Source organism: Ischnura elegans, chromosome 1, assembly GCF_921293095.1.
Source record: "Ischnura elegans chromosome 1, ioIscEleg1.1, whole genome shotgun sequence".
Classification (NCBI taxonomy): domain Eukaryota; kingdom Metazoa; phylum Arthropoda; class Insecta; order Odonata; family Coenagrionidae; genus Ischnura; species Ischnura elegans.
Window position 1 is genome coordinate 38,965,333 of NC_060246.1, and position 227,438 is coordinate 39,192,770.

General features: G+C 38.0%; 6 protein-coding genes across 12 annotated transcripts; 1 reads left to right on the forward strand and 5 right to left on the reverse strand.

Moving 5' to 3' along the window:
• Positions 1-257: 257 nt before the first annotated feature.
• LOC124159042 (transcription initiation factor TFIID subunit 7) lies at positions 258-11,672 on the forward strand. 3 transcript variants are annotated; one of them, XM_046534541.1, is made up of 10 exons: positions 5,005-5,081; positions 5,181-5,387; positions 5,462-5,593; positions 5,676-5,756; positions 5,838-6,038; positions 7,260-7,689; positions 7,936-8,165; positions 9,955-10,186; positions 11,222-11,394; positions 11,503-11,672. In XM_046534541.1, exons 2-10 carry the CDS (start codon positions 5,307-5,309, stop codon positions 11,542-11,544), a joined length of 1,602 nt encoding a protein of 533 aa, XP_046390497.1. In that variant the 5' UTR covers positions 5,005-5,081; positions 5,181-5,306; the 3' UTR covers positions 11,545-11,672. The 3 variants fall into 3 exon arrangements, 2 of the variants coding, with proteins under 2 accessions (XP_046390497.1, XP_046390506.1); XM_046534550.1 differs by lacking the exon at positions 5,005-5,081 and having other exon boundaries at positions 5,093-5,387; XR_006864898.1 differs by lacking the exons at positions 5,462-5,593; positions 5,676-5,756; positions 5,838-6,038; ... (3 more) ...; positions 11,222-11,394; positions 11,503-11,672 and having other exon boundaries at positions 258-5,081; positions 5,181-5,308.
• A 6,024-nt stretch (positions 11,673-17,696) lies between these two features.
• LOC124159055 (adenylate cyclase type 2-like) lies at positions 17,697-124,821 on the reverse strand. 4 transcript variants are annotated; one of them, XM_046534573.1, is made up of 23 exons: positions 124,679-124,821; positions 111,170-111,363; positions 53,376-53,516; positions 41,899-42,247; positions 38,568-38,767; positions 35,591-35,740; positions 34,576-34,697; positions 34,166-34,310; positions 33,335-33,477; positions 32,903-33,052; positions 31,991-32,126; positions 29,555-29,656; positions 28,138-28,298; positions 27,713-27,880; positions 27,030-27,300; positions 25,799-25,888; positions 24,955-25,098; positions 24,607-24,702; positions 24,383-24,506; positions 24,075-24,304; positions 23,160-23,430; positions 22,845-22,969; positions 17,697-18,872 (listed from the first exon to the last, which is right to left on the reverse strand). In XM_046534573.1, the coding sequence occupies exons 1-23, from the start codon at positions 124,683-124,685 to the stop codon at positions 18,474-18,476; spliced, it is 3,918 nt and encodes a 1,305-aa protein (XP_046390529.1). In that variant the 5' UTR covers positions 124,686-124,821; the 3' UTR covers positions 17,697-18,473. The 4 variants fall into 4 exon arrangements, with proteins under 4 accessions (XP_046390529.1, XP_046390536.1, XP_046390519.1 ...); XM_046534580.1 differs by having other exon boundaries at positions 24,955-25,044; positions 111,170-111,366; XM_046534563.1 differs by having other exon boundaries at positions 111,170-111,366.
• Positions 124,822-129,565: 4,744 nt separating this feature from the next.
• On the reverse strand, positions 129,566-170,243 carry LOC124159077 (importin-4-like). The gene is made up of 18 exons (XM_046534602.1): positions 170,123-170,243; positions 169,681-169,853; positions 169,423-169,597; positions 169,165-169,350; positions 168,821-169,078; positions 166,680-166,874; positions 153,521-153,739; positions 153,177-153,438; positions 149,424-149,809; positions 142,749-142,875; positions 140,066-140,144; positions 139,829-139,980; positions 138,155-138,348; positions 137,127-137,303; positions 136,789-136,997; positions 134,737-134,869; positions 134,013-134,187; positions 129,566-130,129 (listed from the first exon to the last, which is right to left on the reverse strand). The coding sequence occupies exons 1-18, from the start codon at positions 170,183-170,185 to the stop codon at positions 130,005-130,007; spliced, it is 3,288 nt and encodes a 1,095-aa protein (XP_046390558.1). The 5' UTR covers positions 170,186-170,243; the 3' UTR covers positions 129,566-130,004.
• A 3,185-nt stretch (positions 170,244-173,428) lies between these two features.
• On the reverse strand, positions 173,429-185,797 carry LOC124159081 (cytosolic non-specific dipeptidase). Of its 2 annotated transcripts, XM_046534624.1 has the most exons (10): positions 185,692-185,797; positions 185,482-185,581; positions 185,068-185,242; positions 184,867-184,989; positions 181,760-181,915; positions 181,444-181,673; positions 181,150-181,348; positions 175,429-175,650; positions 174,138-174,392; positions 173,429-173,982 (listed from the first exon to the last, which is right to left on the reverse strand). In XM_046534624.1, exons 2-10 carry the CDS (start codon positions 185,514-185,516, stop codon positions 173,938-173,940), a joined length of 1,440 nt encoding a protein of 479 aa, XP_046390580.1. In that variant the 5' UTR covers positions 185,517-185,581; positions 185,692-185,797; the 3' UTR covers positions 173,429-173,937. The 2 variants fall into 2 exon arrangements, with proteins under 2 accessions (XP_046390580.1, XP_046390572.1); XM_046534616.1 differs by having other exon boundaries at positions 185,482-185,775.
• Positions 185,798-189,147: 3,350 nt separating this feature from the next.
• LOC124159092 (X-box-binding protein 1) lies at positions 189,148-191,131 on the reverse strand. The gene is made up of 4 exons (XM_046534637.1): positions 190,707-191,131; positions 190,521-190,617; positions 190,151-190,437; positions 189,148-189,663 (listed from the first exon to the last, which is right to left on the reverse strand). Exons 1-4 carry the CDS (start codon positions 190,958-190,960, stop codon positions 189,591-189,593), a joined length of 711 nt encoding a protein of 236 aa, XP_046390593.1. The 5' UTR covers positions 190,961-191,131; the 3' UTR covers positions 189,148-189,590.
• A 12,600-nt stretch (positions 191,132-203,731) lies between these two features.
• LOC124159100 (putative ammonium transporter 1) lies at positions 203,732-226,107 on the reverse strand. The gene is made up of 10 exons (XM_046534650.1): positions 225,986-226,107; positions 221,596-221,700; positions 221,258-221,347; positions 218,224-218,451; positions 212,225-212,481; positions 211,491-211,745; positions 210,343-210,454; positions 208,225-208,346; positions 205,604-205,730; positions 203,732-205,515 (listed from the first exon to the last, which is right to left on the reverse strand). The coding sequence occupies exons 2-10, from the start codon at positions 221,696-221,698 to the stop codon at positions 205,418-205,420; spliced, it is 1,392 nt and encodes a 463-aa protein (XP_046390606.1). The 5' UTR covers positions 221,699-221,700; positions 225,986-226,107; the 3' UTR covers positions 203,732-205,417.
• Positions 226,108-227,438: the final 1,331 nt, after the last annotated feature.

Below are 227,438 nucleotides of genomic sequence, written 5' to 3' on the forward strand. Positions count from 1 at the left end.
AAGGCTCATCAGAGTTTTGCTGTTCATGCATATATGTGCATTGGTCCTGCTTCCATGGCTCAACAGGTGGTAAAAATGCCTCACTAGTCGGGTGTTTACAATAATTTCCGCTTTTGTAATTAATATGATTTTTTTGTATGACGTCGCATTATCCACCAGAATTTAAGCGGATGATCCATTTGTGATAGTTTTCAATGCTACTGTGATGGGCATTTTCTATTCCCATACATAAAAAATAATGAAGATATTAATAACAATGTGCATATTATTGTGTTGCATTATTTTTAACTGTTCTTCACAATATAAAATGATCTCAGGATTCCGTGTAAAGTCCTGCTTTTTCCATATTTCCTGCTTGTTTCCTTCAATTGACAATTTTGATCGGACGCGAACATTTTCTTTGGATCTGCATTTTATTTTATTATATGGCAACATTTCAACCGTAGGAAACGGCTTTCAAAACACAGTACGTATCCCAAATTTGATATGTAAGGAGATTGAAGGCCTAAAGTAGTTACGAACGGCTCACCGCACGCGGTGAGACTCCGCCTGCGGTGTCGTACCGTCCGGAAGTGCGTTCACCGTCCCCGAGCGATTACGAGTGGCCACCGGTTGGAGTCACATCGGCTAGGGGGTCGGTGTAATACCACGGCCAGCCTTGCTTGCCTTTGTGATACCGACCCTTAATGGCGGACGTTTTTTTATCTCACGAATATCACAATGGATTAGATGGCGTCCGAAAGTTCGACAGTAAATGTAAACGACATCATAAAGTCCAAAAGTAGTAGTTTAAAGTGTCCTATCTGCGTAAAAAAAAGTGGTGAAAGGTATCAGTTGTCACGCTTGCTCAATTTTATTTCATAAAAGCTGCGCCAAGTATTTTTTGAAGGCCTCAAATGACGTAAAAACCTGGCTGTGCCCGGCGTGCAAGGTGTGCTCCGTACAACTAAAAAGCTCGGAACTACAACGTGATCTAGCCTCTAAAGAAAAGATAATTTCGCAGTTAATGATTGATCTGAGTTTGTTACGCGAAAAAAACAGAAACCTGGAACTGCAATTGCAGTTAGCGGAAAAGTCCAAGGATAAAGCAGTTAAACAGTTGACGAAGGATTCCAATGTGTTGCGTGATGTGATCAGTGATTCTGGCCCACAGAAGTTGTTAACGAATAATTTACCCAACGCTTGTCGTTCCTGTTCGGCTGGTGTTTCTGTTTCAACCTCTAACAACGCGTGGTCACAAATAGGTACCATACGAGGAAGCAGAACTGGAACAAGGTCCCCTCGCCGCCCTCACTGCCCTTGAAAAACAGATACGAATTGCTCAGTGATTATTCTGAAGACTCGCTGTCTCTCCATCCTGCCACTCAACGGCTCGAGAATCCAGTGATAATCCCGCAACATCACAAATGGCATCAACGCAAGTCGAAAAGAATCTTATTGTACAGTGACAGCCACGGCCGTGGCTTATCGGCGAAATTAAGCGAGAGAGTCGCCGGTAACGAGCACGAAATCGTGGGCGATGTGAAACCAAACGCCGGCATTAACGATGGTGACAAAATGTTGCGAGGTGAGCTCAAAATCCTTAACTAGAAGTGACAATGTTATCATCATGGCCGGGACAAATGATATCTATCTCAACAAAAGTAAACAAGTAATGGATAGAATAAATGCTTTGGTGAAAAAACTGTCTAACACAAACGTGGTAATTGTAAACATCCCCCATCGTCACGATATTCCCAGTGACTCGTGTGTCAACATAGAGACCAAGAGGGTAAATTTGGAACTACAACTATTGAGTGAAAGCCTTGAAAATGTTACAGTTGTAGATGTAAATGGTTTTGACCGTGTTTTCTACACTAAACATGGCCTGCATCTTAATGGTAAGGGCAAAAATCATTTGTGCGCTTTAATTGTCGACTGTATTGGATTGAAACCATGTCAGGTTAGTAATGTAAATGCCGACAGCTTGGTCACCTTACATGCACCAGTAAATAAGGCTACTCCTTCGCTATGACTAAGAGACAACATCAGTGATCCGTCTCCCAAAGTAACTGCCAAATCCCCTTCCCTTCTTTGTGCAAACGTTCAGTGTCTTAGGAACAAACATTTTATGGTGGAAGCAACTGCTAATGAGAACAACTACGATATATTATGCCTCACAGAGCATTGGTTATGTAGTGAAGAAATTGCTCTGTTCAACATTGAAAACTACACTATAGCATCATCATATTCTAGATCTGCTGCAAAAAATGGTGGGACTATCATTTATGTGAAGAAAAACTTACTGTTTAAGAAACTAGATGTTAATCAGTTCTCCATTGAAATCCATAGTGAAATGTGTGCTGTGACCATAAAAGAGTTAAATGTAATTGTTCTATGTGTGTACCGATCTCCATCAGGCGACTTTAATATATTCTGCAATCAACTGGAGCAGAGTCTCACCTGGTTGTCTAAGCTTGGTCTAGAAATTGTTTTATGTGGTGACTTTAATGTGGACATACGCCGTTCTTCTAGTACTTCTGCTGCGTTCACTTCTTTAATAGGGTCTTTTAATTTACATTGTGCAAATACTGAACCAACCAGACTTAACTCCTGTCTGGACAACATCATTACTGGCCTCAATACAGATCAGTACTCTGTCCTAGTAACTGACCTGGGTTTATCTGATCATCTATCACTAAAATTTCAATTTTCAATCAAAAAGTGCAAACATAGTACTACTGGTAGAATTACCCATACCTTCAGCCGTCCAATTACCCCTGAAGGGATTTGTGAATTAATTTCACTCCTTGCAAATGTTTCTTGGCATTCACTGCTCACCTTTGCCAACGGTAACGATAACTTTGCCTGCTTCTTTGAAACTTTTTTGCTATTTTTCCAACAGTGCTTCCCCAAGAAACTCGTGAAAAAAACTAATAATTCCAAGAGATCCTTAAACTGGTTTACTCCTGAGCTCTCAGAAATAAGGTCGCAAGTAATTCAGCTGCGTCAAAAGTATATTCGTACAGGCAATGTTGAAGATAGAACTGTATGGCGACAGCATAAATTGTTTTACAATAACCAAATACTTCAGTCAAAACGTAGTTTTAACTCTGACCTTATAAGTAATGCATCCAACCGTAATAAGGCAGCCTGGCAGGTCATAAACAAGGAAATTGGTCATTCAGGAGGGTCCTCTGACTTACCTTTTACATCTGATGATATGAATAACTATTACATCAACTCAATAGCCGACCTCGTGTCAAATCTTCATCTGGGTCCAAACCTGGCCTTGCCTCTTCTCCATAATTCTCAAACAATCACATCCCCCTTCAAATGGAAGTGGGTTACAGAATATGAGATTCGTCAAATCATCAAAAATTTAAAATGTTCTAAGTGCACGGATGTTTATGGAATATCAGTAAATTTAATCAAACATCTGGCAAATACTATTGATGAACCGCTGGCTTTAATCCTGAACTCATGTTTTCAATCAGGCATATTTCCTAATGCTTTGAAAATTTCTAAAACAATACCTATTTATAAAAAAGGTGATAAAACCTTACCTTCTAACTATAGGCCAATCTCTATAATACCAGTTTTTGGAAAAATTTTCGAAAAGGCCATTAAGATTCGGGTATACGAACACTTTGAAGTTAACAACTTATTTTCTCCATCGCAATTTGGATTTCGCAAAGGGTTTTCCACCACCTCAGCTGTTAAGTCCGCCATTGATGAAATTCTAAATGCTTTTTCAAGTAAATCCTCCATTTCTCTAACTGCCTGCGACCTATCTAAAGCATTTGACTGCGTTTCTCATCTGATTCTTCTTCAAAAACTTCATTATTATGGTTTCAATAATCTTGAACTACAACTCTTTGAATCCTATCTCACCAATCGATCCCAGTGTGTTTTCATCAATAATAACCTTTCTTCACCCCAGAATTTAAATTATGGAGTTCCTCAAGGCTCAGTCCTTGGGCCTCTTCTATTCCTTATTATAATCAATGACTTACCCCGTAACGTCTCATGCAAGTCCATACTCTATGCAGACGACACTACTTTTATTCACAAGTCTAATCATCTGACTAATACAAGCACTACGACTAACTTGTTTTTTACTGAAGCCTCAAACTGGTTTTCTGCGAACGGTCTGGTTCTGAACAATGATAAAACCCAGTCACTCGTCTTCTCTTTGAGCACTTCTGATAATCCCCAGACCACCATTAAATTATTAGGATTTGAACTCTACCAAAAACTGACTTGGGAGCCACATACGGTAGGCACTCTTAGTAAATTGTCCAAGGCAGTTTATATGCTACGTAAACTTGTATACTTGATACCTAAAGAGTACCTTACAAATATATACTTTGCTTTGTTTCATTGCCATATTAATTATGGTATTGAACTTTGGGGCCATTCACCATCTGCCAATAATTTATTTAAAATGCAAAAGAAGGCAGTAAGGATAATATCCTTTTCTCAACCAAGGGATCACTGCAAGCCTATCTTCTCCAAGCTTGGGATTATGACTCTGTACGGCTTGTATATATATAAATCCCTGTGCAATGTCAAAGATAATCTGGGCTCTTTGGAAAAAAGGTCTAATTTCCACAATCATTATACAAGGAATAGCGACACCCTAGATGTTCCCTATTGTAGGTTAAACAAAAACAGCAATTCATTTGATGTACTAAAAATTCGTTTTTTTAACAGATTGCCCCCAGAAGCTAAAGTTGTAAGTGTGACAAAGTTCAAAAAAGTTATTCATGACTGGCTATTGAAAAAAGCCTTTTACTCCATTAATGAATTTTTCGAAAGTGAAATTGTAATGTCCTTTCTTGATGCATAATCCAATCGATTTTGCCATATGTATTTTGTGTATTGATATTTCCTATGTGTATGACGAAGACTATTGCAAATTCTAATTTGTTTAATGTCCAATAAAACTATTATTATTAAGGAGTCCCCTTGTGCTACCTTTAAAAATTACCGCTGGTGAAGCGTACTTGTGCTACGTACCGCTTTGTGGCGTTGCAATCGCGGATTCGCATATGTTCGAGAATGGGGGAGTGAAGTCTGTGAATATTTTGATTTCTAAGGTTAGCTTTGCTCTAATCAGCTCTTATACTCGAGGGTGAAGTGATTAGTATTAAGATGAAATTTTCAATTTGTAATATTGTGTTTTGTTGTTTTTCAAGTATGGGTATTCTGTGAGTTGAGCGTATATGACTGAAGCAGTTACAGTGACAGTTACATGGCTGGAGGTGATAAAATTAATGTGAAATAGGTTATTCATTGTCGAACTTGAACAGTTTAGATTTAAAATGAATAGAAATCCTGAGCCTAAACGAGAAATTGAGCCACCGGCCGAGCTTGAGAGTCAGTTTATTTTGAGAATGCCGCCTGTAAGTTGTATACCTCTTTGTTATGAAGCCTAAGATGGAAATCGTTTCTTGCTTTAATATTTATTTTACTTCAGGAACCATCTAAGGTACTTCGTGAAGTGATACGTAGTGGTTCAATGGGCTTAAAAGAGCGCTTTAGTATAAAACTGGATAACGACATGAGATATGGAGAAGTGAGACTAGATCATTGGCTTATGAGTGCGAAAGTGAGTATGATAATTTCAATTCCGTGGTCTATTATGGTAGCTTGCATTGTATTTATGTTTCTACTCTCCTACGGTGGCCTAGGTTATGGACTTCCCCTCTGTACTCGAATCTTTGAAAACGATTGATGGAAAAAGTTTTTACAAAACGGCAGATGTGTGTCAGGTAGGTGGCAATTCGCCAGTAAATGCTTCAATGTGTGCATCGCTTTTCTTGATTTTAAACCTTAGTCCTTTGAATCCGCAGCTTTTGATCTGTAAAGAGGAAGATGACGAAGACAAAGGTAAAGACGGCCCAGATGGTGATGGGGCTGGAGAGGCCGCTTCATCGAAAGGGAAGAAAAAGGATCCAAACAAAGTTGACCGAAAATTTCTGTGGCCTCATGGTTTGGCTCCTCCTCTAAAAAATGTCAGGAAGAGAAGATTTAGGAAGACCTTAAAAAAGAAGGTTAGAAGTAGTCTTAGCTGAGGAAAGATAATCTGTTGTGTAATGGCTATGCTTGTATCCGAATGGCATCTTTCAGCGTCAAAATAACAGTTGGGGATATTCTTATCCTCACTTCTGAGTTTTTAAGATTCATGGTTGTGCCTATACTTATCATCTGCAGTCTTCTAACAGAGGAGGTTATTAAATTTTGCTGAAAACTATATCATGGAGCCTTGTGGCAATCCTGTTCTTCTTTTTTGATGAGAAACTATCACAAGTATTTAAAATAATTTTGCTTTTTCTTCATTTAGGTTATCATAAATAGCCATAGTTTTGCCACGGGGTAAAAATTCAATGTGAACTTTGTTTATAATTGTTTCACCTCATAGTCATTGTGCGGTCAATTGTGGTTATAAAACCATGCATAAATACATGCATAGAGGCATGGTTATATGTCACATTAACATATAACCATGCCTTGTACAAGTTATGTCTTATTGCATGAATACAAGAATGAATGCAATGTGTAACCACTCAAATTGTGCAAATGCATGTACAGAAAATGGATCCTGTTCAGTAAAAGTTCATGATTTCATGTATAATACGTTCTGATCCACCAAAATCGTTGATGCATTTAGACATTAGCTGGTTCCAGTTAATGTGTTATGTAAACAGGCCTAGAGTAGCAAATATGAAATAATTTTGAACACACCTTCAATGAAGAACTTTTGTGAAGCCTCGCCCGCTACAATTTCTTATGCTAGATTGTAGGTCATGTACCCGTAGACATTTTTCTATTGGAATCCTAAGAAATAAAAGTAATAGCACATATACCCTATTCTAACTCTAACCTATCAATCCTACTTTAGTTACTCTTTGGGCTAGGATAAATTACTAGCACAGCCACCAGCTGTTATCTGTAAGCAGTTGCTAACTATGAAATTGCTTAAATGCTTGTTATGGTGAGTATGAAACCAGCTCTATTACTGATACAACCTCTATTAAGTAATTAGTTTCCATAGAATTGGGCAGACAAAAAAGGACCTCTTGGCAAGAGTGATCAATATCCTTACAATATCAAAACCATTAATTTTGAGATTGAACATACAACTTGAAAAATATTCATTTATGTCACAGTATTATTTATTTCTTATTGAAAGAGTAACGTTTGCCTCAGTTTAAAGTTGCTTTTTCCTTTGTTGAGAGAGTTTTATTGAATTTGGTCTTGTGCTTTTTTTCTAGTATGTTGAAGCTCCAGAGATAGAGAAGGAGGTAAAGCGGCTTCTTCGTGTAGATAATGATGCTGTTAGTGTGAAGTGGGAAATCATAGCAAATGAGGATGAAGTTGACAGTGGTGTGGGGGGTGGAAATTCTGAGGCCAACGGTGCATCTTCCATGGCTAATGATGTTCCTCCCTCAGCTGGAGACAAAGACGATGGCGAGGAGAATGAGGGCAGGGAGGGAATTCTGAAAGGCTCTACTCAGAATGATGGTATGAATGGTCGAGGGAGAAGTGGAAGTGCATCTAGGTTCAGAAGTGGTCTTTCTGGAGTCTCTGGTGCAGTGGAAAAGATGGAGTCTGAAGATGGTCCAAGCATGGAAGAAGGTGAAGGTAGAAGGAAAGATATTGACACATCATTGGAGACAAGTAATCAGCATAGTATGGATGTTGGTGAGTTTAATTTTTAGGCTTGGTCTTATGTGCTTTCGTATGTTTTCATTGATTGCCCTAGCCTATGGCTAGTTTTGTGGCTTGAACAAAATCAGAGCAAGTTCAATTTTATGACAATACATTCACATTTTTCATATGCATAAGTTCCTTGATGAGCCTTCTTGGATATTAAGCACTTAGCCAGCAAAAGAGAGCAATTAGTTAATGGTTTCATTGAATTGAATGCATTATTCCATTCTCTTTCAGCGGAGGATGATATCTTCGGAGGGGCTGTCAGTGATTCTGAGGAAGAAGGTATGGAAGAAGAGAAAGGAGGTATGGAGAGGAGGAGTCATCTGGAGATGGATGATGATGAGGATGATGATGAAGATGATGACGAAGAAGGTGGAAATACACTCCTGGATGATATAGAAGAGGAAGGAACTAGTCGTATTTCTGCTGTCGATAGCCGAAACTCAGATTCTACTTTTGGCACCGTAAGTTGCAATCGATTGTGTTAATGTGGTTTGGAGCCCACAATATGTACCTTGTTGCTCACTTGGGTAAAATTCTCATATATTGCCACAAGGAAGATACTGCATTAGGGATCAAATGACTCAGGACTCTTTAAGTTTGTATGGGAATTTCAAGGTTATTTATGGTGCTGTAGTCTACTTCAAGCAATCTGGATGCTGGAAAAATTAAGACAGCTGGGAGGAGGAGCAGGGACCCAAGTAACCAATTAGTGTATATGGGAAAATTCCTTCTTGTGGCCACGTAGACTTGCTATGGTAAAAATCATCTCTCTCCTTTCTACATTTCTTCGCCTGTTCTTTAATACCTTTAGTTAAAAAAATTCCAACTCATGCTCTGTAGATACGAGGTGGTATTGAAAAGTAAGGTCTCCTATTTTTTTTAATGGAAAATAAATTTATTCCCAACTTTGTGTATATCGTTAGAAAGGCTGGGCATTTAGCTATTTTTCTACATAGTTGCCTTGATGATAAATTACTTTTTGCATCCTTGTTAGCAGCGTTTTAATAATGACGTCGTACCACTCTCCGGCCCCATTGCGAAGCCAACTTTCAACTGGGTCTTTCATTTCCTGTCTGACTTGAATCTCTGTCCCCCAAGGAGTATTTTGAAAGCGGGAAAAAAGGTAGTAGTCCCTTAGGGCAACTTTTGGGCTGCAAGGAGTGTTGTCCGAGATATCCCAGCCGAATTCATTGATTAAGGCGATCGTTTGACGTGACACATGTGGACGCGCTTTTTTGTGCCCATCAGTGAGCTGCTTAGGGACCCACCTGGCAGACAGATCATAACCAAGGACTTCTGACACAATATTCTGCACAGAGAAGTTACCACACCCTTCACGAAGACCTTCCTTTATCTCATGAAGGGTTATTCTCTGGATGTTATGCACCATCTCGTCGATTCAAGCCGCCATTGATTCTGGCAAACTCTGGCCTCTCCGTCCTTAAAGTCAAATTTTGCGTAGCGACTCGCATTCGGAAATAGCATCGTTGGAGATCTTACTTTTCAATACACCCTTGTATAGTGCAGTGCTATTTTGATGTTTGTTTGTTCCTTCCCTAATAAGCATTCAGCCTCCTTTACCGCGCCCATTCCACAAATTTCTCCTCATTCATGAGAGTAGTCAAGAAGCTACCTGGTCCACTAAATTCTCTGCTGCCTGACCATTTGAATTAGATTATAATTATAGCATTTTTATTGTTGAAATTGTCACTAATATCATCCTCTGTTCATGTGGCAGTTTTGAAATCGTAAGTGATTAAGATTAAGTCTCAAAAAGCCTTTAACCCTTTTGCTGCTGTGAAGGTAGCAGCTATGTTCATCTTGTCAACTGCTGTGAAAGTAGCTCCCGAATGTTGACGTGGGTGACCATTCACTTTTTTGCCATGCAGGACGTGGAAAGTCTCTGCAGTTTGACCGCAGCATATGGTTTAAATACCTAGAGTGCCAGCACAGGCCCTTGAGATAGCTCCACTTGGTGCCTGGCATTCCTGTGTGGGCACGCAAATACTATACAGCTGCAATTAAATCTGGTAGTGAAGTGCGACCCCTGGGAATTTAAATCCTGCAGCTCGAGGTTAACATTTGTAGTGGTCTAGGAAAATGGTGTGGAATTAATTAGTGGTATATTGGATGAACAATCCCTCGAAAGATTACCTTCAGATTGTATGGGGATATTGCATCTTTATTCATCATAATATGTTGTTAAAAAATTCACACAATGGTACTTAAATCTAGCAATTTTATTCATAGGATTCCATGCAACAAAATATGAGGGATTCACCAGTGCCTTTAGTAACTCAGTTTACAAAAGAAATGTTCAGTCCTACCAAAGGAAGTAGGGATGAGTTCTTTGAGAAGGCTACTGCTGGTGTTGGTGCAAGCTCAGAATCTCTAAGAAGAGACTTGTTATCTAGTCCAAAGTCCAAAAACAAAGACTCAAAGAGTCCCTCGGCAAGTTCTCCTTCCAAAAGTATATCAAAAGGTATGTATGATTATGGCCTTTTCTCAGGGTTTTGTGTTCACTTTGTGTATCAGTCTTTGGAATATTGGAAGTTCACTAATGTGGTGCTCTATTATATATTGACTCCACAATAATGTATATGAGTTGATTTGATTGTAAGGTCAACTTAAGATCTGGAGCTACTAAGGTACTAGTACTCTGATGAGCTTGATGAAAGTTGATTCACCAAGAATGTTCAGTTCTGTCCCAAGTTCTGTTGTTTATCTATCTTAGCATCAAGGAGAAAATATATTTAACTCTGATGAAACGTTTTGTGTTGTTTCATCATTATCTACTCAATCTACATACATATTTGAATAATATTTGTTAGCTTATCTATCGTAACAGTAAAGCACAAGGAAGCTTTGAAGCTACGTTATATTAATATTCTCAATATTAATAGATGCAGAATTCTTTGAGTGATATTTTTAAGACCATACTAGAATTGAGTGTCTTATTTTAGAAAAGTACAAACCTTACAAAGATATGTACCGAGGAGGCTAGTATGGAAACATGAGCAGGGGGTCTCGCCAGGCAGAGATTCCATTCTGCCAATGGTGTCATATTTCTATTATGACTTGGCGGATTGGACGTGTGTTGCTGGGTGGTGAAGAGGTCATTAGGTGCAATGTGGCAGAAGTGAGAATTGTATGAAAATTTTTGCAGCCATAATCACCAAAATACCTTTAGCCAAAGATTTGTGCACATATCTTTATGTGGTCCTACTCATGGATGCAAAGATATGGGTCTACACCAAAGAAAATATTGGAAGATTCAGATTCAAATCTTGTTTAAGTCAAGTGATTTTTTGCAGGAAATTTCTTTCTTTTTTGTATTATCAGAAGATTAATATGTAGATAATCATGAAATATCAAAAAAGAGTTTCAAGGGTGGTGTTATAATACCCAAAATGGTGTGGAAGAAAATGAATCTGTTGACACAAATGTAAAGAGTGCATCATATTTTCCTGAGCATTTAGTCCATAATTACTGGGTTTTTTAAAATGGTATCTTCCAGCTTCACTTGCCCTTCGTTTGTCATCTCTTGGTCGAGAGTTGGATGAGCTTAGCAAGCAGTTACAAGCTGCACAAGATGCTGAATCATCAGCACCTGAAAATCAAGCCCTTAGGCAGAGATTTGCTCGCATAACTGACTCACTTTTGGAGCAGCAGGCTGCTAAAAAGCAAGAGGTATTGTCTTTTTTCAGTCTTTTTTCATTGTATAAATATTTATGTTGTGAATGGAAGTGTGAGATGAAAGTTATGGTACCATTTGATTATCCTAATCTCTATTTTCAGTATGAAGAAATACAGCTCCTACTCCAAGCACATGATCGGTAGTACAAGGTTATTTCTCTCTTGGTTTTTGCTGTTGCCTCATAAATACTTTGTTATGCTGTCCTGTAATTGTCATGTTAATTCTCATGCTGTCGGAAAGACGTGTAAGTATTAATAAATGTACAAGCATAGATTTGTGTTAAATGATTTTTTTTTCTTTAGTACTCAATCCTTTAAGTCAAGGTTCTACACTTTGTGATGAATTTCCCTATGGTACCATTTCAGAAACCATTCAATATTGGTATTCTGAATGGCCAAATTAGGGAAATAATCAAATCATTGCACTAACGAAAGCTTTAAAAATATGCCATTTTTGTAAGAAAAAAATATTTTTATTAATAATTACACAAAATAAAATTCAGTAACATGTGGTGAAATTTGGGAAATTTTTTTAAGTAAAGTCTTAATCAAAGAACCTGTGTAAGTAATCTTCTCACTTTCATTTTCTAGTAATAATTTAGTGGGTGTGGAATATGGGATTTCCCAAAAGGTGATGTTTTCAGTGCTCAATTTCCGCTGAAGACGCATCATATGGAGTAAAATATTGTTAATTTGAACCATCATGATTTGAAATATCTAATGATTCAAAGTTATGAATAATCCCCAGCAAACGGTGTGTAAAATTCTGTGTTACATGGTAGATGTGGATAATTCGAAATACTGCTGAAAATATAATTCTAACAAGGAGACTTTGCATAAGTGATGTCAAGAAAGAAGATGAAACCTTTTTTATTTGAAATTAGACACTTAGGTAGGAATACTGTTGAAGGATTTTGTCCATGGTGGTGCTGTCATCGAAGTGAAGGGAACTCATTTCTAAAGCAAAAGATTTTAAACATGCTGACTTCGAAGAGTTTCCCAGGATCCTTTTGTGAGTAGATTTTTACCAGTCTACCTGCATGATCAATTTTGAGTATTCCAAGTGCTAAATGTCGCTATTGCTCTTCATACATTTGTTGCTGTCTAGTAGTCTATTTTTTAACTTGGCAATTGTCAGGAAATGCCCTTTTATCGTAATTTATGCTGCTTAATAACTTTTGCCACATTTATTTTGTTTCCAAGAACCTATTCAAGGGAATTCGATATAGCGGAGATATTGAGTTCGAAGTTAAAAGGCTAAACTTTTGTGTGTAATAGGATTTTGGAAAGGAAGAAAGACATTTTGTCCTTAACACTTGAATAGTTGAACTATTGTTCTTTCGTCCGAACACTATATTAGTAAATTACAACCCATAGACCAGTGAATTATTTCTTAGGTCAAAAGGCATTAACGAAAATAGCTAGTGATTTATTTATAGTGAAAATGGCATTAAAAAGTGCTCGTGGAATTAAAAACATTATTTCGAAAGAGTTTGAAAAAAATTTTAAGCAAACCCATTAACTAATTTATTTTCTAAAAAGGCCTCTAGGACAATTTACTTTTACCTTTGTGTAACCATTAAATTGTAAATATATGTTCACTTGTGCATACCTATATATTTAAATATATTAATATAATGGCTTAAAAGACAGTAGCACCTTTCATTTCCCAAGGATATGAAAAAATGGTGCCTACCACTAAAACCTCTCTATAGTGAACCTCCATACATCAAATTGCCCAAATTTTGGTCCCCTCCATTACGATGTAAAGAGGTTTTACTGTAATTAACTAATCATACAATTGTCAATATTCATTTTATTTTAACATTAAACATTTTCTTCAAATTATAAAAATTAACTCATATTACCAAAAATTTGTCAAATAATATAATAAAATGGTGAAACCACATATAATGAAGATTTCCTAAAGCTTTTGAACATATACCTTTATTTGTTTTTGAGACCTAATTTTTTTCCCTAACGTACTGCAAAATTAGCGAAAATGCCTCAGCACTTTTGGCATAGTACCTAGAAAATCGGTTGGCACTGAAAGGGTTAATATCCAATCCTTTACTCCAGTGCTAGGCATTTTTCCCAAGTTTGCAAAATTTTTAGTAATTTTACTACAGTACATAGAAAGATGAAATAAAAACTGCCATATCTAAGACTGTATCATGTGGTGTAATTTTAATAGACTAAATCAATTAATAGACGATCAATATGAGAATTAATCAAACTAATAAACGATCAAATTCAAACAGACATGCATAATATGTATTACATTGCCCGCAGTTCTACGAAGTTTTGTGAGAATGTAATACTATGTCATTAGCACTCAAAGTATTAAAGCAAAAACTGAAATTGCAAATCAGTATGGTATAATCCCACTCTAAATTGTATTGAAAATTGCAATGCCTTTGTATCATAAGTAGTGAGTGGAGGAGATGACTGCTGGAAGAAAAGAAATTGAGGAGCCAAGCATTAAAAGGTATAGTGAGAGCTTTTGGATTGGTTCTTCAATTGCCAGGCGAATAACATACTCGTATGTGGCCCTTCAGTGGAAGAGAAAGCCAAAATGATTGCTTTTAACCCGTTATAACCCAATGTCACTACTAAGTAACATTAAAAATTTATACATTTTCAGCTCTATACATGAAAGATTTAAACTATATGATCTTCTGAGCTGTAAAGTTTAATGGTGAAATGCGTAGATGCCACAATAATTATGATTGAGTAAAAAATGTTCACTTCTTTAAAATGAGAAGTCATAAAATTTAATTTATTCCAGAAGCAGCTCTGAGTTAGAAAGGGTTAAATTAGGCATAGCTGTCAAACTGGCCAATGGGTGGCTGCAGATATCCCAGAAGAAAAACAAAATTTGCCCAAATGTCTTTATACTTGACCAGAGAAGGAACGTCAGTGATCATAGGGGCTGCTGAAAGATGGCGAGAAAATGTAAACTTCTAGACCATGCAACCAGAGATAATTTTAACAGGGATGAAAGTGGAATATTCTTTAACTTATTTCGTGAAGCTGTGGTTTACTACACATTGCTATTTCCATTCAAGGTGTTCATATCTTATAAGTACGTGTAAGAGATGCACCTTTTTTCTCAGAAATTGCATCCGAAAATGGGGGTGCGTCTCTTACATAAACTTCTTATCTTTCCCCCTCCCCTCCCCTTCCCTGGTCAAAACTCCAAGGGGAACTGAGTGGCCTTGGTTTTCAGCGTGAGTCAGTCATCTAAAAACCAAGGTCAAAAACAAGTGGGAGGCAGGGGAGTTTCTTCCTTAGTGACATATTTTTCTTTTTTGCGTTTTCTTCTCTTGTTTGCATTTCTTACTCTTAAGCATAGCGCCGTTAGGTCAGTACCTCAGAGGTAAAGATCGCATGGGGTTTTTCACTCCGGGGGGCTTGCTAAATTTACTTCTACAAGAGGGCATCATACAGCATTTATACTGCAAATAGTAATCGCTTATCAAACTTAGAGAAACACGTAGTTTTGCAGGACAATACCTGGTTTATAGTCAACATCTGTCTTGCTGAGTAATTTACATAACGCGAAGGGACTGATTTTTCAAAAATCATCTTTCTACACTATTAAGAGAATTATTGCAATTGGTGTCAATACTTACGGTTTTAAAAATTCAAACGAGTGTGTACATTGTAGGACTAAATGGCGGATAGAAGAAATCGGAAATGCTTATAAGTGAAGAGCGCTGAAGGAGAGGTGGAGGGGAAGAATCGCACTCCCTTCGTCGTTCAAGCGAAGAAGCATGGGAAAAACACTTGCATGTGATGTAGTAGCCTTCAAAGCAAAGGCGCACCAATGTTATAAACGCAGTTTGCGTTGGCTGTAATTTCCAGTCCATCTTGTCTTGTTTGAATATGCTCATGCTGTGCTTGTTTCTTCCGAAATCGTGCTGTTTAGACTATGTTGAATATTAGTTGCCTTGTTGTAACTATAAATCTTTGTGTCAATCAATTGGAGCTTAAAAAACTTGAGTGCTGTCAGATATCCATCGTGTTAGGTCTCATTCTTTTTTTAACCTCATGTGTGTCATACAATTGCTGAAGGATATCGAGGTACCTTCAGGTTCAGTAGGTGACTCACCTAGCATTTGGCCCCCAGAAACTGGGAGAATTGAAGCTGGTAGATCGAAAAAGGCCAGTTGGTGAGATGGAGTATGGATGAAACACGTTTCCATTGTTCCCATGTAACTTGATATTTTCATTTGAAGCAAGTGATTTATGGTCTGTGGGGTCTCAGAAAGGAAAAAACCTCATAGGCATAGGCTGATAGAGGTCCGGGGGTGGTTTTGTGAAATCTACGACATGGTTACTTTTGACATGGTTATTATCCAACAGCACTGAGATTCCCCCGATTGTTGTCCAATCTCTTGGGAAGATTCATGCTCTGTGCCAGTCATGTTTTGCCTTAAAATTTTTCGCTGCTGAAATTCTATTGCAATACTCTTATGATGTTCCATCCACAAAAGCATTGATTTAAAATTCCGGATTCAGATTCAACTTCTTCGATGAATTAGGATCCAAAGTATTGGGTGAAGGGTATTTTCCATGGATATTTGGATCCAAGGTATCCGATCTGACCTTCCCTAGTAAGCATCATAAGGTTAAGACTACAAGTAAATACCTACTTATCTCTGAGTGGATTGGGTACCAACATATCGTGTATATTTTGCTGAAAAATGCCGCGTAAATTTTTAGCATTGAAAGTAGAAATTTTGATGACTGTCGAAAGTCCAGGCATACGTCTGCAACACCGCACGATAGAATTACAAAAAAAAGCCGTACATTTTTTTAAGCTCCGATGCTCAAAATACTGGTGTGTCTCTTACACGTGCTTATATGGTATGTATATTACATTGCTGTCAGCCCTCTTTAGCGGTACTGTGAGTGCTCACGCCTCCTGAGTGAGCCTATTGATGATCCATATGGATTGCAACATTATACTCGGTTCTTATTTTAATGATCCCTTGACACAAGTTGTACTGTAACTAATATGATTCCTTCTCCCTCTATTGTTTCTCTCATAACTTGGCATAAAATGTGCAATACTCTGATATGGACATAGGTTTACAAATTAAATCTCTGTATGTACAGGCTCATTGACATCTTTTTTGTGCATATTTCTTATCTATATGAGCTTTTGAGCAATAATATATTGCAGTAGTGAAAGCTTCATCATCATCATTAGTCAACAATCCTGAGATTGGTTTGACACAGCTCTCCATTCCTCACTCCTATCCGCTAACATTTTCATAGCAACATATTTCACCTCTTTTACATCCTTTATAACCTGTTCTATGTAACTTATTGAGGGTTATCTCTTGCCTTTCTTCCCTTCCACAATTGTTTTCAGCAGGCCATCATGTCTTTTTATCGGGTCAATTAAGTTGTCCCATCTTCTCCTTGAGGTTTTTAGAAAAGTTCTCTCTTCTCCCACTTGTCTTAGCACTTCCTCATTACAATTTGGTCGATCCATCTTATCTTTGTCATTCTTCGGTTGCACCACATTTAGAATGCTTCCAATCTTGACTTCTATGCTGCTGTCAATGCCCAAGCCTCACTTCCTTTGAGAAACATGCTCCATACATCAGAAGCAGAAAATCAAGGAAAAATTCCCTGAGGAAGGCCAAGAGGTAGATATGGGGAGACAAGGATACGGAGAAAGAGAACCACAGGAAAGTTAGGAATTTTAGTGAGATGTGGAGGAATTGAAGGCTATTTAAAACCAAATTAGGATTGTAACGTTAAAATAAATCAGACAACATAATACGTTGTTCAACGGCTTGATAGTTTCATCCTAAGAGCACATACCACCCACATTGCGTACGAGAGATGATGGTTGCATATACAACGGGATGCTTGGCTACCACACTATTACTATTCCCAGACAAAAAAATTTACAATTTTTTAATTCAGACATGACCTTGTATTGCCCATGCCACGCCTATGCACCCAAGAATACCAAAAATAGGATTTGGTAGGGCTGCTGGTCTTTTATCTGTGATGATTGTAAAGTAGAGGGTTTTATACTACATAATTGTAACACTTTTCTTAATCGAAACATACTTCATTTGTCAAAGAAATATTTTGTAAATGCATGATTTTTCAATATTTTGTTTTCTTTAATCGAGGAAAGAAATTGCATTTTTATATTTCAGGGGGGGGGTCCAGACCTGCATCACCCCATTCGCTACGCCACTGTCCAGAAAACCTGGAAAACAATATATGTATATGTAAACAATATGGTTACAAATAAGAGTGGCCTCTAAAAAATAAATACATATTTTATTTCCTGTTAATAAATTTGAAGTGGCATTTTCACGCGATTCCTTCAAGATTCAGATGAAATTAACTAAGTCTTACTTTAAAAGTTATCAATTTATGTCCATATACTCCAGCATGTACCAGTTTCAGCACAACTCTTCACATTATCCACCTTAAATAAATATGCTTTAATGGAGAATGGAGTAACTTCATCTGACCTTTCCCAATGTGCTGGAGATGTTGGTAATCTCACTTTCTTATTTCTTCGCACCTTGTAGCTTGAGTTCACTTTCTCTTTGGCTGCCTCCCAGCGTACCTCTTCCCTAAAAAAATCCTAATCAGTGGTAATCTCAATTATGTTCAAGTTTGGAAACTTTTCATCTCACAGAAAGCCTTTTCACATCACCATCGCCAACAATAGATTGTAGCAAACCGATTCCTTGTTTGCTAGCTCATAAATGAAATCATGATCAAAATTTGTACCTATTGATGCTTAAAACCTGCATGAGGCTGGAAATACACCATCACCTTATGCTTGGAATAATAAGAACCAATAAATGTTTTGCATTGTTGATTCTGTGTTCCAGTCTGAATAAAAATAAATAAGTTCACTTCCCCTTTAATGGATAGACATCTTCATAGCAATCTGCATTTAAGTAGTTGCTGGATTCTATAAAAATGTCTATTAGGAAATCTTCAGTCTAGGTCACTTTGGTACTTTAAAATCACTGGTGGGATTTGTAAATGAGATTTTTCACATGTTATTTTTCACTTTAACATCAAAGTTTTGTGAAAACAGAACTATTTTTGTCACCAAGTTCGTGGCATTCACCACTATTTTCACTCGCTTCTTCAACTTGTTCATAATCAGCAAAACCTGAATCTCCTCTGGGAGGACCACAAGGTACTTCCTCTACACATACACTTCCACTAGTTGTTTCTTGCAGTTGCTCCATTGTTTGGTCTGGCTGATGTATCACTATTTGAGGGATTAAGTTAATGTGATGATTCTTTGGGTGGTCAGTAGTCTCCTTTTCTTGGTCTATTATCAGACCAAAATTATCATCTAAAGTGATGAAATAAGTAGGAAACCATCCTTTCCCTTTCAAATACGTAGGTCCTCTTTTTTCACACTTAACTCCATGCTTCATAAGTATCATGGCTGTCTCTTCTGTTACCTGAAAAGTAATGAGGATATTATTTTTCAGTTGTTTGCCAAAAAAAACACATAAAAATTTACAAACTTACTTTAGGCTACTTGTACTATAATATAATAATAATAATATATAATATGTTTTATTTGCCCAAAAGACCAAGGTACATTTGCACAGGTATAAGGCATGTCCATCAAAAACATAAGTTACTTCACAAGCATAAAATCAGTGTACATATATATCACATATAATAATCACTCATAACAAAGAAAGGAAAATAAAAAATCACATATAACATTCCATCAAGCCCTTAACTCATGTAATATTCCTCCAAAGAGTAATATGAACCTGAAAGAAGGAACCTTTTTAATTGTATTTTGAAAGCATTATATTTTTTAATATTTTTTACATCAGCAGGGAGTTTATTATAAAGTCGTACCCCCGTTTCCCTCGGGCCCAGTTTGTTTAAGTTTGTCCTTGTAGTAGTGTAATGTACGTCATGCTTGCATCTTGTGTGATGGGAGTGATGGTCACTATTAACACATTCAATGCGGGCCCGATTTTCATGAAAGTCGTCAGAATCTGCCGATGAAATAAGAAAGAAAAAGGGAGAGAGGTTTTCGCGCCATAACTTCTGTTCAAATACTGCTATTTACAAACGCTGCACACGAGTTGAAAGAGGGAAGCTTGCTGAAGACCATGCACACAATCGGAAGACTCGGAAGTAGATATTAGTCACGTACGGAGGTGGAGAAAGGGCTCCCGGTCTGACCGGCAGAGCACGTCAATTGACGTGCTCCGTATCTCGGCTTGGACGGAACCACGTCAATTGACGTACTCCGCGCTGAATGTGTTAAGGGGAAAGCTTATGATATTAGATTTGATGTACAGCACAGTAATCATAATATAAATGCAAGGCAGTGGCAGAAGGCCTAGCTCCTTGAATAAGGGTCTGCATGAGTATCTGGATGGTTTCTGGGCTATTATTCTAACAGCCTTTTTCTGAAGTCTGAAAATGCGTAATGAGTTGATATGAGAGGAGCCCCAAAAAATTATACTGTGTAAGATATGGGAATAAAACTCCCCATAGTACAGAGTAAGGAGTGTATCCCTTCCTACTGAACTACTGATCATCTCCTCCTCTTCACGTAGCTACCTAATTGATAAAGCTAGGCAAGTTACAGAAATACTTGGTAAGTGGGCCAATGAAAACCATTTAATTGTAAACGCTGAAAAAAGCAAATTGATTCATTTCTCCACAACGAAAAATCTCTCATCAAGCCTACTGATGAAATTCTCTAACTGTTACTCAAGTGATGAATTTACAGATTATGGGAAAGATCAAGAGTTAAGCATTCTACAAAAAGATAGATACGTACATCTACAAATTAAATACAAAATATGAATATTAGGAGAGACTGTTACACACACATACTGTGAGAACCTGTCTACAATCCAAAGAGTGTTTTGATGCAGCTGTTAACTCAATTCTTCTATCAGCCAATATTTTAACACTTAAGTAGTTCTCTTCATTGGTAACTTGCTTTATTAGAGAATCGGATACTGATGATATTTTCATGTGCCATAAAAATCATTTTAGTTGCCAAAATTAATCCTGTTTATACCAGCAGATAAGGTTTTAATGACAAAGTTCCCTATAAGTAAAGTATCATTGTCCATATGTTCCATGTCAACCTCTGGGCAGTGGTGCATACATATGGGGGGCAAAAGGGAACTCGTTTCTCCACCCCTTGCACCTGCATTGCCAAGCGTTGCAGAACCACAATTGTAATTTTTTTATACGTACAAGACAATGCCATCTTATGATACATGTGTATAATCACTTTCATTAAAAATTTCTTAAACTTTGCCTGCGACTACATTACATATTTTTTATTACGATAAAAGTAAAGGTAACTCAAGATATCTTTTGTGCCCCCCTTGAGTTTTTTCTGTATCCGCTACTACTCTGTGAAAGAGAAGTTGTCAAAGCCTAAAGATTCTTGGGCAGGAAAAAAATCTCTTTCAAATTTCAACTTCAAACTTCAAAGAATATTAAGCGACTTTTTCTTTCTGGCTTAGTACTCCTTTACACCTCACAATAAGGCAGATAGTTTCCTGAAACTTCCTCTTCAATTTTAAGCTATGTTCTATGAATGGATCATTCTCTCACTATCAACAGCATAAAAACTATTCAGAGAGATATTATGGTTATTTCAGAGCACTGGCTTCATTGGCAAAACATCTGGTCATCTCTGGATTCATTGATTACTGAATCAAAATGAAAAATAATGAGAAGACTTTACTCTTGGAGTACGCATTTCAGATTTTTAAATGACGATATCTATTTTTCGCGATTAATTGAAAAGTGAAAATTTTCAAGCGGGCGAAAACGTGATGGCTAAGTATGAATGCTGGGAAAAACACGTGTGACATCATTCTGGATCCCGCTTTTGCTGTGTGAGGTGACCTTGGGGGAGGATATTGTGCGCTGCTGCAATGCTGGCTGCTAGCAGGTAGCAGAGTACCCTACTAGCTAGCTTGGCTTAAATAAGGATTATTAATACCTTATCAAACAAAGGAAACTTTCCGACCATAGCCAGTTTTAATAGGTGATTATTAAGACATGTTTCCCTGAAGTCTGTGCCTTATGCATGCATTGGTAATCTCAGACGATGTAAAACTCCTATCTACTCGTATAGAAATTAGGTCCCTGTGACGTCACGTGGAGTGGCATCGCATGGGCGCCAATCTGGCCTGTTTCAAATGCAGTTAAATTGACCATTGCCATTCGTCTAAACTGAGAATTTGAAAACCAAATAATTTGTATATTATAAATACACTAATGGTGGGTTACAAATCGCAATCAATGCCTTTCATTTTCTTTGATGATGGAAACTACCCTATTTCACCGTATTGAATTTTTTCCTTAAGCAACCCTTCTAAGCAGCAATTCTATGGGATCCTTGTATATCAGCACTTCTGGTTAGGATTCTCTTAACTTCTCAAATTTTTTCTTCCAGTGGCACAGCGAGGTGGGCGTTTTGAGGGATAAAACCTCCCAAGAACTCAGAGAAATTTTAAAATTTAATCCATTTTACATAATTGGATAAAATTTACCTATAGAATAGTGTAAGGATTAATAAAATATCCCTCAGAAAGCTGCAAAACTCACCATTTTGAACCATTTATCTTAAAAAATTTCTGGGGGAGGGCACCCACACCACCTGTATTCCATCTCCCTATTATCAGTCGCTCCTAAGCCCCCCCTAGCCTTAATTCGAAGCTGCATGCCTGCTTTCTTTGTCTGTCATCAAATTCTTCTCTCACAATAGCTTACGTCATGTTTAAGTTTAACAGTGGAACATAGTGGCCTAAATTTGTTCCCATAGTGATGTTTAAATCTTACCTAAATCTATCATGCTTTGAGTAATTGGCTAAAAAACTGTGACTACACCTCAATGAAATCAACTCATGTGAGATTGCACGTTCTGTGTCACATAGGTGAATGCATGAAAAGTATTCAGCACTTTTTTTTATAGAGGAATTAATTTGTCAAGAATTGTATGAAAATAAATTGTCAAGGATGCTGCATCTCATTGTGAAACTTGCAATTGGGAAAAGAAGAATGCCTCACCATTTTGTTAGCAATTATGTATATGTAAAATTGAATTCAATGTCATAAAATATCTAACAATATAAAACATATTAATCATGTCAACATATCTCATTGCTCTTACAATCATACTTTTCATGTTAGAGTAATTGTAAAAACTGGTTAAATAATTTCTAAATGCAAATAAAATAGTCATGTAGACATTAAAAATGTTATCAATGAAGAACTTGAGCAGCGATGGCATGAGTACTATGCAGCCATCCTCGTAGCAAGATGTTCCATTCCCTTTTGTTCTCTGGACTGCTCCAAGGTAAAAAATGATTTTTGTAAATTACAGTTACAATATGAAATAAATTAAATTTCTAGGATATGGCACACACCTGAATTTTTCCTGCTTCCCCACTTGAGTCGAGCCTTGCAGCTACATTAACAGTGTCTCCCCAAATGTCATACAGTGGCTTGTGAGCTCCAACTACACCAGCCATCACAGGACCATGCTGAATGCCTTTATGCAAAAGTTTGGAGGAAAACAGTTAGAGCAAAGTCACGCTAAACCCATTAATCATTATTTACGCTATTAATACCCTCTCAATCACGACAGATGTCATATTTAAATTTTGTAGCAGCTATCAACTAATTGTTGACTATTTATTCAGTGATGACACGAAATCTATGGAAAAAACCTTGATTCTCACCTACACGCAACTTGAAATTCAAAAATCCATCCTTATTAATTCCTTCAAGGACATTCATCATATTTGCTGCAAAACGCACCAAAACAATAATATTATCAGCAGTCATGCGGCTAGCAATCTCATCCCCCAAGCTGATGTCATCAGATCTAGAATTTGATCGTCCTGAGTTATTTGAATCTCTTCTTCCAGGCTGCAATCCACAAGCAGCTAAATAGGTCCAACCAGCAACTTTAATTTTTTCCACTCGCATGAATGATGGCTCCAGCAGAAGCTGTTGATGGAGAATTGTGTTAGATATGATCTTTGAAACCTAATATGTAATCTAGATGGGATAATAAAACTTGTTTCAGTCTTTCTCTACAGACTGATAATAAGAAATGCATAAAGCCTTCTTTAAGACAGTTATTGTCAGTCAGTTTTAATCCTTTTCATGAGATTTTAATGCTGACCCACAGCTCATTACATTTAATTTGCTTCTGAAACTGTGAGGATAAATCTTCAAAAAAAAAATCACTTGGACGATTACTGTTCTCTAAAATTATGTGGATGAGAACTTAATCATGGACCAAATATTTCACTCTTAATGAAGTTAACTAATATAACAAACATATATGTAGTATGGTTAATGAAAAAGATGATTCAAATCAAAAATTTAATTCAGCAGTTACCAAGGCCATAGCCAGTAGGGGTTCAAACTTTTTGGAGATACAGTTTTAAGATTATCCCATGTGAATGAACCCTTGCCAAGCCTCCAAAATGGTCAACCTCAATCAAAACAGGTTACAGCCATAGTGCATCATGCTGCAAGCCATAATTGCTTCCACATATGTATATGTATGTGGTTTAAAAATTTATCATTGAGGGAATGTTAATATTATATGTAAATGATTGGCAGAGGAAGGAAAAGGCTTAAACCTTATCAAATCCACAAATGAATTCATTTAGAAGCCTCAAACTCCCATAGCCATCATCTTTGAGTTGCTCTCCCAATGACTGTGATGAGTATTCCTCTGATAAGTTAGGTTTAGAAACTTCTTCCTCATCATCCTCATTAACTGGTACAATTGATGCAAACATCACAGAAATGGAGTCGTACTTCTCATAGTACAATTCTGTGGCTCGATTTGTGTTTAGATATAGTTCAGCTGAAAATAAAAATGACAATCATATTACAAGAAAAGAATGAGTAATACTGAACTGCATAAGTTTGAATTATTACTTACCCACATGAATGGGTAGAATGTTTTGAAGAAGCATCTTGTTTACCATCCTCGTTGTTGAAGCTTCATCCTGTTCTTTAATTAGTTTTCTTTTCCATTTGTAATCAAGCCTATTCATATATTCCATCTAAAAAAATATCAATTTTATTTTATTTTGAATTAACAGCTACCCTTAATAGTGTAACTTATCACATGTCCATAGCTTTATTTATTTGAAAGTTTCTCACCTGACGATCCATAACATGCATGCTCAAGCTAAAAAATACAATATACATTGTGTGAGATATTCTGGGATCCAGTGTTGGGTTCGAAGTCTCTCCACTCTACAAAAAAAATATGAAAATTAATATTCATCAATCGATTTGGAGAGAAACGCATAATTTAGCCTAATAAAGTAGTAATTTTTTTAAAGATTTAAATGTCTTGATTGAAATTTTTTCAGTTCCTCATTCTTCATTTTAAGTTACTGGCTGATGTTTGAAGAAATGATCTATGTACTCTTGATGATAATATCATAATGAAAGCCTCATCATTTATAGATTATACTCGTGAAGTTCAATAAACATTTAACCTACCTGAAAAAACTCTGGCTTATGACTCCATATAATCCATGAATAAATACCAGTAACAATGCAGCTAACAGAAAGCTTCAGTCCAAAGTGGATCTTCAGAAAGAGAAAGTTCATCATCACAACCAATGCCACACTCTCAGTGAAATGCTGTGGAGAAATGACAAATGTTTCATGTTATGCATTGGAAGAATTGAGTCTTTAGGTCAAGTGCTGAAAACTGTGGCATATTAGTTAACTGTACATATTATAATCCATCATCAAATGGATAAATAGTTGTTATAAGCTTAGGCTTCATAATCACAGAGCAAGAATTAACTCATAAGACTTACAAAGGATCTGGTTAAGGGTTAAATCATTTTTGACTCCATATCACTTCTAATTTTTAAGTGAGGTTTTATGGAAATTACTATTTTCCCTTGAGATAAGTGCAGTAAGGAGGAGCTTTAATTTTTCAGATATTTTTCACGAGCATAAAACACAAAAAAGAGCATAAATTACATGAATCTCAACTGTGAGGTGGTCACTATGACTCATGATAAAAATTATATATGCAACCAGTTCCTTGCAATCACATTTTTAACCTTTAATCACCGGATTTAAATTCATTCCTTTAATGTGGCATACCTGTATGGGCATACCAGGTACCACTTGCAGCTTCTTTCCCATGCCCATACAGGCATGCTAGAGGTTTAAAAGTTAAAGCTTCCTCGTTCCTATAAGAAAGCATTTGTAATTTTTGCCATACTGCAATCATTCATGTTTTTGAATCTGTCACAGAAATCCCTTGAAATAAGATTTCAGGATAGAAAGGGATAAAATTGAAGCCTAATATAGCTTGAGTACTTACCCATGGTGGACTGCAATTTCCATACTCGACAGGCTCCTTGTGTTTCCCATCAAATGAAATGCCCTTCACCGGTTCCTCTTGGCATTCTACCTGCCAAGCATAATTTACTAATGCTTTAAATACCATCAAAATAAATAGATAAAAGGATAAAATTTGTAAAATGTAAAAAAACATCTAACATAATTGAATAAAAATCTACATCAACTTAATCTTGAAGTGTATTTGGTTGATTAATTTGCCTCGGTGAAAATCCCCAGGGTTGTTTTCAATTGATGGGAAGGTAATCAAAGAAAGGGATTGCAAAGGTTGGTATTAAAATTATACTTCTTTTAACGATATTGGCACTGATTTCATCTGATAGGCAAGTGTGTTACATTTATGAGGCTGGTACTCTGCAATTATCAGCCTAAGGGTTGTTTAGATTCCAGGGTAATTTATTTTTCGATGCATGTATTCAAATGATGGCTCTTATTGGTAATATCCAAGCTATCACAACATGGCGAATTCAGTGATTTCATTACCTTTACAACAAAAGATTTAGCTTTTTATTTACAGTGAGGTTATTGGAAAAGATGAAGTGATGAGTTTGATTGTAAGTTTTAATTCATGTAAAATAATTTAAGAATACCGGGACTGGCCACGGTGATATCTTTACGGAGTCATCCACAATGCACAAATTGTGCAAAAAATCCACAGAGAAAAAATCATTTGCCTTGACCAGGATTCGAACCTTGATCCCCCGATTTCCGGTCGAGTGCTTTAGCCAGTTAAGCTACCGAGGCACAATTTGTGCATTGCAGGTGACTCCGTAAAGATGTCACCATGGCTAGTTCCGGTATTCTTAAATCAGTCGAGTGCCACTGCCTCTATGTGGTCAAAGTTAGGGATTTGCTCTCCGGCTGTGGTGATATGTGCATGATTTGGACTGCTTGTGGCATCATATGCTAAGCAGTCCATACACCTTGTCAGGTATAGTCCTCAAATATCCACAGGGAAGAATGGCACCTTGGTAGCTCAACTGACTACAGCACTCAAAATCGGGGGATCCGGGTTCGAATCCTGGTCAAGGTGAATGATATTTTCTCGGTGGATTTTTCTTACAAAATACTTTTTGAAGTGAGGAACATTGTGAATCATTCAAACGTTGTCATTAATAACCTCACATCATTGTACATTTGTTATCAATATAATGAAATGAATAAATAGATATAAGTAATCACTTGCTACTCACAAGGAGAGAAAAGGCATTACAGATGAGGCAGAACATGATGAACAAATATGCAGCAATCCTAGCTCCTGTGCTCCTAACCAAGAATGAGGCAGCATTATAACACGAGGACAGAAAATGTTGAGTTGGTGGTGGCACTGGTTCCTCTAATTCACCTCTTGGGTCTTGCCAGGTGGACCAAATGACTTGAGCCCAAAACAGTGGCAACAGCACAAACAACAGCACTACAAATGAAGTTATGCCAAAGCAAATCCAAAAGACACCATTGGGCCACCTTAAATGAAGAATTTGATAAAAAATTAATTTATTAGTTTACCAATCAGAACATTATTCAAAGCACAGCCCAACAAAATAATGGCTTTTTTTATTTTTTATGTGTATATTATTATATTTCTCGCCTAGATAATAGCAAGCGAGAGGTCAAGGGGTTCAAATCCCCACCCTAATATGTTTGAAGGATACAATCTTAGGTGTAACCACTCAAATGAACCCACATCAAAATTTAGGTATTCCTCCACAAAAACCCTTTCCTGAAAAATTTTTCTGGCTACAGCATCGTTTCTCACATTTTATGTAATATGATGAATTTATGTCGACTCATGTCTCTATATAACTTTGATATTAAACTGAGAGGCTGAGAAAAAAATGATTTATGCAATAGAAATTAAGCTAACATTTGAACTGACCTTGGTAGAGCAATCCCTTGAACTAGAAGCATTCCAACGATGAGAGGGGTGGCACAAGCTGCATAAAACTTAAACAATGGATCAGGTTGCTGGATAAATGGAATTTCCCATCTTGAATTCTCAAAAGTGAGAAACAGCGGATGTATCTCCTCACCTTGAAACCACTGGCTAGCAACAAAATTCACATTGGATTAGTTAGTTGAAAGTAATAAAAGAAATCAGCTACTTTTTGAAATTCAAAAATCTAAGATACATTGCCATTTATCTGTTTCCTCATGATTAGCCTCTGCTTATGGTGTTAATTACATTATTAAATTAATAACTAATCACATGACATTAACCTTACATTATTTGTATTAATTGTTTTTAAAGTGGCATGGATGAATGTGCCATTTAAATGACTACTTCATCGAAGGAATACTCACTCATACTTTCCCAATGGCATTTTATCAATTGCTTCAGCCATATAGTTATTGGCTCGCCTTTGCATTTCCCGGTAGAGTAGGACATTGTCATCCATAAACACCATTCGTCTGCGTGTAGGGTTCATCCCCTCTCCTAGTCCGATGCTAAGCCCTCTTTTTGCCTGAAGTAATGAAACCAATCATTGGGAGTGAACTATTATCATTAAGTGGTGAATTAGAATGAATTCTTCCCTCCATCACAAAAATGCCATTTATTCTGCCATTAAGGCTTTGTCATTCATGACTCTCTAGCAGTGATAATTTTTCAGAAAAGATACTTTTTTAGAGATTTATCTTCATGTCAAATTTTGAATCATGGGCAAACCCAAGAATTACAGATTAAAGGCATTCAGGTGACGAAATACGTCAGGACATGTCCAGGCATATTTCGCCGCTGCATTCACTTGTAATCATCATCTGGCCCAATTTGGCAGGAATGAGATACAACAAAAGACATTTTTGTAGGCCCTGTTTCATTATGCCCACCATTAAAATTTTATTTTGAGCAATAAAATTAACTTATGCATTGGAATTGAACAAACAAATATTTTGCTATTAGATATGTAATGAAGGTAAAATATATGTTATCTCTCATAAAAAGCTCTTTCCCTGCTCATCACTATAAGCTATAGCTGTCATTACTAGGAATTTCCTGTTTCACATTCATTTCCGTATAACATATATTTAAGGATGTCATAGCAGCAAGATGTGACATGATTGCCACTTTTTAATTTTCATTTCATTTTCAGGGTGCCAAGTGCATTTTTTATGATATTTTTATGCATTTAACAAAAATGATAATGGAAATATGAATATACCATATAATATTTCCTGGAGTATGAATACATATTTCTTTCAGAAAAATGTTCACATTTCCATGACTTTAGATAAAAGTTGATTATAAGGATATTTTTTCTATGAATATGGAAAATAAATATCCAATTGATTCATTCACTTTAAAGCAGCCTGAAAAATTTCACATTAAAGAGCATTTGATTATTTCGTAACATTCCATCAAGAAGCTCATGGAAAATTGTGGATTCATGAGAAAAAACATCAACATATATTTCTGTAAGTCGAATTGAATAATTAAATTCTAACATATAAATAAATTATTTTCAATAAAAAAACACTCATTTCTCAAACATATTGAAGGTGCATCAAAACATTGAAATATTACATTTTTATTCATTAACATTTTTAGTAAATAAAATACTTTGATACATTTATAGAATTTTTAAAGTTATTTTTTCATCAGTGGAAAAATTCATTCAAAAAACCTATTTGAATCAAAGCAATATTTTTAAAAAATCCTAAGTTTACTCATCACTAGAATAAATTCCAATAGTTTGTATTAAAAATAGAGAAAAGGATGTACCTTATAGTAATCATATGTTTTGTTGCTCAATTTAGCTAGACCTTGGCTTTGTCTTCGATTTGGAAGGGTTTTAGAATATGCCCTGCGACGTACCTCTTCTTGCTGTAAAAAAACATCAAAAATTAAGTTAAATTGCGTTCATATTACATCAAGTCCGTCATAAGAACAAGCATATCACAGATCAAGCAGGTTTACAGAAACTACCTTAAAATATACTCAGCCAATGATTGCAGTTTTTTCCCCATCATGTACTTACAAAGAAAAATTTAGAATTTTTCTGCCAACAAGCAGGACAACAACTGCTTCTCAACTAAAACTCTGCCTCAAAAAAATTAAGATTGAGCTACCTGGTCATAAAAGTTGTCATTAAAGTCATAAACTCATACATTGCTTACTCCAAAGAATTGAAGAGATGTAGAGTTTTGACAGTCAAATAATTACCAAAAGTTTGTAGCAGAGTGAGAGAGGATTTTGAGTAAATAAATATTTGCAAAGATTATGGGTGCATTAGGTGTCCGAGTTTAAAAAAAACAGATAGTCTGGGTTTTAAAATAAGATATAATAAGTAGGCCAATTTTTTTCTTTGAAACGGGGAAACAGCCAATGATATAGCTCATCTTCATGATGGAAGTGCTAAAACCCTTGTGAGCAAATCCCAGGATTATAGGTTAATTACCACTGTAGGCTTTCTCAGCTAGGGTACTGCTGTTTTAGCCTGGCGGTTTCAGCCCCTGAGACACTGGCACATAAACCATTAATGGCTTTTATGGATCCTGGCAATACATGGACTGCCAGGATTGTATAGAAACCATAATATGTATGTGCTTCTCCTAACCTAGGGGTCTGGACACGATAGGTTATGAATGCAGTGGAAGTGGAAGGTATCTTTTCTGAAGGACAGGTATAATACAGGAATATTACACAGGAATTAGAAGTAGGTATATATTTCACACAGTTAGTGCTGAAGTTATTTTAGATTTGGGAAAGAAAATGTCAATGTAAGGCACTGCATTTAAATACTACCTCTGTATAGTCACACTTCATTACATTATAACTGTGCATCAGACCACTGTTCGAGGAATGCAGATAAAAACAAGAGAGTGACAAAACACACACACCAAAGACACCTGTGGCATTAAAACTCTACAAAAACATGTAAACAACCAAACAAATGCTGCAGAACAATTAACATTACAGTTGTCAGTTGAACACCAACCAAGTCCTCCAGTCCTGATAACTGAAGATGTTTCCTCAATACAAAATAAGGTACTTTAAAATGAATAATCACCATAAGTCCTAACTATGTTATATATTATCTTTATCTTTATCTTTATTCATCCACGGCGAGGATTGGCCCTCGCGGATGCTGTATACAACACATTTATGAAAACATTCGATACAACGAAACATACAAAACATGTACATTGGATTAAAACATTAGAAACACATACATTACAAAGATTACATTTAAAATAAAAGAGAAGAAAAGTCCAGCTCAAAATACTCATGAATTGAGTACAGTGGATAATTGCACAGCCACTTTTCCAGCACATTTTTCAGTCTAGTGATGCTCACTGATCTGGCTTTGCTGGGTAATTTATTAAATAATTTTACTCCCAAATTGTCAGACTGGTTGTTGGTCTTAAACAGCCTACAGTAATTAGTATTTAGGCTATTTTTAGCCCTAGTGTCATGAGAGTGGATGGTGGATCGAATGGGGTAGGTATCTAAGTTATCTTTAATGTGCATAATGCTGCGAAACACAAAGAGGCTGTAGATGGTGAGGATATGAAAGTTTTTAAAAATTGGCCTGCAGTGGTCACGGGGCCCAGCACCACTCAGAATCCTCACTGCTTTTTTTTGCAGTTTTAGAATTTCTTTGGTTTCATTTGCATGTCCCCAGAGTCGAACACCATAGGCAAGAATACTATGAAAAAAAGCAAAATAGGCTAATCTCATGTACTTTTCATTGATACAGGTTTTAAGTTTCCTCAATAAGTACAAAACCCTAGAGAGTTTTTTGCTGACTAGGAAAACATGTGAATTCCATGTCAATTTAGCATCAATATTGAAGCCTAGAAGCCTGACAGGATCATTGTTTAGCTCAGTACTTTTAAGACAGCATGTAAGATGTTGTGTCTTACCATTGTTCAGAAAGAGATTATTGGCTGTAAACCAGAGTTGAGATTCTTCTATTGCCTTTTTTGTAAGAAGTCTGACTTGGCTAGGAGTATTGCATTTCTGCACCAGAGTGGTGTCATCTGCATATATCATGCAGTCCATAGAAAGATTGTAAGGTAGGTCATTGATTAGAATAAGGAACAAGAGAGGACCAAGGACGGACCCCTGAGGAACTCCATGTAATGTTGTGACATTTTGCTAGGGATACTTTTTATCAGATCAAAAATCAGTTCTAACTACCAAAACTAAACTTACTTTGTCCTTAGGAGAAATGAGGTATGTTTCAATTTTATGCTTTGCTAGGAATGGATCATTATCTGCTCCTCCTCCACTTTCATACTGGTAAGCATTTTCCAGCCTCAAAAGAGTCTGCTTCGAAACATGCACCTTTCTTGTGAATGAGAAAAATCATGATAACATTAGATCATCAAAAAATAAACAATATGGATAGTCTACTGTGGATTGTCTTCGTATATCTAATTCAAAATTTTTAGTATCTTCAATGACTTTGGAAGACACACAAGATATATGGTACGGTATGGTATTTGGAGGAGGCGATCGACATCTAAGGTCATTCGCACCATGAGGGAAGGGTACAAGATTTACTCTGCCATGAAGGATTTTCTGAAAAATGACTGCTGCACATTACAGCATATAATACTACTGGGTATAAAAGACGACTGCCAATTTTTTCAGTTAAAATGAAGATTTTTGGGCTATGCTCGCCATACTACTTTTAAATTATTATTACTTGAACAGCTCTCCCCTTGCTGCTTTCAAATGGTCATGTGGGAGATTGAGGTGTGGTAGTTTTTGAGCTCCCTCACCATATGTGGTGACCATAGATAATATAGTCCAACAAGAATGTTTGAAAACCGGCACTAGAGACTAGACCTGGTGTTTAAACCTCCCTCAACTTTTGAGAAGATTTTCCTGAGGTAAAAAGTCGTCTTAAGCACCAAATATACAGTACATATTTTCTGCCTGTTTGATTTTACAGAAAGTAAAAAGTGAGCAGCTTTTTATATTTTAAACTTCAATCTTTTAAGCAAATATCTTTGAGTCTCTTATTATCACTCACTCCTTAAAATTCCTCCAAGTCTTATCAGTGCTTATCCAAAATCTAACTATAGGTTAAAATTAACTTGGATAGTAACTTGACCTTACCCTGGTTTGCCAGCCATCTCCATGTGGTTTGCAATTTCCACATCCAAAGACCATATGTCGTACTGCCACTTGCACAAACCTAGCAGACCACTCAGTATGCGGCCAGTATGAACACCTATCCTCATATCCACATTAACACCTCTTTCCTCCCTGAAGATATAGAGAAAAATTGGAATCAAGAGACTGCATGGGCATAAAAAAAATTGACAAAGCATGGGGAATGGAAAGACTTCATAATTACTATCCTTGACCACAAGCTGAAGAGGTCTATTACTTACTTCAATTTGCAATCGTATTGTGATATACCCAATTCAATCCTATAATATTATCAAAAACCTTTAAAATTTAAATATAGGAACAGGAGATTATACTTAGCAGAAGTATGTGAAATTAATAAAAATACAAATCCAAGAAAATGTGGGCCTCACCTACCTAACATCCTTGATGATGGCAATCATATCAAGCCCCAATTCCACACAACTTTTGGCATGATCAGGATTAGGTTTCGGTTGAGGTATGCCTGCAACACAGTAGTAACAATCACCCAGGAACTTAATACGCAGCACATTTCTGTCCTAAGGTCAATGAAACAAATGAAATAAAATACCATTGTCAAGGATTATTCAGCGAAATGCATGCCCTAAAACATTTTTTTGTAATTATAATTTACAACAGCAAATGAGATTTTTCTTGTTGGTTATTGCAATTTCATTGTCCATACATTAATTCAAATAAAAATTCAAATAATTATCATGAAATTTTGACTTTTGTTGAACAACAACAAAAAATTAGCTAAGAACTAAGTTATTGGGCTCAAGCACGATGAAGTGAATTTCAAAAAGTCATTCATTTTTAGCCTTCTGAAGGAAATGTCAACATCACTATCTAAATTATAATGAAAGAAATATGAAGGCAAGTAAAAGCATTAGTGAAGGCAAACAACATAAATATGAGTCAGAATTTGTTCAAAGCAGAGGTATCTTTTTGATATTTAAGAAATCTTAGAGTTTTGCACCTAGTTTAGCTACAAACCATTATTAATGTCCAAATCAAACCTTAAAGATATTGATTGACCTCTTCATTACTCCTCAAAGTACAAATGTATGTATGTAATGTAAGTAATGTCCAAATCATGCTTTATTCAAAGAAGGAATTCAGTGGAGCGGGTCAAATGAACTAATTCTAAAGAGAGGCACAAAACTATATTATTAGTTTTAGAGGGGTTAAAGAGGTGTTTCTGTTTTATTGGTGAACAACACTTACCCGGGATGCTTCATCAAAACTGCCAAACAGCTCATTGAGAGTTTCCACAAGCTCCTTAACACTGAGAGACAAAGTCAACTGAGTGAAGTTCACGACATCTGCATAGAGAATGCTGACATTTTCATGCCGTTCGACATACAACTCGCTGAAAATCATTTAAAAAATTTATAGGATCTGCTAAATGAAAAAGTAATGGTCACACTTTTTATCCAATGCATATATGGAATTCTACAAAGTGAAGGCCTCAACAATTGAATTCAATATTTTATGCTTTAATTAGCCACACACTAATGCAAAACATTTATGTATACTCACTCTTGGACCATAAAATTAGTCCTTACAGTTCACTCATTTAGGCAAGATAAAAATTATCCTAAATCAGAAATAAAGTGAACTATTTATTTAATTACCTGAATGGCTTTTTCCGAATGGGAGTGGTGTGATGTTCTTTAATATGCTGAAATATTTTCCTAATATCTTCTTTCACTTGAGATGCGATGTGTGATGGTAAGATACTGAGCATTAGTTGCTCCTGAAAAAAATAAAGAAAAATTTAATCTCGCAACAGAAGTCATGACATGTAAAAGTAAATAGGAAATAAGATATTCGGTCCGAGTAAAAGTTAGCTGATTGGACACAGTGAAAATCTAGACTTCTTCAGATTAGTTTTCTGGAAGGGCTGCTAACTCTGCACCTAGTTACACCTCAGTGCTTAGTACTCAGTGCACACCATGGACTCTTTCTGAGAAAATGAAGGGAATGATAAGGAATAAGTGCTAGGTTAAAATTTGTATATGTTTGCCATTCTTCCATATTTTATCTTATATGCCATTCTTCAAGTTTAGCACAAGAATTTAACATGGTGCTCCAAATACTAAATTTTTTGCAAAAAATATTCACACATCTTAGTAGACACTTTTAATCTGGGTCGCAAAAATATTCATGCATTACAACTGTTGTATTTTCAATCTATATTTACAATTTTTTTTTTTCAATATTAGCAGCATATTGTACTGTGTAAGGGTCATACTCATTGGTAGCTCTCATGAATGGAAGAAATATTTAAAAAAAACTGATAGGTATGAAAAAGTTCTGGTCATCTCAGACAGTCTCATATTGGGCATTATCTTGTTTTGTTCAGGACTCTCATTGAATTGAAGCTTTAAAATTTCTCCAGGCTATTACTGAATTAACCTTAGGCTTAGCTTAAAGGTATCACAACAGAGTTTGTATTGTAATCCAAGCCATAACATAATAGTAACTGTATAACTCTTATTAGAGGCCGGTGAAAGTACAGCTGCTTGCATTTTAATTGGCTAGTCAGTATTGAGTCATTAGCTATACTTTATTTTTCCACGTTGGGTTAACTAATCATACCAAAGTTAAGGATTTGTATTATTAATTAGGTGTCAATTTTGATCTTACCTCTTGGTCTTTTTCATATTTCAACATGTTTGTACACTTAATACAGGCTCTCCTGTCAAGGAAGGTACGCCTTATCATTACTTCATCAACAAAGCGGAGGTACAACCCCAATATGTTTACACACGCAAGGTAAATCATATCAGCAATTACCTGAAAAATAATTTGAAAATAAATTAATAACATTCTTAAGGATGTAGTAGCCATCAATGAGTATACGCTGATTAGTACACGGATCCATTTTGCGATCATTTGGTTATTTCCCCCTATTAACCTCAGACAGTGCCAAATGTAGCACGGAACCAGGGCTTGATGTGATAGCCACCATCAATGATTGCAGAATAATGGGATACTGTCACATAAAGGGTGGTGAAAATCAAACTAACTGGAATGTGATAAAGAAGTCCCCTGAACCGGGAATCAAACCACGGACCTTCTGAAAAGCCTTAGGTCCACAACTATATTCCTAGTCCAAGGAAATTTTTTCCCTTGCCAATTAATGTAAATTATCAGTATGGGAAGATATATTTGATGTTTGAATATTTTATTTAATTGTTTCATGTACTTTTGATAACTACTATTAGCTGTTAAATAAAATAAATCTCAAAGGAAGTTTTATATGATTAACCAGTGTGGGATATTGTGCTATGGATGTACATATTCACAACTCATTTTTCCACATGTGGATATGGTTTGAACTGTGTAAATTTGAAGCAGAGATGGTGTTAAATTAATGAAGGAAGTACATAAAACTGGGACAACACTTTTGCAAAACAACATGTAACAAGGCTGCTCTATTATTTAGTATGTCACATATGTATGTACATATGTATTTCCTAAGCTCCTTGGGATATGTATGCAACCAGATACACACACACGAATTGTGATTAGCATGTCGTTCAGGATAACAAATAAACGAAGTCTCCCATATACTGGATTAATAGTAACCAACCTTAATTGCATACCAAGCATAAGAATGGCTAATTACACCACCCCTACTAAAAGGGAAATGTATTGACGATTTATTGATACATATTGAAAATAGATATTTTTGAAAGTGATCTTTGGGAGGTTTCATCAATCCAGAGTTTATGAAGAATGTCACATCATTCAAAGCATGGTAACACCACAGTAAATAGCACAAAATAAGAAAATCTAATACACGCTGCCAATTATATGACAGAGATAAATTCAAGATGGCTATTCCCATCATCATATGGCCAGTAGAGGCCTGCAAGCAAACCCAAAACTTGATCTCTACCCATTGAGGCCCCTTGGCCATCTGAGTTCCTATTTGGAGGCAACCGGATTAAACAGGTAGCCTACTGTGACTGCTCCCCCCACATTTGTATTTCTAGGCGACTTTCAACTCTATGCCTGAAGAGCTTCAAACAACCCCTTTGCAAATAAGCATGGGGGCAGCAGAGGGTATAAATGGCCTGCCAAAGTGTTTTCCTCCTAGTGAGTGCTATTCTGCCTAATGGACTGCTCAGCAGTCACAGTAATCACACGACTGGCTGCCTCCGTGAGCAGGTATTTAGTCTCCGAGGCTGCCAAAGACCTTTGTAAATACTTGTGGATTACAGTAAGGAACTCTCCATATATATTCTCTCTGTATCTCTTGCACACTCTCACAGAGGCGGCAACAGAGAGTTTATTTTCATGGCCAATTGCAGCCCTCTAATAGCCAGGCCATACCCAAAAATTGACGATACCTACGGCCTTTAGGAAAATAGTAGAATACTTGATACGACTAGGGCAATACATCAGGAGGTACAGATCCAAAGATCGTAATATTATGACCTATAACAAGGCAGTAAGTACGAGAAAACTTGCCCACCTTAGGACTTTAACCATTTCACTGCTGTGAACGTACTTTTTCTTCCTCCCTCCCTGCCATGCAGTCAGCACTTTTGCCAAAGCACTTCGAAGGGCCCCTAATCGAGGACCCTTTCCTCGACGAGCTCACCCTAGCTAGCCCGAGCGGGGGGGTCTCCCTCCCAAAACATGACCGCTCTGACTATATATTGAAAATCTATCAATCAATTCGATCATCAAAAAATGATTGTTTTCACCGCACTCCTGCCAATCAGGCTATCAAGTACATCTTTGAATCGTGTTTCTGCGATGAGAAATAACGATTTTGTTAGCTTTGCTAAAATGGCCATTTTCCTGTGGTCCGCGGCCACGTTTTTAGTAAAGTTAATAAAATCGTTATTTTTCATCGCAAAACACGGTTCAAAGACATACTTGATTGGCAGGAGTACGATGCAAAGAATTATTTTTTGATGATCGGATTGATTGGTTGATTTTCAAATTACAGTCAGAGCTGTCACTTTTTGGGAGAGAGACCCCACGCTCGGAGGGTCCAAGATGAGGGCCAGCGAGGGTGAGCTCGTCAAGGATTAGCGACCTTATAGAGGGTGTACCACGCCCATCCTGGAAGTACCTTCTTCATGGCCCAACGAAAGGCAATTTAACATTTTCGCCGCTTGTGAGGAGAAGGTTTTCGGATATTGAACAGCAGTGAAAGGGTTAAGTTACTTATGCACATCAAGTTTTGAGTTAGAATCATCAATATGAGCTGATAAAAATATGATCTGACAGCTTTGGAAGATTTTGAAGATTTGGAAGAAAAAAGTTTTTTAAAATAAGAAATAGCTTTCTAAGAGATTCTCTCTCAAGATTCTGTAAAGAGTTGGAAAAGAAATCATTCATTCCACCACATAAAAAAAGCAAACAGTATTCATTCACATACTTTACACATATTCACATTTTTAAAGAGGGATTCATGGTGAAAGGGCATGATTCTTCCTAAAAAGCCTTCCTCAGGGATTGAGTTAAGTGCTCTAAAAACTTAGTGCTTGTATCAGTAACCAACTTAGCATATTCACTCTTTAATGTGACAGAAATAATTTTTACTGCCACTCAAAAATGTAAAAAGTTCAAGTTTTTTTATATATTGGAAAAATTTACTCACCCTCGGCACCTGATCTGCATAGTCTTGATAAGAGAAAATCCCGTAAGATATTAAATGAATGACAGTCACAAAGAGACCCATGATAAATGCTTGTCTGTTGTCAGGCAATGGTAGAAATACATAACAAGCCAGTAAAGTGTATCCTGCATAAACTGGCCGAACCACAAGAAAATCTGGAACAGAACTATTTTCAAGGTACGCTAAAAGGTAAAGGAAAATAATATTAGAAACGATAATTGACAGATCAAAATAATTTATGAAGTTTTTAAAAAAAAAGTACATTTTGATTAGTAAAATTTTCACACCTTTATATTTTTTAATGCAACCTCAATTAGAGATTGACATTTCATTATCAATGGCTTGTCCCATGAGGAACTCAGGCATTCTCTAAGATTCAGTAATGCCACCGTATATTGCAAATTATATATAATTGATAATTATCAATACAGAAGCTCAATTTATCATTAGAAAAGTCAGAAAATCTAAAGAAAATCATTTTCCCAGGGTGAAGAAATTTGTTTCAGTGGCTCTTTTTTATCCACATTTTTGCAACCATTATATTGAAGTAATAATTATTTAAATACAATCCGGTACAGTCTAGCTAAAAAATGAACCACGTTTGTGTATCAAAAGATGGAACTTCTCCAGAAAAGCACGTCTGATGGGAGGTGACAACTTTGGGTCCTCTCCACTTAAAACTTATTGAATTCCACCAGGGCAATAAACAACCTTTTACAGGATAATGACAGGCTGAGAAGTAACTTGCTCCAAGAATGATAAAAATATAATTGTCTCCGTTCCATGTTTCCACTGCTGTGGTTTAGTATTGATTGTAGAATGTGAAAATTAGAGACAAAAAAAAATCCTTCCATCATGGTGGACTCCTATTTTGGATTTTATTTTATTTATGATTCATTTGCCCCAAAACAGCACAAGTGTGGCCTTTTACAATAAATAATATTCAACAATTATGAATGCACAATCAAAAACATTCAATTCTGCCATTAGCTTCATATCATATGAATAATGGTTAGAACTTTTGAGAGAAATCGTCACAAGAAAAAAACTAGACTTTATTTTTCAAATTCTATTCTTTCACTCAGAGACATTGACCTAGTTCATAGTTTCCCGCTGTTTTGCAGTTTGTACAAAAAGCTAGTGCTTCGTAAGCACATTACAAGATACTTATACAGCAAATTAGTCAATTATGGTAATATTTCTTTCAAAAACTCATAAATATTCCCATAAAACCAAATTTATTTTTGCTGGTGCATAACTACTAAAACTACCAAGGGTTGTGCAGGGTAGAGAAATTCTCTTGCATTACACATCTGTACAGTTAATTTAATATCTAAATTTGAAAATAATTCACAATGCAATTAAAAATATTGCAGGGTAGGTACATTATCCAATCACAAGCCCATCCATGGTTTTTGTAATCAATTATTCATCAGCCTAGGTCCACATATCTGTCATCATAAGGAACATTCAAAATAAATGTTGTTTACTATGTTGACATTTTAGGGAAGAAAACAGAATAAACTTGCAGACAACTGATGAATGGTAAGTATTAATCATAGAACCTCAATCAAAATTCCACAGTACCTACTAATATTAATGTAATGAGCGTAATGATGAAAGTAATGCTTACTCTTATGTATTCTAGAAAGTAGAAATTACAGTGGAACTGGTCAGATCTCTAAGGTTCCACCTCTACTTTGGAGCCTATTGCCATGCATAAGCATTACTAGTAAAGTATAGGATTATAAGGGTCAGGTGGCAACCGGTTGACCACAGGAAGGCCCCTCCATAACCATCACCAACCATGAATTATACAAGCATTACTAGTAACTGCCCTAATTGAAAAGTTCTTCTAAGTTGATCCTGCAGTAAGTACCTTGTGAAATGATCACTTAAAGTATTAGTCTGATTAATTTTTGCTCAGCTTTTGCCATAAAATCCCATAAAAGAGACAGCTTGATCTTTCCTATTTGATCCTTCGACCTTGCGTTAAGATTGCTGCGTATCTAATTTATTATTTATCAATCAATCACAGTCCTGAGTACCACATTTGAATAAATACTATTCAATTTTCTCTACTGGACAAAAACTTTTTTAGCCCTTAGGTTCTTGCATGAGGTCTTTAAAGACCCTAAGGGCAGTGCTTAATTTTGGCTGAAATGGTGTTTTGGCACCTCTCACGGAAAATAGGGTTGAGTCAAATTATTTCATTGTTTTTCTATATTAGGTAATACATGATTGATTACTGTAACTTTAATTACAAGCAGTGTCGGATACAGATGGGGGGCGCGCGCCCCCCCACTTGCGGGTCCGCTTGTATTGCCTAACATTGCAAAACCACAATTGTAACTTTTTTATATCATAAGATGGCATTGCCTTTTACATGTTTATAATAACTTTAAATAAAATTTTCATATACTTTGCCTGTGACTTGATCATCTTTCATTACGATAAAAGTGAAGACAACTCCAGATATGTTGCCCCCCCCCCCCCCTTGAGTTTTTTCTGTATCCGCCACTGATAACAAGATAAAAAATTGGAACTTTTAAGAGGAGGCTTATACATGCATGAAAATTGAGTGGATTAAATGTATTAGTGTAAGTTCCAATACCTAAAATTTTAGAAACTAAGCACTGCCCAAGTTTTTTTCAAAATCAATATTTTATGCAAAAAAGTATACCAGGCTAATTTTTATTATCTCTATTGAACACATATGAGCAGCTGATAAGATGCAACCAATATATTGTGATGGTTTAATTTCATGCATTTGATTTTCTACCTGTGGGGTCAAAAAAGAACCCACTCCTCACTTATGCTGCAAACTGAATGCAGCAGGAACCTTAGTTATCCGTGATTGTTCTCTGCTCTATGTAAAGCAAATTTTCAAATCTCATTATTGCTTGCAGTTTTTGATTTTGGTAGTAGGGTCCAAATATCATCCAAAATGGTGGAAAAATCATTAATAATGGCACAATACTAAAAGAATTGTGATAAAAATGCAAGAAATATGAAGCCATGGACATTTTTATTCCTGACAATCCAGTAGCCCGATTATGACAGTTTGCTGGAGGAAAAGAAAATATTTTCTTTTGCTTCCTGTTATCGGGTATAGCAATGAAAATTTGGGTTGAGGTTGATCTTCACAACAATGCAAACATCAAGGATAGAATGAAAATTATGGAGAGGAGGTGGCAGGAGCCATAACTCTGAATTTTATTCGAAGTTTTGGGTAAAAATTCAGCGACACCATTGAAATCCTGGCAGGAATTTAATTCCTCAGTTGTTTTCATTTGGAGAAAAGGACACTTACCATGTGAGTTGTTTGTGAGATCAGGCATTGATAAGGGCATGGACTCAAGTTCTGCTAAGTGTGGTTTTTCCGCTTCAAACTCAAAAGCAGATTCCAAACCAATTGTTGTCCAAGGTCCTCTATCACTTGAGTTAGAAGGTATTAAACCTTCATCAGATTCATTGAGTGTGTGATAGAGAGGGAGGCCAATGTCCACTGCTAGGAGTGCAAAGATGACGACAAAAGACAACACTAGTTGCATCCAGGGCACACTTTTTAAAATCTTTTCACTGTAAGTTGTAATTAACATTGGAACACATATCACAGATAGACATCCATAGACCAACATGTCTGGCCATGTTGAATTTACCTGGAAGAGAAGCACACCATGAATTAATATAGGGGTCATTGCAGGGCCAAAACTAGGAGTTTTTTCAGGGGGCAAAGATCAGTTTGCCGTCCCCCGTACCCTGATCCTCCACCCCTCTCTCCCACCACTAAAATATAATACATACGTAAGCTATTTTTTTGTGATGAGGAAGTTGAAATTACACACCATATGTTTGTTATTAACAAGTTTTATAAATATTATTTTTTAATAATTAATTAATTAATTATAATGCCTAAATTATTTAATTAGAAAAATTAAATAACCATTTCTAATCATCTATTCTAATTTTGCTGCCCCATGAAATGTGCCGCCTGTGGCACGTGTTCCCTGTGCCCTGCCCAAGTTCTGGGCCTGGGCCATTGTAACAAATGAAGGAGTGTATTAGCCTAGATGGTAGAGTAATTGACTACTGATCAAGGGGTCCCAGTTTCAAATCTCAGGATTCAAGCCTTCGAACATCCCCCAAACAAAAGTCCTCAAAGTGCGAGGAGGGCCAGGGAAAGGAACTGGTCCCCCACCCTGAACGTGTACACACATCTGCGGCTTACATTGAAGTGAGCTCTACCCTCCAGTACCTACGAATTAAGAGGTGAATATTAATAAATATTAAAATATCTTCAATGCTGTTTCAGTTTCTTGGTTATATAGTGAACTTGAAAAATGTTTCATTTCCTGTTTGTATCATTTGATAAGTTGTAGCATTAAAAAAGAAATGCCCATTCAGAGGGTAGCATCCTCATTTTTCTCAGAAATTTGATGGATCATTCTCGGATCAAAGTAAGAAACAGAAGAAAGACGAAGTGAGCAGCTGCTGCCAAAGATTTAGTGATGCTGGGGATGCAGGCACTGAAGAAAGAATCCACAGATTATGGTCACTTGCCCAATGCTACCTGATGACGTGAGCTTAACTCTCACCGACTTCATCATCTATCACCCCAGCTTTCTCCATCCATCACTTGAGTCACAACACCGATCCCACCAATTCACATTATTAACCACTATATTCATTGCCTCAAGCACGATAAATTAGCCGCTGTCGGATATCATTTATAATTTATTATTGTTATGCCATCTCATTGACGGTGTAAATCAGTTTGCGAGTGGCACCCTAAATAATTTTTTCCAACCTGCTCGACCATAATATCAAAATTAACACCCCCACCATTTCAAGCAGTAAAATAATTAACACGATATGACATTGCAAGCTGCACGAAATAGTTTTTGTTGTTTCATATAGATCAGGGTATAAAAGATTTCAACCTCTTTCACATTAATGACAGTAATTAATTGATATTATAAAGTCTACTGAATATTAAGTTTGACCCATAGATTGCCAAAACCAAACATTAAGTAATAGGATAGCAAAATCGACATTAAATTATTTTCCGTAAAATGTATTTCTTTTATGATAACTTTCAGCTTTCATTATTCATGTCATCTATTTTTTAAGTCAATTTTATGTCCTACTTCGCTCAATTTCATTAACGATCCACAATTATAAGTAACTCCCTCTAATGAATTTGTAACGACTGGGGTTACCGAGAAGAGTGAGACCAAAATTGGCTACCGAAAAACATTAGGAATGTACATTATATTATTCGATTAGTTCAAAAGATCTATGAAAATCTAAATGAAGCGTAGATGCAATAAGTTTTCCTGCCTTTCAACCTTCATTATCAGGGATGCTCCCCCATGTCCTGGCTCTACAGCCTCAATAGCTCTACCCCGCGGCTACACCAGATGACTCCCCCAAAAACAAATGAATGACCTCTTCGTCCAGAAACTTTTTAAGTTCATTTCTGTGGGATACAAACAATTCATTGTGGGTGCCACTCATCCTCCATTTTTACTGATATATCAGAAATTTATTATGGTGACTTTTTTTTTAACTACCCGAATACAGTTTCAAAAGACAGACTACTCCAAACATTTCAATGGCGCACTGCGCGAAATCAACCTGCCCCATCCTGTTAGGGCAGTCCTGAACATAAAATCCTGTATGAAGGAAAAATATCAAACAGCTCGAAGTGAAAAAGAGCGCACAAGATACCGAGGGCTCCAGGTATGGGCAGAGGGAAGGAGGCACCCGAGACGCTGTCTGACGCGGCCATGGCACGTTCGACCTTTGGCACAGCGGCGCGTGCATTACTCACACGATAGGGAACAATGCTAAGCGCCCGACAATCGCTAGGTACCGGAAGGACGACCCCGGAAAAACTCTGCCATCTGCAGATGGGCGACTCATCCCCTCCTCATTTCGTAATTCTTCATGTCTTCCTTTATGAATGAAACGATCATTATCGTATTCTCATCGGAGGCCAAGATGACACTTACTCAGAGCATGTTAATAATGACGCGTCGAATCGCGAGATCCCTCCCATGCGAAAGTTCTTACTTTTAGAAGGGACAAACTTACTAAAAGGCCCTATCATTAATAAAATGGATTAAAGCTAAGGGAATGTAAAATAATGATACTTCACACAACTACAGATATGAAGTAATTCACCGGTTTGTGAAGGGAAATGTTCCAGGGTAGCGCTGTATATCGCTCAGTTTTGTAATGACTCATAATTACGCATCTCGAGCTCAAAGCGTCATGCACATGTTTCATCCAGTTCGAGGATAAAGCTGCCAGGTTAAGATCTGAATACAGAATTGCCTGATTTTTTCAACGATTATAAGAGAAGCTACGAAAATGTTCAAACAAAAGATTCAATAAAACTACTCGCGTTGTTTTCCTAGTTACATAAGGTGGCTTATCGGTGAGTCGAGGGTGTACCCAGGATCAAACTTGAGGGGGGCAAGCCGCGGTCGTTAAAATTGCACACAGAAAAGGTTAACAAAACCAAAACATCAAGAAAATTACAACAGCGCTTTATTAGCTTTTAAAATTATTTGCTCGAAAAAATATCTTTATTTTAATAAAATGTTTTAAACTAATATTACTTTTCTTGAATTTAATAAAAATTTGTTCAAAACTTAAATTTTGAATTAAATTTACTCGTGCTTCTAGGGGGGGGGGGCAGCTGCACCATTCTGCCCCCTGCTGCGTACGCCCATGTGGTGAGCCACGAGCAACACTACAGTCCAGCCGACGAGAGTTATCCGATGACAGTTAGTAGGGGTTGGGGGCAAGGTTGGAAGGTAAGAAAAGGAAACGCCCACGTCGCATGTAAACAAAAGGGTTCCGTGGGTTCCGTGAAGAAAGCAGCCGGAAGGGACGACGCACAGTGGTCCCAAATCGAAAAAAGCTGGCCAAAATTAATAACGTCGTAATTTTACCTAAAATAGCAACAGAAGTAGATGTCCTTGACTGATTTTGATCGTCTAAATCTGATTTTGGCATTATTTTTACGATATCTCTTCATTTTTAGCATTTTTTGAGCTGTTATTATTTAAACAATTTTTAGAAAATCTCGATATAGATGTCATTGCGATTGGCGATAACTTGGTGTTGATGGAGAGCTTAAAATAGTATAATTTTAAGGCAAAAGATGTACAAATTGTTGTTAAAACCCATTATAGAATTTACGACATAAAATTGGTGAGATTCGAACCCGCGACCATCAGCATAGTCGGTGAGATAACAAAATCGGAAAAAATACTCACACTCACTCATTTTTGGCCTCCATATATTTGATAAGTCACATTAGATGAAATAAAATGACTGATATTAAGAAAATTGAGGAAAATAATGTTCTAATTGCAATAAAATCGCTTTCATGTATCACAAAAAACGAATTATAAAAGAATAGTCGTCCGATGCCACCCCATCGGACTCATTGTCGCTTTGCATATCACTTAAAATTAGCCAATTTTCACCTCACCTGATAGGCTGACTTCGTTTTTTGTAACTCCTGATGTAATTAAAATGTATAATTCATTTATTTAAAGAACCCTTCGAAATATATCTTCATAATTTTACATTATTGAGGATATTCTTGTACGTTGAACTCGGAATTTCCTCATGTCTATGTTCCGGGCCTCCAATGCTTTCTCAGTTAAAAATTCAATTGTAGGATAGGATTCTTTGGAAATTGCTGTTCCATGTATCAGCACTTTATGTACCATGAGCAGCATATAAAACCAACCATAATCGATGTACAGCTCAGCTATTTCAATGCAATACTGGCTGAAGGCTTCATTATTTATCTCATAGCAGCAGGATAGAGATTTTAATATCACTGTAAGTCTATGGACAAGTCTTTTATAGATACCTGTCGTGAAAATTGCAAATCACATTAATAATTACATTTCATGCACATAAAGCATTTGTTCGTAGATTTTTCAAAATTATGGAAACGGGTCCAATATTTCTTACTTATTGATTATAATTTTATATTTACACGTAATTTCATCTTGTCTGAAATGAAATCCTGAATTAAAACTCCACTTTTAAAAATATGATGATTGAGATTAATGAGTGATTATTTTTATACACTGCATATATTCGCCGACTGTGCATACACGGTAATCATTTGCACTCACTAGATGCGAGAGGGAGATTGATATACTTCTGGAGGGAATTTCATTTCCTTCTGCAACCAGCTTTTGAACGTCTCTTCGAATTGCTCATCTGTCCTCGACCTTTGATTCCACTTTCTTAGGTATTTCGAGAAAACATTCTTCGCGCAAAACGAGTCAGAATATTTTTTGCATGCTTGATTTCATTCAGTCGAAATCTTGTTTTCAAATATTCCACGACATATTCCTTCTTCGTCGCTTATGAATATTCTTTTCTCTCTGTATTTTTATTGTACACCGCAAGGTACGAATAAATTTGCGGCACCCATAGTTCAAATTTAACAGGTGTATTTACGGCTGAAACGATGAATGTGATTTCTAAAAGTTGTCTATTTTTAACCAATAATAAACCGGAAATTATGATTTGGAATTGAATAAAAGATATAAAGCTTATATAGACTTGCCTCTGAGTTTCCGGCGTATCCTGAAATTTGAATGCCAAATATTGGCAAACCAAGTGCTTTAATTATCTGGACAGGAGAAGTTTCTCGAGTTAGCCGTGTTAACACAGTTCGGAGCACAGCACTTGTTCACATAGAAAATCATTAAGTAAAACTGAGTGGGAAATGTTCACCACATCCATGCATTGGCTATGGCGAGGGAGGCCGTCATCCTCATTCCATTATTATTAAAAAATGCACGAGCAAGATTCACGCTCCATTGGTGGGTTTAGACGAATTTTTCCGTCCGAATTCAATCCTATCTACGTCTATGGGCTGTTGAAACGATTCTGTGAATAATTCTTGGCATAAGGGAGCATTTATTTCTCTTAGCGCCAATACCTTATTTCGGAATAACGTGCTGACAACGCTGTACAGCATGCAAGGGATCTCTTCTCTATAAAAATATGAGGAAAGTTTTGCAGAGAAAAGCATCTTGTGGTTACTGTAAGATTCTCGCATGAGGACTTGAGTAGTCACTTTTGATCACTCATAATGTTTCTCATTAAGAGCATGAAAACCGGCCCTCATTGGTTTCATGAATATTTGAAGGTGAGTGCACAAACAAGAAGTGTGCATACAATAGGCGTGAAGCACTTGATGTATGTAATCGTACAGGATGTAGAATTATGCTATGTATACACCATGCAAGTTTGACCACCGATACAGGAGTATTTGAGCGATAATGCCACTGTCTCCCGCCGGCCGCCGGCCAGCCGCCCTCAGCGGAGCGGTGCACCGCTTAACTTAAAACCCTCTAGATGTCGGATAGGCAAGTTTAGGCAAGATTTTTTTTCTCCGTCTTGTTGTATATACTCTTCCTAAGGATTCAGCATAGGAATCTTCGAGGGGCACGGAGGGGCACAAAACTATATCGACACATTTGACTAAAAATAGGCTCAAAAATAGCTAACATTATAAATAATTAAATATTGTTATAATAAATTCTAAAACGAAAAAAAAATACTATAATATTGTAAAAAAATATGCAAACTTACCGTATTAAAATTGAAAAATGAATCCCTTGAAATTAAAATAGTCATTTATTAAGTTGAATTACCCTTAAATCGACTATTTCTACGCCTCGGGCGTTTTAGGCTGAACATGCCCATGTTTGACGGGTTACACAGGTCAACATAATAATCACACAGACCTATCAGGTACGAAATATTATAGGCCATACCCTGTAGAATCCGAATACATAATTCAAAACTTCCTCGTAAAAAGTCGAAAAAATGACTTTTGGCCAGCTTTTTTCCATTTGGGACCACTGTGCGACGCGAGTGAAGGACCCAAATGAAGAATCCCTTGTTTTGTGATTCGAAGAAAGGGCTTGTTTTGGTGGTTCACGCTTTTTTCGGTGCTTCATGGACATGTAACAACGTTGTATGACTAGGCGAGGGTGTGATGTGCGTTTTGGGGACAGCGACTGGCTGCAAACCGAGCTGACATAGGGGTTTTCACCCCTCCTTTTCAGCTGTCATCGGACAACTCTCGCCGGCCGGACTGTGAAGGGGTTCAGCTAGGAATTAAGGTTGGGCGGTTTAGGTGCAACTAATACCGGTGTGTGTGGGGTTATGGAATGCCCACCAGGATAAGCGGTAGGTGCGAGATTAATAAATTGCGGAATTTGAAGATAAATGGTTCAAAATGGTGAGTTTTACGGTTTCCTGAGGGATGTTTTATTAATCTTTACACTATTCTATTAGTAATATCAATCCAATTAAGTTAAATCGATTAAACCTAAAAATTTCTCTGAGCTCTGGGGGGGGGGGGGGGGGTTATCCCCCAAAACCCCCACCCCCCTCGCTGCGCCACTGGGACTGTAGACCAATAAACTACCACAATTCCAGAGAATTTGCGAGGAAATCATGGCCATATGTTGGCATCTCATTTACCTTTTCATTAAAAGCAAGAGCAAGACCTCTATAATGGCGGAAATATTATCATGCTTGCGTCCACGAATACCTACTTATATTCTTATGATTCACACAAGACGTAGCGGTGACACACTTCACTCCTACACTACACTCAAGCTGGTGATGCTCTGAAATCCACTGCTGTGAAACTTTCGCTATCATTCACTGTAATAGCGATGGGGAGATTTTTCCTTTGACCTAGAATGGACCCTGGAAAAATTGACGTGGATAACTTAATCGTCTGGACAGTGGCTCGAAGAGCCAAACTTCTCTTTTCAATTCGACGACCAGAAGGAATTTTCCCCGATGAATTTTATGAATTTCATCGCCGTTCTTGTAGCAGGATGGATATGAACCACTTATATATCAAAATGAAATTTGAAGCGCTTCTAGAGGTCACCATTGTCAAAGTTAGCCTTTGCCTTAAATTTGACCTCAGTATGCCAAAGAAAATATATTTTCTTTGAGGTTAACTTGTGTAGTTGAGATACAGGTAAATGCTGACAAAGTTCTGTCACACATGCCCGAGACTTTGGAGGTTATATTGCAATTTTTAACCGGGTTATACGTCATGAAGATAGACAAAATAATACCGGTCCATCGGGAGCGATACATCTCTTTGAGTAACAACCATCAGTGCGCATAGCAGGCAGGGTATACGTTGCTATCTCAAGGAAAGCGAAGAAATATAAGGTCTAGCGACTCTTTTGCGCTTCGTCTTCTTCACTGTACCGACCGTACAATGTACCGAGCTAAGGCCAATAAATACGTTATAGAAATTCTTGGAGAGCTAGAAATAAAAACTAAATCCCAAACAATCCGACTGCAGCAACTAAGCAATATCTAAGTTCTACAATGAAAAAATTCAATTCAATCCTATCAAAAACTCGTGACTTGCATTATAATCATGTTTCAGCAACAAGTCGGCGAAAATTTTTCTATTTTAAAATAAAATTTATCTTTTAAATAAAATCAAACTTCACACAATCGTCTCTTGTTTCACGAGTAATAACCATTCCTCGAGGATTAGGCTAAAATTAGATTTGAAATACATTAATTATTGTTAATGGGTAAACGGAAGTTTGAATTCACACATATACTATTGGTAATTAAAAATCAATATCATACGACCTATTTTTCATGATTATATTTTTCGAGTCACAGACGGTAGTGTGAATAGATATTCGGCCATCATACTTCGACTGCGAAAAAAAGGAGAGGTCTTCATTTTATAAAATAAATACCACCATCCGCACCTAATCGTACGCCAGAAGTGCTGGACCGTTGGCAATCGTTCATTTCTTTTGTAACCCCTCTCGCTTCCACACAATAGGAATCCATAAGTTACCTGAGTTGCCGCGTCTAAAGAAATTTGGCCACATTGATTTTACGTTTCGCTACGCTAACCCGTTACATTTACCTACGTTGCGCCTTCTGGACTTAATCGGAATTCTCCAGACATCGTCAAAAATATGCACAAGAATGATTTCCAAAGTTTGAAAAATAAGCTATTAAGGCATGTATTGACTTTGGGACCAAATTATTTACATAATTATCTTTTAGATATAAAAAAATAAAATGGGTTATAAAATCAATAAAAATATGTTCTTTGGAGATTTCGATCGTTGGTTCTTTAAATGCGAAAATAGCATTACACGATGAAAAACGATGATTTAATACGAATAGCACGCATAATAGAGCTGTCTAAAATTAAGTAGATAGTGGTAGCAAATAAAATTATAAATGATTGAATAAAAATTACGATTCTAATATTGACCATTTGCGACTCGGCTTAATAATGCATCGATTTTGGCCATTAATAGAGGCAAATTACGCCAAAGCAGGAAAATGTCAATCACCCAATTGTGAGTAATATATATGACATTTTTTCATTCTCTAATTGCCGATAAAAACTGTTTTTAATGGTCATTGCGGATAAGATTTTCTTAGAAGCTCATAGATGCGACACAAACAAAGGGATGTTTTATCTGTCGGATATTATATCACGACAGTCGCGTTTGACACTTGAGTTGCTTAGTAGGTGACTGTGTTCCACGAAATAATGACGGCAAGAAAACAAGATTAAATTAAGCGATAATTTTTTCCAAAGATAACAAACACAGATCAAACTCATATCGGGCCCTTCAAAGGGGTTGTCGTTTCGGACGCAAAGATATGAGGATATAAACTGGATCACAACAACTTAAATAGGCCTGAAATTAATCGCTTGCGAAATGAGATCCAAGATATGTTTCGGAAATTCGCAACCAAAATCAGCCGAGTTTCATATTTTACACAAATATGATCATTTTCATGCTGAAATTTTGTACTTTTTCATAAATATTAAGCTTGTGGAAAATATTACCATGAATATTAGGTCCTTCCACGAATATATGGTTAATATTTTTTCAAGGAAATATGACAACGACGATGATGATGATGATAATAATAATAATAAATTATGTGAAAATACATTTTTAAATTGAAAATAATCATATTGATACGACTAATGAACTAATAGGGTCTGTAATTTTAAGTATATTTGCCCCTTTCAATTAATATCATACTCATCATCCTAAGTCATCAATTCGTACATTGTCATGCCGCAGATCTCCATTCAACTTTCCTATCAGCTAACCTTTTCAAATTTAGGGATATCTTCTCTTCTTACACCCTTAATAATCTGTCAACTCATTTGGGGCCATCCCTTGCTCCATCATCGGCCACATCATGCCCCATAACGAGGCCGATTAAGCTGTCCCGTCTCCTTTTAAGGATTTTTAGAAGGAGTCTTTTCTTCAAGCACTTCCTCATTACCAATTAGGTCGATCCATGCAATCCAGTCGATTAATTTAATTTTATAATTCTTCGGAAGCACCACATTTCCACCCTTGACTTGTCCTTTATAGGGATAAAATATTATGAAACCTATTATTTTTGTTTGAGCCCTTCCCAACTAACGCCAAGATATTTATAACTAGGTTAAATAAAATTGAAATCTGAGGTCTTTTCCAAACTTTTATTTTTTGAATTTGGTGTTTCATGTTTTTTGCTTTGGTCTTCATATATAATTGTGTAAAAATGGATTTTGAGGGCCATATACACGTAGGCATGTATTGTTTTTTTTTAGCTGATTTGGTGCTACTTACATGGGGAAATGTATCGTGTGAAAATGTTTTTTGAGGGCTTTTTCAAAATTTTTCTGTACTAAGTATTTTATTTTTTGTATTTTGGTTTTTGTACATTTTTGTATACGATGAAACCTATCAACCTAGCTGGTACTTCGTATTTAATATTTTTGCTTTTATATACTTTCTGATTTTATGTTACCACCCGACTTTATGGTCGACTTGTAACAATTTTAGCTATAATAATAACAATTAATTAGCCTTCAAAATCTGGATAAGTATACTTAACAACTCAGGGGAATACTATAAGTGACGCATAAAAAAAATAAAAGATAACATAGAAAATACACCAAGTTCCTTCAAGCGCCGCAAAAAAAGACGAATCGACTTCGCAAACTCAATCGGTAGGACCCATTCATAAAAGCAGCTAGTCTCTTTCAAGTCAACACCACGAACAAAATCATCCCGCGACGCGACGTGATTCCAAAAGTGGGAGAGAGTGTTTCCCCAAAATAAAAACCACAAAGACAACCGAGAGCAGGAAGGATACTGCGGTAAAAAAGTCTCGAAGATCACAACACCAAAGCCTTAGATTTCTCCATACTATTTACTTATGAGAAACTATCTTAGATTAATATCCATAAATAGTACCTTCACTCCCTAAGTGATTCATCCTGAAGGTTGATAACAGTGTAAATTATCGATATATTCCAGGAAACATCAACTATCAGTGGCGTAACTATGGAGTAACGCTACCACTCTAATGATGATGGAATTTATCCCCCCCAGAAACCTCACAGAAATAAAAAAAAATCTTTTCTGAAATCAATATATATATTCTGCATCTGCTTAAAGCCAAATTTTAAGTGCCAAGATGATGTAAAATGCATTTCCAGGTATGTTATTTTTCAAAATGTTTCCTAAACTCCCCGTTTTCTGTGGGGGAGGGTTAGTCGCCCCCCCCTCAAACCCCTCCTCCCAAAGCCCACTTACTCCCCCCAAAGCATATTCCTAGTTACGACACTGCTTTAAATCATGCGTAGAAATGCACCCATAAATTCTTGCTCCGAGGATATAAGTGAGATTGAATACTTACATCAGACGCAAAGTACAGGATGAGCAAGTGCGTTAATCCAATAACCAGCTGCAACATCAGAAAAATTGAGAAATACGCATGCTGTAGTCGCCTCTGGTACCGCAGATACAATCCCTCCAGGTCTTTGATGCGGAATTGTTCCTGTAATGAAGGAAATACGTCGTTTATTATTTTTCTATGATTTCATAGGATACCAAAAAATAACCAATAGCGTAAAAGCGACCACGATTAAATGAGTAGAAGAAGTTATCTATCAACATTCGGGCGTTGTTTCACATGAGTCATGGCATTAAATTTCTTTCCAGGCCGTGGATTTTGAAGACGTGACGAAATCAAATATACGGTGAATGCTTTAGCATTAGAAAGCAATAGGTAAGCAATATGTTTACTTGCGGTTAAATCAGATGTCACTCATATATCGGAAAAGATAACACCACTCTAAGGAAACCTCCACCGCATCTGAAGTCGCAAAAATTGGGCCTTCTGCGTAAAATTTGGCTCCATATAACTATAATCACGCTATTCTCAATATTCCATTATTGTAATCGACACTTTGATAAATGAGTGGCAATTTTTGTGCACTCCGCAGCCATCATTTACTTCAAGCTAAAGTTTGAATATCTACCGCAGCCCACGAATGCCAAGCACATCACTTTTAGTGACACACGAGGTGGGAGCATTGGCGCCGACTCCATGGGCCCTGAGGGGGCCCGAGCCCCCTCAAAAATTCGTTATGGGTGTGAGGAAAAAATGTGTCAGGCTTGTCGATTTTCCCCGGAGTGTCCAGATATCGAGATTCGAGTTATCAAGGTTCTAATGTTGATCATATGACTCTTCTAAAATGCTTTAAAAAACTTAAAACTCACTACTTATAAAATTTCCTGGGGCAAGATCCCTAGTTTGGGCCCTCCCAATATTTTTTGTAAGTCGGCATCCCTGGGTGGGAGAATAAAATGACAAAGAAGTTTTCTTTCCACCAGGGAAAAACATCATCTGGTCAATTACTTAATTGAGGACCCATAAGCAACTCAAATTGATAATCTGTGTGCGAATTCTCCAAATGATTAGTAAATTCTACAAATGATTTTCTCTTTCATGATCTGATCGGAGTTGATGGTATTTCAAGCGTTGAAGAAGAAATTCAATTCGTACTTGAACATGAAAATACAGAAATTACAGAGGAAATGCTTTTTTTATTAAACCAAACCAGTAAAAAAATTAGGCAGTACGTAACTGTTGGCAAAATTTCATTTAATCATTCTACGGGCTGTATCGACATCGAGATATCGAAATCTGATTTCAATATTCTGCTACGGCTTTAACTAGTTATGGCGGTTTGCTGGGATCTATCTAATCTGTGCCAAAAGAAAGGTCTCAGTAGACCATCGAAATAATTTATTTCATCAAATAACTTTGAAATCATTTATCCTACTATTTGTATTTGCTCATTGAAACCAAATTTGCTACGCCTGAACATCATCAACAAATTTTTGTTGCGACTGCATATACTGACAGTGAAAATTTCCAAACAGTATTAAATTTAAATTTTCTTTTAAATTTAAATTTAAATTTTAAAAATTCACTAGCAAGCTCAAGAGAAACTGAAAAAGCGGAAACCTTGAGCGAAGTCTTGTCGTCAGTCCACGCGAATTTCAACGGATATCTGAACGCTGATGAAGTTACCTTTCTTATTTTCCAAGTGAAGGAAAGAACAACCAGTTGTCACAATAAGAAGTTCCTCACTATCACGAGAAGTAAACGCATGTCCGTGGAATACTTGAGCACTAGACGAACGACGGAGTTCCGGAAGAAGGAGAGAGAATATGTTCTGTTGAAGAGAGTGGAATGGAATTGCTTGAAATAAAGGCCTTACGGAGAGATTATTTGTTTAAACTCCACTTGGGTGTTTCCTACTCATTTGACCTTCGCACGCCGGCTAAGTCAATTATAACAACGTTTCTCAAAAATTAAACTAAAGAACGACCATCCAGTCATGCAAGTCTAGGCGATGCGATGCGTGAAACCTTTCCTTATCAAGCGGCGGGCGCTAAGTGATTTTTAATTTTCCATTTTCGTTCCGCTTCGACAGGCGAATCAGCCGATATAGCCTCGGGAACATTCGTGTGAAGAACTGACTCAGGTGGATTACCTGTACGTAAAATACCCTCTTCAAAAGCTATTATAGATTTTACTGGGTGCCATTTTACTGCACGAAGGAGGACCATCGCCACCAGCAAAGGAAATACATATGAATCCCCCCACAACAGACGATTAAATTGTTGCCTTACGCATGTCAACCATATCGTTCAACTTTCCGAACACAGACCTACGTGTAAGCCCTGTAAAATTGTAGCAATGGATAATTGACACATTATTCATGAGTGGAACTTTACGTTCCACTCATGAAGGAGAAAAGAAGACAATGCCATCTGTCCAGTGGCGCCGACTCCATCGGGCCCGAGGGGGCCCGAGCCCCCTTAAAAATTCGTTATGGGTGTGAGGAAAAAATGTGTCAGGCTTGTCGATTTTCCCCGGAGTGTCCAGATATCGAGATTCGAGTTATCAGGGTTCTAATGTTGATCATATGACTCTTCTAAAATGCTTAAAAATCTTAAAACTCACTACTTATAAAATTTCCTGGGGCAAGATCCCCGGTTTGGACCCCCCAATATTTTTTGTAAGTCGGCATCCCTGTATCTGTCGTAAGTTTAAGGATATTCTAGAATGTTTCAATAATCACATTTGAATATCCGCGAAGAGGGGGCAAAGAGTATTATCTAATTTTTTTCCAGTGAAAAGCATGTTAACGTATTTCCATACGTGCAAATGCTTTCCAGTCGAAAAATTAAGATATTTACTCTCAATAATCATTTTTAACTCGCATGTATTGATACATTTCTATACATACGAATTTTCAAAGATGTGGTGTCGATTAGATCGCCCAGTATTATTGGTCTCACGTTATTACAATTGGCTTTTGGAGGATACATGCATTTGAAGCTGGAGGCTGCACTGGAGACTAGTGCATCGGTTTACGAGAAGGGGGAGAATACGGATGGAGCGAAAATATGGCGTCGAAATTAGATTGCTCTCAGAAGATGTTGGAGAAGAGTTATAGGTTGCAATCGGAGGATGACGTACCGGAATGAACTGAGCGTAAAAGAGAACTCAAGAAGCGGTCGGTACCCGTGCGAAAAATAACTTCCACATTTCAAATAATAAAAGGATATGAATATTGAAAACTGGAAGTTTTTAAATGAATTTTGCCGACGATATGCGATGATAGGTACCCTTTGTTCGGCAATATTTGCACGATCCTAACAGTATTTAAATGGCGATTAATATTTATGAAGATATCGGAGTCAGGCCCAATATCCAGGATTTCTATAAAAATACAATACTACTTCCGACAGCATTGTAATATTCAAATGACAAAGATAAAAAAATAAGGATAAAAATATAAGTGAAAATGTTTAGTTTAATTGATCGTTAAGTGGAATGCTTTTCCCCTTCTCCACATTTCTCATGGCCAAACTTTCAAGCTCTGAATATACTCAAAAGCCACCTTGCTCTCCAAATTATTATGACGCAAATTAAGAGCAGCTGTAGTTAGCATGTACTACAGAAGTTATACCTAATAGGTAACCCGAGTGAAAATTACGCACTTTCACGCTATCAGGGAATAAGTATGTTGAGGAAACGGTGTAATTTGGTTTTAAATGGAGAATACGATGCACCACGAAATAATTTCTTTATAGGCATTTGTTTTTTGGCAAAAATATACAACATATATGAATACAATACAGGGAAGAGAGTTTGATACCAGTCGGGAAATTCATGACGTCTGTCACTGAATAATGGCGCGCAATTTACAAAACTTCTTTAAAGATAATATTAGAAGTAACAATGTTGTCGTCTGTAACTATTCGGGTATGAGTTTCAGTAGCACAAACAAAAATATCACGGAAAGTGTGAACTGTAGAAAATGCAGCGAAAAAACAGGTTCTCGCAAGTACGATCCGGCTTTCTGAAGAGTCTGACCCTGTGATTTACTAGCTGTCATTTCAAAGGCCACTTTGATTAGGATTTGTTTTCTTGTCATTCGGAAAGACATAGTCGGTTTTTTTTTAAGTTTAGAATTTCAAAAATGTGTGGAGTTGAGTCGATACCTCGAGTAATCGAAATGGAAAAATCAAAACTTTAAAATCATATTAATGAGTAAAAGTGAAATTTGAGATTGTGATAGTATTTTTCGTAAGGATCCGGTGATACAACGTTTACAATGATACCTCATTTATCACTGTAGGTGCAGTACTGTCGTAGAATACACGGGATGAAAGCAAAAGACGTTTCTGTAATTGTATATGTGATGATACATGAGATGGCAAGGAAAAATCACCATCAAACTATTGCGGCAAAGACGTAGTCCTTTTTTATTTTTTTATTAATTAATTTTTTCCTGAATTCCCCGATTTTCCATTTTTTCCTGTGTAGTGGCCACCCTTGGCTATGATCCACAGCGTCAGCATAATTGACCTAAGGAGCCGCACTCCATTTAACGATCGCATCAACAAAAGACTAGATCCGTTTCCAGTTAACCTCCATGAGGGAGGAGAGGCTTCGGCAAGGCCTCCGTGACAGGCGGAATGCATGGTGGGCACATAAAACGCCGGTGCTTAATGGGGGAAGAGGCGGGAAACGTGCGTCGCACGTGTGGTCCTATTCGCACCGCGCCGCGTCCATCCCACGCTTTTATGGGCGAATACGCCCGAAACCCTCGATTCGGACTCTACGATAAACAAACAAGAAGGACCCAGTTCCACATTCAATCCGATAAACCATCCAAAATTAACTCCCACAGCAGTGAATGTGTATTCTTCAATTTTATGAGGCGAGAACGAGACCACGGATTAACCTTGACTCGTAACCCCAACTTCGCCTCCCAACACAGTGAGCTCCTTCGAGACGCAACGCTCAAAACACGACTGAGTTGGAGAATAGGGTGGTTTCCTATTATTTTTTTATTGCCTTAATCGAAAGATTATTACTCCTGGAGTACGTATTTCGCGCTTTTAGATTTTTAAATGACAACATCTATTTTTCGCGATTAAATGAAAAGTGAAAATTTTCAAGCGCGCGAAAACGAGACGCTTAAGTATGAATGTCGGGAAATATCTCCGTACGTCGTATTTCTGGTTCCCCCTCCCGCCCGGTGAGGTGACCTTGAGGCGAGGCTTAGCTCTGATACGTCGCAGGATGCTAGCGGATAGCTGAGTACCTTCCTGAACGGTAGCGCTTGGCTTAAAAAAGGTTTATTAATACCTTATCAAACGAAGAAAACTTTCCGACATTAGCCAGTTTTAATAGGTGATTATTAAGACATGTTTCCCTGAGCTCTGTGCCTCATGCTTGCATTGGTAACCTCAGACGATGCATAACTCCTATCCTCTCGTGTAGAAACTAGGTCCCTGTGACGTCATGCGGAGTGGAATCGCATGGGCGCCAATCTGGCCTTTTTCAAATGAGGATAAAATTTGACCCTTGCCATTCGTCTAAACCGGTATTTCAAAAACCAAATAATTAGTGTATTATGAATACACTAATGGTGGGTAACGAATCGCAATCAATGCCTTTCGTTTTCTTTGATGAAGGAAACTACCCTATTGATGACAATAGACTCAACGCTCCTGATTACAATAGAAATAATGAGTAAGATAGTTTAAAAACTAAGAAAAAACTAAACAAATTCACGACATAAATGTCACGGAATGAAATACACTCTTTTTGAACGCAGATAACAGAAGAATTGACAATGATATTTAGACTGAAGTTTCCTTTTTTCTGAATCCAAATAGACCTCATGAAATAATGCCACACAAAAACAAACCTGTTCAAATACATTCCAACCGGAACGTTGTTTTCAGATTTTAATCATTGGTACGAACAACTAAAGAATATCAGTCTTTCACGAAAATACGAAATGACAACAGCTCACTGAAATTTCTTAAGGAACTTCGAAAGAGGAAACAAGACAAGGAATACTTAATACTCCCTGATTTTTATCTTAAAAATTCCTGGCTTGAGAATATTTCTACCTCCACCTCGTAAGCCACTACCTAAATAAACACTTTATTACCCCACCACTTCTTCTCACCCCCCATTTGGCAATTATGGAAAGCCAGTAAAAATTAATCACTGTATGCGTAATGGAGACCGGGAAGTTACCAACTAGTTTATGGAAAGATTCTCAAAGATACACTCGCATTCTCGCAAAATACCACGCTTAATGCAATAATGGATGGGGAAACCTTGACCTGCTGCAACCTTAGGGGATAACAATGAGTATGAGGTGGGAAAGAGAGAGAATATACATAGGGAGAACGCAAACCCATGCCACAATCGGCTTAGTCAAAGCTGAAGTAATGAAATAGGCAAATCGATTCTCCTCACATAACAGGACAATACAGTAAAGAAAGAAAAACTTCTGGTCGTAATAATAAAACAGAAGATAGCGATAAAAGAAGAGTAATAATAGTAGTAGGAATGATAATGAGAATAAGAATACGAGCGAGATAAGGAATAGTAGTAGTAAGTTAAGGAATAGAATGGGATGACCAAGACAGGGGCGCAGCTAGGAATTAAGGCTGGGGGGTTTAGGTGCAACTAGTACCGGGGTATGAGGGGGTATGGAATACTCACCAGCTGTAGGTGCAAGATTAATAAATTGCAGAATTTTGAGATAAACGGTTCAAAATGGTGATTTTTATAGCTTTCGGAGGGATATTTTATTAATACTTACACTATTCTATTAGTAATATCAATCCAATTAAGTAAAGTGGGTTAAACTTAAAAATTTCTCTGAGCTCTGGGAGGGGGGTTTAACCCCCAAACCCCCCCCCCTCGCTATGCCACTGGACCAAGATGCAAATGACATGAGGAAATATGGTGCGGCTGGCTTATGAGGCCAGAAATCTGCTAGGATTTGAGTGACCACAGGAGTGAGTGAGTGTGATTAATTCAGGGAGTGCAGGCCTGACGAAGAAAAAATAATTGTTAAGATACGACTTTTCGGAATTACAGTTATACTTATTCGCAGCGTTAGATAAATTGATAAATGATATCTATTTGATTTCTGAGTGATTTTCGGTCACTTTTTTCTGGTTAACCATTGAACCTGGATTATATTATGAAAACCCCTGAGAGAGAAACCTGAGATTATAAAACGTCGGCCAACTACCAACTGTTTTCATTATCAGTCCTGACTCCATGTCAAAATTACATACTTTAAAAAATAGGGGCCAACAAGGCTTTTCCTTAAAAAAGAATGGATCACCGCCGCAGCCGAAACCGAGGCGAGATGAGAACAAACAGCCATCATCTCCAAGAGCATCGATTTACAACGGCTTCCTGAGCTCCCTTCGAACTCTCCAGCCCATGTATCAGCGGAGTCAAAACAAGAAGGGGATTGCGGCGCTCTCCTGGACTGCTCCCGCAAATTCTATCTAACCGCGGAGCTTAAAACACTCTATTCTCGGTTTGAAGAGGGTGGAGGTTAAAAATAAAGTCACTTCTTTCCCGGTCGCTCAGGAGGAGTTCGAAACCTTTCTTTCGAGTACCTTAATAAATGCCTAAATGCATTAGATCAAAGTATGGAGTCTTTCGTCTGCGAATGTGTAATAACGACGGGTTGAAACTTGAAACCTCAATTTTTATTGTACCTCTCAAAAGCCTCTTACGATTAAGCACATCCATCCCAATATATGCCCGTAAAGAAGGTTGTTGTCAAATAAATTTTAGTATTCATAAAGCATTAACATGGAGATTAATCACGGCGCCACTTAAGGAAAATATTTTAGATTATAAATATGGAGAAAACAATAATCAGACTACTTTCCTATAGGATTTCGCCAATGTATGTTCGAGAGAGCAACAGCAACGTCTTTTCTAGCTAATATGGTACAGACTGAGAAATTTTAAAAGCTATGTATAAGTTTAAAAAGATCATTAAATTACAATAAAGCAAGAATTGAACTTGCATTTCCCTCAATTAAATGATAATCCGAGGTTTGTCTTTTACTTTAATACCTTCGGATTTGCTTGGACGATGCCAAGAAAATTAATACCATGGGATTTCATTTCAATACCATTCATTCAATCAAAAGCCTGTATTTCGTCTTATTTTCAAGGAAAACCTAATTTAATTTTCTTCAAATATGTGTTCGGTGGCATCAATAGAATATAAATGTATCTTTATTGATCAAACAATACCAGCTGTCCCCTAATTTTTCAAAAAAAATATGGAGGAAACCACGCAGCCACTCAACCTTGAAACTTGGCAACAGTATGTAAATAATGACCCATTCCTATCGGTGAAGTTGGGGATCAAAAACTGCTACTGGCTGCTTAGAAGTATGTGAAACTATTTTTATTATATTATCGGTACAGTATCGCTAACATCCCACCGTTTGATGCTACTAATTACGATACATGCAGACAAGATCGCTCAGTTTTCAACAGAGCGCCTAGGAAAATAGTAAAATTTTGAGATAGCGCTGAGAAGATTAAATGTAACTAACCGTAAGATTGAAAAATTAAAAATTCCAATATTGGGTGCTCAGAAACTGTATTGCAGCAACAGCATCTGTTTAAGAGTATTTGGCGGCGAAAAGTAGCTTTGAGATTTATGGGGAGACACTAAAATAAATATCCTGTCTTTATGAGCTGTCTACGGCATCATTAATGGAAAATATTCATAAGAGTCAACTTTCAAACCTCGCCCAAATATGATTCGCTGGTTTAGGGAACATTTTAACACACGAAAGTTATCCAATCATTGATAAAAATTCTCCAAGGAAAAGCTTAATATCACGTATTCTTTATTGCCGCTAGCCCTGATCTTGGCCTTGACCTTTGAGGGTGATAAGGAGACCTATAAACACCAACAGTGTACACAACATAAAAGCGTAAATCAGCCTCAATAACAAATGAGGCAATTATAGATGTGGAAACCATAATTCTTAATTAATACACTAATGAATAGCGAGAAATGATATTAGAAACCTCATTGGCAATTACGGCTCACTAATTTTACTCGAGGTCAGAAGAACTTATTTCCATGCCATTTCGAAGCTCTCTTTAGCGTTCACTAACAACCGAATTGTCTCCGATCGCATGCAACCGCTGAAACGATCGATTATGTCTTTGCTATAGCATTTTCTACAAAAATTCAGCACAACTACTAGGACGGACGTGAATGAATCAAAAACCAATATATTATGCGCTAGTAATTATCATTTTAACATGAGAGAGGTCAGTGAACTTTAATGCCAATTAAGACTCCTCAAATTCTAAAGAGCATGTGTAAATAACCTAATCTCTCGAAGCGTATTTCATTTTTAAAGTGGCTTGGTCTATGTATTATTTTAATTTCACTCCCAATAAATAACAAGAAAGAAAAATAAGAATGCTTAATAAAAACGAGTCATAAACGATCAAATCGGTGATTATGTAATCAAGAATGCGACCATACGATGAGTTAGAAAGAAATGGTTTATGCCATAGCAGGTGCATTGATTAGGAAAATTATCCTCCTATTATATGGACGAGCAATTTAATTCCCATTCGATACTATAATAAATAATTTATTCTATTAAAAATTACGCCGAGCATCTAAATGAAAGATCAACAATAGAGAAACAGAGCTCGTAAAGTATAGGTACTACATGTATGAAAAGTATATGCGATTATAATGGAATGGCAATGGCATGGAATAGCAATTTTTCAAGTATTTTTTACTTTTAGTAGAACGGAAACTTCAAGTGCAGGCTGACAGGACATATTTATCGGGAATAAAAATAGAATATAATCCGTTACTGCACTAAATATGTACCCATGGGGTAATACCAGTTCCACGGAAAGCAAGAGCAAAGGTATTTCATTCGGGTCCTGTCTCTGTGGTAACGAAACGTCCTCTCAAAGCTCGTCATCGAACGACGAGGGGTAATCGATGATGGGCACACTGTGGCTTCCATGCAATCTTTCACTTCTAGAATCCTTGGATAGGCCGGCGATATCATTATATTTACAGGAATCCTTCGGCCGTTCCGTGACCTCTTCCACCGATAATCGGGCTTGCAGTATGTCATGAGGAATCCCATATTAACATCAACAGAATATTTTAAAACGGAAGATGAAACCATAAATTATTCTCCAGCATATCGTGCCATGGCGACCTAATCTTGAAGAGTGACCCCAAGCGACAGACCTCGAAAGCCGAGGGCAAGATGGGTGTCCGCCGGCCTTCAGGCGAGTCACCCATAGACGCTGCCAATATCAATTTTTTCACACCATCGGCAGTTGAATATCTTCGGTTGGCTTGCATCGCGACGAGCATCAAACTTGCTGCAGCGAATCACATGCGAAACTATCCACCTGGAGCCGACACTACTAAATCAACGTGTTTCAGTCCCTACCGATTGAGACAATAACTGTAACGATGGATTCAGAGCGGCTTGGTCTTTCAATCAGATTTCCACAAAAATAAGATAGCATGAATGCCCGCAGTATTCAAAATATAGGAAAATTTAACGCTAATTTTTATCTACGAGAACACATTAATTGTGGAGCACGCTAGAGTTGCGATATGTAACACTTCGAGCTAACTATATAACTTTCTTCGAGCTTAATCCCATTGTATCCACACCAGTTTCACTTCCATTTTCAAAAACTCTTCACTTATTTTACAGTGCTTGCGAGATGTTATATTTTTCATCAGTAAAATGAAACGATTTTCTTTAGAAGATAATGCAGTTTCACAAAAATCTAGTGACATTTTTTCCCTTAATTCCACAATTGTACTGTTAGCGACACACAATTTAGCAAACGATATAACTTATCAAAGAAGAAACAGTAGTCATTAACTCAATTTATATATAAGCCGCCTCAGTAGGCGTGTGGCGGGGGCTGTCAGGACACCCAACTGGATATGTATCAAATGAAAATAAACTGGTGGAATCACGGAAGTGGTCACGTTGGATATCTCCCATATTATTATATTACTCTGTTATACTATAATATAACATATATACTATATATAACAGGTTATATATTAATGTGGAAGTGCTTCTGGAAGAAATTCTCCATAACGTAGCTTTAATCATCCAAATTTCTAACATCCAACTCAAGTATCAACTAGGGAATTGTTAATACGTAGTACAAGGCATCTTCAGAACGTCAAATCATTATTGCTCATTAAAATAAACTTAAAAGTCTCCTGTGAGCCACTATTGAGCAGTGGGGAAAACACAGGTAGATACATGCCTCGATGATCAGGTCGAAAAACCAAAACTATTTATTTAAAAAAAACTAAGCTATTTCTATCGACAAATGAGCAGAATTTATGACGGCAGAGGTGTCGGAATTTGAATTTAAGACGTATCTTGATTTTTGTTGTCTGACAGCGGTCCATAGCGACTGCCACCCCTCATTCAGCGGGGCTTTCATCGCTGCTTGAGGAAACGTTTGGTATTCTGGCAAACTTCCATTTGCATTTTCGAAAGACATCCACTTTCCAAGGCATCCTCTTACGCTCTTGAGTGCCCATAACTTCTGTTTCTTCACGTCTACCGGTTGCTCTGGCGCCCAATATTACAAAACGAGGAAAGAGAAGCCGAAATCACAATTCTACGCGATACGTTTGTGAATAACTTGGCACCATTGATCGTGAATCCGTACAAAGTTACTTTTTGCATATAAAAATATCTTAATATTGCCACTGAACAGTCCAAGGTCATTCTGTCACTTTTTATCCATTATGAACAATATCTTACTGATTTTTACGGAACATATATCTATAGTTATATGACTAAGTCATCAAATATAAAGATAAAATACCCGACGTTTCACACAAAACTATCTCCACTCCTCAATCATGGATTACGAAGAGAACGTTAATTTCATGGCCAATAATTTCTTTCACTCATTAGACTGCTTAATTGCTATAACTGCTATTCAAGGCTCATGACGACCAGTAATTACTAGAGCTCTCAAAGTGCGTACCGAGTATCAAAACTAGGAGCAGTCATTGTCGTTAAAGTTGTGACATTTTAGCCTAGAAAAGGCGAATAAAATCAACATAAAAGAAAATTATATCAGCGATTTATTAGTTTTTAAAAAATTATGTGCTTGAAGAAAAATATTTTAGTTACATGTCTCATCCTCATATTTCGTGAGTTTAAAGAAAATTTGTTGAAAACTCTCGTTTCAATCCAGACCTGATTATCCTCACAGACTTTTGCGATTTTTTGGTTTTGCTCTTCGGTAAGGCGGGCGGCCCCGTCAGACCGGGGGGGGGGGGGCGGGGGGGGGGGGGGGAAGAGTTGCAGGCCCCCAGCGCCCACATCTGTATTCACCGCTGACGATCCTACGCTAGGCAATCTTTGTAGGTAATTCCTTGCACCCATTTGAACTTCATCATTTTTCCATAAATCCATATTTCCATGAGCACGTGTGTGAATGGCAATCATTTATTTGGCAACGAACGCCCACATTGGGATGACAGGTTATGAAATCGGTTCGGCTGTTAATAAGGAAGGGGAGTGGCTTGCTGTCGGAAATCTTCTATCCTTAGCTAAATACGACAGTGAGACCACGGCCCATTAGAAGGGGAAGACAGCAGTTATTCCATGTAAGTATGGATCAAACTACCACATGAAAACTTCCTCAAACGCCGTTTGAAATTGAGCTCACCGCCACGAAAGTCAACAGTCAAGCTACCCCAAAAATCCAACCCCCTTCTCTCCTTCCCAGCTACGTAGAAAAATTATCATTCCACTTGATAAAAAAGTAACCTTACAACTATTGAGATTTCTTCATCCAGAATTTAACAAAAATGCCAATATTTCGTCTTCTTCATAGTCATCTACCTAATTAGGAGGGAAAAGTTTAGGGAACCTTGATGGTAGCGGTTTGGGCCACTCATAAAAAAATATTTTCAAGTCAAAATGATGTCACTTACTTCGTCCAATTACAACATCGTCAATTTTTATAGGAGTGTGGCATTTTTTAGTGTCCCCCCCCCCCCAAAATTTTCTGGTACCCCCCCCCCCAGAAATTCCTCGAACTTCCTCGAACTTCCTCCGAACTTATCCGCAGAACTTCTCCCGCCAAGAACTTTTCGCGCTAAGGTTTTTTCGCGCAAAGGATTTTTTGCGCAAAGGGTCCCTGTAGCAAAGTGCCCTGTCTCGCAAAATCCTGTCTCTGGAAAATCCTGTCTCTGGAAACAGTCTCTGAAACAGCCTCCGAAGCAGCCTCCGAACCAGCCTCCGAACCAGCCTACCTGCAATGCAAGACTTATATAGGACTACTGCGGAGAAATACTTCTCCTTGGCAAGCAAGGGGAAATCGGTGCTAAGGCCTTAGTATTGCACTTGGAGTGAGAAGTTTTACCATTGTCCTATCACAAACTCTCTCTCCCTCCAACACCTCACCCCAGTATCTCCTTCCCCTCCATGTGTTCCAATGAACGATTCCTCTGAGGTCTCCAACCCAGATGTTGAGGGGAAAATTCTGGGTGCTGGCTTTGTCTCAAAACCAGGGAATGGTGTTTTGCGGAGCGGCCGTTTCTGCAGGGGCAGTGACGCATCAGTGGGCGGTTGTTGAATTCGCCTGGCTACCCCTCCACTCCCTGGAAGAAGCCCTCCCCTCAAATGCTGTCTCGCCTTGCTTAGGCGAGCCCCTTTTTCTTCCTGACCTGCATGGGAGTCACATGTCTTGTGAGCCATGGCATATTTAGAGCAATTTTCTGCTGGTAATGTTTCCTTGGGATCATGAATTTACTATCATTGTTTTCTGTAATACTTCTGATTTTTTTTGAATACTCTACTTTGAATAGATATCGTACGGTAATAACTCGTAAATTATTTTTTGGCTACCTTTTTCTTGTGAGCTGTTTTTCTTGTTTGTGGAGTCTTTTCCCTGATCCAGCATGTGACCGACGGTTGGAGTATTTCCCCTGTCTGGACTTACGTGAAAAATCAACCAGATTTTACGACGTAACGTAACATATTGGTAGCAGAGCGTGGTTCGATTTCCTGTCCTTTCGTCGAGGTCTCCGAGTACTGGACAATGGTGACAATTCTCCACTATTTCTCCACTTTTTGCAGTTTCTGGTTGTTTCTCCTCTTAAAAGTGAGTTATTTTATGTTCCATTAAGTGCTTTTTGGTTCGTGTGGGATTACGTGACTAGTGTTGCCGACTTTTCCTCGTGGTCCTATGCCATTTGACATTAATGTTCGTAATGCTCGTAATGTTCTTGATAATTTGGATAGCAGCTAGTTATTCTCGCACCCCTCTTTTCTTATTGGATTCTTCCAGTAATGAGAGATAGTTTTATTTCTCGCTTTTTCTCTCTCTCTTTCTCGTTGTCGTCACTTCACTTTTCAAAATGCCTGGAGGTACTGAAAACCCGTACGAGAAAACTTATTTAACCACGGGCGAGGATCGTAAGGCCAGGGGTACGGCTAATGTGTCCGTAGGAAGTGAAGTTTCTAATAATGAACGGGAATCTTCTTTAGAAGTGGTTCCACCTCGCCCAACGCACGAGGAAAGCAGTGATTTTCACGTCTCTCACGAAATGTCTGCTTCTCAGACATTGCCAGTTTCTGAAGGGTTAGTGATTGTCAAACAATTACTCAGTGATTTTCCGCCATTTGAAGTGTCAAACAGTGAGAATTGGTTTAATTTCATGTTAAAAGTTAATGAAATCGTTTCTTTGTCCTTGGTTCCTCTGTCAACGTTATTGTACCTTGTAGTATCTAAACTACCTGCCAGCTCTCGTCATTTTTGGTTGTCTATGTTAAACTTGAATCTCGCATGGTCTCAAATCACAGAAAAAGTTTGGGCTAGAATTGTTAGTGACAGAGAGTTTGATCGTTTGATCGCTACGAAAGTTAAAAGATTTCAGTTCCCTCGCGAAACGCCCCACGATTTCGTGTGTTCTGTGCGTAATGCCACTCAGGTGCTGGGTTTGCAGTATTCCGAGTCTTCTATTGTGCGACTCATTATTCAAGGGTTAAATCCTTTAACAAAATCTGCAATTATGTTCTCAAATCAGCCTAACACATTTGTAGAATTGGACTCTGTTATCACGCAGGCTTCTAAACATTTAATGGACTGTGCTGAATATTCCAACACTTTCCATCGTATCTCTAGGAATCCGTCTTCTGTTGCCTCTTCCAGTGCGCCTAGGGAAGTTTCTTTTCCTATTAATTGTTCTTACTGTCATAAACCTGGCCACAAAGTGAACGAGTGTCGCAAAAGACGACGATTTACTCAGCCTGCCGTGAGTTTGATGAGCGTCCGTGACAAGTGTTCGACTCGATTGCCAATATTATCTATTAATCTTCATTCTATGCCATGCCAGGCTTTAATTGACACTGGGTGTTCAGTTTCACTGTGTGATGAAGATTTCTTTGCTTCTCTGAAATGTTGCCGGAGAAAGGTTATTCGTAAGAATGTTGACGTCGATTTAATCACTGTGTCGGGGCAGCCTTTTCATATTAATTCCTCTGTCTCACTCAAGGTTCAAATAGGCAAGTTTTCTTGGAACCACGTGTTTTATCTAGCTAAAATCCCATTTCCCGTGTTACTGGGTGTGGATTTCATTTGTAATTCAAAGATGATTATTCGTCCGGCGAACGTCAGTTTTGAAATTGCCCCGAATTCTCTTTTTTCTTTTACGGACAATTGCGAAGCGTTTAAATCGGCGCCAGTTAGTAACTCATCCGAATCACATGTTCTGTCGTCCACTGAAATTACGTTGTGTGATAAGTTGAAGGGTTTATTGTCAAAGTATCCTGATGTGATTTCTCAAGAATTGGGGGTCACATCTGTTATGACCTACGAAATTGAACTGCTAGATTCTACTCCGATTCGATCCCATCCTTATTCATTGTCACCTCCAAAGGCAAATTTAATGAAGAAGCACATCCAATCTTTACTTGATAAGAAAGTGATTGAGGTTTCCAATTCAAACTGGTGTTCGCCAGCTTTTCTAGTGCCTAAAAAGGATGGATCTGAAAGATTAGTGGTTGATTACCGTAAGTTGAACAAAGTTGTTAAATCGGACGGTTATCCTACACCTTCTGTTGAACATGCATTCCAATATCTTGCTGATGCAAAATATTTTACTGTTCTTGATCTCAATTCTGCCTTTCATCAAATACCATTATCTGAGAATTCTAAGAAATTAACTGCTTTTGTGACGCCGTTCGGAGTGTACCAGTATAATAGATTGCCATTTGGTTTTGTAAATTCTCCTCAAATATTCACTCGTCTCATTAATGAAGTATTGGGCGATTTGAAATATTCATGTGTTTACCCATATATTGATGACTTGTGTATCTATTCCAAGTCTGCTGAAGACCATGTATCTCATGTTAATGCTGTCCTCAACAAACTACGCAGTGCCGGTTTGACGGTGTGCGAGGACAAGGTTAAGCTTGGTGTGGAATCACTCACTTTTCTGGGCCATCTCATCACAAATGGAACCTTGCAAGTTGATCCTGAGAGAGTGAGACCAATTGAACAATTCCCAGTTCCCAGAAATGTGAAGGAAGTGGCCAGATTCATTGGACTTTGTGGGTTTTACTGCAAGTTTATTCCAAGGTATTCTGAAATCTCTATGCCACTGAATCGCTTGAAACGTAAAAATGTTCCTTTTCAATGGACAGCCGTTGAAAATGAGGCTTTCTGCCAGTTGAAGAAAGCTCTCACCAATCCACCAGTGTTATCTTTCCCTCGATTTGACGAGGAATTTCATTTATTTGTCGATGCCAGTAATTTGGCGGTTGGTGCCGTTCTGAATCACAAAGTAAATGGTGATTTTGTCCCTGTGGCTTTCGCTAGTAAGGCACTCTTGGAACATGAACGTAAATTTTCTTCTTATGAATTGGAGTGTCACGCAATTCATTTTGGAATTCAAAAATTCAGTGTTTACTTACAAGTAAAACCATTTCACTTGTACACTGATAATGGTGCCTTGACATGGCTTTTCTCTCATCCTAAGCAGTTGGGCAAATTAGGCCGGATGGTTCTTAAATTATCCTCTTATAAATTCACTGTGCATCATGTTCGAGGATCAGCTAATTCTGTCGCAGATTGTCTTTCTCGCATTGAGCCATCCTCATCTACAAATAGTCATTTAGATGTGGAATCAATCACTCATAAGGAGTCAGCTGTTCCTTATTCTTGTGTGTTACATAAATTGCCTTTGTCATTCGTTGACATTCGAAAACACCAAGAAACTGATCTCGTTCTAAAGGATATTTTCAATCAGATTAATAATAATTCCTTGAACGACAAAAACTATTTTCTGAAGGGACAGCTATTATGTTATGGGAATTCTAAAATTAAGCGAGGAAGAGCTGTTCTGCCTACGGTCTTGAGGCCTATGATTTTTCAATATTTTCACTGCTCTAGTATGTCTGCTCACTTGGGCATGGCTAAAACTTATGATAAGATTAGCAGACACTTTTGGTGGAAGGATATGAAAAGAGAGGTTTATGACATGGTCAGAAAATGCCATCTGTGTCAAACTTGTAAACCCAGAAATGCTCCACCTCCTGGCATGCTATCATCGAAAAATCCTTCTGAGGTTTGGGAAAGACTTTATATTGACTTTGTGGGTCCTTTACCTTTGACTAAAGGTGGACACCAATATATACTTTCTCTTATTGATGGTTTTTCTAAATTCTGTTTTCTTGAGCCAGTTCGTAAGGCTACTGCTGGTTCAGTTGTTTCAATACTCACTCAAAGAGTATTCCCGAAATTCGGTTTTCCTAAATATTTGGTGTCTGATAATGCACAAGTTTTCAAATCTCATGCCGTTAAGGAGATGTGTTTGCAACTGGGGGTTAAGCAAATTTTTGTTTCTCCATACTATCCCTGTTCTAATCAGGTAGAGAGATTGCATAGAAATCTAAAATCTGCACTTGCTATTTTGTGCAATAATGCTCACCATATGTGGGACTCTATGCTTGCTGACTTAAATTTTGCCCTGAACACTGCCTCACATGAGAGCAGTGGATTTTCTCCTGCCAAAATAATTTTCGGCAGAGAACTTAAGCATCCTTTAATTAATCAGTGGGACATTCCAAAATCTTTATTCGAGAATGATCTCAGCGATAATGACAGACAAGCCTGCCTGAATCATGTTATTGCTAATTTAAAAAAGGCCAGAAACAGGTATAAAGAATCCTATAATAAATCTCACTCCCAAATCACTTTCTGTGTGGGAGATCTTGTTCTCTGCAAAAACCATCCTGTCAGTTCTAAAGGTGAACAGAAAATGGCAAAACTGGAACCTCTGTGGAAAGGACCTTTCGTCCTTAAAAAGTATCTCTCTCCTGTAACAGTTATTCTGGAAGTTTCTCCTGGGAAAGAGAAAATTTGTCATGTTTCTCATTTAAAGGCATATCATGGTGGCATTGCTAATTCCAGTAATTAAAAGGAGAGAAATATCATTGATTTTTTTTTTATTCTTTTTTTAATGAATGCTAATGTTTGCTCTCTCAAATACTATTTGATGCTTGATTTCGGTGTTGTATTTCTATTGATTCCTATTAATATTGTTTTGATTAATGAATAATAAGTCTATTTCTATGCTTGTAATTGAAATTGTTCTGAAATATTGTATTGTACTTGCTTATTCTCATCTGCTTAATTCACTCATGTAATTTAGTGTTGGTCTACTGTGATTGTGAGATGGGGTAAGGTGGAGGAATTATGGGTGCTTGGAGGGAGAGGACGGGAGATTAACTTGGGGGGAAATCCCCGAGATGGCTCGTTTCCAGATAAGCTGTGGAGGTGGCCCCAGTTATTAAGATTCAATTGTGTTTTGTGTCACCTTTTCTCCACCAAGACTTTATGGACATTCTCACAATTCTGGACAGTGATAAGTGTCGTGATTTTGCAGTGTTCAATATTCTATCGATGGCTGAGTGATTGAATTGATCAGCTGATTTTAAGACTGCCTACTGTGTTTTAGTGTGGCTTTTGGCGTTGAGTTGCGACCTTCATCGCCCGACAAGTATGAACTTTCATCTTGTCGCAACCAGCATGTAGCTCTCATTTCTATTGTTAATTGAAGAGTGAAATTTAGAGTGATTTCTTTTGTTGATGCAATATGCAGTTCTCATTTTGTTAGCATCGCCTATGATTCTTTTTTGACTTGTTTAATTAATACTGAGAGATATATATACACATCTTGATTAAATTTAGTCAGTACTTGTTCAATAGCTGACATGAATACCATATGCCTTATAAATTGTTAATAATTATTGGAAAATCGAGGAATTTAGTGCAATCTATTGTCATTTACGTAATCTTGTTGAATTTTGGAGGATTCTTTATTGATAATTAATTATGGACTGATAATATTTACAAACATGGAGGGTTTAAATGGGAGAAATACTAATGCCAATGTATATTAATTAAGTGAGACACATATTATGCTGAATATTTTTGCTGGTATTTTGATAACTAATAATTATTTAGTGAATAACCGTATTTTTGAATAAACTTGTACTTAATGATTATATAATATGGGGTATATATTTTGTTGGTCGACCCTAACTTTCTCTTGGGTTGCAATATGAATTTTGGGTAGAAGTTAAAACCCATTTTTGTCAATCGTTGATTTTTGATAAGGTGGTTGAACCCAACTAATGGGACAACCCAGGGTTCTGATGAACCCAACTGCTTCACCAACCCAATCTTGCCCATTTACTAAGTGGTTGGTTATTGTATTGCTTTACTTGGTTTTAAAAAAAAACCACAAAATATCTCTGATGAGAAAAGGAACATTTGAGTTTGGTAAAGATATCCTGGTGTTATACCAATAAAAATCTTCCCAGTTCCTTCTGGTCGCTGATGATAATTATTTGTAATTTTGATTCACTGTTCACCGAAACAAGCATCACATTATGTCATATTGATTATTAATTTTATTTTCTTGCTATGTAATACTAAATAATTTACTCTATATCTATCAGCAATATTTCTTGTCTCACTCTTGTAATTATGTCATGTTACTCACTTAAGAATTCTGTTGAATTCCAAACATCACTCCTGAGGTTATTATTTACAGAGTGATAAAAATGTATGTTCTTGTCAAAACTATTTTTGAGTGATATTTCTTGAATACTATTGTCTCAATCAATAAACTTTTTATATTCAGTTCAATTCTAACCACTGAATAATGGTTTTTGTGAAATTCATGGGGGTTAAACAGTGGGGGTTCATCCAGTGAAAACCAGTGGACCTGTGATGCCTCGATAAGTTTTCTAGGCATTAATCAGTTCTTGGTGGACGTGTCTTGGTCCCCAAGTTCAAGCAATTTTTGTGGTCATTTTCCTACAGAGGATGTGGCATTTTTTAGTGTCCCCCCCCCCCAAAATTTTCTGGTACCCCCCCCCCCAGAAATTCCTCGAACTTCCTCGAACTTCCTCCGAACTTATCCGCAGAACTTCTCCCGCCAAGAACTTTTCGCGCTAAGGTTTTTTCGCGCAAAGGATTTTTTGCGCAAAGGGTCCCTGTAGCAAAGTGCCCTGTCTCGCAAAATCCTGTCTCTGGAAAATCCTGTCTCTGGAAACAGTCTCTGAAACAGCCTCCGAAGCAGCCTCCGAACCAGCCTCCGAACCAGCCTACCTGCAATGCAAGACTTATATAGGACTACTGCGGAGAAATACTTCTCCTTGGCAAGCAAGGGGAAATCGGTGCTAAGGCCTTAGTATTGCACTTGGAGTGAGAAGTTTTACCATTGTCCTATCACAAACTCTCTCTCCCTCCAACACCTCACCCCAGTATCTCCTTCCCCTCCATGTGTTCCAATGAACGATTCCTCTGAGGTCTCCAACCCAGATGTTGAGGGGAAAATTCTGGGTGCTGGCTTTGTCTCAAAACCAGGGAATGGTGTTTTGCGGAGCGGCCGTTTCTGCAGGGGCAGTGACGCATCAGTGGGCGGTTGTTGAATTCGCCTGGCTACCCCTCCACTCCCTGGAAGAAGCCCTCCCCTCAAATGCTGTCTCGCCTTGCTTAGGCGAGCCCCTTTTTCTTCCTGACCTGCATGGGAGTCACATGTCTTGTGAGCCATGGCATATTTAGAGCAATTTTCTGCTGGTAATGTTTCCTTGGGATCATGAATTTACTATCATTGTTTTCTGTAATACTTCTGATTTTTTTTGAATACTCTACTTTGAATAGATATCGTACGGTAATAACTCGTAAATTATTTTTTGGCTACCTTTTTCTTGTGAGCTGTTTTTCTTGTTTGTGGAGTCTTTTCCCTGATCCAGCATGTGACCGACGGTTGGAGTATTTCCCCTGTCTGGACTTACGTGAAAAATCAACCAGATTTTACGACGTAACGTAACATATTGGTAGCAGAGCGTGGTTCGATTTCCTGTCCTTTCGTCGAGGTCTCCGAGTACTGGACAATGGTGACAATTCTCCACTATTTCTCCACTTTTTGCAGTTTCTGGTTGTTTCTCCTCTTAAAAGTGAGTTATTTTATGTTCCATTAAGTGCTTTTTGGTTCGTGTGGGATTACGTGACTAGTGTTGCCGACTTTTCCTCGTGGTCCTATGCCATTTGACATTAATGTTCGTAATGCTCGTAATGTTCTTGATAATTTGGATAGCAGCTAGTTATTCTCGCACCCCTCTTTTCTTATTGGATTCTTCCAGTAATGAGAGATAGTTTTATTTCTCGCTTTTTCTCTCTCTCTTTCTCGTTGTCGTCACTTCACTTTTCAAAATGCCTGGAGGTACTGAAAACCCGTACGAGAAAACTTATTTAACCACGGGCGAGGATCGTAAGGCCAGGGGTACGGCTAATGTGTCCGTAGGAAGTGAAGTTTCTAATAATGAACGGGAATCTTCTTTAGAAGTGGTTCCACCTCGCCCAACGCACGAGGAAAGCAGTGATTTTCACGTCTCTCACGAAATGTCTGCTTCTCAGACATTGCCAGTTTCTGAAGGGTTAGTGATTGTCAAACAATTACTCAGTGATTTTCCGCCATTTGAAGTGTCAAACAGTGAGAATTGGTTTAATTTCATGTTAAAAGTTAATGAAATCGTTTCTTTGTCCTTGGTTCCTCTGTCAACGTTATTGTACCTTGTAGTATCTAAACTACCTGCCAGCTCTCGTCATTTTTGGTTGTCTATGTTAAACTTGAATCTCGCATGGTCTCAAATCACAGAAAAAGTTTGGGCTAGAATTGTTAGTGACAGAGAGTTTGATCGTTTGATCGCTACGAAAGTTAAAAGATTTCAGTTCCCTCGCGAAACGCCCCACGATTTCGTGTGTTCTGTGCGTAATGCCACTCAGGTGCTGGGTTTGCAGTATTCCGAGTCTTCTATTGTGCGACTCATTATTCAAGGGTTAAATCCTTTAACAAAATCTGCAATTATGTTCTCAAATCAGCCTAACACATTTGTAGAATTGGACTCTGTTATCACGCAGGCTTCTAAACATTTAATGGACTGTGCTGAATATTCCAACACTTTCCATCGTATCTCTAGGAATCCGTCTTCTGTTGCCTCTTCCAGTGCGCCTAGGGAAGTTTCTTTTCCTATTAATTGTTCTTACTGTCATAAACCTGGCCACAAAGTGAACGAGTGTCGCAAAAGACGACGATTTACTCAGCCTGCCGTGAGTTTGATGAGCGTCCGTGACAAGTGTTCGACTCGATTGCCAATATTATCTATTAATCTTCATTCTATGCCATGCCAGGCTTTAATTGACACTGGGTGTTCAGTTTCACTGTGTGATGAAGATTTCTTTGCTTCTCTGAAATGTTGCCGGAGAAAGGTTATTCGTAAGAATGTTGACGTCGATTTAATCACTGTGTCGGGGCAGCCTTTTCATATTAATTCCTCTGTCTCACTCAAGGTTCAAATAGGCAAGTTTTCTTGGAACCACGTGTTTTATCTAGCTAAAATCCCATTTCCCGTGTTACTGGGTGTGGATTTCATTTGTAATTCAAAGATGATTATTCGTCCGGCGAACGTCAGTTTTGAAATTGCCCCGAATTCTCTTTTTTCTTTTACGGACAATTGCGAAGCGTTTAAATCGGCGCCAGTTAGTAACTCATCCGAATCACATGTTCTGTCGTCCACTGAAATTACGTTGTGTGATAAGTTGAAGGGTTTATTGTCAAAGTATCCTGATGTGATTTCTCAAGAATTGGGGGTCACATCTGTTATGACCTACGAAATTGAACTGCTAGATTCTACTCCGATTCGATCCCATCCTTATTCATTGTCACCTCCAAAGGCAAATTTAATGAAGAAGCACATCCAATCTTTACTTGATAAGAAAGTGATTGAGGTTTCCAATTCAAACTGGTGTTCGCCAGCTTTTCTAGTGCCTAAAAAGGATGGATCTGAAAGATTAGTGGTTGATTACCGTAAGTTGAACAAAGTTGTTAAATCGGACGGTTATCCTACACCTTCTGTTGAACATGCATTCCAATATCTTGCTGATGCAAAATATTTTACTGTTCTTGATCTCAATTCTGCCTTTCATCAAATACCATTATCTGAGAATTCTAAGAAATTAACTGCTTTTGTGACGCCGTTCGGAGTGTACCAGTATAATAGATTGCCATTTGGTTTTGTAAATTCTCCTCAAATATTCACTCGTCTCATTAATGAAGTATTGGGCGATTTGAAATATTCATGTGTTTACCCATATATTGATGACTTGTGTATCTATTCCAAGTCTGCTGAAGACCATGTATCTCATGTTAATGCTGTCCTCAACAAACTACGCAGTGCCGGTTTGACGGTGTGCGAGGACAAGGTTAAGCTTGGTGTGGAATCACTCACTTTTCTGGGCCATCTCATCACAAATGGAACCTTGCAAGTTGATCCTGAGAGAGTGAGACCAATTGAACAATTCCCAGTTCCCAGAAATGTGAAGGAAGTGGCCAGATTCATTGGACTTTGTGGGTTTTACTGCAAGTTTATTCCAAGGTATTCTGAAATCTCTATGCCACTGAATCGCTTGAAACGTAAAAATGTTCCTTTTCAATGGACAGCCGTTGAAAATGAGGCTTTCTGCCAGTTGAAGAAAGCTCTCACCAATCCACCAGTGTTATCTTTCCCTCGATTTGACGAGGAATTTCATTTATTTGTCGATGCCAGTAATTTGGCGGTTGGTGCCGTTCTGAATCACAAAGTAAATGGTGATTTTGTCCCTGTGGCTTTCGCTAGTAAGGCACTCTTGGAACATGAACGTAAATTTTCTTCTTATGAATTGGAGTGTCACGCAATTCATTTTGGAATTCAAAAATTCAGTGTTTACTTACAAGTAAAACCATTTCACTTGTACACTGATAATGGTGCCTTGACATGGCTTTTCTCTCATCCTAAGCAGTTGGGCAAATTAGGCCGGATGGTTCTTAAATTATCCTCTTATAAATTCACTGTGCATCATGTTCGAGGATCAGCTAATTCTGTCGCAGATTGTCTTTCTCGCATTGAGCCATCCTCATCTACAAATAGTCATTTAGATGTGGAATCAATCACTCATAAGGAGTCAGCTGTTCCTTATTCTTGTGTGTTACATAAATTGCCTTTGTCATTCGTTGACATTCGAAAACACCAAGAAACTGATCTCGTTCTAAAGGATATTTTCAATCAGATTAATAATAATTCCTTGAACGACAAAAACTATTTTCTGAAGGGACAGCTATTATGTTATGGGAATTCTAAAATTAAGCGAGGAAGAGCTGTTCTGCCTACGGTCTTGAGGCCTATGATTTTTCAATATTTTCACTGCTCTAGTATGTCTGCTCACTTGGGCATGGCTAAAACTTATGATAAGATTAGCAGACACTTTTGGTGGAAGGATATGAAAAGAGAGGTTTATGACATGGTCAGAAAATGCCATCTGTGTCAAACTTGTAAACCCAGAAATGCTCCACCTCCTGGCATGCTATCATCGAAAAATCCTTCTGAGGTTTGGGAAAGACTTTATATTGACTTTGTGGGTCCTTTACCTTTGACTAAAGGTGGACACCAATATATACTTTCTCTTATTGATGGTTTTTCTAAATTCTGTTTTCTTGAGCCAGTTCGTAAGGCTACTGCTGGTTCAGTTGTTTCAATACTCACTCAAAGAGTATTCCCGAAATTCGGTTTTCCTAAATATTTGGTGTCTGATAATGCACAAGTTTTCAAATCTCATGCCGTTAAGGAGATGTGTTTGCAACTGGGGGTTAAGCAAATTTTTGTTTCTCCATACTATCCCTGTTCTAATCAGGTAGAGAGATTGCATAGAAATCTAAAATCTGCACTTGCTATTTTGTGCAATAATGCTCACCATATGTGGGACTCTATGCTTGCTGACTTAAATTTTGCCCTGAACACTGCCTCACATGAGAGCAGTGGATTTTCTCCTGCCAAAATAATTTTCGGCAGAGAACTTAAGCATCCTTTAATTAATCAGTGGGACATTCCAAAATCTTTATTCGAGAATGATCTCAGCGATAATGACAGACAAGCCTGCCTGAATCATGTTATTGCTAATTTAAAAAAGGCCAGAAACAGGTATAAAGAATCCTATAATAAATCTCACTCCCAAATCACTTTCTGTGTGGGAGATCTTGTTCTCTGCAAAAACCATCCTGTCAGTTCTAAAGGTGAACAGAAAATGGCAAAACTGGAACCTCTGTGGAAAGGACCTTTCGTCCTTAAAAAGTATCTCTCTCCTGTAACAGTTATTCTGGAAGTTTCTCCTGGGAAAGAGAAAATTTGTCATGTTTCTCATTTAAAGGCATATCATGGTGGCATTGCTAATTCCAGTAATTAAAAGGAGAGAAATATCATTGATTTTTTTTTTATTCTTTTTTTAATGAATGCTAATGTTTGCTCTCTCAAATACTATTTGATGCTTGATTTCGGTGTTGTATTTCTATTGATTCCTATTAATATTGTTTTGATTAATGAATAATAAGTCTATTTCTATGCTTGTAATTGAAATTGTTCTGAAATATTGTATTGTACTTGCTTATTCTCATCTGCTTAATTCACTCATGTAATTTAGTGTTGGTCTACTGTGATTGTGAGATGGGGTAAGGTGGAGGAATTATGGGTGCTTGGAGGGAGAGGACGGGAGATTAACTTGGGGGGAAATCCCCGAGATGGCTCGTTTCCAGATAAGCTGTGGAGGTGGCCCCAGTTATTAAGATTCAATTGTGTTTTGTGTCACCTTTTCTCCACCAAGACTTTATGGACATTCTCACAATTCTGGACAGTGATAAGTGTCGTGATTTTGCAGTGTTCAATATTCTATCGATGGCTGAGTGATTGAATTGATCAGCTGATTTTAAGACTGCCTACTGTGTTTTAGTGTGGCTTTTGGCGTTGAGTTGCGACCTTCATCGCCCGACAAGTATGAACTTTCATCTTGTCGCAACCAGCATGTAGCTCTCATTTCTATTGTTAATTGAAGAGTGAAATTTAGAGTGATTTCTTTTGTTGATGCAATATGCAGTTCTCATTTTGTTAGCATCGCCTATGATTCTTTTTTGACTTGTTTAATTAATACTGAGAGATATATATACACATCTTGATTAAATTTAGTCAGTACTTGTTCAATAGCTGACATGAATACCATATGCCTTATAAATTGTTAATAATTATTGGAAAATCGAGGAATTTAGTGCAATCTATTGTCATTTACGTAATCTTGTTGAATTTTGGAGGATTCTTTATTGATAATTAATTATGGACTGATAATATTTACAAACATGGAGGGTTTAAATGGGAGAAATACTAATGCCAATGTATATTAATTAAGTGAGACACATATTATGCTGAATATTTTTGCTGGTATTTTGATAACTAATAATTATTTAGTGAATAACCGTATTTTTGAATAAACTTGTACTTAATGATTATATAATATGGGGTATATATTTTGTTGGTCGACCCTAACTTTCTCTTGGGTTGCAATATGAATTTTGGGTAGAAGTTAAAACCCATTTTTGTCAATCGTTGATTTTTGATAAGGTGGTTGAACCCAACTAATGGGACAACCCAGGGTTCTGATGAACCCAACTGCTTCACCAACCCAATCTTGCCCATTTACTAAGTGGTTGGTTATTGTATTGCTTTACTTGGTTTTAAAAAAAAACCACAAAATATCTCTGATGAGAAAAGGAACATTTGAGTTTGGTAAAGATATCCTGGTGTTATACCAATAAAAATCTTCCCAGTTCCTTCTGGTCGCTGATGATAATTATTTGTAATTTTGATTCACTGTTCACCGAAACAAGCATCACATTATGTCATATTGATTATTAATTTTATTTTCTTGCTATGTAATACTAAATAATTTACTCTATATCTATCAGCAATATTTCTTGTCTCACTCTTGTAATTATGTCATGTTACTCACTTAAGAATTCTGTTGAATTCCAAACATCACTCCTGAGGTTATTATTTACAGAGTGATAAAAATGTATGTTCTTGTCAAAACTATTTTTGAGTGATATTTCTTGAATACTATTGTCTCAATCAATAAACTTTTTATATTCAGTTCAATTCTAACCACTGAATAATGGTTTTTGTGAAATTCATGGGGGTTAAACAGTGGGGGTTCATCCAGTGAAAACCAGTGGACCTGTGATGCCTCGATAAGTTTTCTAGGCATTAATCAGTTCTTGGTGGACGTGTCTTGGTCCCCAAGTTCAAGCAATTTTTGTGGTCATTTTCCTACAGAGGATGTGGCATTTTTTAGTGTCCCCCCCCCCCAAAATTTTCTGGTACCCCCCCCCCCAGAAATTCCTCGAACTTCCTCGAACTTCCTCCGAACTTATCCGCAGAACTTCTCCCGCCAAGAACTTTTCGCGCTAAGGTTTTTTCGCGCAAAGGATTTTTTGCGCAAAGGGTCCCTGTAGCAAAGTGCCCTGTCTCGCAAAATCCTGTCTCTGGAAAATCCTGTCTCTGGAAACAGTCTCTGAAACAGCCTCCGAAGCAGCCTCCGAACCAGCCTCCGAACCAGCCTACCTGCAATGCAAGACTTATATAGGACTACTGCGGAGAAATACTTCTCCTTGGCAAGCAAGGGGAAATCGGTGCTAAGGCCTTAGTATTGCACTTGGAGTGAGAAGTTTTACCATTGTCCTATCACAAACTCTCTCTCCCTCCAACACCTCACCCCAGTATCTCCTTCCCCTCCATGTGTTCCAATGAACGATTCCTCTGAGGTCTCCAACCCAGATGTTGAGGGGAAAATTCTGGGTGCTGGCTTTGTCTCAAAACCAGGGAATGGTGTTTTGCGGAGCGGCCGTTTCTGCAGGGGCAGTGACGCATCAGTGGGCGGTTGTTGAATTCGCCTGGCTACCCCTCCACTCCCTGGAAGAAGCCCTCCCCTCAAATGCTGTCTCGCCTTGCTTAGGCGAGCCCCTTTTTCTTCCTGACCTGCATGGGAGTCACATGTCTTGTGAGCCATGGCATATTTAGAGCAATTTTCTGCTGGTAATGTTTCCTTGGGATCATGAATTTACTATCATTGTTTTCTGTAATACTTCTGATTTTTTTTGAATACTCTACTTTGAATAGATATCGTACGGTAATAACTCGTAAATTATTTTTTGGCTACCTTTTTCTTGTGAGCTGTTTTTCTTGTTTGTGGAGTCTTTTCCCTGATCCAGCATGTGACCGACGGTTGGAGTATTTCCCCTGTCTGGACTTACGTGAAAAATCAACCAGATTTTACGACGTAACGTAACAGGAGTATTATCTGTTAGGGGAATAATCTGGAAAACATTCTAGCATTATCAATTCCTTATCCATTTTCCAAAAGAGCCACTAGAATAGCAGTCTTTTCAAAGATTTAGACCGATGGGTCAGATTCAAAAGTACAGTTTTTGAAAACTGTAATAGAGTTGGAAGTCTTCATTCACTACATCCATAATAAAGTATACAACGCAGTTCTACTGCGCACCCGAGTTGATGAAAGCTTTCGTGAATCATAGTGCATATAGAATCTAGTAGATCTTTCAGAGTAGGATGCGTGCTGACTCCTCACTGGCAAATAACTCATACGTCATTCGCTTTCAGAAGTATAGATATTTTAATTGTATCACAATGGGAAGGGTTATCAATTTCTTAGCATTCGCAATTCATCCGCAGTGATGACGTCTCCCGCGAGGGCCGTTGCTTGGGAAACGACCATTGCCCCTTAAGATCGAATGACGCAAATGAGAGATGTTTTCGATGCCTTAGCCAACAGTAATAGGTGCTTCACCGCGTGGGCGGAATCAGCAATGGCAGGGAGATGCATGATAGAATTTTATCGTCTTTTTAATCGACAAATTATCTTGCTTATTTTTGAGACTGTTTTTATCTGACAGGGATGATGAAATTCGATCGGTTTAAGAAAATAAACAAAAAATTAACAAGCTACACATTTTTACGGGTACCTCTATCTCTATTTCTCCCTCATCCGATGATAAATTAGGAATTACTATGCCCCCATTCAGTGACACCAACCAGAAATGTTTTCTCCTAATAATTCGATGGACTAACAAATCAAAAGAAAATAAAAATTACCAATGAAAATAAAAGTGAGCTTAAAAGATATTTTATGATCCAATTTATCTAAATGCTTCCCATGGTGATTAAGAAGAAAGATGTGGCTTTCGGGATGTTTCAAAATTAGAACCTTTCTCGAATGACAATGCATGGTAATTATAAAACTATTTTGACAATCAACGCCTAATACTTTCACTTACGACTTTTTCCACCAAGTATTGAGTTCTAAATCCCACCTTAGTTATTTACCTCTCACATCTTCCTGCAATTGTACGTTTCCTTGCTTCCTTTCAGACTCAATGTAGAACATCACACGCTAATGAAACACCACCCTATAAGTGGTACGGTGGGTAATAGCAACCATTTATGAAGGACCTACCAGGAGGCGCGCCTTTCCTTACGAGGATGCGAAATGAGTTTCTTCGTCACCAATTTATTGCATCCGTTCTCGGCGGCGCCAAAACCTAGAGCAGTCACTGCCCCTCGACTATATCCTGTATCACGTCCTTGAATACACTTACAGGGACATTTTTAGTACCTAATCTGCCAATAATTAGGTGCCTTTTAGTTATTTAACGAGGAAAACTACAATTGGTATTCATGTATTGATATCCTTAATGTTATGGAACTATTCACCAATCACGCATCGTAATCATTCGAATCATTTAAGAAAAATAAATTTAAAGATCCGCAGAATTTGTCAAGAAAAGATTACAAACATATAATAAACCCTACGAAACAGCTATCCAATTCGGTGAATCAATCTTTTCTGCACCTATGGATATGCACCTGGGGATAGGGGATTGGAAAGGTCTTCCTAAGGTAGTTTTGGAACCCTTCCCGCAAAATCTTAAGTACTTATTGAGAAAGTTGAATAAGGTTGCATTGTAAGGGCACACAAATGTTCACAGTGATTTGACTGCCCGAGTTCAAGCCAGCGCTTATTTAATTTCCTTATCGTTCGCGGGGGAAACAAAGTCCTATGCCCGGGGACATATATGGGAGAGAGGGGAGGGTGGCAATGGTCCTAGGACACTTTGAAGTCAGGCAATATTTTTTGCGTTCGAGCTGTCTTCCGCCAGCCTCCTTTCAGAGTCATCGTAGTACTTCATATCCATCTATAAATGCCAAAATTATATTTTTTTTCAAATTTACTTCAAACAAAATATCATCAATCACTGAAAATTACTTAATCTAACCTAACATCCATCTCGCCTCTTCCTTTTGCCAAAAATTTAATCTATGCAAATGTTCGGCAAAATATCTCAGTTATTTTTTTTGTTTCTGTCTGACCTGTAAACGTAGCGGTGAAAATTATTCATTACAAGTGTGTAAATATGAAGAATTTACGGATTCAGGGATAAGTAAACCGACGCGGCTCAAAACCTGATTTCCAAATTCTTCATCAACCAGCGTGGCTCGAAAGTACTCCACTGAAGTGAAAACGCTATACCTTTAACAAAATCAGGCTTCACTTATGGAAGTCATTTACATTCATAATTATGCTGGTACTTTTTTACGCTAAACTTAAATATCGGCACAACAAGTTTCACCGCTTAATGGCATCATCAGGTACATTTAAATAAAATTACATCGTATTAATCCAGGTACATTTTAATTAATCCATTAAAATAATGCCGCATTGCGTTGAAACATGTTGTGCCAATTTCTTGATTGAAGCTTTCGCGGCTCATGATGATTAAAAATAAGTCACATACGCGGGTGTATGCCGCGTGTCGTGATGGAGATAGCCCCGACGTTTCGCGACCGACTGCTGGTCACTTTTTCAAGGGAATAATGTAAGGATTGGGATTTTGCTGCCTTTTTATATTTCAGGTGGGAGGGGTGGGCAGAGGGTGTGGGGTGTTAGGACTGGAGGGGGAAGTTAACGAAATGTTGCGGATGACTGGGTTCCAAGTATTGCTGATTCTTAATCCGGTATCTCTATTGCAGTTGTTCTTGTATTTCTTTATTTCTATGGCCTCGCGGATGAGTCTGGTTTTAAAATGTTTTATCCTCGCGATGACTCTTGATTTTTCGAAGTCGATCGCATGTCCGGTGGCTTCGTGCTCCGCTACGGCTGACTTTGAAGGGTAACCCAGTCGAATGGCCCGCTTGTGTTCTTCTATCCGAGTTTTGACTAAATATAAAAAGGCAGCAAAAACCCAATCCTAACATTATTCCATTGAAAAAGTGACCAGCAGTCGGTCGCGAAACGTCGGGGCTATCTCCATCACGACACGCGGCATATACCCGTATGTGACTTATTTTTACTCATGTTGTGCCAATATTAAAGTTAAGAGGAGAAGTTTTAATATAATTACGCATCTTAACAGGATGAGCCCAGACACACTAAATTAAGTGCAGTACAGTGACGAGAGAGATAACCTGCCTTCATATCAGCTATAAGCATTTCCCACTTCGATGAATTTTTTTACACAAAAAATCTCACATACTTTGGAGAGCAACCACGCGCATAACGATAGAGATGACGAAAATATCCACCATTTAACTTCCAATTTGATAGCTAATAATGATAACGAACTCTGCCACCATTTTTTTACAATGAACTGAGGTACTTAAAAAATAGTATAACAAAAACAAAATATAAAAATCTAAAAACTCACCCCATTGAGAAAGAAATAATATTATGCAGTGATATATACCGGCGACCGTGCAATTAGTTTTTCGTTACATAAATTAAATTTAGTTTTAGCCTATAATACAGTAATTAGTAATGTTTGGTGAGAATATTTTGATTGGGGTGAATGTCAACGAATCAAAAATAAGAATAAATAAAAAACAAATAAAAGAATGAGTGAGAGAATAAAACTTGGATGCGCACGATAACAGAACTGACACGATTAAGATATACTCTAAGCCATTCTTCATTCAGTCTCGACGCTATAAAAGATGTGGACAATCAGTCTGGAATTGTGATGAAGTCGTAAAATTTTACGCCAAACGCAAAAATAAGCCAGAAGTTAGCAGATTCATGCAGTAAACATAGAAAAATTTAATTTTTAATCCACTGAATAGGTCTTTTTCAAGAAGACTTCAAAGAATTAAAATGTATTTTAAAATCACCGAGTCATTATAAAGCATAAAACTCGTAGTACTTAACCGATAACACACAGATGTGAATCAGGATGAAGGTGCTCACTGATTGCTGTGTAAAACTGCGATTATTTTTATGAAATCATATGATAAACTGCGATACATATAAATAGAAGAAAGGTCCGTTTCATTTCACGAAAGGTTCGAAAAACGTCAAATGAGAAAATCAGTACACTCATGGTTTCCTTCACGCGCCATCGAACGACATTATCTTATCATTGATACGAGCCCTTCAACAATATCATCGATCGATAAACTGCCGCTGAATGGAGAAATTAAATTAAACTTAAATAACCACGGCCAGGAGCGGTCTGGGGTTATTGGGGGCCCTCGGCTGGGACTCATTATGGGGCCCTCCTCCTCATCCCAGGCCTCCTCCCGGAAAATTTTGGGAAATTGCATGCTCGGAAATCGATTTTGACGCTTTTAAAAACCAGATATAAATAATGAAAAAATACAGTCACAGCTTTCACAGCTTATAAACTGTAATAATGTACTATGGTTTTATTACCTATTTAGTGAATTTGTTCCATGTAACTGCACTGTAATCTAAAAAAATCTCAAAAAGGACCTTTTCGAATAGTCCTTTCAAATGAGCGCCAGGGTCTCTTTAATCTAACACTTTTATTTTATTTATTTTTTATATGATATTTTTTCAGTTAGTATGTTGTAAATGAAGCTACTAATAGAAAGCTCGTAGAAATTTATAATTACAAAAAACTTTGTATCTAGGAATCTTATTCTTTTTTGTAACACCTTTCATATAGATACACTTCTACATAGACGCGAGCGTTGTGGGGGCCTCTTAAGCTCGGGGCCCTCGGCGATCGCCGACCAGCCGACCTGGCCAGACCGCCCTTGACCACGGCCTTGTCAGCGGCGTTCCTTTGTGGAGTCACCCGAAAGTGCACTTCACAGTCACTAAAAATGCGAAAATCCTCAGGAAAATAAATAATCATTTGCCTTAAAAGGGTTTCAAATCCAGAGTCTTCGAAATCTTCCGACTTTGAGATTTTGTTTCGAAACTTAGTCAAGAAAAACCACTTTTCCTCCTGAAAAATCACTTTCTGGTAGAAAGCACCACTCGCAGCAGTACAACGCGTCCGTAGCTTTCACGTAATCGGAGTGCCCCTTATAAAAAGCAAAAAGAATTGCCGAACCAAAAAAAAATCGGATATTACTAGGAGGGCGTGAAGTAATGAATGTATATTCTAACATTTCGGGTGGTGTAACGAACCCCTACACCCACCAGCATACTACGGCACCTCTAATAATTACATCTTTCCCTGACACCAACAGCTGAATTTTGGAGGAATAAGCACTCTGAACACCCGCAGAGTAAAATGTTTTAATGAACAATATCAAAAATATTATTAGATGGATTGCTTTCTATCTTGCATACTTAATGATATGATATTCAACAAAATAAAGACAAAATAGGCTGTTCCTACAACTAAAAAAAAACAAAATTATCCCCTTTAAGTGTGCCACGATTGAAAATTATACGTAACACTACGGTTAGGTCTTCGTTTACCTCCAGATAAATCATATGGAACCCAGTGTTAGCAATAAAAATACATGGAAAACAGTTGACATTTCCTAGCAGCTTCAGCGGCGGCTATCCAATCCATTGTCACGGAAGAAAACCCCTAAACCTTGGGCTCGACGTCAATGTCACGATGAAATTAAGATTCCGGTCGCTTCACTCCGGGAAAATGGGCAGCGCTGACCAGTGCATTCACAAACAGCGAGCCAGCTTCATGACCTGACTTTCCGCCCGCGGGAACTGCCCCGCCTTCGAAAAGTTTGTAGACGAGGAAAGGAAAAACTTCCGGGGAACACCCTTGATCTGATAAAAAAAATGAGACTTTCGTCATGATGGACGCAAACAAGGATTATCTCGTAAAAATTGGCAGCAGATAGTGCCCGCGGCTAGCTTTTCGATCGTAAAATGCCGTCACCTCTCGCAGATGACGTAAAAGCCTTCGATTTTGGACGTCACAGGCGAATGAAAATCGTGAGTAACCTTTTTGCATTGGTCATGTCACCATGGTCGAGAGGAAGTTGTTGACGCTGCAAAAGTGCTTGGCCCAAATTCCAAGAATAGCCTTGAGCTTGTGAAGGAAATACTTGATAGAATTTTCGTGCCTTGGTAATGATATTGATATCGAAGACGAATCTCCGCGGAGAGCGCACGATAGCAATCACATATTAATGCGCTATCTTTTGATCGACCTTCGTTTTTCCAACTGGGATCGCTGGGAACTCGGAGAAAATTCATAGGGTAAAATGAAATAATCAAACACAAAACAGTATTCAAACTCTAGATACTCAGTAAACTCACACGATTTTTACACAATAAATCAAATATATGACTGAATTGATAATTACAATGGAATACATTCCAAATAAGGATTTTTTCCAAACTTTAAAACATGCATTGATTAGAGTTCACGCGTAAGAAATAGATATCTACACATCTTTGAAACGACTACCCAAAGAAACACTAAATTATTTTCAGGAAAATGTCCAAGCGTAGCTTTGAAATTCTATTGTGACCGTCAAGATCGCCCTTTCATCCAATAACATCCTCGATACGATATGACAATTTCGCTACACGCGCAAGATGACTCACAGCATAAAATGGCATTTTCACATCGCGTTTAATTCGTCCTTCGCACTAGTCACTGGACTATCATCGCGGTGACTGTTCCTTCTAATATTCACACCATAAAATCGTTCTAGATAATTTCATAAAGCAATCAGATAAAGTTACTTCAGTTTCACCATCAAAAAGTACGACTGCAGCAAAGTTTCAAGGCCATTTCCATCTCAAAGTGGCCTTGGTGGTAGACTTCGTAGGAGGTAACATACTTCGCTTTCATTTCGGCTACTGATAATGAATCACAAAATACATTGGGCGTTGCGAGGAAAAAGCGTCATGATCTAGCACGTGAGATAGCTTGTGAGCTGATCATGTGTCAAGCAAATACAGCGGTTGCATTGGTGGGCAGTGCCAGTGGTGCAGCGAGGGGGGGGGGTTTTGGGAGGTGCCCCAAACCCCCCCCCCCCCCAGAGCTTATAGAAATTTTTAAGTTTAATCCATTTCACTTAATTAGATTTATATTACTGATAGAATAGTTTAAGGATTAATAAAATATCCCTCAGGAAGCCGTAAAACTCACCATTTTGAACCATTTATCTTAAAATTCCGCAATTTATTGATCTCGCACCGACCGCTTATCCTGGTGAGTATTCCATACCCCCAAACAGCCCGGTATTAGTTGCACCTAAACCCCCCCCCCCCCCCCCCCCAGCCTTAATTCCTAGCTGCGCCCCTGGGTAGTGCCTTGGGATTCGAACGACAAAATCGGGGTTTTCAAAAAACGACAAAATAGGAGAAGACGAACTTAATTTAATAACTACTTCCACAAAGGATTGCATTATGTACAGTATTACTTAACTCAAAGCTCGATTAGCACCAAGCAACGAAACAAGGCATTAGAAAAAATGCCCCTTGTAAGTATCGCGTGCGTTTTACATAAAGTCATTTCGCCATATTCAATCATTGGGGTTTAAATCATTTACGCTCACTTTCTTCCAAAAACTGAATTAAAGAATGTTGTATTTTGTTAAAAAGTATTCCACCACAACCTAAATTTCCTTCAAGCAAAATTCAAATTTCCTTCCATTTACTATCACTTGAACAAACCGAGCCAAATCTAACGCTGAAGCAGCCTATTTCTCAAGTCTCGAATGTATTTGAGGAGAGTTTTTCGGGGAAAATATATAGATAATGCGTTTACCACAGGCTAAGGCTCACATATTAAGAAATCAATGAATCGAGAGGACTTTTCTTGAGGGTAAACTTCACATCCCCGAAAAAGGCTATCCTTCACCTAATTAGGGAGCGATTAATTTGTATGCTCACGCATCAGCGAGCACATTTCACCGACGACACAGAAATATTCCCATTATGGAAGGGCCAAGGCGCTTGAAGGAAATGAAATTACCGAAAATAGAGAGCGGAAGCGTTGTGCATCTCCACACTCGAGCAACCTCCACTCGTACAGCAGTCGCGTCGCATAACAACACTCGCAACTGAAACCGTGAGAGCCTCCTTTTTTCTCGAAGGCCTTTTTAACCAAGATTTTTAGTTATGAAAGGAACCAAAAATCCTTTAGCACCGATAATGAGATTAATAACGGCCAGAGCACTTTTCTTCGAGATCCGACAGCTCAATTCGCTCATTTTCATCGATAAACGTGACATTTTCATATTATTTTTTATCCAATTTAAGGCTTAATGACCATTACCGTTTACGAATAAGAGAGGAACTTGTCAATTATTTATATTAATTATATTTATTTTTATTTAATTCTCAAACCACCGGATACAGCTCGTATTGGCCATTTTACACCCTTCAACAAATGTAACGAGTAAACGTACACAAACGACCATGCCTTGGACCGGGGAAACCTACCCAGGCGGGACTCGAACCCGCGACCTCTTGCTTGGCAGGCGAGAACGTTACCCCGCCGCCACCGAGGCCGGCGAAATTTTCATAAACAAAGTAATTATTCGTTACGCGTACCATACAAGATACGAGTGTCGAGACAGGAAATATTACACATCGAAATTTTCCATAAGTATCATTCATGGAAGAAAATAGCCAAGTTCTACTGTTACTTTTGGTTTGGATCATTTCTTTTCCACCACATCATGAATTCTCCATTAGCATAAAATGGAGATATGATTATTACGATCTATATTAACTCCTAGTCCCTCGAAAATTATAAACAGCGTCGGATAACCAAAATAAATAATGAGAACGTTCTTGCGGAACAGGAAACCATAGTTCAAATTAGTTGAAATTTGCAGGGGGACTCTCCTCTTTGTCCAGATGATGTAACTCCAATATACAAAACCTCATAAGTTCCATACCAGTACCTCACAGCTTAACCAAAACATGGCAGAGAAAATAAAATAAAGAAAAGTTAATGTGTCAAGTACGCACACCTGATTTAATTTCATCATACTGCTATAATCACGACATGGGGTCTCAAAATTGACAGTAACTGTGGTAGCATACTAATAGGATAAGTCAGAGGATCGGTAGATTGAAAATATACTTTTCATTGGTGCAAATGTAAATAAAAACGAGTCGATTGGGTGCTTGAATTCTTCAAGCGGGTAATTAGGAGGGTGGGAATATTGGTGTGTCACGTGTTATCGAGTATTGTGTCCATAAGTGTTTAAAATATTCAAAAATTTCCCTGCCGGTTTTTGAAAGGGTAAGGAACTTAATTGTTTACTTTTAAAATTATTTGTTATTTTCAATATGATTTCATTTGACGGATAGTTCATTATTTGAATAGGCTAAGTTTAGCACTGAGACATAATTGGAATGGTTATTTTTCAACTCTTAAAGTCCAAAAGCGTTGTGATAAGCGAAACTTGAAAATGAAACGCAGATTCCTTGGATAAATATATAAAGATATACCACTCGCAAAACATATGTCCATAATGCAGTGTGTAAAATACTAAATTGTAACGATTCCCCAAATTTCTTTGGTACTAAAAAATAGTTATTCTCAAGATATTACAATTTGAAAAAAATAGCTTTGGCATATTTGCTATCATTATCGTATCGAATTATCAAGTATACTGACACGTGTATTGAAAATTCGCAATCCTGTTCCAGTCTTCGATCATCAACCCTAAAATTCCTGGTCAACTATGTACGTAGATAGAAAATCCTGTATGTAATAACGATTCGATATATTTTAAGAAAAAGCATATTCAATATATATAGATCGTGAGACTACACGCAAAGCATATTTCCATTGGGTATTGTGAGGAAGACCAAGAGGTACCCATTCACCAAATTTCATTGGTCCAACGGATACACTAATCAAGTTATGCCAATTTAAATATTTGCTAAAATAATCAAATCGATTTTCCAATTATACTGACATCTGTACTGTTAAATCCGCAATGCTATTGGTTTAACTTCCAGTCTATGGGTATCTACTACATAATTCCTGGTCAACTATGTCCTTGGATGTAAAATCCTATATGTAATAGTAATTCGATATATTTTAAGAAAGAGTTAATTCGATTTATATCGAACGTGAGACTATAAAAAAAATATTTCAATTGGGCATTGTGAGGAATACCAAGATGTACCCATTTACCATGTGTCATTGGTCCAACGTAAATACTAATCATGTTATGCCAATTCGCGTATTTGCTACAATAATCGATTCGATCTTTCGATTATACTGACATCTGTAATGTAAAATCCGCAATGACATTTTTTTATATCCAGCCTATGGTCATCTACTATAAAATTCCTGGTCAACAATGCCCGTGGGTGTAAAATCCTATATGTTATAGCTATTCGATATAAATTGTGAAAAAGCAGATTCGATATATATCGAATGTGAGACTACATGCAAAACATATTTTCATTGGGCATTGTGAGGAATAAAAAGATGTACCCATTCACCAAATTTCATTGGTCAAACGGAAACACTATTGAAGTTATGCCAATTAACGTATTTGCTAGAATAATCGAATCGATTCTTCGATCATACTGACATCTGTACTTAAAAATCCGCATTGCTTTTGGTTTAACTTACAGTCTATGGGTATCTACTATATAATTCCTGGTCAACTATGTCCTTGGATGTAAAATCCTATGTGTTATAGCAATTCGATATATTTTAATAAAAATTATATTCGATATATATCGAGCGTTAGACTACATACAAAAAAAATTTCCATTGGGCATTGTGAGGAATACAAAGATGTACCCATTCACCAAATTTCATTGGTCCAACGGAAACACAATTGAAGTTATGCCAATTAACATATTTGCTATAATAATCGAATCGATTTTTCGATCATACTGACATCTGTACTTTAAAATTCGCAATATTTTTGGTTTAATTTCTGGTCTATGAGTATCTACTATATATTTCCTGTTCTACTATGTCCTTAGATGTAAAATCCTATATGCTATAGCAATTCGATATATTTTAAGAAAAAGTAGATTCGATATATATCGAGCGTGAGACTATATACAAAACATGTTCCCATTGCGCATTGTGAGGAATACTATGATGTACCAATTCACTAAATTTCATTGGTCCAACGTATACACTTATCATTTTATGCCAATTTGCGTATTTGCTATAAAAATCGAATCGTACATTCGACTATACTGCCACCTGTATTGAAAAATTCGCATCCTATTGATAACCCCTCCATTCGATGGCCATACCCTTATCCCTCTCTTCTCTACTATCCCCGCTTTCAAAATTTCGCCTATGTTCTTATATTGGTAACGTATATAGGGCGATGCGTGTATTTCTTACGGGGACCTAATACAAAAAGATATAAATTCATATTGATATATCTTCGTTAGGAAACATTACTCATCTAAATAATTAATGTGTACGCATAATTCATTTCTTCCCTTACATTTTGTTATAATTTTTATCCCCGTAACTATGTAAATAGGTCTGAAAAATGGCTCAATTGAATGCAACCTTTTATCGATCATAACTTCGACTCTAATCGCTCGATCTCCTTGATTTAACTTTTGTCGGAAAACAAACATTAACAATAGTATTATATACGACTTTCATATTCATAACTTGATTTAGAAAAAAGTTATTAGCGATTTAAGCGTAACCAAGGAGATTGGTATCGATATAACTCGCACATGAATCGATCGAGCGAAATGGTCATCATTGCAAAAGTTGACCATTTTGATAAAAGTATTACCCTAAAAATTTCATTCCTCTAGCTTAAACGGTTGCTAAGATATTCAAGATTGTATGCTCCACCAAAAAATGGCGACAATGATTTTTCGCGTGCAGGACATTTTTCGGAATTTAATTATGAATTAACCAAGAGGGTTACGGCGAAAGTAAGCTTAAACGTGAGAGTACGAAGTACCCTCTAACGGTTTTTCCAGAAGAGTCCAAATTTTCATATGGCACATGTCTCAAGGCTGAAATCCGAGTTTGAAAATTCGCCCATCACGACAATGTTAAATCGAAATCGTTTATTCCTCGGAATTGTTTCGATGTACGAAAATTCCAATATAGCCAAAAAATTAACCAAAGAATTCTCTAACTTTTTGGCAAAGGAATTTGTCGTACGATTATTGCAAGTTGGTCAAAAAAATTCCTAAAGTTTTCCCATAAGAAAAGCATTGAGAGCGTTCAAACAGCAATAAAAAATACTAAATACCAATTCGTAGCTATGGCAACCACACCAAAAAATTGACCAAAAAATCTAGTTTATGTCAAAGGATTTTCATGTTCCTCAGGCGTTTAAAAATACAAAATAAATGCGTAAAAGTTGTTGTCCCATAAGGCTCCCATGTTAATTCAAGTCGATATATCTCGAAAACTTATAAACTTTTTCGAGTTTTCAGATTTTTTCTCCCGATGAATTTTTTTTTACTTTTACGTCCAATATTCCAAATACCCACACCTATCACAGTTTGGGCTACCTATTTGTGTCAATCACCCAATCAATGAGTCAGTTTCCAGCTTTAAATATGTAAAATTCAGTTCTACTTGGGCTGGCTGAAACCGAGAACGAAAAAATAGAACTGCTAAAGGAGAATGCTGATGCGCATCCTTCACCTTGAAAGGAATCGTTTTAAGGCCAATTCACAGTAGAGAGCGGGTCGTTCCCGCATGATTTTCTATCTCTTCATAGCCTAGTGACCGTTTGCGACATCTTTTGCTCGATAAACACTTCCAAAATACCTTTCGGACGAAATAAGTATTGACATTCACTCGAGGAATTTAAAACTGTGTCAGGGATATAGATTAATTAATGGAGTAATGGAATACAAATAGTCTTTAAAAATTTTTAACCTAAATTGGAAGGGAAAACAAAACAAAAATAAATCCACGATGACGAAAGAAATAATCAATGATAATTGTAAAACAAGCAGGAAATTCGCAATAAAAAACTAAGGAAAATTATTCTTTATTAGATAGAGCAGCACTACTGATGCTAGAGTATCAAGGGTGACAACTCAAAACAAGCATCTATGATGAATTGGAGCGATAGTTTTTAAAAATGCGTTCCAGGATTCAATAATATCAATTAGATATTTTGAAAAGTATCATCAAACGTCAAAAAAGTAGTCCGTAATCGTAGCAAGAGATAATGGGCAAACACTTCGATGAGTCGATTAAGTTCTGAAATCCATTCCTAGCATTCAATAATCCACAGAAAATCGGTCCACAGTTTCTTTAACGGTGACACTTTTAAAACGAAGCAATGACTATCTCCACCACACCCACATTTAAGGTACTACCTCACATGGATAATATCAAAATATACCAAACAAACAGGCAACAACGCGCATTGGAGGAAGGAAATTCACCCATTTATCCAGCCATCCCCCATGTCTTCCAAACCTTGCACCACTCACCATATCGGCCTTTCATTCGTTCTTGTTCCTTTCCGCCCATCGCACTTTTTCCATTTTCCCTCAATTTCACGCCACAAAAGCACGCATCCCATTATCATGGCTTTAAAATCTAATGTGCCCCACAATTCCACGTTTATATGTCATTTACGCTCAGCAAAATGCTTCTCACAATTAAGTTTACAAAGTTAAAAAAAACGTAATTAACGCTTTCCTTTGGCTGCACGTCATTTTCGTTGATATAATTCATCTTCTATTCTCTCTCCAGCCGTTCTCGTATCTTTCAAACGTGCCACCCAAGTAATTGAATAAATAGAAGACTCAATTGGTTCGTGAATTCATTATTGATGATAAACTTGGTTAAGCATGCGATTATAGCACCACCCTGCATTTCAGTGGCTTCAGCCTCAATGATAAACCCCACTGACGTGGCGCAGGTAATCGGATGAAGATACATAATATGCTAATGCAATGCCTGGCTAGGGTTGGAAAAACTAAATCATTCACGGAAAATACAGTACTGAGAGCCCAATGGGAAGCATTGATGATTCAAAACATCTTATACCTTCAATCCCTGAGTGAAGCATTCGGGCACCCCCGAGCAAAAATCCTCCAAGTGCCTTGTAGTCCAGGAAAAGGAACTGGCCCAACTACCCTAAAAAAGTGAAGTTCACACGCCTGTAGCGAGATTTACCCTCACCAGAACCCAGGTGAGATGTCGATAAATGACGTAATGTCTGTGTGAACAAGTGACGTAAATAGTGTCTCGAATTATAATTACGACGCTCATGTAACACTAAGACGACTCGTGACATTCAATAGAAATAAATGTTTTTTTTCTCTATCGCATGATTATGGTGGACAACAATGAGTCGTCGGCATGGAACTTAGCTGTCCGGATAACTAAAATCACTGACACTAAGATTTTAATTGCCGATATTTTTCATATCTATCATAAGACAAAATAAAATTCAGTTTAAATTGACATATTATGGATATTAATATTATTTTTAAGACAACCATCACCATGGGCGAAGACATTATGTGGAATTTGTGAAGTCCAGTCCCCAAATACCATAGTTATCAAAATACTGGCTAGTCGAAAAACAATAAGAAATAACTAAAAGAGAACAAATGCTTGCCGACAAATAATCAAGAGTGCTTGCCAATTACAGCCACCCAAATGTATTAGTGCAGCATTACCGGTGTAGTCGTCATGGGCATGCTATTTAAAAGCGTTGTCGATGTAGATATCGCAAACACCGTATATCCAAGTATGAGAACTGAGTGAGTGCACTCCTAGGCAGTGGCGTAACTATATCCCCCATAACTATATCAGGGGGGATGAGTGGATAGATCCCCCCCCAAAGCCTCAGAGAAATAAAAAATATTTAAAACTAATGTCTATTTTTGACATATAATAACTGCATCTGCATAGTTAGAGATTATTATTAATATAAAACTTTAAGTGCCAATAATAAAATGTATTCCCAGACATGTGATTTTTCAAAAATTTTCGGACCCCCAGTCCCCCTCATTCTCCCCCCGGATGCTCGGATTAACCACCCCCGGTCGTGGGGATAAAACATTTGCACAGATCAGATGCAAGGATTAATGAACCTTTTTCGGCTCTTGCTGACCGTAATAAAATTTTATGTATGCAAATGGGAACCGATGCTATGAGGGAATCGAAAAAAGTTCTCTAAACGACAGAGCCGGATTTACCGTAAGGCAAAATAGGTACGTGCCTAAGGGCGTAGCAGTCCAAGGGGTGCCTTCAAGGGCGGCAGCTCATTCAGTTACAGCAGTACGTAATGTTTTTATTTTTGAAGCTACTCTTCTTTTTTGTTGTATGAATTAAGGCTTGACATTATTTTTGGAAAGGGTATTGATAAAGTGTTTTAGTTGCATTAAAGTTAAACTGTTTCATGTAGTTTTACTACAAGCTGTTTTTCTTTAAATGAATTGTCTATGTTTTCCATGCGTAAAAATTCAAGCATAAACTCATGCTGTCAGCCATATATCTGTTTATTCCTTTTTTCCGAACCTTACCTCATGTGAGTGGCGATGCCATATCTTAAAAATCGAGGAGGGGTGGTGCTCAAGTAAGGAGGGGCTCTCAATGGAGAGGTGCCTATAGCGTAACTTTGTGTTAATCCGGCCCTGCTTAATGAGTAGTTTGTAAACAATGTCAGCACTTTAGAGGGAAGGGAATTCCAAAAACATGGACGATAAAAAGTGGAGGCGGAGGGATGTTCAGTCGAACTGACGTTGCAATTAAAATTCGCTTATTTCGCTTCTTACTCGTCAACATCGCGTCGGTGGTCTTACTACAGCGTATTAAAAATGGACGCATTGATAACATATAATATTATTATAAGACTTTTGAATTAGCAGATTTGTACAAACATTATTGTCAAATATAGGAGTATGGAAAAATACTAAGTTCGTCAACAAAGGGAATGAGGCTAGTAAAATAAACGCCAAAAAGGATAGCGTATATACTTTATTCACCGACACTTGGGCCCTAATTTACACCAGACACATGGCAAATATGACCATCGCCTTCAAGCACCTCCCCAATTTTAGTCACATCTTCTTAAACCTCTATTAAACACAGATAATCTTTGAAGTAAGTCAATATAACATTTACCAACCAATTGTAGTTCACTATGAAACTAATTCCAATTAATTATAAATACATATTTTCCTAAATTTATGATGATATTAACGACAACGGGGTGTGAATACCAAGGGGATTGGCTGAATTCCGGCACCTTAAGCGGATGCATTTTACTACAGATAACAAACGTCTTAGCTACCATGCAAACAGGCTGCTGGAAATTTGCCCGTTCGAAGGGGGCATGTTTTAAAACTATCCTAACAGAGCCTCTCTTTTGTCGCCAATAACTACACGTGTTGCCTCCTTATCTCAACTAGCAATTTCCTCTCGTCACACACTCTTCAGCCCTTCCTTTTTCTCCTTTACCTATCCATCCATCTTACCTACCTCACCCACGTCGAAAAAAGAGCTAGTGACCCAATTCTCGTCGTCTTGCCTCTGGATACGATCAAAATTGTGATAAGGTCAATTAATCAAGGTACACAGCGCCTGCTCTTGTTATCAATCGGATACTGCGTCATAATAATTCATATCGCAAGTATTGAACAGGGAAAAAAAGACTCACGAAGATCTCATCTCGGAGTGTTGTGCTTTGTGGTGGTGAAACGTGAACGGTGAAGGAGAAGTTTGAGAATGGGCTAATTGCGCTAAAGAATATGCTATAAGGAGTATGGAGAATATAAATGAATACGTCACTTTGTACGAACAAGCATCCCAAAAAGTAATGACTTCGTGATATAAATCTCTGATCCTCTCTTGGTGATATCTGACCGGAAATCGGTAGGGTTGAGTTCAAATTCTGGTCAAGTCAAATAATTTTCACAGCTTATCGCTTCTTTTGCTGACAATCAAGAGTTGAGGAGGTCGGAAGATGACGGACAAATCGCTTGAAATTGTAGGCAAAGAAAGGACACTTCCGTAAAAGACAATGAATCATCCAGTGGTTTCAGGTGGAGTTGAGGGGCAAGGCATTGCCTGTTTCTTATTCGGAAAAAAATAAATCGCTAAAATATTTCCGCTCTCCTCGAAATTATCTTGCATCTGATCGTATCAAAAAAATATTTTTCAATGCGTTGTCGTTCTGGTTACCGCTGCCGCAAGTGAGGTGAACCAAAACGACGTCACACGGGGTTTTCCCAACATTCATCCTTAACCGTCGCGTTTTCGCGCGCTTGAGAATTTTCACTTTTCAATTAATCGCGAGAAATAGATATCGCCATTTAAAAATCTAAAAGCGTGAAATACGTACTCCAGGAGTAATAATCTTTCGATTTAGGCAATAAAAAAATATGAAGCCACCCTATTAAAACGTCATTGAAGACTGAGCAGTCATAGAAAAATATAAGGGCCCAGAGTCATTTATTCAAAACTGCATTCCATAAACAGGTTGACAAAAACATACGACTTCTCCAGGGCAAAGGATGCCACCGGATTACGATGTTATCTAAACCTCACACTTGTTCAGTTATGAGATAAGATAACTGTGATTCGTTTATCTGGTATTTCTTCACTAGATTCACTAGTGAATGAAAAAGTTGATTGTCATTCCTGGAAAAATTATATTAGGACCGCAAATACAGAGGTTTCGGGAACACCATAAGGTAATACTCCAGACGATATCATTGATTGAAAGAAAAATACTCGTTATATAACGGGTCAACTTTCCTCATACTCATGCAACGCCAGGGGATAATTTTGGTGGGTTGCTCTCATTCGCAATGAATTTCAGGGCAAGGAAAATCGCTGAAAAAAGACAAAATCGAAAATTGATAGAAAAACCACTTCTCTTCGCTACTAAATTTTAATTTTATTAAGAAGAAAATTTCTACTTCTTATATTCGCCCACTGGGGGAATTTTCTCTGGTTTCCGTTAATTAGAAATTCCAACTCAGCCAACGTTTGGATGAGCGGCTCACTCAAACGTTGTTACAAAAACGTGGATAGGAGAGAAGGCCATTGAAACATCGGCAAGGAAGAAGATTATCCATCAGAAGACAAGAGATGAATTCATCTCAGTCCTTGTTATCATAATTTTAAGTCAAACCTCCTGATTTCTCATAAGTGATGAGGATTGATGAGAAGAAGGAGATTTTCCAAAAATAGTAAAGTATTTAGTCTTTTAGAGAAATTAAAAAGAATTTTCGCCACGGTTTTCGCTTCATCTTGATGGAAGAATATTTTCGCCAGCAAAAATATAGTCTGTGTCATTCCGTCCATTAAAATTAAAAAAGGTGAAAATGGTTTTGGCATAAACGCCGCGAGGAAATTCGTCTTATATGGGTGCAAGGTTACCCAATGATAGCACCATTAAGTTGAAGCTATTATCTGAGTACCTGGGAGTTACGATAACCTCTAACCTCACGTGGGGAACACATATAAGGAATATTTGCGGCATAGCCCTGAAGAAATTAGGATTCGTCAAGCGTATTGTGGGAAGATTTTCGGATGACGAAGTAAAAGAAAGGTGTTATTTCGCACTCGTCTAACGGTACCTTGAATATGCTGCGAGCGTATGGGATCCGGTGTAGAAAGACTTAATCCGCGAACTGAATAAAATACAATGAAGGCTGCGCGTTTCGTCAAAAACTGCTACGGGCGTACAGTCAGGGTTACCCAGATGTTAAGCGAATTAGGCTGGGAGCCGCTGGAGACTCGGAGGCTGCGCGCTAGGCTTAAGAATGCTTGAACAATTGAGAATGGATATCTTTAGGATTGACACACAGAATATAATATTAGAGCCACTCTATATTTCCAGGTCCGATAGAAGCGACAAATCAAGAAAGATGTTTTGTCGAACGGATAGATATGGGGAATTTGTTTTGCCGAACGGATAGATATGGGAATTCGTTTTTCCCCCGAACCATAAAGGACTTTAATAAACTCTAGTCCCAAATTCGTTAGAGCACTTCTTCTTTTATATCTGTAAACGGCTGGTGTCCTAACACGCCCTGCCACACGCCTTTTAGGCGGCTTGCGGGGTATTATGTAAATGTAGATGTAGATCCCCAATGCTCTGGGGACTGGAAGACAGGCCTAATATTTGCGTGAGTGCGTGACTTTCGAGATAGCCCGGTAAAGTTCACGATAGCCCACGCCTTCTGTAGCACAGTTGGCTGAGAAAAAACGCGCATTTCAAACGAAGTCTCCCACCACCAGTGGCGTAACCAGGGGGGGTCCGGACTCCCCCCCCTCCCCGAAATATAAAAACACAATCATTTTACTTCAAAAAATAAAAAAATATTGAAAAATCATGAATTCACAAAATATTTCTTCAACAAATGAAGTTTTTTAGGTTACGAAAAGTGTTAAAATTAGTTTAAAAGCCTCTACTTACAATTAGTACCCTGTTTTTTAAAAAAATTTCCCTCCTGGTTTTGGATACCCCGTCCCCCCGAACGAAATCCCTGGCTACGCCACTGCCCCATCACCGTTAAAAATTTCTGGGAAGCCTCTCAACCCACAAGATATCTAAAGAAAATAATCCGAGTAGTTGTACGACCTATCATTTAAATTGCTGGAATACAGGTTGTCCCATTTATCTTGACCACCCGAAATAACTTTTTGTCCAGATGGAAATTCAAAAATGTGTCAAGCAAATGTTCATTAGCCGTCAGGGGGGCATTAATCAGCATGATTGCCTTTCTTGTAGCTTTGTTATTTACAAAGATATGAACAGCGGTATGTCTTTTTTAAATAGAACTCTATATTTTTTATACTGTAATTCATTTCCTCTCCTAAAGACTTATTCAAAAATGTAGAACAGTGGACCATTAAAATAAACTCAGTGTTATGAAAAATGATTGACTCTCTAGCGCTTAGTACAGGTACGCGGGTATTGGAACTACTCCCCTTGCTGACGCTGACGGTGAACAAATGAAAACATAGTAAAATGCACACCAAATCCACACAAAATGACGAGTTTCTTCTGACTTGCTTATGCTTATGTTTTCAAAACGTTGTGTTTACGTTAATGGTCCACTGTGCTACATTTTTTAATAAGTCTTTAGGAGAGGAAATGAATTACAAAATAAAAAAATAGAGTGCCCTTTAGAGAAGACATACCGCTGTTCATACCTTTGTAAATAACAAAGCTACAAGGAAGGCAGTCATGCTGATTAATGTCTGACGGCTAATGAAAATTTGCTTGACGCATTTGTGAATTTCCATCTGGACAAAAAGTTATTTCGGGTGGTCAAGATAAATGGGACACCCTGTATAGCAGCTCTCTTTTTTCAAACGGCAGAGCATCATTCCATGAAGTACGAAACGTGGTGGATCAAACCTTACGCAAACAAGAAGCATGCTGACGACAACATGCCACTTGTTCGAAGAAAGAGGCAGACCGAAATAAACACACGCTAAGCTCACTCGATAAGTGCATCCACTCACTGGCACTCACACCCCTTTAATCCAAATACAGACAGATAAGGGAGATCTTCCCCTCTCGCTCGTCACGAAGACCAAAATGATCCGCCGTGGTGGCGCCGCAAAGTGGCCCCAAATCGAAAAAAGCGGGCCAAAAGTCATTTTTTCGACTTTTTACGAGGAAGTTTTGAATTATGTATTCGGATTCTACAGGATATGGCCTACAATATTTCGTACCTGATAGGTCTGTGTGATCATTAAGCTGGCCTAAGCAACCCGTCAAACATGGACATGTTCAGGCTAAAACGCCCGACGCGTAGAAATAGTCGATTTTAGGGAAATTCTACTTAATAAATGACTGTTTTAATTTCATGGGATTCATCTGTCAATTTTAATAACGTAAGTTTGCACATTTTTGCACAATATTATGGTAAGCTTTCTTCGTTTCAGAATTTCTTGTAACAATATTAAATTATTTTTAATGTTAGCTATTTTTGGGCCTATTTTTAGTAAAATGAGTCGATATAGTTTTGTGCTCCCCCGTGATCCTCGAAGATTCCTATGCAGAATCCTTGGGAAGAGTATATACAACAAGATGGAGAAAAAAATCTTGCCTATACTTGCCTATCCGACATCTAGAGGGTCTTAAGTTGAGCGGTGCACCGCTCCGCAGAGGGCAGCTGGCCGGAGGCCGGCGGAAGACCGAATAGCATTATCGCTCATATATTTCTGTATCGGTGGTCGAACTTGCATTGTGTATATTTAGCATAATTCTACATCCTGTGAGATTACATGCATCAAGTGTTTCACACCTATCGTATGCACACTTCTTGTTTGTGCACTCACCTTCAAATATTCATGAAACCAATGAAGGCCGGTTGTATTGTTACTGAGAATGATGATTTCTCTTAATGAGAAAAATTATGAGTGATCAAAAGTGACTACATAAGTCACTATGCGAGAAACTTACAGTAACCACTAGATGCTATTCTCTTTAAACCTTTTGATGAATTCTTTTCAGGGGAAATCAGCCGGGTAATGATGGTCATTGCTGCCAACGTTTCGATGGCATTCTCTGCCATCGTCTTCAGAGCGAATCTTCAGGACGATGGCAGAGAAGGCCATCGAAACGTTGGCAGCATTGACCATCATTACCCGGCTGATTTCCCGTGAAGAATTCATCAACAGCATTCGCCGGGAAAGCACCAAATCCTTCTTCTTAAAACCTTTCCTCATATTTTTATGGAGAAAAGATCCCTTACATGCCGTACAGCGTTGTCAGCACGTTATTCCGCTAAAAGGTCTTAGCGCTAAGAGAAATAAAAGCTCCCTAATCCCCTTGCCCCTCCATTGCCACCAAGAATTGTTCACAGGATCATTTCAACAGCCAGTAGACGTAGATAGGTTGGAATGCGGAGGGAAATATTCGTTTAAACCCACCAAGGGTGCGTGCATCTAGCAAGTGCATTTTTTAATAATAACGGAATGAGGATGACGGCCTCCATCACTATGACCATTACATGGATTGCACTTTTTCCCCAAATCCGAGTTTGCACATCGATCATTTTATATATCCAAGGGTATCCATTTTAGTTACGATTTTATACATCGCAAATATATACAATGTAAAACAAATTAATGTTTTGAAAATAAATATATTCAAATGCATAGTAGCAAATGTTAAGTACAATAATTTCGTCATACAATAATACTACACGCATGAAATAGTAATTTCATATTTATTACATTTTTTACATTAAAATCTGAATCCTAAAGAACTTATAAAAAGTGAAAACACTTTGATCGCCTAGAAAACGTTATCAAAGTTTTATGTAGTTTTTCATGACAAAGGTTTCACAATTCCTCGAAAACTACCAGCACACAGTTAATATTATCAGCCTTTTAATTAACATGAAGTTAATTTATCTTAATCATGAGTAATATACACGCCATAACAATTACCTAACGGGGCACCTTAACTGCTTCTTTCCATAGCATGCTGTAATTTCATCACTGTGTAGCATGTTATTTCTGGACCTATTGATAATAGCCCCGGACAAAAGAAGTATTTTACTATCTTAATTGTCTAAAACGTAATACACACTATGCAGGCTGAAGAGATTTCACGTGATTTTTCAGGGACAGAAAGACAACGGTCAGCAATCACAAAAAAACATAGATAGTTACTCCATTACGGCCAATCCTGAAAATTACGAAGCCTATATTTGATATATGACTGCCGCTATCCCGAAATTAATGAGAAAAATGACGGTGTTAGTCAGCTTCAGCCAAGAATTTCGAACAAATATATTACCGCGAGACAAAACTGGACGGAGTATCGCAATGCAACATTATTTGAGAAATTATGCTATGTGTTCGAATTATTAGCGGACCTCACCCAAAGGAGTGAAATTTGATGGGATTACGATAATTCTCCAAACATGAGGATGCCAAGTATCGACTGATCGCGTGGTTACCGCCAAGGGAGTACCTTGGATCAAAATTAGGGGGGGGGAGTTAGCCGTGGTTGTTCAAGTTGTAACATTTTAGCACATTAAAGGTAAAGGAAACCAAAATCAAGAAAATAATCAAAGCGATTAATTACCCTTTATAATTATTATTTGCTTGAAAAATAATGATTTTTATTTTAGTTCCCTATCTTACACTAATATCATTTTCTTCCAAAGAAAATTTGTTGAAAACTTTCGTTTTGAACTACATTTATCTTCGCTTGTAGGGGGGAAGCTGCCCCCTCCTGCCCCCCGCTGGGTGCGCCCATGGTTACCGCCACTATTTGTAAGAAGTGGGATGAAAGGAAATATTGGTATTAGTTAAAACACAACGCAGCCCAGGGAGGCCTCGTAAGGCCGCAGAAATTACTTGAAGTAAAAGACCGAACAAACTTTTCAATGTAAGTTACCATAGCAATCGATGGATAAGCCATCCCTCAAACATCATCTCCACCCGTGGTAAATATTACAATGTGTACAGACGTAGCCTTGAGATGGCATCTACGGCAAAAACATAATTTTACGTGGATTTTACAGTTTTATCGAAGAAAGAGACGGAGCTCCTCCACTACGACCGGGGATTGCTTTTTATTGAACTGGATTCTCAAGTTTGACCCCACGAGCATGTCCAAGTCAGACCTTGGTGAAAAATCCAATGGATCCATTGTAAAAAAAAACCGCATTCATTCGTCCTCATAACATTGCTTCAAGCAATCATTTATAAATACAATATGGCTTCGAGGTATCAAAATGCAATGAAATAGCGCCAGAAAACCAGAAATCCGGACAAACATACGTGAACTCGGAGGAAGAGTTTTAATCGGACGAAATTGGATCCTAAAATTTTAAATTGAGAAAATAAATTATGTCCATGAAATGTCCTTCGGAGGCGTTTATTGTAGCAATTCATCCCATTCGTACTTCTGCTGAAAAAATGAGGGTTTCACAGCAAAAACTTTCCTTAAGAACCAGGCTGTCTTTTATGCAGCATCTCCATTTTTTAATTATATATTATTACTGTTCGAATTAGAGTCGAATATTTTTTTCAATCCTAAGAAATGCAAATAAAATTAAAGGTGACCAAAATATTGAAATACGCTTCAAAATAATTTTAAATGGCGCGAAAGCATTAGAGGAAAACCGGTGTTGTACCGAAGAAGATGTATCCCAAGAGCAGAACAGCAAAATGGAACTTATCTCATTGGAAAATGGTTTGAAATTGATTTATTTTAAGGCAACATTCTTCCGGATGAGGAGATAGCTGAAACAGACTCATCACAAAGCGAGGCGACGAAAAAAATCACCTCGGACTAATTCCACTGTTATGTAAAGGAAATAAAACTGTCATCGACAGTAGTAAGATTATTATTTCGAGCGCACGGCTACCGAGGTCATCCACTTTGATAGAGATATGCGGGTTATTTCGAAAAATGGGAGCTGCACATGGCAAACAAAAGCCGGGGAAAAGAAAAAGTGGCAAAGTGAGGAGAATGACACCCAACGAAACTCGATAAAGGGCATTTTGGGAAGACGCTTGTGGGATGACTTTCAAAAATAAGCCCAATTTCGTAATTTTAAAAATATCTAATAAAACGCAATGCAATGAGAGTTAGTAACGTATCAATAAAGCAGGTCTGTTCCTAGGAGAGTGTGCACGATGACAGTTGTGCCATAATTTTGAAGGAATTTTGAAATAGCTTACTATCCACTGACGCATCGGGAGGAGGGAGAATTAACGGGGATTGCGTCATTAGCAATCGAGCGTATCTTGCCCGAAGGGTGGCTACAATATTATCAGTACATAGTCTTATTGAAAATTAGTCATGCTATCAACGCTGGAGCGTTACTTCTCAGTTATTATTATAGTTTCCCTTTGGAATTGCGAAGTGATCAAAATCCGTTTCATTTCATTTATATTTATCATACTCGATGATACTCAGAAAATCATGTCAGGCGGTTCGTGCACTTTTCTGTCACGTAGTTAACCCTTATGAAATGTAGAGTATGTTACTACTGAAGATTTAAGAAATATCAAAAATCTAAGGGATATTTTATAAATCCCAGCTAATACTAAAAAACGTAGCTCATAAACTCTAATTAACCCCAAAGTTCGTTAGATCCAAAGAAATATCTTCCTTGCTGGTAATAGGATAAATGATCCGAGTTAACTGACTCGAGAATTGGTTTCCTCGATGGTACGAAATAGAGCATATATCGATGGCTAAGTTCTAACAAAGCGTATCTCAAAAATAACAACTTTTCAAGAGAGCAAAAAAACTATTAATTTTTTCTTATTGTATGCTAAGATTAAAAACCAAAAATTCATAAAACTGAAAAAGAAACATAAATTTGCCAAAAAAGAGTTGATTTTTGCTTGAATTTTATTTTTTAATGTTATCACAATTTGTTTAAGATACTGTGTCAAACCGGCAAAATTTTGAGAGACGTGTTGTTAGAACTTAGCCATCGATATGCAAGTAAATATGTATAACAGCATTGATTTTTAGGCTTATATTCTTCGTTAACCTCACCAAAAAAATAATTAAAAAGTTGTCGACATGGAACTGTAACCTGCGTACTTATAAATATGCCAGATAGCAGGAGGCAATGTATGGAATACTCGGAAACAGCCGCGGGCACGTCGATAACGATACTACCTCCAAACACCTGACGATTAAAGAACAGGGAAAAAATAACCTCAAATTCGTTCAGGTAGCAAACTAACATAAATGGTACCCATTGAAAGTGTAAGAAGTATTTTCGTGAATAAATAGGTACTAAATCCGATGGAGGGTCTTAGAAACTAAAATATCGATAGACTTAAGAAAAATATTGTTCGGAAATACAACGAGCAGGAGGAAATATGAACTCGTTGACAGTCATGGCGTGAGCTATGTCAAAAGTTGAATATTTCTAGCCAGTTGCATATGATGTTTACGCAGGAACTTATGAAAGAGGGATTATACTGCGGCTGACGGAAGAAGGGAGGGAGAGAAAGAATTGACAAGGCAATCTTTAAAAGGATGATGATGTAAGATTAATTCCAATCACAAGCAAACCAGGAAATACGATCCTATGAACTTCGCTTCCATTTGATTATAATCCACCAAGAACTTGACAAATATCCATGACATCGAAGAACCGTGTTGAAAGACGAGTGGGAAGGTAAGTTTCCTTTTATTAAGAGATTCCTGCAGCTTTATAATGTCATCAAATGTGTAGGTATGCTTATTAAAGTTTGTCTAAATTCCCTCAATAAGTTGTGGTCGATTGATGAGATTTTTCCCACATTCGATCATGGAAAAATTACAGATTTGCGACAATAATCAAAGTAGCAATAAGCCCTAAGTACAGCGTGTTTGATGATACTAAGATAAAAACAGCCGCATTAATTTTCCACGATTATCCAAAATCAGTGCGAAAAATTACTACGGCTGTTTATATCTTATTACAATGAGTTTCCACAGTGTGAGCTCGTCGAAAATCGATCTGGTGGTTGATTATCTCTAAAAATATCTCTTTATCTCTAAAGTGCAATAGCAACATCGATCCATATCAATTAACGCCGAAGGCTACCACCGGAACTATGCTCATATTAATTTCAACAGAAATTTCCACTAAAACACGGAGTATGCAAGGAACTACAAATATTTTTTACGAATGGACATAAAAATTGAGGAATTTTTTCATAAGCGCGTAGCGTACCCTTAGATGACCGATTTCATTGGAATACCGAGAACTATAACGTCTATACAGAATATAATTGAATCAGATAATTATACACATGACACAAAATTCCCAGAATTATGACTATTGATGTTCTTCTTGATGGCAATACAAAGCCACCGACATACCTGGAAACTGATGTCAGTATCTTTAAGGCCGGTAAAGAAATTCCATTTAGGCTCGCTTCACAATGAATAATTTCCCTCGTATTCGAAATAATTATCTCTTTAAAAGTCTCAAATACAGTTTTTTGCTCCTCTGAGAATAGCTACGCAGACAACAAATTATTTTCTTGTATCCAATTTTGAACTCGTCGACTTACTTTATTTATCTGGTAGTTCATCAACATCGAAGGCAATACGCAACGTTCGATTAAGCTATCCTAAACATTATACGCCGAATTCTATTGAATGAATTTAATGGATTATGTATTACATTCATAAAAAATAGCATTCTGAATACTTCCTCAAATTCTGGGCTTACAATTATTGCTTCCTACAGTTTTTTTCCCTCGCAAAATTCAGCGAATTTTCCGGCTGCCGTTGGAAGCGGTAAAATTTAAAGAAAATGAATTATTAACAATATGAATGAAAAGAAATGGATCAGCCAAGTATAAACAGATTGATAACGAGTGGACAGAAATATTCCCAGAACTTGGGACTATCATGAGTAGGGAACGACTTATGGCGAATAAGAAGTAGTATTCTATTTAGGTCCCCTTCTAGATAGCTGCCCTTCTATCATAGAAATGTATAAATAGGTACATTTCCCAATTTTTACGTATTCACCATTATTCTTTATGTGAAGACAGTGGTGTAAATTACATGGTAAAATGAAGTTCTCGAAACTATACAATATAAAATGATCAATATTACGTAAATATCATCAATAACTTAGTGTCAATTCAACTTTTATTTAAGCCCTAATTTTGAGCAGTTCAATTCTTATAATAGTCTTCCTAGCAGAATACAAAAAAAATCACAAAGGAGACATCTCTGAATAATTTGGGCGAAAAGTTTTCGACAGGTCTCTTATCGTGACGCGTAACTCGTTTAACACTTGAGATAATACCATGAAATTTTCAGGGCTTATAAAGAAGACGCCTGGCTACATTTACCTGTGTCCAATATTTGAAAATTTCACCCTAGTATTTGCGCATACATAAAATCTATATATGTAAAAGAGGACTGTCTGTCCGCTATGCGTTTCCATACGGCTGCACGGATTACGACCAAAGTAGGTAGGAAGGCACATCTCATGCTCCAAAACCCCGTAGTGCTACTTTCGGTTGCGTTAGACGCGTCTTTTGCGTCGTTATCTCATTACCGTTACCGTATTTTACGTTAGGTTCTACAACTTCTGCGGTTAGATATCCTTCCAGGTAAGCACACCTCTTGACACGATCAAAGAGGAAAACATAACAATCCTGCCATGTGATCATGGCAAAGGTCTACAATATTTTCACTGTAAATTTCATTATGATAACCTAAGTTTTTAATGAGCACTTTACACGAAGAAAGGCAAAATACGGCCGGTTGAGGCGGAGAAAGGCCTCTTCTGAAATAGAGAGCACATCCTGCCAGGTGATATGACTTAAAAATCTTTCAATATCATAGCATATTACGCGATAAAAATACTTGCAGTAATCAATCAAATATGAGCTCTCCATAATTTACTTCGGAGTAACTAAGATAAAAGCACTTGTCTAGGGTAAACGTAGGTAGGACATAAAACTTTTGTAATTTTCTCTTCCAAATTTTAATTCCTGGAAGCTGCATCGCCTTCTGATAAGTTTATGCAAGCTTAAGTTCTATTTGGGAATAGTGAGGGGACAATTGTGCGCATTCCTCGGCTAACCGCCAATTAATTGATCCGGAGACCACAAAACAACGCGGGATTCCGATGCCTCAGATCTTTCAAATAGCTTTTCAATAGATGCGAAACCGAATAAAGGCAAAAAAGTTAATAAAAATAAGAGCCCCTTAAAAGTTTAGATAGTTCATCCAGTCGCAAAATTTAGGACTCATGGATGAACCGAAAAGGTAATTTCTTTGCCTGGTTTCAGACATAAGAAAGCTATGTGCTTAGAATTCATAACAGAGTGATCCACACATCGAAACAGAAACTTCCACGAGGAATCTTCTGCGACAATATATTCCAGAAAGAATTTTAAAATTCTTCACTGCTTGTTTATTAGAAAGGTTAATAAAACGACGAATTTGCTTTCGTGCTCCATAGTTACAAAGGAAGACAAAATCTAACAGACAAATTTTAAAACCGAAAATAAACATTTAAATGGAAAAATTGCAGATTAATTTAAAATATATGTATGGGTCTCCGTGCCGCGATCACTGGGGAAATGGAAAGAAATTATCACTCACCCTGAGGTACGACCACGACCAGCTGTCCTCGTCCATCTCCGTCGAAGAGGCATCCTTCATGTAGAGGGACACTTGACTCGGATTCTTCTGGGAGTGGATGGAGTTGAGGGTGAGCAGTTCCATCCCACCGGCTGCCGTCGACTCCATCTCGCACTTCCGCTCCCGCGGCGGGCGACGATCCTCGACGGACACTGCTGCTAAAAGGGGACGAGAGAGCCGCCGGTCACTCACACTCCAACACAAAAACACACACTGGACACTGTCAGAGGGTAGTAGAGCAGGGTAGAGGCCTGCAAGCGGGTTAAATATGTGGTCTTTCCCCGACCGGAACCTCGACTGGGCCTGCGCCCGGTAAATAAGACGAGACCGATCGTGTCAGCTCGGCAGGACACACTCCTACGCTTCGTATTGGAACTCCAGAGCTACAGCACGCTCGGCCGTGGAAGAAGGTAGTGGTAATCTCATTATTTTCGATAGATTTTGCCCCAGCGTTCGGTGACAATAGGCGATCGCCCCAATCGGGACACTCTCGACAATTAATTCGTCTATATCAGTTAGGCGCCTCCCGATTTTCCTCTATCTCTCGCACGCGCCAGCGCAGTGTGCCGGTCGCAGATCTCTTGCATGGTGTCGGCCGTAGTGAATGAGATGGTGGACCTTTCCTCCCAAATCTCTTCCTATCTACCGCTCAATGCACATTATTCGCCAAGCGTCGGCGAAGACCGGTGACGGCTCGCAATGCCGAGGGACCGGATTCTCGAAGACGCATTCAACGCTCCCCCTTAAGGAATTCAGAACGGAACGGAGGAGGACGCCGAAACATGTCGATTTCCTTTCCTTCGGAAAATGGAGAGGACGTAACAATCGGTCAGGGGGCGTTAAGGACTCCCCAGACAGCGGGGAGACACACTTCTCCTTCTCGTTTGGAAACGCGAACCAGCGGCGAATGTGGATCTGCTATAAACGGGAACGAATTCCTTCCTTGAGAAGATCGGAGCTGGATTTTATGAGATTTGGAGTGCGAAATCAATGTGCGGCCTTTCAAATTGACCAGAAGATGAGCACTGAACACGGTGAGAACGTCACTGATGCGGTGTGGGGATGGGAGACAACTCTCCCAAATCAACTCAAAGCCTAGGCCCGGATCGCAACCGTTCGGGACGACTCCTCGATCGTGCCTGAGGGCTGGATTGCTCGCTATTTCTCCACCACCACCACCCCGCCCCCTCTCGCCCCTCCCTCAACAGCTCGCTTTCCACCGCAAGGGGGGGGGAGATGAGTCTTTTGGACTCAGCCGAGCGAGATACGGTGCGGAAGGTGTGGGACAAAGTGCTGTTGAGCGAGTGGGTCCGGGAAGACAGATATGGATCGCAACATGCCTCCCAAAGAAGGAAAAAGATAACGTCCCCACTCGCGGATGAAAAAAGGAAAAACAGAGGAGGGGGCGAAAGCGGTCCTCAAATGAGACGCAAAGCGTGCTCAAGTGGCCGAATGCAGAAATTGGAGCAAAACAAAGCGCTCTCCCAATTGCCACTCTAAAGATGCACCCCGCCAGACACTTCGCACGATTACAAAGGAATAGCGGTGTGCTTCAGTTTCAGGTACTTGCTCCGTAACCACAGCTCAGAGTAGGTACCTAATGATATGATGACAGTCGTCAGCGGACAGTTGTGGCAACAAAAAATCAGTCGAGCATGGTTGAGCGGAGAGGGTACCAGAATTTTTTCCATATGATCCACTAGAGTGACCCATGGGCATTCTACCTACCCACTCTCGCTAGCTTACTATTCGTTGAGACTCTCGTTATTGTGACTACATAAACGTTACAATAAAAATGCCATTTCACAAAATAACCACATATGAGTTTTATGACGAAGGCGGGACTTGCACCCGCATCCATGAGGACACCATATTAGCGTTTTCAATTGTTATGTAAACATAAGTTTAAATAAAGGACTTTACCTTTTTGTTTCATTTTAACATTTAGTGCAAATAATTACTCGTTCGATTTACTTCTGCATAGATCAAAGTTTCGACGCAATTTCTACGGCGTTTGGTAAGTTTAAATACCTCATATGTATAATCGTATAAGAGTTAATGCTAGAAGACCAGTAAACGAGCGACTGAAAAATGATTTTGCACATTGGATATTTTAGTCAAAGGTGAAAAAAGAAAACTACCAATATCTCATTTCTAAATGTGAATATAAATTGTTGTCGAAATTTTTTATGCTTGACGCTCACTAATTACTGATTAATAGAACGAGGTTTTTCTTTCAAATGAAAAATAAAACCTGCTTCATCATCGCAGGAAAAAGAATCTAATTTTAGCTACAATAAGCCCACTTTTATGAGTAGTTTCTCTAAGTACTCGGATGCATTTTTTTAAACGAGTCTTTATCGTCACAGTATATTACTACACTATAGCAATGTACTAAGGACCAGTTACTTTAAACACAAATCCACAGCAAATTAGCAATATTTATATTTCCAAGTTTCTTGATAATACCGATCTCCATCAATACAGAGGCGAAGTGACGAGAGAAAGTTCATACAGTTGAGAAAAAATGAAACTACACTCTATAATCAAGCTCATATACAGGCATATGAGCCTGATAGGAAAGCCATCTTGCTACTACAAGTTAACGAGTCGACGAGAACAATGAGAAATTCTGGGATGAGCGACTCTTTCGCGCAGATGAAAACTTTCACATATTTCACTCCACATGGCTACGATCTGCTACCCAGGCGGATAGTGTACTCGCCACGTTGCGCCAAGGTCGTCCGTTCAGCCATCGTCGTCAAGGGAGTTTCGTTACTTGATTGTGACTCGGATTCAAATGAGTTCCTCCGGGGGTGGAAAAATACCTCGTTCGCTGCATCGAAAAAAGATTCGAAAAAAAATTAAGGCCGAAAGCGCCAAAACCTAAATAACAAGAAGATTTCCTAGAAAGAGAGGAAACAAAATTGATTCGCTTTTAAGTTGCAATGATATTAGGGGAAAAAATGGAGACTCGCTCGCTGAGACGCCCACACATATTGAATCTCCCAAAAATAAACCAGGATAAATTTGGCGGATGACACCACCGTTTCTGAGAGAGCAATTACGCACAGAAAACAGCGACGGTGATTGGACATGGGAGAGCCTTCAACAAAAAAAAACACGAGTCCAGTCACTGCTTATCACGCAGTTTAAGATACGACCGTGATGGAATGCGCGATTTTAAAGTCCACATCCACGAGTGACCATGTGACTCACAGCAAGCGGCGGCGGCTAAGTTGTTATCTACGGATGGACGCCCTCCTCCACCCCCCTGCCCCTCAAGCTCCGACTGCTCCCCGGAAATTATGGAGAGCCACCATATCAAAAACAACGAGCCGTACCATCGCGTGGCTGGCCACGACCGTGAGGGGTCCTCCCCTGAAGGCTGCCTTAGTGATTTCAACGGTGTTGGAGGAGTAGGAAGTCTACGAAGTATCGAACAGACGTGACGAACTTAATAATAATTATTAAATATTCTACCGGTCAAGGCAGGATATTGGGCGAATCGCCTGTCTTCCTCCCCCCTAACCATATTCAACTTCCCTCTTCGATTCATAATAAGGCTTATTTCCCCCGAGGGAGGATTCAGCATCAAATTTTGTGGGGGGGGGGGGGGTCATGACCTGGGTCGGGGGAGTATGGGACACTCCCCAGGAGAGAGCGACGATCCCCGTGAAAAATATTTTGCCGGGAATGCTACGCTCTACGATAAATACAACCCCAATTTCTCAAAAGTTTGGTACGTGTAGCCGTGCATTTGCATGAACACCCCTTGTAATCCTTCACAAGTATACAAAGACTATGAAAAATATAAAATTAAAAACAATTATCAATTTTGGGGAGGGTTCTAGACCCCTGTGACCCCCCTGAATCCGCCACTGATTTCCCCTCATTCCATCCACAAACCCTACTATTTACATCTCCATCCCCGTTCACCGAAATTTTTCCTCTCACACCGTTTTCAGCATCCCCTTTTCGCTTAGTAACCAAGATGACTGAATATTTATTTATTTATTCCAGGACCGCCGAAAACAGCTCCATTGGCCTTTTACATCGGGGTTTTTAACTTAACAATCAAAGGTGCTCGAACATCCATGCCATGCAATCTATCAATGCAAGACTCGCGGGAGGTGAAGCATTACCGAGTGAAAATTGATTTAAAAAATGAGAGGAATTTCATGTTGCCTCCACGACTTTCATACTGACATTTCTTAAGATCCTGTTCAAAAAAAGTAAAGCATCTAGTTTAGCTATTTGATTGCACTGAATTTTTGACCACCACCGTTACTATGAAGATACCGTAAAATGTCAAAATGAATCCACTAATCACACATTTTAATAAATATTGTTCAAAATAGAAGAACAAAGTAGAGCCAAAAGTGGAAGTAGTTATATAAATACTAAGGTTTGACAGGGCCAACAGAATGGAAGAAAACTGATTATTGTACGACTAACTAGGACGTCAACAGTCCATGTTGTAGCTGAACAATTACAATACATTGGCAATATTTCCTCGCATACATCAAGAGTACGATGGCTTTGGTCTCTTGAATGAAATGCCATAGCTGACAATTTTTTTCCAGAACACTTGCATTAATATCACGACTATAAGGCGTAATCTTTCAAAAACTAACCAATGATGTATTTTTTTAATCCTGAGGATGAGGAGGGCTCCACTTGTCACTCTATTACACTTAAAGGTTATAATGTTACGCATTTACGTCCACTTTCTTCTCATTCATTTAGGGTGAGAAGAAAACAATCATTTTTAAATATAAGGCATTTAATTTGAAATATTAAAGAAAATTATTTTTACAATTATCCGGACTCACTTTATTGTATATTCCTACGGCTGCCAGTTTAGTTACTTATAAGTACCCAACACAGAAAAAGCTATCTCAAAATTTGCACCCCTGGTACCTTCGAAACTAAATTTTTCGCATAGTCATAGTCTGCTCTGCATTGTTAACCGATTACTATAAAGATGGGAGGGAGAGATATATCGTATCACTAAAAATTAACTTCAACAGAGGCTACCTATTTTTTCCAGTAACTAGGCTATTACAGCACGTAATGTATCACTTATATTTATAAATACAATATTTTTAAAAGTCCAAGTAGATGACTAGATATAAGTCACAAACATGAGTAGTGATGATTGTGACTTTTTAATCTTAACACATTACACTAAAAACTACACAAAATTGTCTCGATAGTTCCTTAAGAAAGTCACAGGAAGCAAATTAATCACGGCGATCACAGCACAGAGGCTTTGTTTGAAAAGAAATAGCGGAATAATCGTCCTGTTTTCCTCATGCGTCCCAAGAAATCAAGGCCGCTTCATCGTAGATCCATCGGTTAGAGCGTTGGGTTGATAATATGACCTCACACTTCATTCAGAGACCAAGGTTTACAAGGCGCAGAGATAGTAAAAATCAGACCAGGCGTTTCGAAATTTAAACAGAGTGAACACGGGTAGTCAAACTGAAAATCGGCACGGAAAATTACGATTGCCTACGCTGACTCAGCTACAGCCGGATCTTCCGCAGATGTAAACTTTCAAAATTCAATCCCTAGCTGCACCCGTTTCTCTCTCCAAAAACTTCCACGATTCAGAGCCAGAGGAGTTCGGATTAATCGGAAAACACCAGAATAAGCTTTGTCGCAACAACTGCTTTCATAAGCTTAACAAATACATAAACGCATCATAAGATGTGTTCATCTACATCTACATCTACATAATACCCCGCAAGCCGCCTAAAAGGCGTGTGGCAGGGGGTGTTAGGACACCAGCCGTTTACAGCTATTAAAAAAAAAAAAAGAAGAAGTGCTCTAACGAGGTTGGGACAAGCGTTTATTAAAGTCCTTTATTGTTCGGGGGAAAAACGAATTCTTATATCTATCCGTTCGGCTAAAAATCTCTCTTAATTTATCGCTTCTGTCGGACCTGGAAATATAGTGTGGCTCTAAGATTATGTTCTCTGTGTCGCTCTTAAATATATCCATTCTCAATTGCTCAAGCAATCTAAGCCTAGCGCGCAGCCTCCGAGTCTCCAACGGCTCCCAGCCTAATTCGCTTAACATCTGGGTAACACTGTCTGTACGCCCGTAGCGGTTTTTGACGAAACGCGCAGCCTTCCTGAGAGGCTTTATGAAATAAATACATAAAAACGTTAGAAATTATGTGAGCTTGGAATATCAACGATGCAAATGAATTATAAAAGGTATATCGCACGGTAAGGATACTAGACAAGACAGTGGCGTAACTAGGAATATGCTTTGGAGGGGAGTGGGATGGCCTGGGGTGACGACTCTCCCCCCCAGGCAACGGGGTTCCGGGAAAATTTTTGAAAAATAACATGCCTAGAAATACATTTTACATAATTTTGTCACTAAAAACTTATCTTTCAGTAGATTCAGTAATCATAGTCAAAACTAGGCAATAGTTTCAAATAATTATTTTATTTCGCTGAGGATTTGGGGTATATCCCCTCATCCTCCCTCATAGTTACACCACTGAGACCAAACGGACCAGACATAAAATAATGATGGAAAACTCAAATGCGGATAACCCGAAAGTGAACTAAGATTCCAGTGAAGATAAAAATGTGAGACGAGGACGAACGATGGGTTAAGTGCAACAAACATTTTTACAAAACAAGAGAAGGCGCAGAGATTCAGACGATGCAGAATAAGTTCCAGCATTGCAGCAAAAATATAAGCAAGCAAGCCAAATTGATCATGGTATCAGTTTTGATGTTGAACGGGAGAGAACAGAGTGGTGTTTATGAATGGGTGCAGGAGAATCTCAGTCAGTTCAACAAGAATAAATCGAATGGAAAACCAATATTAATAATCTATGACTTTGAGTTTCTGATGTACTACATTCTACGTTGAAAACTGAAAAAATAAGAATAATTCGGTTTCACCTCTTTCCAGTAATAATACATAAATCTAAACAAGAAATTTAATAATTATAACAAAATTTAGGTGAAAATTTCATAGAATGCCATAAATTTTTCGAAAAATGTATTTAACTGACACCACGAGCGAAAAAATAATTTTCCCACGCCATCTTCGGGCAGCTACGCGCATCACTTATTACGTTTTTATAAGTGGAGATTCAAGGCCTCAGATTTGGTTAAAATAAGCATGATGAAGTTATATCTCAATTATCTACGAGAAACGAGATCACTTATACTAATTTTAAGATCCTCTCGAATATTTATGAACATGTTTTCACCGTAATTATCTAGCATTGAGTCGAATTACTACGATTACTTTTTGCATTGAAGCATAAGGACCTCATGATATCCACCCGTTCAATCTCAAAATTCACCCGGCGAAGCACAACGCTGTCCTTGAGAGAATCAGCGAGCGAGTAGGTCCATCTAAATACTATCTTCAACACACATATTTTATCTGCGTTTTAATTACACTCACAACACAGTATACGCTGAGGTTAGAACTTAAACCTGATCAAGGCACAATCAACTAAAACTCCTAACGTAGGCGTAACTAGGAATATGTTTTGGGGGGGATGGGATGGCATGAGGTGGCGACCCCCCCCCCCCCCAGGCAACGGGGGGACCGGGAAAATTTTTGAAAAACGACATGCCTGAAATACATTTTACATAATTTTGTCACTTCAAATTTATCTTAAAGCAGATGTAGTTCTTATTAGACAAAACTGGACGATGTCTTTAAGTGTTTCTTTGTTTCTGAGGCTTTGGGGGGAGGGGGATCTATTCCTCTCGTCCTCCCCCCCCCCATATTTACGCCACTGAACCATAGAATTTTCACGAAACGATTTAAAAGGTAAATCCTCTTTTCCCATCTTTTGCATAGTCACGATTCTTCCTTACGACGAGCAAAAATGGTACCAATGATCAGCCAAAATCCTTTCTCTAGTCAATGTTCCAGTATCATTTAGTACCTACGACGAATCCCTGCAGTAGGGACGTATCAAGCATTTCATTCACGCAATGAAACTTTACGAAATAACTTCCAGCGCTAAAATTCGGCAGCACATGTCGCCAAAAGGCATTGCAGCCATAGCCAGGTGACGAGTGACTTGAAAATTAAAAGCTATAATATGTGACTAACCCAGAAGAATACGAGATATTCATCGACGTAACCGTTATGCGTTTACATGTGTGGTGCCGGCTTTCTTTTGAAGGACATTTGTATTCTTTAGGGGCCTCGATTTCTTACGTGAGGCGAGTATGCTACGCATCACCAAAACGAATGCCTCAATGGTGATGAAATAATATTAACAACTTTCAATTCTGCAATAGCCATAGGAAACTTTCCGTTTACCAAAACAAAGAAAAAGTCTACTAATACTGAAATACCAGAGCAGTCAACATTTAACTCGTAATTAAATCCGTCCGTAACAATAAGATCGTTAGGAAATCAAAATAATCGATATCAAACATATCACCTTACTTTCACTTCATCGCGGTCACATTCATTCGTCCATTCACACGCATAATAATCCTATGGTTCGCTACCTTACACATGGGTATACAGGGCCGGATTTACCGTGAGGCAAAACAGGTGTAAGGACGTTGTAGTCCAAGGGGTGCCTTCAAGGGCGGTAGTTCATTCAGTTACAGCAGTACGTAACGTTTTTATCTTTTAAGTTACTCTTCTTTTTTGTTGTATGAATAAAGGCTAGACTTTTTTTTGGAAAGGGGATTCATAAAGTGTTTTAGATGCATAAAAGTTAAAACTGTTTCGTGTAGTTTTACTCCAAGCTTACTACTTCTTAAATTGAATTGACTATTTTTTCCCCTGCGTAAAAATTCAAGCATAAACTTATGCTGTCGGCCATACATCTGTTTATTCCTTTTTTCCGAACCTTACCTAATGGGAGTGGCTATGCCTTATCATAAAAATCGGGAAGGGGGGGCTCAAGTGAGGAGGGGCGCTCAATGGAGAAGTGTCTACAGCGTAACTTTGGGTAAATCCGGCCCTATGGATATGTTGTTCAAGGAGAGCACAATGGGTCGGCGGATAAAAGTAATAATTCCACAACATTTCACTCCAAACCATACATAAGCCATTTGTAAGAGAAAAGCGATACAAACGAGGAGAATTAAGTGCTCATAGGCAACATGAAAGGAAGAACTGGATCACTGCATGGGCAGCCCTGTGCAGCTTCCCTGAGAGGCGACGTCGCACTACCCAACTTGAGAACCAATTCAACACTGGTACGTCGAGAGCCTAATACTCGCGTAGGCGCCGACTGAAATACAAGTCGTGGAGGCCGCATCCGAACTGCGCGTGTTTAATTTCGGGATCAATGAGTCGAGGTAAGGTCCACCATTTCACACATTCGAACTGCGAAATGTTTGTCCCTGGCTACCACGCGATGGTTACTAAAGGGCTTTGTAGCCAGGAGCTACAATGGTCGGTCTTTCGTATACCACACCCTACGGTCAACCGCCACCCATCCACCACCCACATCAATACGCCACTGTTCTAATTCGAATCACTGTTCGGACAAACGCAGTCAAGACATTTTTTGGCGATTTACGCAGTTTGAAAATGGTCATCCACATGGATAGTTTGAATTCGCGTACTTCAGAAGGGCGGAACGTAGATGGGGCCCGGCAACGTGCAAAATCGGCACACAAGAGACCTGACACAGGGGCGGTGGCGTGGGGTTAGTTAAGCTAGGTAAAAGACCCCAAATAGGTCCTATGATACACAAGCTCCAGAAAAAAGTGACACTGACACTAACTTCTTTAAAATACGAAAAATAGCTCAAATCTCCCTTAAAGTCAATAATAAATCACATTCCAAATCCCCTTTCAGGATTCCCAGTCTACCTAAATAATGAAATTCACGGTTTTGTCCAGATTATCAGTTTTTTTTTCAAGTTTTCACGGTTTTTTTTCAGGTTTTCACGGTCTCTATGTCGTGCGAAAGATCCACAGAGAAAAAATCATTCGCCTTGACCGGGATGAGCGAATGATTTTTTCTCTGTGGATCTTTCGCACGATTGTACATTGCGGGTGACTCCCGTAAAAGTTATCACCGCGACCAGTCCCGGTATACTTTAAACGTCTCTATGTCGTCAAATTCACGGTCCGTTAATAATCCAACAATAAGACAATCACTGGCCGTATATTACCTAAAAATTAACGCACGCGACAGACGCCGTGAATGTAGACGCAGCAATGAAAAGTGATATCTATTATGACGTCACATATCGTTTGCAAAATTCAGGGCCGACAAAAGGCCCAATCCAACCGCGCTATTGTCCGGACGCCGAATACCATGGCCTCCTTTGATATGCGAATGCCCTTAGGACCTCCTTCCGTCTGAACACCGGAAGTCCTTTTTTAATTCCTCGCCGAGAGATTGTTTTTTGCGCACGTTGTAATTACCGCACAATAACCAAATTTCCCTTGCCCAATCTTTCTGAGATCGCGGAAAATATTTTATTACAATGTTTATAGACTGCAATAAATCAATAAATCAATTTCATATAATTTTAATGCTCTTGGTTTGAAATATATAAAGACAAAATAAAATCCTGCTGAAACACGTTCTTTTCACTTACACTTTATTATTCACATAAATTCAAACGAGGTGAGCGCAGTCTATTGAGAGCTATTGCCATAAATTGAAAGCTTATTTGCCGTAGAAATGTTTCCTTCAAAAACGTAAACTTCTAAAAAGTAAACTTCCAATGGCAAACTCATATTTCGAAGCATATGGCATGTGCCCTCATTTTGTGTGGAAACCGTACTTCGAGTTACAAATCAGATAATTTTCATAAATGGTTCATTCTGGGTCTATTAGAAATGCAAGTTATTTCATTCGTCCTTTTTCGAATACAAGTCCATCCTAAGCTACCACTGAAATTGAAACGCTTGGACAAAATAAGAGACTTCCGCCATTAAAATGGAAAATATCGGTCTATGTGCCGTCATACAGAACAGACCAATTAATACACTTCGAATATTCGTGTGTAGAGAAATGCGTAGACTGAGTCACCGCGTGCCTGACCCAGAAATTTGATTAACATCGAATTCGAAGTCAATCGTAGTATTATTATCAAGATTGAGATATTTTAAGGTTTCATGGCGAAATTCACGGCTTTTTCCAGGTTTTTTCACGGTAGACGAAATTCACGGCTTATTCACGGTTTTCACAGTTGAGTGGGAACCCTGCTTTTCTACCCAAACATGATCTCCACTAAAAGATGACCAACCCCTCGCCCAGTCTCTAGAGAAGCACGTGTCCTGGTGACGAGGCGGGGGTCTCAATTATGGGTTAATAGGGCCTAAGTATAAGCACTAACTCAATAAACGATGCACTATAGTTACAGCCCACTTCGCACAATGAGTTTTGATGACCAATCGAAGCATCCGCTTCAGTAGGGTAGTTTGAATTCATCCATATTTTACATTTGATTCATTTAAGGAATTTCCCTCGTCATGATTACCTCTCAACGGCAGGTAATTACTTCCAAGACACGTAGACAGACAAACATCAGGATCGACAAGGTCACGAAAATCTAAAAGGAGAAATGTTCCTATGATACGCTGGTGCGCCAATAGATTTTAGATTCTGAGACAAAGACTAGGAAACCTGCCCTCACTTCCGACAATCGCATTTTAAGCCGGCTAAACTCCCGCTTGGGACTCCCCTTCTCTCCAGCGCACGGAGACCGGCTCCCCTTCCCGTATTTGGATTCGAGCACGCGCTCCTGAATAACGGAACGAGACGAACTCCCCGATTTCAAAACAACACGCCAGTAGTAAGAGCGCGTACGGGTACAGGCACTCGTTGCGGGCGAGGAAGAGACTACGCGAGCAGTGAATAACCAGATTCGTTCCACACGAGCGGGGAGAAGATAGACCGCGATAACAAGCAATCTGAGACGCAAGTGGCCGGATCCATTAAAACAAACAACGGATAAAGGAAAGGATGCGGGTTTTCCCTAAAGGTGGCGATGCATATTTTCCACCAACCGCAAAGAGTTTCAATGAAAACAGAATTTTTTTGTAGGGAGAAGATTAGGCGGACGTAAGTATTAGAATTCTCTAACAAAAGCACTGACTCTAGCGCCATGACATAACCATAATTCCGTAAGCGATTTGTAAGGAACTTTCAGTGTGGTCTCCTCGTTGCACTTTTGTACGGTGTTGTTGTGCGGTGTAGTTTCTGTGAAATTTATTTATCTCTAATATCAAATTTCCTAGGTCGGTCATCTAAATGAGGGCAGGTATGAGTTTTGCCTGATACAGGCGATTGTACTCTATTACAAGCACAATCACCTCTGTATTTAAAACTCTCTTGTGCATTGATTTGTTCAGGTTGATCAATAGAAGGCCAATGAAATACGCGTCTGCCAAGAGTCTACAACAGACTCGGATTTAAAAAAAGGGAAACCTGTTCCGAGTATCCTTTCCTCCTTAATGCTACATTCTTTGATTTTTTCAGCATTTCAAGGAGATGATTAGAACCCTAAAACCACGAACAGTATCACTCTCATAATTAATTTCAAATGTGTGAATTAAGACTAGTTTGACATCACATTAAACGAAGCCAAGGAAGCGTATATTTTCATTTTTCGTCGGCACCGATAATTTATAAATTACTATCTCCTTTGCCTGCAACTTCGTTGGGTCCCTCTTGTCTGATTAAAAAATGGTTGCATATCAGACTCGGAAGCATTTAGTTTTCCCAGGAATACCAGCGGACTAGCTAGCTTACCTTAAAGAATTTTATAAATGTAATTGTTCCACAAAGCCAAACCTACGACTGCTGATGTCAACTAATACAGCGAAAAACTTCCAGGGGAAAAATCATTTCACCGGATCATAATTTGAACGCGGCTCCTCACAGCACGTAACAGATGATACTCTACCTCTTGATCTATCAAGGCATCTTAATATACCGCAGATTCGACTACGAACGCGGGTGATTAGGATTCGAATCACTGGCAAGGCAAGTGATTTTCCATAATTGAAATTGTCGCTTATTGTGAGCATTTGCACGGGAATCCGTAAACTAAGCTGCAGGCTAGTCCGCGATTATTCCGTTAAAAATATTACCTCAAGTCAAAAAACCACGCGTTATAGGACAAAACACGTCAAGAGGACCCTCCACACCCGCTTAACTATTGGTATTCACTCATTTTCCCTAGCGTATTATTTGGTGAAAACTTACGCTTTAGAAATAATAGCGGCAAAAATGAAATAAATCCGCGTTCAGATTTACCTAAATATGAACCATGAAAATTTTACCTTCAAGATTGAAAAAAAATAGAGCCAATTTCTACAACATAGTGCCTGATAATTTCGATAAAAGATGATAGATTTAAATTCTCAGAGGAAATAATCTCAAGAAGAGAGACCGGTCGATCGGGAGCGATACGTTCTTTAGAGGCCCACGTAGTGTCAGCGGGTGTGGTGGTTACGAGAGTCGATCATGGGGTCCACCCACCTGACATCGACGGGGAGTCCCGCCGTCGACTCCTCCGCGGCGGCCCAGCCGCCAGCTGCTCCGGCCGAGAAATGGTCGTCTTAGCGAAGAAGTGGGTCGACCAGCTGGACGATTGGCTCTGCCACGCGGACGGGACTCTCCGCACGCCGCAACTCACCGGCGAGGACTGGGTCCGCTTGGGCAGGAGGAGGAAACGGACAGCGGCGGAGGGACAAAGCGTAAAAAGGGGGGAGAGGGGGGACGCTAGTTCGCGGTAGGGGGGCGTGGCTGGTCACCTGATCGCCTCGAGGTGTCCTCCTCGCTCTCGCAATCCTTCCGACGACAGGATCCTCCCCAAAATCACTCAAGTGTTCTCATTTCTTCTCCAACAATCCGGTACGCACGAGCCGAACCATCGATCATACAATATATAGGGACACAGTAAATCGGTAGGGTATATAAAATATGCGTGTATTTTCGGGGATGAGAAGGAACACTGCGGGGTTGGGTTAAAACATTTAAAGAAAGCACACACTCTGATATTTAATATTCAAAATCAAAAAAAAACAGGATAATACGCCAGTACAAATAGATGAATGGAAGTACCTACTACGATTCCTCTAAGCGTCAGGCAGTAGACAGCTTAAAGATAAAGGTGTTTCCCTATGCCCGGAACTCCCCACTTAAATACGCCCTCATAAAAAATACACAAAATAGGGAGAGATTCTTAGAAAATTACTACGCGAAGAAAGAGGTATTTAGGGTAGACATTCGGAGGAGGCGACTCGCGGCTAAGGCAATTCGCGCCGAAGTCGTCACTAACTTACTCTCTTCGAAAAGCGCCAAGGTGTCCATGACGCGGTGAAGTCCCGTCCGATTGACGGAGTGCTGTGTTTATTGTAACCTCCACAAAAAATACGAGCAGGGATTGGGCAGCCGCTGAAAAAAAGCCGAAAGCGCAGGAATTTAACGTGGGCCCTCGGGATGGCAAGCCAACATTATGGCGCACATTATACTCGGGTTAATTTGGGAACCGCTAGAGATTTGGGGGAAACATGCAAGGCTTAGATTGCTAGATCCATCAATAAGGGAAATCTTTCGTTTACACAAAGAGCATTTTTTTTTGGAATATCACCACGTAACGATAAAGGTAAGATCATCCGACAGTAACGATAAAAATTATACAGATGCGCTGTCAAACGGAAATGTATAGGATTCATTATTGCCATAGACAACATCAGCTGTATTAAAAATTAGGCCATGATAAAAGGGGCATGTTTAATAATCTTCCTCGTTGGTTGACGGCTGAGCTAACATATCCCACCATAGGATCATTGAGGCGACTTACGGTGAGATACGTAGACTAAAGCACACAATAAATACAGTGGTGCCGAGGAGAGCTAATGGAAATTACACGTCTAAAGAGTGCGCCTCGGGTGACATGTACAATTTAAGGTAAATATTAAAAATAAAATCACGTATGATTAATATCTACTCTTGATCAATCCTCGATGAGGTCGATAGAAAAACTCATAGAGAACACGTTCCACCAAAAAGGTCAAGTAAAGAGGAAAACACGTACGTTCAAAAGAGCACGTGCTAATTTTTATTTCCCTTATCCCCGGCACATTCCTCGAAAGTAGAAGTTATATCAAACGTATGATACTTAATCCAACGAAACATTAGAGATTAAATCATTTGTTAGAAAATTTACCCTAATAAACATTAGCCTAAAAGCACAGAGCGCCTGGTTTCTTTTAATACGCGGTTCCTTTTCCCGTGTTCTAATCCAACCGGAATCATATGCCTTAAAAAATCATGATTTTTATCATTATATACTGAAGTGGGAAACCGATGATTAACACACTTAACAAACTCAACGTAATGAATTTAAGCATAATTAATTACCTATCAGTACCACTTAAAACTAATGTAGAAAAGAAGAGTTTGATTAGAGGGGTATTTACGATTCGTAGTTGCTTTTTTTATACAGCCTTAGCAAGGTCATTCAAGGTTTAGGAAGTTGGTTGAATCAAACACTAAAATTAATTTAGTTGTAGCGATGGAGGGGAGAGAGCAACTCGGGTACGTAATGAGAAGACCCTAAGGCCGCATTTAGGGTTAGAAGATAAAAATGCTAAAGCACAATCGCCTACACTCTAAAAATCGAAAAGGTCGTGGCAACCGAGGTGCGTGTCCTGCCGAAACGAGATGCTACAGCCAAGAACGAAGACGGAAGACCTATCCTCGGTAATTTGAAAAAATAATGACAGGGGACATGAGTTTCACATATAATCCGGATATAAAATATACATAAGAAGATTAACTTTTTCTAGCGAAGTAGATAACTATACACCACACTCAGATCGCTTAAATGCTGTCTCTCCAAGAGATGCGACTAATCCTCCCACTAGAACTTATTTTCATGCAGGGCCGTAACCCCATGACTTGCTCAGCCATTCAACCCTGAGGTTGACTTGGAAAGGTAAGGGATGAGTCCACCCCAGACTACACTAATCACGTCAGTGGCGGATACAGAAAAAACTCAAGGGAGGAGCGCAATATATCTTGAGTTGTCTTTACTTTTATCGTAATAAAAGATGATCAAGTCACAGGCAAAGTATATGAAAATTTATTTAAAGTGATTATAAAAATGTAAAAGACAATGCCATCTTATGATATAAAAAAGTTACAATTGTGGATTTGCAATGTTCGGCAATACAGGCGGACCCGCAAGGGGGGGGTGCGCCCCCCCCCCCATCTGTATCCGCCACTGAATCACGTGTACGTTTACACTCTGGTAGGGGGGGCTATTTCTTTTCTTTGGGCTTCGAGTACTTTTAACTCGAGAGACCGAAGGACCCAACCGAGATTAGAACCCGGGACCCATCAGTCAGCAGCCAAGCGCTTACGCATTAGACTACTCTGATCCTAATCTTACGACTTAACAGTGAAAATTTTAAAAAATATCTGAGAAAGGTACATGGACTGCAGGTTAGAAAGCCCGCTCGTAGATTCGGACCTGGTTAAGCCACATGTCCACCCGCGAAGGCCGCCGCCTAACGAGAATACGTCGACCCTGTGGGCAGCTCCTTTCCCGACGCGCCCTTCCTTCTCTCCCCGGCAAGGTCCAACCCTCTCCCCCTCCTTGGAGCACCTCCTTAGGCGCGACGCGGAAATTCCGTGCCGTGCATCGCACGCACGTCGACATGTCGGTAACGAGTCAAAGCCAAATGCCGGTCCACGCGTCGAATAGCTTCCTCCTCCGGTGCAAACTGAGACGATCACGAGAACTCGGCCTTAAGGCCGTTTTACACGGGGCACGGAATTGCGCAGGTTAGAGCTGCATTAATTTCCAAAATGGCGTGGAACTGCGCGAATGCATGAACGAAATTAAAACGGGCTATTTTACCGTCCCGCATCCACGCATGTGTTCTAGCAATTCACAGCTTTACACTGCGCAATTTTTATTGCACCTTCGCACGTACGTCAGATTGCGCAATTCCGTGTATCGTGTAAAACGGCCTTCACAACGGCTACTCAGTAGTGTCGCTGTCACGGCCACTACCGAACAAACTCAAGGGTCGCAGTGCATCTTCCGTCCGTTTCGTACGAGCGAGATCATCCCATGATTTATACCGGGGGAAGTCGTTCATGTAAAAATGTTCTTTGCGAAAAGGTTGGAAGCATTCTTTGGGGAAGTAGGAGCTAACGTGGTTGATAATCCTTTGGACAATTATAACAAGCTCTGTAGATGTTAGGACGTCCGTTTTCTTCTGAGACAACCGCAGATCTCTTAGAAGAATGCAGGGTTTTCACGGATTTTACAATACAAAAAAAAAATCAAAATTTTCACATTCCCCTCAGGAATTCGATCAGATTCTCTTTGATTCTATTGTGACGCTATCCATAAACCACGTAAAACAGCATTTAGATTCACTGCCACAGAAACGGTGTCTCAGCACATTCTAAGTCCTCTCCACAGAACAAATACCAGAGATGAAGGACAATAAAAAGGATGTGAAAATATAAGGCCATAACACAGCAGCCGCAATTATTGTTGCATTATTGATATCAATTGCTAATCATTCGTTTCTATTCATGCATGTGGGGTACAATGGTCGAGTATCCGAAGGAGGAGCTTTCATGACCTGCAGGTTATTTTCGGCTTTTGAGGATAATAATGAAATTATGAACCCCCGATTTGTCTCCTTGGTAGTCATGCTACTGCCATTTGTCACAGTTACTTATGCCTTGCGTTAGTATTTCATGAAGTCATTTCCTTGGAGAAGTCAACCATGTCAAAATAGCTTTTCAAATATAGACTCCCGAGAGCATACACAGTGGTAGAGAATACCTTCCAACTACTATTTTCACAATTTTGTACGTAAAGACAGCCACTAAAATTATCCCAAAAAAAATCATTTTTTTTTATTTGTGCTCAATGAAATTTTTTACTAACTTGAAGAAATTTAGCAATCTTCTCTGCTTCAACTAGAGCATGTACTGGACATGGAACATGCAAGAAAAATTGATACTTAAAAGAGGTTGGAATACTTGCAATGTTGTTTCACCCATTTCTCAAAAAAAAGCAGACTTAAATTGGAGGTCAATTTTATCAATGTTGACAGAAAGGTTTGATTTTCACTAGAAAAAGAAAATTCTCTATCTGACCACACAGAGAGAGAGAGAGCAGTCTAATGATACACATAACCTTACTGTTCACATTGCCACCCTATCACATGAGCAGCTATACGACAAGAGCAGAGATTTGCTCTAGATGAAGAGCTCTCAGAGATATTTACTTTGTAGACTTCTAGCAGACTGCTCTCACTCGAGGAAATCTCACTAAAAAGTCTAGTGCACACATACCTTTACAGCTTAGCTTAAAAGTAAACATGTTAAACATTTATATTTAATTAGGATATTTATTCTCCTGAATATATAAACTTTTCAAATAAATATTTCAAAATATCAACTGGAGGCCCATTTCCACATGAAGCATGTGTTAACTCTTTCAGAATTTCTATGGTGCTATCCAACATGGAAATCAAAATTTCCATTTGAAAATAATTTAATAACAAATAAGACATATCAACATTTTTCAAACTTATGTTAAAGCATTCAAGATCTCAGATCCCGATCAAAAAGTCCCGAGTGAAGTGAAAGACGATCCAAGTTACCATGGTCATGCCATTTATCTTCAGCAGAACGAAGCACTAAAATAGCAAGGCACAGAGTTTTCCCTCACGTGGTAGGGGTTTCATTTCATTTCTGTATCACACATACAAAATGATAGCCCACAAAGAAAGTTTTGGTCAGTGCAGGAAAATAGCCAGCTCAATCACTAAGAGAATAGTTGTTGAATTTTTGATGACAATTCAGGTGACAATGATACAACTACAGCAGAGAAGGCATCAGGAAAGTCACGCTGGGCTGTCTTCAGCAATTCAACAATGATACTCTCGGTATCTGAAAAAAAAAGAAGATCCAAATAAGGATGTTTAAGAATAGCAATTAGTCAAGATTCAATGATCAATTACATTATTTCACCATGAAGAACGGCTACTATTCACAGGAAGACAGAGTTAAAACCAGACTTGAACCATAAATTAGACCACATAAAAATAACCATAATTTTCCACGTACAGAACTCATTTTTGCCAACAAATATTCATAAAAACCTATGAACATCTTATGTGTGCACTTTTCACAACGAACATCCAAGTAACGGATGCATTTTGAATGGATACAAAGCAATAGTTTCATAGATGCACTCACGCCAGAAGAAGGATCTGTGACTGAGGTACATATTTGCAGGCACTGTGGTCATACATAGGCCCTTTTCCAATCAGTGTATGTTTTTCAGAGTGCTGCACAAAGAATGTCCAACACATCACCAAATGCTGAGCTCTCTAGACGAGATGCTTCTTATAATGCATGGGGATAAAATAATTCTCATATCATGTTCCTAAAAACTTGTCTCTCACTGGGTGGGTTATAAGTACAGAAAATTATGGTACAGTAAAACTTTGATTTTACACAGTTGGAGGGACCAAAATATGGTCACTGTGTAAAATCAAGGGTTGGTATTGAGGAGGAATATAGTTTTCAGGATAAAAATTGCCCTTTAATATTAGAACACTCAGTCAAATACTTTTGTAAAGCTCTGATTGATGGGGATATATAAAAATAATTCCTTTTTTATGCAATCACTCATTTTGGGTGAAAAAATCTTTGATTTTACTTTGTTGCAAATCCTTCTCAAATATTTTATTCACCACTGATAATGCATTAATATTTTTAATATAGCCTTCACTAATCTCTGAATGTGCGTAACAAAAATTGTGCAAATGCCTGAAGGGTTCTTTAATATCACTATGGGAAGGATTAACAAGCACTGCATCACTGTCACCCATTACATCACTCTCATTCTCGAGCTCTAAAGCTCGTGTGTTGTTCAATTCTACCCTCACTGTTTCTTCATTTGATCTATCTCATAATAGGTAATTGATTAAACAGCTGGGTTTATTGGGCAAACTTGATTGAACTGTTCCAAGTTAATCAGCAAGTAGATCCTGTTATGAAGGAGGACCAATATGGTCTCCTCAGCCATATTGTCTTCTACCTCCCCACAGCCTGCCAATCCCCACACCTGACAATCAGCAGTTTTTAAAATTTTCCTTCAAAACATTGTTCCATGTTCGAGCTATGCTTCAGACAGCATGCTGGAGTCCTATGAGCTGCCTCTAAGATGCTTTTGCCATTATTCTAATGAAATGATATAAAAATATGCTCATATTCAAAATAAAATAATATGCCATTGTATTTTATCTTATCTATGGTGTGTATATGATCTTGGAGAAGGTAGCTGCAACACATAATCTTTAAGTTTTATATGATTCCCATGTGGAAAGGCTGTGTCTTGCTCCGGGTGTTGGGTTCTAAAATTAATAATTCAACATTCTTCAGCTCAAGGCCATCCACTTTATGAACAGTAGCACTCTCAATAATTAGCAGTACATTTTGATTTTCTCCAGCACATTTCCACTCAACAAATGGAATTTGTTACCTAAAAGGTTCCACACACATCCATTCAAGCTAATTTAGATGATACTTTACTGGCAGTGGAAATTTTTTCAATATTTGTAAAGCAGCTCAGCTTAAGACCAATGACAACAGATTTCAATTTGTTGCTACCATCTTGGTTTGTGGTTAGAGGCACTGCCAGGCATTCCTTGCTTCTTTGTGCTACATTTCTTTCATTTCATTGGTGCATTGTTCCGTCAGGAAGAGCTTCCCAGAAGAGACCTGTTTCATCCACATTATATCGGCCTTGTGGTGCAAAGGATTCAATGATTGAATTATTAATTAGATGCCACTTGCTAACCAAGTTATCATCTACTTTCCCTTCTCCACATTTACTGTGGTAGCTAATGTTTTAACTCTTTTTGAAACTGCCTAACCATGCCATAGAGTCCTTGTGCGATGTCCAAATTTCTTGCCTTCTCTTGAAAAATTGGACCATCAATAGGGAGTTTGTTTCAGCGGCAATCACTAAAAAAGGCAAACAATGTCTGCATACTTTCCTGAGGACACGTATGATGACTTCGTATGACAGGATGAGGAAAATATCTTCTCCTTTAATGTCAACATTGTTTTTAACATTGAAAATGAGATCCCATTGAACTCAGCTATTTCTGTTTTGGAAAGGGACATATTGTGCTACATTCCATTAATTTCCATCCTTCTTCTCAATAGAAATCCATCATTATAATCCATCTTCTCAATAGAAACAATTTTCCGCGTTCTTTTTACTTTTGAAGGTTCCATATTTATGCCTTAGCTTTACCAACAATTAATAATGTCCTTAATCAAATATACCTCCTCCTTTCGCTAATCAATTAAGAAAATGCACCAGCAACACAATGTACGAATCTGAGGACTACCAACTGCTTCGATTTAAATGGTTAAAATGGGTTTTCAAGCAGTTAACTCGAGGTAATAATCAAAAATAATGCAAGGCAATTAAAATACCTATGTTTGCAGGCACAAAACTAAAGTTTTCTCCACTACATGCTTTCGATATGCAGCAAAAATCAGTGATTGATTGCGTCGCGGCTGCATCTATGATGTAGAATAGTCTTTTATCGGTAGGTCTCTACTGAAAGGAAAGTAAAAAAAGAAAGAGCAGCAAGTGCTATTACTGATTCCTGTGGACCTTTTGTGATTATGTTTACATCTCCGGTGATCGTCTTCCCTTATCTACAGCAGGTGTGCATAGACTGTGATTGCCGCATCTTTGTGGTTTTTGTATCCTTCTGCAGCAAATTTGAACCAAGAGCGATATTCAAGTACTTAAAGGAGGCTGAAAAATTACTGAGAGGCCAAATGGGGGGGGGGAAGCAATAATTAGATTCGCGATGTTTTTAGTTTGACGCTCAACAGCACGACGTCATGTCAACCGCTCCTGTATTCATTTTTGTTACTCATTGCGATGAATTAAAAACATAACTTCGTATTACTCCAGTCGGGATTTTCTAACACTGAAAATGAACACGATATATAGCCACATCATTTCCAGCGAAGGACGAAAGTCGATCTTGGATTGCCTCGAAACCTTCTTACGTCATTACCATCAAGCGGACGGCGACATGAATTGTTGCGGGGCTCCGACTACGCAATCATACGCGATCATCATAAGGAACATATGAAGTAATTACGTGGGAACATGATTTGTAGCAACACGGTTTGTAAATGGTAAGCTCCACCGCTGTTACCAGTCCAGCAGTTATTTTAAGCACTAATTGTTCAATGCTCATTATAATGCGATACCTGTTTTGATTCAGCCTATTGAACCTTACTGTAGGCACGCGTTATTATTTGGGAAACTATACGTTAAGTAGATGAATTTGAGATCAGAATTATCTTCAATAATGAGGTTGTTCTGCTCAAAGTCAAAAGACAATGGCATAAAATCAAAATTAGCGGCCGCCTTGGGGATGGGGATGCGCAAAATCAAAAACCTGTGTAAAATCAAGAAAAGACATAAAATCGAAGTTTGCAATTACCTATGCTTGCCAGCCGGACTTGGGTGTCACTGCATAAAAACGAGACTTGCTGTAAAATCAAAGTGCGTAAAATAGAAGCTTTACTGTAATAAACAATTATGTATTACCGTAGCACAATTAACAACATCACTGACAGAGGCAAAAATGATTTCAGTGTTGGATAGAATAATCATGGCTAAGCAAGAGTATTTGAAAGCATAACTGAGATTTTAAGTGGCCATTTATACATTATTAGTTAGTTAATGTAAAAACACAAAAAGAGAGATGAGGAAAATACAATTTACCTTTGTCTAATTGTTTGGTATTTAGCACAGTCGCAGCAATATTTACTATTTGGCCAAGATGGGCGAGAAGAACAGGATGGCCCACTTTGTAAAGATGAGCAAAGCTTTCAAAAACCTTTTTATTTTCCTCGAAGTCTTCACGGAGAGGCAGATACTTCAGATAAACTGGAAACACCTGTACATGGAACATACAAATATTGATTGCATTAATAATATAAAAATAATAATTTATTCACTTGATTTTACAGCTGAATTCAAGATAACCATGAGAAGGAGCTTTAGGTGGTCTCCAAGACCATAGGACCAGAATTGAGCCACCATCAAATAACAATGTATGCCAATAAAAGAAAATAATAATGCATTAAATAATAAACTAGTGTTTTGAAGAAATAACATCAAAGTAGATGTTCAATTATTTCTTGAGAGAAAAGCCAGTATTTGGCAAGTCTTAAAAAAATTATATCACCAAATAAAATGTTAATTTTAGCCGGCAGTAAATGAAATAACTTTGGCCCCATGTAAAGAAAATATGTTTATATAATGCTAACCTTTAACAAATAAATAAAAACAACTCTTAGTATGCAAGATGACCAAGAAACACTAGTTGCTATTAAAATATTCTAGAGACTTTATGAGACATTAAGTATACAATTTTTTGGGGTATTTTCAAATGTAATTGCACACGCTTAAATCATGATCATAAGATGTAAACCTATGATATTACCTGATCCATGGGAATCAACTCTACATTTGTAATGATGAGTCGAGCTAAAGCACCACAAATATTATCAAGTGCCATTGCATTTGTCTCCTTAGCAATGGCAGCAGAAAGAGCTTGAAGAATCTGGGGAAAATGTCTTCATAACAATTAAGGACAATTCATTTATGCAAAGATAGCAGTTTATCTACTAAAAATGTGATAGGCATTCATGAAAGACACAATAAGTTTTTTTATTCCAATCATTATGTCTATCCTTTGACAAAATACTCCAGACCAAGATTACTTAACATATCCAGGCAAGTTTCCAATTATAAAAATTATCTAGCTCTATACAAAGAAATATTTTAACGAATCAAGAGCTAATTATCAGGCTGCCCATCATTCAGATAGTGAAAGACCATTGAGATTCATGGACTGTTACTTTTTTTCATCAATGGACTTCAATTCTCCAACTTTGATACATCCCAATTATTTGGCGAATAATTTTTCTAAAAAAATCATGCGTGGCAATCCAGTCAATAAACTTCTGGTACTCAACTTAGGAATGTGTGAGCAGATAGATTGCCATGCAAAACATTTGGCACCTTAAAAATAGAATAGCAAATGTTTCAAGGCTGTCACTGAACTAAGACCCTTAAAATATATAATTCTTGGAGCCAAATTATTTTTTAATATTTAACCCTCCACTTGCAGTTGCAATATCACATGTGTTCCATCCTGTGCTTGAATTTTGGCCCAGGAGGCCTGAGCCTTCATTAGGCTTGTAGGGACAGAGCAGGTAAAAGACCCTTGATACCGCCACCGATTATTTTTGCTCGGGGCCCACAGATAGGGTCCCACCAACCGGGTAGTGGATTATCAGATAACTCTGAGAAATAATTTCATCGGCCAAAATTTACAAAATGAATATGTTTTAAACTCTTCCAAGCATCTAAGAAAAAATGGAAGGACCAGCTAGCAACTCTACCACAACTTATCTGCATAGAAGCCAGCACTTTAAGATCTGACTTCGACACAGCAATAGGATACCTGTAAAGGAATAAGGCATCAAGAATAGATGACATTCTAGCAAAGTTAATTTAAAAAAAGAAGATATGACTTTAGTCTAGCTCAACATAACCGTCTGCAAAATCGTAACCAGGAGATATGGAAGTGGTACACCAAGACAAGGGGAAGCACAATCTCCCAACATCTTTTAACATTGATATCATGAAAGCAGTCAATAAAATCAAAGATAAAATTGCAGTCATCGTAGACCCAGTCAAATATTAAACTACAATAACAAAAGCTTGCTGAAGTGAAAGTATTGCTACCCAGGAAGCAAAGTGACCAGCAATGGAATATTAAAAAATTAAATGACGGCAGTGTTCGGATGTATTTTGTGCAGTGTGTGCCAGCATTCAAGACTATCTCCAGAGGGTGCTTTGGTCACTTATGGTCGAAAACTTAGTTCACAGAGGTAATATGCTCAAAACTAAGATTAAATATCAAGGGTGCATCCTAGTACTGAGTATAATCTCAGAGATTGAAGGTCAAAATTTTATCAGACTCAGCAGCGGCACCACTGAGTGGACTAATTTTTGACGTGGATAAGTAAATTTTACCAGAGCAGGTCACCTAAAATCTTGTTTAATTCCATGACAACTGTACTGTCTGCCTATCTAACGATTTGATCGTTGGATTATTCTTCCTCATAGAATAGTGCTCCAAGGTCGTTAGTATATTAATTGCGTATGCTTGGTTTCGCTCATAGTAGGGCCCGCCCGCCTTTGTGACGGTGTGGGATTCCTCGTCACCTCCCTTCCTTTCCTATCCTTCCCCTGGAGGTGTCGTTGGGCTCCCATCGCGGCGATGCCTCCATTCCTTTTTCCTTCCTCTGTCCTCCCCCTCTCGAGAGGCATGGGCGTATAAGTCTCTGACTTGGTTCCCGGTCCTCGAGAGCGTAACCTTTGCGGGGCCCGCCCTGGGACCCCCGAATCCATTGTACTGTCTGCCTACAAAAAAGGAACTTAAGATTCATCAACTACAATGAATATCTTTTAAGTGGAAGGATACGGATGGAGTGTCTCCTTGCCATAAAGAACCAATTCTCCAAGACCATATATAGCATTGTTTCTGACATCATCATTTTTATCCTTGGATGCATTGAGCAGCAGAGGCAAAAGATTTAGAGCATATGCAGAAACTCTATATGACAATGGCTCAATTGACTCAGAAATGGTTCCAATGCTGAAAGACTTTTGAGCAACAGTGCAGCTTTTCTTCTGTAAAAGAAAAAATAAAAACTTTAAGGCACACACCATAAACTTAAGCCTGAAAACTGAATAAAATCAAAAAAATTTTAATCTTTTCTGCAATTGACCAAATGACATCTTGCACTATAGTTCACTTACAGTTTTGGCAATAAGAAGAGGATAAAATTGCTCAAAATAAACAGCGAAGTCATCAGGGCTCATTGCCTTCCCCAATTTTGGAATGATATCACCGGCACATTCAATCAGAAGCTCATCCTGCTCAGCATCCTCGTCATCTGACTCACTGTCATCCTCAATAGCATCTTGACATTCAACCTGTAAAAATATAAGATTTAATTTACTGAACAGCTAGGGGTAATTCCAGTGCAATCACATGAGTTAAAATAATAGTTATCGAGTTCTGGGATTACCTGACTAAAACGATTCATTTATGCTGAAGTGACGCCAAGTACGCCAATCAAACAGGGTTCCCACTCTAACTAAATTATAAAATTCACAGTTTTTTCCAGGTTTTCACTGTTTAAATGTCGACAAATTCACGGTATGTTGAAAAGTTATTTTTGATATACATATTGATCGCGTAACAATAACTGGCTGCACGTTAACTAAAAATATTGCAAACGCGATAATGCAAACACAGCAATGAAAGTGCTCTTATGACATCCCCTATCACTATCAAAATTAAGGGATGGCTAAAGGTTGTGTGTGGGAAAATGGATGGCGACAGGGAAGTGAAGAGGTGTCCGATTTCTCGCCAGGGTTAATGATCACTTTGGCTAACGGTCTTCCAATCACAGCCTTAAGGTCTGTGTGTCGTCATGACACACGGACCAATATTTGCGCTTCGAATATACGTGTGCAGATAAATGCGTGGACAGTGTCTGCGAGTGACTGACCTTGAAATATGATCGACAAATCAATTTTTCTTTTGATCCGTCAATCGTAGATCTACAATCAAATTTGAGAGGTTTTACGACTAATTTCACAGCTATTTCCAGGTTTTGTCACAGTAGACGAAATTCAAGGCTTATATTGTGACAAAATAGTGGAGTGAAAATTAATAATTTAAATTTTACACAAAATACATTCTGTCACCTGCAAAGCATTAATAATATAAAGCACTGGAACCAATACTAGTCAGCAAATACGCTTGAAAGATTCTTTACCTTGCATTGTAATACATCCTTGATTGAATTGACGATGGCTTCTCGATGACCTTCTCCTTTCAAAATACTACTACCTCCTTCCTTGAGCATTTCACAGTAGGCATCAAGAGCAGACATGACAACATCTCTTTCCATGTCAGTTCTTACTATTTCAGCAAGCTTTGGTACAAACATATTTAGAGCCTCAGCAAGAGCTAAAGGTGTATAAAAAAATAAAAGTCATAACTTAATCAACGGAATAACATTAACATAATCAGAAATGTAATTTAAGAAGGTAATATTAAGTTAAATAAGGTATAAATATGTGCACACACAGTCAAAAGTAAACCTAATGTTTCACTAGGTATTGGAGCATAGAATGAGGGAGCTGCTACTCTTTGCAAAATTTAAAAAAAGCTGAAAATTTGCAATACCAAAGGTCTACTCCCATTGAATGTAGAAACATGGGTTAGGAATTGGACTTGGCAAAAATAATTTGCAATACCATAGGTATACCGTAAGTGATATAGTGGCAAATACAATATACTACTACTAGTGCTCCCTTATATTGCCAGACATAATGAACAGTTTAGATAAAAAACGTGTAGACCATGCTCAGGTAAGATAAAATGGGTTTAGTTGGCTCAGAAGGGCCCCATTGAAATTATCAAGTATACAGCCTATTTGGGGAAATCCTCGTGTGTGCGAGTGTCAGAGGGAGAGAGAAACGTTATTTTTCCCTTCTCCCCCATTTCACTTTTTGTTTGTACATTTAAAAATGATTCACACGCACTCCATTCCTACAAAACATGAAGAACTGAAGGACAAACTTTGTGAACTCATATGAAATACACACAATAACCCCATACCCACAGAGGGCAAGGAACAGTTCCCCCTAAGCCTTGTTTTCCTCGCCTTTAAGAAAAGTATAAATGAAGATGTGCAGTGGTGTAGAGAGAGAATATGCTGGAAGCCTTTTCCTCCATACAGAAGAGGCATGATGAATATTGATCAGGAAGTACGAGGAGGCAATTGCGATGCCCCCCAAAAAAAAAAAAAATAATAACAAGGAGATGGAAGGCAGAATAATACCAGCAACAGGGAGTGATGCCACCAAAACCTATAGCCATCCGGAAAGTGGCTCTCAGCATTCGCACAGACCTTAGCAATAACTGCTGCTACTGCTCAGGATGCCATCCCCACGAAGATCCAACGCTGAAAGCCATCAACTCCAACGAAGAACCCTGATAAGTACTGTTTCTTCCCACAAACACCCTGTTACCTTTTCCCCCTTCGCCTCCCAGGAAATTGTGAGAAGATGCCAGAAATAAATGTTTTTGCGTTATTTAATTCCCTTTATCTACGTACTTCCCTCCTCACTATTTTCCCCTTTAAGGAGAGGTGCAAGAGTGAATTATGCCCTAGCTATTTGCTCTCAATTGTATTTGCTAGCAAGAAAATTAGAATGGTGTTATCATGAAGGGAATAAAATGCCATGAAAAAAAAGGAAGCACAAGTTGGCTTCCTTCGTAGCAAAATAAAAATAAATATGATGACAGACAAGAACTCACTATACACAAAGGAAATGCACATTTTAACACTATAGTACATGACTGGAATAATGAAATGCCCACATTCTAACAACCAAATAACAAAGAAAATTCTTTCTGAAGTTTACAGAAAATGTATAAATACCTTTCTTATCCTCAGAAGTATCATGGGTGTAGAAGGAGATGCAAAAGCTAGAAAGAGCTTCAATTGAAGACTTCCTGATATCTTCTTGAGGATAATTTATAAGTTTGAACACCTCCTTAAAGGATGTTTCCAGATATGGCACAAATGCAGACCTAAAATTTTTAAATAATTAGTTTATGTACTATAGAATCCATTCAAAGAAATATCTAAGCCACTCAATTATGATTAGGTACTCACTTGGCATTAGCAGCAATTTCCCTGAGAGCTAAGCATGCTTCTTCCTTCTCTTCAGCATACGAATTTTCTACACTATATCCTGAAAAAAGTGTACAACAGGTTTCATCTGATGGCTTCAACTTTTGCGGTGCATGGAATGGTTGTCCAGTTACAATCCTTCTGGGTCAATTTCCACATCAAATGTCAACCAAGAGCTGACATATTGTCCCCAATACTAAAGACCTCTGGGCAATGATCAACCTTTATCGCTCATGGGGACTATAAATCATAATGGGAGTAGGTAGAGTACTGATATCAAAGATAATCTTTTGTTCTTCATCTCTGCTAAAAGTCGTAGAGTGGTTCCTTTCCTCCAAGGTTTCTAGTTACATCTCGCACTTGCCTCCATGGTTTGAATAGTGTTACAATGCCACACTTCATAAAAAGTGTAGCTCATCCTGTTTACCAGTACAGGCAGTCCTCCACTTTCGTGAACTCGACTTTCGTACAATTCACACTTTTGTACGTTCCAAATTAACACTATTTAGTTGACTTTCATACGCTTAATTCAGACTTACGAACGTTTGTCTGCAATTTTTTGAAATTCCACGGTGTTTATTGCACATCCCTACATTCAACTGTTTCATATGGCAGTACATGCTGACAATACGAAAATATACGATCTGGGGCAGTATTGACTTTAATCAAGATGATTTTTTTGAGAGAGCCACTGCCTGCTATAGGCTCCTTTATCGAGAGAAAAAGAAAGCTGTAGTTCAGTTTTCATTGGAAATACATTCATTTTTCAAAAAAGTTGACTAGACACCATAAAACAGCTTCCAATAAAATTAACAAATAAAATTGCTTCTAATTGCATTTTTCCATTTGAGTGCTGTTTAATTCATGTATGACATGTACACCTTCAGCAACAATATTGCACGAAACATGTGTATGCCGTATGTCTTTTGTCTTTTTAGAATAACATGCAAAAGATATATGACCACGAGATGCCACCTGCCGAGGAATTATGATGTAAAAGGTATCAAGATTGAGGGTTCAACAATTGCATTTTGCTATGCTTCCTGATGTCTTTTTATTTATAGTGGATGTTGTAAGTGGAATGTCAACTGGAACACCTAGAGGAAGTTTCACCTGGTACAGTGAGTCCTCGTTTAACGTCACTTACCGTTCCTGAAAAATGTGACGTTAAACGAAATGACGTTAATCGAAGCACAATGTCCCATAAGAAACAATGTAAAAAGTGAATATCGGCTCCTAGACCTCACAATTCCTACGCGAAAAAATTTTAGCGTATCATATTTGGGCCATTTCTTACGATGGGAATGCCAAACTATGGCATAAACACGAGTCCCTGTCTTCATTGACGGCAATACCAGCAGCGACGTACATCCTTCTCCATTTTTGTATCTTCCCGCGTTTGTTTTTTCGGCTTCGCTATGGTGGTCACCTGGGCATCATCGCCTGGGCATCATCATCGCTCAAACATCGTCGCAGTTACAGGAACCAAGATTATTGAGTACACGGCGAAAAAGTGACGACAAATACTCCGAGTTCTACCCGGAAAAATTCCTAGAAATCACTTTTCAGGTTCCAGAAAACCGTTATGTCAAGTAAAATTTGCTAAAACTTTACTTGACATTTACGCACTTAACATTTGCGCACCTACCTAAGAATTCATTTTGCAGAAAATTTGCTATAAACGTAATTGAAATTGACAATAAACACACCGTTTTACACTTCGTTTAGACTGACTGTATTACCGCCCACAAAACGAACAACCTGCAACGCCCGCCGCTTCGCATTTTTTTCTCGCGCGAAATTTAAAAGACCTGACCAGACCTGACGTTATCGCGAAGCAAAGGTGCGATAAACGAATGACGGTCTCAAAATTTTCGTGACGTTATCGCGAAATGACGTTAAACGGGGTGACGTAGAACGAGGACTCACTGTACACTACGGAATTCTTGTTTTTTTAACTTTTACTTACATTTTCTGAGTATTTTCAAAAGAAATTACAAAGAGTGAGGAATTTTATTAATTTATTATTAAACATTAGTTAATAAAAATAAAGTGAGTAAAAAATAAGGATTTAATACGTATATTTTGCTCTTTTGGAACGTAACCACCAATTAGTACGGAACTCAATGGTTAGACTTTTGTACACTTTTCCAGGAATGCATTGTGTGCGAAAGTCAGGGACCTCCTGTACTCTCTATAAAAGATAGACTTCCAGAAAGGCCCAAATCTACCCTCAACCCCTCCATGATGATGTAAGGACTCCATGCACAATAAAAGTTGATCAATCGTCCCGAGGTCTCAAGCATCGGGGACAAAACATTGGCCTTTAAAAAAACTTGACAAGGGATTCAACCCAAAAGAAACATCTCTGGATATATAAGGTGTTACTACATTGTTTTACCAGTATGAAAAATACCTCTTAAGTACGTTGTCAAAGACAAGTTAAGAAGATTCACGTTCAAACTGTAACTAACACTGTACGATGCAAACAGTTTGGGTGAAAAATAAATTTTGACATATTTTTACCCAAGCAGAGCCCCACCCCAGTAATATTTGAACCAAATTTAGCCACAAGTACAAGAAATTAAAGTGTAGCCAAAAATATGGTTACAGGTATAGAAATATGTTATAGAAATTATTTTTTAAAAAAGGCAATAACACTCACCCGCAATTTCTGAATCATCGTCCTTATCTTCATCATCTGATTCACTTCCTATGTCCTCTTCATCCCCAGTGTCACTCACATCCTCATAAACAGGAAAAGCTGCACCCTCCTCATCTTTAAAATGAGGCTGTAAGTAATAAAGAATTTATTCAGCAAGCAATAATAATAAGAGGAATGAAATTTGAATACTGCAGTAATGCATTCACTATTTAACAAAGATATTTTTCATTCATAATATTCAGAGTACAAAATATGCCTACAAACTACCGTATAAACTCGTGTAACAGACGCATAAACGCAAGAGACCCACACCTATTTTGAGCATCACAGCTAAAGAAAAAATTTTTTCTGCGTTTTTCCTCATCTCATCGCCTGGTGTTGCAGATGTACGCCTGGACTTTCGACAGTTATCAAAATTTCCACTTTCAATACAAAAAATTTACGTGGCATCTTTCAACTAAACTTACATGACATGTATGGTGCTTGGAGATAAGTAGGTATTCACTTGTAGTCGTAACCTAATGATGCTTACTAGGGATGGTTGGATCGGATACCACAGATACAAATATCCACAAATAATGCCCTTCACTGGATACTTCGGATCTAAATTTGCTGAAGAAATCTAATCTGGATACGAAATTATAAATCCTCTCTTCGCATACGCCGTTGCACTGCAATGCTTGTCCTATTCATGAACAATTTTATTTAAAAGCTCTAGTAGGAGTAATTGAACAATTTCAGCCATGGAAAATTTTAAGGCAAATTAAGAAAGGCACATAGTGTGAATCCTCCCAAGAGATTGGACAACAATCGGGGGAATCTCAGAGCCCTAAGATAATAACCACAGCGTAGATTTCTCAAAACCACCCTCAGCCCTACATTAGCCCATGCCTCTGACTTTTTCCTTTCCAAGGCCACAAAGGCCATAAATCATTATCTTCAAAGGAAAATATCAAGTTACACGGGAACAATGAAATTGTGTTTCACACCCTGTCTCAATAACTGACCTTTTTCAGTCTACTAGCTTCAATACTGCCAGTTTATGGAAGCCAAATGCTGGGTGAGTCACCTACTGAGTGCAAAGATATCTCGATAGTTTTCAGCAATAGAATCACATACACGATGTTCAAAAAAGAATGACACCTAACACGGCACATTCCTGACAGCATTTAAGTTTTTTAAGCTGCAATTAATTAACACAAAGCTTTATAGTAACAAGGCTACTAATATTCAACATTGTCCAAACAGCACAATTTCCAAAGAAACAACGGGTCATTCCATGTCAGTTCATCCAGGCATGACACCCACCGACTCGGATTTTGATAATACTTGGCAATTTTCATCCTTCCATGTAGGAATGAAAGAGTGTAAAATATTTCTTGGCTATCTCTAATAGTTTTATTTTCACGACCATTTGAAGTTTGGGTGAAACTGCAGTTTTTCAATGAATGCGGTCTCCAGAGGCACTTGTACCTCCAGAGGGAAATAATTTGTCTCAGCCATAGTTTCCATCCGATTCTCATGAAATTTTGCAGGGTTACTAGAGAAGTCATGAGGATTCCAAAAACTAATTGAAAAATATCCTAAGGGATACTGGAAATTCTCTAAACTCATGTGTTTCATAAGATTTTAGAAAATTTTGCTCCAAAAACATGGTTCTATAAAACATCAAATTTTGACCAGAGGCAATATCTGAATCAAGCTAAATTATTTTTTCTAATATTCCTTAAGGTATAACCCACCACCTGTAAAAATAAAATTCATGGCTTTTTGCTTGCTTTGTTGCTAAAAAAAATTTTATGTAAAAAAAAATCCCTTTTCACGACTCTGGTAGTCGGTGTTGGGTCATCCTTCAAGTGTGATGAAATGCTTGTGTTAACTGTATTGTATATCTAAGCAAATATTTACAACATGAATCTAGTACATAGTAAGTTCAAAAATTAAAACATTTTTTATGTGCAGGTTGTTTTTCTCCCGATAAGAAAAATATATTTTTGAAATAGAATATTTTAGGGAATTCATGGCACTTACCCATCATTGCTGGGGATAACTTGATTGTTGCTTGATAAAACACATCAAAATACAGGATACCTTTCAATACAAGTTAACTTTATCCATTTTGTATTGACAAAAAACTTCACAAATGTGTTTAACTTCATTAATGTTGCACAACTTATAGAAAAAAATGTTAGAAGATACATTGTCTAACCTTGACCAGCCTTTTCTCAAATGAGGGCTAGACATTAACTTGTACAGTATCTTCTTTGAAGAAATGATACTTTTTAACTTCATAGTGGAGCTGAGAAAAATATCAGATTACATTGAAATATGGTAACAATGTAACCACATCTTTTAGACCTGAACTGGGTTCATTGAACAGAAAGTGGAAATGACCTGAGGAAGCCCTGCCACTTTTACCATTTATACAAAGTAGTTTTTCTCTCAGGAGGTGGGTATTGTTTGCCCTTTTACTACCCCAGTTGCCCTCCAACTTTGGAAGAGTGAGCATCAAGTTTTTTTTCAATAAGTTTTGTGGTTAATATTTGTGTCCATCTCTAGAAAGCAGGTATGTAAACCTTAAGGAAAATATTTTGACAAAATTTGTTCTTTCTATCTCAGTTAACAATCATTTGTCACTTTCATATTTTATTTATTATTTAGGCTGATGCCTTTATAATGGCCCAGTATCAAGAGCTTGGTAACTGCAGTGTAGGAGAACATAGTGGTACAGAGTGCCATAAAACTAGCTACACTCAGTTATTGAATATCCTAAAATTTAAAGAATTAAGTGCATTGGAAAGACAAATGATTGAACTCAGGAGTGGCATAAGTTCTGGACTTCTTTTGAGTATCTGTGAGCACCATAAAACCTACTTCTTAAAAAAATATAAAACATATCAAATTACTTGCTGTGATCCATTTAGATGTCATAGGAAAAAAATTTGTAAATCTCTACGAACATTAACAGCAGCATTTGCATTCAAGATAAATAGCATACCAGAAGCTATTAAAGCAATTCCGGGACAAAAAATTTGTAATTCATGTAGAGAAAAAGTGGATAAATACACACACCATATTGAAGAAAACTGTGGCATTGAAGAGGTAATCCCCCTTGCTGGCAGTGATGATACTGTTGTAGATTTTGACAAAGATTCGGGGAAAGAAAAAGCACTGGAGGAAATAAATTCATCCTTCAAGGAAATGGGCGTGTCTCCTTTAAAACTCCATGCAGTTGCATCCCACAGCAAATCTATGTATGCAAAAAGGAAACTGAAAGTTGCAACTTCTACTTTGAACAAAAAGGTTTGCAAAGTATTTGATAAAGAATTCCTTCCAGAGCATGATTCAGAAGTTCTTGTTAAAGCGAGTGATATGGATGTGCTAGTTGGGTTGCTAAAAGAAAAACTGGTGACAGCAGGCAGCCGGCGAGAGATTATTCAGCTACTAACACTAGCTCCGACTTCGTGGAGTAGGAAAAAAGTAGCCACCGAATTTAATGTGAGTGAATATACAATTCGGCAAGCTAGGGAACTTCTAAAAATGAAAGGCATCATAGCCATACCAGATCCAAGGAGGGGCAAAAACATAGAACAAACTGCAGTGGACTTAGTTCAGTCATTTTACCAAAATGACGAGTATTCACGCCTTATGCCAGGAATGAAAGACAAGGTGAGTGTGTCCAAAAATGTCCACCAGCAAAAGAGGTTACTTCTAAGTAACCTAAATGAGCTGTATGCAGCTTTTAAATTTGAATTCCCACATGTAAAAATAGGGTTTTCAAAATTCTGTCTGTTGCGACCTAAATGGTGCGTGTTGGCAGGCTCCTCTGGAACCCATTCTGTATGTGTCTGTGCTATCCATCAGAATGCATCACTTCTTCTCCACGCATGCTCAATAGAGGAGACCTACAATGACCTATTTGATTACCTGGTATGTTCCAAAGATAGCAGGGATTGCATGTTACGGCACTGTTCAGAATGTATGTCTGACAAACGACTGAAGGAACATCTGAAAAGTAAATGTGAGGAATGGGACCCTGAAGATGAAGTGACATACAGTGCATGGGTGACAACAGATCGGGCCCAACAAATTAGGTTAACAGTGACTCTGGATGAATACATCAACAGTCTGGTGAACAATCTGGAAAAACTTCTCCCACATTCCTTCATAACCAAATCCCAGGCGAGATACCTAAAAGAACTAAAAAATAACCTACAGCCAGATGAAGCCATTGTTTTGCTGGATTTCAGTGAAAACTACCATTATGTGGTACAAGATGAGGTTCAGGGTCATCACTGGAATCAGGATGGTTGTTCCCTACATCCAGTAGTAATTTATACTCGTGGACAGCTGCAGAAAGATCTCTGTGTGTCAAGTTTGTGTGTATTTTCTGACGATCTAGAACATGATGTGGCTTTTGTATTTGAAACGCAAAAAATAGTCACTCAGTTTTTAAAGGAAAAGTTCCCTGAAGTAAAGAAAGTGCAATATTTCAGTGATGGTTGTGCTGGTCAATATAAGAACTGTAAAAACTTTATAAACCTGTGCCATCATCACTTGGACTTTGACTTGCATGCTTCTTGGTCATTTTTTGCAACTAGTCATGGGAAATCTCCATGTGATGGGATAGGCGGAACAGTTAAGCGCATTCTTACAAGAGAAAGCCTTCAGCGGGATCTAGGTAACACAATGACTTCCACTGAAAAGGTGTTTGAGTTCTGCAAGTACAAAGCGGATAAAATTTCATTTTATGTTTTAAAAAAAGAACAATTGTCAATGATTCGGCAACAATTAGAAACTCGCTGGAGCCATGCAAAAACAATCCCAGGTACTCGTAGCTACCATTCTTTTATACCAATTTCAAATAACATTATTGCGACAAAAAAAATTAGCTTTGATACCACGTACAGTTCTGTCCACAATTTCTTGATAAAACCAAGTTGGGAAGAAATTATGACAAAAATTTGTACTAATTCTTTTGTGGCCTGCTTGTATGACAATCACTGGTTTTTTGGGCTAGTTATGTCAAAGGATGTTGATCAATGTGATATAAAAGTGAAATTCTTGCATCCTTATGGGCCAGCAAGATCATTTTACTGGCCAAATGAGAAAGAAGATATTTGCCATGTTCCTGTAAATAATGTCATTTGTAATGTGGAAACCCCTACTACAAGAGGCTCAGGACGAATGTATTACTTCTCGGAGAAAGACATTGAACGTGTGAACCAACGGCTGTTGGATTTAAAAGGAAAACTTGGAATTACCACTACTGGGAAAAATATGTAACTCTAGTGTCAACTGAAATATTAGCTTTCTCAGAGATAGGCCTCAGTGAAGACCTTGGATACTATGCTAATTAACCACAAACTGATGCACAGACAAAAGTGACTAGATATTGTGATTGTTGATTTATAAGTTGTGCAACATTAATGAAGTTAAACACATTTGTGAAGTTTTTTGTCAATACAAAATGGATAAAGTTAACTTGTATTGAAAGGTATCCTGTATTTTGATGTGTTTTATCAAGCAACAATCAAGTTATCCCCAGCAATGATGGGTAAGTGCCATGAATTCCCTAAAATATTCTATTTCAAAAATATATTTTTCTTATCGGGAGAAAAACAACCTGCACATAAAAAATGTTTTAATTTTTGAACTTACTATGTACTAGATTCATGTTGTAAATATTTGCTTAGATATACAATACAGTTAACACAAGCATTTCATCACACTTGAAGGATGACCCAACACCGACTACCAGAGTCGTGAAAAGGGATTTTTTTTTACATAAAATTTTTTTTAGCAACAAAGCAAGCAAAAAGCCATGAATTTTATTTTTACAGGTGGTGGGTTATACCTTAAGGAATATTAGAAAAAATAATTTAGCTTGATTCAGATATTGCCTCTGGTCAAAATTTGATGTTTTATAGAACCATGTTTTTGGAGCAAAATTTTCTAAAATCTTATGAAACACATGAGTTTAGAGAATTTCCAGTATCCCTTAGGATATTTTTCAATTAGTTTTTGGAATCCTCATGACTTCTCTAGTAACCCTGCAAAATTTCATGAGAATCGGATGGAAACTATGGCTGAGACAAATTATTTCCCTCTGGAGGTACAAGTGCCTCTGGAGACCGCATTCATTGAAAAACTGCAGTTTCACCCAAACTTCAAATGGTCGTGAAAATAAAACTATTAGAGATAGCCAAGAAATATTTTACACTCTTTCATTCCTACATGGAAGGATGAAAATTGCCAAGTATTATCAAAATCCGAGTCGGTGGGTGTCATGCCTGGATGAACTGACATGGAATGACCCCAACCATAGCATGAGCGCATTCAAACAAGACGAGATAGACCGGAAACTTCAGGCACCGCAAACTGTGCACAGCTTATAGCTCCCCACCTTCGCTTTGAAGGCTATGATATTAATGCAGGTTTGGATGTGTTCATCCCTGTAGAGAACCAGTAGATCTAAGACAGCAGTTGAGGTTTTTTTCACAGCGATGTATTTATTCAAAGGGATTCAATCAAATGGTGCACAGAACTTAGCTGATAAATAACAACTTTCACATTCACAAACATTCACAGATTTAACTCAGGTAAGAAAAAGAACAATTACTTATTAATGTTAAATTCAGGTGATTACATTTCAAATAAGTGGCCTATACTTACAACAATCCCTTCACAACTGCGAACAGACGCCAGCAATAATTCCACAATCCGTGGCAGAGTTGAGCCCATTTCTTCCCCAGCAACAGTAGAAACAGAGGCAAATAGACCATACGCACTCTTTCTAATATCTGGATCATCACATTTTTCCGCGATAGAAAGACCCAAATTAATACATTCATGAGCCAATGGCTTGAAATGTGCAGCACCAACAGTGCGAGCCAAAACTCCAAGTGTGTCCAGAGCCTGGCCTTTAAGTTGATCCTCATCACTTGTGCTGTCTCCACCACCACCATTTTCTTGTGGAGTTGCAGTTTGAAGCAAGTACATTTTGAGGCATTCCATTATCCTCGGAAAATATGGTATCATATCCTCTTTGGCAGCATTAGCTAGAATTTTTAAAAATAAGTAAGGAGATCAGTATTTCAAATTACTACCGCAGCAAGTTAGGTCAAGACAGGCATATGAGTGGTCAAGTAGAGCGGCAGAAGAAATTATAAAAATTAGTGATTTCAAAATATACAATGATTATCATTAACTGCCACCAGTTCACTATCAGTAGAAGGTCATCAGGTGGCATGCACACACAAAAATTTGGGAATTACTCAAACCCACTGTATGATCTTAGGTTCAACATATTCATTTCACACAAAATACAGTAAAACCTCAAAAAAAAAAAAAAAAAAAAAAATCAAGGGAACCATATACAGTGAAACCTGCCTTTAGCGGAACCTGAGTTAGGCGGAAACCTGTCTTATCCGGAAAATTTTGTTGGTCCTGGCAGTCACTATAGGGTTTTAAGTGCATTGGTGCCCTCTGTTAAACGGAAACTGTCAAACGCGGAAACGGAATCGATTCCCGGGCACGTGTTTCTTGCTTAAGCGGAATTGCAAAAAAAAAAATTCCATGGACAATTTTTACCGTAAGGAAATAAAATACTAAAAATGTTTTGTAAAGCCATCTCCATAGAAAATAATCCAACGGAACCAGCTAAATGCGTCGCACGTTCACCATGGTCTACGTCATTATTGACTGACATCACGTCGCAGGAGGGACTTATGACAATATTGCATCAACCTTGACCACAGCACTTCCGCGTCTCCCTAAACCTAGTGTTAATCCTCCTCCAGTGCCTTATGTCCCTCGTCCCTAATGTAAAGTGCAGTGCGTTTCGTTTCACGTACATTGTATCAAATGCTCAACAATACTCCACCCCTCTTCCCTCCTGCTACCTCCTTTCTTAACCAATCCGCCAACCCATTTTTGCAGCAGATACAAGTGAAGTTGAAGTGTGGAAAGACTCAAGTTTACGAAGCAATTAAGAAGAAGGACGAAATTAAGAAAGAATTCGAAATAGGTAGGTTCTAAGAAACATATTTCTTCTTTTCCCATGCCGCAATAGTTTTCAAAACGACACACCATAAAATAATTGTTGTTTCCGTCGATTATTTTAGGCCTTAATTTACATTCAAAGAGGAAAACGCCTCTCTGCGAATATGAAGAAATAAACGATTTAGTTTGGGAATGGTTTATGCGGGCAAGATCGAGGAATATTCCATTGTCAGGTCCAATAGTCCAAGAAAAGGTCAAGGAATTCGCAGTTTCTTTAGGAAAATTGGATTTTAAGGCCTCCAATGGATGGTTAGAGAGCTTCAGAGCAAGACACAATGTTGCTTGGAGCAGTTGTTGTTGGCGAGTCAAATGACGTTGACATGGAAACCGTGGAGTGGAAATGTAGGGTTCAAGTAAAAATTAAAGATTATCAACCATGTGATATCTACAACGGGGATGGAACCGGAATGCATTTTAGGGCTCTGCCGTCTAAATCATTGTGTGTAAAAGGAGACAACTGCAAGAGTTTACATGCATTTCCGAGTTCTATTTATATAAATTAGGGTAAAAATTCAAACAATGATGTTTTATTTACACTAATTCTTTATTCTGTGGGAGGGAAGCACTCAAAGGAGCATTTGACCATTTTCATTTGTGGGAATATGGCAGGGGAGCTCCTAAAGCCTCTTGTCATCCGGAAATCAGCTCGACCACGATGCTTTAAAAACGTTGAAATTGAGGAAGCTACCGGTCAAATGGAGTCGGAATAAAAAAAGCATGGAACACGGCTTCAATCATGGAAGAGTGGCTTAAAAGTTTCAATGTCGAAATGAGGAGGAAAAATAGGAAAGTCATACTTTTCCTTGACAATGCAACCTGTTACCCTAAAATTAACCTGGCGAATGTGAAGCTAGCCTGGTTTCCGGCAAACACAGCAAGCATCACTTAGCCAATGGATCAGGGAGTAATTAGATCGCTGAATGCACAATATAGGAAGAACATGATGCGATCATTATAAGCTGCAGCAGATACTGCGAATTCAGTATCAGAGGTATAAAAAGTATCAGTGCTGGATGCCATTAATTGGATTAATTTGGCAGTGAAAGATATTAAAACATCAACTGTTAAACAATCTTTCGCCAAAGCTGGAATTCTGCCAGAGCTGATCCTCGAGGAAGGTAAAGAAAATAATTTACATCCTGACATATCACCAATGTAAATGCATATTTACGCATTTACAGGATTATATATATGACCTTTGCTATTTAGGAGCCAATGGTGGATCTAAGCGAATTTGAAGTAAGTAATAAACTGAGATAACATGAGTGCTGAGAGATTTGTGGATTTCGACAACGATCTTCTCACGAGCAATGAAGATGGTTCCTTAACAGCCAATAATAAAGGAGAGGAAATCTGTGATACCGACGAAGAAGTGACCTTAATATGTGAAGAAAATAAAAAATCGTATAGAGAAATGTTGGTCTCGTCAAAAGAATTAAAAGAATGCAGTCTCACCAAAGATTACACTGATTTGTTTAACATCTTGCATGGGGCCATTGGCAACGTAGAAAATTGTATTCTACAGGAAAAAAGGAAAGACAGACAAAAATGACTGATTACTTCAAATAAACTATTTAAAAATAATGCGATGCTGTTCTTTTATGATTTCATTATAATTAATCATTTCATAATCGTCAACGTGTAGAATTTGAGTCAAACCAACCTTTTAGGCAACGCATTCAATGGACGTGATATGACTTTCGCGGTCTTTTTTTAATTGTCAGACCCTGAGTTAAGCGGAATACTGTCTTATCCGGAAAAAAGTGAAGGGCCCGAGAGATTCCGCTTAAGACAGGTTTCACTGTAGTAGCAATTGGTACATGGATAAACATCATGTGACATCGTAATGTTGATACTGTGTATGTCATGTTGCGACATAAATATTACAGTAGAACATCAATTCAGTAAGAGAAGTTGGTAGATGGAAGGTAAAGATAAGTTATGAGTCAATAAAGTATCTTCCTTATTCAGCCATTCACTTTTAAGATTAAATAAAAAAATGCTAAGTTGCCCCCCACTTTTATGGGAATTGGTGACGTCATTTAAGGTTTCTTTTCCTTTACTTGATCAGGAAGAACCTTTCCCAGAGGGGAAATCACTAGCAAGGGAGTAAACAACAACGAACCAAGGCCCAAACACAAGACCAAGGAGGAGCAGAGACTGAGTGAAGCTCTAGAAATGAGTTTGTGATGCCATCAACACCTATGCAAAAGGGTTCCATTTTTCATGGAAAATACCTCTAGAAGTTGGAGGCAGATTGAAAAATGAAAAATATAGATCTAAAGATTGGATCAACAAACTTTTATACCTCACCACATTGCATAGACATAGGCTAAAGAATTGAAAATGGAACAGAGGGCTTACCAGCTGCACCAATGGCACTCAGACCCAATTCACGCAGATGAACAGAATTGGCAGGATTTAAGGCAGTGAAAAGTCTTTCCATAAGGACTGGTAAGTAGGGCAGAAGTTTTTCCCCTAAATTCTCACAAAACATTTCCAGTGCATAAAACATCCTATCAACACCAGGTGGTTCTTTTCCATCAGTTTGTAACTGAGTACATAACTGATCCAAGTAGTCAAAGAGAACAGGGAGAAGGTCAGATGCAAAGTTACTTATTTCAGGCTGAAAAAAAAAAACATATATTAGATTATTTTCTTCTCTCAAAAAATCAAGTAGGGACTAAATCAGTAACATTGAGAATAACCTGGAGGTGCTCAGAAAACTGGCCAAGTGCAAACAGAGCGGCATTTCTGACAACAGTTTCTTTTGATGTAATACCATTGCAAATGCAGCGAAGAAAGAGCTCCAAATATTTTGTTCTTATACATTCTGCACACCCCTCCGCAAGAACTGCAAGGGACAGATAAGAAGCCCGTTTTGCATACAGATCCACTCCCTGGAGAGCAGGTTCTATGTACTGAAGCTGAAAAGTAAATATTCAATATTACAAAGACATGCAAAAACAAATAAATCCACTTAAATTATACCCACTATCCTGCAATTTATGTTCTAACAAATGTTCAGTTTAAGTTGATGTCCTCAAAGAAAGTCAACTCCACCACTAATACCCAGAGTTGAGAAAAGAGATATAATTTGAGGAAATACAGGAATTGGTTAATTACAACAGACAATTTAAAACCCCCCCTAGATGATTTATCCTTAAATCAACATGAAAAAAAATAAAACTACCCATGCCTCCCTAAAAAAAATCATATCACTATAAAACTGTTAACCATCTAAAAGATTGCCTTGGCTAAAAACATCAAAATATTAGTGGGGACATTTACAAACCGCAACAATAATAACCACAATCTATATGGCTCACATAAAAACTACGAGAACCCCTAACCTGGGGCCTTAAATTACTAGCCTATATGGGCGAGCAGGGCCTCCTGGAGTCTTACCACTTATTTTTGTTTTCTCTCAGAGATTCAGATTCTCGGTCAATATCATTTGCAGATAGTAAATAATGCTAATCTATACTAACTAGAGGTTTTGAGCTTATATTAGAAACTGTTTAATAAGTGCATGCGTTTGCCGTTAATAAAATAGTTTGAACTCAGGATACATATTCACTAGTGATGGGTCGGTTCGATTCCTCGATTCTCGGCCAAGAACCGGAATCTAAAATGAGTACTTGCCAAGGTGAAAAATCGATTCAGATTCCAGTAGTACTTCAAACCACAAATTTATATACGACCGGGTTTCCAACAGTCATTTGAATGTTCGCGCCACGTAATCGTAATAACAAAACACATTATCTTCTAGGGATGTGCGAGTACTCAAAAGTTCGAGTCGAGTCGTTGGTACTCGACTCGAGCGTTTCTAGAAGCATTACTAATGTGGAGTCGAGTAGTTAAGGTTACAGAGCTTTCGAGGCTAGTAGGTCCAGCAATCTGCTGACAGGAAGCGCTATCATGAAACTCATGTAATAATACAGTTTTTAATAAGTCATTCTAATGCCTTGGCCTGGTAGTTTAAGCTTGCCGAATACACTATAGTTTTCGACGTGGGCGCCGAATACCTTTACGCCAGCCGTGGCGGCCGATCGTCTTCCGACCCGGCGCACACTGGTCTGAAATCGGAAAAAGCTGGAATGAAGGCCAAAATGACCTTTTTGGCGACAGAGACTTGAAACTTGGCGTAAATACTCATAAATCATTACCAGATATAAATTTATATGCCATTTTACATAAATAAGGCCCTTAGTGATGATACAGTGGCCCAAACATGACCAAATTTTCAAAACCACGCGCGATCTCATTTTTCCTCGAAAATCTTTGAATTTATCGAGGTGGTGTTGCGTTGGTATGATTTTTATGGAATAAAAAACGCAATATTCCTTTGACCTGGTGCTTTGCCTATACTTTCAATGACTTTTGAAGATTTTGGCTCTCATCTGTCTGGTTTTACATTGCAAAATGGCCGACCCGTTTTTCACATGAAATTTGACAAAAAGTAGACATTATCTTTTGTTTACGAAAAATATAACTCGGAAAATTTGAACCACAATATAAAGTAGAGATTTTTAAAGAGTACTAAATAGAAATCTTGGAAAAAAAACGTTTGCGACGAGAGAAATAAGAGCAATTTTTCAATCTCGCATTAAGGCTGAGCTACACGCCACGGAACTCTTTGAGGCCGATTTCTCAAGTTTTTTTTAAAACTTCAGTCTTGAAAATCGTCATTTAAAGCACGGATAATCGTCTTCATTGACCTAACACACTAAACTGAGTTCTGCTGATTTTTCTGGGTATTCTTCCGCGTTTATCCATTTGTAGGACGATATTTCGCCAACGTTCCAGTTGGCTTCCTCAGGTCCACTGAAGTGTTGATGCAGAAATTTGTTCATCTTATATACACCCCGTTTGCCGCCTTTTTTCTCGAGGTGTGCCCTGATTGGTCAGGATCTTTGAAGACCCTTTTCCACGCGCTGGCGAGATTATAGCCGTCTTCACGGTTGAAGTTCTTTGTCGTTTTGGCGATTTCAATTGCCTCCCTGATTATTCTCGGGTAGTAGCGGCCTTCTTTGTTCAGAAGAGAGGAGTTGTCAAAATCAATATTGTGTGTCGGTCCACTCCATTGGTGTTCCACCACCACTGACTGGGTGAAATGTCTATTTTTTACTGCCCTTCTGTGCTCTTGGACTCGGCATTTCAGTGCTCGTGATGTCACATTACTCGAGTGAAATTACTAAGGATTGGATATTTTTCAGAACCATCCTATACATAAGAAATATGGCTCGGGTACTGAAGAAAAGTGAAGAGATTAAGTCCGCTTGCTAAGAGAGAGAAAAATGAATGGAATTCTTGAAGAACTTGAATTCCATGAAGATTCAAGATCCATTAAAACGTTGATATAATTTTTAATAGAAATTTCAAAGTTTCCGAAATCTTGCAATTTTGGTTGGAAAGTACTTACCACGTCACACAAGTGTGTAGCAAAAGGCAATTTTCAGCAGGCAGTAATACTGTAACATGGAGACGTCAAAACCTGAATAGTTGGAACCCATAGAATAATTGGTTTTTCTGCTTGAGAATTTGAAAGGACCAAATATTACATGACTCATATACGTTGTATATAATCTTTATTATAGCTGTGAAAATTACTATACTCAGGGCTCTCCCTTGTAGTTTGGATACATATATGACTTATATTGTCAACATATTACTTGGGGTTAATTAATTTCAACTGTGCCTATGGAAATATTGAAGACAAATTATTTTTCATTCATCTCCTACTTCTGACAATAACCATCAACGATCCTCATTATATTTTCCTTCTTACATTAGGCTAGACATTCATCATAGAAAATTGGAGTAGAATATATTGTACAGTGAGTCCTCGTTCTACGTCACCCCGTTTAACGTCATTTCTCGATAACGTCACGAAAATTTTACGACCGTGATTCGTTTATCGCCCCTTCGCTTCGCGATAACGTCACGTATTTTAAATTTCGCGCGAGAAAAAAGGCGAAGTGGCAGGCGTTACAGGTTGTTTGTTTCGTGGGCGGTAATACGGTCAGTCTATTCAAAGTGTAAAACGGTGTGTATATTGTTAATTGCGATTACGGTTTTGGCAAATTTTAGCATCAGAGACATTTCCATGACAATGTCCAAGAAAACAATGTTCACAATAATTTTGGTTCCTGTTACTGCAACGATGTTTCAGCGATGATGATGCCCAGGCGACGCCCGCCCGCCTCAATTCGCAATTAAAACCATCTCTTCGATTTCATAATCCCAGTTTGCCCGCCCTCGCTCATTTGCGCCATTTTGATTTCGCTCCTGACCGGTCCGAAAAGAAATTCTTGTAGCGAGGGTAGGGCCTATGGACCGGAGCACCGGATCCCCGGTCTGTAGCGTCTGGTAGCATTCATTGGACTGCACTATAGCGAAGCCGAAAAGCAAATGCGGGAAGATATAAAAATGGAGAAGGATTTATGTCACTGCTGCTATTGTCGTCGATGAAGACAGGAACTCGTATTTATGCCATACTTTGGCATTCCCATCGTAAAAAATGCCACAGATATGATACGCTAAAATTTTTTCGCATAGGAATTGTGAGGTCTAGGAACCGATATTCAATTTTTTCCATTGTTTTTATGGGATATTATGCTTCGATTAACGTCATTTCGTTCATCGTCAAATTTTTCAGGAACGGTAGGTGACGTTTAACGAGGACTCACTGTAGTATTCATTGCTGTATTGCCCGGTTCAGAAATTATCATACTCGACTCGTTATTCCCAAGTAATTTTTAACTCGACTCAAGATCAAAAAATGCTACTCAGACTTCCCTATTATCTTCCGAAGGAGAAAATTCAGACTAGGGAGCCTGTGACAGGTATATGGTCAAGATAGAGTGATGCATTTGGAAAAGTACCCTAAGTTATTATAGCAAACACTGTTGAAGCTGAAGTGGAAGCTTATTTATCAGAGATGAGTGCACCACCAAATTCCTTCCCTGGGAAATACTGGAAGACTTGTATATCGTACCCAAGGCAGAAAGTATAAGCAAAAACGTTTCTTGCCATACCGCCATTTCAGTGAAAGACTTTTTAGTTCGGCAGGAAAAATATGTGATGTAAAACGCAACAGGCTTTATCCTGACAAAAAGAAGATGCTTTGCTTTGTGAGCAAAAATTTAAAGTCTGTAAAAGGAGGCTAAATTTGTGAAATAAGATATTTTCAATAAAAAAAAATAGATATTAAAGGAGATACTTTTATTATAAATTTAAACATGAGAGCCAATATTCTAAAGTAATACCTATGAGGTAACACCACTTTTCAGGTATGTTCTGTTTTGAAATTTAGGTATTATATTTTAATTACATAGTGATGATATGAAAGATGCTTTTTCAACAGATTCTTTCACAGAGTAATAATTTTTTAAGTGGTTATCTTGTTGCCTGGAATTAAGTGATATTTTTCATGGAGCCCTTGGCATCAGAATCGATGGAATCGGTATCGGTAGAATCGGAATCGAAATGTCAGAATCGGAATCGTAAAAATTTTGGAATCGACCCATCACTAATATTCACTAAATTCATTTAATTAGCTTTGCAAATACATACTATTTTCATTTCAGATTCATTTTAAGCATGTGTTGTTGAATATAAGAATATCTATACACAGCAGCATGGCATTATATCCACAAAATGAAATTTACAGATATACCAAAGAGCATTGAAGAGGGTCGTCAGTATCTTTTGAAATGGGTATCTAAATGCCGTTTTACACCCAGGTTAGTAATTGCGCAATCAGACATATGTACAAAGGCACAATCAATATTGCATCATGTAAAGCGGTGAATTTCAAGAATACATTCAAGAATGAATGGAATAGAGACATCAAAATAGCTCCTCTAATTCCAAGCTCGCATTCTTGCAATTTCAACATGTTTTCAGTGGTAACCTGCACAAAGATGTGCCCTGAGTTAAACGGCTTTCAGAATATTGTTTGTCATAGATTCCTAAAACATGGTTGTATCAATATGTAGCTTTTTTTCAGCCTGATGTAAGTTAATACAGTAGACTCTCATTAATACGAACAGCATTATTACGTAGTTCTTGTGTAACAAAGCAAATCCTTGGTCCCGACGAAAAGACCAATCCAATCTTTATTTGAAGAAACATTACGAAATTATGAGCTCCGGTCCCGGCAGTAACAAAAAGAACTTCATTACAAAGTTCCATGAATAAGCAACGGCATTTAGGAGGATATACCCTACGCTATGTTACAATCATAGAGCTACGTTTAACTTCTCCTCGTGCACTGTGCCCAAGAGCATCAATTATGGTTCTTTCTTCAGTAGGAGATACTTCAGTTATACACAACATCAAATAATGGAAACAAGGTGACCCACTCATTACCGCTTGAAAATTGGGCATACAGTTAGTCCTCTGCGTACGCACATTCAATTTACGAACTTTTAGAGATACGAACATTCGAAAAATTCAATCACGCCTGAAATTTCAAATTTGGCACCTTTCGAGTTGGCTGATGCGACAAGGTGTGGTTGGGAGGAACTCATCCTTCGGGCATTATCAAAACAGAGTATCATTGAATCAGTGAGAAGTCAGGAACTGTTCAGCTTTTTGCCTGGCCTTCCTTCCTGCAAACAGTGATTTTTTTAGACTCCAGCTGCGTTGCATGCCCAGCTAGAACAGTTTGTCACAATAGTGAATTATCGCACAATTATGATGAAGTGTTGCATTCTGCAGGATAACCACACTCCTCGATGCCTTGCTTAAGTTAATCAACTTACGAATAAGGTAGAAATGTGCGAATAGTATCCACGAATACTCGCATACCTCGAAAACTAGCAAGTACAGTGCAACCTCGATATAACGACACCCCACGGTGCACTAATAAACACTCGCTATAGCGAATTGTCGCTTTACCGGAGGTGGAGCAAATAATAGCCAATATACCTGTTGCGAACAGATAAACAGGAACAGGAGTGGTGCGGCGACAGATAAACATCTATCCGATAAGCGTAAGCATAAATCCAGACGAAAGGCGATGTTTTTTGCATCACTAAATTTCCTTACTCAAATAACGACTAACTATTCATACAATTTATAAGCGCCGCACTGAATAAAAATCATGCAAAGCATTGTTTCGTCAATCATTATATTTATCGCACGACCGTTTACCACATAAATTTGAGACTGAGCACTCCATTAACTTCATTTCTAACAGATCGCTAGCAGTTACAAAGGTTAAGGAGTCTTGATGAAAGTCTTCCGGCGGTGAAACCCTCGCTATTGCGAGAGCCAACGCCGAAAGGGTCTCGTAAAAACGAATTTTTCAACATGCTTATTATACGGTCAATTGACGGTGCATCGGCAATATCTCGTAATAGCGGGGGTGTCGCTATAGCCCGTACTCGCTTTAACGAGGTTCCACTGTATTTGATATTCGAGGTCTCGAATAATTATGCTGAAGGTACACTCTCGAATACTTTGAATTTCGCGCCGTACACTGTCACACACCGTCGTTGGTAGTTGACTCGGAAAATTGTAAAGAACTCTAGTCGTTTAGTGCATGCAGCACAGTTGTAGGCAAGTTGACGAATCACATCAAATTCGCGGATTAGAGCGGTGAAAAGAGTTCGACGTGGGGAACCGAAAATGATTGGGTGAAAAAATATGAAAATCCCCGGTTTCCCCCACCAGGAGAACCTCAGTGCCGTGGGATAGCAACCTTAGGGCATTTCCCAAGATCCACTATCCCCCTCCCTTCAGCACTCGCCTCACCCAGTCTGACCCTTTCCCCTTCCCCGAAATCAAACAAAAGGTCCCAGCTCATGCAGGGATCGTATTACGAAGACCTTAGCTTCGAAAAAAATACCAAGTTACACAAGAACAATAGAAACGTGTTTTGCGCCCTCCCTTTTCTCACCCACTGACCTTTTTCAGCCTACCTGCTTCAAAGTCAACAGTTTCTGGAGGCCAACTGCAGCATGAATCACCTATTAGCCCAAATGGTGTCTAACTTGGCAATTGATATTACACCTTTATTGGATTGAAATATTAGTAATGTGCACGTAATTTAAAAAAGAATAAGACCAAACGCAACGCATTTCTGACTTTATTTAAGCATTTTACGTGAGGAAATAAATGTCAAAATACAACGGCATTCTGGCGAGACTCGATATAAGCAGCAGAGCTTCATGGAAGTTGATGCGGTATTTTTTTCCGAAAACATATACACCCATGTCTCGTATAGCGCAAGGGATGCGTTCCTTGGGGTCTTTGCGCTATACGAATTTGCGTTATACGAGAGCGTTTTAACATAGGGAAGATAGGGATGCGTTCCTGGTAGCATAAGACTTGGGTATTGAATTTCCTCTAAAACATCTATACAGGCGGTCCCCGACTTTCGTACACAATGCGTTCCCGAAAACTTGTACGAAAGTCGAACCATTGACTTCCATACTAATTAGGGGTTACGTTCCAAAAGAGCGGAATTTACGTACTAAAACCTTTTTTTCATGGAATTCATTTCAATTGACTTAATTTTAATAATATATTAATAAAACTCCTCAAATCATCCAATTTATTTCGAAAATACGCAGAAAATGCAAATATAAGTTTAAAAAACAAGAACTCCGTTGGCTATCGAGTGAAACTTCCTCTTGGCGTTTAAGTTGACATTCCACTTATTACGTCCACTATATATAAAAGGACATATCAAGTAGCATAAAAAAATGTATTCGTTGAACCCGCACTCTGGATACCTTTTAATTTTTACACCAAAATTCGATATTTGGCAGGTGACATTCGTGATCGCGTATATTCCGCATGTTATTCAAAAAAGACAAAATAAAAACGAAATTCGGGTGATATTTCGTGCAATATCGTTGCTGAAGGTTTACATGAATTAAACAGCACTCAAACGAAAAAACACAATTAGAAAGAAGGTCTTACTATAGTTTTATTGAAAGCTATTCGATGATGTCTAGTCAACTTCTTTTGAAAAATATCTTCAATGAAGGCTTTCCTCTTCTCTTGATAAAGGAGCCTATAGCAGGCAGTCTCCCTCCCAAATAAATCACCTAGATCAGAGTCAATTACCAACAATTTCCTTCATTATATACGTTCATATTGTTCGCATATACTGCCGATACTGCAATTTGAAACAATTGAATGTTGGGATGCGCAATAAACATAGCGGGAATTTTAAAAAAATTACAGACCAGCGTCCGAAAGTCCGAATTTAGCGTACGAAAGTCGAGTAAAAGGTGTCAATTTTGAACGTACGAAAGTGCGAATTGTACGAAAGTCGAGTGTACGAAAGTCGAGGACCGCCTGTATTCCCATAAAAAGCCTTAGAAAACATTATTTCTATAAATATTTATAGTTTAAAACATCTTTAAAGATAGTATTCACGCATTCAAAGACTTTTATTCACGTTAAAAAAAATTCTTACGTGCTTTCGAAATTCCATCCTGTCGTGCGGGTGGGCTAACATCTGCTATCTCAGGGGATCGTAATGCGTTGCCGGCAGTTGATGATTTTTCAAACTAGTCTAAAAACAACTATTGTGTCACCCAGGCCCTTTTGTCGCTCATCGAAATGACAGGAAAATGCTACTTTAAATGCCATTTCATAGCTAGCGGAGTTTATGAATGATAAATCATTTTAATTTGAAGTCCTCCGAGTCATTATAGCAGCTACGTGAAACAGTCTTTAAATGCCTTGAAACCTGACCCAGGTTTTCCTTCCCTGAAAATGAATGAACGAGAATGCATTCTTTTCCAAAAGAATATCGTCTCGTCAACACTAGATCTAGTTGAGGAGGAAAGGAGCCACTTTCAATAGCAGCTTGGAGTTCATCAGAAAATGCTGTGGTGGCTGCGCTATCAACACTTGCAGATTCACCTGATATCGCCGCACTGAAAATACCTACTTGCCGTTTAAATTCTGGAACCAACCGGAGCTTTCACTTTGTCTCGGAGCGATTACCACTCTCGTCTTTTTGTACTGATTCACCATGAACTTTCCGTATGTGTAGACCGCTTGGTTGAAGTTGGTGCGGCTGAGGTCACTGATATTTTAGCTTCGTCTTTATTCAGAATAAGGCATCGTGAGTTTAAACTTCCGCGCAATATCGCTTTGACGCTCTCCATTTTCAAAGCAATTGACCTCTCTCAAGTCCTCTTCTAGGTTAATGGTTTTTCTTGATAAATTCTTGATTTTCCTACACGCATTCCTATTTTTTGCCATATTCTCTTGGTTTTTACTCTGTATGGCTCTATCTAAATCACCTTCTTCTGCTGAACTGTATTCCTGAGACGCAGAAGGGCTATGACTGCGGGGAGGGAACGAAGCCATTGTGTTTAAGACTCTATTGCGGACCCTTTTATGTCTTGATGCTATAAATGCGCAACTCGGTCACCGCTCCATTTCTCCCCCGTGAATACCGATGACCTTGAAGGCTTTAGCGTAGACTCTCTACCTGGAAGTCAATCGCCCGGTAACCTACGACGGCAAAAATACGTCTCAAACCGTATTGCTGAAAAAAAACTCGTTTCCACTAGCCCCACGCTTAATTAACGATCTAAATTATTTATTATCATTCTGTTAAGGAGACGAGATAAATCATCGGTAGGCCGGCTATCTAGACCCAATGACGAGTAATACTTTTGGCAATTGCGCAGCAATGAATTTCGATTAATATATAAACAAAAAAGAAGATTTGAGGCAAGAAATAATATTAATATGCGTAAATTGATAGAAATTTCGTGTGTACTTAGCGCAAGTTCACGTTTTATCACGAGAGCGTTTAAGATTTTTGATTAGGCTACACTGCGTTGCAATGTTTCCCCGAGGAACGAATTTGCGCTATATCGAAATTGCGCTAATCGAAATTGCGCTATACGAGACATGGGTGTATCAAGTTACAATATATGAGTTGTGCTATAAATCTCTATTGTTACAGTCACAGACGAAGGGATATTTTCTCAGGATATTTGGTTTCTCCCTGCTAGCAATTCGAATACATCTTATCTCGTGAGAACTTCCAAAGATGGACTGAAAATAATTGAAGAAAATCCGGTGGAGAAGCACGTGTATTTTGCAAAACGCCTCAGATTGTCCGCTAGCACTTGACAGCTGGAGTGGGGGTAAAGCAAGCTACCTGTTGAAAATAAGAAGTTGGATGAGGCTGAGTAACAGATGGGCGTGCCGCTGAAATGGCGTTTGGTATATAAGAACGTATACATCAGACAGAAATCCATCGTAGCAGTGTAAATGCCAAGACTGCATGCAATCATTTTTCGCAAGGTGGTGTGTCCCCTTAGAATATTTGAAAGAGATGTTAGTTGAATCAACTATATGCCCAATTGTTTCCATAAAATTAAAATATTCCATTAATCAGCTAAATTCCTGTTCGAATCCTTTAAAGAAAATCAAAATTACTCCCCAAAATCTTGTTTCCTGCTGCATAGGCAACCCAGTCAAACATTCCCGCATTCATCTTTAAGTATTCGAAATTTGAGGTATTCGAATATTCGAGCAATGATTTAACATTTTAATTCGATATTAGAGTTCGAGAAAACTGCTATTTGACCCATCTCTAGAATAAGGTTACAAGGAATGCATCTTGTTCGTATATCGATGACTTACTGTATCCAGGTAGATATCAATCCTCGATTGCGTCATGCCACATTCTCCTTTTGATAAAAATGACATGCATGTGCTTGTTTTTTACATTTTTGCATAATTTAATCGCGTACTACAGTGGAACCTCGATCTATGTTTTTCAGGGGGATGGACGAAAAAAAAAATGATCGATGCGGGGAAGCTTGGTTAGGTTGCCTATGTCATAGGAAACACGGGATTTTGGCGCATATTTATGATATTCACTTAAGGATTGAAACAAGATTTTAGCCAATTACAGGCTTTTATTAGTACTTTATCGAGACACTTAGGTCATATTGTTGATTCGACTAATATCTCTAACAAATATCCCTATCGTCATGTGCTAGTGGACAGCCCGAGGCGTTCTTCAATATTCACACGCTTCTATCCCGGATGCTTACTTCATATTCAATTATTTTCAGTCTATCTTTTAAAGTTCTCACTTGTTTTTTCGGAAGGTGTCCGAAGACAGATAAAAATAAAACTAATAAAAATGAAACCTCACTTTATTAAACCCACACGGAAAACACTCGCTAGTTTGAAGTCAACCCACCCAGGAAAGTACAGAACCACTGGTGCGAGGTGAAGTTCGCAACTGATGCTATCGCGTACGGCTTGAGCAGAGCATACAGAAAAGGTTGAAGCATAAACATACGACAGCACCATCAAATTTTTTGTCCTAAAGAGAAGGCTACTTACACATTCTTTTCTAATTAGCGTAGTGCCAGATGAGTAGATGAATGCGGATTGTTAGTGAGGAGAAACAAGTGAGACATTTAGTATTACTCGTAAATTGATAACTGATAATAACCTGATATCCTGTTCTCGGGAAAATGTCACTTTAACTTCCGAGAAGCTCAGCTACGAGGACATAAGAGTTTTGCCAGAAATCACGATTGTATTTTTTTCTATTATTTCCCTGCTTTACATGCTTAAATAACTTCAGGAATATGTCGTGTTTGGTCTCATTCTCTTTTTAATTATGTGCACATTACAAATATTTAAATCTAATATAAGTATAATACCAATTGCCGAAATTCATTGTTAGACACCTTTTGGGCTCATAAGGTCAGTAGGTGAGAAAAGGGGGAGGTGACAAACACATTTCTATTGCTCTCGTGTAACTTGATATATTCTTTCCAAGCTAAGGTCTTCGTAATACGATCTCTGCACGAGCTGAGGCGTTTAACTGTTTGATTTCGGAGAAGAGGAAAGCATCAGAGGGAGGAGGCGAGTGCTGAGTAGAGGGGGATAGCGGATCGTGGGAAATGCACTGATGCTTCTATCCCACGGCACTGAGTCTCTCCCTATGGTAGTTAAATCTCCTAGGGAAGATTCAAACTAATAAGACATGGGAAACACTTCGTCTTTTTGTCAAACGATGGATGCGGGAAAATTGTACCATGGGACCGCGATCTTCAAACGATAAACGTGGGAAAACTATACTTCGGGCAATGATGGATGCGGGAAAAAATTACATTGCCTTTATGGTACTATATTTGGGACCAGGAAGGGCGAACAATGAATGCAGGAAAACGATCTATGCGGGAACGATAGATCGGGGTTCCACTGTATATACACACGACTTTGAAGCTATTTCGCAGAGCGATTATAAGTATGGGAGATTGAATAGACAAGAAAGTTAGACTAACTTTTTTTGACTACACGTAAAAGAAACGTTCATACGAACTTCGTAATTACAAACCTCTGGTTTTTCGGCCCTGTGAACTTCATAATGATGAAGGTCTACTATATAACCTCAACCTAATGAAGTGTTGAATATTGCATAATATACCCATTGAAAGAAAATGTAAAGAAATGATGAAGTAAAGTGAAATCTGAATTTTTGGTAAAAATATAATTAAATACTTTTTTACCATCTTTTTACACACATAATCCTCACAAACTTGCTGCAAAGGTCGAAAACTTTAATATGAAACAATGCATAAACAATAATAAAAAATTTTGAGAAAAACAGTGAACCTTGAAAAGCATTTTTTTGATATTGGAAAAATAGAGAAGCCTCATTAAGTTTGAGAGACTGTAACTGAATCTCAGTAAATATATTTGGGACTTTTTTCATGCAAAGGAGAAGAAATGAAGCATAAAAAATTTGCCAAAATGCAAGTAGGTGGATGCCATGGTGTGGTGGAATGACCCTAAGGCCAAACACATCAACTGAACCAAATAACTTGAAAATTATGAACCACTTACCATAGGAGGAATTAATTTCTCTGGTGGCAGATGCAAAGCCAAAACATCAAGTGTCTGCGTAGCACATGTCATGGGTGTATTTCCCTCATTGTCATCAGCAAAATAATCCTCATCATCATCATCGTCAGGTGGTATGCACATTAGCAAGAATAGAGTATCCAAAATGCTGGGAACAATATTCTGCTTCACCACAGACTGCAAATTAAAAAATGGAAATAACAACTACTTCTAAAATACTAAAGCATTCCATGTGCATAACATTATTTGTGATTAATACATGAAAAATAATTTTAAAAAGAAAAAGCTACACAACTTGAAAATGCCTCTCAGGTATCCCACAGAGTTAAGTCTTCAATGGCCAACATTCCTTCATCCTTCAAGCATAGTGATGACACACTTCAAAACATCAGCCTTGAAAGAATTGACCAGGTGGAAAACCAAGAATATGTTCAACAATATTACCACATTGAGAATTTGTGCAAAGGATAAACTCTGCCTACTATTTATTGACGACTGTAAAACACTCCCTCAGTGTTTATGTGCTAAAGACTGTTTTCTGATTCAGGACATTGTTCGGCATATATTAAAAGAAAAAATTGCTAAAAGATGAGTGTCTCGAAAATGCATAATTACAAATATGTCTTCTAATTCTGTCTTAATTATGAACATATTCGCTAAGTTGTGACCCAACCGCAGGTCACACCATGACAGTGGCGGATCTATGGGGGGGTGGGGGGGGAGGCTAAGTGGACTATAGCCCCCCCTTGGGTATCCAATTTACTCTAGCTAAAATGGTAATTTTATTCGCACCCCCACTACGGCTGGAAGGTTACCCCACCCCCCACTGGTTCCTATCCTAGATCGGCTACTGATACATAATAACCAATGCAGTACAACCTAAGTTCATGGCTCCACGGACAACACTGGTTTAAAACAAGGAAAGCATCATATTAATAGTCTTTTTCATGTGAAATAATGAGCAAACAAATATTCAGCATTAATATAACTGTTACATGACAATTACATTATCATATATTGTATCTCCTTAATATATGAAATTGTTAGCAGCTCACAACGATCTTCTTCGCAGGTGAGATATGATATTCTGTAATTTTTGTCTGCTTTTCATTAAGTTTAGACCTGATATTTTTTTCCCTGCTACCCTGATTCATCACACTGAATATCTTGAAGGTTGCTCCCCTTTCTGACATTTCCGTTAAGATTTTTCTTTTCCAATAGGGTGGTTTCCTACAGTTTTTTATTGCCTAAATCGAAACAATATTACTCCTGGAGTACATATTTCACACTTATAGATTTTTAAATGACGATATCTATTTTTCACAATTAAATGAAAAGTGAAAATTTTCAAGATCACAAAAGTGCGATGGCTAAGTATGAATGCTGGGAAAAGCCCATGTGACATCATTCTGGTTCCAGCAGCCACCGTGCGAAGCCACCTTTGTGCAGGGCTATGAACGCCGCTACGATGCAGGCTGCTAGCAAGTAGCGCTTATCTTCATTAAGGATTATTAATACCCTATTAAATGAAGGAAACTTTCCGACCATAGGCAGTTTTAATAGGTGATTATTGAGAAATGTTTCCCTGAGATCTGTGCCTCATGCATGCATTGGTAATCCTATACGATGTTAAACTCCCGACTACCTATAGAGCATCTAGGTCCTTATGACGTCACGTGGAGTGGCATCGCATGGCCGCCAATCTGGCCATTTTCAAATGAGGTTACAATTGACCATTAACATTCATCTAAAATGGGATTTCTAAAACAAAATAATTTGTATACTAAGAATACACTAATGGCAGGTAATGAATCGCAATCAATGCCTTTCTTTTTCTTTGATGAAGGAATCTACCCTATTACATGCTAGTTGTTACACATTGCATTAAATTTCTTTCCCACAAGGTCATGCATTTTTATGCTCTGAGGGACTTTGTACCAGACCAATAAAATATTTAGTCATGCTGCTCTATTGGATTAGATCAGCTTTTGCGCATTCATTTGTGGATATAAAATGGGAATATGACCAATTTACTATGACTAGCGACAAAGTAGAGACTTTCACGCACTTGTTTACCTGAATTTCAGAGGAATAAATGAATGAATAGATATGCATAGCCATACCTTCTTCTTTAACTTAGTAATCCATCCAATATTATTTAGAGCCTTAACACGAACGGCAGTGCCCAAAGATTTATCTCTGGCCATAGTAAGGCACATTTGAATCAAAGGCTTGATGTGGTGCACAACAATACTGATTGAGCTGTCATACATGGTCTCAAAAATTTCCATAGCTTGTACTCCACGGTCCTCATCAGCAGCCACTTGAGCCCTGACAGCTTCCATTATCTTTGGCATCAGCTGACTCAGCATACTTTGCAACTGGATGTAAAATATTATCATAGAGATTTAATATCTTGCAGGCACACCATTCCATTTTCATTACCTTAAATTTGTCAGGTACTTACATTGGCATCCGTTCCTATGACAGGAACAAGAGAATTCAAAGTGAGTATTGTGTAAAACCCAAGAAGGGAGCCCAAATCTTGCAATGAATTCAGGGTATTATTAAATAAAACCATTAGTGATGATAAGTGGCTCTCGAACTGTTCCGAGGATATTTCTGTGACAACACTGAGCGCATACATTCCCAACTGCAACAGAAGAAAAGTGTGATTCACCTGGGTCAATTAAAAAATTAATCTAAAATGCAATTCACACTGTACCTCTTTCTCCTCGGCATTGGCACTGCTAGTAAGCTGGTGGAGAAACTGAAGTAGCTCAGGCCAACTTTGTCTGGGAAATTCATGTTTCACAATGGTGCCGATTAACTGGGCAATTGAGTTCTTCACGAGCTGCTTGGGCTCGTTCACTAAAGCTTGTAGGATTCCTTGTTTGATGCTACGAAATTTAAAAGAAGAACATTAATAAAACTAGAAGAGAGCTTTCATCTTAGAGAACGAGATCCTGTGGAGAGTACATACCCATTTCTTACTTCCACATTAACTTTCGTCCAGTTTTTAGTCTTAGAAAACCTTTTCCTCAGTAACACCGCTGCATATTGACGAATTTGTGGATTTTCAGACGAGACGATCACATTACAAAGAGCTGGGATAACTTCAGGATCCTTAAATGCCTCTGACAATTCCCCGGTGCCCTTTTAAATCATAATACACATCATGAGAGCTCAACAAGCTCTTCGGAAAGATTAAGGTTACTCGAATATCATTCTCTACGAGGCGCTAACCAGATACAATTCCACATAGTTGCACAGGGACTTAAACATTGAGGAGCGAAATATTTGACAATAAGGAGCACGTGTACCAGGCGCCGAAAACCATAATGACAAACATGTTATTAGCGAACTCAGAAGACTGACTAATTAAACTATTATTCGAATACATTTGACAATGATAATAACTGTACCTGCTGAATCACGGTGTTGTCGGCAACAAGTAATTTCGCCAATATTTCTTCTAAGGGAGCCATCTCGGCTTAACTAGAGCCGGCCACCTACGGGCGAAAGCAGCGAACCAAGGGAACTTGAAATGAATGGATGGAATGGAGTGGCGCTAAACCGCTAAACTGCTGTTTCTTGTTAAAATGAAGAATTCGAAATTAAACAAATTTATTTTAAGCTATTCAAAAGTTTAAAACTCATTTTTTATATTTTAAAGTTCATGTATTGTGAAAAAGTGTCGTAGAAAATGGTTAAAGATAATAATGACAATAATTTTATTGCGCGGGTTTTATGAACTTAGTTTAGGATGGAAGGTTAGGAGATCTTCCTACGTGGTTTTACATTTTGATGAATGGAGACTGAAGGTTATTCTTTACTTTAACATAGTTGATTTTCAGGGAGAAAGCGATGAATATCGTACTTTAATGAGTATCCATGTACCCGAATCATAGATCACAAAGTGTAATAGGAACCTTCTCTAATTTATCTTCATTGCTTTTTGAATCGCTGTTAATGGTAGGTTTTCCATGAGGAATATCCAAATAGGAGTAAAATCCTGTTTCTCTCACTGCGCATAAAATTCACTACCCCTTACTATATTTGAAGCTGGTAAAAGATATGAAAACACATAAGATGGCACTATAATTTATCAGTCTCAACAGATTTGTCTTTACTTTTCCCGGATTACTTTCTTTAAATATGATGTAAGAATTGAGCACCATGTGAGAAATTATAGCAAAAACAATTTTCTTCTATAGCATAACAAAATTCCTGGCTACACCCCTGCAACTCACATTTCATGTATGCTTAAGGTGTTCATGAAGTGTAAATTAATTCAAAACCAGGCAATTAGCGTGCTCATAAATGAAATGTAGTGCAAGAGTCATTTTTGTTGCCAGGTGGAAATAGTTTGGACTTATCAGCCCACATAGCAGAAATACGTCTCAGATATGTCTAGAATATGTAATGTCTCAGAGACATTCTGAGAGCTTCAGAGACATCTCTGAGATGCCACTATGTCCAAAAAAATGGTCTATGAGATGTCTCAGAGACTTACCTGAAATGTCTCATGAGAGTTTGCACTATGGTATGCTTAAAAATGTAGGCAAAAAGTAATTAAATGCAAATTATAGAGTTATGGCCTACCTATCTCGATCATTTGTAGCGACAAATTTTTGATGGATGACCTTTGGAAAATAAGAAACCCATATTAAATGTCGTGATTTTAATTATCAGAACTGCATAATTGCACCGAAAAAATATATGGAAGGCATTGATGGTGTTTAAATACGTTTAAAAAAATTCCTGAACATCTCACGATTACATCTCTGAGATATTCGAGACCATAGTGAGACATCTCTGAGAGGTTCATTGCTATGTGGGAGTATGACAGAAAAACCTCTGAAGCAATTGAAAACAAACCCTAGACATCATTTTACCTACCCATGGTATGCATGAAAATTTTTTTGCTCACTGAGTAAATTAGGTTGGTCTTTTTGTTACATCCAGTTCTAGTAAAATTGAATAAAATGCTTTCATTTCCATTACTGCCACTGCTTCACTTTTGACGTAGACAATAAAGTTTCATGGGCAGTAAGGAACTGCTCAGCATATTTGTTAGTTTCCTTAGTAAATACATTCCATACTCCACAGATTGAAGTTTCTCTGGGGTCAGCTGTCAGTGATGGTGCATGCTTTGGACCAGGGATTTCCGCTAAAGGTATTGCTAGAGTAACTCTTGAACCTTGGTTGGGGGATTCCACCGGTTGTATCATCATCATCACTTTCTTCCATAACTCTTGGCCTTTTCATCAGCTTCACTATGTTACTCCATAAGATCTGAATTACTTAAACATGAATTTTTCGTGAAGATAGGTGAATGTGTAGATACAACCAAGGGTGGATCCAGGATTGTTTTCTGGGGAGGGGAACAAGGGTCTGACAAGCAATCTTCTCATACTTGAGATTAAAAGCAAGATACAAAATTTACTGCCAAAATATTATCTTTATTTTCATATGAACAGTATTAATATGAAAATAAATGATTGAGGCTCCGTATTAATATAGAAATAGAATAGAAGGGGCATCTCACCAGTTTTTTTCCAGAGAAAACAATGAAATGCAATCTCACAACTGGGAACCCACTACCTACATGTATAAACCCCATTTAAGTTTTTATTTCACTACCAGCATCCTAAATAGACAAACACACTTCCCTGAGAGCTACACATCTGATATTGGGACCATTATCGTTCAGAGTGCCTGGCTGCTTTTTTGAGGGCCCCGGGTCATATTGAAGGCTTTGGACAACTAAAATCAAAATCCTCGAAGTACAAGGTGACTCAGGGCAATAATAATATGCCTTTATTCGGGCGAGGTTGAGACTAAGAAGTCCCCTCTTCCACCTAACCCCTAAGGGTAGGGAACTGCCCCCACCCCTGAATGTGAGAAATTTTGATTTGTTGCCTGTAATTTGTCTCGGGTGAGTTCTACCCACACCCAAATCAACATATGAATTGAATCACTGGGTGAGTGATAACTGCTGCAACAACCACTCATAATTTCTTCACCCTAAAATCTTGATTCCTTATACCAAGTTTGCCACACTAGAGAGAGAAGGAGCAAAGAGAAAAGATGTCGCAATATCGTGAAAAATGGTTCAACACAGAATGAACTCAATGGAATATGGTGATCTTGTTCAGAGAAGAGCTTAAGACCATCATTAAAATGATTAGCTATCACATGGAGCATATTCAGGCTATGACACACCTGCTGCAGAGCTGTTCGGCCAATTTTCTGAGTCAATTTCTTTGTAAATGGTCTAATGACAATAGTAGTAAAAAAAATGAGCAAAAATCAAAACCAAAATTTACAATAATGCCATTTAAAGTCTTCGGAAATAAGAAAATATTCCACATTATCAGGTAAAATAATACCTTACAAATTATAATCAAAGAGCTAACAACCAAGAATCCCCCTTCAGGAATTATCAAGACCAATATTTTGCAAGAATTATATAAGTAGGTATGTCATAAGCCAGATTTTCCAATTATTTTACTTAGTCAAGCCCTATGTACGTAGCTTTTAAATTTTAAATACTTTGGCAATATAAATCAATGACAACCATGTCCAAACACAAAGAAAAAGGGTTTTTTTTACTTATTGTTAATATGAGTATACTGTATTATCAGACTTTCAAGATATTTTTAGATCACTTGATAAAATGCTTAAATAAATGTAAAGGAAGTGTTTCATAAGGAAAAATACATTCATTTATCAGTCTTGTAAAGCGAGTCACATTTTATTGAGAGAAAATTTCTCTTAAGGCACACAACAGGTATGATGCAATTGAGATTATACTTTTTAGAATACAATAAAAAATACTTCATTAAGTATCACACATCGGATAGGAAACAAAATATTTTCCAGATATAATACATTACATCATGCAATACTGTATCACAGATATAAACCTTTAACTTACAGAATAATAGTATCTGTAACCAAACCCCATACATTCACTCAGTTCAGCTGAGGAAGCAGAGAAGAAATATATTTTAAAAATTGGAAGAAATAGTCATATATTGTATCACAATGGATTTAAGAGCATGTGAATAACAGTAAATATATTCATGAGTAGCTACCTGAATTTTATTTCAAGAAAAACTTCTCTTCAGCATATTAACGCAACCCATCGTGTCAAATATTGAACTGAGTTATGAAGATAACCTTCTACAACCAATTTACCTATTTCACCTCTGGAAATTCGACAGAATGTTTACTATTTTTGAGCAATTTCATACAAATACGCCCCAAGCAGTTTTGTCTGAAAAAAAGGAAAAATTATGATCAAATAAAATACATAGTCACATCAAAAATATTCAAACGGTCTTGATTATTTTCATATATATACATTGCCAATTCATTCAGGCATAAAATTACTTTGCAGTTAAAAATATGACAGAATTTAAGCTTGCTTACCCCTTCAATGTAATTTTTAACATTGATTTTTTCATTCTGGGCATGTGCTCCATCATCAGCAGAGCCCATTGGTAGCAATAGCACACCCCGTCCTCCAGTCACTTCTTCGAATGTCAATGTAACAGGAATTGAACCACCCTCTCTGGTCATGTCAGGTTCCACTCCATAAACGTGACGTGTAGCTGCCCGTCCAGCCTCAAAATTTGGCCCAGTGGGATCAGATTTCCACCAACGGCCACCATGTGACATGGATGCCTAAAATTAACACAATTGAAAAGCTGTATAAAATTTTTAAAATATCTAATGAGTAGGAGACAAAATCTGATACATTGTCTGAAATTGTCTTGAATTAAAAATTACCAACAATTAACACTATCTTTACTCAATTACCATGTATATTCATCTCTACTACGAAGTTCTGACTGACCAGTTCATTTACTTCTCAAATTAATTGTGCTAGAATCACTAAATTTTGGGATTTACTTCTCTTGGGATGCATATTTGCACTACAAAAGGATTTTAACAATTAAACTATTATTGGTGCTGAAACACATTCTACAAACTCATAGTTTATATAATGCACACTAACAATTATAAAAGCATAGAATTTTCCAAATATGTCCTTAGCAAGATTCGTAAGGGTATCAAGAAAGGATTTTCCAGGGAAAATTTCCATCAACAAACCCAAGATTTATTTTTATCATGATCTTACGATATTCCAAATGTCATACCAGCGTTTTGCCACTTTGACACACATTATGGAAAAACCTCAGAGAATGAAGACTATTATAAGGGTGTTCGGTAAAAAGGTGTGCTTATTGGGTTGCGTTGTAGCAGGATATACACGAGCTCACTCACTTAGACGCTGTTCACAGGTATAGTCACTGAAGTGGACTCTTGTTGGAACAGTATCTTAAGGGACGAGATATTTTGACCATGGTTACATATATATAGCATGACCTTCAGTTGATGGCCTCTAAAGCTATAAGTATGCACGTGATTGCAGAATGAGGCCATACAAAAATATAGCACCGGAAGCTTATCATATTTTAGGGAGTAGCCCAATGTAGCACAATTTGAAGAGCACATGTTAAAATTATATTATATTCTTATAACATGTTATTGTGCTTTATGTAAACAAATTCCTCAAACAAATTAATTTTTCAACATTTGTATGTGATACAGAAAACATCTAAGTTAACACAGGATAAATTATAACAAGTTTCTTTTATCTTCATGTTAAATTCATTACACCATTAGTCCATAACTTTAATTCTCATTTCACACTAACCTTCATTTTATTATGGCTTCCTCGAATTTTCCACATTTCCTCTAGATACTTGACAACACAGGCTTCAACTTTCTCTGGGGTCATGTTCGGAACAATGCGAACAGAAAACTTCCCAATTACATGACGAGGAATAATAGTTTTGCAACCAGGTTCAGCAAATGCACCTTCAATACCATGAAGGGATAGAGACGGATGTCTCCAACGATGCATCAGCAACTCTATCTGTTACACAAAAAACAAGAGAATTTTGAAGTAACCAAAAATTCATGTTCATTATTTGAAATTGGCCATAAAAACAAAATGAGTTAAGCATGGTAACCATGTAAAAGGGGAATTACAGTTAGTACAGATTAAAGACAGCTGTTTAAATTCTGAAAGAAAATTATTAAATTTAGACTTAGACATTAGAAACTTTTATAATGCCCCGTATCATACCGTGATCATAAATAAAACTAGTCAGAAATAGCCATTTAATAGACCAAGCCTGGATTTCTTTTTAGTCACAAAATAAATTTGTGCAATGTACACTACTTGACAGCATGATTCGAAAAACAGAACCTAGTGGGTAGAGTAAAATAGAAAATTTTACATAAGCCTAGAGAGCTATATACAGATTCATGTCCCACGGATGGTCATTGAAACTTGTCAAGGGTAACAGGGATGAACTGAGTGGGAAAAGGAAGGGGAAATGGGATTTTTAATTTATATGAAATTAAGGTACAGCAGACTCCCGACTATCCGGCTATAGTTTATCCATGTTGCGGCTTATCTGTGCATGAGGTCTACACTTCTTCGATGTTTTCCGCGATCTTTACAAAAAAATTAATTGAACGCAAAAGCACCAGGATCTTAGCATTTTAATGCAAGGCTACACCCTGCTTATTATTTCCATTAGAATCCTCTTTGTAAAAGGGAATTATTTTATTTTTCGATAGAGAATGTTTCACGTTTACTTGGACATCTGCTCTAGCATGCAAACAACAATCAGTGGTGGGAAAAAACTTTTGATCAATTTTAGAAGATACTTTAATGGTTAACCAATCGCTAATTAAAAGAAATGTAGTGTACAATCTATAACTGTATATTGCATACCAAAAATGCACAATTACCGCCTTGGCCTCTCATTGGCTTGAATACGGACCGAAGTAACAGGAGATTTCGTCACACACGGACAAATTTACACCATCAAGGTCAAACTGGAGAGGAAGGGAACAGTAGAAGTGAAGGCAGCGGGGAAAGTGGAGGTAGAGATAGCATAGCCAGGCACTCGCCTGCGTAGACAAATAGCCAAAAGTCCTGGTTTCCTATAACTGCGGCCGCGCGATGGGGTAATCACGTGCCCATTACCTTCATGGAAGCTCCATGTACATGTACAAGCACATCACCATGCACGATCATGTTCAGTGATCACAGAACCGTGTCCCACAGCAGTTGCATACCAGGCAACTTGCACGAGACGCGACTACATAGCGTGGTGCCTGACAGTATAGTTTCTGACATTGAGCAGTAATTTTGAAGCAATCATGCAAACCAATTTTCTGAATCTCATAGACTCGGGTGTGCACTTTCCGTACATGGAAAGCAATCTAAAATAGCAGAAAATGTGCATAAATAATATTAAATCGTTTGATTTACTTGAATTCTGAAAATTACATGAAATTTAAGTGAAATTTTGGATTATTCGTGTTTTCTGATTATTCGTGCCGCCCCTCCCCATTATTCACCCGAATATGTAATCGGGAGTAAGCTGTAGTCTTACATTTTTATTTTTCAAAAAATTATTGAATCTGTTCAATGAAGACGTACTTAAAGGTAGAAATTATCTAAAACACATCTTATCCTTGAGCTACATCATCTACTGAACAATGACACCAAACAGGAGAAAAATTAGGACCTACACTTCAAAAGCCATCACCCTTGGGCCTTCCCGCTCAAACATTTGGGATTTCAGGTTTTCTGGATTTTGGGATTTCAAACTTGGGGTCCAATTGAGTGAAGTGCTTATGAATACAATTTATTAGTTTCTGAATTTGCCAAGGTATACATTCAACTGAAGGCTGAAGGTGCCAAGCAATACATTCAACCACAATATAAATACACTAACATACTGTGATGGCCTAGTTCCGTCATTGACCTTTCCTTCCTACTCCATATTATTTTGTAGTCCCCCCATCTTATTTTCCCTCACACCAACCCACCTCACTCTCCCCATCACCTGGTTCTGGTGCCTTGCGGCCGGCACTGCACTACGTATGAGCAGGAATATTCACAGTGTGCAGTTAAGGGCAAAAGCGAGTGTGTGGTATGGGAGGGGCTACTTAACTTCGCTTCCGGAACATCACCGGTAGTGAACTCATCCCGCCCCAGTAGAGTGCTACACCCATCCTTTGCCCTGCCACACACGACTCCCGAGAAGTCCAGCATAAAAGTGGCGAGTTCAGGTATCACCAGACTTTTCTTTGGCACTGTTTCCTAATTGTGAGCTATGGGCCACAGAGGCAATGGAAAAATGATCGAGATACCCAAAGTGGTCTCAAATTAAGTCTTCAGGACACAGCAACTTGAGTTGTGAGGTGGATAGGTGAATGCTGGCTGCAGCCCTGGTGTTTGGGGGCCAGAGAAGGCAGGTGACTCCTAGGAGTTAAGCGTGATCAGTGGTTGCATATTATTATCGCTGCCACATAATCCCTCCCCAGAGTCCATGCTTCTTTTCCCCCAGTGATCTCATCCATGTCATTAGAGTACCAAACTTCAGCAAATCGATTTCTGATCCTCCCTCCCTATTTCCCAGTTCAATTGTTGGGGTTTGCCTCAAGTGCCTGATCTAATTATGTAGGGGAAGAACTATGTACAGCTTCCCATTGTCGAGTGTCCAATTAACAGTGGTAATTTGAACTAGACCACCCATACTCCAGATGATGCATTGATTAGCACATTTCCAATACACCCATGTCTCGTATAGCGCAAGGGATGCGTTCCTTGGGGTCTTTGCGCTATACGAATTTGCGTTATACGAGAGCGTTTTAACATTGAGAAGATAGGGATGCGTTCCTGGTAGCATAGGTCTTGGGTATTGAATTTCCTCTAAAACATATATATTCCCATAAATAGCCTTAGGAAACATTAATTATATAAATGTTTATAGTTTAAAACATCTTTAAAGATAGTATGCACGCATTTGAAGACTTTTATTCACGTTAAAAAAAATTCTTACGTGCTTTTGAAATTCCCTCCTGTCGTGCGGGTGGGCTAACATCTGCTATCTCAGGGGTTCGTAATGCATTGACGCCAGTTGACGATTTTTCAAACCAGTCTAAAAACATCTATTGTGTCACCCAGGCCCTTTTGTCGCTCATCGAAATGACAGGCAAATGCTACTTTGAATGCCATTTCATAGCTAGCGGAGTTTAAGAATGATAAATCATTTTAATTTGAAGTCCTCCGAGTCATTAGCAGCTACGTGAAACAGTCTTTAAATGCCTTGAAACCTGACCCAGGTTTTCCTTCCCTGAAAATGAATGAACGAGAATGCATTCTTTTCCAAAAGAATATCGTCTCGTCAACACTAGATCTAGTTGAGGGGGAAAGGAGCCACTTTCAATAGCAGCTTGGAGTTCATCAGAAAATGTTCTGGTGACTGCGCTATCAACACTTGCAGATTCACCTGATATCGCCGCACTGAAAATACCTGCTTGCCGTTTAAATTCTGGAACCAACCGGAGCTTTCACTAAATGTCTCGGAGCGATTACCACTCTCGTCTTTTTGCACTGATTCACTATGAACTTTCCGTATGTGTAGACCGCTTGGTTGAAGTTGGTGCGGCTGAGGTCACTGATATTTTAACTTCGTCTTTATTCAGAATAAGGCATCGTGCATTTAAACTTCCGCGCAATATCGCTTTGATGCTCTCCATTTTCAAAGCAATGACCTATATCAATTTCTCTTCTGGGTTTATGGTTTTTCTTGATAAATTCTTGATTTTTCTACCCGAATTCCTATTTTTTGCCATTTTATCTTGGTTTTTACTCTGCATGGCTCTATCGACATCACCTTCTACTGCTGAACTGTATTCTTGAGACGCAGAGGGCCTACGACTGCGGAGAGGGAACGAAGCTATTGTGTTTGAGACTCTACAGCGGACCCTTTTATGTGTTGATGCTATTCATGCGCCACTCGGCCACCGCTTCTTTTCTCCCCCGTGAATACCGATGACCTTGAAGGCTTTAGCGTAGACCCTCTACCTGGAAGTCAATCGCCCGATAACCTATGACGGCAAAGATACGTCTCAAACCGTATTGCTGAAAAAAAATCATTTCCACTAGCCCCACGCTTACTTAATGATCTAAATTAACTCATTCTGTTAAGGAGACGAGATAAATTACTTCGGTAGGCCGGCCATCTGGACCCAATGACGAGTAATACTTTTGGCCATTGCGCAGCAATGGATTTCGATTAATATATAAACTAAGAAGAAGATTTGAGGCAAGCAATAATATTAATATGCGTAAAATGATAGAAATTTCGTGTGTACTTAGCGCAAGTTCACGTTTTACCACGAGAGCGTTTAAGATTTTTGATTAGGCTACACTGCGTTGCAATGTTTCCCCGAGGAACGACTTTGCGCTATATCGAAATTGCACTATACGAGACATGGGTGTAATTGTTTTATGAGAAAATGTTTCTGCTGATGCCTGAAATCAGGCCGGTGTTTTTTTTTGTTTTCATCAATGTCCATAATGGCCTGTCTGACCAACATCTTGTCTTCAGGTTCATCCATATCGTGCATCTCATCCCTCAATAATTAATAAGCTTCCTTCCTGCTTTATGTGTAATCGATCATTTAATTTTTCTTCGAGAGGTAGTGTTCAGTTGTACGTCTATAAGATATTGGAATATATGTAAAATTGAATATCTACAAAATGTGTGGTTACTTGGGTGCAACCCAGGAGCCGTGCAGCTAGCAGTTTCTGAATACCCACAACCTTTCTATTACCCTATCAAACGTGACCCTACCAAATCACCGAACCAACCCAACCCCATTTCATTAGGCTTTTATTTTATAAATTTTGAGCAACCGTATTTTCCAATTTAATTTTCGGCCTTACTAATTGGTTTCTGATTGTAAGGACAGTGCCTCCCGCCCAGTACAAGATGGCTTGCCCATACGCATGTGGATGTCTGTCCCGGCTCCTAAACCACTGTTTGTGGGCAAGGGTTGGATTCGTCTCAATACACATGTATCCATATCTATATCACATAATGACCATATATATTCATATAACAAAATCAAGCAATTTATATTTTTTATGTCTATTTTAAAATTAAATCTTTATAAATGTAAATTATTTCTATCTGATATGCCTTGATTAAAGAGAGAAATTTATGGGTCTGACAGTTATAGATAAAGGTTAGATAAAGTTTTGGGGACTTTCAACAGAAACTACACAAAACAGCAGCTTCACATCATATTCAGTGAACTTTGATACTAAGTTGGAAACCACATACATGAGAATCCACATTGAAAGACTTTTGGGATGGTTTCAATAAATGTTAAATTGTTTTTAATTTTATGTGATATTTTATGCAAACAACCTCAACATCATAAACTACAGAACAAGGTTCCATAGCAATCAGGCTATTAATATAATTTTAAATGAGTGTTTTTCTAAGAGGAATTAGACAAAGATATAGCATATACATTACGTGAAAAAAAAACAAACCTTTTCTTCATTGTGTAAGAGTTTTTGAGCACCAACATCTTGTCTATATACATCCACATCAAAATCAATGTCAGTATACAATTTATTCTCATCAGGCGTCACAGGTTCAACATCATCAAGGAGCCCAGTCACCAAAATTTTTCCATCCTTATCAACGAGTGTATTCATTAGGTAAATGAGATCAGCTAAGCCTTCACTCCTGAAGAAAAAAAAGGATATATTCAAAATAAGAATTCATGCAAGGGGATGGGAAAATAGTTTGTTTAGAAAAGGTGGTCAAAAACTATTACTTACACAGTTCCTCCAAATACACCACTATGCAAATCCATTGAAGCACATTCAACATCAATGAAGAAGTAGCAAACTCCTCGTAGACCATAAGTGAGACAAGGTTTATTCTTACCAAGCCAGTAGTTATCAGATATACAAACATGGTCAACATCCTTGAAAAACGTATCTTTTCTGGCATAAAGGAGATCATCAAGTCCTTCACTTCCTGATTCCTCCATTCCTTCAAATACAAACTGCAAAATTCCATCAATGATTCTCCGTCAGTTTTAAAAATAAAATCAATGAAAAACACATCAGAAAGTAAACACATTATTTGTACCTTAATATTAACGGGTATATCTTGCTTGGTATTTATGAACGCTTCAATGGCATGGATCCATCCAAGAACTGGGCCTTTGTCATCAGTTGAACCTCTCCCATATAATCGACCCTCTTTCTCGGTCAAAACAAATGGATCAGTATCCCATCCATCCTCCTACAATATTTCATGAGAATTACAGATAGAATAATAAGTTATATAAGAAATGAGTAACTAGTACATACTTGGATTAAATTTCTTGCTACTCTTACACATCAGTACTGCACCTGAAAACCTATGTTCTCCACATTTAAGGTAATGCAATATGTCATTCAGGCATACAAGAGCCTTTTTCCACAGAATGTGAAATACTCGCCCAAGAATGTGAACAAGAGGATTTCATAAGTGCACTAATGATAAAAACCACAGTAAAAAAATAGACTAGATAGATATTTGAACCCACATCTTCCTATCACCAATTAGGTATGCTACCACAGAAAAATCTCCAAGCAACAAATCCGATGGGGCCTGGAAAATGGCAACTTCGTTGTCAGGCATTTTGGAGTACGGAGGTGATTTGTGGGTTGCGTTGTAGCAGGAGGAGCAAAGAGTTCACACAGATTGAAGAGGTGAGTCACAAATATAGCACCTGCAGTGGACTCCTGCTAGGACTTTTTCGAATGGAGGAGTAAAACAGACCACAGTAACAAATACAGTACATATGTCCATTTCATAAGACCCCAGCATGACTGATGGACTCCCACACAAACACAGATACAAATTCCTGCCCACTATCAGAAGAGCAAAGAGTTCTGAAATTTTGCACTGAGGTGGGAGATTAAAAATTGACCAAGAGAAAATTCCCCATGTGGTAATATTTTGTGGATAAAAAATTTAAAAAACTATATACTTCAGTAGAATGAGAAACATGTGAAACTAATATTCTTAGTCAAAGTGGCCATTCATTTAAATCACAAAGTTAAAGGAATCTTTACTGGTTATTTATTTTTATTTATGTATTTCCATTCCACTGAAAACAGCTCTATATATACATACTGCCTAATCATTCTATCCCATTAGCTGTAAACAATATCTATTAATGATGAGGAGTAAGAAATAATTACCCTATCATTACAACCACAATAAATTTCTGGGCAGCGGCAAATAAACTTAAGCACATTCAGTCATATTAAAGTGCAAAGGCAGCCTGACTGTGAAGCTTCCACACACTCTAAGCAAAATGCTGTTTGGAAATTAAGAAAAAATATTTTTTTCCAGGTCTCTCGGAAATTCATGATTAAGCTCATATGCATTCTAAACTTTTACTATAAACATTTTTGTGCATTCAGTCTCTCAGATTACCCAAAAGCATTGCCACTGATTCATGATGTATATTTAATGCAATGTCCACCAGCTACAGAGCCAGGGAATATCAGTGTTGTGATTGAATTCAAACCCTGTAATCAGCCAGTCGAGGGTCAAAACTGCAGAGGACCCTTTGGAAGCCATGTGGTTTTTGAAGCCGTGCGCAAATGAGAATCTCAGGAGGAAATCCGAGAAGAATGCTCTCCATGCCTAATCACTGAAGTTAATGATATATCAAGGCACTAATGTAATATTAACACACAGAAAAAATGAGTACTTTTCAGATTCCCTCAAAGTAAGGATTCAGACTGAATCCATGGAAATAATACTCCTGCTATTTAATGAGTCGTATAGATGCCCAGGAGGTAGTTCTCTAGTAGATTCAACGCTTTGACATAACGTTTACAATACCTTATGTGAGACAGAGAAAATATAAAAAAGTAACTGCAGATATTATATATTTACAGCATGAATAGGCTCTTATGTAAGGGCAAAACAAATTTAATAGCACACAAACATGCTCTGTATTTTGTGAATTATTGCATTTTTTACAAAGAAGACTCGGACTTGTATCTTAAATACCTCTGATTAATATACGTGCATGGATGAATAATCAAAAGGAAAAGCAATTTAGTACACACCAAAAAAAAGGAAATTAGCTCCATTGAAGTAGTTTCTCAATAGAGGCATTTAGTTTTCTTGCAGTCCACAAGTTACCAATGAGGATTCTTGTGATCACTCATAATTAGCTAAATTCAACATGTCATCTTTGATCAAGCAAATAAGGATTAGGATTGATTCAGTGACCCAGCCTCAGGGAAATAATACATTAGCAATAACACATTTCTTATTTTTACTTCAAAATTGCGGGTCTCAATCAGCCTGCCCCTTGAGCTTCAAAACTCTTTTGGACTGGCATGGAAGAAGACCTTGCTTGACACTCAAGTGGTTATTCCATTCAGTTGGAGAGGTTGTTCTATGCAGCATAGACATGATTCAGCAGCATTTATAAGTCTGTGTCAATTTGAGAAAATTTCAGCTCCTAGTTGGTAAAATTTTTCGGCCAAGGACAGTAAATTTAAAGGAGGCATAACTCAACTACTGACTGTTACCTGCTGTACTTTAGGGAAAGACTATTTTTCATTAACATGGCTACTTAGTTGTGCTTGTAGAATAATTTCCACAAAAATTATCGCATGAAAACCAACTGGTTTCATGCCCTCATGTAATTCACACTGTTTCACACAAAAATTACCAAGGAAATTAATCATATCATCAATACTTCACGAAGTTGAGTCAGGAACAATGAAATCAAATGTAATTCCATTAAAAATATACTAGTGAACATGGTAGCCCAGAGGGTACAGTGCTTAGCAACTGATAGAAGGGTCCAGGGTTAAAATCTCTGAGGAAGCCTTTGGATTATACACCCAAACAAAATCCTAAATGAGCAAGGTGGCCCAGGGAAAAGAATTACCCCCAACCATTAATGTGTTCAAATCAAACCAATCTCAGGATTATTGATTTATGCAATAGTGAACACAATTGTTGGTAATGAAGATGACATTATCTATTACCCAAAACCTATCTGGAGGAAGTACTATAACTGGGGTAGTTTGCATCATTTTCCTTACTTTCTCCACATGAAGGTTTAACCACAAACAAAATTTGAATATCTAGTCTAAAGTTTTTGAGATTTTTAAACAATCTATTAGCTACTAAGATATCCCAATTAAATCTAATGGCATGATAGCTTTACTTACTTTTCGAGCCGGTTGGACATCTAAGTGACCATAAACACACACTGTTTTCTTGGCTGGGTCCTTCCCTAAGACACCAAGAATCACGGGAGGAAGTCTGCTTTTCTCGTCTTTCGGAGGATTTTTCTAATTATCAAGAAAAAGGTTTGAAAAGTTATTCACCGAAGATCAACAAATGATCAAAATAAAATCGATAATTCTTACCGGATCGTTGACGTCGCACATTTCTATTTCAGCACCCAACGCTTCTAACTTCTTGGCAGTCCATTGAGCCATTTCTACAATATCTTTGCGGTTCTCTGGCCATGCAGATACAGAGGGTATGGCCACAGCTTCACGTAAATTACTGATAAATGCATCTTTATGGCCATCAACGTAACTGGTAAAAACGAGAAATTGAATCTCAAATAATTCCTCATACTGAGGATCAATGCATAATTAAGTAATAAGAGGAACGCAGGGATCACGTATGAATCACATTAAAATCACGAGTTCTAAACTGACTCGTTGAGGCATGTGATGTTGATTAATCTTACAGCGCGGACCAGTTTAACAATAGAATATAAGATGAAAGGTGGGGTATTCAAATTTATTCCTATTGCCAAAGAAAAAACATACCCAAAAAGTTTCTGCAAAGGCGGCGGGAGATCCATTTTTCTTTCTTCTACCTTAGAAGCAGCGTCGTCGGAGTACTTCTCTCGTTCACGGGGGAAGTGGGCTGATAGAGGACAAGAACTAGTTTAAGAGTCTTGATAATGAGATACGATAGTGATGAATCTGAGATAGCGCGCTCTTAAAGTTAACAATGCTGTATCTCACTAAACCTACATCAGCCAAAGCTAACTTCAGATAGCCATCAAACAGCTTCCTCGTTACTCCACCACTTGCCTACCCGGCTGCGATAGAGTGGAGTGAGTGAATCTGACGAAAAAAGTTGAGCTGACGTGTACACCACATACTGCCAACCGGACAGTTTTAAATCTGAAAAGCAGGCAAGTGCAAAAGTTTCATAGAGGTAACCTCTATGAAAAGTTTATTGTGTGTTTCGAAAGCACTTTCGACCACCTTTTTCCTACCCTTCTCAACACATATTATATAAACTCAGTTATCAATTCGATTCGACAAGCCTGCGAATCTTCGTCATTCCAGGATCCGAGCATCCTTGTGCAAGGGTCATTTGTCTCGCGTAGCATTCTTGAATCCCTCTCGCTCCCATATTTAAATTTTTGTCCCGAGTAGCTTTCCGAAACCAAGGCTAAAATCCATGGAACACAGGGATTTTTGAGGAGTTATCATAGCTATTATTCCACAGAGTTAACTATGCAATAATTTTACTCCGGCTCGGCCTCCCTGTACACAGATTCCTTTTATGTCAGCGTCAGGTTTTACGTAATTATTTTTGGTGTTTCAATATAGATCTGGATTAATGCGGTGTAGTCATACCGCAGAACGTAAAACACATATGTTTCCTCTTTCTGTAAGTGTTATAGGAGGATGCTTTTGTTGTGAGCCCATTACGCATTTCCATGCGGCTGCTTGGGTTGTGACCAAAGTTAGACAGTGGGTTTATCCATGGTATTAAAGGAGGCCATGGTTTATCTCAAGTCCCTAAAGCCCGTAGTGCTACTTCTGGTTGCGCCCTTATTTCAATACCGTTTGGTATGTCACGCCATACTTCTGTGGATAGACATCCTGCCGGGTAGGCACACCTCTTCACACGCTCTAAGGGAAAAGCGATATAATCTCTAAGGATTATACGATTAACTATTAATCCTCTTGGTGCAAACCTTATTGCTGGCGTATGCGTTCAACGGAGTTTTCTCTGTGCACACATATACACACAAATAACGATCAATGCAGGGAGCAGGTTATAAGCTGATCTGGTGTGCAGTAGACAGAAATAATTTTTTCCATTGTTTTCTGTCACATATGCATGCCATCATCATACCTGGTCTGTTCCTGTACCTAAAAATATTGCCATGTGACCATCAATTTGTCATGCCATGACGTATGCTTCCTGAGCAACGCTGGGTGACCTGGTTTCCTATACAAATGGAAGTGCTTGAGAGAGTGAGAATATATGTAACATAAATGCTTAGCAGCAGATAACCAATACTTCAGAATTAACTGCATAGAAGTCATAGCTAGGTAAATAATTTTAATCAAGATCACACAACAAGATATTCACAGTGGTTTGATGATTTAAAAGGGGTATAATTTTATACCTTTTTCCAATTCATTGTGGCCAATCTGGCTTTCCACCCTAATTTACTCTAAACATATTATTAACGCATGCAGATATCACTAATTTTTTGCCTCCAAGAAAATATATACATATTTTCCAGTTCTAAAAACACGATCCATGCGTGCACAGTACTTTCAAGACACTGGCAATTTGAAACAAAACATCCGTCTACCACGACTTAATTTGTTTCACTCCCTTGCATTGCTTTGGGAAGAGGCTGGCAAAATATACCTTTAATCTGAGAGGATGTGATGTGGTGATATTATTATCTATTATTGGTCCCCACTTGCAAATAGTGAGGTGCCCTTATGAAATCCAAAGCACTACATGTATCAAGTGACTATGTGTGTATATTGCACACCAGTGGTGCAGCAATGGGAGTGATGAGGGGTTAGATCCCCCCCCAGAGCCTCAGAGAAAAAAAAATAATGAAAAATTGTTTTTTTTGACACATAATAACTGCATCTGCTTTAAGTTAACTTTTTAATGCCAAAATGATGTAAAACATATTTCCAGGCATGTCGTTTTCAAAATTTTTCCTGGGAGATTGCCAGGAGAGGGGGTGGCCACCCCATCACCCCCAAACCATATTCCTAGTTGCGCCACTGGTGCACGCATCACAAGCTCAGCTGCAATTATACACCAAGGGTGACATTTACCGAGAAAAAAATCATTTGGATCAATCAGTATTTGAGTCTGGATCACCCAAATCCCAGTCGGGTATTCTAGCAATTACCATGAAGCAGTGGTGCAACTGTGGGGGGGGATGAGAAATTAAAAAAATATTTAGAGGCATTGTCTAGTTTTGACATGGATAATTGCATCTGCTTTAAGTTAAATTTTTTATGCCCAAATTATGTAAAATGTATTTCCAGGCATGTCATTTTTCAAAAATTTTCCCTGACTCCCTGTTGCCTGGGGAGGGGGAGGAGTCACCACCCCATAACCCCCCCCCCCCAAAATTATAGTCCTAGTTAAGCCACTGCCATGAAGCCTTGGCTGGTGGTAGTGCAACAAACAAAAAGACTTGCTGGTGTAACAAGTAGCATACAGGATTAAAAATCAGGAGATACGCTTTAGAATCACGGCTTCAGAACCAAATAATTTTTTGGTGAATTTTACCTTAGGGGTATAACGACTCGGGAGTATTTGTTTTATGGTATACCTGAATTCCACGTCAGTAGAAAGTCTTTTTACACAGGTGATATTCCTGCTCTCCACTGTCTGAATATTTTAAGTTGATTTGTCACATTGTGAGGATTGAGATATGTGTGTACAGTTCTAATTCATGGATAAAGATCAGCCTTGATACCAGCAATAAAACAAGGCGAGTTCATTGAGTAATGCAACAAATTTTTTTCACAGCCATTATTAGTTGCTAAACCTTAGCACTTCTTGTGGAACATTTACAAACATTTCCGCTTCGTCTCATGTAGCTGTATTGACTTCAGATTGGTGACCACGCTACATGGAGCTGTTTAAATGGCATCTGTAATAGAGGTGCGTTCCATAACCAGGCAGTGATCGAGTATCTTTTGGCTGAAAACCAGGATATCTCAGATATTCATAATTGCTTGCTACTTGTCTACATTAATCTGGGGGCAGACAAAAGCACATCGAGTAATTGGGCAACACATGTTTCATCATTGCTGTTACAAGGATGATGAAGAAATTATAGCTGCAGTACGACGCTGGCTCTGACATCGACCAGTGGAACGGTACCATGCAGGCATACAGGCCCTCCTATCAATGTGGCATTAATCCGTAGCATTGAATGGATATTATGTTGTAAAATAGTGCTGTGTAGCTAAAAGATTGGGGAATAACTTGGTACATTTTAATGTTGAATTTAAAAAAATTGTTCTCAGATAAAAATGTGTTTCATTAATTATTGAACTCCCCTCGTACATGCCCACAAAACGGTTGCCACCTTTAATTTGGATGAATTTTGATACGTCAGAATTTGTAAACCAAATACATAGAAAAAAAATTTGAAAACCTCTTTTTAATCCGATTGAAGGAAAAAAAAAACAAACATGTAATAAAAAATAGGAATAGGTTTTATTAATTTAGAGGAATGGTGAAATAGTGGTTCACAAAAGAAAAACAAGGGCAATTCATACTAAACTAGGGAAAAGAACTGAAAAGCTTTCCTCCCACGCACCTTGGTCCACATTTGACAGTTCACTAAGGGGTGAATCAAGTGATTCATACCCATTGTCTGACAATGATGATATGTCTAACCCACTTAAATCGTCATCTGCTGCAAATGATGGAGGAATTTCATATTCACTGTCCTGAATTGCTTCACCAGATTCCCCCACACTGCCTTCACGTGATTCACTGATCATATGCACCTCAGTCCTAGAATCATTAGTTGGACTAAACGCCCCAATATCAACCACCATGGCATCTGAACTTTGGCTGGAAGAATTGCATGCCTCCTCTACTTCAGCGGTGGGGCAACTTAAGGGCAATTCAGTCACCCAATCTCCGGATTCCAGGACCTCTGGTGCCGACCCCACTTCACCTGAGCCGTACACTGTGATGGTATCCTAGAGTGTAAAGGAAATTCCGTGTAAAAAATATACTTCACAAAGGGAAATCATGAGTCTTACAACTTAAAATAATTATTGCCCACGAATATACACAAAACCACGGAGCTAGGGACACGTACCAAAACAATTATTTCATGGGGTAAATTAGGCAAAATATATTTAAGAAATAAATGGGAATAACTTACATGAAAAAAGCTACGAGCTCCCACAGTAATTTTTTTCCCTTCTAAAGTCTTCAAAATGCTAAACTATTATCTGCATTTAAAAAAATCACCCTAAAGGCCAGAATACAGTGAATACCCTGAATAAGATGTAACTGAACACCAAATATTGAAAATCCTTAAGTCTTCGAAACACTAACATCGGTTTCTCCAACAATATTTACAACATTTAGGCAGGATTTAAATAGAGCGATAGAAAAAATTAAGGAAAAATTTCCAACGATAAAGACAATAACCACTTCGAAATTACAAGGGCCACTCACCATTTCTCCGCCAGAGCTTGGACTTTGACCTCCAATGATTTCGGAGGCAAATTTCTCAATTTCCTGTAGGTATTCTTGGGCGCTGTCAGGAAATAACTTAGCAGACACAAGTACATCAGGAGTACGAAGCCCTGTCCCTTCTGCAGAGGGTCATTAATGAACACAGCAGGCTCAATGGGCTGAACGTTCTCCTGAAGACGTAGTTTCTGCTTCAGCACCACGTTTTCTTCTTTCAAGGAGGCGACTTCAGTTTTCAGACGATCACACGTTTGATTCAGAAGAGTATTCTGAAATTAAGAACACAATTAGAGGATATATTTACTGAATTACAGAACACGAATCTAAAAACAGCTTAGCAAACACAACATACATTTTGCTGCAATTCCTTCACTGCTCTTTCTAACTCTTCCATTCTGGCTTTCTTCCGGTCCCTCGAGGTTTGTGCAGCCATTCTGTTTTTTAGTTTTCTAAAATGATATAAATTAGCCATTAATATAGAGAATGAAAATATTTACGTATACCATTTCCCATAGTGACACGTCATCAGAGCACTTACTTCCTCAATGTTTTGTCTTCCACGCCATGGATATTGTCCCTGACCAGACCACATTTAGCCATTATTCCGTCAATTTCACGATCAGAATTATATTTGCTGCGAGGGTAGAGTTTATTTATGCGTGCAACGACAGATTTACATGAATTAAGTCTTTCACTTTCGTCGACTAATCGAGGTGATGACGCAGATGAGTTCACTGGAATGTTCGATGAGAACTGTGGGACATGTATAATCACCAACGGGGGAGATTCCATGATGAAGACTTAATTTTCACTTCAAACATAAAATGACGTGGAATGGAAACAAATCCTAATACACTTATGATATCCTAATATACTTAGTTTCGTAGATAAAAATAACAAAAATCCAAGGACACTTCCACATCCACGTCCTGGCACTTCCACCTCACGCAACTGTTTCGAACTAACGGAACTAACTGATTGCGCATGGCAACCAACCTTCCGATTTTCTCCTGCCCGTGGCCCGTAGTTCCCGTCCCCCTCAACCCCTCCTCGCACAATCATTCCCATGATTTCGTCATCCTACTCATCCCCCTCTGCGACTATGCGCTCATTTTGCGCCTTCCCCAAAAGCTGACGTATCGATTGTTGTTTTTGCGTCAGTTGTTTTTTTTTAAATGCAAATGATTTGACGACGACGACGATCCTCAATTTTAACGGGCTTTTATACCCTTGATTCGTCCAACCTCCGGTGCGTATATATACCACCTCTCCGGCTGTGGTGAATTTACGCAAGTGCGTAAAAAGGGAATTTTGACTCAACAAGTGTATAGGGACCAGTGTAACCTTTCCAGTGTAAGTGAAGGAGAATTAGAAAGACAGGCTTCTAGTGAGCGCGTGCAAAAGCACTCTAAAAATTAATAAGACTACAAACTAACGGCATCGGAAGCCGGGAACGGCCCTTAATGGCCCCAAAATGACATTACAATTTTTACAATAATTATTTTTGAGCTTTTATTATTTTTATCATTTTTTTTGTCGCATACAATGCGTGTTTGCTCATTTTATATTTTTTTTTTGGTTCATTTTATCAGTTTTAATATTTTTTTGTCTGATTTTTAGCATTTTTATATTTTTTTTGTTTAAGTTTTTCCATTTTCTTTTCAAACCACAATATAATTATTACCATAACAATGATTAGATTTTTGAAAGAAAAGACATAGGATAGAATTCGTTATCAGCGAAATAATATTTCTTTTGGAAGTCTGTAGCTTTTGAAGCGTTTTGAATGTACAGGGTAATCCCATAGTGTTTTTGTAAGCGTGTTACGTGGAAGGGAGTTCTGTAGTCTCACAGCTTGTGACTTGATGAACTCGTGTATTTTGGGTACTTTGTGAGCGCGTCTTATTTCAGTCATTGGCATGAGTCTACGTTGGTTTGTGATGTAGCGCAGAGTACGATTCTGGAATGTTTCTAAGGGTGCGATTCATAGACGGCACTTTAGGCTAAAGTATACTTTAGCCGGGCTAAAGTCTGCTTTTTCCGTTTCATAAACGCCACTTTAGAGGAAAAATGGCCGAATCGTCACTTTACCGTAAAGTGCCCAACCGGAGCTCACTTTAGGGCTAAAGTGTCCTTTACGGATGAATATATGGCTGCACCGGCTGTTATTGAAGTTGAAATATGAAGATATTTGGGTTACGGAAATGAATATGAACTAATTTTTTGGTGAGAACACAGCAGCAAACTGGCACGTTTCAAGAAATAACCAGACAAGTAATATATGTCTTTTCCCTGAATATATATCGAGTCGGTATTGATGGAGATGACCCAATTCTTATATTTTGAAGTTTAACTCTATCGGTCGTGTGATAATTACAACACAGTAAGTGGTTGAACAGGTTGGCATAATTTATGTTGATTTTATATACAAGTTAATTGTTAAGTTCTTAGGTTATTTATACGTTCATATTCTAGAATTTTCCTTAAAGATACTTGAATAGGATAGCAAAATTCTGTTTACATTGGCGTCAATAGCCTTCGTAAACAAAGACTTGATTTTCATATCGTTTGGCCAGCCAAATACTAGTTTCTACACCTTGCATTACATTTTAAGCGTTTTCATTCAATATTTGCTTAATGTACTCTTTCCGTATGCCTCCATATCACGCTTAACATGTTTCTGTGATTGTGAAACTAGAGTCGAGTTTCTGTTTCGTTTTTCGACTATGCATTTGCATGTTTACAATGATGATATAAGATCTGGTCATGAAAGGCAGCAATAAAAAGTAAAACGTACTTTCCTTCGAAGGATGATATCATAGCCATATTATCAGCAGCAAATCAATGTTTTCTCGAGGATGTAGGATTGTTATGAAATGTTATTTACACAGCATCACAGACTTCACTGACATTTTGTACTGCAAAATTCGTGAATGGATACACGGGTTAGGTATTCACATATGTCGAGGCATCTTTTAAAGTAGACAAAGAGATATTTATTGATATAAGTCCATTCTCACATTCAACATGTTTCATTGCGTGGCCATTCATTCATTGGTTTTGATGATATAGATATTCTTGACTGTACATTCTCGTCCATTTCTCTAGAATATATAACCCCTAAGGTCAACATTCCAAGAATTAAAATATTGGTAAGCACAAAAGAATTCAACAAACACCCATACCTCATTCAAAATATGCGTCCAACTGAGACAACCACTGATCGGTAAATCTTCAAATTAATTGGTAGTTTCAAGTTAACGCGAGAGAATTTCACTATTTCACCCACCTTCAATGAACGTACACCATCAAACTTCGACTAACATATAGTCCAAACAACCGTATGCAGTTAATCATAGAAAATGATCATAAAATGACGTGAAAATGTCAGCATTTGAATATTTACTTCGCTGGGAACATCGAAGGGCATTACCAATGCACGAAGCTAATTAAAAGTGAGCTTTTATTCAGCCAACTCAGTCATTAACGTACAAAAAAGCTAGTGGGGAAAAGCTTTCAATGACGCAGTATTCATTTACATTTGCACATAATATGAGAAAACGAGAAAATACAGCTTAATAAATCTTAGCAAAATACAACACGAAAACCCAGTCGCCAGAAACATGTAAACAAGTACGCATTTAATATCGTGTGTCATCTTTTTCTTCACTTTTTCGCAGCGTTCATTGCCAACACTCTAAAATTTCAATGCATGATCGAGACTTTAGGAGCTAAAGTGCCACTTTATAAAGTGAGATCCTTGGGACGACTCTGAAACGAACTTTAGCTAAAGTCTCACTTTACCGTAAAGAGAGACTTTGTAAAGTGAGCAATTTCAGTGTCGTCTATGAATCGCACCCTTAGTGTTTGATATTCGTGAGGGAAGTGTTGCCGAACACTTCACACCCGTAAAGCAGCCGAGGACGAATATAAGATTTATACAGCGTCACCTTGTCCTGTCTAGAGATCCTAGATCTATTGTTAAGCATGCAGCTAAGAGAGATTTTAGCTGCAATGGCAGATTTCAAGGCTTGCTTTACGTGCGCGGACCAGAGCAATTTGTTATCGAAATGTAACCCTAAGAATTTGTGTGATGAAACCATTGGTACTTTACAGGAATTGAAGGTAATGATTTTTAGCGGATTTTCGCGTAGCGTTGATTGTTTCCAGTTTTGGCGGTTTTGGTAAAATTATTTAAACACATCCGTCGGGTGCTGGCTTAAAGGGGACAACTATATATTAATGTTGAATCGTATTAATTTATTGAGTTTGGGTCGAGTTCTACATTTTTGGTCTACAAACCGAGAACGATGATATTCATCCATATTACTTTTAGTAGGTAGTAGTCTTCATCTAATCATGGCATGTAAAAACTGGACTTCGTGGGTGGAGGTGATTCAACTGACCGCGGTATAGCCTACATTGGCGTCCGAAATTCCTTCCACAGAAGAACTTTCCAATCACGCGACGATTTTGTTCACGCAAGAATTCCATTGCATACCTTACGTCATCGATTTGTTGGGTCCAAAAGGGAGGAAATTTTTGGAAAACAGGTTTTTAACTAATTTTAACACTTTTCGTAATCGAAGAAACTTAATTTGTTAAAGAAATATTATGTATATGCATAATTTTTCAATATTTTGTTTTCCTTATGGAAGGAAAATATCCCAGTCAACACAACAATTATGGCCACAATGTGGCCACACTATGGCCATACTGTGGCAAGGCATTATGGCCATAGTGGGTTGCCATTATGGCGCCATAATGGTTTTGACCCCCGGCCACACTGTGGCCAAAGTGTGGCTAGCCATAATGTGGCTTTAGTGTGGATAGCCACACTATGGCCACATTTTGGCTAGCCACAATGCTCCACTACTAATATATTAATATTTATACATATAATAATTCCTTTTTACTAGTATTATTATGCCTCCTTCAATCCTAGCTATGCCCATCAATGCAAAAATAATGATTTTTTGGAAAATTAGATGCGAACCAAAAATTTTAATTTACCATCAATTTAAATAATAAATACGTTAAAATGCCCTCTGGTTGGCACCCCATACCCCAAGTAGCACTTTGCGATATAGAGTACCCAGACGGCACAGGAAGTTTTCGTACCATACGAGGGTGGACAATCAAGATACAAAAATCGCGCTTAGGAAGTTACTTAGAAGGTTTTGTTTCTTTATTTCCTTTAATGACGAAAAAAGATGCAAGAGGACTGGCAAATTCATATGCATCGATAAAATTGTATCTCATCGATAAAACTGTATTCGGTCTGGGACTATTTTCTTTCGCGGGTGGTGCCATCTAGTGCCATCGTGCCATATCCTCCTAGAAAGATCACATGCCTTCACAAGCCGTTGGAGATGACATGGTTAACGTCACGTCTCACCACATTTCAGGGATTTTTGTGGTTAAGTTTGTGAAAAATAGTGTCTGGTAATGGTGAAGTTTCCCTTATTCTTTAATTTCATTCTCTGGGCTTCAGAAACGTTTTTGTGAGATATTTTTGTTAAAAATGCCTTCCGTGTGTGTAATGTCGGGATGTAATGGAAACTCCGGGACATGGCTCAAGTTTTTAGCTTTCCAAAAGATCCTGAGTTGAAGAAGAAGTGCATTTGGGCGATAAGAAGAAAACATTTCACCCCCACGAAAAACTGTGAGGTATGTACTCTTTCTCGCTGTAATTATTTGGATGTAATTTTAAGTTAGAGGTGGCTTCGGGATGTTGATGCATCAACATCCCGAACTATTCAGTACTGAAGTACTATAGTACTATTCAGTACTAAAAATGGTGATTCAAAATATTGTAGCAGCAATTCTTTTGAAAATTCTTGCATTTTAGTTGTCTTTTTTGTATTAATTCATTCGGTAAACGTGTGGTTAAAGGAGAAACTAGGAATAAGCTGCCAAGTTTATAGGATCGAATATTGCTTCTTTAGCTTGCCCTATGGTGTATTACACGTCGGCTTTCATCATTTCAAATTATCTTATGCTATAGTTTAAAACAATAAAAATATCAGGCATACAAATATTTACTATATTTACGAGCCTATAGTAATTTGATTTCTCATGCAGAAATACCAAAAATTGGAAATGATTTGACCTAATAAGTTACATGGTATTTTATTATTTATTAATTTTAGGTGTGTGAGATTCACATCGCACCTTGTGATATCAGAAAATAATCTGTGGCCTTGGACGAGAAGACGAGGAGAAAATTCTTGCTGAATTGAAGTTACCCAGATTGGAGGAAGGTACCATTGCTTCACTGTTACCTGTCGCCAAGAACCCAGCCAGCACAGCCCATACCGCATCTATATGTGAAGTGGATGCAATGCGTGACAGAATGCGCTAGGTACCAAATATCCTTCTGCCATCCTTTGCTAGTTGCGCCTATGAATGCCATATTTTTCATGATGTGGTTTAATACTTAAAAATATCTGCAAGTCCTCGCATTAATTATTATAAAATTTCAAGAACTATTATTATTATAATTATTCATTGTATTCAAGATTTTCACGGACATACGGAACTACCAATGACTACAGCAGTAGGTATGGACTTGTCGTCTTGTAGCCATCTATCCACATCTATCCCTATCTCGACGTGTTGGAGCCTCGTAGATAGAGTGTTGTGTTGGGTATGTTTTATAGTGATATTTTTTAATTCTGACCATTGCAGCAATTTTGACTAATCTCCCGGTGTCGACCCTCGCTCACTCATAGGCCTGTACTCTCCTGGATTTGAAATCTGCGTTTGTTTTGTACTGCGATGGATAGCGATGTTGTACCTCGTAGATTGAGTGTTGTGTTGGGCGTGTTTTATAGTGATATTTTTTTATTCTGACCATTGCAGCAATTTTGTCTAATCTCCCGGTATCGACCCTCGCGCACTCATTGGCCTCTACTTTCCTGGATTTGAACTCTTGCGTTTGTTTTGGACTCCGATGGATAGCAATTTGTTGTACTGAAGTTCTCATATGTTGTCTTGTGTACGCCTGTATTCCTGTGTTCGCCTGCCTCTTGTTTTATGCTGAGTCATTAAAGTTATATTCATGAAATAAAACGTGCTCTGATTTATCCCGAGTAGTGTAAAACAATCACGAGATAAAGAGAACCAGACAAGCAATATAGGAATACTAGTATGACCGAGTTCAATTTTCCGCCGTTAGATGGCAGCACTTTCGTGCATCCTCATCCTCACGGCATCTCTCTAAGTGCGGCGGTTCATCCCCTCGGCGGTGGACCGGCATATGGATGGCATCTGTATAAAAGGATGCACTCATACTCTTTGCATCTGGATGACATCCAGCTGCCAAAAAGAAATTTGGTGAATTGTGCCGGCTGGGAAGACAGACATTGTGGCAGAAGTGACATATTTGTGGATGTGGATTTGATTTGTGCAAGTTGGTGCAGTGATAGTGGACGTTTATCGGAGAAAGTATTGACGATAGTTTGTATGCATCGACCAGTCCTCTTTTAAATAATTTTCTATTCGAAAGAGAATAAGAGTAATTGTTTCGCTAAATTAGATGGGATAGAAGAGAAAATTGGAAATATTATTGTGGTTGACAATAGAAAATACATAATATATGTATTGTATTTCTGTGGGTTTTTCTTTCCTGCCTCTTTAAAATTTCTTGCGGTGGTGACTTCATGCAAAGTAAGTATAAAATCGGAGGTGTGATCTAAGAGATAACATGTTTTATTTTACAAGTGTTTATGCTGGTGATTTGGCAGGACTTTCATATTTTTAATAGGTTGATACAGTTACTGCAGTGACCTAGAGACTTTTACTCATCCCAAATAATTTTTCAAATACTTAAGCGCCTGATATGGGTAAGTTTTAGTAGCTGAGACTGAACTATACGTTAATTTTTGCTTGCATTTTGATGAATTCGATCATACTAATAGCAGATGTGTCAGCAATCCTGTACCATCGGCAATTTTTATTTAAAACTTTTATTTCGTCAGGCTTTAGGGTAAGCTTTTTAATGCTCGTGGGCTATGTGATGTCTTATTTAGTGTCAAAATTAATAAGAATTTACCCTCATTAACATCTCAAGGTTTCCATGTAAGTACGAGCCACTTCCCAGACAGCACATTTGTGGTAATACATTTGTATTACAATTGTAATACAGTGTCAAATGTCCTCTATTACAATCGTATTACAATTGTAATACAGTGTCAAATGTCCTCTATTACAATCGTATTACAAATTCCCTTGTATTTTGCCTTTGTATTACAACTGTATTACAAATCATCTGTATACAAGACGTTTGAATACAACTGTAATACAGTTGTATTACAAAAATCGGTACAATTTGTAAGGTTACAGAAGATTTACCATTTGTATACAAATGGTTGTGCTATCTGGGTTAAGAATTCTGGATGCTGGGGATGCGTGAATTAGCCGTGAGAATCTCATTTTTCGCAGAGTTATTTAAGTGGCCGAGTAAGTTTTGTAAGTTCTCAATGGGTAAATAATACTATATCATGAATTCTAATTACCATGAAAAACTCACAACCGACAAAAACTTTGTCGGTCGTGAGTCTTTCATGGTAATTAGAATTCATGATATGGTGTTATTTACCTATTGAGAACTTACAATTCATAATGATTCGTATCAAGGTTCTCGCTACGGTCGGTAGTTATCGATTGTGTTGCGTTCGATACATTTTTCGATCGTGCGAGTTACGATATAACTAATTTCGACCTAATCGATTGAGATTAGCCTGAGTGCCGTGTTCCTGCGCGCTTTGTATCCAATCGTACGTGCTTAGTAGCGGACATTCACATGCTGCGTACGCGCTTCGTCGACAGGCCGCGAATGGAATGTATCCATTGACGAAAAGCGACGAAGCGGCATAGTATCCCCTTAGTCAATGGGTACTATGTACATACGAATTAGATACGGAGGGTTCTGTGCCGTCTGGGTATCAGAAAGGTAAATGCAAATAAAAGTTCCTACTTAGTAAATGATGTTTGTAAGTACTTTATTATTGCAGTAAATTCACCATAAATAACATAATATAACCATTAATGATCGCCTAGGTTAGCCACTAAAAAAACATAACAACATTGCAGATAAGCTAGTATTACAATATTGCCTTGGATTTGAGACAGTAACCCCCTATGAAAAAATTGTATAAACCTGTTTCAAAATTTTATACAATTTATACAATTGCCATGGTAATTGTATAAATTGTATAAAATTTTGAAACAGGTTTATACAATTTTTTCATAGGGGACATGTTACACATCCACCTCAAGTTATTTTAGCTAGGCTTATGGACCAATCTGTAACAGGTAAAATCACATATTTAGTCATTACAACATTTACGGTAGTCTATCTAATCTTCCCCACATTTCAACATCACAGTACTCACGGAAAGACGCCGAAATAGATTAAATCAATAAATAATGTGGAAGCCTTTAATACATATTATTCTTTCTTTAACACACTTTCTTTATATCAATGAAATCAACCAACTCTCATTTTGTTAACTCATCAACAAGTCTGCATCTATAGCAACCGTAAACAAACTTTATCATCTGTGGCAGCTGTGGCTTTCCAAAGTGTGGCCATAGTTGCATATGTGTTTGGCAAGCCACACTATGGCTTGCCACATGGCAACCACAGTCTGGCCATAGTATGGCAAGCTGTGGGTAGCCATAGCCATAGTTGCCACAGGTAAACCACAGTTCGGCCACACTGTGGCCATAATTGTTGTGTTGACTGGGATAATTTTTTTTATATTTCAGGGAGGGGTCGGAACCCCCCCTGGCTACGCCATTGATGAACGTTATCTTCAGGCTTCATCGTATAGGGATCAGGTTTAAGGGCATGGGCGTACCCATAGTGAGGGGCAGCTGCCCCCCTGGAAGGAAAAATTGCAAAAGTCTTTAAGCAAAATCAGTACTGAATTGAAACGAAAGTATTCAACAAATTTTCTTTAAACCCACGAAAAATTATGTGTATTAGTCATAAGATATGTAACTAAAATAAAAATATTTTTTCGAGGAAATAACCTCATAAACTAATAAAGTGCTGTTATAATTTTCTCAAAATGTTGGTTTCATTACCTTTTCCATGCTAAAATGTCACAACTTGGCTTACCCCTTCCCCTAGATCACGGCTTCCCCCCCCCCCTAGTTATGATCCTAGGTACACCCTTGTTTAAGAGTATTGATTTTGAGAGGATTATCTGTACGTACATAATTTTTATTGCTTATAATTTCCTATTTTCCAAAAATCCTTGATAAAAATAAACTCCTCCATGGTGGGTAAAGGAAGGGTAGTAGCCTTCATGGTGGGTAGTTACCCTTGCACAACCCACGCCCTACACTCCAAGGAGGGGAAGGGTAGGAATATCCTTTGTCTACCCTTCCTTGGAACTCCTTCCCTTACCATCTGTCTACCCTTCCTCTACCCACCATTAAGGGTAAGGGAAGGGTAGAAAAATCCTTCGTCTACCCTTCCTAGGAACTCTTTCCCTTACCATCTGTCTACGTTCCTCTAACCACCATTAAGGGTGAGGGAAGGGTATAACAATCCTTCGTCTACCCTTCCTCTACATGCCATTAAGGGTAAGGGAAGTGTAGGAATATCCTTTGTCTACCCTTCCTTGGGACTTAGCATTTAATGCCAAGGAAAACATATCCTGAAAGTGTCTCCTCAGCTACTTTCACCTGCTAAAGAGTATTGAGTTCTGTACAAGAACATAAGCAGTCTTTGAAAGCAAAGATAGACGGGCTGCACAACTAATCTTTAAAATTCCCATAAGGAAAGCAATAATATACATATTCAGGGGCGTAGCCAGGGGTGGGGTCCCGGGGGGTCCGGACCTCCCCCCCTCCTCCCTCCCAAAATATAAATACACAATCATGTTCCTTCATAAAAGAAAACAAAACATTGAAAAATAATGAATTTAAAAATATTTCTTTAAATATTGAAGTTTTTTCAATTATGAAAAGTGTTTGAATTAGTTTAAAACCCATTACTTGGTATCCTGTTTTTCAAAAATTTCCCCATCTGGTTTTGGACCCCCCCCCCCCAAACAAAATTCCTGGCTACGCCACTGTACACAATAGTTTCTATAATTGTGTGATAAAAGCTCATTTAGAAGTTCTTTCATTCACATTTTTAGAATGTGACCTATTTGTGTGGCTGACAATGAGACATCGCGAGAGTGATGTTCGGTATTTGAATGCCAACGTTATTTTCTGAAACGAAATAAGTATGGTGGAAAAAAGCCACATCTTTCTTCCACATAGGCCCGGGTGTGAATCTCATCTAAAGATTTTGTAGTATAAGTGCCGTTGAGAACCACCCCCTCACAAGTATCTAGATAACTGAGGTTAATATGGTGATACTTCATCATCCTCCCATATGTAAGTTCTGGGTTCAAGACCATGTGAAGGCAAATTTTTTTTCTGTCTTATAATTTTAGAAATCACTGTTACAACTCATCCCCATACTTTAATTTAGTTGCTAAGCGATTTTTTTAATTTTCATGATAATTTATGAAATTTTTGTTTTTATATTAATCCTACCCTTCCCCTACACTCCAGGAAGGATAGGGCATACCCACCAATGTTCTAAAATACCCTTTGTCTACCCTTGCTGAAGGGTATAGGAAGGGTAGACCTATCCTTCCCTTACCCTCATTGGAGGGTAGACCTCCCCACAATGGAGGAGTTTATTTTTATCAGGGATGTACCTACATCTATCCATTTATCTTTTGAAGAGCAATAGGTCAGTTTCCTTCATCAAAGAAAACAAAAGGCATTATTTGCGATTCGTTACCCACCATTAAGGTATTCATAATATACAAATTATTTGGTTTTAGAGATCCCAGTTTAGACAAATGTTAATGGTCAACTTTAAAGTCATTTGAAAAATGCCAGATTGGTACCCATGCAATGGCTCTCCACTTGACGTTACAGGGACCAAGATGCAATAAGAGTAGTCAGGAGTTTTACATCATCTAAGATTACCAATATCTGCATGAGGCACAGAGCTCAGGGAAACATTTCTTAATTATCACCTATTAAAACTGCCTATGGACGGAAAGTTTCCTTCATTAGCCAAGCGCTACCTGTTAGCAGGGTACTCTGTTAACTGCTAGCAGGATACTCTGCTACCTGCTAGCAGCCTGCTTCATAGTGGCACTCATGGCCTCACACATAGGTGGCCTCACACAGTGGCAGCGGGAACCAGAATGATGTCACACTAGCTTTTCTCAGCATTCATACTTAGCTGCCACGTTTTTGCACGCTTCAAAATTTTCACTTTTCATTTAATTGCAAAAAATAGATATCGTCATTTAAAAATCTAAAAGCGTGAAATACGTAGTCCAGGAGTAATAATCTTCCGATTTAGGCAATTAAAAAAATAGGAAACCACCATATTATGATTCCCAGTGAAATAATTTACTTTTAAAAAAGAATGTTAAGTGTAGATAATCCCCTTTGAATTTTCGCTGGAGGCTCAAAAATCTGTACACCTTACAGAAGACTTTCACCCAGCTCTACATGTGCAAAAAATGTATATGATAGGAGCTATGCTCAGCAACTTTAAAAAAAATCATCACTCCTAATGCTAAAAAGAAGAGAGAAGTCTAAAGATTGAAGTCATATTTACCCCAACGACTCGTGAGTATGTCTTATAACGATAAGAATTATCACCAAGGGAATAGAAGAGAAAGCAGAGGACTTTCTGGATGAAAACCAATCCAGATTTGGGAAGAGCCAGGTCACAGGAAACACAATATTGACCCTTATGCTGCTAGTAAATGAAAGAATGGAGAAGAACATTAGGACATAGCATTTCGTGACAACGCAATTTGAATTACTTTCCTCACAAGTTTCAGGTTCGTTCTAATAATAATAATGATAATAATTATACAATAGTATAGCTTGTAGTGCCCCTATTTGAGGAAGAACTTATGCTTGAAAGACTCAGGAGTTTTTAAACAGAGACATTTCCATCTATTGCAAATTTACAAGCTGTTACATTAACCCTTCGACTTTGGGAACGTGTTTTTAAACATATTTTGTACTCTGGTCCCGGCGAAAACATAGCTTTAAATGTTTGACCACTGCTAAAAAGCCTACAGCAGTTTCCCAAAATCTTCACTGCTACCCAGGTAGTGCTCAAGTGCACTTTCTCTCACTTTAGAGATCGCTAAAATGGCATAACTCTCAGTGGCCAGCCCTCATGGCAGGGGGTGCCTACAGGCATTTCTTGTCATATTGCCCAATTTGTATTACCGTATTTCTCCGAATATAGTCCCCGTCTGAATACAGTCCCTCCCATCCCTAATTTTGAGTCTTCAGTTTCAGGAAAAATTAAAAAAATTTGTTTGAATATAGTCCCCCCCTTTACTTTTACCACGGGCATTTTTGGAAAAAAAGGGGAGCCTTTATTCAGACATATTATACGGTATTTCCTTCCTGCTCCACGGTGTTAATATGCCCTCGACATGTGCTCAAATGTAGGGCCATCAGTTGGTAAGATAGAAGGAAGGGTCACCCCGGATTATGTATAAGGGTTCACTCAGGCTAAAGGAAAAAATGTTTCTTGGTTCTCTCCCACACAGGCTGGTAGCTAAAATCATGCACTCCTGCAGCCAGAGGGTTAAAATGATTTGCTGCATTCACTTTACACTCATTAATTTTCTTTTTATAATCTGGTTTCTTGTTGTCACAGACATAGGATTTCCTAATATTATATGTAATTCATACTCATCAAAAAATGTATTAATGAGTTGAATGATTCCGTAGAAATAGACAGATTTGATGTTTTTCAATTATTTATAGTAAAAAAAACTCACATTATTAACATTGATTGTCCTTGCTAATTCATTGCTCTCTTGAAATCAGCTTCACAGAGCATCCTTGCAAGTCTGAAGTTTCTTATTGAGAAATTCTGTGGGATGGACAGATGTAGGGCACTAAATAGACTGCTGTGCAATTCTTGGACATTGGAGAATCCATAGTACAACCACAAGGGACACAACCACCACCAAAGGCTAGTGAAACAGTTAATGCCATCCATTCTGTAAAACAGTGGACAAAACAATCCAAAACAATATATATACAATGGGGTATGGATACATTTTCATTCAGAAAAAAATTGACTTGAGAAATTAACTAACACTTCTTCTGTATCAACTATGGATCTTTATAAAGCGATAGAGATTTTGTGCCGAAAATACAAGATTTTTTTTGGTGATGGTTCTGCGCACTCATAAGACACTATTTAAATAAGAAACTATTTACTCTTCTTACCATATGGTATATAGTTGTACATTTTTGCTGTGGCATAACAAAAAGATAAGTCCTCTAAAAATTATTAAAAACCTGGTAAAATTCACAATTTTTCGAGTACATATAACATATGTCACCCTTTGAGCAAGTGGAACGTACAATCTGATTTGAATATTGTTTTTTAGTATTCACCCATTATAACCTCATTTAAACTTTTACACCATCCTATTGGGTAAGCCCTCTTGAGATCCTAGCTAGATGATTATGAACTATACATTGTAGTGGCTCTCTCTTTGGTTATCATGACAACATAGCAGAGATTTAACCCCACTTCAACATTATGTCCGTATCTATGTGAAAGGATTGCATCAGTAGTCTGCCATATGCATTAGTCACACTGAACATGTACCCACCACATCCATGTTAAATAAGGCCCAGGGGATGTATGCTACAATTCATTTTGTAGTGAGCAATAAACATGATCTTATGCAGTTGGGATTGTGGGATTTGCCTGGAATCAATAGGGTAGAGGCCCGGAAGTGCTTATAGGGAGAAAGGAGATTACAAAATGTGAGTTAATTCTTGAATTCAATGATAAACCAGCAGGCAAAATAAGTTAAGATTGAGGAGTACAATTCCACTTGGCTCAAACAACACCAAAGCCATGTCCACCAGGTTTAAAGGAAATGAACCTTATAGCACATTTTCATCTTAAAGAACTGAAGAGGTGAAATTAGTTTTCAAGCCTATTTTTTTAAAATTAAAACTGCAGTGAGCATGAATCACTTAAATTTGTCCTTTTGTACAAAATAACTATCTAACATAGATTATCCAATGGAAAATACAAGTATCTTTTAAATAACTTCAGGAAAGTAACCATTAGCTACAATCAGCAATGATAATTTCAATGATGACATATGAATAATGATGACATTTAGATCAGGTTTCAAATTGTGCCATATGCCTCTACACACTTTCTGTAGTAGTTAGATCATCACAGCTGATGGTTTGCATGGCAACTGCATCTGATTTGTTTCTCTTCATTTCATAACTAGAATCCAATCCTAAATAGTTTAAAATAAGGTAGGGTATTAATTACTTTTCACAGAAATTATATAAATGCTTTATAATCATCAAATGTGAAGTGCTTACCAAGAATTTCATGTTCTGCTGTTACACGAAGTAATTTTCCTTTTTTCAATAATGTGAATACTAAAAAGGAGATGCAAGTACTCCAAAGAGTTATTGTAATGGCTCCGGTTAGATTATAGAGGAGTTCCTGAAACAAGTGCATTAAATAACAAAATACATCACATATGTCTCAGAGGAAAATTATGATGAATATTGAAAAAGATAAGACATTGCCAAATTCATGGCCAGAACTACCCTGTTATCATTAAATCAACTGCTGTTAAGTAATAACAAAAGTAAATACATAATGTCATTGCGACAATGGCAAGTTTTGACACAAAGTCAATACTGCTGCCAAAGCTGACAGAGTGACAGTACATAATGTAACCAATACTGCTTGGCATATGGTACATGAGTACACGATTAGTTTTAAATATGCATTCATGAGGGAAGGAGAGCTTATGCATAGTCATGTATCGTGTGTGAATATGTGTGTGTGCAGTGAAGCATGAATGGACTCATGTGTTACGTGTTTCCCCTTTCCCCCCCATAATTCCCCGCTTCCCAATTCCGAAGTTCTTCCATTTGTGTACGTGCCTAGAGAAAAGCCCACGTCTTCCACCATCCCACCCTCAAAGCAACACCTATGTGCAGTAAACGGCGGGTGATGCAATCTTCACTCCCTCCCCCAACAAAGAGAGTACGTACTTCGGCAAACCCCCCGTGGTGAGGACCAGAAAGAAACCGGCCTCTTCCCAGGTTCCACCCACCTATCCCCAACCCCAGAAAACCAACCCTCCTTGAGCTATAAAATCTGGACGTACTCCAGTGTTGATGCGTGTTCAGCTTCTGGACACACATCAATGCTGACCTCGTATTACGGCCGAAGGCTATGCCGGACTGTTGAGGCATCTTTCCCAATATATGGACGAGAGACAGAGATAGAGGAGGGAAACGTGCAGGTTGGTCCAAGAGGCAAAGAAGTGGAAACAGGAGACGAATGGTAGATTTCCTGCACCACGAAGAAGAAGGTCACCCCACGTCATCCTGAATGGACTATTCTCTCAGCCCACGGTGAATGAAGACACAGCAACCCCGACAGGAGCTAGCTTAGGAGGTCATTCCCCATCCAAGACCAAGAGCCGGAGAGCGGATAAGTAAAACTATCATCCCACGTTACATACCCCAAGTCAAGAAGATTCTCGAAGAAATCCCATTTATCCCCTAATCAAGAATAGAAGAAAGCCTCGTGATCTGTGGAAAAGACGTTGCCTAGTAATATTTGTCCCTTGCAATTTTTGTCCCTTGCAACTTGCCGCAAGAGACTATTCTTTCCCCTGGTATGGAGTATTTTTGCGAGACATTCATTAAGAAGGGTCATGCAGATAATCACAAGCTCTCAGCTCCAACCCTTTTTCGACCCCTTCTAACTGGGACTCCGCATTATCTTGGACTCCGAGAGTAGTTGTGCTCCCTCCTTTCTGGGTTTACGACCCTACCTGCAGCATTGGTTCGCGGTCAACTTATGGATTGCTTATACGTATTTGGCACATGGATAACTGATGCTTGCACATAAATTGCAGACTTTGAATTGAATTCCTCATTTTTTTCCGACCTTTGTCAAATTTTAAATGAAGTCCTAAGGTCAATATTAACGCAATTATTCCAGCAACAATTTCCATGTTGATGTTCATACATAACTCGAGATACAGGTTAATATTTATCGTAAAATTTCGTTTAGAAATTGTAAACGCTACTCAAAAGACAAAGAATTCAATTCTTAGCTTATGCGTCTTGAGAAAAGAAGAAATATTTATTTTGAAACCTGACTGGATAAACAATTGTATTTACCCTTACTATTAAGAGGGGTAATGTAGGACGAGGGTAAAGCCTAAACCCCACAGGGTTCGGCCCTGAAACAAAGACGTCTAACACCCCTGACCATCATAAAAGGGGGAGAGTTAGGAAACATATACATATGGGGAGAGTTAGGAAACATGTATATTCAGCATTCGTTCATTCGCATAAGAAAAACTGCAACCAAAATATGCAGCTTTCGTCTCCCGGGTCAAAAAACGTCCACACGTATATTTTCGTCTTTAGTAGGAAAAAGGTTAAGGTTAATGTTGGTGTTGTCACTTCATTATTTTTGTATTCACGCCTAAGACTGAGTAGAAGTGAAGATTCTTATTCCATTTTTTAATTTATCTAATTGTCATTTGTTTGGGGTATAAGCTGATTGATTTTGGTTCTTTTCACCGGCCAGTAGTGTGCTTAAAGTAAAGATAATTATATGTTTCTTTGTTGTTTTATTTTTATTGCATTAACTTTTCTGTCATACTCATAATCCTTGCAGTAAGCTCTCGTTACTTCGTACACGCCAACCATCAGCAAAGAGCCCTCGTCTTCCTCCCTCCTCATACTTAATTTTCGATATTAACACATGTAGCGGTAAGTGGGCTTTGGCTAAAAGGTGAATTTCACTTTGATCTGGAATTATTAAATATATTTAAATTCTTGGGTGAAGCAAAGGGGGTAAATGAGGGTTTTATGTAAATGCCTCACAGCATCTTTTCTCATGCATAGTTTCCAATAAAAATAAAATATAGTGAAAGATTTGTGGTAGCACGTTATGCACTTACTTTAGCTTTTGAAATATCATGATTGAAAATAATATGGTAAGGTATGGTGAACAATGGTCGTGCCAAAACTCCCCATAATCCTCCTCCTAGATGCACTGAAGCGACATCTGTTGGGTCATCAACTGTAGAAAAAGGAAAATATTCAGTGCATATCACATGCGACAGGGCAAATTATAGCAATATGGCAATGCCAGACTTATTTTTCTAAGAAAAAGCACTTTTTTGCATATAGTGGAGGATGATATTCAGTCAATGCTGCCTCAGCAAACTCCTCATATTAGTAAAGTTTGTCAAGCTCATTTATTAGAACATTGAGAACTAACACCTCCAAATGGTGGACACTTAATAAAATATTTGGACTGAGAAAAAGACATATTTTCTAGATACTGAACTCTTAATTTGGGATCAAGCTGAGTTATTATGTGAAAATTATTGATTGCCAGATACAAGTGGAAGCTGCCAACACCACAAAATAGTCCAGACCACAGTGTGCTGAAAATATGAAAATATATTGAGGTAAATTCGCCCAGAATATTCTCAGTACTATTATACAATCTTGATATTTAATCCTATATTTTCTCTAATTCTAACTTGAATTTAGAAAATTAAAAAGAATAGAGAAAAAATATTTCAGAGTAAATGCATCCCTGAGGAAAAATGTCTATCTCATTCAATGTCCCATAGTGAATTACTTCATTGCACTGGCTAATCTGGAATTCCTTTCCAAGTATGACGTAGTTTTCACCACTTTTGAGTAATGTTGTGAATTTTATAACCCATAAAAGAGAAAAGGAGATGAGACTAGTAAACACTAAAATGGCAGAGCATGTTTTACACTCTTCTAGGGATAGAAGCAAGGCTGAATCCAAATTTTTTTCTGGGGGGGCCTGACTGGCAAACGGTCTTCTTACATTTGAGATTAAAAACAACACACAACTATTACTATGCAAAACATTCTCTTTATTTTAATATGAATGTTATTGATATGAAATTGCATGATTAAGGCTCTGTGATAAAAAAACAAACATAATGATAACCATATTAAAAATCTTGTCAATATTTTTAAGCATCCTGGGGGTGGGGGAGGGCACAAACTCTCCTCCCTAAATCCACCAATGGATAGAAGGTTGTTAAATGTGGCCTGTACCATCATTTCATGTTCTTGAATAAATTGATTTAAGTTGAACTAACCATAACTGCATAAAATATATCAGAAAGGAAAGACAATGGCAGGTTCCATAATTTATTAAATAATGCAACTGGTTTCAATACATAGTATCATCATCAGGCCTCATGTAATAAACAAAATGCCTGATGACGATACTATAAATATTGAAACCAGTCGCAGTATTTAATAAATTGTGGAACCTGCCATTGTCTTTCCTTTCTGATACATCATGGAGTTCCATCATGTTACGCCTGTCACCATTGAATTTACTGCGTACAACATCTTGTAATGAATCAGAGTAACTTACTGTAACATTTTTGGTTTATAGTAATGCAGTTAATATTTCCCGTATGTATGTATTTTCCTTTGGAAAAAAAAATTATTCATTCACTCAATTTAAACTGGTCAATGCTTTACTTCTGGCTCATAAATTTATTCCAAGCAACTTCGCTTCATAACTTGCTTTCATCCAAAATTACTTTTCTTGCTTTTTTAATATTGAGCCAAAATTGACACTTATGTTTTTGTTATTGCTCTACGTATCCATTATAGCGATTGCATTCCTCGCAGAGACACATAACTTGCATCTCTTATTTCCATCTACATTAGCTCCTTTGAATGGTTCCGGAGGAGTTACTGACATGATATCCTTCTATTTTATGCAAATGTATGATTCATTAATTCCCTTAGTTACAAGGTTATTGCAAGTTAAGCATGATTGCCAATATAGATCTCACATTTTTATGCCTGGTCTACCATATCAACTTTTCTGTTTTTTTTTGCATCCATCATCTCATTTAACTTGTGGAGGTAATGGTAAGGTAAATGGTAAGGCGAATGTTATTTTTCCTGAAGGAGGGCAAAAGAGCAGTTGTGCTATGTTAATATTTATGACAAAGGCTCAAGAAGGGGAAATGCGTAGGAAAAATTTTCTAGATTAGATCACTTGCCTTTCATATTGAGGACTATGTATTTGGATGTGAGATAAACTAATCCAGCAATCAGTCCAGTACATAAAGATGCCCACTGTGAAAGTACATCAGCACCTGCGCACAATGATACCTGAAATTTCAGGAATGGTATTTACATCAACATTCTTTCATTCAAAATTAACAATAAATTGTGTCCAATAATAAATGCTAAAAATTTTGAGGGCCTCTCAGCTTCTTGTTTTGCAGCGCAATTTTCAGAAAGGACAGCTGATATATTAGTGCAACGAATTAATTGCAGAGTAACATCAACACCTTTCAAACCCTCTTCTCAAGAACCTTGTGTTTTGCCACCAATTGAACAATCTGTGGGCATTGCACAACTATATGGCTTCCCTTCTACATATTTTTATAGCAGTAAATTTCAAATACAGTCCGTTCCCACAAAAAATGAGTTGATGCGGCATAAACCCGGAAAACAATCATCAATTTAATCACTGCGGAAGCCTCCGTAACTAATGATACATTCCGTTACGTACATATTTAACTGCATTTCATTGAGATACATCATCTTCATTAAGACTTTATTTAATCTTGCCATCAGAATATTCTTGAAATGCTATGGCCAGAGGAGAAAATAACCCAGAGAATCCGTAAATCAGAAGATTAAGAGCTGGATAATCAAGAATTACCTGCAATTTCATTCATGCGAGTTCTTCCCAATTGAAAACAGTGTACCTCCAATAAAATGAGTTCAGTTTAAAAATGGTTCACTTTACAATTTCAGAGGAACAATTTCAAATGTAATTTAAGTAACACATTAAACCAGGAACCCACAATATTTCATTTCTCCACCCAATTATGTACCACTATTTGCACTAGCATTATTGTAATACCAATACATCATGCTATCATACTGTGTCCCTTTACAATGGAATTACCATTACAAATAGTATTCTAAAATGAATTATTACCTTTAAAAATGGGATACAGTCCACAAAAATTTGGATAGATCATTCAGAGGTTTACAAACCCACTTTAAAATCACTTTTTATTACCGATAAAAAATCAAATAAATCCTGGGAGTACAATCATGCAAACATCTAGAATTTCATATGAAATCCTTTGTATAAATGACATTTTCACACCCCTCAGAAACTGAAGCTCACCATACCAGTTAGAGCAGCATTTACAGTGATTCCTAAATCCCAGGGTGGAGAGCAGCAATTTGGATACCTGTAGGAATGGACCTTGAGGGCACATATAGCTATAATGGCTCCACCACTTCCACCAAGTATTGTATTAACAGCAACAACAGCTGCAGCATTAGCATCTTCCTCAAATCCTCCAGTCACCTTTCCTATTGAAGCTCCATTGAAAGAGAGGAATGTGACAGCTAGGAGCATGCCTCCTATCCCAACCATCTGTAAATAACATTTAGCATGTGAGGACTTTAAAGTTTTTTGAAAAATTAATGAAAGAAATGAAAATTTTCAAGTAATATCTATATAAAAATGATGGTAATCACCCCCATAGTTGATTACATTCACATCTAATGATTAATTAACCACAATTGAACAATTTATTAGGCTAGGAATACTTAAGCAAAAATAATCCTTGGCTTAGAAAATTAACTTTTTCAGCTCATCGCCATTTTGGCTTGGCTTCAAGCACTCTTTGCAGTTAATTGCCAGAAAATCTTGTTTTAGAAATAAATTTAAAAAACATGAGAAGTAAAGAAAACCATTGGTTTAAGGAAAACGAAATTATTTAACTGAGGAAAATTCGCAAAAAAACCTTTTTGGACTTTCAGGCAAAAATAAACCTACTTCAAATGCATACTCACTTCTAAAAAGGACTTAAGAGATTAATTTTACATCTCGAGTGTTAAAAAACAAATTACCAAGGTGGAATGGCCAGGGATAGGATCAGCCAAGCATGCCAAAGAGCAAGGTGTGAAGGTCGAGTGTTGCTTCTTTCTTACAGTAACTCCATCTTCAAAGCGACCCAAGCGGCTTCCAAGAATAATTGCCCCAACAAGGGCACAACTACCACCCAGTAAATGAACGACACCACTCCCAGCAAGGTCCCGGTAACCAAGTATACTTAGCCAGCCATCTGGACTCCAAGTCCAATGAACCACTATGGGGTAGATCAGTCCTGGGCAGGAAGTGAAACAGTGGCTGTTTTTGAGTGCAAACACAATTGAAAATCAATCGCTCATGAATTTATGAAATGAATAGGGATACTAGTCATCAATAAATTATCATTTTCACCATGCAGGTGAAAAAAATTAGAGCTACTTAATATATTTTTCTACAAAAAGATAAAAAATTACATTTCTCTGTTTCATGTAGCTTTCTAAATTCAAAGCTCAGGAAAACACATTGTGAGAGAGCGGACTTAAATGTTATCATAGAGAATGTATTTGCTTACTCCATGATATGTTATGTATTTATTGGGCTCTGCTCTCGGTACCATAAAGAAATATTATAATTATTCATCAGCCAATTACATACTTATAATTTGATTATGGAATATTCAGGGAATATATTATCGTATAGGATTAAGTGAAATTAGAAAGTTATTCAGAGATATAACAGGTTTCTCAATGAAAACTCATTTTAATAGTACTCAAGAAAATTAGTATTTTCCAATATTGAATGCCGAAAGCATGTTTTCATCAGGATTCAAAGAAATCCATACAAAACCTGAGTTTTAGGAGGGCAGCATAAATGAAAGTTGCAACTCTGTGCCATAAACGAGAAAAAACTGTAGATATTGGCATAGCAGAAAATACAATGAGGGAATAATTAACATAATATTTAGTCTTGTTAATTCTAAACAAGCTTCATTAAAAATTTTACTCATTTTTATTGTATATCAATAAAAGATCAAAATTAATACTAACAACTTAACTGCTATTAAAAGAATTTGATTATAAGTATTCACTTTTGTGCAGGAGATGTTAAAATTATACTTTTCCTACGTCACCAGAGGCGAATGCTTCTACTAAAATAGTTCGTAAGGACGCATAAATTACAAGTTTACAAAAGAATTTCGATGATATCCTGAATGTAATGCAACCCTCTTTCCAACCATTGCGAAGAATTTTGATCATTCGTGGTCACACGTTTCTAGTTCTAACTTTTATTTTTAAGTTCGACAAAAAATATATCCTTAGTATTTTAGCTACTAATTCTGAAGATCAACGCGCTGCAGCCTTTGCTAGCCTCCTGCAGAATTACAAGTTTGCGAAAAGATTTTCGATTACGGAATATTATACTATATCCTGAAGATACTATGACCCTCTTTACAACCAATACGTCAAAATTTTGCGCGCTTCGGTTCGCAATTTTGACGACGAGATGGACGAATTGGATAATTAGTGCTAATATGGATAATGTTACTGTGCGATAGAAGAGCGGGGATAGGCATATCTTCCCTATTTTACCGATTCTCATTAAACAAGATTGGCGCCCAGAACCTAATAAATTTCACACATTCAAAAAGACCTGCCATCATGGGATTAGTTTCAGGGAATAGCAATGCGTTCTTCTGCAAACTATATAAGGATAGGATTTCTCTATTATGAAGGTAAAATCAAATTGCCTTCCAAACGCGTTGTATCGGAGTCCGTTCTTCAATGATGTCAAATAGTTGAGTTGATGATTGAGCGGTTGATCTTTACCTATTTTGTTTATCGAACAGTGGCGCCGACTCCATGGGGCCTGAGGGGGCCCGAGCCCCCTCAAAAATTTGTTATTTGTGTGAGGAAAAAATGTGTCAGGCTTGTCAATTTTCCCCGGAGTGTCCAGATATCGAGATTCGAGTTATCAGGGCTCTTATGACTCTTCTAAAATTCTTAAAAAACTTAAAACTTATAAAATTTCCCGGGGCAAGATCCCCGGTTTGGGCCCCCCCAATATTTTTTGTAAGTCGGCGTCCCTGTTATCGAATAATTGTAAAGAAGTTTTTCATACAAAAAGTTTACTCAAATTGGCTTCCTAAGTTCCAAATCCCTAGTCTCACTAACAAGAGAGTTACGAGTGTGTTCTTCAACGTTCTTGATCGTCAACTGGTCATTAACAAAACAAGCGCATGAACTTGCGACCAAAATAACGCATCCATCGACAGTTTCTAAAAAAATCCTACTCTTCATTATAAAGCTTTTTTTAGGCAAATTTCAAGTATGTATGTCTTCGACACGATTAATAATAGAGAGAAAACTTATACCGTGCCGTATTTTGAATGGCGATCACACCGTCGCCCTTTAGAGTTAGAATAAGTGGCAGAAAAATCTAATTCATGCAACCAATTCCTAATTTTCCTTTTTAAAACTCATATAGGGAATTAAATAATCACAAGTTCAACCGCCTGAGGCGAATTGGATACAGATTATAAATTTGGTGGGGTCATAAGAAGTCGAAAGGGAAAACACAGATTTTAAATCGTGGCTCGACCCCTGAAAATACTAATAAATATAATCAAACAAAAGGTATTGGGAGTCATAACCTCGATGACCCTCCTCCCGTTTGTATCCGTCCCAATAACCTAATCTTACCCCGTGGATCGTTTCAGTGATGATTAACAACCTGTTTCAATATGCAATCGCATTACTCAAGGAATACGCCAGACATGCAACTCATCTAAATACCTTATACCTAAGCGTTGAAATCTCTGAACCAGAAATTTCGCAACGCACAAAAACATTATGGCGATTGTTCGTAGGCACATTTTAAATCGGGATATTATATGATGCCATTCCCAAAATCGTACTCTGGGACGGTAGGCCGACGATTAATATGAAATTAAGAGTGTTTAATTAATGACCGCGGAAACGATTCGTACATTGTAAATCTTTCACGGTTTTGACTACAAGTCTTTAGAGTATTTATCATCTGAGGCAATGAATTATTAATGCGATGGGAACTTTGAATAATGGCGATTAGGACAGTTTGACAACTACGAAATTCATAATTTTCTTTCTGTAAATAAACAAACAGCAAAGCAATAAACACAAAAAAATCTTAAAATAGGTCTAAGTAAGCCTAAGTTGTCTATCCACATAATCTGATATAAAATTTAATGGTATAAAACATGAAGTGGCCAATTAAAATCATTAATAAAAATAGCGACACGGTATAGATGGCTATCAAACCTGGTTTCAAGCGCAAATTTCTGCACAGCATTTGATTGCCGTATTGCGTCACGGTAATTACCAAGTTAATCTGTAGCCGTATTTCGTAATTTTCAGATCGTTACGAGTTATGCCGATCCCATGAAAAGCAACAAACCTAGCGATGGAAAACGTGGAATTTAAAATAACAGATGGTACAGGTCTTAGACTTAAACAGTTCCTTCGTTTTCCTGGCATAAAAAATTATTAACATCTATCATTTGGTGGCTAAATCTAATTACATGAACATATAGGTAAATAAATACACAGCTTCTGAAGTAACCGGGAGGATTTAGGGAGGTATCACCTCGCCCAAGGGGTTAAAATTAATCATACTGAGTGGAGATTACAGCCAAAAATTAATTTCAATAACTTAATTACATTATTTTGCTCCCACAGGGATCGTGGGACAAAGAAAGAGCTCTTCCCGTTTAAAATAAGTGAAATACAACCACAAAGTCAAGTACTGACGAGATTGATTGCGTCTTCATTGAAGGCCAAACTCCCAACTTTCTATCCATGAATTACTCCCTTACTCTCCCTTCACTTAAATAGCAATGACAGATTTTGTCTAGCGCTGATTGAACAGTTGATTTTACTTTTCACGCACTGTTCCCTCACTTAGAACTGTACGATTTTCTTGAGAAAGGAGGTGAGGTAGCCCCTGCGACAATGGAGCCTAAAATACTCAGAAAAATCACTTACTCCTACGTCGAAATTTTCCGCGGAACACTACAGTGTCATGGCCGTATATAAGGCGAGGGGGCCCGCTCCCCTACCTCGGAAATGAGGAAAATAAAAAACATAATTTCCTTTCTCTGCATTAGTTTTACGCGACGGCATGACCGCGGCTTGCAGTAGTGTAGTTTACCTACGTGGAGGGTGGAATGCATCTCCGGGAGATTCATGTGGAGGTGGTACTACTTATACTTAATTTTTTTTTTAACATTTCGGGGTGTGGGGGTTGCCGCTGCTACAAACTTAAGTTATTTTATAGTAACATAAATATCTTGCAAATGGGGACTTAAAAATTATCCAATTTAGGTATCAAAAAAATTATTAAATAGTCCCATTGAAGGCCATTAACGACATTGCAAATACTAGGGATGGACGGGTCCAGGATTTTTTTCGGATCCGGATTCGGATCCTTGATTTTCGGAGCCGGATATTTCGGATCGGATATTTTCGGATCCAAATCCATTTTCAAATTCCCGCTTTAAACGAAGTAATTATTCAAGTTTATTCTGGGTACATACAATCAAAGGAATGATTTTTAGATTTACATACACATATTAATATTTTTATGAATTAAAAATCATTTTTATAGGCTTTCAAGTTGTTTTTTTTTTATCTTTACATGCTCAGGACCTAAACTGTTACGTTTGGGTTTGGAAATGAAAGTAGGAAAAATCTTCGGATAAACCACTGACCAGTGGCCTAGCGAGAGGGGGAAGTTTATTTAAAATTTCGGTTCCACATCCGATGTCTTCCGCGACTTTGAATCCGATGTATCCGATGAAGGGCAATATCCGCGGATATTTGGATCCGAGGTATCTGATCCGACCATCCCTACCAAATACCTGATGGGGACTTTTCACGACCCATTGATACTCAATGGGAAGTGCCACTTCCTGTAGGAGCGTTCTCAAATGCGATCAACTGAGAGTTATTATCAACAGGGATAAAGTACCATCATGATTCGAATCCTCTTGTTGGCACCGTAACGGTATTTGTCGTGATCCCTCAGTTCAACTTCATCATTACGCGTCACATTAATGCAAGTACCTAACAGTACCCGGATAGGTGCATTATATCCAGGTTTCCTATTGTCTCTATAATGGCCGAATTTTCATTGGATTTAAAGCCGACATCCTCAGCTCATCAGCCGTGGGAACATCTGGATAAAACGAATTCACAATTCCTAAGCGAATCTTTAATTCTTCACCGCCCAGCCTGTTTTACCAACGTAATTTTTTGCTCATACCACTTATTACGACTTAGCAAGAATCAAGTACGTCTAGAGAGATAATGATGTATGCGAATTAGGCCGATCGCATAGAAACTCAATCGTCTTCTGTGACTCAACTGACTTGAGTAACTGAGTGCTGAGGTCTATTCGCCATCCTTGGATATCAAATACCCCTTTCATACACGGGCTAGGTGTTCAATGAAACTACGGCAACTGTTTTTATATTTATTATTTTAATGAATATCAAATAATGCAAAAATTTACCTCGCATATATGAATTGATTTACTTCATTGAACGAGAGAGCCTCCCTTATCACCCATTTATTCTGAAAAATTCTCCTCCCGTAGATTTTGTGATGATTTTCACGTCTCAAAGATCTCTGCAACACACGGTTTGGGTTCCAAAAATTTGTTTTTAATAACAATAAAAAAGATAAAAATATTATAAAAACAAAAAAAGAACCTTCATCGCAACTAGAACAAAATCATTCAAAAAGCCATGGAAATGTTACATAAACATAGGTAAGAGCGTCGCTACTGGTGTCCAAAGGCCTCATAAGAATCATAGTCGTAGAGCATTTGCGATTAATCTACACTCCGTGATATACGGCAGCACATAATTTGAATGGGTCACTGGACCAATTAGATTTTTGGCACACGATGAACCATACAAAAAAACGTGAATGACAAATTTGGCTCCTAAAGAGAGTTGAACAATTTCCTAAAGATAAGATCAATAGTAAGATTTATTTACCGGAAATGAAAGTGGTGTATATGGCATACGCTAGGAGAGTACACCTCTCAGCAACTGCTCCTGAGACAATGGTTGAGGCAGCGGCTGCGAAAGACAGTTGAAAGAACCAGTGGCTTCTTCTTCGATGAGGCAATGAATCTATATCCCATAATGAAAGTCCTAGGAAAGGATTGCCTGTCCCAAAGGCTAGGGAATATCCTACGAGCCAAAATGTAACACTGCAGATGACTGAAAAAGAAGTTTAACCAAGAAGCTAAATAGATTGTTTTTGATGTAATGTAAGCAAATATAAACTATCTAATGCCTAATCTCATCGCATCTACACAAGCCCAGTGAGAAATGGGTGGTGGAATCCACGTGGAACCCACGTGGAATCCACGTTGAGTGGTGGATATTTGGTGGTGGTGGATATTGAGTGGTTGGACCCACGTGGAATCCACGTTGATTTCAAGTGGATTTGTGGTGATTATCATAAAATGTTAAACAGAATTTCTAATTTGTGGAACTTAACTCTCTGGTGACATTGCGTCATTTATCATCCTGAAACCACGCTAGTTATGTGAAAATGTATCGCACATTCTATTTTTATATAATTCGTGGAAAGGCAGCCATGAGAGCACATGAAAAATCGTAGACACATATATAGAAGGTTTAGATATAGAGTGGTTGAGGTTTTAATGGTTTTAGGACAGCACCAACTGCTGTTTTAATTTTTCCACCAAATTTCCACGTGGGTTCCACGTTGATTCCACGACCAAAAACACGTGGTATCCACGTTAATTCTCCACGTGGGTTCCACGTGGATTCCACCACCCATTTCTCACTGGGAGGGTGTACCCAGGATCAAAACTAGGGTGTAGGGAGGCAACACATGATTGTTCAAGTTGTAACATTTAAGCACAGAAAAGGCAAATGAAACCAACATTTTAAGAAAAATATAACAGCGGTTTATTAGTTTTTAAAATTAATTGCGCGAAAAATTTTTTAGTTACATTTCTTCTACTAATATAATTTTTTATGGGTTTAAAGAAAAGTTGTTGAAAAAATTCGTTTCAATCCAGTCCTGATTTTCCTTAAAGACTTTTGCGATTTTTGCTTCTAGGGTTGGCAGCTGCCCCCTTCAGCCCCTCGCTGAGTACTCCCATGCAACATGATTGCAAAGAGCTAAGAAATGAAAAAGTGGTCTTGCTTCAGCGAACACGCGTTATCGCCGACTTCAATGACCAGCACGTCAGTCTGCCTCATAGAGACATGATTATGCTTCGCAATAAAATTCATGAAAGATGCAGTCTCGGGTATATCTTCGAAATGCAACCATCCTTACCAAGGCCTCACAAAAAACTTTTTTTGGGAATGCAGGATGAATTTTGCTCCAATTCCAATCTAAATAAAATTAAATTATCCGGGTGCAAATATTTTACTTTCAGAGATTTCATTTTATTGATTAAACAGTGAATTAGTTACAAAACTAGAAAATACTTATATTTTCCACACAAAAGGAAGGAAAAATTAATTTTCCTGTGGAAGGTTACACAGTTTTGTAGCGATGCAATGGGCAGATTTTCGGATATCGTCCGCGTTGAATTCTTTATGATGGAAACGTGTCTCTATCTATGCCGCATACATCATCAGGCTTTCAGATAAGAGACTGGCCAGAGGACTCCATCTAAAATGCACCATAGGATATAGGATACGATGCCGACGATAGCTGAAAACCTGACTATGAAAAAATTCTTTTACAATAAATTTCCTACACTGGTGTTTAATGAGTAGATAAGCCAAATTAGACTTCAAACTAACCTGAGAAAGCAATATTTGGTGGCAACTAGTTATCCAGGAGCACATAAAGACCGTTTTTCACAGGGGGGTTTCACTATTTTCCGTGGTGCCTTGGTGGTATGTAATACATCCAAACCCACAATTCCTATATATACTTGCTTTAAATGTATATATTAACGGCGTCATTGTTTAAAATTGGTGAACAGTCCCGTACATTCATCTTTTCCCCCTACAGTGGCGTAGCGAGAGGGTTTCTTCGGGGGGTCTGGACCCCCCCGAAATATAAAAACACAATTTATTTGCTTCGTAAAAGAAAACAAATACTGAAAAACATGGATTTATAAAAAAATTCTTTGACAAATGAAGTTTTTTGATTATTAAAAGTTTTAATTAAAAACTTATTTTACTTAAAACCCCTCTACTTAGTACTTACCCTGTTTTTCAAAAAATTTCCACCCTGGCTTAGGACCCCTCCGAACGAAATTCCAAGCTACCCTATTGCCTCCCTACTTATATCGATTTATCATCGTAAGCTATTGATTAGCACTATTAAGGGCGGTTTATAGTAAACAAAATAGTATTAAATTATCTGTTTATTAGACACGCGGCTTTTAGATGTTCTCCAAACATCTATTAACATTGTTTGTTGAGGTTGCGACATACAAACGTTACATTGGAGAGCCGACTGTATGATTGTCAGCTATTCTACATTTATAGGCATAAAGGGAGGGGTGGCCCAAAGCTCTCTTCATTTTCTTTCTCTCCCCCTTCCACTCATAGTATACCCCTGTTTCCATCGAATGGTATTCCGATTTTTCAAAGAAAAAGCATAAACAAGTGATGTTGAATTAAAAATTAACGCTAATGAATGAATATCAAATTCTCATATTAGTGCTTGGAATCGCACTTTTGCTGGCAAAAAGATACATTTAGGTACCAATAATGTCAATAAATTGACAAGGCAGAGGAGTTATTACCGCTTCGTACCCTCAAAAAACGTCTGAAGAGACAAAAGGGGCAGAGCTTGTCTTGAGGGGTAGGTCTTGACCCTGAATTCGCTGTCTAAGCCCTTGTAAAGGCTATGACGAAGCATTTCCGTTATAGTTATTTTTAGTGAAAAGGCTTATTTGATGGAATATCATATTTGTCCAGCCCATTAACCTGAATAACATAACATATTATTAAATAAGAAGAATATGCTTAACATATGATCATCTAACGTACTATCTGCAAGTTAAGAAAAGGTAAAACTTACACATATCAAGGACATTCTTCATGAGCACACTGACCGAATTTTTCTTCCGCACGGATCCGACCTCCACGCATGCGAACCCCAACTGCATGACTGAGAAAATAAAATAATAGTTGTTAATCTCACCTGAATTGAAAAGGGGCACAGCAGCATGCGTTATTCTGTGGGGTATGGAGCAGTGTAGATAGGTGGCGTTTAACGATAACCTCACGTTCTTCAAAGTTTCAATGAAAAAACTATAACTGGGAGAAAACCTAAACTTATATTACAAGGGAGTGAGAAAAATATACAAAGAAATCACTTGCAATTTTTTATTTTTTTTGTTACCAATAAGCACTTACGGCAGATGCTGATTCCATTCAAGAAGAGGAATGTGCTATCTAAATGTTCTTCCAGCCTCGATATTTCATCAGCGAGAGAAAGGTTTCTCGAATCTGCAGGCATATCTATAAATAGGATAAGTTTGAAAAAAAATTACCTACTTTTTAAAATTTATATAGGCACATATTTTGTGAATCGTGTAGTTCATAGCGAACTTGCATAACGAGCAAGGCGAGAAGTAACAGCTTAACGGACAATGTTCTAATTGTATATTTTCTATATATCACTGTCTATAAATATTGAGATCGACACTTATCCGTTGAAACCTGGGTCCGTGTGGAACACTGCAAACGTTTGTGTGTTCTTCTATATCATCATAAATCTGTCCGTTCAAGCAGGGGCGCAGCCAGGAATTAAGGCTGGAGGGGTTGTAGGTGCAACTAAAGGCCGTTTTACACGGTACACGGACTTGCGCAGTCTGACGTACGTGTGGAGGCGCAATCAAAATTGCGTCGTGTAAAGCGGTGAATTGCTAGAACACATGCGAGAATGCGTGGATGCGAGACGGCAAAATAGCCCCTGATCTAATTTCGTTCATGCATTCGCGCAATTCCACGCCATTTTAGAAATTAATGCAGCTCTAACCTGCGCAATTCCGTGTACCGTGTAAAACGGCCTTAATACCGGGTGTGTGGGGGTATGGAATACCCTTCAGGATAAGCGGTAGGTGCGACATTAATAAATTGCGGAATTTTAAGATAAACGGTTCAAATGGTAAGTTTTACGGCTTTCTGAGGGATATTTTATTAATCCTTACACTATTCTGTTAGTAAAATCAATTCGATGTAGTAAAATGGATTAAACTTATAAATTTCTCTGAGCTCTGGGGGGGTTTTAACCCCCAAAACCCCCCCTCGCTGCGCTACTGCGCTCAAGGGAGTACCCAGGATCAAAACTTGGGGGGATGGGGGCAACCCGTGGTCGTTAAGTTATTAAATTTTTGCACAGAAAAGGTGATTTTTATTTAAATTCCATATCTTATTCTAATATCATTTTTATTCAAAAGAAAATTCGTTCAAAACTTTCGTTTTGGACAAAATTTATTTTCGCTTCTAGGTGGGGGCAGCTGATCTCCGCTGGGTACGCCCATGCGTCCGTTCAACAGTCACCTCCGAATTTGAGTAAAATATGAGTTTTAATTACTCACGAAAGTTAAAATTGCCCAATAACGGCAAGAAAACGACTGTTAAATAAAATTTCGGGTACGTAAAGATTTAACGGAGGCCTTCAGAACTTTGGACTGTCATTGAAAGTGATTCCAGCCATATAAAAAGCACTATTTTACCCATTTTACCCGTCGCAATATTAATTTTAAAATAAAGGCTGCGAGGTATGTTTTGAGAGAGTAACATTAATATTATCTTTGTTACAGTAAAACGAACGCAAACAGAATAATGGAAAGCTACGGTAAGATTAAAAAATGAGGAAATGAGTGAAAAATTGTCGGGAAACCTCAGATAGACACAGATAATTCCTTAAGCAAAAAAGTGACCGGTGAAAATGGGAACGAGTTTGCCGAAATCCTCAATCACATTCACGCAAACGCCTTAACTCCCGCCAATTTGGCAACGATTTAATGCACCGTCCTGTTTTTTTATGGAATCAAAATCGGACTCATTATAATATAATTGGTGTTCCACGAGTCAACGAACTTCCTACCGATTCACACGGAAGTTCAGCGTCATGAAAGTTAAAATTCTCAGCAAGGCAGCAGACGGTGCCTGTATTTTGATGATGCGATACCATAATGGTTACATTTGTCAATTAATATTCTGCGTTAGTAACTGAAAGTATTGCATCAATCATAGTCAACACTACATCCTTTTTCGCGCAAAAGACGATACTCTACGACGTATCTGAAAAAAAAATTATAAAACCGTAACATGGGAATTAGACTAACAAGGAGCATTTCAAGAAATTCATAAATTAAACCCAGCGTAATCAGATTACGGAGGAGAATTACAGAAAGGAAGTTGACGCACGGGTAAATATTTTTGGGAGGACCTGAAGCTCCCTAAGCACCCCCACCCTAGCAAAACGTCCGATGACATACAATACATTACGTTCACCTCGATAATGAATGCTATCGATTCCCAGAGCCCCTCTTTATTCAGAAGCCAGCATCAGTTGAATCCCCTGAGTACCAAAAAGTACTGAAGTACAACAAATTTTTAAGGAATTTGAAAATTATTGCGCGTGCTAAAAAACTTAGCAATAAACGAGAGGGGCGTTATTTTACAACCCAAAGTAATATGTACTAGCCACGCCTAATTGATGAACGAAAACTACTATTCTAAGGAACGAAGAAATTCGTTATTCTTATCCCTTGGCCGATAAACACGGACAACTACAAGCTATTCTTAAAGATGAAATTAACTGAAGTATCTACAGGCACAGGGGCGCATTATGGGGTAAGGGAGGGGAGGCCGCCTCCCGGAATTAACGGAAGCAGTGGCTCAGCGAGTGGTGGTTTTTGGGGATAAACCCCCCAGAACTCAGAGAAATTTAAATATTTATTCCATTTTACTTGATTGGATAAATATTACCGATCTCTGATATTACTTATAGAATAGTGTAAGTATTAATAAAATATCCTTCAGAAATCCCTAAAACTCTTGAATCATTTATCTTAGAAATTTTCTGGGGGAGAGCACCCGCACCTCCCGTCCCTATTCCATAACCCCAATATTAGTTGCTCACAAACCCCCCCCCCCCTCTAGCCTCAATTCCTAGCTGCGCTTGCATGGAAGAATCAAGGCAACTATCCAATCCAAGTTTTTTATTTCATCAGATCAACAAACAATGTTTAAAGATAACTGGAAAATATCTAAAATTCACTTATCCAAGCAGTCACATCATAGCGCATGGGTATTGCATACAACCTTGGCGTCGAGGAAAATCGTGATCCGCCCCCTACGACGAAACCACGACTTTAATCCTCCCCAGCACGTATGTATACGAGGTGTGTTGAGTTACACACCTCGCATACACGTGGATTAGAGGTGTGTAATGCTAGTATACATACTGCAGTTAATTTCATCTCAATGTTACACACTTTGTAACGGAACATACAAAATGATAAACGTGATGAAATAGAAACCGAGTATAAGGCATACCAACGCAAATGGAATTCATACCGGCTAAAACTGACATTATTCGAGGCCAGTGGCGCCGACTCCATGGGGCCTGAGGGGGCTCGAGCCCCCTCAAAAATTCATTATGGCTGTGAGGAAAAAATGCGTCAGGCTTGTCGATTTTCCCCGGAGTGTCCAGATATCGAGATTCGAGTTATCAGAGTTCTAATGTTGATCATATGACTCTTCTACAATGCTTTAAAAACTTAAAACTGACTACTCATAAAATTTCCCGGGGCAAGATCCCCGGTTTGGGCCTCCCCAATATTTTTTGTAAGTCGGCGTCCCTGTTCGAGGCCTAAGCACGCATTATATTAAGAGAAATTTCAGCAATAGGAGACCATTGACTGGGTGCATTGACGGTGTAGTCCCCCAAGAGCAAACTCCCTACCCCTCGCCAAACCATAGATGGGACATAAAAATCCCCCACCCCAAAATCATCACCACCCTATTTTCTGTGGCGTGATGTTTGCCATACACGGGGAGGCCATAATAGTAAAATGTCTTCATTGAGCGAGATTTATACTATGATATCCCATCTTCAATTTAACCCCTATCTCATGTTCCATATACACCTCACACTAAGCTCCACATGACAGCCACCAGAACGACGGATGTAATACACGAAAATGCGAAACATATATCGAAATTCAGCAATATACGCAAAAAAAAACTCGCGTAGCTGTAGCAATAACTCAGTATGCATAAAATGACTTTACTAGGTTTCAATACCTTTCCTGACGGATATTTTTTCATACTAATATTCAGGTCCAGTTACCCATTTTTCACCGGGATTTTCAACAGCCAAGAAAAATTAACATATCATTACATAAAAATCTTTCCTTAAATTCGTAATAACAAAAAGACTACGACAAATAAAATGAGGCCTTCAACAATGGCCCTAGGCAAATTGAGTCAGATGATTTTCAATAATAAAAATTCACGATTTTTTCGCCCTAAGACTTCCTTACTCTTTAGTTAATGAGGTAAACTTATCTAACATAGAATAATATTAAGGTAGAAAAAATGGTAAACATCATTCTGAAATGGTAAACTTATCCATCTGAAAATTATGTCCTGTGAAACAAATTGCATCATTAACAATAAGCCATTAAAAAATCACATGATAATCTACATGACTGAATGGGAGACACACAAAAGAATAGATCACATGCAATAAGTTACCATATAACTCGGTCAAGAAAGTTCACTTTACCTGTTAAGCCCTGTAATCTTGAAGGCGGCAAAATTTTTCTCAGCGCTGAAATTTCCAAGACGAACTTTTAGATTTACCTGCTAAAAATATGTAGACGAAAGCAAAAAAATTAAAATAGCATAAAAATATAGTACACGGCTGATACACATTGATATCCAGGGGCGGTCTGGCCAGGTCGGCGATCGCCGAGGGCCCTCACAACGCTCGCGTCTATCGTGAAGTGTATGAAAGGTGTAAAAAAAGACAGATTCCTAGAACCAAAGATGTTTTAAATTATAAAGTTCTGCGTTTTCATTAGTCGCTTTATTTGTAACATGCTTAGTGAGAAAATATGTATCATATAAAAATAATAAAATAAAGGTGCACATGTTGGAAGATTAAAGAGAAACTGACGCTCATTATAAAAGGGCTATTCGAAAAGGTAAGATTTTTTTAGTTTTCAGAGCAATTACATAGAACAAATTCACTAAATAGTTAGATAATAGAACCGTAGTATATTATTAAAGCTTATAAGCTGTGAATTAGTATTTTTCGTTACTTTTTTAAGAGCCAGAATAGCGTCAAAATCCATTTTCGTAAATGCAATTTCCTAAAATTTTCCGAGGGGGGGGCGGGATGAGGAGGGCCCCATAATGCGTCCTAGCCGAGGGCCTCCAATCACCCCAGATCGCCCCTGCTGATATCGCATATAAAATACAACAGTAAGCTCCATTAGACACGTTTATGAGCTATTGAACTGAATATTGATAAGGCAGCAAAATGCATAAATGTTTACATTTCTTTTTTCTGCAACTTTTGGATTCGCTACCTTCTCATTTACTAGACGCAACTGCAAATATAGAACCTTATCAGCTGAAAAGACATTCATTTACAAACACTTATGAATGTCATAAAATATTATTGCTTCAATAATGTGACTTCAGCTCAGTTTATTCTATAGTGAAGTTATTTCGTACTTCAATGCTTCGACAGCTGTGCTTTACAAGGACGACCACTAAGGGAATATTTTGGCAAAAGTTGAGTTACGCAACAACATTTTGTGGGGAAAATTTGGAGGTTTGAAAAATAAAGTATTAATATTGACTAAATAAGTAACACTTTTGAGTTGAATGATGAAGATCGAATGGGTCTAAAGAGTTTTGAGAAATTTTTAAGAAGTGGAGGAGAAAAAGCTATCATCAGAGACGAAGATGGGGAAACCTTATCGGTCAAATCAGGAGAGCATTATCGAAGGGCAAGCGGATAGGAAGATCTGCAAAGGAAGGCCTCGAATGAGACTTACTGATCAAGTGATTAAGGGAGTAAAGGTAATGTAATATCTTAACACGAATCGATTATCTGATAGGAGTATGAATAGCAGGGACGAACCAAGCCTAAGTTTGCAAATCCATGATGATAGCATAACGTCGTACTGGAATGCAGTATTATCAATGGGGATGGAAACGGACACCAC

Bases quoted from the DNA above. Each gene is read 5' to 3' on its own strand.
- LOC124159042 (XM_046534541.1), top strand. From the start codon at position 5,307: ATGAATAGAAATCCTGAGCCTAAACGAGAAATTGAGCCACCGGCCGAG. The intron at 7,690-7,935 runs GTGAGTTTAATT...ATTCTCTTTCAG, and splicing joins TCAGCATAGTATGGATGTTG to CGGAGGATGATATCTTCGGA. The intron at 10,187-11,221 runs GTATGTATGATT...GGTATCTTCCAG, and splicing joins TTCCAAAAGTATATCAAAAG to CTTCACTTGCCCTTCGTTTG.
- LOC124159055 (XM_046534563.1), bottom strand. The intron at 27,301-27,712 runs GTCAGTTCAAAT...TCTTCATTTAAG, and splicing joins CAAGGGATTGCTCTACCAAG to GTGGCCCAATGGTGTCTTTT. The intron at 24,507-24,606 runs GTGAGAAACTTT...ATATTTTTTTAG, and splicing joins TGCATGTTATGGATCGTCAG to ATGGAATATATGAATAGGCT.
- LOC124159077 (XM_046534602.1), bottom strand. From the start codon at position 170,185: ATGGCTCCCTTAGAAGAAATATTGGCGAAATTACTTGTTGCCGACAAC. The intron at 169,351-169,422 runs GTACAGTGTGAA...CTTCTGTTGCAG, and splicing joins CCAATGCCGAGGAGAAAGAG to TTGGGAATGTATGCGCTCAG. The intron at 153,439-153,520 runs GTTATTCTCAAT...TTTTTTTTTCAG, and splicing joins AGTTTTCTGAGCACCTCCAG to CCTGAAATAAGTAACTTTGC.
- LOC124159081 (XM_046534624.1), bottom strand. From the start codon at position 185,516: ATGGATCTCCCGCCGCCTTTGCAGAAACTTTTTGG. The intron at 184,990-185,067 runs GTAAGAATTATC...CTTGATAATTAG, and splicing joins TGTGCGACGTCAACGATCCG to AAAAATCCTCCGAAAGACGA. The intron at 175,651-181,149 runs GTTTGTTTTTTT...TTTGTGTAACAG, and splicing joins TCTTACACAATGAAGAAAAG to ATAGAGTTGCTGATGCATCG.
- LOC124159092 (XM_046534637.1), bottom strand. From the start codon at position 190,960: ATGGAATCTCCCCCGTTGGTGATTATACATGTCCCACAGTTCTCATCG. The intron at 190,618-190,706 runs GTAAGTGCTCTG...ATATCATTTTAG, and splicing joins GAAGACAAAACATTGAGGAA to AAAACTAAAAAACAGAATGG. The intron at 189,664-190,150 runs GTGAGTGGCCCT...TTTACACTCTAG, and splicing joins CAAGCTCTGGCGGAGAAATG to GATACCATCACAGTGTACGG.
- LOC124159100 (XM_046534650.1), bottom strand. From the start codon at position 221,698: ATGCCTGCAGATTCGAGAAACCTTTCTCTCGCTGATGAAATATCGAGG. The intron at 221,348-221,595 runs GTAAGTGCTTAT...TTATTTTCTCAG, and splicing joins GAATGGAATCAGCATCTGCC to TCATGCAGTTGGGGTTCGCA. The intron at 205,516-205,603 runs GTAAGCACTTCA...TAAACTATTTAG, and splicing joins AGCAGAACATGAAATTCTTG to GATTGGATTCTAGTTATGAA.